General features: G+C 33.8%; 1 protein-coding gene across 1 annotated transcript; it reads right to left on the reverse strand.

The window, feature by feature from the left end:
* Window positions 1-41098: 41098 nt before the first annotated feature.
* LOC147073204 (uncharacterized) lies at window positions 41099-150575 on the reverse strand. The gene is made up of 4 exons (XM_085945533.1): window positions 150012-150575; window positions 72853-73029; window positions 55657-55767; window positions 41099-42643 (listed from the first exon to the last, which is right to left on the reverse strand). The coding sequence occupies exons 1-4, from the start codon at window positions 150085-150087 to the stop codon at window positions 42411-42413; spliced, it is 597 nt and encodes a 198-aa protein (XP_085801659.1). The 5' UTR covers window positions 150088-150575; the 3' UTR covers window positions 41099-42410.
* Window positions 150576-264412: the final 113837 nt, after the last annotated feature.

The following is a 264412-nucleotide window of genomic DNA, read 5'->3' on the forward strand; positions in this document are numbered from 1 at the left end:
CATCGATTTTAGGCCTCCAATATATTTTTTATTCGCAAACAAAGCACCCTGTTCTGAAGAAATCAAATAGAGATAAAACTTACTTACTAATTACTTTACCCTGTCACGCCCCAGCATTTGAGACATAGGAAAAGCACAAGTTCGAGCTGCTTCCCTCGGTCCATTGCCAACTCTCACGCTTCCCGCCACGCAAAACCTTCTGCGCGTAGATCGCTTTTCTCGACGACGGAACCCTTGAAATTCTACCACAAGCCACAAGGATACGGGCATGGCCCCCGGGAGGGGGGAGGGGCTGACAGGGCTCTAGCCTGGGGTCCCGGCGTGACGGGTCGACCATATAAGTGAGATAAACACATATCACAAATTTGCGCTAATAGTAAAAAAAATATATTTTACTTCAAGGGTACGCAACACCATAATTCAAGTAGATTTATTCATAAGTATAAAAAATCGCAAAAATACCCTTAATTTTACCTTGAACACCATTTGGAAAATGCTACGAGGGTGGGTCAATAATTCCTTAGAAAAAAGCATTAAAACAGGTTTTATTTTTGTATTTTTTTTTTATTTCTCAACATAATTTCCTTGGAGCTCAATACACTTGGTTAGACGTTTCTCAATTTTTTTTAAACCGTCAGAAAAATAAGTTTTCGGAAGGTCCTCAAAATAAGCATTTGTCCGATCGATGACTTCTTCATTTGAAAAAAAACGTTGTCCACTTAGCCATTTTTTTAAGTTTGGGAAAAGGAAAAAGTCACTTGGGGGCTAAATCTGGCGAATACGGTGGGTGGTCGACCAATTCGAACTTCAATTCTTCAATTTTAGCCATTGATCGTAAACATGTGTGAACACGGGCATTGTCCTGATGAAAGAGGATTTTTTTCCTGTTTAAATGAGGCCGTTTTTCTTCAATTTTGTTTTTTAGCTGGTCCAATAAAGATGCAAAATAATCCCCTGTTATTGTTTTTCCTTTTTCCAAATAGTCAACGAAAATAATTTCACGTGCATCCCAAAATACAGTAGCCATAACCTTACCAGCTGATTTTACGGTTTTCGCCTTCTTTGGACATGGTTTGCCTTCGCAATCCACTGCTTTGACTGTTCTTTCGTCTCGGGAGTATAGTGGTGTATGCATGTTTCATCTACAGTCACAAAGCGACGAAAAAATTCATCCGGATTGCGTTGCATGAGCGACAACAGGGCTTTAGAGGCCACCACCCTACTGCGTTTATTGTCGACTGTGAGCAAACGCGGCACCCATCTTGCAGAAATATTTTTCATGCCCAATTTGTCATGTAAAATAGAAATGACGCTACCTTTTGAGATCCCTGTAACCTCAATTATCTCACTCAACTTTAATCTTCGGTCACTTAACACCATATCGTGGATTTTATTGATCATTTCTGGTGTAGTCACCTCTACAGGACGTCCTGAGCGTGGTTCATCCTTTGTTGATGTACGACCACGTTTAAATTCATTTAACCAGTTATAAATAGTTGCAAGTGAAGGAGCAGATATGCCGTGAACTAAATCCAACTCATTTTTTATTTCCTTTGCTGTTAACCCTTTTATATTAAAATGTTTAATAACAACTCTAAACTCAATTTTCTCCATTTTCCATTTTTCCATTTTCCACAAGCAAATTTTTTTTAAATGTACGAGAAACACACAACAACCCGACCAATCTGATTGAAACTTCGCAGCATACTGAATCGGTAGTGCCGCTGCATGAAAACAAACCGCTTGCAGTACTAGTCGCGCCACCTGTCGGCTTTTCTAAGGACTTATTGACCCACCCTCGTACCATAGAGCGTTACATTGCCTTTAACCTTAGTAATAGGTAGGGGACCAGCCAACGATCCTAGTCTCGGGGCCATGGGTGCGGGGTAATTGTATTCTCTGGCGGCATCCGGAAGACATGTCCCAGTCACGTAAAGCGTCTCTTCGTGATAATATCAATCAACAAGGGCTGCCATGTAGATACATAGTTTCTATAGTATGTATTTAGTAAATATTATATTATGATTTAAAATTTGTAATTTTGAGATATGTGTTGTGAGGTTTTTCGTCTGGCTAATTCGTGATAGAATTTGATGGTTAGTTTCACACAATTTTATTTTGCAGTTTCTATTTTGGTTTATAGATAAATTTAGAGGACATAAATCACCTAAATAGGTTTACTTAACCAAATACCACCGATAGCCGTGTTTAAATATTACTATTTATCAAAAAAAAAACTGTGAAAAAATATTAATAATTTAGCAAGAAGTTCTGATGTAAGAAGCTACCATATTATTTTGTTGCGAGATATTGATTATTTTTGTTTGGTACAAATTAACAATTTAATAAAATATATTTATAAAGTAGGTAAATTAACTATCTCAGGCGCGCGCACACAAGGTGGAGGGCGAGGGGCAGTTTCGGGTTTGGACCGCCCTCCCAGAAACGGAAAAAATACAAATTATTGAGTAAAATCGCATAGGTATTCGTTGTTTTCCTTCTTTCCCAGGATCTCATCACTGAGGTTCATGACCTGGGTGATTTGAGTGTCAAGCAGTCTTCTCAACAGGTTGGCTCCACTCCTCTAAGTGTCTATGGTACCTACGCAGTCTGTGGCCACTTAAAGAACCGTGGCACTCAAGAATTAGTAGAATTATCTGGGGTATTTAATGTTTGCTTTAATATTTCCATGCGGCGTATCTAAAAGATTAGACATCGTGGACGACACAAACGGACACTGAAAATTAAAAAAAATATAACTGTTAAACCACGCGCAATTGATAATTAATGGCGAATGCAACAGCTCGCTATAACCCGTAGGTGAACACCCTTAATAATTATACCTGTAAAATGTTTATTGCTAGACTAAAATTGCGGAGTGTCTGAGTATGGAGAAGGTATCTGGAAAAGTTCGGTAATCCGCGGGCGAGGTAAATGTTGAAGTTAGTGACACCTGCTAGACGTTGTTAACTCCGCTCCCTTAAAAATCAATAAAAATACTATGGAAATTGTTTCAAAATGGACCGCCCAAACATTTTTTCTGTATGTGCGCCTCATCTATGACAGTGTTTATTGAGATTAGCATACCTATTTTGGATCACCATTTAAAATGATTTTGAATGACATTATAATATTGTATGTATTTTGTCACAGAATCTCATGACATTAAAATAGTGTTATTTTGGTATTGGAAACTGCCTAGGAAAAGTCTCTTGCTGGCATTTATTATTAAGTGTTATAGATTAACCCCACATAAGGTTAAATACGACCTATTAATAAATTATTGTCAACTAAACCTGTCGTACGCTTTGTCAATAATGACAAAATAAATTATAAAGACACACTTTTTTTTATTAATTTCAGAGATGTATTGGTGTTCAAATGTACAAATCATTGTGGGTAATATTTTTTTTTAAGGCGAGTATTTAAAAAAACATCATTATTACTACATAATAAGTTGGTATTTATATTAACAGTTTTGTTAGGTGTGTTCGCAGTTTTATTAGAAAATATCGACATCTTACTTCAAGCATAAAAAATCATAATAAGAGTCTCTCCAAACCTGTTAGTGCCAAAGACCTCCACTCACCTAATACCACCAACATGGCCCCCACAACCTGAACCGGGCACCCACATCAGGATTTTTGGTAGGCCCCTCTACCTATCACTAAGATTAAATGTAGTATGACGCTCTACAGTAACTTTATCCAAATGGTATTCGAGGTAAAATTAATAGTATTATTTATTATAAGTATTTTTTAATACATCCACTTGATATATTGAATTTTGAGTATCGGCACACATCAAAAATTGCACCGCATAACTACATGTTTTAAAAGCATAAGCAACGTTAACATTTAAAGTAAATTAGGGCCCCAAGCGATTTTTTTACTACTAGGGTCAATTTGTTATGTGTGTGGTTATCTGGTTGACCCACTACGCCGGGCTCCTACTGAGCCCGGGTACCCAGGTTAGAGCTCTGTCACCCCCCTTGTGGGGGCCATGACTAAATATAGTAGAAATGCTGTAATTCGCAGTATGTTTATGCTGGGTACGTCAGTTTGAAGATGTTTGTATATTTATCTGTTTAAGATAAATGATAAATTATGTAAGTAGGTAGATATCAAACGAAATAGCAGACAATAATATGTAACTTAAAATGAAAGCGGATAATTATCCATATTGAAAGTAATTTTAACGAATTGCTACGTGTAATACGGGTTGCCGTTTGACTGACCGAAAACTAGCGAACTCAGCCGAACTTAAAAAACGCCATGTTTATGTTGTCTAGTTATAACAGTGAATTAAACAAAGAGACAACAATGTTTTCAGAAAACCACATTATAATAATGTATTGCTGACTTTTATTTGGAATTTAAGAGCATACTTCAGTGAAACGACAATTCGGTGTCGCTGGAAATCGGAGAGCAAAAGTCGAGCTGTGAACAGGTCAATTTGTTTTGTGATGTGATGGCGACGGGAGAATTAATTCTTAAATCGTGTAAAGATGACTAAACAACGTTACCCATTTACTTGAAAAAGAAAACATGTCAATGAATATATTATTATTATTACTACTAATAGAACAATAAACATAACATTAAATGGACGCATGTTGAATTTTTATGACAAATTATGTTTTGTTCTGCACGCGTTGTTTGTACAATCTTCGAGTCGCGTAGTAACGATCGTTTTAGACCGTGCCCCAGCTGAAGTATAGCCTTAAGAACTTAGAAAACTCCAGAAGCCAGTGCCTTGCTCATCGGTTTAAGAGGAACGTCATTTGCCATATAATAACATTATTCTATAATCTTTGATTATCTTCCGATCCAACACTGACAAAATAATTAATGGAAGTCATATTTAATATGAAAAAGTAAATGCATTTTATTTATAGTTTTGATTTAAATTTATTATTCTTTCACCAAAAGTTAATATTAATATACGAGGTCAGCTGTTTTGTAATATGCTGTTATCGAGTATTTTCGCATCATTAATAATAATTATATTGAAATGTTTATCCTTTTCAAGAGATTCTGGACTTCATGATAATTTTATATATGAAAGAAAACAGTTTGTATGTTTTACTTATTCACTGATAATATTGTATATATATATTGCTTGTTACCAAGGACATGGCGGGTTTGGGAACGTGAAGGCGCGAAATACTGACTAATTTTGAGCCCCCCCTGATTAAAAATTAAATTAAAGTCAAACTACTAACATATTTAATAAAAATGTCAATGAATCTTTCTCCTAGAATTACATATTGTAACTAACAATAAGTATATTGTTGAAGATGACAGTGATAGCACGTTATGATGTTTATAGGCTTATTTATTGTCTATAAGTACGTCATGGACCCACAAGGGGGGGGGGGGGGGCTGACAGGGCTCTCGTCTGGGGGGACAAGCTTAGGAGGGTCCCGGCGTGGCGGGTCGACCAGTAAAGTGAGATAAACACACACCAAAATTTTTCTCTAATAGTAAAATAAATATTACGCTATTTCACGACTCGATTTGTGTCGCTAGATTTCAAAATCAGCCAAGTCCATAATAGATGAATATGAGAAAAACATTGCTGTTTTTATTTAATAAAACGTGATTTTTTTATAGTACTTATTCCACTTTTAATCAATAGATTAGGACCGGTTTCGTCCGCCTCAGAGAGACATTTTCAACCCTCTGAGGCGGACCGGTCTTAATCTATTGATTAAAAGTGGAATAAGTACTACAAAAAAATTTCGTTTTATTAAATAAAAACAACAATACAATGAGAAAAACAGCTTTATATTTTCTCAAATACACAGTTACAAGGGTGAAAGCTTATATTATTTCGAGTAAAGAATATTTAAAATTAATAAATTCCACATTTTGATAATGCAGAAATGTTAAACAGCAGTAGTTCTTCAGCAATTCACAAAAAAGTCAAAAATACCTAAAGGTGGACTTGGCTGATTTTGAAATGTAGCGACACATTTTGATTTTATGATTATTTTTAATGTGTTTCTTGACATAAAAATGACTATTTATCCAATATGGCGAAGGGTTGCATGTTACTTGGCTGTCACAAAATGGGGTCGCCATCAGTGCTTTATAATAATATGATACTGAGTGGCGATAATTCAAGTGAATATATTTAAAAACACCAAAAATCACTAAAAAAACACGGAATATCCTTTATTTTAAATGGAAACCTGGAGTTCCACGGAATACCATTTGAGGAACACTACTTTACTGTAGAACAATACACTGCCCTGAACCTTAGCAAGGGACCCACCAAACATCGTCGCCTGGGGACCCACTTCAGGATGTGGGGCCATGATGTACGTATCTCTTTGAGTGGTTTTGTTATACGTCCCCTTTATGTTAGTTGCAGGAAATTTTCTATGCTTTATATTAAAATATTGCACACTCAATTTATGAGAAATATGCGAATCTGAAAATCAAAGTTTTGTTCTAATTTAATAACGAGTTTGAACTGTATCGAGGCCCATTTAAAATCTTATGACGAATCGTTACCAGCACTAACGACAAAAAAAATGCCGCTGACCAGAGACCTGAGGTATACAAAGCTATAGACTTACTCAAAGTTTTTATATCTAGGTACATCAAATTTAGAATTTTATAATATATTGAATTATCATCATCATCAGCCGGGGTCAATCCACTGTTGGATGAAGGCCTCCCCAAGCTTTTTCCAACTCTCTCGGTCCTGTGTCGTTCGCTGCCTCGTATTTACGCCGAATTTTACCAGTTCGTCAATCCAGCGGCTTTTAGGGTGACCCTGTGGCCGTTTCGTGCCCCTTGGGTACCACTGGATGACGGCATTTGTCCAGCAGCCGCCCTTTCGGCGAGCAATGTGCCCCGCCCATCTCCATTTCAGCTGTTTGGCAACGTCTCTTACATCGCGTACTCCTGTCTGCTTCCTAACCCATTCGTTTCTCTTACGGTCCTTTCGCGTGATGCCCAACATACACCTCTCCATGCCTCGCTGTGCGACTCTTGGCCTTTGGAAATCTCTCGTGTTGAGGGTCCACGTCTCGCAGCCATACGTGATTACGGGTAGCACACATTGGTCGAACACCCTACGCTTAAGACACAATGGTAGGTCACTCTTGAAGATACTATTCAGACGTCCGAAAGCATTCCATCCCAGCTTTGTTCATCGAGCAATTTCATCGTGCATGCTTCCGTCTATGGACATATTGAATTATATATGCATGAAATTTTCGGAGTTTGGACTAAGTCAATGATAACAAATAAAAATAGTATATTTTTCTATTACATAAAAATGCATACAACTTAAAATTACATAAAATATAATTACATATTAATCCTTATACATATTATATCTAAGTACAGTAAAGAAATTGAGATCACATATAATATTAATTAACACAGAAAAAACCTGTTAATTGCGTCATACCTTTTACTGATTATGTTGTATCTTCATATGGCAATAATCGATTTACTGAACATCATATTTATACCCACGCAGCTAATTACTTTTCTAGAATAATAGCATTTCAGATTGAGTTTGCATTCCATATATTTTTAAAATTGTTTTCTTATGGAGATGAGCTAAATTAGGGTAATAAATTATTTTCGAAATATTTTTAATTAGTATTGAATAAACATAAATTTTCTTAAATACGGTTTGTGTCAGATATTTGGATATAACAAAATTAATCATTTTTTTTTTGAACATGTATAAAATCAGATGTTCCAATATCAAAAATAATAATGCTGTACCCGAGAACCAAACTATCGTCCAAAAAGAAAACTTTCGTTAAAACGCAATTTAAGATGTTACCTATGGGCTTTCGGCTTAATGGTTTTGGGGATTTTAGCATTTTTTCCGAATACCTATATTCCATTGGTGAATTTACCTTGAAAGATAATATTATTTATGATTAGGTACAAAATCTGTATTTATTAAGCAGCGCTTGCACATACGAAAGCAAATGTATAAAATAATACACAGTAAATAACAGAACACAGTAAATACAATAAAATAAATAGGTATGGTGACGCTTTTTATGTGGACTGTATTTGGGGTTGGATTATGGATGCTGGGGGCGTGCGGTTTACATGGGTCAGTCCAGGCACTAACGTAAATGTTGATCGACTTTATTGGTGGAGCAGGGGCCTTATGTTAGAACTTGCGAGTTGTAGTCGCCCGGTCGACATGACGGCATATGATATCATTGTGACGTACTACCGGAGTGATAATAGCATTCGAGAAAATAACGCTACTAAAATAGTGGCGTTATCCATTGTCCCCATACACAAATAGGTGTTTCAGCATAATAATATCTATGGTGAGCAGTGTGTGTTGGGCGGCTTGCCTCTAGCGTGTATTGGCTTACGTCACAATTACGTCATGTCGTCGGGTGACTTTATATCACCAGTTATAACATAGGCCTGCAGGTGCCTGGTTCACGGGTCACGGACTCACACACTAGTGTGCTGACTGTTCGATTATCACTCTCATGGTTACATTTTGGTCTTGAGATGAAGATGTATTGATTATGATAAACTAGACGTGACGTTTCCTCAAATCATTTCAGATTTAACGCAACGAAGGTTTAATGATAACTTCTGGATGAGTCACCCTGTGTCACGGCAATCGACGTTCAAAACGAATGCCGTTATTGATATCTCGACACATTAAAAAAAATCATTTACAGTATTGATTTAGTGCCTGAATGGAGGTATTGAACATGCCAATAGAAGAACTACTAGAAGGACATTGTATATTTTGGATTATGATTAGGGAAGTTGGCTTTAAAAATCTCAACGTGGAAAGGATCACAAGATTACAAAAAGGATTGATTCTTTTATTATTACAAAATGGCTTTACCCAAGGCCGTCTACAATCGAATACACGAAATAAAATAGGTATGTACTAAGTACCAAAAAGCTGAATCTGAGATATATGGAGTTTAATGAATAATTCATTTATTTTTGATTACAGCACTGTTTTGTTAGCTTCTCAATAGTTTTAACAAACAATCTTAATGTCCCTAGAAGAAAAAAAATCTGTTCATAATTAAACATTTAGAGTATATTTTAGAAAAGCACTAATTTCTTTAAAAAAAAAAAGGACTAAGTGCAACGCTTTATATTGAAAACGAAGAAACAAGTTCCATGACACATATTAACCAAATGGCACTTAGTGCCTTTTTAAAAAATAATCACGCTGCCTCTTACATCCAAAGCCATCTTTGAATATCCATATAAGCTCTAATATATTCTTTTGGCACTTGTATGTGGGATGTTGGCGATGACACAGAGAAAATTTCTGCATTCTTCTTCTTTTTCGATTTTCGGGCACTTTATTTCGTGTAGGTATTCATTATCAGGCCGTGGTATTAAATGGCGAGTTCCAAAGATATGGTATTGCCCAACAACAAGAAAACAGGTAGTCGCTGTAGTGGCATGTAGAAGAGTGTCACTCTCAATGACGTAGCTGTCATGGCGGCAAAGCGTGCTAGAGGCGTGAATGTATCGGCTCTCTTTTTATATGCGACTACTTTTCTACTTCGCAATAAATCAAAAGTTCTCTAATAATAATAATTCTAACATTACTTCTGATCGTTTTAGACATATTTTTTGTATAAAAAGCTTCAAATTACGTAAATTGACAGATCTTTCCACCACGGGTAAATTGAAATGATAAATTTGGGGGCGTTCCTCATTTGAAAACGGAAGTGTGATTAGCTACATCGGAGGGGATATTATTACTTCACATTTTTAACACGTGAACAAGAAGTTCTTGTTCGACAGTAATGATAGTTATTACATAACTTCGAATGCGATGTCTGTTCGTAGTAAAAAAAGATTTTCGATTGAACGTTTCATTTAGATTATTATTAATTAACGTGTTGCCATTTTTTCATTATGAAACAAAGGTAATTTTCTACAATATTAAAAGATTACCATAATATTACATAAGAAATAACTACTACTATGATTGATCTTGGGCACTATATGGCCTACAAACAGTGGGTCTTCGATTTTACCATGGTTTTACACATCCTTTTTTCAATGACTGCATATTGGAGATTGTAGTAGGTTGACGCTGCAACTATTAATCTATTTACGCAACTTGGTCATAAATTTAATCAGAAGGCAGCTAACCAATAATAATGTGTAACTCAAGTATCGAAAGAGAAGGGAAAGATTTACCAACACGGCGCAGAGAATCCTGTTAGTGGCGAGTAGGTATTATTGTAACTTCATCGCCATTATTTATCTTTTGTACGTGAGAAACTCGCAATATGTAAATAGGTTTGATGAAACACAAACGGAATTTATTGAAACGCAGTTGGTAACACTGAGGAGTTTGTTAAAATTAATATTAAATATTTTATACTTAACTCAGTTGAGGCATGGTCTAAAAAGATCGTGGCTAGGCGATGCGCGGATTGCGGGTCGCGGGTGCAAATGACGCATGCCAAACGAAATATAATTTGTCATAAAAGTTCAACATGCGTCCTTTTTATGTTATGTTTATTATTATATTCGTAAGAATAATAGTATATTCATTGACATGTTTTCTTTTTTAAGTACATACGTAAAGTTTTTTAGTCAACTTTACACGATTTAAAAATATTTTCATCCGACACCATGACAAAACGAATCGACGTGCAGACACCTCGCTATCGCTCTCCGAATGGCAACGCAGCCGTAATTTCGTTTCACATAAAGTTGAAAATTATTTGCCGTTTCACTTATATACGTTCTTAAGCCAAAGTGAACATAGTATAAAAATAATATTCATCATCATCCGGGATCAATCCACTGCTGGATGAAGGCCTCCCCTAGCTCTCTTCACTTTATGAGTTCATCTATCTAGCGGGTTGTGGACATTTAGTGCCCCTTGGGTACCGCAGTATGACGACATTATCCAGCGGTTGTCCACTCACCAAGCGACATGTCCGGCCCATTGCGATTTCATCTGCATAGCATTCCATCACATGAATGAATATGTATTTGTTGAATCTCTTTGTCGGTCGACATGATCCTTCCATTTCACCGTGGGAAGATATCGAGAGATCGTAGATCTTGATCGAATTTGATGACTTCCGTATTACATGAGTCTCTCTAAATGATCGTAATCTCTTCTGGCTTTGTGAAGAAAGACCTACACTACAGAACTCTTCTAATTCACAATATTCTGAAGTGTTGGTCCTTCACATTTTCCGGAATTTTCGCCTTTAAAAATGTATTATAGTTATTTGTTTACGATTTGAATAAGTTGAATAATTTGATTTGCATATTTTGCAATTTTATCTTGTATTACAATAATTTATTGTAATACAAGATAAAATTGCAAAATTTAAATGTAATCGGTCCCTTATTTTGACATGCTAATAACTAATAATTTTAAGACATAAAATTAAAATCTATGACTGAAAATCATTACTTTTGTAGCTGCAGAACAATAGCGAATCAAATATCTATTATTTAAGATATCAAATTGCTCTGCAGTAAAATATTCCCAGCGAACCAATTCCCAGCAAACAAAATCTTAGCTAAATCAGCAAGTTTATTGGCAACATTAAATACGGATATTATTACATATCACAGTACATTATACCATTACGGTGGATTAGCTGAATAAACACTTTTCATGTATTATATTTTCGTACAACTCTAATAACAAATAATATTTCATTTCGCTACTCAATTTAAAACGCTGACTCTATATTTAGTTCAATATGATTATGTAACATAATTTTAATGTTAATGTGTTACTTTTATTGTATAAATAACGAAGAACAATTTATCTCAATGTCACTCGAATCAGAGTACTTAGCTAGTAACTATCATGTATAATATAGTATTGTACCGATACGCTGCTAATAAATCTCACCCTGCTACATCATAGACTTCGTCATTATCATCATCCTCAACCTACACATCGAACACCACACCGAGTGACCCCAACACTTTCAAATCAATCTTCTTATGTATTTAAACATAATATTATGAAAGTGAAGTAAAAAATTTCTTCTGGGTTTACTGATTAGATTCGCTATACGAAATAAGAATATGTGATGCATCAAGTTTGTTAATTTGTAAGGTACACTCAGTGGAGGCCCATATAATCTAATTGAGATCCGGACATGGTCAAAAAAATAAGAATAATCAATCACGATGAGCAGCATATCAAACAACACTTCGGAATTATTATTCAATTGAAAAATTCCGTTAATCATTTTTTTTAAAATAACGATTCCCTTGCTTTGTACAAGGTGGGGTAAAAGCGTTTATAACTAGCACTTTATCAGGAACGAGCCAAGGGTGACTGCCACCCGGATGCCAGCCCCAATTTCCGCCCCCCCAAATAAAGCCAAATAAAGGTTGTTATATTTTATTATTAAATAATATAAAACTAAGAACTATATTTTTAAATAATATCATTAAAATTGTTTTTCAAACTTGTGTCACACACTGAATCCTGTCACCCGGGTGTTTCACACACACACCACTTCACGTTAGTAATACACCGTTTACACGTGCATGGATTTACTGCTGACAGTACGTGCTATCGCGGCCATAACAAGAAAATGTACGTCTAAACATGTATTATCCTGTAGTTGCAAGATTGCATGTATGAATCAAAAAAGTTCGGAAGCTTCTGAATTTTCACGCAACAGTTGGTTTGTTCGATATCTGCGCCTGCGCAGTGGAACAATAGTGGCGAACCTGCCGGCAAAAAAAGCGAACTACGAACGAATTTTGAGGTTAACCGATTTTCACTACCTGTCAAATAGTACCATAAAATGATAATATCGCGTCTCGCTCACTCTTGAATAATGAGATTGGAGAGACAGTCAGAACTTTTACGTGTAAACAATTGTTGTTAATAGTTTAAAATACACACTATTGCTGCCAGTAAATCTATGCACGTGTACAGATAAACACTGTAAACACGATGAACATCTAAATGTAACTACTTTTATTTGAGTCATCAAATCGAAAATGTCAACTTGGCAATATTAAAATCTATCCAACTTAATCATACTTCAAATTACCAACTTAATCATACTTCATTCGTTCGATAAACGCGTTCAAATATCATAAAAGAAACTGTGTATATGAGACTCCTTCGTTTTAACATTTTAACAAGGTAGTTATTACGTAAAGGGTTCTAATACTACTGATAGCGAGTAATTTTTTTTAAAGCTTTTATGCTTCACTTTAGTTATGATACAAATTATATAACACTTAACATATCTACATACAAAACAAATAACACCTTTCTCTAACAAAGTTGATCTTCCACATTATAAGCACGTTATTGTGAAAGTAGATCAATCTCGAATGGTCATTTAATTTAAATATTAATCGCAATGAAACGAAAACGAAATCATTATCACATCCTTCCGCCATATGCGATAAGTCAATAAAGACGCTACAGTCGTAAAATATTCCATTAAATATACATAAACGTTTTACTGTCAGCAGAAGATATCGATCTTTGTTACCTGTTAATATTAAATTTACTGATTTGCGCTTCCTTATCGTTAATATTTTATACTTTTTATTTAGTTTATATTGTAAAGAAAGTAATGTTTTATCTGTGTCCATTACGATGTTTCGATAATAAGTAATAACAATATTATAATAGGAAGATGTATTATTAATTATTCTGGCGACTTTCAAGTGTCGTGAAATTTACTTCCGTTTAGTTTAAGAGCAGCGGTTCCCAAAGTTGACTGGGCTCCGACCCATCTAACAAAAATTTCCAATCTTGGGACCCACTTCTTAGCTGTCATACATATTGGCAATGCTCAGATTCCCTAGTGGTGAGTCGTGGAACTATTGAATGCTGTCTTATTTGTTCTAATTGAAATAAAAAAAATATTTTTTATATGTGTTACCAATATGAATGAAAAACTGTTGAAATAAGAAACACAGCTTAAATAAAAAAAAATATTACTTAAATACCTACACCTGCAAGGTTTTTTTACAAAGTTATTTCAATGGGAAAGAATGTATTTGTTTCTTATTTTTCTTCATTACAGTTTTAGCATCAACTTCAACTTTAGTTACTTTTAATCGCAGTGAGTTTGATATATCCAATTTATTTCGGTATTTAGTTTTAATGTTAACCATAGCCGAAAATCCGACCTCACATAGATATGAGGTAGTAAAGAGGAGGAGGACTTTCATAGCTTCATCGAACAGGCAAGGATAATTATCAGCAACTGAGAGCCAGAATTTCGTTAACTTTACGATTGAAACTATTTTTCAGTGACGTATCTTCTGATAAATCAATGAGTTCTTCACTTGATTTTGTTGACATACTAGTTGGCAAGTCGTCTTGAAATGGGTTACAAATCCAACGTAACGAATCAAACTTTTTCATCTCTTCCCCAAAATAGTCGTCAAAGTTATTTATTAACAGTGATAAATGACTGGAAATTTCAGACAGTACGTTCATCTTAGGTTGCACTTGGTTTTCAATAATAAAAGTATTATTTTATTATTATTTTTTTTTATAATTCATGTATACAGTGGCGAGGCCCCACTCAATATTTGCTCGCGACCCACTGATGGGTCGCGACCCATAGCTTGGGGAACCGTTTAGAGTATACGAGTAGATTGAGATGTTGAGCCAAAAAGGGCATCAGGTATATTTTTGAAAAAATCATTTACTCACGGAAGTTATTATAAAATTTTATAATTCTGTGATTCGAGGTTTGCTGCATGCATAAAAGATAAAAAAAATATCTTTTTATGCATATAATTTCCAACTTCAAAGAAAATCAAAATGGAATTAGTTGTAATAATTTTAATGTTGTCAACGATATATTTTTTTCCTATATTGAAAATCAAAATTTAAACAATAAAATTTACATAATAATAGAACACACAAATAATTAGAATGGGCTAGTTTATGTATGTGATTGTAAGAAGCTATACTTCTCGAGTATCTATAAAGAAAATAAATATCTTCTTCGGCCATATCCGCCCCTTAGCTGGAGCATTATGGACACCACGCGGCGCCTCCTAGAATCCCTGTCGCTAGCCAGTCTTCTTGCATCGTTCCACTCTATAGATAGGTAGTATTTAGCGGCCGGAATCGGGTTGTCTTGAAAAACAGGAAAGCCAAGTTGAGCTTATCTTCTGGCATCCGCAGCACGTGGCCAAGCCAGGTCCAACAACGCCTTTTCACCCTCGCCATGCTGAGTGGCTGCTTAGTTAGTTCTAATATCTCCTCTTTACTCCTAAAGTCATACCACAAACCTAGTATTCGTCGCTAAACGTTATCGAAGTTCAGTATACAGTTACTCTGAGTCTTTATGAGTGCCGTGATTCCCTACCATAAAGCGGCACTGTCAGAATCCAAATGTCGAATATACTACATTTGGTTTTTCTCGAGTTCAGTCGTGAGTCCCATACAATCCGCGTTGAGTTGAATGTTACTCTAGCCATTCGCTTTCAGATAGCGAGCTCACTTTAAAAAATACAATATCCCGTGACATGATGTTTTGTCCGTCACTAATCAGAGGGAAATCTGGACCAAGGTAGGTGTTATTGCACAACACGTTGGTTTTTTTCGCGTTGATTTTCATACTAACGCGAGACAAGTTATGAAGTCTGTCAATTATCTTTTGAATACATTCGATTAAGTTGTCGAACAGGGCAGCGTCATCAGGGTAGAAATATGGGGTAAACTTAATATAATTACGTGTATTTTTAATATATCTGTATCATAATATGCATTACAGTTTGTCACGTAAACAAAACGCACATCCTTGTACTTTAGGTTAGGTAATAAAACAATAAAAACAGCCTGGCTTCAAAAGTTTGGTCGAGTTTCACATAACTTATATCTTATTAATCTGTTCTGTAGTTACGCCTATTTGTCTAACACATACTATCTGTGTATCTATCTATTGTATAATACAGGTAAAATTATTACCTATTTCATATACGATATTTCGTCGTTAATGGATACCTTGAAATCTACGCAGAACAGCTGTAAATCAACGAAAATATCACGTGAATTGTATTAAATTTCAGATCTAGTTAGATAAATTGTAGACCTTGTTTTATAATAATATGCAACAATTGGATTAAGTTCAATTAATTGCATCAGAATTTATGATTTTAGAACAATCATTCCTCGTTAATTGATCGCAAACAGTAAGGCAGTTTGTTATTCTTGACAAACAAAACTTTAACAAGTAATTTGCATCCATCTTGTTAGGAATTAAAGTCATAGATATTTGTAGTTTATTTCAATTCTATTGTCTATACCGTTTAGCATAAATTAGTAAAGGCGTTATCTAAAAGTAAGTGTTGTTTATGTGTCTAAAATTTTGATTATGTAGTATTTTGTACAGCTGTCTTATTGGTAGATAAATTATTGTTGTAGTCACAAGGTCAGAAAATTTAATTAAAAAAAACCACAATGATCTACATTTTACCAGGATATTTGTAATTTCCAAAGATTTAAGCAATACTGTGGTAGAGGGAGTGATATGAATTTGTATTCCAATACTTGATTCGTCAATTAATAATTGACGGGTGGTATGTATGAAGAGCAGTGGCGAAGACTCCATACTAGGCGATTATTTAAAGCCTACCTTCTTAAGAAAAATATTTTCTAATTGCATATTGACATATTTATATACTTAATCACTTCATTATTTTATGTTATATATAAATAATTTATTTTGCCAACGAGAGATGTCGTATGTGTAGGAATGTATTAAATACAGTATTACACAGTTTACTAAACAACTGCAAAGGTATTAAAAAATATATAATAAATATAAATAAATAATAATCGCCGCGACGTCTCGACGTAAATAAATCTCCGATTATGTGTGAAATAATTCTGAATTTTTTTCGTATGGACTTTACGTCTCGTAACCGCAGCAAGTCTGCTGATTTGTACGAAATAAGGTAAGCTCCTATCGCAGAGCCTAAAACATTCGCGCATAATAATGTTGTCACGACTGCGCACTTTGTCCAGAATCAATAATAATTAGATAATTAAAAAAATTATTTCAACGGCGTTTAATCGAATATTAATAAATAAGTAAGTATAGATTGTTTTTATAAATAAAAATAAATTTTATCTAATGATTTTTGATGGGTATACATGTTTTGAAAAATACGTAATTTAAACACATCGCTCATTTTTATGTCGTCAATGAGTTTTTGAAGTTTCATTGAATTAGTGTGTCGTTGTCATTTACTAGTATGTACCTATTCAGTAGTAGTAAATATCGTACTATTCTCGTAAGTATACCTGACAAGTGTGCTCTTTTTATCAGATCTCCACAGCCTACCTCTTTCCAAAAGTCACCCTTCGCCACTGATGAAGTGATTGCGTGCAGAATCAAACTGGCATGAACTGCATTTGGGCGCCTGAATAGTATCTTTAAAAGTGACCTCCCATTGTATCTTAAGCGTAAAGTGTTTAACCATTGTGTGTTACCAACGCTCACGTATGCATGTAAAACATGGCCTCTTAATGTGACAAAAATCCAAAAATTACGAGTAGCATATCGTGGCATGGAAAGATACGTGTTGGGATAACGCGTAAAGATTGCAAAATAAACTAATGGATAATTAAGCAGACAAGGGTATGCGATGTGATAGATCGTATACCCTTGTCCGATACCGATAAGCGGGTGAAATGGAAATATGCTGAACATGTCACTCGGCGAGTGAACAATCCTTGGACCAATGCAGTTATATAGTGGTACCCAAGGTTTAGTTTCTCTCTGTAGCAGAAGGTTTTACTCATATATTCAAAGAGTAAGAGCGTAATATGGAGTTGTCGACGGTAAGCATAATGTTAAGAAACACGTCACATGTTCTTGCTTTCTTCCACTTAAGGCATTAAGTGAGAAAAACATGATGTAAAAATAATATATATTTTTCTCACTGAGCTAAGGTCGCCGAAATTGGCATTTTAAAGTTAAGTGCGTACCTTAGGCACTTACGCGCCTAAGTAGTGGTTCTGCATCACGTTCGAAGAGTGTCTTAATTCAGGTTAATTTTAACAGTTTGTATGAACATCAGTACAGTACTCCCAGAGCTTATTTTTACATAATTTTTATTATATTTTTGGCTCTCTTTATAGTAGAAGGTTTTACTCATATCGTCACCTCAATATTAACATAAATCTAGGCTATAATTATTATTTAAAATAAAAATGGAAAATTTTGCTTGTCTAATTCGGAAAAATTAAATAATGATCAATTTCATGAAAAAATATTGTAGATATATTATTTTATTTATTTAACGCATGCATGATTTTTAAGTTATCTAATATTTTCAAACACAGAATTAATACAGTTTTCATTAGTTTTTTACTTAGGTACTTAGTTTTATCATTTTGTAGATAAGGAAATGTAGAATCATATTCAATATCTAACTCAAAAACAGTGAAAATCAAGTCATCTAGTTGTAGTATTGAGGTGACGATAGGTATATTCAAAGAGTAGGATTGTCTTAAACTTGGTAGGTACTTATAACCAGCTTCCATTTGCCTAACCTCAGTTAGAAAGATTTCCTTTCAGTCAGCTATATACACATACATTGATTGACATATTAAGTGTCTAATTATGTACCAACTTGAGCTTTTGACTTAGCATTTTCTCCACTTAAGTAAAATCACCTATCATGATCTATCCAACATACTTTATACGTATATTATGAGAAAGAGTCCAGTTGAGGATTTCTTAGGAGAAAATACCGCACTACGTTTCAAATAAAGATTTCAGTGACAGTTACGTTTATTCTTATTTTTAGCCTATAAAAATTAATAATAAATAATAATATTACTATTACTTTTTTCTTACAATAATTTTGTTATTTCTACATTCAAAATATAATAATACAATTTGAATAATACCTAATTTAAGTAGAGTTGTTTTGTTACCGTGAGAATTAGTATGTGAATCACAGATATACAGGTACACTACTTGAGCTGATGTTCAGGTGTCTCTTGAATTAAGAAGAGTTAGCGGCTTTTGCGGACCGGTCCGGATACTTTCGTTTAAGAAATCGTCACGATGAGAAAACCCAGTGGCGTCTAATACTAAGAAAAATATTGATTTATAAATAAATTCGTAGAATAAAAGTAGGTATATGATGGAAAAATAGTTTTTATGCATTTGAATAAAATTTTGTGTAATGTTAACCTTGTTAAAATTTCTAAGTGATCCACTATTAATAATACATTTTTACGGATTACCTACTCATTTTTTAATAGCTCAAATTTAATGTAATGTACATACGTTTGTAGGAGTCATGGTGTTGTGGATGAAGAGGTCGTCAGAAGGAGAGATAAGAAGTCGAAATTTTGGTGATTGCTCCGATGGATGGAGGAGCGAATTTTATTTGCAGCGTAAACAGTCGGTACAAAAGTATGTTACAGTAGTTATGTTACAATACTTATGATACGGTTCCGAGGTACGAATCTCGGTAGGATGAGATGCTGTGCGGAGCGATATAGAGACTGAGATTCTAACAGACCGGGAACTTATATTCGAGTGACATGTCCAATGAATTATGATCCGCTATTTATTGACGTACGCACAATCAAAATAATATCTTGAAAAGAATATTTAGGAAATAATTATTGTAATAATGTCAGCTACTATATGGAGTTTGCGTCATCGGATATAGCTGACTATGTGGAAAAATCGATATCGCGGAAACAATCTGCAGTAAGCTATTTACTGAGTTTACAATAATTAGACACTCCGAGAAATGGATATTATAAGAGAATTTGTAATTTAGGTAATATATTTAATATCGCCGATCAATGTGCTAACACGGATTGAGTTGTTTATCATCATACGTTCAATACATGTGTAGTGATTATTATGAAACTGTGAGATAACACATCAGGAACATACTTGAAAAAAAAATGGTGCACCAGGCGGGACTCGAACCCGCATCCATCGGATCCCAAACAGTTTGCTTTACGAATGTAGGTATAGTCTAGTACTTGTATTAGTACTAGTATAGATCTACCAGTATTGCGAGGTATCAAGTATCTGGCACGAGCTCCTTGTAGGTACTTCACAAAATCTTCTCCAGCAATCTACCTCTTTTGGACTTTGCCTATAGGTTATTTGCAGTGGGATACCAACCCAATTTTGGTGCCCTATCTTATATCACCTGGCAATATTTCAGCAACATTACCTACCGTTCATTATGATATTCTTATCAAACATACTTATTCAATAATCTCTAAAGGCAAACATCTGGTAAGTATTATATTATTCATAAATATCTAAAGTATACTTGTGCAGTATAAAAATTGTATACGCCACTGGTGAACAATTTGCTTCGGGTGACATTGAAAGTGGAGTTGTTTATCAAGAGACGCGTTTAAAATCGAGATTTCATTGATTTTATTTATGACATTTTCTCGAGTTGCAATTTTTCGGTTAGAGCATGATATAGGTACTATACATATTACTCATGTCTTGGATTTTATATTAAACCACTACATACAAGTAGTTATGTTAATATTAATACTATCGACCGAAGGTACTTGATGGAATTCAAATTTAAGTTCTGATGCATTTAAGTTTTATACTATTCCAATTGAGTCGTTTTTTGTGACACGGATTTTTCCTTTCGGCATCTTCAGGCACTATACGTACTCACCAATGGTATATATATATTAAGATTTTGACTAAATGTACCTTCATTATTGTGAATCAGTGACTTAGGATTCGTATTTTAATATAAATTCATGAAAATTTGCTTGTACACTGCTGTATGTCTTGTAATTTTTAAAAATGCGTTTATTGACACGAATAAATTTAATTAAATAACATTAAACCATATATGTATTGAAAATTAAAATAATACATCATTCGAATTTATGGATTTAATTGGAGAATTATTAATTTGTTTTTTATTGTAGTTAAATTAGTCAGCGCGTCACTCTCGTCTGACACACGTACCGACAACACCTCTCTGCAACCGCTCCGATCTCAGCCTTCACTACTGAATTAATTCTGCAAAGATTATTCTGTACTGTTATCGCACCGGAATCCAGATACCATCGACTCGCCGCTATCATCGCCAGCCTGAGGATTTCTAGCAGCCATCTACCTGCCGCTGAACAGTCTTTTTAAAGATAATCGCCGACAGCCGACCAACCTAGAATCTTCGCCCGGGCCTTCATAGTGGAGAATCGACCCGTCATACGTGTCCAGACCTGAATTGCGCCTCTCTCGCCTACCCGCTCACCCAATCACATACCTACCTACTATCCACCGCCCAGTGAAGTGCTTAGCCGCGGGCCACCGCTTTCGTGTTCTCCAAAGTGTTGTGTTTCGTGTGTACCCGTGGAGTGCAACGCTGTCAGTTCCGTGCAGTTCAGTGTTTTTGTCGTGTGCGATCCGAGTATACCTTCATCTCACCAGAGCTGTCGCTATCCCGGATCGCATAAATCGACGGCGGCCCCGTTCAGCTCGGTCCAGCCAGCGCAAGTGCCCCAGGGAGACCACCGGATCACCGCGCCTCAGGAGACGAGGCTGCAGCTAAGCAATCTTTCTCCCTGTCTATTCTATTTAATTAAATTTCACTCTCGCCCATACCAATTTTACTATAAATTCATCAGCTCACATAGAATAAATTAAATACCTACTAACGTTAAAATTTTTTCAAAACCGCAAAAAGCACAGAGGCTTCACCTACCTGCTCGTATAACAATAGACTCGCTCGGTCCGTCTGACCCTTTTACGCCGCGTACCTTTTTACCTCAGCTCGCCGACGAGACCCTTTCTCAGCCCCTTTTTTCAGCCCCTAAACTAGTACCTAAAAAACTTCCACCATACCTACCAACCACCCATCCAACCCTCCCCCCCCTACCTACCCCGACCCCCCTACCCACCGTGCAACAACGTTGCGCAATATTTCAAATTAATTTTCGCGCCCTTAATAATACTTGTTTTCTACTTATTGCACAGACTTGGATTGCGCAATAATAATAATAACTCTCCCCCCCTACCTACCACGCATTAACATTGCGCAATATTTTTATTTTAATAATTTTTTTAAACTTTTAAATTAAATTAATTTTCGCGCCCCTTAATAATCTCAAATTGCACAATTTGAATTGCGCAATATTAATATTATTATCAACCCTCCCCCCTACCTACCCCGACCCCCCTACCTACCGCGCCTTCACATTGCGCAATAATTTTAAACTCATCTTAGCGCCATTTATTAGCAAGCTTAATTTCCACAACATTGCACAAAATTGGATTGCGCAATTTTCTCAATTCTCAATTTTATTTAATTTTTCTTTTTCTTTTCTTTCTTTTCCTTATCTTCTTTACTTCTTATTCTTGTTTCATTCTGGTTTACTGACTTGTCACCACTCAAAATCTGCACAACTTAATTGCGCAATATTTAATTTAATTTTTATGTTTCTTCACTTTTTTCTTACTACAAACATTGCACAAATTTGGATTGCGCAATTTTTAATTCTAAACTTTTAATTAATTCTAAACTTTTAATTAATTCAAAATTTTTAATTTTTTAATTCTTTTAATTTTTTTCTTTAATTTTTACTAATTTTTAAGTTTTACTTTTTTCTTTCATATTTCTCTCTTTGCATTTACTTAAAATGGCTCCCGCCAAAAAGAATAACCAAAATTCAAAAACCCAACCCTCGTTGATCACTCAATTACTGGCCTTCCTTATGAATGTTCAAGTTTCACCGGCCGAAGCAGAGACCATGGACAAACTACAAACTTTTATCAAACAATGCGCACCCGCTGACATCTCCACTTCTCCCCCAGGTACATCTCCAACATCAAGACGACAGACGAGAAGCACCTCACGAACCAGCCAACCCGCACCCCCAGAAGTCCCCGACTCCCAAAAAACCATTATCCCCAACAGCATCTTCAGCTCAGACTCTGAGGACGAAGAGGACGGCCGCTCTTATACCTCCGCCTCCTCATCCTCCTCCCTCCAGGAAACGGTCCTCCCGGATAAGACCCGCCAGACTCCTAATAAATTGGAGACAATTTTAGAGGAAGAGTCACTCCTCCCGGCCAACCACTCCACTCCAAACAAACAGGACTCCTTCACACCGGTAACCACCAAAAAGGATCGAAAAAAAAAGGCACGCTCTCTCAGCAAGAGCCTCTCCTCGAACTCCTCGAAAAGCTCGCCTTTGGCTCCCACGAGCCCTACGCTCGCTCCTCCTCAACATCCTCATCCTCAACTACAAACCCCCATTACGGCATCTCCGGCCAGATTCTCGAGTGCAAACTCCAGCGCCAGTTCCAGCGCCAGCTCGCCTCCACCCATCCCCCCCCGGCAACCGCCAAGAAGACGCTAAAAGTCATCCCCATAATAATCCATGATAAGACCGCATATAGAACATTCCAAACGGATGCCTTCCGTGCAGGAAAGCCGATACTTGAAGCAGTCGACACCATCAAGGGCATGAAAGTAACATTCCCGACAATGGAGGAGTACAGATACGCCCAAAATCACCTCCAATCCAATAAAACCTCATACAACACCTACGAGCTCCAGTCCGACAAAACGTACAAAATCGTAATCAGAGGTCTAAGCACAAACTTTTCGGAAGCAGAAATCCTAGAGGAACTCCAAATCCTCGACTACCCGGTCATCAACGTCCAAAGGATGAAAAAGGGCCAATCCAGAACCCCCATGCCCCTTGTGCTCCTGAATGTGGAGAAAACGGACAGAGGGAAGGAGGTTTACAACCTCACCTCACTCTTCCAGGTCCGCATCCAAACAGAGCCCCTCAAAAGAAAAACCTCCGCCGGGCAGTGCCACCGATGCCAGGGTTTCAACCACTCGGCCATGCACTGCCACGCACCTCCCAAGTGCGTAAAATGCGGAGGAGACCACCTCTCCTCTTCATGCGCGCACACAAGAGAAATGGGCCCAGCGACCTGTGCTAACTGCCAGGGCCCTCACCCCGCCAACTACAAGTTCTGCCAAAGCCGTCCCGGCAACCAGAACTTCCCCAGACGCCAACCGCCTCAACCTCTAATGAGCCGGCCGGTACAGCGTCCAAATGCCTGGACCGCGAGAGCGGCTTCCCAGGCATCCGGCGCCACCCATCCCCAAACTCAAACTCATCCCGCTGCCACAAAGGCCCCCGTGGCAAAGTCCTCAACTTCCACGCCCAACTTCATCACCCTCCCTCAGGACCATCCGCAGGTACAGCACTTATTGATGCTGTCCCAGAGGATGCAGGCCCTGACTGAGGATGTCCATTCCTCTCTACAGCTAATCTGCCCAACCCTCTATGGTCGGTAAAATAAAACCAACATCACTTCAGACCGCGATCTGGAATACTCGAGGTTCACTCCTCCAAGACAAACACGAAGTCCGACACTTCCTGCGTGAGCACGACATTGACATACTGCTCGTCAATGAAACATGGCTCAAACCCTCGCACCGTATTAATATACCGAACTACACTATCCATAGAACCGACAGACTCACTAAAGGTGGCGGAACAGCCATCATCGTAAAATCACATATCGAGCACTGTTCAACACACTCTCAGCCAACCGCGCGCGTCACACGTCCGGCTATAGAATCCACCTCGATATTAGTAACCACTAAGAATTACGGCTTAGTTAAATTCATAGCTATCTACTGTCCTCCGAAACAGAAACCCACCAGGTCAGATTTTGATAACTTATTGGACACCAACAATATTCCCACAGTCATAGCCGGAGACTTCAACGCCAAGCATTCCGCTTGGAACAACCGTAGGTCAAACGCACGTGGAGTATTACTATACGATTTCATTCAATCTAGCCAATCAGTGATAGTCGCACCTCTGTCGCCCACCAACTTTCCAACCAGAGGCATGCCTAGTATTCTCGACTTTGCCATCATCCGTAATACCAACTACATCCCCATCATTCGTACGGTAGATGAACTCAACTCCGATCATAAACCGGTCTTAATGTACCTCGGGGATGCATTAGACCCATTAACTTCGACACCAGACTCCCAAAGATATAAAGTATCCTGGGAAGACTTTGCCATTCACCTGGAGGAACACCACACGATTCCATTAGATCTCTCTTCAACACCTAAAATAGACTCCGCAATAGAGGAACTGACAGCCTCTATAAACGAGGCGATCAAGTCCGCTTCAACTTTGATCAGTCAGACTGATACCCACAGAATGGATATGCCTAAATCCACCAGACTTAAAATCACGGCGAGAAACCGCGCCAGGAAAATCTCCCAAATCTTGGGGGACCAGCCCTCTTTCCTCAAGTTTAAAAAACTAAGGAAAGAGGTTCGCAAACTAAACGCCACACACGCTAGTGAGACCTGGAACTCCAAACTCACAGAGCTACTTAAGGGCAGTGACCCCTTCTGGAAACTCTCTAAAGCCTTGAGGATAAAGAAATGTCCTATCACTCCCCTGAAAGCCCATAATAAAATGGTCTACACGACTGGAGAAAAACTCGAGGTATTTGCGGACAGCCTCCAAAATCAATTTAGACCCAACGAAATAGACACATCTAAAAGGTCCACCAGACGACACCTAAAATCAATTGAAGACAGAGCCAGCGCAATCATACATGATATAATAGATCCTCCACCACCTCCGATCACTCCAACCTCCACTCAGGAAGTTGAATATTTAATCTCACGACTTAAAAATCGTTCAGCGCCAGGCAATGACGGAGTGAGCAACCTCTCCCTCAAGAATTTACCAGAGAAAGGCGTTCTTGCCTTAACAGGAATCTTCAATGCCTGTCTAGAGCTGCAATACTTTCCAGATGCCTGGAAACTTGCTGACATCATCCTCTTGCCAAAACCGGGCAAGGATCACACTCTCCCCGAAAGTCACCGGCCAATCAGCCTCCTCCCTACGATGAGCAAACTCTTAGAAAGACTCATAAACGCCAGACTTCAAATCATTATCCATGAGAAGAAACTCATACCAGACGTTCAGCACGGGTTCAGAGCCGGTCACGCCACGAACCATCAACTGCTGCGCGTAACAGAATACATAACAGACGGTTTCAATCACCATAAATCTACAGTTGGCTTGTTCTTAGATATTGCTAAGGCCTTCGATAAAGTTTGGATCGAAGGCCTCATAGTTAAACTCTCAGAGGCCGAAATCGAGCAGCCAATTATTCAAATCCTGCACTCGTTCATCACCGACAGACACTTCGCAGTCAAACTGTTCGGAGAAAGATCCTCAATCAGACCCGCAAGCGCCGGAGTCCCACAAGGCTCCATTCTCGCTCCGTCTCTGTATAACCTCTACACAAGAGACATTCCGATCCCATCAGACACCCCTCTAGCTTCATGCATAATAGCGCAATATGCAGACGATACAGCGATCCTCTCCCGATCGCTGACTCAAGAAAGAGCTACAGAACTAGTCCAAAGGTCGGCCGACCAGGTTTCCGCCTGGTGCGACAAATGGCGCATAAAGATAAACGCAGATAAGAGTCACGCCATTTGCTTCAGGCGCTTCTTTAGGAAGAAACCACCTCCTAAACGTAAGCGCAAATTTCCACACCTGGTAATGCACAAAACTAAAATCCCTTGGACCAATACGGTCAAATATCTTGGTCTAACGCTAGACACAGCACTCAACTTTTCAAAACACATTAGCGATAAAAGACGCCAAGCCGACACAGTTTTAGCTAAGCTCAAACCCATGATAGGACATAGGAGCAAACTTGCCTATCGCAGCAAGTTGCTATTATACACAGCTATCATTCGCCCCATTATGACCTACGCGTGCCCCGTCTGGGCATTCGCCGGCCTAAAATTCATCAACAGACTACAAATCGTACAGAACAAAACTCTCAGAGCAATCACCAATGCTCCCTGGTTCGTCAGGAACTCCACACTCCACAGCGATCTTAACTTGGAAACCCTCCAAACCCACATCCTCAAGCTCACGAAGCAATTCTACAGCTCCATCAACAACCATCCCAACACGACAATTAAAGACTTACTACATTACGACATACACGCTCACTATCAATTTGACCGACCAAGAAGGGTACTCCTACTAATACCCCCCTCCCCTAAATAAATAAACATCCTTTTCTTCCTATATTCTTCTCTCTCTTGTATACTCTTTTCTTCTTGTACTTTTCTATGATTACAGATCCTTTGCCACTCAACCAAGACCGATCAACACCCAGGATGCCCGGAGACCCAAGAGGGCACTTCTACTAACTCCCCCCTCCCCTAATAAAATATCCTTTTTCCTCATATACTTCTCTCTTTGCTTATTCTTTACTGCTTGTACTTCTCCATATGATTACAGATCCCATGCCACTCAACCTAGACCGACCACCACCCAAGATGTCCGGATGACCCAGGAGGGTACTTCTAATAAATCCCCCCTCCCCTAAATAAAGATCCTTTTCCTACACCTTTTTTCTCCCATATACTCTTTTTCTTGTATTTTATGTCTCCCACAGATTAAAACCACAGCGGAGGGGTTTTTGGCCGGTTGTGGGCTTGCTCACCTCCGGAGTTTTTCCCCCCTCTGCGGCTCAAATTTTGATGAGCAAACGGGCTAGACCCGAAGTAACACACGATAAAGATGCGATTATGAATGCCAGTCTTATTTGGCCTTCTCTCAGTCTTCGTGGGAGCACCGGCCGGTGCGGAAGAAGATGACCCCGGCTCTGGATTCGGACTAGACGAACGCCAGACCCCACTGGCTGAACGCTGGACTCTGCAAAGCCGGACAGAAGCGAGACGTGGGGTGGGGAGATGTTGGGGGCCTGAGACGGCGGCGGTCGTTGTTGTTGTTTGTTCAGAAGAAACACTTTTTAAATATACTTACTAGAGATTCCTTCACCCAGATCCCAAACCTGGTCTCGGTCGGTCGCGAAACCACTGAAACCAGGTCCTCTCACTCCAATCATGCTTCACTCCAGATAGATACTACATATAAAGGGGATAGACGCTAAAAACCGTCTAGGTGGCCCAAATGTATAAGCATATATCCTAAGTAAGTAAGTAGTCACAGATTTTACTGACGTACCTACCGAATGTTGAAGAAAGCCTTCTTCCATATGACATGTGTACTCCATTAACATTCGAAATCGTTATTAATAATTTAGTTTATTAATAATAAGTTAGTAGTAGTAAATTCTCCGCCGTATATATGGACCGATCGGGGACGGCACCAATTGGAGGAGAAGATATAATGCTGAGCTCTACGGGGCTGTACGAAGATTGCAGCGCAGTTCAATCAATTACGATTGGGAGACTGCAATGGCTAGGTCATGTGCACCGTATGAATGACAATGAACCGGCAAAGAGAGTGATGTCCAGCAATCCAATAGGGCGTAGAAGAAGAGGCAGGCCAAAGATTCGCTGGTTGGATGGAGCTGCCAGTGACTGCCGTATTCTGGGGGTACCGAATTGGAAAGCGGCCACACTGGATAGGGACAGGTGGAGGGAGCTGTTGGAGGAGGCCAGGACCCACACCGGGTTGTCGCGCCCTTGATGATGATGATGATTAATAATTTAGTGACGCAGGTGTGACGATCTTAGTTGTACATATTCAGTTTCTAAATCACCGCACCTCAAGTTATAATAATGAATGTTCATTGTTTCACTATATCTATTAAATACGGCTGCCGAGCTCGCTGTTATAATGCGTTACTTTTGATAGACTCGGGATAGATCTTTTATTTATATTGGTATGGGTAAAAGATTTGATATCCCCATGAGAAGAAGCGATTCGCAGCTCTGCGATGAATATGATGTTTTGGAGAACATTGTACATATAGCAGTACAGTACCTTAAATATGAACGACACAGAGTACAGCTGTGAATTGCGGATATCTTTGAGAATGTCGACGAATTGAAAGGTGCCCTGGCGGTGGGTAAGACGGAAGTACTTGGGCAAAATTGTAAAGTTCTTTAACAGAATTGGAGTGAGGACCTGATTGGCGATCCTCCTCTAGATGAGAAGAGGCGATATGACAGCTAGTCGCAGTCAGAGCCTTAAACTAACTATCTAACTTTCTAACCTTAACTATCTTTCTAACCTTAACTTCTAATCTTAACTATCTAACATTTGACATGGTAACTAACTATCTAACTTTCTTCAGGGCATGCTCGCCTCATTCTCTTGAAGCTCGTAGGTCACTTCTGCTTTTACGGCATTTTTTTCTGCTCTCAAGTGGTATAGTTTGCAATCCCGATATTTGGGAAAATTTCAATTTTTATGCACCCGTCAATTATTACATGCGTGTAAGCTGTTTCCTCATGTCAGGCTCGCCAGGCACCCATAGCGAGGGCTGTGCGGCTGGTCAATGCACTCCCTAGAGATGTAGACATTTTTAGCGATACATTATGTATTTTCTTTTTAAAAATATATATTTTATTGTTTAATTTCTTTTATTTTGTTGTTTTGTTGCTTTTTTATTTCATTTCTTCTCTATAAAATTAGTTTTTGCTTTGTGTTTTTTCTCGAACGAAAATAACCGATATACTGGATTATTTGTTAGGTTAGATTAGGTTAGGTTAGGTTTTTGCATTCTTGAATTAATATTGAAATTGAAATAAAATTGGGGACCAGCATGAATCTGATAATTGTTTTGTATAATCTTACTACCTATACTTTTTATTGAGAGGAGTCTGTGATCTAAAGTGCCTCTGTAAACCATAGTTGATACTGTATAATTAAGTAATTGTTTTATTTAATGAATCTTGATATCAATAATTAACTTTCAAACTGATACCAACTGTTATTTTATATTAAGAGCATACTTCAGTGAAACGGCAAATAATTTTCAACTATAGGTGCGACGAAATTTCAGACTGGCTGCCAATCGGAGAGCGATAGTCGATCTGTGAACACGTCAATTTGTTTTGTGATGGTGTCGGGGGAATTAATTCTTCAATCGTGTAAAGATGACTAATCGTTTGATCATTGAAAATATATTATTTAATTTGTATTGTTGCTTTTTTATTTCATTTCTTTTCTATAAAATTAGTTTTTGCTTTGTGTTTTTTCTCCATCTTGTTTTTCTCTAGTTGATTTACTTGTACTTTTTATTCTAAATGTCATATTGTGAACTTTTTGAATTAATAATTTGTCATGTGCTCAATGTGTATTTTTTATTAAATAAATAATACCTAAATAAAATCATAAAAAAGTGTTATGTTGGAATGGAGCTGCAAGAAAATATTGTTTGTCGAGCGGTATAACTTCGTTGTCAGGTCATTATAAAATACACAGGAAGAATAAATTAAAACATATGAGTAAACGAAATAATAAAACGTAAGCTATATGAAAATAATGATTTGTCGTGTTGAAAATAGCGTGCGAAATTTTCCAAAAATAAATTAATTCGTATAATTGAATGCAAATTAAATTTTAGATTTTTTGTTCGGACTATGGGAAGCTTTTCTTTGCACGTATATTGTTTACTTTGCATTGAATTTGCTTATGGAATTATTCCATGTTGACGGTGACCAAGTGTTTCGATTAAGGCTATACTTCAGCTGGGGCACGGTCTAAAACGATCGTGACGACGCGACGCGAAGATTGTGCAAACGACGCATGCAGAACAAAACATAATTTGTCATAAAAATTCAACATGCGTCCATTTAATGTTATGTGTATTGTTATATTAGTAATAATATTGTATTCATTGACATGTTTTCTTTTTCAAGTAAATGGGTAACTTTTTTTAGTCATCTTTACACGATTTAAGAATTAATTCCCCGACGCCATCACAAAACAAATTGACGTGTTCACAGCTCGACTATCGCTCTCCGATTGGCAGCAAGTCCGAAATTTCGTCGCACCTATTGTTGAAAATTATTTTCCGTTTCACTGAAGTATGCTCTTAATATAAAATGACAGTTGGTATCAGTTTAAAAGTTAATTATTGATATCAAGATTCATTAAATAAAACAATTACTTAATTATACAGTATCAACTATGGTCTACACTCTACAGAGGCACTTTAGATTACAGATTCCTCTCAATAAAAACTATATGTAGTGTGACACCCCCGTATGGTCCCCATTTGGGGATGTCTTTGTGTATCTGGAGAAGCCCGAATCGGTATTAAATCCAACAAATAGTAACGGCTGATTGCGAAAATAGTTAAATAATGTTAAATATCTGCCGGCAACATTGTCTGAATAGCGTTAAAAAAAAATACGAATGGCAACGCCGCATTTTGTACGGCTCTCAAGTGACTGTTGGTTTTAGCGGGAGAAGCGTTTTTGACAGCAACACAGTAAGCAGTGTTAACCTCGCTATCCGTCAAAATTAAATCGAAACGAATTTGTATAAAAATGTTACCATTTAGAATATATTAACTTAAATATACCTTGCCGTTTCCAAAACAATTCCGGTGTGTTATTGTTCACCTCCACATCCCGAATCCAGACGAAAACCAGACAACAAAATAAAAGTGACCGTTTGTTTTTCACTTACCAAAATGGAGGGAAATGATAGTAGTAAGATTATACAAAACAATTATTAGGTTCATGCTGGTCTCCAATTTTATTAGATTCAATTTGAATATCAATTTAATTTTCACAGCTGATTTTGGCAAAGAATTCAAGAATGAAAACCTAACCTAAACCAATCTAACTTAACAAATAATCCATTATATAGGCTATTTTATAAATTTGTTTACTGCTGGCTTCCTGTAAAGACGTGTAAACCGACAAGAACCGTGTTTTATTTAGACATGAATTTTATGTCACAATACGATACGACCCAAAATGGTTGAACGGTCTTTAATACACGGCCATATATTTCCGATACAACATTTCACGGCGAAGTGTGATACGGCGAACTCCATACGTACAAGTTTCTGGATATCCTAGCCTGGGGCCTGGCGTGACGGGTGATTCAGATATATATATATATATATATATATATATTGTGCAAAAGTACTTGTCCTTATTCAGATACTTCCCTAATGTGTCGACTACTTAAAACATATAGGGCTGTTTGAGTGATCTAAAATTTCTGAAGAAGCGAGTGCCACTTATGCTTTAAGGAAATCGCCACCGGTTTGCACACCAGGAATTCATACATTTATAATAAATAATTTGGTAGGTAATTAATAAATTATTTTTTAAAACATGGTTACCACATTTTCGGTGCGCAAAAAAAAAACAGAAAGCGATACGTACAAAGATATTGCGAATATTTTTTTTAGCAACCTCGGTGAACAATGCGGAATGTTGGATGCCTGTCAAGTAAGGAACAATTATGAGAACGACAATATGCATCATATTCGTTTTACAATGAGACTGACCTGTCAAAGTTTCGCTTGACTATCAAAAATACACTTGACTGTCAAAACCAAATGCCGCCTATTCGGCATTCTGACGGTGCTGCTTTACGGTAGCGAATCATGGCACCTTACGAAGGCTCAGAGCAACCGTATACTGAGCTTCGAAAACAGATGTTTGCGATGAATACGCACAAGTGCTGCGGATGCCAGATGAGAACTTCAACCTGGCTTGCCTGTTCTTCAAGCCAGCCGGATCCCGGTCCTGGAAGGCAGCTAAATACAATCTACAGAGTGTATACGGCGGAGCTACATGATGCTGGTTTGACCTGGAACGAAGCAAGAAGACTAGCTAGCGACAGGGATTCTTGGAGGCGCCGCGTGGTGTCCATATGCTCCAGTTAAGGGGCGGATATGGCAAAAGAAGAAGATCAAAAATACAGAAAGCTCATTTGATATGCCATGATGTCGTATTCTTTTTTTTTATACCATTAAAAATGGAGCTTTTTTCTATTTTCAAAGCATGATCCTGGACATACCTTAAGCGTTGTGGATAATCTATTTATATAATTTTGAAGCCTTATTATCCGTTATATTTATTTTAAACATTTGATGACTGCATAAAGTATTTTTATTACATAAAATCGTATTCTTTTAAACCTCTCGCTCTAATGTTTTAGAATATAGTCATATTTCAGTACATAAATGTGCAGTGATGTTAAGATTTTTTACATTTATTAATTTTTAAACACATTTATAAAACCATCAGTATAATTTATATCGACATTATTATAGTGAAATATTTACGATAAAAAATTATATTGATAATCTCTGTGATCCCAAATTTGACAAGAATTAGGCATTTTATTATTCAAAAAATGGGCAAGATTAACACATTTGAAGATAATTCTAAAGATACTTATTATAAGCTATGTCTTTGACCATTCAAGTGTGATAAACATCCTACGAATAATGATTGCTTTATAATAATTATTGACCTAAGAATAAGGTAGTGTTTTTTTTAAAATACGCCATTTTTTTTGGCATTCCTCAGTGGTTAAGTTACAACATACGGCCGTAGCCATAAATTGACAAACTATAATTGAAGTAGGGAGTAAAATGATGTTAACGCGCGTGTTTGAACATGTACCTAACCGAAAACTTTTTTTTTAAAACGGTACATGTTCATGGCAACACCATGCAATTAAGTGGTTATGTGGTTGAATTGGTAACAATAGATATAGGGAATACAAAAAAGAGGGAGTGGGTCTCCTTCTGTGAATATAGAATAAATGTAAACGTGTCTAAAAGAATATGTTATTTTTTTATATTTATGTCTGCAGTTATCATAATATACATTAAAGTTTGTTACGTAAACAAAACACCCATCCAATATTAGTCATCATTGATCACATTGAGCAGGCTTTGTATTTCTTGCATTTTATAACCTGACTACCATTAAGTCATACACCAAGTTTTGGTCTATGACGACTAGCTTTCGTATTTCAATTTTATTAATATTATGTTATATGGTTACGCCTTTGTAGATCAAACGACATTTTCGAAAAACACGATAAGTTATTAGCTTTAAAGTTATGCCCTTTTTAAATATGTATCTAGTCGGCAGAATCGTGTCTTGTTCACAATAAAGATTTATTATTTTGGCTGTCGAATTATTTTATCTGATCCTGTCTAAGAAGCGGTGAGTACGACTATGAATCACGAGTTTGGCAATAATAAGGCAGGAAGAGTCCGTAACTGGTGAAGGAGTGTTTAGTTCTACTGACATTGGGATAACAAATACTCAACGAGAATCTCATCAACTACAACAATACATTCTTTCAGTCATGCTCGCTTTTCACTCTCGACTCTTGTATGTCACTTCTATTCTTGAGACATTTTAGCCTGCTACCATGAGGAATAGTTTCCAATCCTGACGTCCTAAAGAATTTGAACCTATATGCACCTGTCAATTACCTACGTGGTCATAGCAATAACCTATTCTGTGTCAGAACTGTTTCACCATTAGAGAGGCCTCCAAGACTAGTCTATGCGCTCCCTAAAAATATTTATACATTTTCAGTAATATCCTATGTATTTTGTTTTTGAAATTTGTTGAAAGTTATTGCATAACATTTTTAGGTTTTTTTGCTTCTATCTTATGAGGGCAATATTTACTATATTATATTAGACAAAGGTGTGTATTTTTATTTAACTTGTTTCATTAGAACCAGCTATTTTTCAATACTTATTTTATATCTCATGCTGTGAACGTTCTGAATTCTAATTTATTATGTGTTTTATTTTTTAAATAAAGAAAATTCCAGGGCAAAACGCAATACATAATAATATTATTATGTACTTACACAATTTTCAGATCTCTCGGGCTCATTTTTATTATCAAAATAGTTATTTCGAATTTTCACCGCTAGAGCCCTGCATCATCTGAAAATTTTGTACAATAACTGCCAGTAGTGACATCTATGAAAAACCGTTTAAAATTATTGTAACGGTAAATATAAAATTCTCTAATAAGAAAAATGGTTTCTTTGTCAAAATCAAGATGTCCGTATCAATTTACAATATTCGATATTATAGTATTTAGTACAATATACTACATACGTTATTTTAATTTTAATAATATGCTTACATACACTATCATCATTAAGTCATACTAAAAAAACCTTCAAAACCCTTGGCGCCTTTCAGTAACCATCTCCATCCCAGGTGCATTCCAATTATATTTCAGAACTTCTTATACGTCCATGTAGCACAGACGAGCCATACTTACATATATTATTATTATCGGCCGTTCAGATCATCATTTACCTTCAAGGGATGCGCATATAACCTGTATTGTTTTTTTTTTGTATATTGTAGTATTTATTCATTCATACACTATCGGTAGGCATTACAACTCAATGTGAGAGAAGGCAGTCTCCTGGAAATTTCTCCACTCCCCCTTTGTATAATTATAAGTATGTAATATTCATTACCAACCTATGGGATGCTGTATTTCTTTTTATATAGTACAATTACCGCATCCTGCAACTCAGTTTTATTTATATTTTATTGACTTGGACCCTCTTGGGTGGTATATTATTAAAAGCTTTAAATTAATTCTATGGTGGAAAGCAACACAATATTATTATTTATGTTTTTCGCTTTGACCGTGTCCGATCCTACTAGAATCATATGGGCCTCCACAGAGTGGAGGTTTGTATTAACAGACTTTTGTTTTTACGAGAAATGAATGTTAGCCACATGCTCAACCTATTAGATCCATACTCTGATTCTAAACACAAATTGAAAAACAATATATGTATTTTTCAGACCCTGGATTCGAACCTGGGACCTACTATATTCTAAGCCGAAGCGTAAGCCGCTTGGCCCATCGTGTATTATTTATGTAGCAACCATTTTTTCTTTATTCATTTAAGATTTTTTTAAAATTACCTTTATAGTTTGAAATCCTAAAGATGCGCACTAATAATTTAGATATACATATATGACAAGAGTAGAACCGCCACGCCCTTGTGTGAAATAAATAAGAGGAACCCGGGCGGCTAAACCAAGGAGCGGTCAAAGGCTCAATATTTTATGTTAATTTCTTATCTATCTCCAAGCAGTGGACGTCCCTAGGCAAAGTGCTGTCTTTATGCAGACTAATTATAATGCCATCCGCTTTCATTTTTAGTTTCAAATGGTATGCAAATTTGTTGGGTACCTACCAACCCATTTTATTAATTATCATATAGGTATTAAAAATTAGAGCATTTCCACGAAACATAGTCTCAAACATCTGTGTTTTGGAACGTGGAGGCACTGACTGGCTTGGATGTCCACTCGTGTTTTTTTTACCGTGCATTAAACCACCATTAGGTATTAAAAAACAAAATGGGAATAATAGGGTAGGTTACCGGGATTTTTAATGCGTCCATTAATTTTTAATCTAAGAGCATCGTCTGCTTCATGGACAACCGCCACTGCTCTCTTTGTAATATTCGTGTTCGTTCCTTCATTTGCTGCCCTTTAAAAGTGCCGCCCCTAAGCAACGCTTTACCTATCCGGCCTCGGTTTTACCTCCGAAGAATGATCAAAAGTCAGATAAGACGAAGAAAAGTTTCCTCCAGGTGGATGGACCAGATCAAGAATAGGTACTACGTGTTTTCAATTGACATGTCTTTGCGTAGAGGTTGTGATGGAGACATCTCGTCTCGAGAAATATTCAAAAAAGCCACTGTCGAATCTTCCAGAATTCTCAGGTTCTCGAGATCGGTATTAAAAAACATAACTGAATAGAATTTATTAAAAAAATTGATATCTCGTTAAAAAAAGAATCGAGAGACAGAATATCTGTCTGTTTTTATTTTTTTTATTTTTTTGGTAGGAAGAGCTTAAAATAGTCTCGATTTTCAATCTGAGCAAATAAAAAAAATCAGCACATATAATTAGTAATTATTTCATAATCTTTCGGAATGCTTCATTTTTCTTGGACAGTGCACAGGACGATCCAGTCAATCATCCAGATACTTCAGATAAAGGAACGGCTCACGACCATATGTCTGAGACGTATTCTACAGTTTTTTGGACATATTGTATGGCACGGACCTAATAACCTGGAGATACTGGTAGTTTTGAGTAGCTTCCAGGGAAGGGAAAGGCAGCTGGAGAGCATCGACGCACTGGAGCGACCAAGTGGTGCTTACTGGGGGCAGACTTGAGAGAAGTAGAGGACCGAAAGGGATGGAAAATCTTAATGGCTCAAAAGATAACTGAATTTCAAAATAATCGTGACCCTCAGACATGAGGGAAAAACCATAAAAAGAATTACGTATATTGATTGAAAAAAAAACATATTAATATTATTTCTACTTGAGTGCATAATGTTAATCAATTATTACGATATAGACAATGGTGTATTCTCACCTGTGACACCAATGTGACTTGAAATAAAAAAATCAATCATTATATTATTCGCTAAAATTCTTTATTCAATTCAATTGTAAAAATACACAATACTGGATTCTTAAAACATGTAAAAATAAAAGTACACAAGTGTTCATGTTTTTTTTTATAGTACCTATAGTTGTCACAACCAATAATAATGTTGTATTAAAAAAATAGTACAATTAATTTAAACATTACTAATACAAGCTAATATAAACATATGTTTACGTTTAATGATAAGAATAAATATTTTTTATTGTAATGTTCAATATAAATGGCATTCATTTCACTAGAATGTAGACATTTTTTTATTCATTTATTTACAATTTATAGTAAGTATGCTCATCTTCTTTCATCAATTTAAAGTTAACACCGTTGATACCCAGCGCTCGAAATGGAAAACTGTACGAACCGGAACGCTCGATAAGTTTCCGAAAATATTAACTAACATTTTCATCTAATTGTATGTCGACTGTAGAAATGTAAAATAATGTAATCTACACAAATCAAAATTTATAGGAGGCACAAAAACGTTGTTATGGTTTTCGGTCAAAGTTCAATTACAAAATAGATATAAGTAACCGTAAAATGCATGATAATAAATAATTTGGTTTTTATATTACTAATTTGATATTAATTATTGAGAATTATTAAATAAAAACCAACAAAAATTACGGTTAAGTAGTTTCTCCAACTTCACTTTCACTTTTTTTTATTAAATAGCCAGCTAAATTTACATGATAAATCGGCATTTGCAGTTTACATCCTTTGGAAACAACGTGTATTTATACCCTATCCATGGACTAAGCCAAACCGAATCGTTTATTACCCTCCAAACTTACGCTATTTCCGTTTACAACCATTTACTAACTAGTCGAGTGTTCATAGAAGTGCTTGCGAAACTGTATACATACGTCGCTTCGTGTTTCGTTATGCTTCACTCAAATCATAGTGTTCGGGTATGCTCGCATATTTGGATCAAGTATTCATTCTACCAAAATCAGAAGAATATCTTTCTCTATGGTCACTTTTTAACAAGTTTGATGTCTATGGACGCTTAAACGTCAAACAAAAACGACACAGGACGTAATTTTTGCATTTTGCCGCGAGATACCTCCAGTAGTAATTAATACAATGCCAATATTGAAAATGAAAGATGTTAAAATCGCTACGTCATTTACATACTCATTATTTCTTATATTTTTCGATTAATACTACATTACGGCCGGATAATCCGAATGCCGAATAAACATTTTTGGATAAATATAATCATTACAATATAAACAAATGAAAGTAAATGGTTATCGTGATAGTATACCTACCTACACTATAATTATTATGCATAAATCGATTCCAGCATAATCATGTGAATTGAGTTGTTAAAAATATTATATTATATTTAATTGATTTTCATGAATCTGCATCTGATGTGTATTTACTAACGAGACTCTTAAATTCGAAAGCGTCACCGCTTTTACGAAATTTGCGGCATTGTAAATTAGCTTCATTTACGAAAGCAAAGTTTAGTACCTATAAACAAAGCATTCATGATTGAATAAAATGAAGCACCAATTATAGGATCAATTGTAAAATAGATAATACCATTAGACAATAATCAAAATAATTCACTGAATCATAATGAAATACGGAAGAAAAGAATTACCTAGGTATGACAATTATCAACAAACGCGGGCTGTCAGTTGCAATCTGTCAAAAATCGACTCTGCCGAATTTAGCAATCGGTTCGCTAAACTTATGGTAGAGGGGCATTAGGTGTTCGGGTTCGGCGAGATGCTTATGTACAAAATTTCCATGAACGGAATTATACGTTTTGCACGCCATCTGGCGTAAAATCGCATTCGAAAATATTGGATGAAAGGCCCCTTAGTCATGTACAACGTTATTATCTAATAAAACCCATTTTGAAAAAAAAATGGGTTATATCTTCCTTTCTACAGTCATCGTATATTTTATTAAATAAGTATGTTTGATTTAGTGTTATATTGCGGAGCTAGCCCAGACGGTTGAATTATTTTTTCCATGAGTGGGTGCGATAATATTATGAACAGAAACTGCGCTCCGGTACGCTTCGATCCATTTCGAACCCTGTCGGTACCTATACATCTAGAGTGTTGTGTAATAGTTACTAGTGACATTATAGTAACGGAATTATGAGACAGAATTAAATACAAAATACTGAAGACTAACATTTGATATAAGGAAATCAATCAAATAATAAAGATTATGAAGTCCAAATAAAAATACAGTTAATTATTATTTTACCCCTTTAATTAGTCGGTTTATTAAAATAATCCTATCGTTTTTAGACATGCAAGTACGGAAAAGGCATTATTTTAAATTAAATGTTTCGTATTTCCGTCTCAAGTGCAAATATTATAATATTAGTGGCAAAGAGTGGAGGTAGGCTGTTAAGATCCGACATAAATAGTGCATACTAAACTTTGTCAGTCTTACTTATTTGTTTTCATTGGACTAATTATACAAATTGCAGAAATTCAACTAAACACTGCCTAAACTAAACCATCGGTGTTAGGCTGTGGAGAGTCGAAAAAAATAATACACACTTTGTCAGTCATACTTAATTGTTTTAATTGAATTAAGAGTAGGTACAAATTGCAGATAGTGTCTGTTAGTTTTTTTTTAATTCATGTTAACCCTGCCTAATCCAAGCCATAATAGATAAAACATATTCTTCAATCTATAAACTATCTAAAGTTATGTACGATTTAAAGAAAAAAATTCAGACAGTTTATAGATAGACGAATATTTTTTTTTTACTGTTATCTATTATGGTCTGGTTTACACGAGATTTAATTGAATTTTAAAAACTAACCAACACTATCTGCAATTTGTAGTCTTAGTTCAATAAAAACAAATACGCATGACATAAAGCTATGTCGCATCTTAGCAGCCTACCTCCACCCTTCGCTACAGTAATATATTCTGGGGCGTTCCAAATTATGTATGTTATCAATATATTATTAATATCCATTGTTGGATTTTACCAACATTGCAACTTACCCCAGTTTCACTGAAAGAAAATGTTGGATTAAGTATCGTCACTGTTCTGGCAGAAGACACTAATTCGAAAAAATTACATATTGAGTTAGTTATACCAAAATGTTCCCTATTTTAAACTTTACTATCTGGAAACCTTCTAAACACATAAACAGTCTTTATTTTAAAGTCATCCTTTTTACGATTACTTAATAAACTCACATGATAGACCATTTCAAACATTTTAACAACTTCAAAGTCAAATTACTCAAAACTAGTAATCTCCAGTTAGTGTGTTCTGCCAGAACAGAGACGGTATATAATGAAAAAAAAACAGGTGGAAAATAAAACAATATACTTAACTGATTTTAAAACTGATACACCTGTTTTTTTTTAATAATTCACACTCGAATTATGATGCAGGTAATGAAGGTATTCCAATAATTATTATCTAAAATAAGATTATAAACTAATGAACGCAGTATACGGTTGTATCTAAATGATAATTTAAATGGATTTACGTTATAATTGATTTGTTTTTCACACCCCACAATACATTATATTTGAAAGCCAGATTTAGTTTTTTAAGAAAGAATAGTAACTTAGATCCCTTTTTTAAGTGACTTTAAATTAAAAATCACTATAATCTCCATACATAATAAGAAGCTCATATTACTTTGCTCACAAATATATAATTATTAGCAAAATGTGCATATAATATTTTTGGGTGCTTGTAAGTATTATAATAATATTTATCAAAAACAAAAGTTTCATATGAGTAACTATTACATGGTGTTTCCTTTCAGCAACAAACTGTATTATTCTTGATGTATTTTTGGTGAATGAAATTTTAATTTAAAATTTGCAGTTAACTGTGGTTGAAAAGAATATACTGACAAAATAGTTATAGTTTTTATTCACAGGATTCACTGTTTTTTTTTTGCACATTCTTATTACACATTCAGTGTGATCGATTGTATATAAGTAATATCTTTTTAAATTAAAGGGTTGCCATCATGCATTTAAGGGTTAAGTAAGAAAATGTATAGATCGATCATTTTTGACTTATTTAATATGTTGATAGGCACTAATCAACTAAATACTACATACTAACCAAACACTATTCGCTGTAAATAGATACCTACTATGTTATTGAGTTCTCAATCTGAGAGTATAAAGCTCAAATTACACAATCTGACTCTAACGCCGATCGTCTGCCCCCGATCTCGAAATGTTATTTTGGATCGTTTGCTAGAGTTGTGGCCAAAATGGAATACTCAGTCGACGATCGGTAACATTTGGGTCAGCGAATGTTGATGTATTCAGTAATCGTCGGCCCAACTATCACTGGTTGATTGTCTCGTGCTTGAAAATGGGAATTATTATATTTTAGCCACGACTCCAGGAAAAGTTAAAAAGGACAATTCACGAGCATGTACGATCTGGGCAGACGATCAGTTTGAGAGTTCGTCAGTGTGATTTGAACTTCAGTCTCGGCAATATCTGTTTTTATCTTATATCTGAAGGCTGTTATGCGTCAACTACATTGAGCTACTTTACGAGCTGTTTGTTGGCGAATTTAAAAGTGGGCGATTCAGCTACTGCGATTGTGATGATGACACACAAAACTTTCCATTCGCTGAGAAGCCAACAAGCTAACGACTATTTTGACAGAACGTAGTTTAATTTTTACCGGGAGGTCACTACTACGCTCTATTGCGCAGACGCAGTAGGCCCCACACGCTGGCGTGTAGCGTGTAAAGTTGGCTGGTATTCAACTTTTCTTGGTAGATTGTTTACAATCTGCTTGTTAGCTTGTTCGATGATGACACTGGGCGACTTTACAGACAGATTGTAAATTCGCCAACAAGCAGCTCGTAAAGTAGCTCAATATCATTGACGCATAAGACTGCTAAAGCGTCACGATCCTCAGACTCACTCAGAGATGACTAAAAATAAGACTTGTAATTCTAGAAACAGTGAGCAGATGAATGGCAGACGAGGCAAGTACGAGAATGACAAGATGTGAGTAATTTGTAAGGTGGGTCTTCACATGATAATAATGATGATGTACATAATGTTAATATTGTTTTACTAAATGAATAGGTAGGTAGACACATAAAACTAATCACAATCTATCGTTATTCTTCTATTTCTTTGCGAAAATATCTTCAATGAGGTCTTTGGTGATGAGACGATGTGGCCTGGCCGGATCCAGGGCTGGTCTCCTGTAGAGCCGATCGTTGAGTGCGTATAGCCTCTCGGAGAGATCGCATCTCACGTTGAACCACCAGTCGCAGACGAAGACGGCCTGCGAGAATTGGGTGCCGTTCGGGCACAGGAAGGTTGCCTGTCTGCCGTCTATGTCGCAGTAGTGCCAACCTGTAAATATGAAAACGTGAAGTAAATAATTATTGTGTTAAAACAATTAAAGATATCTAGGTGGTGGATATAAGCGACCAATGTGAAGCTTTTTGTTTTTCTGTCTATTCTCAGACACTAGGAAACTACTATTATAGTATTAGTGCTAACCATTCCTAGTAAATCGCATATTCGAAACAAAATGCTTATTTAAAATTGGAATTTACTATAATATCAGAGCTCGAATTGGAAAAGTTTACGAACCGGAGCGCTCGACAAATTTTCTGAAGATATTTTACATAGTCATCAAATCGTATGTGTATTTTATGAAAATAAGTGTGTCAGATTTTCTATTCTATGGCCTATCTAGCTCAGCCGGTCAACATATTTTTTCCACGAGACGGAGCGATAATTTTACAACTTTCACGAGCCGGAACGGCGCTCCGGTGCGTTCCGTTCCATTTCGAGCCCTGTATAATAACAATTGTCTGTGTTGCCATCTATTAATCCAGACACCTAATATTTTTTTAAAAAATCGTTAATTTATTGGATCGCTTCTACAATAGAGATAGTTTTATATTACAATGTTTTTATTAGGTCGTATTCTTATTTGTCCGGTACAAATCTTGCAATCGATTTTTAACTAACTTCCCGACTAGCTAGACATTTGAAACTTTTAGAATATATCAGAACACGACGCCAATGCATCGTTTTAATACTTTTAGCCATTTATAAGTACAATTAAATTCATTTTCAGTTAATTCTGTTTTGTATGAAAAGTTATTTCGGAAGAAATCCGTAATCCAATTCACTATTATTGGTTGCTAGGGTCCTAACAACTAAATTAATAATGTATACATGTGTTACTATGGAAATCAATAAGAGTGTCAAAATGACATTTCAGTATTATTTCTATCAAATACATTTTTTTTGATCGTTTAAGCTAGTCAAGTCAAGTTTATATGATTTAACAGAAAATTTAAAAACTTTGTATACAAAAAGTTCTTTTTATCTTGTAATTATTTTATTTGTAGGTACATGACAAATTTATGATAATTTAATTTCAAGGTCAACAATAAAATATTGATGCAATATAATGTACACACTATGTTGCTATGTTAAAAGCAAAAGGGTTAGTATCCACGACCTACACATTGGGAGACTATATGGATAAAATAATCACACAGTTTTGTGGGGTTTTTAAATACCTACCTATATGATACATTTTAGTATATTATATTATGTATATTGTATTCATCCATTGTTTAAATTAAAAATAACAACTTTATTTCATTCATTTTGAACACTTACTTGTATTAAAAATGTAATGTTACCCTTTTGCTTTTAGCTTACTCAATTGATGGTATAATAAGTCAGAATAATTTTTGTGAAATATTATTTGAAGGAAAATAATATAATAATATGATAATAATTATCGTCCATAATCGGCAGCGTGCGCGCCTGCTAATCGTAAGTTTTAATTTGTTTGCCGAGTAAGAAGTGACGGTATTCATCACAGATCAGCGAAATTCACTCTCCACCCTCCCGGAAATTTACTTGTAGGTACATCTAAACCAGGGATAGTTAACCTGGTCCCTACCGCCCACTAGTGAGCGTTCCAGCTTTCATGGTGGGCGGTAGGGGTTTAAAAAATAATATCTTGTGGAATCAGGCTATAGTGCTGTCAATCATATTATGACCAAAGAAAGAAACCGCCTGAATATTTCCGAAAGAGGAGACCTTCGTTTGTTCCTCATAAAAATTGAGCCAGATATCCAGTATTTAGTTTCGCAGCATCAGCCTCAGGGATCTCATTAATAATTTAATTAATTAAATGTAATTTCACCAGACTTCATTCTTCTATGTATGCAAAGTATAAATAAAAAGATGGATTTAACTACAGTAAGTTGTTTTATAAAAAAATATTCCGCCAAACAAATAAAGTATTTGGTAAGTAATAATTATTCTATGCTTTAACTTGCTGTAACTCATTTTGTAAAGTAAAGTTATTTCTCTACTTTATAAATCACCATTACTGTGGAACCGGTGGGCGGTTAGAAAACTTTACTACTAACAGAGATACAAAAGTGGGCGGTAGGTATGAAAAGGTTGACTACCCCTGATCTAAACAGTCTAAACCTTCTACTGTGTAGATTCAAATTTTCTAATAAGAATGAATAAGAGAAAGGGTTCAATATAACTCATAAAGCTTTAAAACTAATTATCTATGTTTCTCAAAGACATTTTATAGACAGTTATTCAATAACATACAGTAAAGCCAATTCAAAAATAATGTAAACATTAAGAACTGAGGGATTTGATTTAAATTAATGTTCGACTTTAAATTAATATATTAAATATGATATGTAATAAGTAATAACCCCTTTTTAGGTATACTGTTATTCGTGATCCTAGCTTCACAATATGATGAATGCAACTTGAGGATTAATATAATTAATATAGATATCGTATATAACTAAATTATCAGTGTTGAAGACAAATTGCTTCGATTAATAATGCCCGAAGATTGCCGAAGGGCGAAATCAGGGTCTTAAATAATGATTTATTTATTGAGGCCATCGAGGGTATTATTTACGAATACGGTTACCTCCAATGACGTTAAAGAAATCATTCGTTTATCGCGACGGTGCCTAAATATGTAAAAGAAGTTGATATGTATGTATAGATAATGATTTAATTAGCTACAAATTGATTAGCAAACATCTGAGGCAGTGACGTCCCTAGACAAAATGCCGCCACTAGGCAGCTCCAAAATGCCGCTCTATTTTTTATCATCCTTTCATAACTACAATATCAAAGAAATGTATTGTATGGATACATTAGGTACATACTTACAAAATAATACACCACTAAAACATACAAAATTAAATTTATAAATATTTTCCCCCCAAAATTGGGATTTTTTTGACATTGGTAATACAGTGACTTCTTACACATTGCGAACTCGACAAAAAAATATAGTCCTGTTAAACCTTTTATGTTAATTAATACATTTTGTTTCCAACCAGTGAGCTGATTTTTTAATGGAAAGATATTTTCGTTATTATTAAGTTTAGGTAGCTGTTTCTATATACCAAATGATTCTCCTCGATGTGCCGCCCTTCGAGTAACTGCCGCCCCCAAGCGACGCTCAATCTGCATACCCCCACGGGACGTCACTGATCTGAGGAGATATTCTACATTCACAGATGTTGCTACCATTTATTTATAGTTACAGACGTGACCACCAGGTGACATCATCAAAATAATAGATATATATTTAATTTGGAACATCTCAGAATTATAATTATATACTTATTAGAAAAATATTTTTGAAAAAAAATTGGAATACAGTGCGGTAATATAGCATACCGAGTATATAGAAAGTATTAAACGACATTATAATTAATTTGTGACAGATTGAAGGAAAAAAATAATGAAGTAGGTATATGGTGTCGGTTAGGAATCTAAAAATCGAAGTGAAATGTTGAAAATCAACAAAGTGGCGTTTAGATAAGATATTAAGGTGATATCCGAGAGATTTAGAGGAATTACAATAGGAACAGACTACTGCAACCTACTGTAACATAAGACAACATAATAAAAAAAATAGAAAGATTATGGATGAGGAAGAAACATCAGCTATGCGTCGCCGCTTGACAAATAAACGAGTGATGGCTTACTTGGAAAAGTCAGGAGATTCTACAAAAACTCTGTCAGGCTAATACATAAGCCCACAGAGAAATAATTGAGAATTTAAACACTAGAATAAAGACAATAAGATATAAAATACCTACACGCTAACGTATGACAGAGGAGGGACAGGGAAAAGACGTATGAGAATGTTGACAGGTGATACTACCATCTGCGCATCTATTCTATACGAAAGACGGCTATTGAGGGTGAGGCGGTTAATTGTTACAATACATTAATCGTATGAACTGACAAAAAGTGCTATCTTTTAACAGCAGCGAGATTGACAGCTTAGACGGCTAACTTATTGTTAAAATTATACTATCTCAATACATAAATATGATAAACTACCCTCGATAGCCGCCGATAACGGTGTAGAATAGATGCGAATAGATTATATATTATTATAATCGCCTATTTTGCAGTGCTCGCTTTTGTTCAAGTACCAATAAATGTCTACGAGTAGGTACCTAATACATAATTTCTCGTAAACACTTTCACTTGCAATACCTTCTTCTTCTCGAATGTTTAGACCTTTATTCACTTACAACTTACTGACGACCAGTTTTGCCTTCCGGTCCCCTTTCCAAAATGTCAGGTTGTACAAACCGTTGCAAATATTGTCCGCATAACAAAATGTAATGTTTCGTGTAATATGTCTAACAGTTGAGTGCCCATTCGTATATTTTTAATAAGTGCCTTACAAGACAAGTTAATTGAATACAATGTACAAATTAAATTGGACGAGTCGATTCGATTTATCGTTTAGAAAAAGTCTATTTGAGTTGCCTAGAGCAATGATATTAAAAACCAACAGAGCACTGTTTTTTGTAAATAGAGGAAAGGAGTGAGTTGATTTACATTATTGTTTTAAAATATATATACCTAATACTCATAAGCCTGCAGCCACACAACACACTATGAGAACTAGAGCTCCCTGATTGTTTCTAAAGGCCTTGGTGACAGATCTCACATTATTCATTGAAAAATGTGAGTTATAACACCACCAGTTAACTTTAAAGTGAATTTTGATACCCAACTTTTTTTCTTTATTTAGATTAATGCTTTGAGAATGACTAAATGATAAAATTGCAAAATGTGAGTTATGACTCTAGGGGACACATTTCTACTGTTTATTTACTATAATTTGTCCCATTTATTAGATAATATCGCCACAAAGACCCGATAAAACGAAACATACAATATTGTAACCATACCGAAAGTGGATTTCATATAAATAATAAGAATTTAAAATAAATATAAATAGCATTTAAACTACGAATTAGTCAAAAATCGTTTCAATAATTATAGATATATAGAGTAAACTTAATAAACTATTTGTTAATACTAAAAATTACGTTACGTTACGTTAATTAAGAATGTTAAAGTCAAAGGGGCTTAACCCACATAAATAAAATTATACAGGAAGCACAACAAACGTTTTTGTTATTATTTTCGATCAAAGTCAGAATATAAAAAATATAGGTACTTACATAATTTATTTTCCTAATGATATTAATAATTAATAAGGTTATTAAAGAAAACATAATAAAAATGATGATTAGGTCTTTTTTCCCCACTTCACTTTCTTCGTCATCAAAAATTATAATCTAAAATTTGAATCCTGGGTCTGGAAAATACACATACCTATTGTTTTTCAATTTGTGCTTGGAGTCAACGTCTGGACCTATTAGGTTGTGCAAGTAGATGACATTTATTTCTCGTAAAAATAAACATATTGTGTCATTACAGATCTTAACTATGTAGAGGCCCATAATAATATGATCTTATTAGGATCGGATAATATGGTCAAAAGAAAATAAAAATAAATTAGAAAAACAATTCGGCATTTTCAGCTTACATCCTTTCGATACAATAATATGTATTTAGTCGTGTACAATATTATTATCTATTAAAAACTTATTTTGAAATAACTGAGGATTAAATCCTGTTGATATTTTAAAGTTGATATGTAATAATAAGATCCTTTAATACTTTGGATGCTGAAAACGCACCTGGCGCGTAATGACCAGGAGGTCGATCGATGTAATTAACGTGCATTTTAAAGGTGGTAATTAAAAAATCATAATCTAATTCACATTTTAAAATGTTTTTTAAAATCAGGTTTATCTTTGACTTTAAATAAAACATATTTTTCTTTTAATGTTTTAAGATATGTATTTATTAGTTAAAACACTTTCTAATGTTTATTAATAAAACATGTCTCAAAGTGCCTCCGTTGGGCGGAGTATTCACTTAATAATAATATATATTCATAGGTTTTAGAGCAAGGTCATTATTTTTTCGTGAGAAATGATGTTCTACATAATTTCATGTTTACAACATCTTTAAAAGATCATTAGATATGAATTTATTTCAAATAAATCTTTTTTATAAAGATTACATAGTCCAGTTGATCTCTGTATATTTTAGAAACGATTAATATTAATTATAGGCGTCCAAGTGTCAATGATTCTGAGGCCAACAGATATTATTGATTTTCTAAAATCTTCCAGTGGCACGCTAATTATTTCTCATCAGGGTCAGAAAACTCAGGCGGAGCTCGACATGATTGCCGAGCGGCGTATAAAAACTGCAATTTATTCACATGAAATCCAAGAGTCATCAATAATATAATAATAATATAAAATAGTTGTAACTTATAGTTACTTACGACATAATGTACAGTGGCGTACTGTTGTCTAAACTATTTTATTTATGCATTCTTTACTGTTTTGAAATAGTGTTTTCATTAGTTCGTCAATGTTCTGGCGACACTAATTCGAAGAAATGACATATTGAGTTAGTTAGTACCAAAATGTTCCTTATTTCAAACTTTACCGTCAGGAAACCTTCTTAATAAATAAATAGTCTTTATTTTAAAGTCATCCTTTTTACGATTACTTAATAAACTCACATGATAGACCATTTCAAACATTTTAACAATTTCAAAGTCAAATTACTCAAAACTAGTATTCTCCAGTTAGTGTGTTCTGCCAGAACAAAGACGAGTTAGTTAATGCTTTTTTTTAATATTCATGTAAGCACGTATCACTTATGAGTTTTAAGCACACATGAAATTATTAAATAAACTATTTTTTGTTTAATGGTCAAAAGATTTATAGCATTCATTATTGAAAATTATTGACACGTTCTCGAAATAAATGGTTTAAAGTGATTTTTATCTACCGAGTGAGTATATTATGTTCCAACTTCGGCGCCTAAGAGTGATTTATCTTAGATTATTGTAATATTAAAAGAAAAAATTGTAATTTTTTCCCCCAACCATGCCCGATCCTAATAAGATCATATGGGCCTCCACAGAGTGGGGTTTGTATTAGCAGATTTTTTGTTTTTATGAGAAATGGATGTCAGCCGTTTGGTCAACCTATTAGGACCATACTCTGACTCATACACAAATTGAAAAACAATATGTTTACTTGCCAGACCCAGAATTCGACCCTGGGATCTACGACGCTATAGGCCGACGCTTAAGCCGTGCGGCCATTGTGGGTGTAAATTACGGTAAATTAAGATCATAAATTACCCTATTCATAAACATTTACATCGGTTTTTGTAAATTTGATCCTATCCTAAATAGATAAATGATTTTAAATATTTCAATAAAGGTTCATATTATTTTAAATCTACGTTAATGTTTTTAAATCATTGTTGTCCTATTCTGCTAACGTCTTGACAAGTGTTCACTTAAATATTGCGAACACAGAACAGATTAATAAAATAGAAATGCGAAAGCATGTCACCGCATTATAATATATACCACAACCTTGGCAGCAGTTTTTGTTTATGACTTAATATAGATAAGCCGACAAATCCAAACAATACAGAGCCATTTAAATGTATTCAACTATTAATACTATCGAATGCGCGTTGCGTTTATGTGACAGAAATGTAATGCATATTATAAAATACAGGCGTAAATATTCAAAATAACATATTCTTGTGAAATTTTTATGCTAAGAAAATGTATGTTATAAACAATCTTATTTTCTTCGTCAGCGTTTCTCACATAACCGATACTGCTGACGGCCTGTGAAACACGTATATTCAAATAATTAAATAATATTTTCGTGATAGATTCCTATGTCACAGATTTTGCTGACAATGCTCGGTTCTCCCAGGACTCGTTGATATGTGTATAAGTTTATCCCATTTTCCCACACTTGAGAATTGTACCTAATTACCCATTATTTTTGTTTTTACTAATTATCACATACATAATATGCTACGAGTATTGTATTTAATTTTGATTTTTCTAATGCGACGACGTCACAATTGAAATTTTTTGTCAAGTTAATGTTGAGATACCTACCCGTAAAATATTTATGGTTACAATTAAAAAACTTGACGCACGGTACTGACTTTATTAAAACATCGATCGCGTCCTTGGATTATAACGAGTGTTTTTAAATAAATTTAAAAGAATATCTCATAATTTAAAATCGTTAAAAGATCGATATATTATAGTTAAGTTTTTTTTTAAATTCACATGCTGACGTTATAGTTAACTACTACGCTTCGAAACCTGGCGACCTTTTTAAAATTTAAATTAATCAACATAAAAATTTCGATGCATCTGATTTTGGACAAATCCAGTTTTTTTTAAAGAGCGTTTAATTTATATGCAGGTAGCATCTTTTTGAGTGAATCAATTGCCCACTTTGTATGCTCTAATAGTATTGGGTAATTAAACGAATGATTTATTAGGAAAAAAACTGTTAAAAGACTTTTCTACGATAATAAGAACTATCATCGTGTGGTATCATATAATAATATTATAAACTTGTATGATATCAAATTAATATTATGCTTATTTGGTTTTAATTTATTTTCGAGGTTTTACCCAACTTTAAAACTAACACGTTATTGTCTATACTGAAGTTTAGAGCATAGACAGTGGCGAGTCGGAAATGACAGTTGTCTAGAGACTTTCAATTTATGTAGAGGTTACAAGGGCGCTTAGTTCTTTTCTAAAGTATCAAGTAAAAAGAGTCAAGTTAAACCTTTACACATAGTTCAATAATTATATCTCCATGCTATCTGCCGTGTAATAAATAGCCACTTATGTATTTGTACCATATAAACGATACAAATACCAACTCGTGTTTGCCTTCAACACTGCCTATATATCACATGTCACATACAAAAGCACCCGTCTGAATATAAAATAATAAGGGGGTAGTTGACTAAATAGATAACAACTACACCTCTTATATACGAGGGTGGGTCAATAAGTCCTTAGAAAAGCCGACAGGTGGCGCGACTAGTACTGTAAGCGGTTTGTTTTCATGCAGCGGCACTACCGATTCAGTATGCTGCGAAGTTTCAATCAGATTGGTCGGGTTGTTGTGTGTTTCTCGTACATTTAAAAAAAAAAATTTGCTTGTGGAAAATGGAAAAATGGAAAATGGAGAAAATTGAGTTTAGAGCTGTTATTAAACATTTTAATATAAAAGGGTTAACAGCAAAGGAAATAAAAAATGAGTTGGATTTAGTTCACGGCATATCTGCTCCTTCACTTGCAACTATTTATAACTGGTTAAATGAATTTAAACGTGGTCGTACATCAACAAAGGATGAACCATGCTCAGGACGTCCTGTAGAGGTGACTACACCAGAAATGATCAATAAAATCCACGATATGGTGTTAAGTGACCGAAGATTAAAGTTGAGTGAGATAATTGAGGTTACAGGGATCTCAAAAGGTAGCGTCATTTCTATTTTACATGACAAATTGGGCATGAAAAATATTTCTGCAAGATGGGTGCCGCGTTTGCTCACAGTCGACAATAAACGCAATAGGGTGGTGGCCTCTAAAGCCCTGTTGTCGCTCATGCAACGCAATCCGGATGAATTTTTTCGTCGCTTTGTGACTGTAGATGAAACATAGATACACCACTATACTCCCGAGACGAAAGAACAGTCAAAGCAGTGGATTGCAAAGGCAAACCATGTCCAAAGAAGGCGAAAACCGTAAAATCAGCTGGTAAGGTTATGGCTACTGTATTTTGGGATGCACGTGAAATTATTTTCGTTGACTATTTGGAAAAAGGAAAAACAATAACAGGGGATTATTATGCATCTTTACTGGACCAGCTAAAAAACAAAATTGAAGAAAAACGGCCTCATTTAAACAGGAAAAAAATCCTCTTTCATCAGGACAATGCCCGTGTTCACACATGTTTACGATCAATGGCTAAAATTGAAGAATTGAAGTTCGAATTGGTCGACCACCCACCGTATTCGCCAGATTTAGCCCCCAGTGACTTTTTCCTTTTCCCAAACTTAAAAAAATGGCTAAGTGGACAACGTTTTTTTTCAAATGAAGAAGTCATCGATCGGACAAATGCTTATTTTGAGGACCTTCCGAAAACTTATTTTTCTGACGGTTTAAAAAAAATTGAGAAACGTCTAACCAAGTGTATTGAGCTCCAAGGAGATTATGTTGAGAAATAAAAAAAAAATACAAAAATAAAAACTGTTTTAATGCTTTTTTCTAAGGAATTATTGACCCACCCTCGTATTATCAGCTCTACAATATATGAAGTAGTAAATATAAAAATAAGATAAACATAATGATACTCGGGAGAGGGATGATCGAACTGTTTGAATAATAATATTATGTACTACAGTTACATCCTTAGGTCAAGTTCCGCCATATCGCCCACTTTTATTTTTAGCTTAAGATTATCTGAAAATTTGTTAGGTATTTACTTAGGTACTTACATATTTTATTATTTATTTTCGGCTGGCTATCTTAAAACGACAAATACGTACATATACTAAACATATTTAAATTGATCTACTGAAATCTAGGAAAATTACAAATTACAAATTCAAGACGTTCACAACATGACATAAAAAAACAAAGAAATAGAAGCAATATTAGTATAAGAGTAAATACAACAATTATGAAGTACCTGCGCCAAGTAGGATAAGTAGAACCTATTTTAAGAGTTTATAAAACAACGTCCACCTAAACTCATCTTACGTATGTGGAATATATCAATATCCGTAGCGATTTTGTTGAACAGAGTTATTGCCAACCCAATTGGAATGACCAATGGTAGGATAGTTATGCACCTTGGGATAATTAATAAAAAGCTGATGATTTCTAATATTGGTTATCAGGGACACACGAATCAATACTTTCAATAATGACAGAGAACTGTGATACAGCGAACTGCATATTATTTAAAATTTAAAATTTATTCAAATTTATTTGTTTATTTAACATATAATGATCAATTTACGTGTAACCATATACTTATATGTATTATATTATTATGTTCCTACATTAACATTTCTAAAACATAAAATGGCGTTTATATAGGTTTTTGATTATAAATGAATGACTCAAGTTAAAAATGTAAAAGCTAACTTTAGTTAGATTTTCAAAATGTCATTTTAGAAATCAGTTTAATGGTGTAATAACCAGGATATTGTTTTAAGTGCGATTGTGAAAGTGTTTGAAGTGATTTTAACAAAACTAATGGTTGTTTTTAGTAAGTATATACCTACATAATCGAGATAAAAATGAAATAGATATTACGTTACATTATAATATACCAACATTATTATATTGCCTAGAGACAAAAGAAGAGTACCCAGTAAAAAGTCACTATGATTTACGTGCTTGGAATTTTATTGTAGATATATCTTTGGCTGCTGTGTTATTGATAGGGTCATACAAGATCGTTTTTTTTTTTTTTTTAAATAATTATTAATTAATTTTAATTATAAATATTTCGGGACATCTTAGAAATTTGAACTCGATCCAAGCAGCCTAAAGAAAGGAGGTTGTAAAAATGTGCGCCTACCAGATGTAGCGACACATCAAGAAAGTCACTAAATCAACAATAACGGAAGTAACAACGTCACCCCACCAACTCAGAATCGCCCTAGCTGGAAAGAGATTGTCGGTAAATCCTGTAATTTCAGCGATCACTATCCTCAGTAATGAGCCAAAGAATATAAACAGAGAAAACGTGCGATTATCTTTTTTATTTCTTCAATATTTCGACGCAAATTTTTCATAATAATATTGTTTGACATGACTTTTAAATGACTTTAAGTTTAAGCATTAAACATATCAATTATTACGTCTTAATCTTGAGATGTTTATAGCTCAGTCAAATATCAAAGCGTTTTTGTGTATCCAAATGTTTCTGAGAGAATCTAACTTTCAAGTACGTATAAATAATGACAATACCACATGGTTGAAGATAATAATTATAACAATAATATTATCATTATTCTCCTCATATATCTCCTTATTATCGATGATAATATGTATTGTTTTTTAAAATATATTATCTTTAATCTTGTATAAATAGAATGTGATAATAGTGTATAAATATACATACAGCTAAGTAAACCTCAGCTGAGCCTTCGTAGCTATATACAAAATAATTACAAGATAAAAAGATCTTTTTATATACGTTTTTAAATTTTCTGTTGAATCATATACAGTTGACAATTATATGTATTAATAATTTAGGACAAATAAGGCAATTGTCAACAAATCATTTTTTTGCTATTTTCCAACAAACAAACAAATATAGAATACTAAAATGTCATTTTGATTTCTATAGTAACGCACGTATATATTAACAATTTAGTTGATAGAACCACCCGCTTAGCAACCAATAATTATAGTGGATTGGATTACGGATTTCTTCCGAAATAACTTTTCATACTAAACAGAATTAACTGAAAATGAATTCAATTCTACTTAAAGATGGCTAAAAGTATCAAAAGAATGCATTGGCATCGTGTTCTGATATATTCTAAAAGTTTAAAATGTCTAGCTAGTCAAGAAGTTAGTTAAAAAATGATTGCAAGATTTTTACTTGATAAACAACCACCGGACAAACAAGAATACGAGCTAAGAAAAACGTGGTAATAAAATAGACGTACGAAATTTAAAAAAAAAATATCAAAGAAATTATTTATAAAAATTGCAAGGGTTATTATTGAGGCTTGATTTTTATTTAGTCGTATGGACACCATAGGTTTTTCTGGTTTGATGTTTGATATACTTAGTTGAATGTGTTGATTCAATAATACTAGCATTCTAATATTTTACTACAAGCCACAAATGTCTTTTAAGAATGCTGACCATGTTCTTCAAAGTCAATAGAATGAGTTTCATCAGATATATTTTACCCATTCCTGAATAACGCAATTCGTATAAAGTAAACACAAACTTGTCTGCACTCAATTTTACGAAGCTGTAAATCTTTCTTAATTCTCCGTCAGTGCCAACCCTGCCTGACACGCCTTAAGGCTTGAGCGTTCGCAGCGGAGAAGTGATCTACCTTGACATCTCGTCTCCATATCGGCGAAGAAGCCAGGGTAGGGCTGCTCGTCGCAGTAGAAGTTCGTGTACGGGACTGCTGCCAGTACAGGGTAATCAGTCCCCGGCCGTCCTGAAATTAGAAATAAACGTATTTAACAATATATATTTTTTTTTCGACCATGTCCGATCCAGATAGGATCATATGGGCCTCCACAGAGTGGAGGTTTGTATTGACAGATTTTGTTTTTTACGAGAAATGGATGTCAGCCACTTGCTCAACCTATTAGGTCCATACCACACACACAAATTGAAAAACAATACGTGTACTTGCCAGACCCAGGATTCGAACCTGGGACCCACGGCTTTATAGTCCAACGCTTATGCCGCGCGGCCACCGTGGGCGTGACACAATATATAAAACACTGATAACTCTACGATCAGAACAGAAAATACATAAGTATAATAACGAATAAATGTGTAATTCCTAAAACAGTTTATACGACTTTGATATTTTTATCTATACATTATCAGTTTGTCAGTAAAACGGGGGTGTCTCTACATTTGGCGCCTTATGCGTACTTTGCCTAGGTCAGGGGTTCACAAACTATTTTGTCAAAGGGACAATTTTGAAATTAAAAATATTTGGTGGGCATCCCTCATTTGTAAATATTTTCTGTATTTAAAAAACATAAGGCAAAAAAATAAATCTCATTGTGTAAAATTATATTTTTAACTAAACCTACACTATTATTACATACTCTTATTAATATACAAAAAAATAGTATTTAAATTTTTTTAATTTGATTTATGCACAATTGTTTGTTTGAAACTAAATCCTGAAATCTAGGCTCAAATTTTGTGATAAATTTTGAATTTTAATTTATTAACGCTCATTGTAGAAAACCTTCGAAATAAAGAAGCCATTTGATGAGCATGTTTAACTATATTTGAATATAGGTACCTCAAGTGAAAGTCCTTGGTAGAATTCAATTAAATTCGTATCACGATAAAATGCTTTTGCTTCCACGTTCTGTTGCAAATCTATTAATTATTCAAACTGAATATTTACGGGAACATTCTTGCCAGAGGATATTTAATTTGAAATGTAATTTTTAATATTCGCTATGAAGAATAAAAAAATAATACAAATTTAACATAAATCTCGCGGGATACATCAAAAAGTCACGCGGGACACACTCTATGAACGCCTGGTCTAGGTATATTATAATATCACTACCACTTTGATTGTAAATAACATTCTGAGATTTTTATGGTAATATAATAAATTATTATACACACAACGGCGTACTATTTCTGACCTTAATTTTATCTTCAAATTAATCATTCAGATTCCCCACAATTACCGTCTAACATTAAATTTAATGTAACCAGAATAAATATTCGTCCTCACTCCTATACATTCATACATATAAAACCAATCTAGGTTACAATTTTGTCCAGTGGCTCGACTCTGCAGAACCTTGAATCTTCACAGCGATGGAGTGGATACCCTTTGTTCTCTTGCCTCTTTCAAATTAAGTGTCTCCAAAATCCACGACTAATAGCATCTGGACGACTGCTTTTTTATTGTATTTTTCCTTTTTTTATAATGCCTAGCTTTTCTAGATATATACATTCTCATGTTTTTGGTCATGAATGTGTTTTTCTTTCTTTTTTTAACCATTTTCAATAATTTTCCAATTATATTCAATACGGCTGTTGGTACCTAATATTTGATCTAATTTAATTTGATTTAATATGCATTTTGTGTCCGCCTGTTATTGGTACCATCACATATTATTTTATTCTATATTATAATTTTACCTATTCTCTGTGATTGAACCTGTTGGCTGACCTAAATAAAATTTAAAAAAAATATATAGTAAGTAATTGTACAGTACATTTAAATATAATTATACTATAATAGCTAAAAACTGTGGACGAACAAACGCCATAATAGTCTTTAAACATCTAATATGCATGCTTCCTGAAGATTTGGGCAGGGAATGTATCTCAGCGACGTAGGCAAAAAAACATTTTTTTTATGAAATATACTGGTAAACGTTGAATTATTATTATTCCATACTTTATCTACCGTAATAAACAGTGCATGGTTTGTCAACACTCATAAGATGCCACTGCTATATACTTGTACTTATAAACAAATTAATATTTGCGATTAATTTTATTTTATTTGTTAAATTAGTAATATACGCATATGACATATCCAAATATTGGGGGTTGCGTACATAGCCCGCCTCGCCGGTATATCCTTTCTCATTATAATGCACCTGAACGGCGAAAATTGAGATGATTAGACTGCGCCACGGGAGATTTAAAAATTCTCGTTCAAGGAAACTGGATAATGTCGGCGCTGGATCGTCCAGATAGGAGGAAGTTTTTGAATGAGGCCAAGACCCGCCAAGGGTTGTAGTGCCATAATTAATGATAATGATGATATCCATATGTATTGAAAATGTCGGAAAACAAAACCCGGAATACTAAGCCCAAATCTTATGAAATGTCACAAAAATTATTTGGTCTTATTAACCAAATTGCTAAGTTTTTTTGTAACGAAACGACACAAATCATTGTTTGTAGAAATATAAGTGTACGACATAACAAGTTTCATTTTAAAGCTTAGGAAAAACTATGTACCTAAAGTAAATTACTATACGAAGGGTACCTACACGGCAAAAACAGGCTGATCGCATTTTTTCATTAAGCAGATTTAAATGCTAATCTGTTCACTACCAAAATCGATTTCATTGGTTAATAAAAGAAGAGAGAAGAAAGTGTAGTCAAGCTTGTGTATACAACTGCACAAAAACGTAGGATATGTTTTTATTACTTTCTTTCACTTTTATTATATTTAAAAAATAAATGAGAAATCAATATATAAATTCTTTTACTTGCATTAACCCATTTTCCAACCAATAACGATTTCAGTCAACTTTTTGTACTCATAACTAATTATCATTTTGTCGATGAGTCTGTTTTTTTCCGTGTACCCTCCAATTACATAATAATTATTACAAAGTTTTTAATAGGCCGTATTCTTATTTGTCCGGTACAAATCTTGCAATCGATTTTCGGTGTCGGTCTAGCTAGACATTTGAAACTTTTAGAATATATCAGAAAATGATGCCAATGCATTTTTTTAATACTGTTAGCCATCTTTAAGTAGAATTAAATTCATTTTCAGTTAATTCTGTTTTGTATGAAAAGTTATTTCGAAAGAAAGAAAAGAAATCCGTAATCCAATCCACTATTAATTATTAGTTGCTAGGAAATTATTAATATATACGTGCGTTACTATGGAAATCAATATGAGTGTCAAAATGACATTTCAGTATTATTTATATCAAATATATTTTTTTTGATCGTTTTAAGCTAGTCAAGTCAAGTATATATGATTCAAAAGAAAATTTAAAAACGTTGTATATAAAAAGTTCTTTTTATCTTGTAATTTTTATAATAATTCCCAAACCGGAATGCCATTTAAATTTTTTCCAGGAAAACTGAGCTCCGGTGCGTCTCAGCCATTTCGAGCACTAATTCGTTTAGTATAACCATTTTTGTTACCGACGTTCTGGCGCCATGTATGTATCGAATAAAATTATTTGCCGGAAGTTTTCATAAACACGGCTTACATAAACCAGCACTTTACAAGAGGTCATGGAAATAATAATGAACCCATATCCGCTTTTATCAAAAAATTCACACAAGAAACGAATTGAAATATCAAAATTATTAATAGATAGATTTATTTAAATACCGCCAAAAATAAATAAACTTGTATAAAACTTCTAAATAGATCAATAAAAAACACATTTTTTCTAGGTTAATTATATTTCAGTGTTTATAATGAATGAATTGAGTCATTTAGTGAATTATGCCTGTTCAATAATGATCCATATATCACTTTTTAAAACCAGTAAATAATAATTCGAAATATTTCTGAACGTTTACGTTGACAGCTATTGCTAAATAGATACCTACTTAATAAATATACTTAATACATAATATGCAATAAAAACGTCTAGTTTTTTTGCTTATTAAAACTGTGGGAATATATATATCATATTGAATGGTAAATTGGCACAAACGTGCAAACAAGTTAAACATATAATGTGCAGCTGGTATAATGAGTTTTTTTGTGTACCAAGATTTTGTAGCCTGTTCGTTCAAAAATACACGTATTTTATAGCCACACACAATCGTTATTCATACATAAATAATTGTGAATTAAATATTTTTTCAATCAGAAACATTTTGTTTATTTCATTGCAGAGTTTAAATTTACGTAACCATTAACAGCCTCAAAAACTATTATGAAAAATCCTAGAAAATATCAATCTAATAAACCATTTTTTTTTAAATCAACGAATAGGTACACACATTTAAATAATTACTAGATAAAAAGAACTTTTTATATAAAACGTTTTTAAATTTTCTGTTGAATCATATAAACTTGACTTGACTAGCTTAAACGATCAAAAAAAATGTACTTGGATAGAAATACTGTATAATGAAATGACACTTCATATTAATTTCCATAGTAACGCACATATATATTATTTATTATTTATATAATAATTTAGTTGCTAGGACCCCCTAGTAACCAATAATGGTATCGAAATAACTTTTCGTACAAAACAGAATTTACTGAAAATGAATTCAATTCTACTTAAAGATGGCTAAAAGTATTTAAAAAAATGCATCGGCATCGTGTTCTGATATATTCTAAAAGTTTCAAATGTCCAGCTAGTCGGGAAGTTACTTAAAAATCGATTGCAAGATTTGTACCGGACAAATAAGAATACGGCCTAAGAAAAATGTTGTAAAATACATAATATCAATTTATCGAATCTGAAATCTACGAATTCACAAGCGACAGACACGTCACCCCGCTCAGTCATCGGGGTCGTATACTTTTATGAATCAGATATATTAGCGTTTAAACGTTTGAATAAGATATTCCATTAAATCACAAAATTGCTCAATACCACGTGTGGAGTTTAAATCGATTAGAAGATTTATTAATAATAAACTGATTAAAATCAAATAATGGCCTAGCACTCATTTTTTTATCTGATGATAACTTCTTCAATTTTTAATAATATAAGCAAACTGAATCTCTGACACATGGAGGTCATCCGAATATAATTATTATTGCAGATTTTTTTCGCGTTATACAGATAGATTAATAAAGCACTTTTTATCAAATGAATAATTCTTAAGAATCGAAAATGTAACATTCTTTATTGAACTGAACTATTTTTTTGTTATGTTAACAAAGAATGCTACATTCTCAAAAAATATTCGTTGAACAAAAAATAGGAAAAATTGGAGAGATTACTGACCCCATAGATAGAGTATTATGAAACAATTTAACCTTGAAATTGCGCAGATTGCGATTTCTTCCACTGCGTACGAATTACATAGGGTTATTTTAATTATTGTTTCCAACTGCTCTTACATGAAGCATATTGCATCGTTTTCTATCACGTCGCTCTAACTATGTCATATTTTCTGTAAAAACTATCGAACTTCACACGTATGTGGTATGTTTATAATAACTACAAAAACCAGTCGGTAATAATAGCATTATTTTAAAGCGCCTAAATTAGTGTATATATTTTTTTTATTTCGTCGTAATTAGGTAGGACGCAGATGGCTAAATTGGTAAAGTACATTGACCGTAATCAAATGGATGCAGGTTCATATCCCACTTGGCGTCAGAATATGTATGTTTCCAAAGTTTATCTGTATATACGAGTACCATTGATATACTACTGGATGAATCATATGCTTCTTAAAATGACGCCCGATTTTCAGCGACTCGGCCAGTGTTAAAACTTACTGTTGTAATATCAGCGGACTTAACTCGATATAAGCTCAGTTAATATTTGTCTCGAAAACGACCTGGCAATAATTATGAGTAAGCCCAATCTAGCTTGCATCTTACTCTAACTAATAGTCAGCGCATGACGACTTGCTCTGTCCGCTCAGACATGAATTTTTGGTAGTTTGCAAGCTTTGGGTTGCAGATACCCTTAGGGTCACTATTCCAAGAACGCAAATTTAGTTTTACAGCCAGGGCAATACGGGTGAAATTCGGGAATCCATGTATAACGGTTATAATATAACTACAAGGAAATATTATAAGACGATATTCATAATAAATTTTGTGGTACATTTTTAAAATGACACTTGTATGGGAACTCCTCATCTAGTAGTATATCAATGGTACTAATATGTACCTATGATTTCGCGATTGACGAGTGATAAAGTTAGTGCCCGCGTGTGAAGTCGCGAGTTTCGGGCTCAAATCCCCAGTCTGACAAATTCACGTCACAATGTTTTTCAATAATTGAATGCTTGGATCCATACCATTTTCAAAATACTTTGTATAATATTTATATCTACTTGGTAAAAATTACAAATTATAAAGCCAAGACGTTCACCAAATAACATGGAGAGAAAAAATGTTACAGTGAAAAATCTTGCCCAGACAGTCTTGAAGTATAAATTTGCAAGGTCCTTGAATATATAACATATATTTCTTCTTGCTTAACTTGAACATAAATCTATTCACGATTTAAATAAAGTAATCTTTTACATGATTGCACTTTTTGGTTCTATGCCTACATTCGTTCGATTGAAGTATATTTACGCCCACATCAGTGATTATTAACATTTTACCGTTTTTACATGACTGTCAAACAAACAATATTAAATAATTACAAGATAAAAAGAACTTTTTATATACAACGTTTTTAAATTGTTGAATCATATAAACTAGACAATTCTATGTATTAATAATTAAGGACAAATAAGGCAATTGTCAACAAATCATTTTTTTGCTATTTTGCAACAATCAAATATAGAATACTGAAATGTCATTTTGATTTCCATAGTAACGCACGTATACATTAATAATTTAGTTGCTAGGACCACCCTCTTAGCAACCAATAATAGTGGATTGGATTACGGATTTTTTCCGAAATAACTTTTCATACAAAACAGAATTAACTGCAAATGAATTCAATTCTACTTAAAGATGGCTAAAAGAATGCATTGGCATCGTGTTCTGATATATTCTAAAAGTTTCAAATGTCTAGCTAGTCGGGAAGTTAGTTAAAAATCGATTGCAAATAAATAATTTAAAAAATGGAAGGGGATGATATAAAATATTTTAATTATTTTAAACAAAAATATAGGTGTGATTTTAAAGTTTAATAATATGATTTAATGAGAGATTCGAGTTAGGGCACTAAATCTGAACTAATAATAAGATTTCAGAGCGTACTTCAGTGAAACGGCAAATAATTTTCAACAGTAGGTGCGACGAAATTTCTCACTAGTTGCCTGGATTCGCTAATCGGAGACTGATAGTCGAAGTGTGCGCACGTCGTTTTGTTTTGTCATGGCGTCGGATGAAAATATTCTTAAATCGTGTAAAGATGACTAAAAAACTTTACGTATGTACTTAAAAAAAGGAACATGTCAATAAATATACTATTATTATTAGTAAAATAAGAATAAACATAACATTAAATGGACGCATGTTGGATTTTTATGACAAATTATATTTCGTTCTGCACGCGTCATTTGCACAACCCGCGCATCGCCTAGCCACGATCTTTTTAGACCATGCCTCAACTGAAGTATAGCCTTAAGTGTCTGTATGTTGTTTCGAAATACTTCCCCTATGATCTTGTCTATTCACATGATACCAAAATATAAATAATATGTTTTTTTGTCTGTCTATTTTTTTGTTATAACTCAAAAAATACTACACCAATATTAATGAAATTTGAAAAACTTATAGAATATAGTATTGGTACAAATTTAATATAGTTTCATCTCGATATCTTAAAAGGTTGCGTAGTTATAAGATAAAACTTATATCATAATTATATAACGCTCTTGTAACATTTTATCACGAGTGGGTAAAGTGATCAGATATTAGTGGTAGAGTAATGAGTAATGTTAAATTTACTGTAAGGAAATCTAATCTAAAAATAAATCTAATTAGTGCACTTCTAAATAATTCATTGTTAAACAAGTTGATAAGTCTCGAAATCATGTTATAAAGTAATTACAATTTTAAGTTTGACATGCCCTCTAAAACCAGGCATAATGCTGATATCTTTGTGCTTTATATTGTGTATGTTCTATATATCGGATGACCTTGATATTTTTCTAGCATACATATTTATATAATATAAACAAATACTCCGTTGTTAGCTCAAAATATCTAAATTATCGACTAACCAACTTTTGGCAGGAACGCATGATATATAACAGTGTTTCCCAAAGAGTGGTACGCGTACCCCCTGGGGTACGGGAAGAATTTGGTGGGGGTACGCGCTGTACCGGCCTTGGCTGCGCCTAGTGTAACAAACATTAATACGACATCAATACAACGTCCATGCTAGAAGGTTTATCGCGTGCGGAAGAAGAGCAATTATTGTTGGAATTAGCTTCAGACGGATTCTTGAAAGATAAATATAAGGAGCGTACTTTAATATCATTCTGGTTGCAAATGCAACATGTGTATTCAGTTTTAACAGAGAAAGTCCTGAAATACATCTTGCGTCTTCCAACTTCATATCTATGTGAAGTTGCTTTTTCAGCATTTGTAGACATTAAGTCATAAAAATAGAAAAAGCTTTTGGATGTGGAACCGCATCTCAGATTAAAATTAACAACCAGGGAACCAAATTATGATGATCTGTCAACAATTTCATCCTTCTCATTGATTATTATGAATATTATTTTTCGTTTATTATTTTGTTTATGTACTAAAAAATGAAAAAATAAATATTTTGATTGTTATTAAAGTATATTCATTTTTTGACATTTTTTGACGGGTGGGGGGGGGGGGGATACTCAGTGTTACGAAAATGTTAGAGGGGTATACAAATGTCAAAAGTTTGGGAATCGGGATGGGAGATTCATTCAAGTTCAATCTGACCGAACACTTAAGAGTAAAAATCAGTTAGAACACTTTATAAGTAATTCATACATTTGGTGAGTTCCCGATAAAAGAGGACGTTATGGTTCGATTGAAATGAAATGCAATATGTTATATAAATGTATATTTCATTGTTTAAAAATAATAACTATAATAATAATTATAACATCGGTTTTTAGAAATGTATGAATATTTTAATGAATAATACATTATTATAATTACAGTGACCTCTAGTTGAGATGCCTCGATGGTTATTTTAATTGGAACTAGATTCCATTATAATTTTACGAATATGCTTCGTAATTCGGGTATTAGATGTCTCTACGAGATCACAACTTTTGATGTGATCCCCCTTAAGCTGCTAAAACTTATTTTAGTTTTGCATTGCCAAAAAGTAAAGTTACTTTCGATGTCAAAGTATATTTCAACTTGCATGGATAGTTTTATTATTACCGGCATTATAATATTAAATATTAAAAGTGCATTTTCATTGATAAATAAGCAGCTTGTATTCCCAGCTGGTGTTTGAACCGGTGACCTTACTCTCGCTGCGCTACTTACGGTGTGCAATGTCTAACAATGTTATTGTAATAGGAAAGTACAGTGCACATTCATTTCATGATATAAACATAAACTCACATTTTTTGTCATATGTAAATCTTGACAATATAATATAAATATTATTTTTACAATAAGTAGTCGTGAAATTCATCAGTCCAATGGTTACATAAAAAAGGTTGTTTTAAATAAATTTTTACTATATTATAATATAATATTATTGGTTGGACCAATTATGGTGGCCCGCATTCGTTTTTTCCTACCTAGCAAAAATCTCAGATATTGTCGCAAGACCAGGCGACTAGCAGTCATGGGTCATGAGTCGACCATGATTAAGTTACATTCAGTTACTGCAAGACAGCGGACGCGCCTAAGGTTGTTAAAGCTAAGCCATCGTTAACTGATTAATTCGATTATACAGACTCTATCGCACCGTGATCTGATACGATACGGCCGAAGCTGCGTTAACAACAGAGTGACTCATCCAAAACGCATATGTTCGACCTTCGTTGCGCTAAATTTGATACGGTTTGAGCGAACGTCGCGTCTATCATGCATCCTAAGCTATTTCATCATTATTTATCCCAAAACACAAGTGAAACCGTGAAAGTGACATTCCGAACCGTCCGTTTACCAGTGCGTGAGTACGTGAACACCAAACCAGCTCCAGCGCGCGCCAAGCCTCTCAACATAAAAGGTCCGTGTCAGGCATCCTGTTTAAGCCCCCCTAGATCCGTAATCCACAAGTATCTTCAAAATTACACTTCAAAAAACTCAGCTAAGTACTATTACACCATATTATAGTAATCCGTCAAATCCCTATTTCCAAAAATCCTTCTTACCTTCACGACCATACAACTATAACATTGACAAGTGACACAGAACCAATTCAGTGTAGTTTTAAAACTAGTGATTTAAAAGCAGACGACGAGTATTGGTGTCTTAAAAGGCGTAAAAAGGACAGGTAGTATGTACTGTCTTACACGCCGACAAGAACTAGTAAAATATAATGAGATTCTCATCGTCCATAGACAATACCATGGTAATAGTACCCACAGCCTAGTTAGTCACTTGGTGAACACTAATATCATTGTCGCTTTCCAACCATTTCCGTTTGGCCGAGATCGTTACTCAATATGTCCTAGAATTTTACAAACTACCTATCAGACTTTTGTATGAGACAGCTCGGAACGACACATAGCCTTTTGATTTGATATTTCTGGCATCCCTGTAACCTCTCGTGCACAAACTGATAATAATTATCAATTCTCACATTAAAAATATTACGGTTTTCCATAACTGCATTAAGGACCTACCTACTGCCTACTAAAAATGTTGCAATATCCGGGGTCTAAGGTCAACTCTCATGTCGGTAAAATACACTGACTCTAGTATTAAAAATCATTTTGCAATGGAGACCAAAAAAAAAACAATACCCAAGTATTATACATATTTTTTGCATATTATTGAAGAAATGATAGACATTTTTAACATAATAATATGTAATTAGTCAATACAAAACTGCTTCCAGGTATAACTAATAATCCAGTGGAATTCAAACTGCGGGCCGTGAAAAAAATGAAAAAGTCTTCGGGTTTTTTGACGGTTAATAGATGGAAAAAATTCTCTCGAAAACAATGGGAACTGGAATATCTAATGGGAAGGAGAAACAGGCAGCCGATCGAATACGGGATAAAATTAAACGCGTGTCAACTATAATACGCCATACGTCGACTACTGATACCTGCTCTCGGTTTATGCACTGACGCTCATTTAATATTGGTGTATTGAAGGTTGCAACACACTATTGCACGTCTATAATGCGTGGTTCATTTTTTTAGGACACTTATATATTCGAAACCGTGAATCAAAACGTAGTGTATTGGAATATAGCTTATCGGATTTATATTTATTAATCTGTTCAGTGATTCTCTCCATCTCTCAAAAATACCCACGTACCTTGGTTTTGGATTGAAATAAGATTTTTGGTAAAATGGTAAAAATGCTAAATAATGTCCTCAATAATTCTAAGTGGAATTTTCATTTAGGGAGGTAATACCTAGGGATCGCAATACCTGTATTTCAAAACCGGTATTCCAGTATTCATCAATACCGAAATACCGGTTTTAAAAATCCAAAATATCGTAATTTTCGGTATTAAGAAAGCACACTTGTTTACGTTTTTGAAAATGAATTATAAGTTATGTGCTGCTAAAATGCAAATATATTGAGACCAACATAGGTGAAAAAATAGTAAAACAAATTTCATCACATATATTTTATAAAAGTACTTGTCGCGATGAATTATCATTGCGTGTTCAATTATTCTATAATTATTGATGACTGTACAAGCGTTGAATTTAAGAAGCTTTTCCTGCAGCCGGACTTATTTGCACTTGATGAACTTTTGAGGTATTTAGTTAAAATTACCAATATATACAAATTATTTGTAAAAATCACTAGTTCTACAATTATGATCAATACATATTTTTAAATGTCAACATATTAAATGCAACATAAAAATAATATGTTTAAAAGATTTTAATAGCTATATTTATTGATAAGCACTTACTTCAGTTTTGTTTAATGTTTAAGAAATACAGGTATTAATACCAGTATTCCATAAGAAATACCGAAAAACCGGTATTGACATTTTCATTCGGTATTGCAATCCCTAGTAATACCCGATAACACTGAGATTAATTTTTTTCGGCGGAAAAGGCTTCAAGAAAAAATTGGTTGCTGTGAATTTTTTTTACCCATTAAGAGGCGCTGTAAAAGTAATAAAGTTTGAAAAGTACTGTTAATAGCTGTACATGTTTTTATTTATTTTTTAATTACTACCGTATTTAGAAATGGAATTTGGCATTTAAGTAATATTGGTGATTATGCGCCCACCATGGTTGCCAGCGGCAACGTGTCCACTTATGAAGTCGTGAGTCGCGGGTTCGGAGTACGCTTCTGGCTTATTCACAATATGTTGTTTTTTAATGTGTGTTTGAATCCACTGCATGGATCTAATAAAACAACCGAAATGTCGAAAACAGTGATGGAAAATACACTTATACTAAAATATAAGGATTTAAAAAAAATACTATTTTATAATTATATTCTTAAAATTATAGGCGTACAAAATCTGATTACCACATTTGCGTCTCTCTATAACGCCCCTAGGCAGAGTGCTGCCCGTAGGCAAACTTAGAATGTCATCCCCTTTCATTTTCATTTTCAAATTGTGTACAATATGACCTATTTTATTAGTAATGATTATAGGTAATGAGGATTATAGCATTTCCACAAAACATATTCTTAAACAGATAGGATTGGAGGCCCCCTCGTGATTATTTTCCCTACAAAATAAACCGCCATTGGTTATTGCAATACAACATTGGAATAATAATATGATATTTTACCAGGATTTTTAATGCTTCCATTATTTTTCAACCAACGAATCGACTGCATATTCTGCGTGATAGAAAACTGCCATTGCTTTCAAAAGTTATGATATTCGTGTTCGTTCCTTCATTTGACACCCTTTAAAATGTGACGCCCCTAAGCAACATATGACCTGCGGGCGTTACTGTCATACATATACTGTACTGTAACTGTAATGGTAATAAAACGACACTACACCGAACATTTATAAGTTATATTGCAGAAATAATAGTGTTTTTTTTGTTCATTAAAAAACTATTATGCAACTAGCCAATAAGCCACCACAGAGGTCGAACGCCCACGTTTTTATTCGGTATGCAAACAAGTCTATTGGCGTTTGTACTGCTTTGACATGAGAGGAAAACAATTCCGTTTTTTTCTGCAAATCATCTCATGTCGTTAAAAACAAATACCTGCGACATTATCTCATTATGACCTAACCGTCAAGTAGTGGGTGGATTATATTATTTTTGGGACCAATTATTTATAAAATTCTAACAATATGTTAATTGAATAATCCTATCAGTGTAGCTCCGGCAGATATTGTCATCCCGGTTATAACGTCTAGTATAGGATGGTTATATTTATTTATAACATATTATAACACTTTGGACCCTGCGATTATCTGTATTAATGGCACCCAACTCGTGCAAGTCACCAGTTACGTCTATATCGGACAGCAGGTGTCCATAGACGGAAGCATGCACGATGAAATTGCTCGAAGAACAAAGCTGGGATGGAGTGCTTTCGGACGTCTGAATAGTATCTTCAAGAGTGACCTACCATTGTGTCTTAAGCGTAGGGTGTTCGACCAATGTGTGCTACCCGTGCTCACGTATGGCTGCGAGACGTGGACCCTCAACACGAGAGATGTCCAAAGGCTAAGAGTCGCACAGCGAGGCATGGAGAGGTGTATGTTGGGCATCACGCGAAAGGACCGTTAGAGAAACGAATGGGTTAGGAAGCAGACAGGAGTACGCGATGTAATAGACGTTGCCAAACAGCTAAAATGGAGATGGGCGGGGCACATTGCTCGCCGAAAGGACGGCCGCTGGACAAATGCCGTCATCCAGTGGTACCCAAGGGGCACGAAACGGCCACAGGGTCGCCCTAAAAGCCGCTGGATTGACGAACTGGCGGAAATACGTGGCAGCGAACGACACAGGACCGAGAGAATTGGAAGAAGCTTGGGGAGACCTTCATCCAGCAGTGGATTGACCCCGGCTGATGATGATGATAACACTTTGAGCCCACGTTGGTCGCCAGTTATAGTATTTATAAAATAGAAACACTTCCGGTTTCGTATTTATTCAGAGTTCACAGAGATGTAAGCAATAATAACAGAGAACACTCCAAACAGTACAAGAAAATAGATTAACAAGATAAGATGACTCGCTCGACAAAATAACCAGATGAACATGCCAAAAATGACTAGTTCAGTTCAGGTAGGTATCACATTTGACAACTAGATATCACACTTATCACTAGAAACGAATCTCGATAGTGTAAGGTGCTTACTCTCAAAATAGAGGACCTGTATGATCAAAAGGGTCAGAGCTAATCAGACTAAACTGACTGGCTGTAAGAGTGTGAGAGATATCAATTACGGAGTCAAGATATAGTTAAATCCTAATCCGCCTACATAGTGCATGCGGCGTCCAGTCAATGGGCACCGCCATCTATGTGTCTCTTTTCGAAGTTACGCCGCTAAACATAGAGTTAAATCCTAATCTGTCTACATGCGCTTGCGGTATCCAGTCAATAGACCGCGCTATCTGTGGGTCTCTTTTAGAAGGCATGCCGCTATACTAGGTAGTTAAAAATTCTTTAAATGGGAGACTTTGTATGAATGCATAGTGGTAGTGCCTAGTGACAGCGTACAAAGTGTACAATAAACAACACTCATGCATTTTTATGCTAGGGCGGTAGTAAGCTGTGAAGATACGACATAAATATTGCACACTAAACTTTGTCAGTCATACTAATTATTCTCATTGAAATTAGAATATAAATTACAGATGGTATTGGTTTGTCTTTTTTTTAAATCAATTAAACCCTTGCCTAAACCAAACCATAATAGTAGAGGAGGTTGTGGAAATCCATCAAAAATAATGCGCATTTTGTCAGACATAGGTACTAATTTGTTTTCATTGAACACATAATACAAATCGCAAATGGTTTTAACCAAACCATAACAGATAAAAAATATCCTTATTTCTATGAAATATCTAAAATTATGTATTATGTAATGGTGATTTAAATTTTCTATAGATAGATAGAAGAACATTTTTTCAATCTAATATATTATATTATGGTTTGCTTTAGGAAGGATTTCTTTGAATTTAAAAAACTAAATAATACAATCTACAATTTGTATTATTAGTTCAATGAAAACAAATAAACATGACTAACAAAGTTTAATGTGCATTATTCATACAGCCTACCTCCACCATTCACCACTACTTTGATATGGCTGCCATCTTGGAAAATGGTGGACGATTTTTTAAAATTTAACTATCTCTAATTAACAGCTAAAAATATCAACAATAAAAAAACATATATTTCCAATAAAATTAAAATAGATTTTACAAGATGCTTCCTGGATACAGAACAATTTTAGACTCAAACGGAGGCAACTTACTGGTTAACAAATAATATTGATAAACACTGATTTATATCACAAAACACAATACTGATTTCATTTTTATCAGTGGTATGATTTTGAATTATTCTCAATGGAATTTCTGCGTGGTTATCTATTTTTCTTTAGAGAGTTAAGTGTTAATAGTTAAAAGACATTAACAATTACGAAATTTATTTTATCTTTTCACGAACCCAATTTATTAATGGCGCAAAATTCTCAATAAAAACACTATCTTCACTAATAGCCAATCAACCAGAACAAAAACAAAAAGTTGATTTTTAGGCAGACACCGATATGTTTATTTCGTTTATTTGTTATATTACTTTATCGTTAATTGAATTTCGCCACCACTCTTTCTATAAGTACCTATTGGTCGATTTTAATTACCTCATAATAATATATTTGTCTTAATTTATTTGTAACGCATGAAAGAAAACGTATTATGTAAATGTGTAGGAGAGAGCGACACAGGCATATAAGACTAATTATTATTAAATGGGGGTGTGAAAATGTGAAAGCAAAGATTGAAGTAAATTCAAATTTAAAAAAATTGAAAAGTACACTGACATGAAAATAAAGTTTGTTTTAATCGGGCATTGAAAAATAACAATTCATAGAATACTCTCATAATAGTTTGACAGATTTTTATAGTGCAGTACTAGCATATCGAATATAATATAGAGAATATTAAACGATAATACAATAATTAATTCGTGACAGATTGACGGAAAGGTATAAAGAAGTATGAATGATATCGGATAAGACACACTATTTTTAAAATGTCAATTTGTTTGTTGAAAATGTGTTTCCAAAACTCACGATGGTTTGTAGAGCTTACGAAAAACGTATACATATTGATCATGCATAATTTTGAAAACACTATATAACCAATAGAAAAAAATACGACACCCAGTAAGAATTCTGAGAGTTCTGAGATTTCTGAGACATCTGAGATTCTGAGACTTCAGACAGTATTGTAAGAGCCATTACCTAAAATTTGTCGCAATTAAATAGGATGCCTATAGCATTGTAGTCGATGTATGTGGGCGCGAATCCCGTGAGATGCAGGGTCGATTCCTGCTGGGTGTCGTATTTTTTTTCTTCAAAATAGTGTTAAGTTTTTCTCGGAAGTGTTTTCATAATTATGTATGTTCAATAAAAAGAATGTTAAATCTTGTGAATTATTCGTAGAATAAAAAAATAGCATTCATCATATTGTGTGAAATTACATAATTTTGAGAAATAAAAGACCATATTATTTAGAATCATAGAAAATATTATGTATGGCCGAGTGTGATTCAAACTCATATTTTTCACTGTTTGATGAGTGTCTTTATCCTTTAGTATGCTACTAATCCATCTACAACGCATGCGAATTAATCCCAACAACTACGTTATCTTGGGTGCTTCACATTCCGCAAATGAAAATGCCACTATCTTTATAATCATCATATTACTAACAGATGGCATCAGGTGATGACCAAATTTATTATGTAATTCAACTAAGAATCTAACATTCTTAAATCTTCTGTACCTACTTATATTCATTATCTAATAAAAACGTTATTTATTATAGTGTACTGATTAATTACCAGGAATTGATTTTCCGAGTTCAAGATACTCCTGCACCGATGGACTGAGAAATCCTGGTGGAGGAAGGTCCGGTAGTTCTGGGCCTCCTCTTTCTTCCACGAGGTCTTGTGATGGCTCTATTGGTAGAGCTGCGGACGCCCTAGCTCTTTTGTATGTAGCCCCTTCTTCTGCGCACTCTGAAAATAATAAATATATTATTGGGACAACAATAAATGTTACACGTACAAATACATTAATTTTGCAATATACAAATTGATTATGGAAATACATACAGCTGCTGTTTCGTAATTACAACGAGGGTAGCCGTTTATATTTCGGGAACAACAAACAAAAACGATTTTTTTATCAATGAAAACAGTTTTAATGTTTTTCAAAATATTCTCCACAATAATTTATACACTTTTCCATGCGTTTACATCTATGGTTTGAACCAATCTGAAAAACATTTTTGCCACTTTGCAGAAGGTAACTCCAAATTATGGACCACGCAATTTATCTTCGACTACCGGGAATACAAAGAAATCATTTGGTGCCAAATCGGGGCTGTACGGCGGATGACCCATCAATTTGATGTTTTGAGTGCTCAAATAGGCGCTTGTTTGAGTCGATGTGTGAGAGCACGCATTGTCTAGATGAAGGATGATTTGACGACGACGGTTGCTTTTCCTTATTTCAGCAAAAACTTGTGGCAAACGAATGGTTGTATACCATTCAGAAAGCATAGTTGCGACATGGCCCGTTTTTTCGAAAAAACAGGCGACCATTTGCTTTGAAGTGCTTCGAGCGCGAGCAACTTTTGTTGGTTTAAGCTCATTTTGGAAGACCCATACGGTCGACTGCTGTTTACATTCGGTTTCATACGTATAGATCCAAGATTCGTCACCTATAACAATCTTATAAACGTTTTTTGAAGCACCTCGATCGTATTTTTCGAGCATTTCCGTGCACCAATCGTCACGCGACTTTTTTGTGCGATTGTCAAATTATGCGGGATCCAACGCGAACATAGCGTCTTCACTTCTCAATGTCCATACAATATCGTATACACGCTGTTGCTACTAATACACAGGGATGCTTCAATCTCACGGTATGTCACATGACGATCTTGCATTAACAGTTCACGCACAACATCGATGTTTTCTGGAGAAACAACCGATTTTGGACGACCTTCACGTGGCTCGTCTAGTTCGCTAAACCAGCGATATACCGTAGTTTTGGATGGTGCTTCATCGTCATATAAAGCACTAAGTTCAGCGATGCACTGTTCCTGCGATAATCGACGTCAAATATTGTGGAAAATAATCGCACGAAAATTTTCACGAGTTAATTCCATTGTTTGGCTGAGATAAATTTTTCAAATGAATTTAAAAAAAAAAACAAAAAGCGTCCGTTTGTTAAAACGTTCTTAGTACTTTTGCCGTTAAAAATGTCAAAATTCAAAATACAGAAGTCAAATTGCACCTAGCAATAGCAGTGTTGCCAATTCCCTAAATATAAACGGCTACCTATGTATTATAGTATTATCAAAATATAATAATTTAATCAGTTCCGTCACCCGGATATTCCAATTTCAAAATACATTATTCCAATACTTACTACTATATTATATATTTTTTTACAAAACAAACGAACGTTGCATCTAATGTCATCGCATACTATTTACGTCTGACAGACTATTTTAAACAGATACAAAAGCGATATTTCTAAAACTTGTTTTCTGTCGTATTATGATGAATATTAATAACTCTGCTTTTTTCATTCAGCTTCTGTTCCAAAATGCGTACATACATTCGATTTAGACAAAAGACGACTTTCCTTTTACATATCATACCTGTATAGAGCATTTTTTCAACAAAAAAATAGAGAACCTCACCTATCTCCTATATATTATTATTATCCTAAGAGATTTTGGAAAATACGTCAAATTTTTTATTTAAATACCATTTTGTTGATTATTAAAGGAATTCACTTCAATTTTTGGAGTCCCGAATCTACTTCAATTTGAATCGGGCACAATCTGATAAAACTCGACACAATCACAGATAATATCGTTTTTAAATCGCGTTTTATATCCGTCACCATACATTTTCGCATCTTGCCTTTCGTCTACCGCAAATCGATTATAATGTCGCTTAATTCTTTCTATATAATCAATATTGCAAAATATCTAAATTAATATTCCATAAAACTATTCAAATCTGTAAGCGGCACATTGGCGTACGAACAAGAAATAAATACATATTTCCTCACTAATTACTACGAAAATATAATCTAAAACCATGCCACTGCTATTTATCTGTCAAACTGAAATAATAGATGATTGATTTTCAATTGTTTTCTTTTGTGATATAAACAAGTTCATATTATGACGTATCAGAATTCAAATTTAGAATTTGCAGAAATAGTCGAAAAATTTGACATTTCTATTAGCATATTAAATAATCAATTTCAATCAAGACATTTTTATTGTAAGATGAGTTTTCTATTAATTAATAATCATAGAGAATTTTTTTGATTATATGGTATGATGATATGCAATTATTCCATAGATAACGTAATTGTATTCCAAATTTGTTTTTTTTTTAAATACTTCTTTGTGGCTGTTCGTGCGCTCTTTTTAATTGAATAATTACGTAGGCTACTAATTTCTATAGATTATAATATAGTAATATTAAGTTGCCATTGCAAACAATGAAAGAAATTAATACGAATTGTTATAGTTAACAAAATTTGTGATATTGTATAATATCTACCTATTTTTATCATCCTTAGCATCATCAATCTGGACCTATCCATGGCTGGATGAAGGCCTCCTCAGCCTTATTCTACTCCTTACTTACACATGAATTATTATATTTATCAAAATCAGTAATATTATACTATCTACCTATCTATATTATTATAATGCCATTATTATCTCGAGCCTCAATAAATCCACTGCTGAATACTGGCTTCTCTACGTTGATTGTATTCTTGACAGTCTTGAATTTCATCATCATCATCAATCCACTGCTGGATGAAAGGTTCCGCAACGTGATTCTACTACTATCGGTTTAACGAATTTGTGATATTATACCTATTTCTATCATCCTTATCATCATCGACCTGAACCAATCCACTGCTGGATAAAGGCCTTCCATAGCCTGATTATACTCCTTTCTGTCATATGAAATGCTGTATGTATCAAAATCGGGGATATTATAAATATCTACATATTCATATCGCCATCATCATCATCAACCACGATCAATCCACTGCTGTATGAAGGGTTCCGCAACCTGATTCTACTACTATAGGTTTAACGAATTTGTGATATTATATCTATTTCTATCATCCTTATCATCATTGACCTAAACCAATCCACTGCTGGATAAATGCCTCCCTAGCCTGATTCTACTCCTTTATGTCATATGAATTGCTGTATTTATCAAAATCGGTGATATTATATTATATCTATTTATATTGCCATTATCGTCATGAGCCTGAATCAATCCACTGGTGGATAAAGGCCTCTCTAAGTTGTTTGTATTTCTGTCGGTCATATGAATTTATATATTTATCAAAATTGCTGATATTATATTTACCCATTCATAATATCGTCATTATCATCATCAACCAAGATCAACCCACTGCTGGATGAAGGTTATCCCAACCTAATTCTACTCTTCTTAGTCATATAAACTGCCATATTTTTTTATATTTGTGATTTTATATACCTACCCATTTATATCGTCATTATCGTCATCAACCTGTATCAATCCACTGCTGGATGAAGGCCACTTTAAGCTGATTCCACGTTTTTAGGTGTTATAAATTCCTATTCTTATCAGAATTGGTCTATTCCTCTCAGATATAATATGTATTGCTTTATTATTTATCAACATTTGTCTCGATATGAATGTCCCGCACCGGGAAACTATATTGGTTAAGGTTAATTTTGAATTCAAAATTAGATTTTTTAAATATTATTCTATGGCTGCAAGCATTTATTTTTTATAGACAATGAAACAAAACAATGTGCTGCTAACCTTTTTTTATTATGCAAATGGGTCCCGAAAGAGATTAATATTTGGATATATTGGATCGTTTTTTATGATAATCACATAATATTGCTGTATATTCGAATGAATGAGATGTATAATTATTTATCATATTTAAATGCACATACCTACACATATATTGTATTAAAATTAAAATATCGTTGGTAGCAATCGGCGATTGCCAGCTGTTCTGCTAGGCCTAGCAGCCTGAAGTGGTGTCAGATGATATTGTGAAGGCCAGACTCTAGAATAGACTACGAGATATGACTCCAAATTTGTATTGGCAGTGACGACATGCAAATCGTAAAACTGACAAATCAGCGAAATGTCAAACTGTCTGACGTGAATGAAAATCCATCCCGAAGGGAAAACTATGGCGCCATATATACATACTTTAAAATTATATTAAAATCCAACACCATGTCATCATGACGAAAAGCTGTCTGCAATACCTAGCGAGACAGACTGGCGAGAGCCAGCTGGCTCAGCTAGTTATAGTATAACTCTCCTACATGGATTCACGTCTAAATTCGGCATTTGTTAACTGAAAGTAACAGTAAGATAAAATGAAAAAAGATAATAATCGATTGCTAAAAACTATACCTACATAATGAATTACTGAGATTTAAAAGAAAAAATGCCACATTTATTAAAATTGTTATGTTATTTTAAAGCATTAGTGGGATAACTGAGAAAACCCATTGTTAATCAGTTGACAGTGTATATTTGCCATTAGTGAGTATGCATAGTGCATTTAGATACTGAAAGAAGAAACCCGGGTTGCAAAAAAATACTCAAATGAAAAATTATAAAACTCAAGATAATTAGAATTTAAATTCAAATCCCATCAAGTAAGTACCCTCGGTCGACAGTATTAATTTTCTTAATATACTATAAAATTAAATAATATAAGTACATATAATATATTAACCAATAAAATAATAATTATAAAACTAACCTAACCTAGCTAGGTTTCACTAAGTATGTAAAATACATCTTTCAGTCTCCTGGAAACCTCAAGAATACCTAAAACAGTAACTGCATTATCTCTTTGGATTCCTATATTTAATCGCTGTCATTTTATCAGTCAAGCAACGACCGATCTAAGTCACCGACTTCAAAGCAGACAGTCCCATGGTCCAAATATCTCGAAACCCAGGGGACAGACAATAAAATTAGGTGACAAGACAGCCGTATTTTTGGCATATATTATTTGATGGTATTTTGACTATCACCATAGTATTATTATAATCTCCTTCTATTCTTGCCGTTTTATTTATATTTAAAGGTTTTACTAATAATTATTTACTTTTGATTTTTTTCAATCGGCTTTAGAATTCAATATGGATCTTAGCCAAATCCTAATAAAAAACAATTGTTAATCATTTGTTTAACTTATTAGATCCATGTACACATTAAACAAAACAACTTTTATGAATTTGATAGACACGGGTTTAAATTCCGTGATTTACGATTTCAGAAGCAAACATTCTGCCGTGTTTCAATCGTGGGTGCATTTATAATGATTATTAATACTAATATACTAAAGTATTTTATGTCGATTCTGCAGATTTGTATTTTGTGTGTCATTCAGAATCAAAAGGTAATGTTTGCAATAGGTTACAACTTTGCAGAGTTTCTATTTTAATGTCAACATCGTTTTATTTATATTTTCTGATTGATAGAGTATTGTCATATTCTGGGTGAAGGTTTGTGGATGTCGACAGAAATAGGTAGTACTTATTGTGTTAACAATAATTAATTATAATCTGAAATATTAGACCGAATACATACTACATAGTAATTATAAGGGTCATGGCGTTAAATGTTTTAAAATTAATATTAGGTACTAAAGCTATCTAGGGATGCGTTAATCGGTGGAGTTACCCAAGCACCCGGGCTGCAGAATTCAAGGGGTGGTAAAAGATTTCGACTGCTTAATCTACAAATCACCCAACTGCACTTTTCACAAAAATCAGATTTTGATAATTTCAAACTCATAAACTTATAAATAAATGCGTTATCGTTATTCATATGAAACACCATACTGCAGGTGCCAAATTTCCAATATCGTAAATTGAACAACTCCGCTCTTTATATAAATCTTCTTTATATATAAAAAGGAAGCTAAAAATAGTGTGTTAATTTCATAGTGCAGCTTATTTGTAAAAAAAATCTAAAAAATGTATTTTTGGAATAATTGTTAAATTCCGCTGGATAGTTAAATTATTACGTTTTTTCTTCTTGCTGAACAACTTACCCAAATGGAGTTAGCCGGTTTTGTAATGCCTTTATTAAAAATGATATATAAACATAAACCAAAAAGTAAGTGAGTGGGGGTGTAAATAAATAAATAAATAAAAAAATATTATTCTGAGGCCGCATAATTCATCCCATTCTCTCTGACTTACAACCTTTTCTTGGAAACTTTACATGCGTTTCTGAACGAATAGTAGTTATTCGACAAATCCTCTCTTATAGGCTGATTTTGAAGCCGCCTGGGATAATAAGTTCATTAGTAATATAATTTTTATTTTCCTAATAAATGCATAACTTTAACAATTTTTTGACGAATCGTTTGCATCTTTTGCGCCAATTAAAATCGCCGCTGTATGCTATATGATACTGTATGAAAAACCGGTAATGACCTCAGAGTAATGATATATAGAGAGAGCATGTTGTTCGGCAAAATGAAGCCGTGTGTCTTGCATATAAATAACGCACAGTAGAACCTCGATTTTAATATTATCAACTTTATACGTGAAATTTATATGAAACGTTATACCATCGTGTTACTTCTCAATACGGCTACCAAATTTAAACAAAACATATTTAACAATAATTATGTTCTACTAAAATAACTAAAAATAATTACTTTACATTTAACACAAAAACAATAAATTTCAGCAACACGTGCTCGCAGTTCTTAAATAAATGTAATGAGTCAAATCCATATTTACCGGCGATGTTTCCAAAAAATATTTAATTCAGCCGTAGAAATTCTACCTTACTCTAACGCATAGTGCGGAGATATAAGAGTGCCGAATTCTTACTTAGTCGCACTTATGGTTCGTTTTTGTTCAGGCCTTGGAGAAGACCCTTAATAAGCAGGATACATGACTGGGGAATAAGAAGAAGACGCAGGCCAGTGAACTCTAAAACATATAAATTACAATGGAAACATTATCTATGAATAAATCTGATCGTGCCAACAATGTTTTATCTTATTCATAGAATGTTGCATAATTTTATTGAAATTCGCAAGGCCGTTTTTTTATAATGGTTCCCCTTAATGCGGCATAGCATTATTTTTAATATAATTAACCGTTAACCTCAAGCTCAGTCGCAAATGTCACGATTTCGTTATTAATAATTACTACAGCGATGTCCCTCGATTAACAACCGGTTCGTGCGAAATAGTTGTTCAAAAATATTAAACCTTTTGCGATCCAATTGTTGGTATCGGTACAGTACAAAATAGTAATTATTGCTGAGAGCAATACTACCATAGAGAGTGGGTATTGTTTGGCTGTATGAAACCGTTTCCTTTGCATACGACGCACAGTGAAACCTCAATAATAATTGTATTATTGTTAACTCACTTATGAAACGTTATAATTGTATCATCTTGCTTCTCAGTATGGTTACCACATTTAAATACAACACTGTTAACTCGATTTGATATAAATAAAAAGGATTTCAAATTATACACATTTTTTTTTTTATAAAAATCGATGTTTTTAAAATAAATATAAAAAATATTAAAACGGTGAATTAGTCAAAAATCTAAACGGTCAAAAATTAAAAAAAATTAATAATAAATACAACCATAATATATAATGTAATAATAAGATATGACCCTGCAACGAATTCACATTTTTTTACAATATTAATTGTAAGTTTATCTTTGAATTAAAAAAAATCTTTTTAATGTTTTCAGATACCTACATCTTTATTAATTAATACAGGTAAAATTGTAATTTATCAACAAAAAAAATCTCAAATTGCAAGCTTCGTATTTTTCCGCTAGGTTCTCTGCTGGCATGCCTCTCCCCCTTAAGCATAAAGAAAAGGTCAGCTATTTGTCACATTGATTCTAACGTGTGTAGATTAGTTATTTCTAACAACGTCTTGCTTTGGTTATTTAATTAAAAAATATCATTTGACATTTCATGCGATTGTTCACCCAAATTGTATGATGATAGCTATATTTCTCATCTAATAGATTTATAAGCAAGTAATACATTTTTTAAGACAGTACCTTCCATTCATTTTTCGTTTTGTGTCTCATATACTTTTATTTGTACATTTGTTTATTGGTATGTTTATCTTTTTCGCTCCTGGAGAGAACAGGGCATCTTTGTGTACGTAATATCAATAGACTACTATATTATTTACTTAATTAAATTAAGAGCCGGTTGTTAGCATTTTTTTAATTTATCCATCACTATTTGCCAGTCGTTTAAACTTCAACAATTGTAGAAATGCATTCGTTCGTTAGCTAATAACTAATAACCTAGTTAGGCAAATATAATACAATATATTTTAATTAACACAGCCATTGTTGTTTTAATCCATTTGAAATAATACAAAGATCACTAACTAAATTTAAATAGCATAACATTAAATTTGATTGATGCGAAGTGCATTTTAATGAATGTAGCGTAAAAAATTGAATAACAGAATGTTGCAATACATAATAATAATACAATTTTTTACCGTATTGGACAACAAGAAAAAAATTGTACTAGACAAACAAGAATACGAGCTAATAAAAACGTGGTAAAATAGGATAGCTTTCCAAGATTTGTAACTAAGATGTCGACACTTTAATTTAACAGCCACTGCTCTCAAAAGTTGTAATAACCGTATTCGTTCCTTCATATGGGTAACCGGACAAAACAGATCATGACAAAACAGAACAGCCAGGGGAAAGATGAAACATAAATTTTTGTGGAATCTATTTAGGTTAGGTTAGGTTAGGTCATTATTTCGTTGTAAATAGTCACCCAATCATTTTGAACATATTATATTGATTGAGATGAGATATCCTAAGTTTGCCGGCAACACCGAGTTAAGTCCCGCTTATTTGAGGCTTTCTAGCGATTAGGAATGCAGAAATTAGGTATATAATTTGATTTATTATGGCGTATTGAAAATCTGTCCTATTAAAAATCTATCAACATAATAGAGATAGGACAATTTCAATATTAAATTTCTATTTTTCCTGAAAGGTTATAGTTTTATTTATCGTTGTTCTGTTTTGTCATGGTCTGTTTTGTCCTGTTCTGTTTTGTCATGTTCTGTTTTGTCACTGTTCGGTTTTGTTATGGAACCGTCCAATACAAATCTTGTCAACTAACTTCCCGACTAGCTAGACATTAGAAACTTTTAGAATTTATCATAACACGATGACAATGCATTCTTTTAACACTTTTAGCCATCTTTAAGCAGAATTGAGTTAATATTCAGTTAATTCTGTTTAGTATGAAAAGTTATTTCGGAAAAAAATCTTATATTGTTGGTTGCTAAGGGGGTCCTAACAACTAAATTATTAATATATACGTGCGTTACTATGGAAATCAATATGGAACGTCAAAATGACATTTCATGAAGTATTCTATATTTATTCAGTATTTCTATCAAGTACAAAAAAGTATTTATTAATACATAGAATTGTCAAGTTTATATGATTCAACAGAAAATTTAAAAACATGGTATATAAAAAGTTATTTTTAGCTTGTAATTATTTGTATTGTACTTAGTACTCAATTGCAGTTTATCGGACAGGTAAAATTTTCACAAGGGACCTGCAAACCTGTCAGCGCCGCAGACTTATATGTACCTAAAACATCGCTGTTTCGTGCAAGTGCTCTAATCCTCAGTAGATGATGATGCGTATCCCAATATGTATTAACGTTTTAAGTAAATAATAATTTTCATGCAATTCAAGACTACAAATTAAAGTTGGCGGTATTATTAATCTGTAAAGGGGTGGCACTTTGTCTAGGGTTGTCACTGTTTAATGTTTAAAACGATTCTTCAAAAAACAGTGGGATCAAAGAAGATTATACGTAAAACTACGAAGGATTTTGATAATAGTACACCATAATAACAAAACGACCTAGTTCAGTTCCATAGATTAAAATATAAAGCAAATAAAGGGAACTCATGCATTGGGACAATGGATAATACGCTGATTTCTCGCCTCGTGCATCCTGTTACAATGTACTAACTATTTTATTCAGGCTATACTTCAGTTGAGGCATGGTCTAAAAAGATCGTGGGTAGGCGATGCGCAAATTGTGCAAATGACGCGTGCCGAACGAAATATAATTTGCTATAAAAATCCAACATGCGTCCATTTCATGTTATGTTTATTGTTATATTACTAATAATAATAGTATATTCATTGACATGTTTTCTTTTTTAAGTACATACGTAAAGTTTTTTAGTCATCTTTACACGATTTAAGAATATTTTCATCCGACGCCATGACAAAACAAATCGACGTGCGCACACTTCTACTGTCAATCTCCGATTGGCGAGTCCAAGCGACTAGTGAGAAATTTCGTCGCATCTACTGTTGAAAATTATTTGCCGTTTCACTGAAGTACGCTCTTAAGAAATGAATACGCCCAGTTCATGATATCAACCAACCACTTCTTCACTTACAGATCGAATCGGTCACGCGACAAATTTTATATAATTCAAAGGAAATAATATATATTACTACAATAGAGATTCATTCAGTGCTGTTGATAATGGATGGATGTAGGTACACGACAGTGAAGAACTAATTAAATGATAATAATTCGTGTTTGTCTTACGAAAATGAGCCACACATTATAGACGTGCAATAAGTGTACGTTGCAACCTTCAAATAATCCAATATTGAATGAGAATCAGTGAATAAACCGAGAGCAGTTGTCAGAACGAAGAACAAGCGTATTATTGACATGACGAGTTTTAGTTTATCACATACTCTTCCACACTCGAGATCGGTTGCTTGTTACTCCATACCCGTTAGGTATTTCAGTTTCCAATATTTCTGAGTTCCCTGGCTAAACCATATGATATTACAGAGAGTTGAGGCTTTCGAGATGTGGCTAAGTAGACGCATCCTTAAAATGTATTGGACTAACCGGGTTACAAAATAATGTTGATGTTCTCAAACGAATAGGAAAGTCCAGATAAGTTCTGCATAGTACCAAACCAGAACATTATAGTATCTCGCATACGTCATCATAAAAGACAGCAGTCCTCAACTTGATAGACAAAGACAGATCAACAGAAATGTAGCAGATGATGACGCCGAACTGCGTGACTTGACCGAGTGTTCATCGTCGGGTCTAGGACGACTCGGCGCCGGGCCAACTGGGCGCTACGCGATCGAATGAAATTCAAAAATAAACATACGTTCGTGAATTATAAGTACTTTTAAAATATATATTTAACATGTATATATTATTTAATACTTGGTGAGAATTTAAATATGCACACGTAAATAATGATTTAATTTTGCATAATTATGTTTGTTCCAACGAGAAGAGAGGTATTTTATTTTTATATAAAGCGTCAGGCAGAATAATTCTCAATCTGCAATAAAAACATTATTTTAAGAGCAAAATTAATTAAAACTACTACTTAAGTAGTAGATAGAAACTTATTAAACTTCCTCGTCTACTTTATGTATCAAATCGTAACGGACGTATATTTATTTCATTCGACAGTGCGGTGCCCATTTGTCCTGGCGTCCAGTTGTCCCAGTGCCCATATGATAGATCAAAGATGGTTGTCACGATAAAAAGAACATGGTAAAAATTGCTATCGGAATGTGTAGGTAATAATTACAGAATATTTTGAATAAAGATTAAGATTTACTATGAAAAATACCTATATTAACCATTAACTTACGATTGGCAACAACTACCATGGATAAATTCAATAATCAATAATTTACAAAAAAGCTATATCACATTACAGACAGAGCAATTAATATGAGTAAATTTTAACGCGATCAAGGTTAAAAACATTAACAAGCCAGCCTTTAAGATGTCGCAATGACAATGGGCGGGTCACACGTCTTCAAGAAGAAGAGATACGCAATTTATTAAAAGACATTCTTTTGTGACCTTGTTGTATTGTAGGATCACTGGTTCATAACATATTATTGATCATCGAAGCCTTCTTTAAGAGTACGTGACATAAATTTTATATCAAGGGGAGTGTTATATGACTTATATGTATTAAGCATATTATATTATTATTATTTTTTTCAAAGCCAAGTTATAAAAATTGTGTTTGAGACTTTCACGGTGGTTTGTTATCGTACTAGACAGGGAGCTCAGAAATAATGGGAACTGAAATACCGAACGGGCAAGGAGAAGCAGGCAACCGATCTCGAGTAAGGAAGAAACCGGGATAAACATAAACACGTGTCAACAATACGGCATACGTCGAATACTCACAACTGGTCTCGGTTTATGCATTGATGCTCATTTAATATCGGTATATTACACACAATATTGCACGTGCATAATGCGTGTTTCATTTTCGTAGAATTATATTTAATAGTCTGTTCTGTGGTACTAGATTTTTACCCTCGTGTTCTTCTTTCTTCTTTCTTTGACGTTTCGGGCTCGTTGCAGAGACTATTGTCAAGATAATTTATTGTGTAAGGTGTATGAATGCGAATGCCGATCTAAGTGTGTCATAAAGGGATCTGTTTAGCTGTGAGTAAACGTTGATCAGAGTAAAAAAGGTGATAATGTACTGTTTTAGTTGTGACGACCGGAGATCAGATCGGATATTAGATTTTGCTGAAAGTGTCAGAAGCCATGACGTTTTTAAATGTTGCCCATCGTCAATTTTAATATTGTCAGGGTTCCTATGAATTTCGATAGTCTCCATTGCTAAGCGTGAATTCTAAGTGAAAATCAAATAAATTTAAATATTGAAAATGTCCGAACAAAATCTCCGGTTTCAAATTACACGCATTCCCAGCAACTTGAATTAGTAATTAATTAAAGTTAGTAATATTAAGTAAGTATGTAATTCATATAGGGGTAAAATCAGTGAGTGAATAAAGTACAAAGCGCCTTTATCCCTTGGTTCCTCCAGCACACACAAGGAGTTGATAGCGCCTACTTTGTGAAACCATAATATAAAACTTCTACTTTAATCTCTGGAAATAGCCTATTGATCGTATCTAATCATCTTTAGACGTATTCAATAAAAGATAAGAATAACATAATATATTATTAACAATATCGAAAGGTATTGTGATCTTCTGATAGATAATTTCAAGGTAAAGTTATAATGGTACTGCTTATATTTTATTTCGTCATAAATACTGCAACCCACTGTAGATCTTAGCAACCTCTACTAAACGTATATAATATGTATTCCCTTCTGCCAGCCACAAGCTCTCTCAGCTATCTAACATAGCTTCAAGGATGCTGTACATATTATTATCTAAAACTGAGACATCAATTTTCAAAAACGGATGAGTGCACTCCAATCAATATTATTGTGATAAACGGTGTTTCAACCGTAAATAGTTAGTTTCAACGATAGTTTTTGTTACATTTTTAAATTAAACAATTAAAATTCATAATTCAATGATTTTAAAAAACAGGGGGGACATGCTCGTCGTAGGTCAAAATTGAGTTTTTATTGTATTTTCAAACCATGATCCTGGACACTCCTTAAACGTTGTAGATAATCTATTTATATAATTTTGAAGCCTTATTATCCTTTATATATATTTAAAACATTTGATGACTGCATAAAGTATTTTTGTTACAGAAAATAGTATTCTTTTAAACCTCTCGCTCTAATGTTTTAGAATATAGTCATATTTAGGTACATGAATGTGCAGTGGTGTTGAGATTTTTTACATTTATTAATTTTTAATCGCATTTATAAAACCATTAGTATAATTTATAACGAGATAATTTTAGTAAAATATTTACGATAAAAAAATATATTGATAATCTCTGTGATCCCAAATTTGACAAGAATTAGGCATTTTATTATTCAAAAAATCGGCAAGATTAACATATTTGAAGATGATTCTAAAGATACTTATTATAAGCTATGTCTTTGACCATTCAAGTGTGATAAACATCTTATGAATAATAATTGCTTTATAATAATTATTGACCCAAGAATAAGGTACACTGACTTAAAATAAAAAATATTTTTCTTTTTAATGTTTTCAGTTTATTCATTAATATAGTTGAAATTGTAAATTATCAAAAAAATGTCTCAAATTGCAAGCTTCGTATTTTTCCGGTAGGTGCCTCTTTAAAAAAGGCTCAGTGAAGACTTTGACTTTAAATGTAAAAAATCTTAACACCACTGCACATTCATGTACCTAAATATGACTATATTCTAAAACATTAGAGCGAGAGGTTTAAAAGAATACTATTTTATGTAACAAAAATACTTTATGCAGTCATCAAATGTTTGAAATATATATAAAGGATAATAAGGCTTCAAAATTATATAAATAGATTATCTACAACGTTTAAGGAGTGTCCAGGATCATGGTTTGAAAATACAATAAAAACTCAATTTTGACCTACGACGAGCATGTCCCCCCTGTTTTTTAAAATCATTGAATTATGAATTTTTATTCGTGTGTTTTTGGTAGGTTTTAGTAGTTAGATAGTGGATAGTGTATGTAGGTACTATCATTAAATGAAAACAACCAATCAGGGTTTTGCCGACAATACAATTTTATTTTATTTTTTAGTGTTGGAGCGCTAAATATTTTTTCAAAAATATTTACATAAGTAGGTACTCATCTAGTTTTATAAAAATAAGTGTGTTCGATTTTTTGTTATACTTATGTCCTATTTAGCTCTGATTTTTTTTTAGGCTTTAGGTAAAATTATTTTTTCCACGAGACGAAGTGACAATTTTGGGGATTTTATGAACCGAAACGGCGCTCCGGTCATTTTGAGCTGTTTGGTAACACGCTTCTTCCTTCCACGATGAGACTGAATTTATTTTTCAAAACAATCAGAGAAATTTCTTATCGCCGTACAAGAGAATATTCTGAGGTAAACTGTTTATAACGATATTTGTTCTATGTTTCAATGCGTATTATGGAAAAATTAGCATATAAAAATTGCCAACCATCTTGACAAGGAGGTACTACCACTTCATCTTTTTTCATTCTCTTTAGGAGTGCATATAGATGGGAGATATGAGTTCGTATCTTTTGTTACATTTTCACCATACTATGTGAATAAGCTTAAATAATCTCATTTTTCCGTATCTAGACATTCTCAGAGTACCATGTAATTTATAGCCACGGAAACATATAAATTTGTCTACAAATCCATATTCGAAGAGCTTTCCAGCAAAGCTCCCATGACGAGCCAAGAATTATGCTGAACTCAAGACGGTAATTTTAGCTCCATAGTCATCTACTGTGCCAGATTTTATCACTGCATCCACCACCAGTAGATGGATAACGCGCTTTCTCAAGCAAAGCTTTCACCATCAAGAAGGCGGCTTTAAGTTAAAGTCATCGACGTCCACTTCCTGATATCTGGGGAGTATCGTGGATGCGAAGTGTATCCGTCTGTGTAGATGAAATGACAGGATTCCTGTCAAGTTAAGGAGCGCCTTCGTTGAATTCCACAGAACAGTGATTGCGTATGTATATTTAATATAAATAATGATACGAAATAACTCAGTAAATGCCTAAATCCCCCATCAGTGATCCTCTAATCAACAGAATTAGGAAAAAACATTACATTAACTCGTATAGGTGTAACTTTTTAATGAGATGATCGAGGAGTGCTAAACCAAGATGCACAACAAACAGAAGAATTCCACGAATCATGGCATAGTGAAGAAGTACTGTTAAATGACTCTGCTTGGCTGAAAGGATAGAAGGTAATACCTCTATAGTCTATGGGGTAGGTATTCGGGAAGTAGCTCTTGAAATCACCTAACCTAATTCAACCCTTTTTTTCGCGCCAAAGTACACATTGTTTTAATAATAACATCTAATCCAAACGTTTTGTTACTTCAATCAATATCTATGTCATATAATCTCTTGTGAAAAGTAAAATAAACTTAATAGTTAATTTGCCCCAATTTGTGGTTTTAATCAAGGTGAAAACAAACCCTTCCGTATCAATAACTATTGTCACCAACAAAGTGGCGTAGGCGAGAAGCGATTCCAAAATACAGCGCCACATAGCGTCACTACTAGGGAATCCAATCCCGAGCCAAAATTCTGATCCCGGGATTTTGGGATTACAATTTGACAATCCCGGGACTGGTCCCGGGATTGGCATTTTTTCCATTGTTAATATGAAAATTTTATATTTACAAATAACATTGATAAAATCGGTCAAAAATAAATCTAGTATAATTTATACTATTTAAGACATTTATTGTTAATATGTTATACGTTCAATCTTGGAAATACATAAGTTTAATGGAGTAAATAATATTGTAATATAAATAATAATGTGAATTTAATATGAGATTGCTGTTTCTGATAGTAAAGACTTGGGTGAAAGAAGAATGAATGAGTTAGCGAGATTTGAAATAGTAAAGCAACTCATGGTGTACTTATGGCCTTTCCGCTTCATAAATCTAATTAGTCAGCCAAATATTAAACTGCTGTAAAACGTATAAGATCATGGTGGAATTACTTTGTTGATAATGCTAAGCATTGTTTTTTTCCAATCTTTCTCATTTTTATTAATTTGAGTGAAAAAATAAAATGAATCGGCAACTTACACATGAGTATAAATCAAACTTCATTCAAACTTAATTTATTTCTAATGTAGTTATTTGTTATTAAAAGTTTTTTTTTCTGTTATATTTTCGTTTTTATTTCATTTTCCATAAAAGTTCCTGAAATTTTCGGGATTATATTTATCAATCCCGGGATTTATAGGTATCGAAAATAGCTCTGGATCCCGGGATTGGAATCCCTAGTCACTACTGAGTATGTAGGTATGCGCAAAGTCAAAGTGTAGTGTTGTGCTGAAACAAATAATATAATACAGTGTAATGAACCAAATGACGTTTAAAGCATAATTTTAATTACATACATACAGATAGACAATATAATAAAATGACTAATCATTATTTTTTAAATAATAATAATGAACGGTTCAAACGAACGAACGCATGCCAAATCAAATTTAATTAATCAAACAAATCAGTTGATTGAACAGTTAAATAAGTTAAAGAATCAGTGTTGTTCAAGACATTATGATTCACTGTCTGAACTTAACTCTTGACTCTTTTTATAGTAAAGTAAGTATGTATGTTACTCTTATTTTATTACATTATAATTGTCCATATTACACCGCACGACTCGATTCTAGAGATGATAAAATTTTAAGAAAACGTCTTAAATAGGGTTACCAAATTAAAATAATATACAATGCTTATAGGTATTTAAATAAGTTATCGAATTAAATAAAGAGATATAGCTAAATGTACGGCGGCAGTGCACGAATCGCGGCTGCATTATATCTATGACGGGTGGAGATGGGATAACTTAGCATTACCAATTTTATTATATTATTTCTGCAATTTTAAACAAACAAATGCACCATTTTTTTAAAAATTGACATACACACTATCTAGTTACTGATAACTAGATCATTTCTACAAAACATACTCTTAAACAGTGGTAGATAATATTTTGAAAATAGTCCTGAGTGCTAACCATTACAGCATGGTACCGATAATAAAGGACCCAACCTGCAAACCATAGATAATAGACAATATTCTTATAAAAATACATAGTGCCAACTGCCAACAAACAATAAACACGTCAGCCAAAAATGTGTGAGCATGTAAAAAATGATAAAAAAAAACGTTTATTGAGTCATTTGGGTGTCGATATAGCACGTTATGCGTGAGGTGACCTCACTGTCATTTTAGTGATTTCGGCAGATTCGACAATTTTCGTTGAAAGGTTCAAAATGTGCTACGAGATGGGATCTGATAACATTTTAAATTCAAAGAAAAATAACATTATATACTGACTTCTTTCTCGTAGCGGCAGCTTACTGTGACAGTACATAACGTGATCATAATGTATTAGTATGCTATATAATATAATATATAGCATATTATGCTAGTTCTGTTAATTTCACTTACAATTTATTGATAGATTGACTGAAAAAATAATGAGATCGTTTCATGTAATATTATATTTAACTACAGTATGTATATTATTAATAGGAATATGATACGAATTTTTTGAAATTAAATGTTATAATACTTTGTATGCAGTGTTTTAGCACATTGCAAATATGGAACTCGCGTACGGTCATTAAAAATTTTGTTCGTTGAAGTCTTAGACAAAAGAAAATGGATCAAGGTTGCTGTGATGTCGTGACTTGAGTCATTTTTACCAATTCAACTGAGATGTCTATCAATGCAACAAAAATATTAAATAAACTTACTATCTGAGATAAAAAGGTGTTATACATTGTCCATTACATTGATTCAAGTCTGGGCAGCTTGAAAAGGTGCAGAAACGTTTGCGATAACCAACCAGTAGGCAAGGGTGGATGCAGGCTGTTAAGATCAAACATAAATAGTAACCTTTGTTAGTAATTCGAAATTAAATTGTTTTTATTGAACTAAGATTACAATTTACAGATGATGTTCGTTAGTTTTTAAAAATCAATTAAATCCTGCCTAAACATAATAATTTTGGTAAATTATGGGCGATAAGAAACAATTGTGCACACTTTTTCATTCATACTAATTTGTTTTTGTTTGATTAATAATACATATAACACATATTGCTGGTTATTTTTTTTTTATCCGTTAAGTCCTGCCTAACCAAACTATATAATAAAAGATAAAATATATTATTCTATCTATAAAATCCAAATGATGTAAGATGTATGATGGCGTGTATTTTCACTATTATTTATTATGGCTTGGTTTTCGCAGGATATTGAATTTAAAAAACTAGCCAACACCATCGGTAAATGGTAGTCGTAATTCAATGAAAACAAATACGTGTAACTGACAAAGCTTAGTGTGCACTATTTATTTTCTTTTTTTTTTTGTTAACTGTCAATTCATGGTGGATCTGCATTGTATTGCTGTTTAATTTAATATATAATAATTGTTGAAATTACTTGTTGAAAATTTAATATATAATAGTAGTTGAAAATGTCCCTCTGAGGCGGACGAAACCGGTCCTAATTTATTGATTAAAAGTAAAATAAGTACTACAAAAAAAATGCGTTTTATTATCTAAATTAAACAACAATGTACTATTTATGGCTGATCTTAACAGCATACCTTCACCCTTCGTCACTGTAACCAATTAACCTTTCTTTCATACTAGTTAAGATTTGTCGTAAATAAGTATGGTACGTACCTTTGGCATAGTGGTCTATGTGCGTTCGATTCGTAATTCTTACTTTTTTCAAAAAGATTTTTTCCATTGGTTATATAATATATTTTCTCAGAAGTGTTTTCAAAAATTACGTATGTTCATACTTACAATGTTACATTCTTAAATCTTGTGAATTATTCTTTGAATATAAAAAGTAATTGATTCAAGAAAACTGATCATTGTAAATAATTGTATTTTACACTTTGAGTGTTACAGTTCGACCATTAATTTGGTTCGTTTATTATTTATTCAAACACTACCGTAAATATGAGCGTAACGTTTATTGTCTCAACCGACACGATATCGTGATGCTTGGTTACTGTATGTATAATAAATAATGTTACATTTTGTTACTTCCTTCGATTTTTTCGCCTCGGGCATCGAGTTGTAACAAAATTTAGTATTCTACTTTCGGAGAAAGGGCTGCACGCTGATTTCTACAAATAAATAACACATTAAAGTCAATGCCAACATTGTTAAAAAGAACAACACTATTAGGATTATATTAATTAGGTTTTTTTGATTTATTGTTATGGCGGCATTTAGCGTCGAAAAAACACAATCGTAAAAAAACTCTATGACATAAAACTGGTGATTGGTCAAAATAGCCCGAAACAAAATATATCCAAAAGACGATATACACAAAAGAAAAAGTCTCAATAAAACAGCAAATAATAACCAATTGTGTACTATTTAGGAATAAAGGTAGGTACCTACTAAGATTTAAAAAAGTTAAAACGTAATAATTTAAATTAATTATATAGATACATATATAATAATATATTTAATTTATTTCGTCAATGTGTAAGAAATTTTGAATGGAAAATTGCATAAGCGTGATGATACTGAAACTCGATTCGATATAAATAAAAAGGATTTCATGTTATACCTACAGATTTTTATTTTCTAGAAACATTGTTGATTTTTCTAATACACGTTCTCAAGTTGTGTTCCGAAGACACTCTGGGAAAGCAATCCATGTCTTTAGTCTATTTGTATGAGTACTAAGGCTAAGGTATTAATCTGGATGATGTTCTCTCAACTCGCTTACTATGAAAAGAGTCTACTGACTGCGAGACTTTAAAAGTAAACTACGCATCAGTTTAAAGCATGGGGATTCACATAATATTCTCTTTCTCTCACTCCTCGGCAGGCCGTAAGTGACGCAATACGAAATAAGTAATGCGACGAGGTTATGCGCATCGTGGTTAATTACAACGTTTTTATTAGGTCGTATTCTTATTTGTCCGGTGGTTGTTTATCCAGTACAAATCTTGCAATCGATTTTTAACTAACTTCCTGACTAGCTAGACATTTGAAACTTTAAGAATATATCAGAACACGATGCCAATGCATATTTTTAATACTTTTAGCCATCTTTAAGTAGAATTGAATTCATTTTAAGTTAATTCTGTTTTGTATGAAAAGTTATTTCTGAAGAAATCCGTAATCCAATCCACTATTATTGGTTGCTAGAGGTCTGGGGTCCTAGCAACTAAATTATTAATATATACTTGCGTTACTATGGAAATAAAAATGACATTTCAGTATTATTTCTATCAAGTACAAATTTTTTTGATCGTTTAAGCTAGCAAGTCAAGTTTTATGTTTCAACAGAAAATTTAAAAACGTTGTATATAATAAGTTCTTTTTATCTTGTACTTAATTATTTTTAAATGATTTCCACGTAAGCTGGCTAAGGAAATAAAATAGGAATGGTTAATTCTCTCTCTTCAAAATTGCAATGAAATCATATGTTATTACAATTGAATGAATGTCCACGCTTTCACGTGAAATTCATTCCGCAATTGACGCGATGGATATGTTTACTATAAGAGAACAGTATTTTATAAATTTAATTGCAAGATCTTATTTTTGTTAACGTAGATACATATTATTTTCTTTTTTTGAAAACTTTGTAAACGAAGCAAAAAGGCAGATATTTGCCAAAGTCACATTTTGAAATAATGAGACATTCACGTTTTTTTCAATTTTTCCTAAGATTTTTTTCAGTAATGTGTATGAATCTTTTGAATTATGGTATAAGCAAAAATCAGTATATTTTCAATCGATGCTGTGTATTTGCTTATGAATCTCTTTAAAAATGAAAAAAAAAATGAAAAACAATAAAAGTTGATTTTTATACTGCTTTTGACTTTATATCAATTATTGTTTCAGAGTTTCACACAGAGCATTATCCATACACTAAATTACCCAATTTGTGATTTTGTCGAAAAGCTGCCTTTTTTCTTATGGGTACAAAGTAAGCTATACTATCTTTCTTTTCTTCTTCTTTGCCCATATCCGCCCCTTAACTGGAGCATATGGACACCACGCGGCGCCTCCAAGAATCCCTGTCGCTCGCCAGTCTTCTTGCTTCGTTCCAGGTCAAACCAGCATCCCGTAGCTCCGCCGTATACACTCTGTAGATTGTATTTAGCGGCCTTCCAGGACGCCGGAATCCGGTCGGCTTGAAGAACAGGCAAGCCAGGTTGAAGTTCTCTTCTGGCATCCGCAGCACGTGGCCGAGCCAGGTCCAACGTCGCCTCTTCACTTTCAGCGTGATGAGAGGCTGCTTGGTACGTTCTCTTATCTCCTCGTTGCTCCTAAAGTCATACCACCGCACACCCAGTATTCGTCGCAAACATCTGTTTTCGAAGCTCAGTATACGGTTGCTCTGAGCCTTCGTAAGGTGCCATGATTCGCTACCGTAAAGCAGCACCGTCAGAATGCAAGCGTCGAATAGGCGGCATTTGGTTTTGACCGAGTACAATCGTGAGTCCCAGACATTTCGCATCGAGTTGAATGTTGCTCCAGCCATTCCCATTCGGATAGCGAGCTCTTTCTGCAAAATGCCATCTCCCGTGATGTGTACCCCCAGGTACTTGAAGCTGTCGACGCTCTCGATGCTCTGTCCATCGCTAATCAGAGGGAAATCTGGATCAGGACAGGTGCTATTGCACAAGACGTTGGTTTTCTTCGCGTTGATTTTCAAACCAACGCGAGAGGAGTTGTTATGCAACCTGTCGATTGTCTCTTGAATGCCCTCGATTGAGTTGTCGAATAGGACAGCATCATCGGCGTATTCCAGGTCGCATAGCTTCACCGTGGGGGTAACAGGTATGCCTCGGTCGGGTGGTATTGACTTCCGTAGTATGAAGTCAAAGAGAATGATAAAGAGAAACGGTGCAAGGACACAACCCTGTCTGACTCCAGTCGTGACCCCGAACCATTCCGTGACAGTGTCTCCAATTCTGACACAGCATTCGCTATTCTCGTGCAGGCTTTTGATTATGGCAATGATCTTGGGAGGGATCCCGTATGCTCCCAGTATCATCCAGAGGGAGGGGCGGTGCGGACTGTCGAAAGCCTTCTCATAATCCACAAAACAGCAGGCCATCGGACTGTTCAACTCATGGCTCTGCTGGAGAAGACATCGAAGGTTGTGGATTTGGTCTGCACACACTCGACCAGGTAGAAACCCGGCTTGGTTTTTCCTGAGGACGTGCATTATTGGGTCCCTTATTCTCATCAAAATGATGTTTGCCAAAATCTTTCCCGGAACACTGAGTAGCGTAATGCCTCGGTAATTGTCGCAGCTTAGAGGGTCACCTTTTTTAAGAAGTGTGATGATTTCACCGTTCACCCAGTCCCTTGGGCAGCGCTGTTCTTCCCACACCTTTGTCATCAGATGAAACATAGGGTGCAGGATTGCGCTCAAGCTGTACTTGAGGAATTCATGATGAATCCCGTCTCCCCCCGGTGCCTTTCCGTTCTTGAGCCTTTTCACAGCCGATTTTATCTCGGTGTGCGTGGGCGGGCAATCGGAAATGTCGGTCGCTCGGGGAATGTCCAAAAGTAAAGCTTCCGCAGATATGTCAAAGGGATCCAAGGGGGGTGGGCGGTTCAGCACTCCGCAGAAATGATTCTTCCAAATCTTCTTGACGCATTCTGCGTCAGACTCTATTGCTCCACTGGGACCACGAATGGCTCCGGGAGTCGGTGGTCGCCTGCCGCAGACTTCACGGGTGATTCGGAAGAGTTTCCTGGTGTCATTTCTGCTTGCTGCCTCCTCTGCCGCTTCAATTTGCCGGTTCATAAAATTGCGCTTGTCCAACCGCACGGATCGTTTGACTACCCTGTCTTGGGTCTGGTAGTCAGTCCGGCGGTCCTCGGTTCGGTCGGGGTCTCTCTCCTCGTCTCTCAGGGCTTTCAGCCTGGCTCGTTCACCAATTTCAACCCACGTTTCGTCAGACATCCACTTTGGCTGCTCACTCCTTCTGGTACCAAGGACGGTACGAGCCGACGACACAATCGCACTCTTTATGAGGCTCCAGTCCGCCTCAATGAGGTCGGATTCAGATTTGTGCCGCTCGTAGATACGATCTACACTATCTCGTACAGCAGTTTCGAAGTCGGTCCGAATTCTTCGGCGTCGGAGCTTCTCAACGTCAATTCGTTCGCACTTTGGAGGCCTCGCCTGGCGACTGAGTTTTACTCGGATGTTTCCAATAAGTAACTCATGATCGCTATGGATATCGGCGCCTCTGTAAGTACGCACGTCGAGAAGTTCCTTTCGGTGCTTCAAGCTGTATAAGAAGTGGTCAATCTGCGTCCTCGTGCGTCCATCAGGAGACGTCCACGTATATTTGTGAATGTCTTTGTGGGGAAAAACAGTGCCTCCGATTGCAAGCTCGTTCAGAGTGGCGAATTCTACGAGCCGCTCACCATTATCGTTGGGGTCACCGAGGCCGTGTCGTCCCATCACCGTGGGGCCAAGCACCGGGTCTGCTCCTACTCTCGCATTATAATCCCCCATTACAATCACGCGGTCTCTTCGGGGGATGGCGGAGACTGCCGCGTGGAGAGAATCGTAAAAAGCATCCTTTGTCTGCGCGTCGGCATCCTCAGTGGGGGCGTAGCACTGAAAGACGGTCAAGGAGCTACCAGGCGTCTTGAAGGAGGCAATTTAATATTTAACAAGAATGAGTTTTTGGTGATAGGGTAACAACCCTTAATGATTATTTATTACACCACGTTGGCTACATCAATATGTTACTACATTATTTAAGCAAAAAATTGACTCAATGTTCGATATAACTACAGAATATACAATTTTATAAAAATATAAATTTTAACAAATCTGACTGATGTAATATCAATAAAATACTGAAATTCTACATCTTTGTTCAAATGACGTCTTTAATTATAATTCCGTACACCTTTCACTTTACCATAAGCCGGTGATTCATATCTCATGATCTGAAGACAGATAAATATTGCTCTGTTGAAAAAGTATAATTTCTAAAAATCTATCAACATATCTATCTAATACATCTTATAACTTTTTTTCTGTTTATTTATGCATAAATAGATGTTAAGATTAATACAACATCTTAATTATATTGGGTGTGTGTAGACCTTAGGTGAAAGTATTTTGATGGACTCGGGTTTCTTTTAATTAGGAAGACAGTACAGGATTAGGATCTTCAAACCACTGTGACCATTGCAATACTTGGACGATTCGGCATCACCAACTAGATGCTGTATTTTTTTGTAAAATCAACAAATTCGCAATCGTAATAACTAATATAATGTCAGTTGATGTCAGGAATACAGAATTAATGGAAACTGAAATATCTTACGGGTGTGGAGTAACAGGCAACCGATCTCGAATGTGGAAGAATGTAGGATAAACTTAAACTTGTGTCAATAATGCGTCATTCTAAGCTTATTCTTCGTTCTGGCAACTGCTCTCGGTTTATGCACTGACGTTCATTCGATATTGGTGTATTTGAAGGTTTCAAAACACACTATTTCACGTCTATAGTATGTTTCATTTTTATATACACACACACATTCAGAATCCTGCTTAGTGTATGCGCTGCCCAGTTGCCCAGCTGCCCACTGCCCAGCGTATTGTGAGTATAGCCTATTTGAATTATATTTATTAATCTGTTCTGTGGTTCATGTCCTTTACTGATGCATTGTTGTCTTGATCACAATACGTATTAAGAAATGAAAAGATATAGTTCGTGCAGTTTTTAATATTTTCTATTTTCATATATTATGTGCTAGACTTTACCAGTGAAAGAAAAGAAAAAGCTTGACGCTTTTGGGAAGTCGTGCAGGCGACAACTGCTGAGGGTGTCTGAAATGGAACACAGAATCAATTATTCCTCAAAACTGCACGATGACAAATCTTTGGATGCACTGCTCGCCGTGAATCAGAAAGCCTCAAAAGGTTTACCTTGTCATGTGTCTGGTGAAGGAGGTAGAAAATCAACAGCGCATGAGGATAATAGTGAGCAAGAGAAGAGATATTTTCTGAGGTACAAAGTAATATATTGAATTTTTTTATTCATTTATTAAATCATCATCATCAGGCGGGGTCGATCCATTGTATGATAAAGGCCTCACCTAACTACCTCCACTCTTCACAGTTTGTAGTTCTTCGCTGCGCCCCTATGGACATTTAGTGCCCCTTTTATACTATTATATGATGGCATTTGTCCAGTGGTTGTCCACTCGCTGAGCTATATGTCCAGACCTGTTGCGTAGCGACCTCTATCACTTCGCGTACACTTGTCTGCTTCCTTATCGATGACACTACTTGTAATTTTTTGATTTATCTTACATTAAGAGTCCATGTTTCACATGCATACGTGAACTTTGGTAGCACACATTTCTTGAACACTCTACGCTTACAACACAATGGGAGGTCACTTTTGAAGATACTATTTAGGTAACTGAATGCACTCCATGCCAGTTTGGTTCTGCGAGCAATCTCGATATAAATAACACCGTCAATTATTATTGACAATTACCATTTTATTAAATAGGTACCACTCCATAACCATTGTAGTAATCATGGACGCCACTGCGATATTTTGTAATTACATTTTCTAGCAAGTTGATAGTTCGCTCCGCTGGTCAATATTGGATTTTTTAAACCAAAACGTACTGAACCGATTATGATGGTAACCCAGAAAATTGTGTAATCCCAGTTTTATCTAACTATTTTTTTGTGCAAAAAAGTAATATTGCGTTATTAGTTGTTATTATTTTAATAGAGAACGCAAGTATTATGTTATGATCATTCAGAAAAGTAGGTTACTCCAAATATTTCCACCGTAATACAAATATTGCTCTGAAAATTATTATTTTTTCATTATTACTGTAATAAAAAAACAGTTTTATAAACAAAAACTATATACAAAAAGAGATATGGAAATGAATACAAATGGTATATTATTGGCATGTTCTTAGCAGTGGCGAGGGGTGGAGGTAGGCTCACAAGATTTGACATAAATAGTGCAAACTAAGCTTTGTCAGTCATACTTATTTGTTGTCATTAAACTAATAATACAAATTGCAGATAGATGGTGCCGGTTAATTTTCAAAATTAAATTAAACCCTGCCTAAACCAAACCATAATAGTTTAGGTATGCTATGTTGCAAAACCCTCCGAAGGAAGATTAGAGAAGACCTTCGTAAATTCAATGTAAACCTCATACAAGCAATTGTGAAAGCAGGCAGAAGTCTAAACAAAAACAAGCAATGCTTGTCGATAGGAAAACGTCAAATCACAGCACTAAAAGCAAAAGATGGTTCTATCGTCAGAAATTGGGAACACTTGTTAAGCCGAGTTGAAGAGTTCTACAGCGATCTCTACAGTGATGACACTGACAATACGACTATAGACTTAGATCTTCAGAGAAATGGAAATTCGGAAGACCATACTCCCGAAATTACATCCTGGGAAGTAACCCATGCTTTAAATTACATGAAAAGTGGGAAAGCCCCCGGGGAAGACGGTTTAACGATAGATATCCTCAAAAAAGCAGGAAAGGATGCAAATGAAGTACTTGCACAATTGTTCACAGCCTGCATATGCAAAGAGGATGTCCCAGAGGTATGGAAAAATGCCAGCATTGTCATTCTTCACAAAAAAGGTAACAGAAAAGACCTAGCAAATTATCGTCCAATAAGTCTACTCCCTATTCTCTACAAGACGTTCACAAAAATTCTCTCAAACCGTCTGCAAAATGTACTAGACGAGAACCAACCGAGAGAACAAGCCGGATTTAGAGGAGGATACAGCACTATGGACCATATCCAAGTCGTCAGAGAAATCATAGAGCGCTACCAGGAATACAAACTGCCACTATGCATGGGTTTTATAGACTATGAGAAGGCGTTTGATTCGATAAAGAAATGTTCAATACTCGACGCACTCAGAAAACAAGGAATCCCTGGACGCTATATAAATATTTTCAATAATATATACAGTAGCGCAACAGCATCTGTAAATCTCCATAAACCATCGCGCAGATTTCCTATCAGCAAAGGAGTCCGACAAGGTGATACAATCTCACCTAAACTATTTACAGCTACCCTTGAAGACTTATTCAGGCAACTTGACTGGAATGACAAAGGGATCCCCATAAATGGAGAATACCTGAGTCATCTGCGCTTTGCCGATGACATAGTAATTTTCTCGCAAGACTCAGAAGACCTCCAAAGCAGAATGCAGGAACTCGCTGAAGTAAGCAACAAAGTAGGTTTGAAAATAAATGTAACAAAGACGAAAGTCATGTTCAACTGCTTTGCAGGCCAAAAAGAGATCCTCATCAATGGCACTCAGCTCGAACAGGTGAAAAGCTACATCTATCTGGGACAACAAGTATCTATAGATGGATGTATATTTGATGAAATTGTTCGCAGAGTAAAGCTAGGCTGGAGTGCTTTTGGCCGCCTGAATAATGTCTTCAAAAGTGACCTTCCACTGTGCCTAAAGCGCAAAGTGTTCAACCAGTGTGTGCTTCCCGTGATGACATATGCGTGTGAAACATGGGCCCTAAGTAAAAGAGAGATCCAGAAACTTAGAGTAGCACAACGTGGTATGGAGAGGTGCATGCTGGGCATAACGCGAAAGGACAAAAAGAGGAATGAGTGGATAAGGAAGCAGACAAGGGTTTGCGATGTAATAAAGTTTATTAAAAGCCTTAAATGGAGATGGGCTGGACACATAGCTCGAAGAAGAGACAATCGTTGGACAAATCTAGTCATCCAGTGGTATCCAAGAAGTACAAAACGTCCACAAGGTAGACCTAGAGGCCGCTGGATCGATGAAATGATAAAGTTCTGCGGAAGTACGTGGCAACGCAATGCACAGGACCGAGAGAAGTGGAAGCAACTTGAAGAGGCCTTCATCCAGCAGTGGATAGATTCAGGCTGATGATGATGATGATGTATATCCGACAAAATAGTGCACACATTTTCAGTCACAATGATTTGTTTTCGTTGGATTAAGAATACATATTACAGATGGTATTGGTAAGTTTTTTAAAATTCATTAAGCCATGCCTATACCAAATTATAATCGATAAAAAATATTCTTCTATCTATAAAATATCTAAAATTATGCCATAAAACCATGTATTATTTTAGATATTTTATAGAACGAATATTTTTGTCTATTATCTACAATACGATAAAATATATGGCCGTATACTAAAGACCGTCTAATCTCTTTGGATCGTATAGTACTGACATAAAAATTCATGTCTAAATAAAATACGGCTCTTGTCGGTTTACACTTTACAGGAAGCCAGCAGCAAATTTTGAAAAAAGCCGATATACTTACTGGATTATTTCTTGAATTCATGAATTTTGTTAAAATCATCTATGAAAATTGAGTTAAAAGTTCTTATTGAATCTAATAAAATTGGAGACGATATAGTATGCTGTCATCTCTTTCCGATAAGAAACCTCACGGCGAACTGTGCCACGGTGAAATGTTTTACGTACAACTTTTATACGTTACAACATGTAACCGTATAAAACGAGTACATATCTACCTAATAAAATGAAGACGCCTTCAAGTTTGCAATATGACTCAGCAAAATTTCTAAATTCTAGCAATTTACATTATTGTGTCGGACAACTAGATCAGGTCGGAAAGCTCGATGGGCCAATAACCAACTTGAGCAACTCTTCTCTTTCCCTACAAACCTCACGATATTCCTAAATGACAGTGGCGAAGGCTCCATAGCACTATAGTAGTAGTACCATAGTACATACTAAGAAAAATAGATCTTCAAGCAAATAATTTAAATTAAAAAAAATAAATACACTGAAAAATCCAAGATAATTGATAGTCATCTATCGTCAAAATTCAGAAATACATAGCTTTATTTTATAAATTAGTAAGGTTTATAACCATAACTACTGCCGCATGGAATCAACTATGTTATGAAATATTCGATGGGAATTTAAGATGTGGCTTGTATGCGTTTTTAGTCACGTGACGCCACTGGCGCCAGTCTCTGTCTAGCTTTTTATTCCGAAATCATAGGCTGTTTAGTTAGCGCTTACATCCGCACATTTGTTCAAAATAATTAATAAGAAGATAATTTAAAAAATAATTTCTATGGAATTTAATCACATATAAATTAATATTGATTGTTGTTAAAAATATAAAATAATTTATCTCGCGATTTTTATTTATCAGTTATTTATACCTAAGTCTGTCTTTTAAATATAATATAAAGGTTTTAAAATGTCTAGTTTTACGGGTTAAATTATACATTGTTATGGAACATATTATACCTACACAACAACGGATATTTTCAAAGATGATAGATAATATATTTTGAGCGTATGTTACGTTTATATGTATATATATAATTCAATTTAATTGCTTATTTATAAACTAATTATATCAAACTAATTGAGATTTTGAAATTTCATCGATTTAGTGTACCTATTCATCAATAGTAATATAGGGTTATTTTCTTATTTCCCGTAAATATATCTGACAAGCTTGGTTACTCCACAGCCTACCTCTTTCCATAAGTCACCCTTCGCCACTGCTAAATGATATTATTTTTTAATATTCGATACACAAGTCTTTTGCTAAAAATATATATTTTAATAAATATATAATTTTACTCTTTCATGAGAAGTAGGAAACGTGGGCCGGCCTTCAGTAGATCGAGCATGGCTAATGACTATAATATCTTATACCAATAACAATAGACAAAATATAACAATAGCTTTTACACGGCTGTATATTCTGAAAAGAAGTAATAATAAATTATATAATTGAACAATCATTTGGGTAGTCAAAAATGATTGTCTATTCTTTTTAAGCCTAATAATTGTATGCGCATCGTGGGTGTGCGTGAAATGTAGCCAAACTTATATTCATTTCTTTAATTTTATTTATCTTCTCGATTAAGTAGTGTTAAAATGATTAATGATACACACTGTTCTTTTAAAAACGTATAGGTATTTATTACTATATGCAAACTAGCATTAACCCACGCGCTGTTGTAGTGTCATAACTTGGAATTAGTGTATGAGAAGAAATAGCTATTTGTTGACACGAGGAGACTAGGGATTGCAATATTGATTGAAAATACCAATACTGATATATCCTATATGTACCGGTATTAATACCAGTATTCGTGAAATAGAAGAAAAAAATAGTAGTATCTACGAGTGGCGAAGGGTGGAGACAGCGCAATCTTTAGATTAATAAAGCCTGAGCATATCTTTTTGCACAAGCAACGAGTGATCCACTGTTCAGCTGTCAAAATCAGATCCCAGATTTCTTGATACATTAATTCGCCCTTTCTCGTTTCAAATTGAATTATAAAAAAATTCTCAAATCAAATATATTAACTATCAGTGTTATGTATAAATAACATACGTTCCTGTTATTCATCAGCTGTCAAAGCAGACTAGTCCTTCACGCAAAAACCGATGGTAATATTATGAAGTACCAAAAAATATGTAGCATTGATCTATGCATTACATTTGTAGAAGGTGTGTTAATGCTAATGTATTATTTATCATGTAACTCATCTATCCAAATCAAACCATTCCCTGTGTGAACACGACAGACGCGTCAGTATAAGCACGCTATAGAACAATGACAAGGTCATCCATAGACAACAACGGGAGGGGCGGAAAAAGTAGGACCAGTCGTTGTGAATGTATCGGCTTTCTACTTGAGTCGGCAATGGTGGAGGCAATTAAACTCTGTGATATGTATTCTTAAACCAACGAAAACAAACCCTTTGCTACCGGTATCTACTAATAAATTTAATAAGGATATAAAAATCTCTTTAATATATTAATGTTATAGCAAACATATTTAAATAGCAGTGGCTAAGGGTGGAAGTAGGTTGTTGATCCGACATAAATAGTGCACATTAAACTTTGTCAGTCACACGTATTTGTTACTACGTTTTTCTTAGCTCGTATTCTTGTTTGTCCGGTGGTTGTTTATCAAGTACAAATCTTGCAATCGACTTTAACTAACTTCCCGACTAGCTAGACGTTTGAAACTTTTATAATATATCAGAACATGATACCAATGCATTCTTTTAATACTTTTAGCCATCTTTAAGTAGAATTGAATTCATTTTCAGTTAATTCTGTTTTGTATAAACAGTTATTTTGGAAAAAATCCGTATTCCAATCCACTATTATTGGTTGCTAAGCAACTAAATTATTAATATATACGTGTGTTACTATGGAAATCAATATGACATATCATCACTGTTCTGGCAGAAGACACTAATTCGAAAAAATTACATATTGAGTTAGTTATACCAAAATGTTTCTTTTTTCAAACTTTACCGTCTGGAAACCTTCTTAATAAATAAACAGTCTTTATTTTAAAGTAATCTTTTTTATGATTACTTAATAAACTCGCATGATAGACCATTTCAAACATTTTAACAACTTCAAAGTCAAATTACTCAAAACTAGCATTCTCCAGTTGGTGTGTTCTGCCAGAACAGAGACGATATATTATCAGAATGAAATTTCAGTAGTATTTCTATCAAGCACAAATTTTTTTGATCGTTTAAGCTAGTCAGGTCAAGTTTATATGATTCAATAGAAAATTTAAAAACGTTTACTTATAATATAAAAAGTTATTTTTATCTTGTAATTTTTTATTATTATAATACATAATATATTCTAATTCAACAGGTCACGGGAAAAAGGAGCAGTTTCCTTTTAATTCAAAAACAGTGTTTTATATATTTATTATAGGTACCTACCTATACATTCAAAATTTTACAATACTGTGTATAGAATACATACATAAGAAATAAATCAGACGTTTTTGTTTCCAGAGCTTTCAAATGGATCGTATAAACGAAAACACCACTGCGATCACTGGACATGATCGTCGCATGGGATAAAAGCCATAATACTATGTGGTCACCACTTTTATAGTTCAGTCTCCACTAGGGATTGCAATACCGGTATTCCAGTATTCGATATCGAAATACCGGTTTTAAAAATCAGATAATACCGATATATTCGGTATTAAAAGTGGAAAGAAAATGTATTAATTAACATGAAAGGTTTAGGTTAGGACTGTATTTTTTTGTCGGGTTACGTCGTTAGTTTGTATAATCACAGCCCTAGTGGAGAATATTTCTCTGAAATAACTTTTCATACAAAACAGAATTAACTGAAAATTAATTCAATTCTACTTAAAGATGGCTAAAAGTATTAAAAAAATGCATTGGCACCGTGTTTTGATATATTCTAAAAGTTTCAAATGTCTAGCTAGTCGGAAAGTTAGCTAAAAATCGATTGCAAGATTTATACCGGATAAACAACCACCGGACAAATAAGAATACGACCTAATAAAAACGTTGTAATTAATTATTGTTATAAATAAATTAAATCAAAACGATTCGATGAGCAGTTGCATTACAATGCATGTAAATTCGGAGTTGAATGCGATCATCGGATTGCAATATTTCAGCCAAAATTCATTGTATTATACTTACACAATATGGAGAATCGAGTGATATGATCGCATGCACAAATAAAATTACTGTCATTTTGATAACATTCATTGAATTTTAATATTCGCATGAAAAAATGAAATTGAAATTTCTTGTGATCATCGCAATGACATTATTAATGTACAACGCACTAAATACAGTAGCTATCAAGTAAATTCGCGCATAGGTAGACGTCACGCAATTTCCATTATGCGATATCACGCATCGGGAATTTATAGCAATATGACCTTTATTTTAATGGCGTTAGAACAGTGTTTCTAGTGTCAATGTTCATTTGAGCGAACCCGTTCGAATTGAACCATTCGGCAGACCCGACAAAAAGCATCGGTAATTTATAGCAATATCACCTTTATTGTAATGGCGTTAGAACAGATTATGCCATTCGGCAGACCCGACAAAAAAGTGAGTGTCATTTTTTCCCCAGATGCTTCGTCCATATTAATGTGATTAGACCATCGTAAGTAAAATCACTGTTATTTAAATGTACGCATTCAATTAGGTGCGATAATCGCATAGCTAAAATCGCTTTATAATTTCTTAAAATATTTTATTTCTATCAATTTATTTCTAGTGAATTTTAGAAATTATTATAATATTTAGAACTGCCTTAGTGCAATAATATTACTTGGCTTCGTTTAAAAATCAGTGGTCTATGAAGATATGACCTTAAAGTTTAATATATTATATTTGAATAATATTAATCTTGTCATCTCGTTAAAAGCCAAACATCATTAGCATGAATAGAAAATGGTCCATGGCGAAAATGACCTTCTTTTATAAAATCAAAACAATTGATTTGTCTAAGGTTGTATTATATTATACAATACGGAAGAAAATTTCTATACTGGACGGAATGGAATCAAAATGTCTCACAGTTACTAGTGGCACAATGTGTAATAAAAATGCATTGAAAATATATATTTATTTTGGATAACTGCTTAAAAATTGACGAGTAGCAATCACCATTCATTGTAAATTAATGAATAGTAAGTAAAAGTAGTAAATGGCAAATTACCATTAGGCTTCGAAACAGAGGTTACACTACTTACTGGGTTACATTATTATTAACAGATTTTGTAGTCAATGATATATTACCAAAACTTAACTCAAAGTAACTAAACTCATCGCATTTAAAACAAAGAATAAACTTCTTTTAATATGAAGAGTTATAAAGCTCAAGCAAAAAACTGAAGCATTTCAAAATATTTCATGATATTACGATATGAAGTATCATTGACGCATTGTTATGATGGTAACACTACATACTAAGGCCTTGTCCAGATGACACGATTTGACTCGCGCGTGAAAACTAGCGCGCGGTCGAGGTACAGGTGACCTCATTGAGGTGTCCACATACACTCGTGGCGTATCGCGGTGAGACACGCGCCATCTGGACAAGCTCTAAACCTTTATAAACGGTTACTGTAACCGAGTTAAGGACTTCATTTAAATAATAATATTAACTTTAAAATTCTCCACATATAAACAATATTGAACCGAGTGAGATTTGAACACGCGTATTTTGCTTGCCGTGCGCGTACTCTAACTACTAAACTACCGACCCAATTATAAATCTTGAAGATACTTCCTTATAACTACGCTAACGTTGTCTTCGAATCTCACTGGGTCAAAGGTTTCTTAAAAGATATTTACTGCCCAGATTTCGAAAGCATATATTGTGATGTGGCGGGTTTGAGGTCCGAGGCCCTGATTTTGAGGCCCCCACGATAAACAAAAACTATAGATTCCAAGTATCAATACAGCTAATAAAAATATCATTGTAAACGTACAGTGTGACTAAAAATAATTATTAATAAAATATTAGTGGTTTATTGTTTTTGTATAGATGTTTCTGTTTGCGATTGGTTATGTTATTGGCCTCTTTGAAATTTCCCGTGTCGTATTTTTGTTCAAAACACATTTTTTCTTGCATAGCACATGGGTACGAATCCCAGGGGCGCGGGTTCGAATCCCGCTGGGCGTCTTATTAAAAAAAAAGATGTTTTGTGAGGTGTTTTCAAATTATGTTTGTTCAATAAAAGAATGTTTATTTCATTCTTAAATATTGCGAATTATTGAATAAAAAAAATAGTTCATTGGATGTAGTTTGAAAATAATGACTAGTTTTAACTGTTTTGAGGCCCCTTTTTAAATTTGCTGACGACTCGGTTGCGTCAGCTGCGTTAAATAAAATCGCCGCTGATCGTTTAAGTGCAAACAAAACTCATTGTGACATTAAGAGATTTGCCATTTAAACCAGCGGTTTCCAACCTGGGAGGCGCGCCTCCCAGGGGAGGCGCCAAAATTTTTGAATAAATTATTTTTTATACTATAATATCTACAAATAAATAAAAGTTCAACAGTGCAAATTCAGTGCATGAATGTTTATTTTAATACATAATACATATATTTAAATCCTATTAAAAAAATATTTGGAGCGGAGAAATTTAAAAATGGCGCTTTTGCAAACGCTCTGTTTCGGTAATGCACAAAACGACCGCTGGTTGCATGAAAACAATAACCTCAAATTTAAATGTCACTCGTAGCTAAAGTGTCAACTAAAGCGTGTAGGCAGGGTGTGATATTTTTTTTTTAAATTGTTTTTGACGTGATTTCTTTAATATAATATAACAATAATACATGTCTCCACTTTTAAATGATTTCTACGCCAGATATATTGAAGCAAACAAAAATCTATTTCCTGAGTTCTTGGTTAGGTTGCTAATGCATTTTTCATATAATTTTATTAATAGTAAAAAAAGTCGCCTGCGGCGCTGCTTTGTTTCAGGGCTATTAAATATTTGTAATATATGGGTGAAAGATCCTGGCCTGTGGGCCCTATTCACTATGTGGAGCTCATGATAGAATCCATTAATTTTTGTCAATGAACGATGATGAATTTGGTTGACTTCTTTTAAAATTGATTGTGGTAATAAACAAGCTCATTCGTCGCATGAAAAAAAAATTAATTAAAAAATGAATTTGATATAAGTAAGTAGTAAAAACTTGTGTGTTAAAAAAGTGTCTGTATTAAAATTGAAATAAAGGGGGGGAGGCGCCAAGATTAGATTTTTTTTAAAGGGAGGCGTAGTAACATAAAGGTTGGAGACCACTGATTTAAACCGAAGAAAAATCATACCTTAAAAACATTAAAACTCGTAAAGACTGCTTTGAGTTAAAAAAAAAAAAAACAACGTTTGTTGGAGAATGTATTTTTAGAAATGAGTAAAATATAATATTGTGGTCTCAGTGCTGAAAAATATGAAGAATTTTAATTCATTTATGAGTGACGTTTGAGCAATAGAAAACAAATTTCACAAAAAAGAAAATTCCTAAAAAAAATTGACAGTAATAGAAAACTCAAGTTCATTGCCGTTTTATTATGTGCAAAAAATCACAACACATTTTTATGATATTTAGGTACAACAGTTTTTTTTTGTACAAAACCAACACATTAAATGATTGTATTCCAAATTCCTTTGTCGGCTTACCGCAAAGTGTTTAATGCGATAAATTGTTTCACCTGTATATTATTGTTTTTGTAATATTATAAATCTATTTATTTGATTGTGGCATTCTTTTCATAATTTTCATGGTAGAATGACCATGCAATGCTTCATACTTTCTTGATCAAATAGTTAAAGCTCGATTTGAATTTTTTTTTTATTATTAGAAGTTGATTGTAGTTACAGCAAAAAACCATTAACTACGATAATTTATTTAAAACGTGTTATCAATCTTGTCGTTCGAGAAATAATAATTTTATTGTTGTTGAAACAGACGATTTATTAGTGTTTCCTTTGTATGTTAGACCAGATGGCAACAATTATTTATGGTAAATCAAATTTTATACAGTTGAATTAAATAAATTACTCGACAAACTATTGTATTTCAGAGTGGGCACAGTCAAGAAAATTCATTTTAAGTTTTAAAGGCTAACTACATTGAGTAGGTTTTGCGCAGCGATAATAATATGTCGCCAGCTCTTTTTACTCACTTCGGGGTTATTTGAATTGATCCCCAGTATGCGTATAATAACGTGTAGATACAGTGATGTCCCTAGACAAAATACCGCCCTTAGGCATCGCCAAAATACCACTCCATTTTTTTATATAGTATTTTTTTATCGTCCTTTCATGACTCCAATATCTAAGAAATGTGTTGTATGGATACATTACTAACAAAATATACACCACTGAAACATACAAAATTAAATTTAGATATACAAAGCGAATAAATGTAATATAGATAATTAAGCTAGACACCCAAAACACACAGAGTCTGAGGTTCTATTCGGTTGATATTTCTGGCACAATTAGTTTGTACCATTTAGCAATACACAGAGTTATTATTTTGATACCATTTTTACTACGCTATACAACACGTAAACATTGTAAACAAAATAATTTAAGCTATTTCTATATAAGTATTCCAAATGATTCTCCTCGATTTGCCGCCCTTCGAGTAACTGCCGCCCCCAAGCGATGCTCAATCTGACGGGACGATTGATTCGAATTCTCTCGGTCCTGTGCGTTGCGTTGCCGCGTACTTCCGCAGAACTTAACCATTTCATCGATATAGAAGCCTCTAGGTCTACCTTACGTATCCCTTATACAGTAAAGTTGTAGTATTTACAATTCCTTGTCGTATCCGGATATTTGTACGTAAATAGTTCACCACAGGACACTTATTCGTGCGCCGCAGTACGTGAAACACGAGTTCGTGTAACATTTAATCGAATGACGAGTTCTTCGTTGAGCATTTCACCGTGGAGTATATTTGTACGTATGCTACAACATGTGGAGATGTCTTTACTAGGTTAGGTTAGGGTAATCTAATTGGAACAGTACTATTTGCAAACTATCGCCGCATTTTGTAAGATACGTACAAATGTATTCAACGGTGAAATGTTGAACGAAGAACTCGTCAATTGATAAAATGTTATACGAACTCATGTTTCACGTACTGCGGCGCACGAACAAGTGTCCCACGATGAACTGCATACGTACAACTAACATGTAACCATTCCTTGTATAGCATGAATATGGTGATAAGTCTAAAAACATAAATTCTATTTAACCATAAGTTATTAGTAAGGTCTGTAGTAAATCAGGAAAATTGACGTTTTTATAAAAGACTAAGTACTAAATTTTAAAAATATCTAAAAACATATTATTATAATCTAATTAACCACAGAAAGCCAAACGTACAAATAGGTGCCATAATAATTGATGTTTTTAGATTTATGAACATATGCACGCCATGCACGGAATTATTCGTTACAAATAGGGACCGTGTCGGCTCTCGAAATGGAATATTTTACGAACCGGAGCGCTCGATAATTTTCAGAAAATACGTTTTTCTAATTTTTTGTATATTTATTTTATAAAAATAAATAGGTTCGGTTTTTGTTAAATAATAACATATCTTTTATTTTGTTAACTGTCAATTCATGGTGTAACTGCATTGTATTGTTGTTTTATTAAATTAAGCAACAATAACATATCTAACTCAGACGATCAACTTAATTTTTCCGAACCGAACCGAAACTGCACTCCAAGTTCTGGTCCATTTAGAGGCCTGAACCGTGTACCGAATGGCTGGCAGTGGCTGTTGTAGGACATATTGAATTAACTTTAACAAAATAAATAGTTCTATAATTTAAAATATATACGTTTATCTTAAATCTGACAATAAGTCTATTAATTTGTTTTATTAATCAGATAGCAATGACTCATTTTAGGTACCTATGTACGTGTTTAAAAAGTTATTGCTCCCAGTCGCAAAAAGAATTGCTAAAAAAACATTGTTATATAGATCAAATGATAATAAAATAAAATAACATACTACAGTGGGTATATGTGTAATTAATGATAAGTATCTCTAGTATTGCTATTTTCATATAATATATGTATAATAATAATAAAATATATTTGAATACATTTTTATTACATACAATAGCTGACGCGTACTTACAATAAATTAAATTTGCTTTATAAGCGGTACGTGAATAATTTTAATAGCAATAAAATATAATTTATTAAAAATGTTTGATTTTTTTCTGTTTAATTAGAAATTTGTTATTTTATCACTTGAAATTGTTCAGTAATTTTACTTATACATATAATTGGACATACGAGTTGATTAATTAAAATACTTTAAAATAATATAATTTGTAGTTAAACTGTATTCAATGCGAATAGATTACAAATAGGTATATTACACAATAATTATTATAAGATAAAAAGAACTTTTTATATACAACGTTTTTAAATTTTCTGTTGAATCATATAAACTTGACTTGACTAGCTTAAACGATCAAAAAAATTTGTAGTTGATAGAAATAATACTGAAATGTCATTTTGACATTTCATATTGATTACCATAGTAACGCAAGTATATATTAATAATTTAGTTGCTAGGACCCCAGACCCCTAGTAACCAATAATAGTGTTTTACTTTTTACGGATTTCTTCCAAAATAACTTTTTATACAAAACAGAACTAGCTGAAAATGAATTCAATTCTACTTAAAGATGGCTGCAAGTATTAAAAGAATGCATTGTCATCGTGTTCTGATATATTCTAAAAGTTTCAAATGTCTAGCTAGTCGGTAAGTTAGTTAAAAATCGATTGCAAGATTTGTACTGGATAAACAACCACCGGACAAATAAGAATACGACCTAATAAAAACGTTGTAATATTATATACTCTAAAAATTCATAACGCGGTAGTATAGCAGTTTTAGTTTACATCTATTTTAAAAATTAAATATGTTTTTAGCCTGCATGCAGACTTGAATCGCGGACCTAAAGATTACCAGTCGCGTAGCTATACTACCAATATTCCTTCTAGCAATATAAACACTGTTTTAACAAATAAACAAAACCGTATTGTACTCAAGACATTTTCATGGAAACTACATATTTTTCTATTAAACTCAAAACTGCCATCTGCAGCTTTTCTCTGAATGGTGACGATGAAATATATTAAAATAATACATGACGCGGTACTGGTTGATTCGTCTTCATACTATTTCAATGTACCTATCCTATGTCTTTTAAAATACTCACATCAGTCTAATCAGGAGCTTGTGATTAAGATTTCTCGTCTCGAGAACTCTCGTGAAATAATGAAGTTGTTTCTTGTGATTTCTTGAGAAAGCATCACTGAAAATCTTCAGAAATTTTCATCGGGAATATATTTAAATGTTTGAGATTCAGAAGCAGCGTTGGCATCATAGCGGTTTTTTAGCAAAATTTTTAGAATAAAAGATAAAAAATAACAAAACAGGAAACCTAAATTCACAAAAATTCTTCAAAAAATTATTTTTCGAGTTTTGTTTGAGATCTTAATGAACGTCTTTAATAGTCAAGAATCAAATACTCTTGATTCAAGAATTCTCGAATCTCGAATAATAATAATTGCCCTGTGTTGCCTATTTGAATCTAATAAAATTGTTTAATTCTCTCATTATTGTTATTATTTTCAAGCAATTATTATTAATATTCATCATCATCAGGGGCGCGACAACGCAGTATGGGTCCTGGCCTCCTCCAACAGAACCCTCCACCTGTCCCTATCCAGTGTGGCCGCTTTCCAATTCAGTACCCCCAGAATACGGCAGTCACTGGCAGATCCATCCAACCAGTGAATCTTTGGCCTGCCTCTTCTTCTACGCCCTATTGGATTGCTGGACATCACTCTCTTTGCCGGTTCATTATCATTCATACGGTGCACATGACCTGGCCATCGCATCTCCCAATCTTAATTGATTGAGCTGCGCTGCAATCTTCGTACAGCCCGTAGAGCTCAGCATTATATCTTATCCTTCAATTGTTGCCGTCCCTGATCGGTCCATATACTTCGGAGAATTTTGTTCGGAGAATGTTCAGGGCTCGTTCATTTCGTAGAGTTAATGTCCAGGTTTCCGATGCGTAGGTGAGCACTGGTTTTACAAGACGTGTCTTGTAAAGACTGCTTTTAGGTCGGCGAGATAGTATGCGGTACGTAAAATGTTTTAACAGGCAACAAAGTAGCATTTATTCGCAGACATGATTCTCTTGTTGATTTCATCTGTAATATCATTATGTCGAGTTACAAGAGATCCAAGGTATATGAAACTGTCGACCGTATCAAACTTGTATGCACCAATATCTAACTTTGGTGCGCCTTCTCGTGGTGTGACATAGACTGGCATGTATTTAGTTTTTGCCTCGTTCATTTGTATTATTAATATTATATCGGTATATTAAATATTTACAATAAACGAAAATTCCTTGAATATATTATCTTATCACTATGGGCAAGTTTTTCCGATGTAATATATTTTCAAATACGACATTAACGTCATGTTTTTTTATTCAAAACTAATCTAAAGTGTTAACTTGTTATCCGACCTATAAAACTGCGTACCTATGAGAATTCTGATATATTCATGCGGAAACGTTGAGACACAACTAACACGTACCCTGAAATTACGAAACATTTGTATTAAAAGCCTACGGGCATTTTTATTATATCATATAAAACACTCTATCAAATTGAACGCGCAGTTATCGGTAACCAAAGAAGTATATTTACACATTTTGTCACCTGGTGTCATTTGAGTTGTTCAAATGCAAAGCATACAAAAAATTCAATCAATTAAAAAAACAAATAATAACATTTACTAAAAAACAATTTTCTTAATGTTTGAGGCTTTCACGGTTGTTTTTTAACGTAGTAGATTTTTGGGTTTCCACCGTGTTTTATGATGAAAATGTAGTGTAGGTATGTGAATGTAAACGTTGATCTAAGAATTTCAAAAGGAATCCGATTAGCTAAGAGCAAACGTTGCTCAGAGTAATCTGTCAATCGTTACGACCAGGCATACCGGCTCGATTATTGGATTTTGCTGATAGTTGCCGGAAGCCATAACGTTTTTAACCGTAATCCATCATCCCTATTAATATTTTCAGGGTTTCTATGGATTTCATAAAACATATTATCATCTCTTGATAATGGCCTCTGCAACGTGCCCAAAACGTCGAGTAAAGAAGGAAGAAAGACACACGGTGGAAACCCAAAAATCTACTACGATAAACAATTTACACTTGTCTTGTTCAACCTGTAGGAAATGCCCACTATAATAAGACCGCGCATGAAACTGTGAATTTCGATTGTAGTGTTAGTTATTATTTATATTTCGAATGCGATGTGGTAAATTGTAAAAAAATATGAATGTTTCATATTAAAAAAAAATGCTAATAGTTTAGGGTTTTAGATGAACTTAAAACAGACCCACTATTTCATGAAAAAATCATCTTCAACGATGAAGTTTATTTTTGATTAAATGGCTTTGTAAATAAGTACAAATGTCACATTTGAAGTAATGAAAACCCAAGTGCTATTATTGGTGTAAACGAAAATGACAATTCAGTTCCTGTCAATGGAGAACACTACAGAAACATGATTATTGATTTTGTCTATAATAAATTACATGATTTTGATTTGGACGATATGTGGTTCTAACAAGATGTCGCAACATGCCATACAGCTTGTGACATAATCAACTTATTAAGAGTTAAATAAAAAATCTATATCTCTAATTTGATAACACTTTATATCTAAAAACTGACATAACAAATACGGTTACATGTAAATTGTACGTAAAACATTTCACCGTGCCACAGTTCGCCATGAGCTTTCTATCGGAAAGATAAATGACCCTATACTATACGGTCTCCAATTTAATTAGATTCAATATAAACATTAATTCAATTTTCATAACTGATTTTGTCAAAATAAATTCAAGAATGAAAACCTAACCTAACAAATAATCCAGTATATCGGCTATTTTCAAAATTTGTTTGCTGCTGGATTTCTGTAAAGTGTAAACCGACAAGAACAATACTATACGATCCAAAGTGGTTGGACGGTCTTTAAGGTGATTCATCAGTGAAACGGCAAATAATTTTCAACCATAGGCGCGACGAAATTTTGCACTCGCTCCCATTCGGAGAGAGAATGTAGAGCTGGAAACACGTCATTTTGCTTCGTGATGGCGACGGCCGTAATAATTCTTAAATCGTGTAAAGATGACTTAAAACGTTACCCATTTACTTTAAAAAGAAAACATGTCAATGAATATATTATTATTGTTACTGATAAAACAATAAACAGAACATTAAATGGACACATGTTGGATTTATAAAACAAATTATATTTGGTTTAACATGCCCCATTTGCACCCGCGATCCGCAATCCGCGCATCGCCTAGCGACGATCTTTTTAGACCGTGTCTCAACTAAGGTATGGCTTTAATATACGGCCATGTCATTTTTCAGATACAACATTTCACGGTAAAGTGTGATACTGCGAACTGCATACGTACATGGTTCCTAGGGTGTAGAATACTAGGGTGTTAGAGTTATTCCAAACAAAATACTAGTTTCGTGATGAGTTCGTAATGTGACTTTGTTTTTAAACCTCTCATTTTGGTCGCAATAAAACATGCAATCAATTCTGTTTAATAACATTATGTCATCATTTTAAACGTTCAATATTGAGTTTTGAGGTCGTTATAGTGTTATGACGCGACCAATGCGGTTTCAATGAATTATTTCAGACGATCAATTCAGTCATATACGTTACTAACGTAGATGCAGATGGAATATAGATTAGTTTTGTTAGTTTATTGATTTTTTTGCCACTATATTTGAATAATGGTTTGATGTCATCATCCATTATAATAGTTTTCAATGGATCATTCCAACAAAATTATTTACAACTTATATATAAATTTAAATATTTTTATATTGAAAAGGATTGATCGAAAATTAATGGTGAACGTTATTTCTTAATGTGGAATATTATAGTGCTGATGACAGCTGTAAAGAATCTTATACATACAATAAAACCAATGCCTCGACCATTAGATATAGTATATTCATAGGCCCGTATCAGACGGGACACCGGTGTCGCGCTCGATATAATATAGGAGGCCTTTGTATTCGAATAAAGTGGCCTTTGTATTGTTTGTATGAACGCCCAGAGCTAATGAGTCAACGCATAATTTCGCGTTATAAATTAGAACATACAACTGGCTGCGGTAATAAAAACAAGTGTATAGGCGGCTTGAGAATGTAACGGCCGACGGAAAAGTGTACCGGACACGCGTTGACTCATTAGCTCTGGGGCATTCATAAACATAATACAAAGGCCTCCTTATTATATATGAGCGCGACATCGGTGTCCCGTCTGAAATGGGCCTTAGATCGAGAATTTATATACAGAAATTAAAGCTAATACGAGAGTCATAATTGCTGAGAACTTGACACGTCACACTACTATGCCATCAATGCGATTGGCATACTAAAACATGCCTAATTTTCAATCGATCTAGCTTCATGCATGGCTTCGACAATACACGAACAGTGCCAGCTCAAATTTCACTGGCAGAATTCGCAAATCCAATTAGATACCTAATTGGGTGGTTCACAATAATTATGGACAAAGTCCATAAAAATGGATCCTGAGATATTTGGACCTAAAGTTAAACTACTTTTGTAAAATTCAGGAATGTTTTCACTGTATATACTTACCAATATTTTGATAGTACATGGATCAATTTAAATAAATAGTCGAAACATAAAGTATATTCAGGCTTTATTAATATTATCAAATACCTTTTTATACTGCTGGAGGAACTGTCAAAATGGACATGATTCACATTTTATTTGATGTCTCATCAATACTAGTATATTGTCATTTATGCGGAAAAATGAAGAGCTACGATTGTGATATTAACACACAATTATAGAAATCTGTTTTCATTGAAACAAAAAATTCGAATTTCATGAAAATTGGATTTGATCCATAATTTATTATTGTGAGCCACCCAATTATAACAAATGAATTAACATGCATTAGCAGTGATGTCCCTAAACAAAATGCCGCCCCTAGGCACTGCCAAAATACAGTACTTTTTATGACCCTTTCATGACTCAAATATCTAAGAAATATGTTGTATAGGTACAAGATATAGGTATGCCACTAAATCTAATTTAGATGTCACCTGTGCTTCAATAGACAATAATGCGAGTCTACGGTTTCAGATAGGTACATTTAAAAATACACCTGACAACTTCCAAAACTCGTAAGTGACTGGAAAACATATTTGTATACATTTTAAATTAGGTAAGTATGCACGTGTCATTGCTGTTCACCAAGAACGTGACGACCAAGGACAACGGAAGTAAACTAGACATCGCGAACCCAACAAAAAAATTAAGTTCTGTTAAAACTTTTATAGTAAGTACCTAATTAATATATTTTGTTTATTGTACCAACCAGTGATCCGAATTTTTTAATGGAAAGATATTTTTGTTATTACTAAGTTTAGGTAGTTTTCTATGTATACCTAATGATTCTCCTCGATTTGCCGCCCTTTGGGTAACTGCCGCCTCCAAGCGACGCTCAATCTGCCTACCCCCACGGGACGTCACTGTGCATGTTAGAGAATATTGATGTACTTAAGTGAATTTATTTAATTGTCTTCTTGATAATTCATGGACCATAATGGAATTTTATTTTTTTCCACATGACGGAGGGCTAGTCTCGTAGATTTCACAAACTAGAGTTGGGCTCCGGTCCACTTCGGTCCATTTCGAGCCGTGATCACAATACATTAATAGATGTAGTAAATGACGAAACATAATTGTAATGTTTTTACTCCAAAATTAAAGGAAATGCACTGGAAATATAATTGATGGATTACGGTGATTAATAATCCTCTTCACTTCCGATATCAGAAGCCGTTTATCAAAGATATAGTAGATAATAATTAATAACTGAAAATAATTACAATATATTTTTTGATTAATGTCTTAATTAAAAAAAAATGATGATTGAAATTTAAATGTGTTAATAATTCATAGTTCAATGCCATGTAAATGCGGAAAAAAATTATAAATCTGTAATAAGAATGCTCTATACTTATGGTACGATAATATGAGTTACGCCGATATTTTCACATGGAATTTAATTATTTATATTTTTGTACAATAAAGCTGTTGTGTATTGATTTCAATAAGATAATTAGACTATTGTTGGCAAAACATGATTTAACATTATTTTATATATTTGATGTTAATTTACTTATGGTTTTATTCTAATGGATTTATTTTGGTACTATTCCATTTGAGTAATAAGAATTTAAATTCAAATTCCGTCAAGTACTCTCGGTTGATAGTATTAATATTATGGTTTTTAGAATACCGGGGTTATGTAATGTCTCTAAAACTTGAACTGTAAAGGCAAGAAAAGACAGACTTTTTGACTTTTGGGGCTGGGGTGTATGCTGAAAGTCTTGTGGATGGCAGAGCGTAAAAACAACTCCACAATAATCTAGCTCTAGATTCATGACAGACTCTTCTAGAAACTAGATGACAAATAACACTTGATATTTGGTCAGGTCGAAGATAGGAGAGGCGGAAAAAGAACTCTCTTCAGATGAACGGACCAAATCAAGAATGCCACGGTTACCCACTAACATAATCCCTGAGTGCCGTTGAATGCCAAGAGCGATGGAGTCAAGACGTAAAGAAGTTAGTCAGATAGCCAAATCATATAGGTATGTCAAGATCCTCAGTTGTGAGGTTCCAACGAAGAAAAGATTTATGAATAGATTCAAAATGTATATTGGTCTTGAAAGATACGACAATTATTTAGAAATAAAATCTGGACATCATAATTAAAAAAAAAAAACATTTTTCACAAAATCGCACCGGTTCTGGGCAAAAATCAGAAAGACTACAAAATGAAACAATGGATAAGAATGTAGACACGAGGATGAGATGAAATTGAAGTGCTGCCCTAAAACTTACTGGATCGATGAATTCAGTGGCGCACCCAGGATTTAATATTGGGGGGGGGGCAAGGAGGAGAATGTAAATTAGTCCCATAGACTCTTTTTCTTCTTCACAGCTTAATTTCTCGTTTATCGGACTTTTGTCTATTGTACTTGGTGTACCTATACCATGGTCCCCACATCCTGATACGGGCCCTCAGGCTAGGATATTTGGCGGCCCCCCTACCTACCGCTAAGATTAAATGCAGTGTGAAACACTACATTAACGTTTTTCAAATTGTATTTTAGTTCAAATTAAGGGTACTTATACAGTGAATTATTGGCGATTTTTAATACATCTACTTTAATAATGGAGCTGTCGAGTATCGACACATAATCAAAAAATATATTGCACAATTATATAAGTAATTGAAAATGTTCATGGCCAGGCGACTTTTTTTACTATTAAAGCTAATTTATGATGTGTGTTTATCTCACTTATCTGGTCAACCCGACACGCCGGGCCCCCCACAGCTCGGGCCCCCAGGCTAGAGCCCTGTCAGCCCTCTCCAGCCATGACCTACACCACTCCGGAATTCGGGGTAAAAGAAAAAGGGTGCTGGAGAATTATTACAAATCATTTTTTTGCCGTGTTTTTATTTGTCTAATCTATTGGCTTTCAATTTTAATGTTTCTGGGGGGGTCTAAGGCCCCTTGCCTCCCCTCCCCTGGGTGCGCCACTGGATGAATTCATCAAGTTTAAGGTATGTCTCAGCGAATAACCGAAACCGAAACGAGTGGAAGGAGCCAAGTGAGGTATTCATATAGCAGTGGATTGAGCCTAGCTGATAATGAAAAGTAATAATCGTTATATTACTGTCTGAAATCGTGAAATCTTTTCTACAACATATTAAAGTACTGTAAAGCATATTAGGTATCTTACCATTTTGACCTGGGCGACATTAAGTGAAGAAACATAGAAAAGGTTAATCTGTTTAGCTCACCACGTTAAAAAAATGGTTTAGAATCCATGTCGTAAGTTTTTTTTAGCACACACTACGAGTCACGCATGCCCGGTGTAAATAATTTCATACTAATTTTGGTAAATAAATACAAAAAAAAAATAGCAAAAAGAAAATTATTAAGTAAAATCACTGGATTACTTATTTGATCATTTTACGAGGAATGGTTGTTAGCACGAGTACAGTTCACTGTGTGTACTCCAAAGTTGCGATGAATTAATTGAATACAAAAACGTGTTTCACATAATATCACATTCACACTTCACATTTTAACAAGAGATGTTATCTATTTTGTTTATAGCATTTTTTCAACTTCTTATCTCAGATCTATCTATCGATGTAGCAATAATTATAAAATTTGTGAAATTGGGTCTGATATATTTTTCATAAGAGCAAACTATTCCTTAGATAATTAATTGTTTATCAGACCTTGCAAAATTTCACAAATTATTTCTGCTAATTTATAATGCAATTATTGCAGAAATGATTATTTCTTATATAGTTCTAGCGAATTTAATTAAGAATACTTTCAGTATAATATTGAATTTTGCACAGATCTTTTTCGATGATATCAAAAGCACTTTTTGCAATAATGCATTAGTACCTATGATAAAAAAAAAATACTTCTTTATTGCAAATACATACCTGTTATAGTATTTGATAAAACTTTATACTTAATCTATTATAATGTTAAAAGATTTTTTTAAGATTGTACGAATTTAACGTGTAAGGATCACTTTTTGATTATTTTATTATTTTACTTCAATCTATGCACAATCTATGCCACTAGTGGCACGCGAGACGATTTTGCGTGGCACGCCAATGTTTTATTTTGAAGAGAAAATAAATGATCTATTAAAAAAAATACAAAAGAGTTTTACAAATAAATATAAAAATAATGACGACATAGCCATGCGTATTTTCTTCGGTATTTAATATTATTTTTATGAATAATATTTAATTAACCTATCGAAAACCTATCGATGCGCAAACGGAAACAACGAAATGCGTAAATGACAGATCGCATTGTATAAAAAATATCATGCAAATACTACAAATTTCAAGAATAAGCATAACGTTTGGCAAATGAAGCGCCTAGTTTCAAAAGTCCCTAAAACAATTTTTGAAATTTTTTGAGTTAGATATGTTGTTAGATGGATATTTTTATGACCTATAAGATGGCTTAAGATTGAATTTATAAAAACGCTAAAATTCGTCAATACGTATGATCAAAAATTAGGGACAATTTTAAAACTCGCTAAAATGGTTGGATGTGCTTTTCAAATACTGCTAAAATGGAAAGCCAAAATACTCTTTAGAATGTAATGAATTAAAAAAAAAATACATAAAGTTCACAGATTTAATAGATATGATTTTTTCTCATTTTTATCAAAACTACCTAAAATCGTTTTTCTCGTTTATCTCAGAACTACCTAAAATCGATTTAGGGGCTTTTGAAACTAGGCGCTTCAAATTCTCTTCAAGAATAAGCATTACGTTTTTATAGGTCGGTCCTTAGGCTTTATGCGTCACATATAATATTATCGCATTGAACACATCAGGCGGCGGGAGAAGCCGTCTCGTGATCCTCTGATTTTGATCGATTTACAATGCTTGAGACCATTGAAATTTATCAGACAATTGAAAATGAAAATATTCAATCAACAAACCTGATGAAATTTATCGACAGTCGTTCAAATACAAACAACTGATTGCTATTTTGCCTCAAATATTATCGCTAAAATGGAAGAAGAAGAAGAAGCGTGGTTAAAATGGTTCCACGATTTCTTTGAACATGGAAAAAAATATTCAAAGAATAAAAGATAATAAAAGGCTAGAAACGCGGTGAAAGATAGAATCTCAAGAACTTAATTGTAATTTTCCAACTTTCGTAACAGGATTCTTAAAAATATTTTTTTTCATTTTTTCCTATGAAAAACTGCCCGGCACGTCAGACAGTCGAAAAATAATATTTGGGAAATTTTGGCACGCGTACGTAAAAAGGTTCGCCATCCCTGCTCTAGGGTTACGATACGATGGTCGATGTAATATACTTTAAAATAATCAAGTGCACACAAAGATATCACGTTTTAAAAACTGGCTTTTTAAATGCAACGTGATAAATTTCCACGATATTTTACGCGTATACTACAATTGAAATATACCTACATAAACTATTTCTTTTCTTAAACAAAGAATTCACAAGATTTTAGAATGTAAAATTCTTTATATTGAACATACATAATTTGAAAACACATCAGCGCATCTATTCTATACACAATGCTGCTATCGACGGCTATCGGCGGCTATCTAGGGTAGTTTATCATATCGTCACTGTACCTACAGGCCAATTGGCGTAACCCTCAAATATTAAATTGTTCAGGAAGTGAAAAAAACTGTGGGCATTGGATTTACTTATTATTTCATATACTATTTATTTATTATTTTATATAGGTACCTAAGTACTTATGTTATTTTATTACAAATTGGTATATATATAATAGAAGATATATATAATAAACCACCGTCGATAGCCGCCGACATCCCTGTGTGTAGAATAGATGCACTGATGTATACCTAATGTGACCAGAAGTCCCGTTTTCAGGCGGCGTGTCCTGGTGTCCCCGAACACAGCTTCGGGATGCCAAAATGTCCCGTTTTCGAAAAGAAAGAAACTAGTGATCAAGATACGGAAATATTTGATGAGTATTCACTTTTTTCTAATTACATTACACCGCAAAAAGTGTCCGAATGGAACACTGGGAATGTTTCAACTGGTAGTCGTTGGGTGGAGTTCAAACACTTTCGCGCCAATAATTTGGATCACAAAAATTTTCGTAGAATTATTGAATATATTTTATGTCTACCCGGCACTAATGTACCAGTAAAAAGGGTCTTCTCTCTTATGAATAAGTTATAAACGAGTGAAACAGTTGAAAGTAGATGTCCTTAAAGCAATGTTAATTATCTTCTTCGACCATGTCCGATCCAAATAGGATCATATGGACCTCCGCAGAGTGGTGGTTTGTATTAACAGATTTTATTTTTACGAGAAATGGATACGACATGAAATAACATTACTATCTTATCAATTGTATTGTATGAAAGTGTGAGGTGCCTAATATGGATAACTACCTACCTTTTTTAGGTGTCCCGGTTTGGGGGAAAAAATAAATGCTCACGCTATGTATACCTACCTACTGGAAAAAAATTTGAAAAACACACGAATTATGTCCGTTATTGTTTGTCAGTAATCGCCAAACAGTGCAAGAATGAGTTTGTCGAAAATATCTATAATAAAATAAAGATATATTATCTGGCCGTTCAATGAAAAAAAAAACGTTAAAAACAGCAACAAATATGAATGACAAAAATCAAATAATTAATACCGGATATAAACCATTCATAATTTTTATTTCTAAACTCAATTTTGTGTTTTTTTATTCATTCATTTGTGTTTCTACTATATTTTTTCCCAGTTTGGAAAGAATAATAATTATGGTATAGGTAAATCATTCTACAGTGGCACCATGGGTACGGAAAAAGCGACTTGCAGTTGTAGTGGTATTGTTGTTTGTTAGCATTGAATCTGGGATTGCGGCAGACAATTCCATTACACACGCGAAACGCCTATGGTGCCACTGTAGAATGATTTACCTATAAAACCCTAGGAATCCTCTATCTGAAACGGGTTACAATATGGTGAAAGAAAATATCTGATATTTAATCTTCCGATGTCATACTAATATATTAAATCAGAAGACGTGCATTCATTATTTTTTACGTCACTCATGTAAATAATTTAGCAATGTCAATTAAGCCTTTTAAAATGTGTGTAACATCCTAGTGGACTTTAATTTTCTCAATAAATTGTGTGTGTAAATGGCAGCCCTAATGATATATATAATTTAAAGTAATAAAACTAGTTAATGGCGTCTTTAATAAGACTGTCACATTGATCTGAATGCCGAAGGCAATCTTGGGAGACAGAATGTCTGATATAATCAAGCGGGCTTCACAATCGAAAGGCTTCTTTGGAAAGACCACTTTAATACAGTGTTGCCAACTGCCTGTCATTCACAAATATATTTCAGATAGGATTATAAAATACGTATACCTACTAGATAGCGAAAAAAATAAATTACTTATCACAAAATATGAAAAAATCTAGAAACTAGCATTCTAAAATAATAAGTCGTAGTTACGAGTATCAACAGTGTATTTTTACGAGAGTAGAGATCGAATGGGATTTATTATTTTACTATTACTAATGGTTTTGTCATAAAATTAGGAGTTCTCCTGACATCAGTTAGTAGGTAATGAAGGTAATTTAGTACTTTGATTTAAAATACAAAAGCCGATAGACATATGTAAGTTACATAATGTAACACAATTTAGAAAGCTCAGAGAGTATTGTAAAAACACTAGTTAAATTTGTCGAAATTGGATATGACACGTATTGTGGTCAGTGCACATGGGCGCGAATCTTTAGGGCGCAGGTTTCAATTCGGCTGGCAATCTTAGATTATTATACCCACTAGAAAAAATATTTGAAAAAAACTACGACGCCGAGTGGGACTAGAACCCACATCTTTTGGCAAACGTGTTTTACCAATCAAACCACCTGTGTTTTACCTTATTACGACGAAATAATTTTCTAATATTTATACATCTGTTAAATATATTATAAATGTTTATGTTCAATAAAGAATGTAGAATTCTCAAATATATATACTTAATCGTAGAATAAAATAAATATGTACATAAATCATATATAACTAAATCATTTAAATATTATACACCTGCTGATACATAATTTCATTGTTATAATATTATAATAATATCGTCGGTATGTCGATTTTCAAGTAAATGTGATTAAATCGACTTTGTTTAGGAAAAAGGGCGTAACCCTCGATTTTTCGAAAAGTGCTTTTATTAGATATTAACAATGTATACAATTAAATACACGTTCTGCAAAAAGGAAGTAAGCCACAAAGGTCGATTTATTGTCTAAATTCAGGTTTTAATTGAGCTTTAATTAAGTTTTAATTTAAGGAAAAAAGCATTTACCCTTAATTTTAATGATTTTAATTATTAGTAGATCGAAAAGATATTACACCAAATCATCAATCATCATGCACCCAATGTCTGTGCCTATTTTTTTATTATTAATATTGAACCAAAATCATTCAAAAAACGTTTTTTGTCTCGTCTGTTAAATTTGATCTGTGTGGGTTACGCCCTTTTTCCTAAACACGGTCGAAATATTCTAGCGATACTTTTCGGATTTTTGCTGTGACGAAAAAAGATATATTTAACGCCATACGCCAGATGCATTTTTTAAGGTGGATAAAAAGAATATTAGATCTGGCAAGAAAAATGCTATGTTGGCAACGCTGAATTCAGATACTCGTATTGCCTGGCTATAAAATATGCATGTAATAACAATTCAGATGAAATCGATGGTTATCTAACGGCATTGCTATTCTAAGAATTTAGATATAATTTCTATGAATGGACTAACATAACACTGAAGAATGGATTTATTAGGTTGGCATTTAATTGGTACTTATACCTTTATTCCGCCGACCGAGAGTAGGAAGGTACAAAATGTTTGATTTAATATTTTAGATTCATTTGTGTAACAATATGGTTGCTCATTTTTATCCATAATATTATATAAGATGATTTTTTTTGTAAAATAGTGATAAATACTGTATTGCAGTGGCGAAGGGTGGAGGTAGGCTATTAACATCTGATATAAATAGTGCACACTAAACTTTGTCGCTTGTACGTATCATACCTTTATTCCGCCGATCGAGAATGGGAAGGTAAATAATTTAGGAGAAAAGACATAAGAATCTAGGATTATTGTCGATATTAATTTATAAATGTTTGGTTTAACATTTTAGATTCATTTGTGTAACATGATTTTTTTTTGTAAAATAGTGATAAATACTGAATTGCAGTGGCGAAGGGTGGAGGTAGGCTGTTAACATCTGATATAAATAGTGCATACAACACTTTGTCGGTTGTACGTATTTATTTTCATTGAACTAAAACTACAATTTGTAGATAGAGTAGGTTAGTTTTTAAAAATCAATTAAACCCTACCTATACCCAACCATACTGGTTTGAATATACTATGAGTGATCCGGGACAGTATTCTAAGTCTGTTTAAGGGTGGCACTTTGCCTAGGTACGTAACTGCCTCTATCACAATGTATCTACATCAGGGTTTGCGAACCTTTTTACGTACGCGTGCCAAAATTTCCCAAATATTATTTTTTTGATTGTCTGATGTGCCGAGCAGTTTTTCACGGAGAAAAATAAAGTTTTTAATTCTATTAAAAAATGATGATATTGAAGATATCACTCACAGGACATAGCATACATGTAGTTTTATTATTTCTTTTAATTACGCTATACATTTCGGTCCACCATTTATTAAACTGTTTGCCAGAATTACTACTACAAGCTCCACCAAGTTTTTGTTCCTTATTTGGTACAGCTATTTTTGTGAGTTGGTGGAGTGTTGGTGGAAATGAAATTATTTGTTACTGTATTACTTAGTTTAGTTCTTTACACACAAATTAACATGAGAATTACTTAGGTCAGATGAGGCATTCTCTCGTTAGCGTGGTCTCAAGCATTGTAAATCGATCAAAATCAGAGGTTCCCGGCGCGGCTTCTACTGCCGCCTAATGAAGTTAGTGCGATAATATTATATGTGACGCATAATGCCTAAGGACCGACCTATGCAATTTATTATGTTTACATTTATCGTAATGCTTATTCTTGAAGAGTATTTGCCTCATTTTTTTATACAATGCGATCTGTAATTTATTATTTTACAACGTTTTTCTTAGCTGGTATTCTTATTTGTCCGGTACAAATCTTGCAATCGATTTTTAACTAATTTTCAGACTAGCTAGACATTTGAAACTTTTAGAATATATCAAAACACGATGCCAATGCATTTTTTTTAAATACTTTTAGCCGTCTTTAAGTAGAATTGATTTAATTTTCAGTTAATTCTGTTTTGTATGAAAAGTTATTTCGGAAGAAATCCGTAAAAAGTAAAACTATTATTAGTTGCTAAGTGGGTCCTAGCAACTAAATTATTATCATTAATATATACGTGCGTTACTATGGAAATCAATATTTAGTATTAATTCTATCAAGTACAATTTTTTTTGATCGTTTAAGCTAGTCAATTTAAGTTTATATAATTCAACAGAAAATTTTAAAACGTTGTATATAAAAAGTTCTTTTTATCCTGTAAATATATATATATATGTATCTATATATTTTTTCTCTTCAAACGCATGCCATGCAAAATCATCTCACGTACCATAGGTTCGCAAACACTGATCTACATGAATAAATTTATTGAACTCAATCGAAATCTCCGCATTACTCAACAGTCTTTATACTCACAGTTACTACATAATGCAGGAATGCTAAAATAAGCACTGCGTCTCTAAATAACTAGATTGCTATGATAAGAATGATTAGATCATTCACTCTCTCTCATTTAAAACTAATAATAATCGCTATCATTATTTAAATCTTTCCAATATACCCACTTAATTTCATGCATTTCTAACTAAACAATGCAACGGAACTCTTTATTACAAAAAGTGTAACCTAATAATGATTCGCTGTGCACGCGAGCGGTTTTTAATTGACAAAAACTTGTGTGGGTTTCATACAGGTCATATAAGTAATCATGGATCGCGTTGAGCAGAAAGGTAGTATCCCACAATGTATATTGTAATAAGTTAAGTAGATAGATGTCTATACAAAATACAGAAACATTGAAAGTTTTATTTTTCAAATATCGTGGTTATCTTTAAAAAACATCGCATGTTTTTTTTAAGCAATTTTTATTTAATAGCGTGCGGTATTAGGTATGATCTTCAAAAGCGTATACTTTTTGCTACTTACATATTTAATTTGATGACAATAAAATAATTGTTTTAACCTTTCTTCAATTTTCGTCATATTGTCACTAAAATAGTATTTTTATTGATGGGGGGTGGCCGACTATTTTTTGGGCGTGCAACCGAGCGGTAGCAACCCTTGGCGCATCTCTGGGTCACAATATATTTATGTGATTCTCTCAAAAGCTGGGTATTTGTGATTATTGCTCTTCTATTATTAGATATACGATTGTTTCACTACACTACTGTCAATGGGACTCATGGCTTGTTGCAGAGTTAATAACAATATTATAAATATATGTGTCGCTAGATTTCAAAATCAGCCAAGTCCATATTAGATGAATAAGAGAAAAACAGCTTTTTGTTTTCTCAAATACACAGTTACAAGGGTGAAAGTTTATATTATTTCGAGTACAGAATATTTAAAATTAATAAATTCTACACTTTGATAATGTAGAAGTGGTAGAAAACAGTAGTTCTTCAGTAATTCACAAAAAAGTCAAAAATACCTAAAGGTGGACTTGGCTGATTTTGAAATATCGATACATAATATATGTCTGTGTATGCTGCTGCAGGCGAATGTTGAATCAATTTTCATTTCAATGCACATAATCTGCAAGTAATACTAAACCCATTGTGTATATTATTATTTCATAAAGTCGACTGAACATATAAGATTTTTTCGAGATTTCCATTACCATGCGTGTCTCTCTGTCTAAGTGCCTAGATAGAGAGAATGTGCCGTACTAGCAGTCAGTCGCATCATTTATATCATGATCTTCAGTCATGAAATCTCACGAATAACACAATAATCTTACTTTTCATCATCATCAGCCGGGGTCAATCCACTGCTGGATGAAGGCCTCCCCAAGCTTCATCCAACTCTCTCGGTCCTGTGTCGTTCGCTGCCACGTATTTCCACCGATTTTTACCAGTTCGTCAATCCAGCGGCTTTTAGGGTGACACTGTGGCTGTTTCGTGCCCCTTGGGTACCACTGGACCATCTTACTTATAATAGAATATATTTAATATTAAAAATAAAAATATTCCCCGACAAAATTTACTGCAACTTTATCGAGTCATATTGAAATAACTTGCTTTTGTGGGATAGCGCCTTTCTTTCTGCTGAACGTTATCAAATTGAATAATAGCTTTTCTTCTATAGCATGCGATATTATGTTGTCACAAAAAAAAAACATTATTATTTCAAATCAATGCACGTGGTGTTTGACTAATAATTATTTCGTTACGTTATGTAAGCGATATTCAGTAATAACTATTATTGGTTTTAAATTAACGTTTAGGCTAGGTACTCGATCACTACGTATTTAAGGCTATACCTCAGTTGAGGCACGGTCTAAAAAGATCGTGGCTAGGCGATGCGCGGATCACGGGTCGCGGGTGCAAATGACGCATGACGAACGAAATATAATTTGCCATATAAACCCAACATGCGCCCATTTAATGTTGTGTTTATTGTTATATTAGTAACAATAATAATATATTCATTGACATGTTTTCTTTTTCAAGTAAATAAGTAACTTTTTAGTCATCTTTACACGATTTAAGAATTAATTACCCCTGTCGCCATCACGACACAAATTGACGTGTTCCCAGCTCAACGTTCACTCTCCGAATGCCAGCGAGTCCAAAATTTCGTCGCGCCCATAGTTGAAAATCATTTGCCGTTTCACTGATGTATCGTCTTAATCAGTAAATTGAAAATGTATTCCAGACGTTACCAAAGTAGGATTATAGAGCCAAAATTCAACATATCCGTAAGTATATTACCAGTAGTTAATTCTTCGATTAATTTATAATATGTATTATAATACATAAATTATTCGTTTGTTCATGGTACACCGAATGTGTGAAGTTGCGTATTACATGAAATCGGCAAAATTTTGCCTAATTCATGAAAAATGCAAGCCCGTTGTCTTATTCATGAATTAGGCAAATTATCTGCCGAGTGCGTGAATTCGGCAGGGTATGGAATTCTTAAATTGTCAACATGACATTAGAAAAAGTAAATTTAATATGGATGGTTTTATTACTTATAATTGGACATAATATACTATTATTATACTTCGGTTAGGTTAGGTTTTGTAATTCTGAATTCAACTGAATGTCCATTAAATTTTGAGGTTAGCTAACAACTACTGTCAACAAACTATCAAATCATACTATCACAAACAAACAATCGACCATTGCCTGATACCCAAGCACGAATCAAATCGCGAAAATACCTTTTAATAAAATTCTTCCGTTATGATTATTATAGTTTTATTGTAGTTATTGATTGGTATATTTTTATATAATCAATGTGATTTGACACATTTGGTTTAGTTGCAAAAAACACCATCCGAGCGCCACTGTCTAATTTGCCCAATGCATGAACTAGGCAGAAAAAATACTGCCGAATTCACGCACACGGTAGATATTTTGCCTAATTCATGAATAATTTTGCCTATTTCATTTTTCATGAAATGGGCAAAATTTTGTCGATTTCATGTAATACGCAATTTCACACATTTGGCGTAACATAATATCGTCTCTGTTCTGGCAGAACACACTAACTGGAAAATACTAGTTTTGAGTAATTTGACTTTGAAGTTGTCAAAATAATTGAAATGGTCTATCATGTGAGTTTATTAAGTAATCGTAAAAAGGATCACTTTAAAATAAATACTGTTTATTTATTAAGAAGGTTTCCAGACGGTAAAGTTTGAAATAAGGAACATTTTTGTATAACTAACTCAATATGTCATTTTTTCGAATTAGTGTCTTCTGCCAGAACAGTGACGATATTATATATCAAAAGCTATTATTTCTTACTTTTATGCGGGTATATTATTACATTGTATGGTTTTAGGATCCCCGGACATAACTCTTCGTATAAGAAAAAATTGAGCCGCTAGTTACATTTTAGGTAAGTATACAAAGTCAGTGACGTCCCTATGTAAAGTTCCGTGCTTAGGGAGACTCAGAATGCCGTCCCCTTTCATTTTTAGTTTCAAATTGTATGCAAAATTGTTGGGTTACTTACCTATTTTACCATCTTATACTTAACATTCTATTAAAGCTACTCGACAGCCAAATCATCCGAGGCACGATCTTCACTAATAAGGTCTTGACAAAGAAGAAGTTATTTTCCATTAATATAAATAATATTAATAAAGATAATAATAACAGGTAATAAAACAGGTGGGTGCCGTTCAACTGAATACCCGAGACAGCAGAAAATAAGCATAGCAATCCAAAAAGGTAATGCATACGTTGTTTTAAGTACTCTTGACGTATCCAGGGTACTGGAGGAGATATTTTATATACTTGGGGAAATCTAGGATATCAATAGTTTTATAAATCGAGGCTTAAGAAACGTTAAAAATTATATTGATAGTATCAGAATCTATCGACGAAAGCTGAAGATTCTTAAAAACATATTTACCTCCTTAAAACGTTTGAAACGATATCTCGTATCTACTATAAAACTAATGATGACTCGTAAATGCATCATTTTATATGTCACTAGCCACCTGTCAGATGCATGTAATTGTAAGTAATCCTTATACTACATACCTAGTACATTCACTATAGAAAACCTTAGTCACAAACAAGGTGTCGTTTCTTAACCCTCAAAATATTAGTTTTTTGGTTTATATATTATTATGTGTACGTATATCGTTTAATTTTACACCCTTTCACATTAATTTTGTTTTTTTTTTTCATGTAAAATATCTGTCTGTTTGCAATGAAATAATATAATTAATATAAAGCAATATTATGAAAAATAAAACATATATTTATTTTATTAATTCCTGGGGGGGGGGCGGATCCGAGAATACCATCCCACACCCCCTTGTGTGCGCGTCTATTGAAACTGTAAGAAACCATATGTGGTAATATTAAAAAAAAAAAAAAAAAAAACATCGCGTGCTTTTGCAGATTTTATAACCAGCGTAAGGCTTAAAAATGAAATAAATTAATATTAATGTTATTTGTCTGTATGTATATTTTTACATTAATAAATTAAAACGCAATTTCGTAACCCTGTGCACTATTGTTGTTTAAGTATTATCATTGTTTGTCTAATATAATACTTTGGGTGTGGACCCGAAAACAATTTTACCAATGCTAGAATACGAGGCGTTTCTATTGTTGGCATGTGATAAGATTTTTTGTGGAATCAGATCCGTAAAGTTTAAAGTGAATGCTCCAACTACCAGAAGGCATCTAGGGGAAAAATTCCAATCTTGCAATTTGAGACATTTCTTTGATAATTTACATTTACAAGTGTTTTAATTAATAACTATGTACCTATCTAAAATCATTAAAAGAAAATTATTTTTTATTTAAAAACAAAAATTAACTTACAATTATTAAGAAGAAATGAAAATATAATATGTAATAAAGGTCTAAAATTATATTTACTCGAACAGTTGGAAATTAATCGCGAATTATCCAAAAGTAATCACATAATTAATGAAAATTTGGTAATGCATTCGTCGCCACTATTAAATATAATTTAAACACACGATTAAGACAATTATACTAATAAGATTTTAATTGATTAATAATGTCAATAAATAACCAAAGTACTCAAACACTGTAATTTTGATAAATTTTGTAAATTTTGATATCCACTTTAAAAAAAAAACCCCCCACTTAGGGTTTTCAAAGTATTAATAATATTACAATTAATAATAAGTGTACAAATTCATAATATTGCTGGAACGAATAAGAAAATGTATTCTGTCTCTATCTATACACGTATAGTATTTAAGCAAAGGCAAACGGCCTATCTTAATAGTCTTGATAATGTTGTTAACATTAAATAACAACCGAAATAGCTATCGACAAACCTTTTAAAAACCTGTAGAATTTAATATTAATTATATTTTCATTTCTTGTAAAATGGAATTCTACAAAGTAAATGCTAACTCAATTAATACAATTATTAAGTATAAAAAACGTTATAAAATGTGAATTCGTTAAAAGACATATAATATTATTATTTTATAGGCATTTATATTAATCAAAATGTAGTTTAAAGTACTCTTTAATGTTGTATTGTAAGATTTTTGACTAATTCATAGTGTTAATACTTATTAGATGTGCAAACAGCGATTTTTATAAAAATATTAAAATGTGTATAACATGAAATTCTTTCTATTTATATCTGAAGTATATATCAATACCCCAGTTCTATAGGGAAACAACTCAAAATTTGAAGGTTTTGAGTCAATAATGCCATTCAAGGAAGACAGATGTTTTCTTTATAATTCAGCAAAAAATAAGTCAAAAATTCTTCAATGAGTCGTAAAATCAAATAACCCTTTCTGGGTTTAATCCTTAATTCAATTTTATACAAAAATGTCCGGGTTGATTCTTTGTTAAACTGTTAAATTTAATTGGGAATTTCTAATACATTTCCATCAAAAATCTAGGCTTTAAAATTGAAATGAAAATTTGTGCAGAAATTTTAAACGCCAGTATTTTAGAACAAGGTTTTTTGAATTGTGTATCTGTGTTATTGATATATACAGGTTTTTATTTAAAAATGACGATTGTAGCGTAGTTGGTACCTAATGGGTATATTAATTATTATGAATGTACATAAATGCAGACATTACGAGAATAAGAATATTATTAGCTACAAATTTTCTCATAAAATTAATTCAAAAAAAAACTTTGCGTGTATGACTCTGTATTTACCTATTATCGGTAAGTCACACCTTATGCCTGAGGCCTGCCCTACATTTATTGCGAGAGAAATAATGAGCCACCTTCACACTTAAAATATATACTATTATTTTATTCTAGTATTGTGTCATATAAGGAGTTCACTTATTAGAGTATTGTTACGTTAGTATATCTATATTCTTTGATAATTTTTGTTTTAAGCACATGTACGAGTAATACGATGTGGAAAAAGTAAATGTTTGCCATCGATTCCAGTAAGTATTGACTAAGCGTCTCACGTTTAGTGGGACTAGAAAGAAGACAAAGGGCGGAAGACCTCGGCTTCAGTGGCTTGATGGGGTATAATTAAAGAAGAATGAATGTTATCGCACAACAACATGAAAAGGCGCGTTTTTTCGAGCATACGCATAACGTCGGTCTTTCACAAATTTTGTCGCTGTTTCTACGCAATCACTCCATGGAGAAATCCACATAATATCACCTCTGGCGGACGTGGCGGTCTTAAATTTTTGATCGTGTTTTCGACACATTTTTTTTTTAAATTACTGCAGTACGAAAATTTGGGGGAGGAGAAGGTGAATTTTCGGAATTTTATCGCTGTTTACCAAGATCATTCCACGGAGAAATCAAAATACCCCTTCCGGTGAGGGCGGCAGTTTTAAATTTGCGTTTGTGTTTTCGACAATTGTTTCCAAAACTACTGCAGTCAAAAAAAGAAGGGAGGGGAGGGTTATTAAAATAATATGTAGAGATAAACGATAGGGTGAAGAGGCGCATTTGCTTGACTTTTGTCACTCTTTCCACGCGATCACTCCATGGAGAAATTCATCTTTCCTTTCTAGTGGACGTGGCGGCTTTAAATGTTTACGACACATTTTTTTTTAATTACTACAGTACGAAAATTGAAAGTAAAGGATAGTGTTCTGAGATATATGTGTACATAATATAAAACCTATACCACAATAATTATGCCATGCTCCAATACTACCGGGACACGCGAACTGAAACTTTTGGTCATAGGGAAAGCTAGAAAGAAAGGAATTCAAGAATATCTGTTTCACTGAATAACTGGTTGTGTCAAGTGATTCAGGTATTATATTTAGTTAATAAACTTAGTTTATAAATAATTACAAGATAAAAAGAACTTTTTATATACAACGTTTTTAAATTTTGTTGAACCATATTAAATTGACTTGACTAGCTTAAACGATCAAAAAAATTTGTACTTGACATGTCATATTGCTTTCCATAGTAACGCACATATATATTAATAATTTAGTTGCTAGGACCCCGGACCCCCAAGCAACCAATAATGGTGTCGAAATAACTTTTCATACAAAATAGAATTAACTGAAAATGAATTCAATTCTACTTAAAGGTGGCTGAACGTATTAAAAAACTGCATTGGCATCGTGTTCTGATATATTCTAAAAGTTTCAAATGTCTAGCTAGTCGGTAAGTTAGTTAAAAATCGATTGCAAGATTTGTACCGGACAAAGAACCACCGGACAAATAAGAATAGGAGCTAAGAAAAACCTTGTAATATGTATTATTTAGTAAAAACTTGATTTTAACTATAAATAAAACCGTAATTTTCTATAGTACAAATTTCTCGAAAAAACTATTTTTCCGAAATACCTGTTTTAATTTTTAGCATATTTTGTATGTATGCACTATAATCCGCCGCTTTCACTAATTGGATACTTGTCTGGTTTTTGAGGTGGCAGATTACTGAGAGAGTACTGTATATCTTACACGTATTGTCCATTACAGAATATGACCCCATTTTTTTGATTTTGAGTGATTCACACTTTGATAGCATTACCTACTCCAGTGATTCCCAACCGGAGTTTCTCAGAACACTGGGCTCTACGATATATGCCAGGGGCTCCGTAAGAATCCGTAAAATCTTGTGTTGGTTGTTGGTGAAAGAAAAATTGCGTACGGCGCTATGTATTTGGAATTATTTTACATATGTGGCATTTTGACAGAAATTTGTATTTTTTTCTTCTGGACTAGTAAGGTAGGGGTTACGCCATACAAAAGTAGTTTCAAATCACTGACTTACTCAATTTTTGTGCATAATCTTAGTAGAAGTCACTCATAGAAGTAAATATTGTGGAACGAGGTCTACAACTTCATGACTCTCTTTATAGTTTACAACAATATAACACGCAAAAAAACATTATCGTATTCATGCGTGAAGGCCTTAAATGACATATAATTATCATTGGGTAGAGGTTTACACATTTAATTAATTAATAAAGTTGTGTTTAAAAATAATCAGATTGACTTCCAGACCGTTGAGTTAATAACCATACATGATAGTTTGTGTCCATGATCTGTCAGCTTGACAGTGATACTAACACTGCCATTGACAAAAATATGTCAGATAGATAAAAAGATAAATTAATTGGCATAAAAACCGTTAAATTTTCTTATAGTTAAAAAAAATACCGTTTGGATATTGTTTTGCGAGTATATTATAAACCAATTCCAATCCCGAGATCCCGAGCTATTTTCGATACCTATGAATCCCGGGCTTGATAAACATAATCCCGAAGCTATCGGGATTGATTTTTTTATATTTTTTTTATGGAAAATAAAATAAAAACGAAAATAATATAACAGAAAAAATACTTTTAATAACAAATAACTACATAAACTGAGTTTTAATGAAGTTTGGTGTATACCAATAAGTAAGTAAGTTGTCGATTCATTTTATTTTTTCACATAAATTAGTAAAAAAGAGAAAGATTGGAAAAAAAACCATGCTTAGCACTATTAATAGAGTAATTATTCCACCATGATCTCATACGTTTTACGGCAGTTTCATATTTGGCTGACTAATTAGATTTATGAAGCGGAAAGGCTATAAGTACACCATGATATACTTTACTATTTTAAATCTCGCTAACCGATTCATTAAGTCTTTGCTATCAGAAACAGCAATCTCATATTAAATTCACATTATTATTTATATTACAATATTATTTACTCCATTAAACTTATATATTTCCAAGATTGAACGTATACATTATTAACAATAAATGTCTTAAATAGTATAAATTATATTAGATTTATTTTTGACCGATTTGATCAGTTTTATTTGTAAATATAAAATTTTTATATTAACAATGGAAAAAATGTCAATCCCGGGATTGTCAAATTGTTATCCCGAAATCCCGGGATCAGAATTTTGGCTCGGGATTGGATTCCCTAGTCATCACATATCCTATTTTACATTTCGTCACCTCAATACTACAACTAGATAACTTGATTTTCACTGTTTTTGAGATAGCTATTGAATGTGATTCTACAATAAACTGCCTTCTCTACAAAACTAGGTACGTCAGAAGTTAATGGAACTGTATTAATGTTGTGTTTGAAAATATAAGATAACTTTAAAACCATAAATGCATTAAATAAAAAAAACAATATAATATATACAATATTTTTTCAAACAATTGAACAATATTTAATTATTTAATTGTCCCCAATCAGACAAGCACAATTTTCTATTTTTATTTAAAATAATAATTTTAGCCTAGATTTATATTAATCAAGAAAAGTTTCAATTTCATTTGACCAACAATGACCAATTCAGAGTTATCTAGTTTTAGTATTGAGGTGACGATTTAATTTATCGCTAAAATATTGTAAGGTACAAGAGGTCAGCATTTTGATTTTCAAGGAAATTGCTGTAATTTTCTAGCTTTATAACGAGAAATTTTTAACTACGCCATACGTCAGATACGTATTTTACAAGCTGGTTGTCAAATCAAAAATGTTAGATCTAGTAAGAAAACTTAGTATCTGTATCTACTTGCCATACGATGCCTAGTATGTTCGAAAGAACTATAAGACATTTCGCTCATGAAGAAACTAAAATCCGACGAACTATTTGCTGATGGAACTCACACACTAGTCAATGATTGACGCAATGCATTTTACCACGTTTTTCTTAGCTCATATTCTTGTTTGTCCGGAGGTTGTTTATACAGTACAAATCTTGCAATCGATCTTTAACTAACTTCCCGACTAGCTAGACATTTGAAACTTTTAGAATATATCAGAACACGATGCCAATGGATTCTTTTAATACTTTTAGCCATCTTTAAGTAGAATTGAATTCATTTTCAGTTAATTCTGTTTTGTTAAGTTATTTCGGAAGAAATCCGTAAAAAGTAAAATATTATTATTGTTGCTTAAGGAGTGATCATAGCAACTAAATTATTAATATATACGTGCGTTGCCATGGAAATCAAAATGACATTTCAGTATTCTATATTTGTTTGTTTGTTGCAAAATAGAAAAAAAATGATTTGTTGACAATTGCCATATTTGTCCTAAATTATTAATACATATAATTGTCAAGTTTATAATAATATGATAGTTTTAGATTTAGACCATGCCTCAGCTGAAGTATAGCCTTAATATAGGTTTTTGTAATGATTGACGTAAATCGTGAATCTATCAATTTGCAAATTTGTAATGCGCTAAATTCACTAAGTATGCTTATAAGAATGAATAATGAGAGATAGTATAAAATATAATTCATAGGCGTAGAGTAATTTTGAAATTCCACTACAACTATTTTTATAATTTATTATATTAATTTGTAAAAGGTACTCTAATGAGTGCTCATTACTAACCATAAAAAACATAAAAAAACAAGAACAAGTGAAAGATATTACGATATATAATTACTTGATGAAAACTCACGTACATTAGAATCAGATGTAACAAGTAATTACTTATACAATTTCGTAATATTAATAATAATCATGAATAATTCAATTTCCAAAAATAATGTTAGTAGCTCACTGAAATTTACTATTACGATTTAATGAGATGGAAATATAATGTTGTTTATTCACATAATTTGTTAAATTATCTTCCTATATTAAAACCAAGTTATTCAATAAATTAATATTGTGAAGATATTTTGCATAATTACGTTAGTCGTTATGTACATATTAGAAATAACAGAATATTTCACTTCCTGCAGTGATGATTTTCTTTGATGAAAAGTAGGTAAACATTCTCGTGCTTTGTGATTGAAACCCAATTTCGCAGGCTGACCGGTTCAACTGAAGATCGAATCGTATGTTTTAACTTCAGTGACCATTGCATCTCTGCACACTTTCGAGTGTATGTGACGTAATGTCATAGTATTATAATGATGCACATAATAACAAAAACCGATAAGTCACACGTATGGTAAAAATCTAATAAAAATACGTAAATATTTTATGTGAAATTTCACACAATATGTAATGATCTACGACTTCTAAAAGGTGGCGAAATCATACAAAAAAGATGTTTAAAAACTGAATGATTTACAAAAACTGATTATTTGATAGGTGTCATATTTTTAGGTTTTACAAATTTATTGGTAAAATAATAACAATATAAAAAGAACTTTTTATAATTATACTTACCACATTTTAAAATTTTCTGTTGAATCATATAAACTTGACAATTCTATGTATTAATAATTTAGGACAAATAAGGAAATTGTCAACATTTTTTTTTCTATTTTGCAACAAACAAACAAATTAATATAGAATACTGAAATGTCATTTTGATTTCCATAGTAACGCACGTATATATTAATAATTTAGTTGCAAGGACCACCCCCTTAGCAACCAATAATAGTGGATTGGATTACGGATTTCTTCCGAAATAACTTTTCATACAAAACAGAATAAACTGAAAATGAATTCAATTCTACTTAAAGATGGCTAAAAGTATCAAAAGAATGCATTGGCATCGTGTTCTGGTATATTCTAAAAGTTTCAAATGTCCAGCTAGTCGGGAAGTTAGTTAAAAATCGATTGCAAGATTTGTACTGGATAAACAACCACCGGACAAACGAGAATACGAGCTAAGAAAAACGTGGTAAAATGAAAGGGGACAGCATTCTGCATAAGGGCTGTACTTTGTTTAGGGACGTCACTGGGGTGCTCACCTGAGTTTTTGGAACCTGTCGCAATCGGAAGAGGTTATCGGATACGCGTGCTCTCGTGTCCATTTGTGTCGTCCTCACTGTCTTATATTTTAGAGATACCACGTCCAAATATTAAAAAAATATTTGATGATTGCACCAATTAATGAGTATCTCGGGTCTTCCACTGACGATAGTTTTGCGACCCGTAGAATACCGACAGGTGTGGGGAAATCGTTTAAAAAAGCTGGTCTATAGCCAAATAATCCGAGCACAGAACAAATAATAAATATAATTCCGATAGGTTATATACCAATACAGTAAATTTTGACGCAGGGTTTTGAATGTGTGAGTCTCCTACGAAAATGAACCACGCATTATAGACGTACAATAGTGTGTGTTGTACACCAATTTTAAATGAGCGCCAATGCATAAGCCGAGAGCAGTTGTCAGTATTCGACGTATGACGTATTCTTGACACGTGTTTAAATTTATCCCGTATTCTTCCTTATTCGAGATCGGTTGCCTGCTTCTCCTTACCCGTTAGGTATTTCAGGTCCCATTATTTCTGATTTCCCTGCATCCGGGTCACGATCCTAAATAGAAAAAATAGTAAATATTCTCTTCACTTAAGGGGGGGAGCTTGCTCAGCGTAGGTCAAAATGGAGCTTTTGTTCTATTTTCAAAGCATGATCCTGGACATTCCTTAAACGTTGTAGATAATCTATTTATATAATTTTGAAGCTTTATTATCCTTCATATTTATTTTAAACATTTGATGACTGCATAAAATATTTTTAAAACATAAAATAGTATTCTTTTAAACCTCTCGCTCTAATGTTTTAGAATATAGTCATATTTCAGTACATAAATCTGCAGTGGTGTTAATATTTTTTACATTTATTAATTTTTAAACGTATTCGTATTTTTTTCGATCCTTGGGGTGGGGTCCGGACCCGAAAACATCTCTCTTGCGTGCGTACCTATAAGCAAGACGATATCCTCTCACTTTTTCATTTTTGCTCGGTGATTATTTATAATTTTATTCTTTGATGCAGATTTGTTAACATATCTCAAAATTCTCAAGCGGATATACCGAGAAAAAAATCTTTTACAAAAACTGTAACCTGTTTTCTTGTTAATAGTTCTAATATAATTCAATTATAACTATGTCTATACTTAAGTTATTGCCAATTAATCAGTAGAGCTCATTCAAATCCTTAAAAAACACTCCATCTTGTTTTTTTTACGCCCAATTAGACTTCATTATAACAAATAAACTAAAAATGAAATAGAGAAAGACGGAACTAAGCAGCCTTACCTATGACTCCGGCTAGACTATAATATACTTTATACAAGGACAACGGTCAGAAGCAAGAATAGTAATAATTATACTTTAAACCGTGAGAATCTTAAAAACTCAATGCATAAAGTCCACTTTACTTTTTTTTGTTATGTGTGGCTTGTTACTTTTTACTTATTAGTTACTATCTATTTAGACATAGCAAAATTTTAATATATATTTGAAACGAATGAATACATGCCTATCTTGTTAATTATTCATAAATATATCACGGATATCCAACCTAATCTTTTTTTTATTAATCCTACAGAGACTATCATTTATTAGACAAAGTTTTTTTTATGTGTTATTGATTTTTTTTGCATTCTCTTCCGTTTATTTTTCAAGGAAGTAAATTAGGTAAGTATTTATTTTTAAGACAATGCAATGTATGTACGTACTAATTCGATTTACTTCATGAGGTTTATAATTTGATTGAGTACTTATTTTTAGTTGAAATTGCGTTCACTTCGTGATAAAGTTTATGTTTTTGATTTATAGATTTTTTATGTAATTATACTTAATTTGGTAAAAAAAATAAAAAAAATATGACTCATTTATTATTATTGCATTTCTGTGGATTTCTATTAACTTTTAGTTTACGATCCTAAAACCATGGCCCCCACATCCTGAAGCGGGTCCCAGGCTAGGATGTTTGGTGGCCCCCCTACCTATCGCTAAGGGTAAAGGCATTGTGATGCGCTGCAGTAGAGTTTTCCATTAATGGTGTACGCGGTAAAATTAAGGTATATTTTTACCAATGTTTAATAATTTTTAATATGCACTTACATCCATTTGAATTATGGAGTTGTTGAGTATCGGCACACAGTTAAAAATTGAATCGTACAACCAAAAAAAAAAATTAATATCATTGAAGTAAAATAGCGTTAAAATATTTATAATATAAATAAATAATATTTTTTTTACTGTTAGAGCAAATTTGTGATCTGTGTTTATCTCACTTATCTGGTCGACTCGCCACGCCGGGCCCTTCCTGAGCCCGGCCCCCCAGGCTAGAGCCCTGTCAGTCCCCCCCTTGTGGGGGCCATGCCTAAAACAATCCATCGATTCCGGTGATTTCACCATTGGTTGCCGTACGAGATTTACAATATTACAGTCTCAAGTAGGTAAATAAGAGGAAATGCTTATTTTGGAAATTTTATTTATTTATTTAAAAAAATACATATTGAACACAATATAACAAATTATCAATTCAAAAACAAAGCAAAAAAAATATTTTATAGAAAAGAAATAAAATAAAAAAAACAACAATATTAATTAAAAAAAAATACAAATTAAACAGTTAAATAGAATTTTAAAAACAAAATATATAATGCATCGGTAAAAATGTCTACATCTCTAGGGAGTTCATTGACCAGCCGCACAGCCATCGCTATTGGTGCCTGATGAGCCTGACATGAGGAAACAGTTTTCAACCAAAATATGTCATGACTGCGACCACGCATGTGATTGCGGGTGCATAAAAATTCAAATTTTCCAGAATATCAGAATTGGAAACTTGGTATACCACGTGAGAGCGGGGAAAATGCTTTAAGAGCAGAAGTGACATACGAGCGTCAAGAAAATGAAAGCTGAGCATGCCTTGAAGAAAATTAGTCGGAAAATACTCGTTTGAGAAACTGTCAAAAGGAAAATAATTATATAAGTACATTAAAATAAAGATTTCAAAGAAATTCTTCTGAACACGCTCTAAAACAAGCTTATAAAACCTCATAAGTACTCATGGACCCATACCCAAGAACAGTCCGTACTAATGAAATGAATGAGTTTACGTAAAATATTTGGATTCTTGAATGGTTTTGCCTATCTCATGACGAATCCTAGAAATTTTCTTACTTACTATACAGAAAATGGCAGCTATTTCTATATTCTAATAATAATAATCCCTAACTAATCTTAAATGCAACATCTCCAGGTTTTGCGATAAACATTACTCTACGCTTTAAATAAGAATAATATTATCTTTTTTAAACAATATCCAAATTTTGCTGATATTTCCTTATTTGTATTAATAATATTTCAAATATTTAAATTGAAAGATTTAACAAATAAATATTGCCATTGTCAAAAAGATTTAAACGATTTAATTAACTAGATATACTGCAATAGATATAGTTTTAATGTGTATTAATGTGATTCCATTTGAAATGGGCAATAAAAAACTTTGTGCATTGTATTAAATGATTCTCTTTGCTAAATATTTATTATTATCTAAAAAAACAATTTAATTATATCAATATTTATGTTTACTTAATCAAAGCTATTAAAACGAGTAAATACAAAGTTATTAAGTTTTTAATGGTTATTTAAAATAGTATTTACATGAAATTTCGATAACCTATTGATTTTGAAACATACCTACTTAGCGGGGCATTTGGTCAAAGTAATAAAGCATTTAAAATTTCTAAATATTTTCAACCAACGTCGTTAAATATTATTTTAATTAAAAAAAAACAAAAACCCGATACCTATAAGTATACTAATTTATTAATTATATTTGAAATTGCGAAATTATATTTATAAAGCTCTGGCAAAATTTGTTTTGTCAATCATTTGCAATCAAATATTATAATATAATGCACTAGTATAAATTAAGTCCCATGCAGATGAAATACGTGGTATTAAAAATACATCAATCGACTAGATAGTGCGAGGATGGTAAATTGTGCGAAAACACTATTATTAGTCCATTCAATGAATATATTGTAGAGTGCACGGAATTTGTCACAATTTTTGACTTCAGGACTTTGTTAGGAGTATTTAGTAGGTAAACATACTAAAAATCCGCCCCTGGGATGTGAGCTAAAGGCGGGAGGGGAATCGAAAGGTCCCATTTTTTTGTTTTTTTGGTCATATCTCGGAAACGGTGCATGTAGAAAAAATCAAATAAAAATGAAAGATAATTGAATTTTATATAAAATTGTTTCTATACATATTTGTCGAATTCCCAACGGTTTCCGGAATTATTGAAAATCGATCATTTTCAACGATAATTGGCAGCCAATTTGCCCATTTGCTCGTCAAAGAAGGCCTCGAAACAGTTCAGTGACGTCCCGTGGGGGTAGGCAGATAGAGCGTCGCTTGGGGGCGGCAGTCACTCGAAGGGCGGCAAATCGAGAAGAATCATTAGGTATATAAAGAAATCTGTACCTAAACTTAGTAATCACGAAAATATCTCTCCATTAAAAAAATCAGCTCACTGGTTGGAAACAAAATGTACCTATTAATTAACATAGAATGTTTAACTGGATTGTCTTGTTTTTGTCGGGTTTGCGATGTCTAGTTTATTTCCGTTGTCCTTGGACGTCACATCCTTGACGTGCAGATTTGATAATTATATATGAATTATAGGTAGGTACATAGTTAGCTAATTTATCAAAATATTATTGCCAGTCACTCGCGAGTTTTGAAAGTTGTCAGGTGTATATTTAAATGTATTTGAATACCGTGGACCCGCAATATTGTTTATTGAAGTAGAGATGGTATATATATCATGAAAAGATGATAAAAAACTGTATAAAAAATGGGATGGCATTTTGGCGCTGCCTAGGGACGGCATTTTATCTAGGGACGTCACTGAAACAGTTAGTCATACAATTATTATTAAAACATACCAAAATCTTAAAACGACGTGTATTTCTCACAAATTAACTATAAAAATAATATCCTAAGTATAACATAAAATGACCTTTGATATAACCACTCAAAAAAATACGTACCTACTTCTATAATGTACTAAAACCATTACTAGTATTATTATTATGTGTCATCACTGAAATATTATAATTCGTAAACCTAGTAAAGAGTTGATATACATATTGATTTTTACAACGTTTTTCTTAGCTCGTATTCTTATTTGTCCGGTAGTTCTTTGTCCGGTACAAAACTTGCAATCGATTTTTAACTAACTTCCCGACTAGCTAGACATTTGAAACTTTTAGAATATATCAGAACACGAAACCAATGCATTTTTAATACGTTTAGCCATCTTTAAGTAGAATTGAATTCATTTTCAGTTAATTCTGTTTTGTATGAAAAGTTATTTCGACACCATTATTGGTTGCTAGGGGTCTGGGGTCCTAACAACTAAATTGTTAATATATACGTGCGTTATATGGAAATCAATATGACATGTCAAAATGACATTTCAGTATTATTTCTATCAAGTACAATTTTTTTTTGATCGTTTAAGCTAGTCAAGTCAAGCTTATATGATTCAACGGAAATTTTAAAAACGTTGTATATAAAAAGTTCTTTTTATCTTGTAATTATTTTACTAGGTACCTTGGAATTTGTAGTTTTGATTTTATTTTTTTCATCTTGGGGTGCCTGAAGATCAGTCAATGTCAGGCCTTTAACTCCCTTAACCCACCTCGAAAGTGGAAGAAAATCCCTCGTGTATACTGTTCCAAGCCAAAAGGGCGTTAGTAGTTAATCACTACTAGTCATGAGAGCGAAAAGAGTGAAAAATTTTCATGTTAATGAGAACTACTTCGTTTCTTTACAATTTCTTTCTTAGTACCTACTGGAGTTTTTTTCTTTCATGTATGGTAGAATAATATTGTTTTGGAGTATGTACCAGGTACCTAGTGTTAATTTATTTATTTATTTGCAATTGTAATTTTTAAATCACTTAATTCCTTTCGGCTGTCTAATGCCGGCGCTCCATTGGCACGCAAGTCAGACGATTTACAGCCTTCGCGTGGAGCACCCCAGGTCTGCGGACTTTATAATCCGCAGACCAGGCTCGTTGGATTTCAAACATGTTTGATATTTTACCTCCGAGTTGCCAGACTTCGTCCGTCGATTGCAATGCAAATTCGATTTGACATTAATTCGCAATCATTCGGACCGCAAAAAAATCTGTAATTGTTTTAAACATTTTCATTGATTTATTTGTTAATTTACACATTATAAAATGAGAGATTTACCAATTATTTTTTTATTTGTATTTATGAAATTCATAAAAGAAAACGTAAATCTTGTGTTGTTTTCACTGCTATATTATTTTATACAAGTCTACATATAAATAACACAAAATTAGAGGGTTATCAGAAGACATTACGATAATCGCAATTTTTTACTTTTGACAGCTCGACTTTTTTATTCGTTCATTGATCAGTAGCAGGGCATAGACAAATCGGACGATTTATTGTCCTCGGACTTTTGGCTCGCCAATGGAGCGCTGGCATAAGAAAAAAAAATATTTATGTTTTTGTTTGTATTTATTTCTGTTATGTTTTATTTGTTTATTATAATCATTTTCACGTTGGAAAATCGTAACTCTGTTTGCAATCATCTATGAAGCGCCCTTTTGACACTAGTCGGCAGATATATTTTTTGTTAATCTTACCTCATAATTTTTAACTCAAAATTACCGACATGTTACTTACGCCTTTTTGGCTTGGAGCAGTCGATATACTTAATAAAAATATATCTAAAGACAATAATATGTTTTCGATAACTATAATGAGGCGAATATATTATTAAGATCCAGTCGGGGCATGAACCCGTGACCTTCCGCACGCTGTACCTATTCGTAGTGGGCAACACACCCAGTTATGGCGGCCAACGACTGACTTAACCCGGCAAACTAACAGAGGTATTTTAAATATGGCAACAACAATAATATTATGTCCTATACGTAACGTAGGTAGATAATTATAACCTTCAATTAATTGGATGTGTCAATACATACCTACAAATTTAATAAATTATGAATCTATTTCTAAATTCATTTAATAAACGGAATTTTTTATTCAATGAATAAGACACATGATTTGTGAATGGAACATTCTATTTTTAAAATTTTATTTTATTGTTTAATTTGTAATTTTTTTTGAATTATTGTTGTTTTTTTATTTTATTTTTTTTGTATCAAACTATTTTTTGCTTTGTTTTTTTTCTCTACTTCGTTTTTTCTCTAACTGATAACTTGTACTTTTTATTCTAAATGTCTTATTGTGAATGTCTGGATTAATAGTTTGTTATCTACTTAACGTGTATTTTTTAAATAAATATAATATATTGAACAAACATAATTTGAAAACATCTCATTCATTGAAACCTTAATTTCATATATACTAAAACCGATAACAAATAAACATTTCATGCAACGCCTAGGTACTGGCCTAACTCGTAGTAATTAAGTAGGATGCGCAAAAACACACTGGCGCGAATCCAGCGGATACAGGTTCAAGTGCCGTCGGGTGTTGTATTTTTTTCCACAAAAAGATTTATTCTTGTGTGTTTATGCATGAGATGTTTTCAAATTATAAATATGACTGCAGGTTTGTCCAAAATACCTCATTGATAATTAGATAATTAAAAAAAATAATGTATATGGCAATTGATCACAAATAAGTAGTACTACAGTACATAAATATAATATATATATATTTAAAAAAAAATAATGTTAATAATGAAAATACGTAATTTAATCACTAGTTTTATGTCGTCAGTGAGCTAATTTCATCGAATTCGTGTGTCGTTGTCATTAGTACATACATATGTACATACATTCATTAATAGTAGGTAATAACCTGACAACTGTGCTCTTTTTCTCAAATCTCTACAGCCTACCTTTTCCCAAAAAGTCACCCTCACCACTGGTATCAGTATCATATGGTCAAAAGCCGTTTAGTGAAAGTAGTTTTCATTTCCCAATGAATATGATAAAATATTCATCAGAATCACCACCGCCTCGCGCTACAAAGAATTTTCCAGGGATTTTGCAAGACGGTTTTTTATAGGCCCTGGTCGAATAATTGAAATCATCAATAACCGATGCGGCTAGCCGTATAGTTTTCAATATGGCACATTTTTCCTTTGAATTAACATCGAGTGAGTGACGTCCCCAGCCAAAGTGACGCCCTTAAACTGACTTTTTCCATGCCCCCATTCGTTTTGTCTTACAAATTTTCTGCAAATTGGTAATGCACCTACTAATCTATTTTATTATTTTTTTCGGCTAGGTATCGTAAACAGAAAACTCTTTAAATTGATATACACACCATATACTAATAATTAAAGCCATTACACTAAACCTATTCTAAAACAGTATTAGTTTTAAGTACATGGAGGTCTGTGGTACTGACAGGTGTGGAGGCACCCCTGTGAAAATCTTTCAAACAACCATTAATTACAGTATGTATTACAATAGGAATTGTTATTTACAATAGGTGGGCACAACACTAGTTATACTGTCAGGATTTTTATGCTTCGATTACCGATGGCCAAGCGGTTACCGCATCAGCTTATAAAGTCGTGGGTCCTGGGTTCTAATCTCAGGTTTTACAAGTTCACATGTTGTTTTTCAATTTTGTTTGGACCAAAGCATGGACTTAATAGTTTGAGCAAGTGGCTAACATTAATTATTTCTCGTAATCTGTGAATACAACCCTCCACTCTGTGAATGCCCATATGATCTTCTTAAGATCGGACACGGTTTAAAATAAATAAAACTAAGAAGTCAATTCTTTCTAATGACTAAAACCGCTACTGCTCTCAAAAGTTATAATATTTGCATTCGTTCCTTCGTTGCCCTTTATGATGTTCCACCCCTATGCAACGCATGACCTGCATACCCCCAACAGACGTCACTGAATTGAGGGATAATTTGATACCACCATCTGGAAAACTCGAACAATTAAACGAGTGTCGTCTTGGCGCCGATAAAGATTAATAAAAATCGTGAAGAAATATATATTATTACGTTATGGATGTGTAGGAATAAGTATACGTTGGTGAATAGATTTTTTTAATTAATCACATTCTTGATGAAGCGGTCATTTGTACATATAGCTTAAAAATATGCCTTAAAATACTATACTGGATAGAGTAGGTAAACTTAAGTGATAATCATTTTAACATAACCTAACCTAACGCCTGCCTCCACGAGACTTCACCGCATCAAGTAAAGTAATTTGCGTGTCAAAGTATCGATCAAAGAAACCTTTAAAAACACCTTGATAGTAATCGCGTAGTATCCATAAAAAAACTAGGAAAATAAATAAAGTACAGGTAAAAAAATCAACACAACTTACCAGATACAAGAAGCCAACAGCCTATGATCAACACCATGGATATCCAATTCACATAGTTATAGTTATAGAACTCCATCTTCGTTTTTTTCTTATAATAAAAATCAACCACAGATAATATTTTATTGATTAAAATAATTTACACAATATACAGTCACTTGTTTTCTATCACTTCTACGATAAAATTAATAATATTACTTGCTCTGTACAACTATCAAATTTTAATTCGTAAAATGTATACAGTAGATTTTTATAAACAACGTAATTAATTGGTTTATTATGTTATTTTGATTATAATATATTGTCAATATAGACAGAAATAAATGTTGCTTTTTATTATTGTTTACGTAATTCTAATAATATTTTATTTTTGATGTATTTTCATAACTAGGCAATGAATACTATTTCCACATCCATTTTGTATTCAAAACATCTCACAAAAGATTCGAAAGAACGTGTGTTTACACCGGTGTCTGGTAAACAATGTTCCGGTTGGGTAACGAGCGATTGGTTCGAGTGTTATGCGATGTAATACGGTACTGCCGGTCCAGACGATGGCTGAGGACTGATTTTGAAATCGAAACTGATTGTCAAAGAAACCGACAGTGCTGGCTGGTTTCACTGATGCCAGAGGCGAGCCTCCGTCTCCTTCCACCTTCTATAACCTCGGCAGCTCCAAGCTGACAAGATGTAATATTGTAAATAAATTTCCAATCTTAGTGCGAAATGATATTACTTGATCAGTGCTTCTTTTACAAACTAACTAGACTTTCATAAGACATTCAACCGAGCATTTAAACGTACATAAGGCTGTACATTTATAAATTATAAATTTTCTGTACTTTATACACTGTTATTACATTTATACAATTGTAAGGATCATAAAAAAAAAAACTCGGCGCTTTGCGCCTCGCAGGGGTCTCCGCCCTCCTGAGCCCCTCATGGTTACTTAAACTCTGACGGCTAAAATTATTGAACATGGAACATGCTTTGCCTACTGATTCTATGAATGCTGGTTGTCCAAATTCAAAAGAAAATTTATTTGTCAAAGTAAAAGCCAAAGGATTCAAACAATTTTACTTTTCTGAAAATCATGTAATTTCAATAATAAAACTAAAGAAGTAATAATAGCAGACGAACAATACGTCGCACAGAATGTAGGCTACTGAACGCAAAATGAAAATAATCGGCGCGCGTAAATAATCGGGGCGGGCTGCGCGTCTATAGTTCTTCTTTCGACCATATATAGTAGACTATAGTTATTCTACGTATATTTTTCGTAACGCTTTTGCGTCGGAGATCATGACTAAAACATGTTCCATGTTAAAATACATATTATTCACAATGTCTAGGTAGGTACATAACTACAAATAATATACATGTTAGCTTCAACCATAATATGGTATTATAAATTATACTTTGGAAACATTTGGATACATATACACGCATTGATGTTTGGCTGAGCTATGAACATCTCAAGATTAATTATTGGTAATTGATATTTTTTTCTTCTTAATGTTTCAAGAAGCATTTGTCTTTATGGTTGACAAACAGCGTGATTTATAATATCTTCATTGTCGCTTCCGTGTTGACATTTTGGATCATTTATTATACTAAAGCGAGCTAGAGTTGCTGTAAGATTAAAGTGAACAGTTCTGCAGCGATTAATTATTGTTACAACTGTTTTAGATGTATCAACGGGTCTATTCTATACAAAAGGCTGCTCTCGTCCGCTAAAACCGCTAACTAGGGTATGTTTGTATCAAATTATTAACACGTATTGTAACAATTACAATTAGCTGGTATAAATTGTTGCAATAAATGCTATATTTTAACGGCATGCCCCCTGCCTGTGCTAAAATTTAGAGCATGAGCGATAGAGAGAGAGCGAGAGAGAGACAGTTTCGACTGATTAACTGATCACGATACAATTATAATTATAATATTTCAATATAAAATGTATGTAATAAATACTAACACATTATCACGTTAGCACGTTAGCAGTCGATAGTCGCCTTTTGTACAGAATAGACCCGCAAGTATTTTATTGGCGGTTTTATAACTCTAATATGATTGAAAATACTTTATTCCTTTTATCTTACATTATTAAGATTGACTAAAAAGTTTGTTGTAACAAAACAACACAAAATCTTATTATTGTTTGTAGAAATAGGATTGCTAATAATGTCTACTGCAGTTGAAGGGTGGATTATAAGACGAACATAATAATATGGCAGAACTGAACAATTTTACAGGAGGAGCAAAAATACGTAATAGAATCTCATCCTTGTGAATTATGATTTTTTTTTTTGATGTGATACTATACAATATGTGCTTATTTTTCAATGAGAAATAATAATCATTAGAACTTTTGAAGTGTCAGAAAAATATGTAATAGATAGATGTCATTTGTCATAATTAATATATGTATTTGTAGAAACTTTTTTGTGAAATGATTTTTTTTTTGCTGGAATCAAAGAAACTTTAACACATTTTAACTCATGTTATCATGTGCTGTTTTTGGAAGAACGGTAAATGAGAGCATATAGACGTTTAAAACAAAATGACATAAATCCACCTTTCAGTTTTGTCGACCGGTGCTGATAGGGTCAAACAAGCAAATGAATATTTCACTCGTTTCGTAAAATATTTTTTTAAATATTTGCCATGTATAACTCGGCACACATGCGACGTTAGCTTATTTAACACGTATAGAAAATGATAGTAATTTATGATCAAACATGAATGCAAAATGTGATGAAAAATAATAATTGTGACATAATATCCATCATTATTTGTTTTTTATTTGTGTCTAACACGTTGTACTAGTGTTACGTTTAATAAAGTGCAGCAAATAAATGATTTTAACCAGGGAAAGCAACATTAATGGAAATTGACTTAAAGGAAGCAGGGTTGTCATTATTATTTTAGGCCGTAAAACCAAGAGACACAAAGCGACCCGACTGTAAAAAAATTAAGGTATCTATAATCAAACAACCACAATTTTACAGGAGACAGGAAAAACACTTATAAAAATATATAACAAGAATTTCAGTGATGTTTAAAAAAATATTTTTAATTATTAACATTAATTGCCTTAAAAATCATAAGTAGGTACGAGGGTGGGTCAATAAGTCCTTAGAAAAGCCGACAGGTGGCGCGACTAGTACTGTAAGCGGTTTGTTTTCATGCAGCGGCACTACCGATTCAGTATGCTGCGAAGTTTCAATCAGATTGGTCGGGTTGTTGTGTGTTTCTCGTACATTTAAAAAAAAAATTGCTTGTGGAAAATGGAAAAATGGAAAATGGAGAAAATTGAGTTTAGAGCTGTTATTAAACATTTTAATATAAAAGGGTTAACAGCAAAGGAAATAAAAAATGAGTTGGATTTAGTTCACGGCATATCTGCTCCTTCACTTGCAACTATTTATAACTGGTTAAATGAATTTAAACGTGGTCGTACATCAACAAAGGATGAACCACGCTCAGGACGTCCTGTAGAGGTGACTGCCGCGTTTGCTCACAGTCGACAATAAACGCAATAGGGTGGTGGCCTCTAAAGCCCTGTTGTCGCTCATGCAACGCAATCCGGATGAATTTTTTCGTCGCTTTGTGACTGTAGATGAAACATGGATACACCACTATACTCCCGAGACGAAAGAACAGTCAAAGCAGTGGATTGCGAAGACAAACCATGTCCAAAGAAGGCGAAAACCGTAAAATCAGCTGGTAAGGTTATGGCTACTGTATTTTGGGATGCACGTGAAATTATTTTCGTTGACTATTTGGAAAAAGGAAAAACAATAACAGGGGATTATTATGCATCTAAAAAACGAAATTGAAGAAAAACGGCCTCATTTAAACAGGAAAAAAATCCTCTTTCATCAGGACAATGCCCGTGTTCACACATGTTTACGATCAATGGCTAAAATTGAAGAATTGAAGTTCGAATTGGTCGACCACCCACCGTATTCGCCAGATTTAGCCCCCAGTGACTTTTTCCTTTTCCCAAACTTAAAAAAATGGCTAAGTGGACAACGTTTTTTTTCAAATGAAGAAGTCATCGATCGGACAAATGCTTATTTTGAGGACCTTCCGAAAACTTATTTTTCTGACGGTTTAAAAAAAATTGAGAAACGTCTAACCAAGTGTATTGAGCTCCAAGGAGATTATGTTGAGAAATAAAAAAAAAATACAAAAATAAAAACTGTTTTAATGCTTTTTTCTAAGGAATTATTGACCCACCCTCGTACTATAAATCACTGAAATAATTCTTGTTGTTTATTTGGTTTTCCTTTCTCCTGTAAAATTTATTTTTTGCATATAGACCCCTTTTCGAGGGACATCTTCAAATATTGAATGCGCGTTATGTTAACGTTACATACTTTTAATAAACGATTTCTTTTATTCAAATAAATAGTTGACAAGATTTTAAGAATGTAACATTCCATATATTGAACATACATAACTTAAAACACCTCAGATATATTTATACCCACCAAAAAAAAACTATATTTGATAAGCATTTCATGTAGGTATGACCTACTAGTTTAAATTGTCGTCATTAGATAGGAGGCTCGTAGCATAATTGGGTAATGCACGGATTGGCGGGGGTCAAATATAGTTTTTTTTCTGGTGGGTATAATATATCTGAGGTGTTTTCAAGTTATGTATATTACAAACTTTAATGCATATTATGAAACTGACGTACCTAACTATTAAAAATAATATACCTATTATTTAGCACGTGTTTAAGTTTATCCCATATTTTCCACACTCGAGATCTATAGCATGTTATACCACACCCAGTAGATTAAACTAGTTCCCATTCATTTTGTGTTCCCTGATTAATGATCAACAGAGTGAGGTACTGCAAATCGTCATTGAGCTCGGCTGTCCAAATTTAAACCATAGCAAGTGACATTTTGAAAAACATTTTAAATTGCTTAATTTTTTAGATATTCATCATTCAAAAACCTACCAACTACACAGTTTCCATTTCATACATTGATGTATTATACAGTATCTGACAATAACAATTATTTTGAAACCAAGTAGGGTAACAACGGTTGCGTGGTTTTAATTTTAGATTTTGATATTATTTTATATTAGATAATGGTATTCTTTTTGAATTATGGTCACACTGTGATTTGAATTGGACATTTGTTTCATTCAATATCTACATAATAAACATAAATTGATAAATACAAGTACATTGTTCTCATAATTGCAATAAATAATGCAGTAATTTAATGATCCAAAAGTTTATTTTTATTGGTATTGTGTTAATTTATTGTCTTACTATATTAGGTATATAAATAATTATTTTAAGGTGGCATATTATTTCTTATGTTTTTTTTTTATTTCTCTACGGTAATTACGCAGTTCTTTTGAAATTTCTTCTTGAAATAAGTAATATTACTAATGACACCTACTAAATTACAAGGTTTCGAATCAAATTTGTGTAGGTACATACTCGGTTTTCAATTTGGTAATTCAATAATTCTTGTATATTGGATAGCATATTGATAATTATTAGTAAAGGCCATAAAACAATGCAAATGTTGAGGAAACTATTTTTTTTGATACTTATATCGATAGGAAATTGAAAATTATATATTATAATATATCGCTGCTGCTAAAAGTTGGTAAGTCTCGCAATCATATTATTGAGTAGGTATAATTTGAAAGTTTGACATAAATCCTCTAAAATCAGGCGTAATGCTAATTTATTTGTGCTTAAGCCGGGTCTCACATCTAAACTCGCCTCGTCTGCCGCACAGCCATAATTCAAACCTTCTAGGAACGTCGCTCTGATGTTGCATATGAAGACCGCGCACATAAGCACTTAGCAACAGTCGCGTGTAACCGAGAGCCGGTATAGGAATGACCAATTCGTAGGTGTGCGTATGCGTTCTGGCAACTTCAAGTCGCAGCCCGAGACGCATACGATTTGTTGCTAGCAGCACTAGATTTTTTTTCAAACTAAAAAGTCGCATTCCACCAATGTGCGGAGCTCTATTTGGCAACGTGTGTTTTGTGAATAACGATGACGTCACATCAACGTATTCGACACGTTGCAGATGAGACGAGTTTTGATGTGCGACCCGGCTTATGTGCATGTTCTTTATATCGGATGATCTTGAATTTTTTTTCTAGCATACATATTAAATTTATAATATATAGACACATACTCCGTAAGTTTTTAACTCTAAATACCTAAATTATTGACTTACCGACTTTTGGCAGTAACCCGAGGTATATTTATTATAATATTTCATGATAATTATAGAAATATGATTCATTAAATTTAATTTTAATCGGTTTTTGAGTTTCCTTGATGAAGTCATTTACCGGGTTTTGAATTTGGAAGCTTTTGTTGCCATGTAATCATTTTGCTCCCATAATGTGAATCATTATAATTATCTTGTATAGAAGTTAACATAGTAAGTAGATTAGATTAGGTAAGTCTCAATGCAGTGACATCCGGGTTCATACATGGGCACCATGATGTAATTATCAATAATTAAAATGTGCTATGGCGCTCCGTAATAAATTGTATTAAAATAGTTTTATTAAGTCATTTTGTACCACATTAGTGAAACTATTTTTTTTTAATTAAGGCAGTGCTAGCGCGAAACGCTGAAATCAACAATCGTCTGTCACATGTAAATTGTACGAATTATAATTCACCGTGAGCTGTTATACCGGAAAGAATAGGGCATAATATATATCTTAATTATTTCAAAAAGGTGTTATAGCGGGTTTTGAAATTTAGCGATACATATAGCATTGAGATTTATTTTAAATACGAGTTTTTCGTGAAGCATTTGCTGACAGTAATTTTCCAATTATATTAGATTCAATAAGAACATTACTTTGATACTTGATAAGTACTACTTTATACCTACGAGCACCTACTTGCTTACCTACTTTTGAATTATTTAGAATTTAATATAAATATTTACGATATGATTGTATTTCCAATTTACTCACCTACCCATTTTCTTTTGTCTTTCTCTTGTATTGTGGTTTTTATTACATATTATTTAATTGTTTTATTTAGACATGAATTTGATCTCAATACTATATGGCCATCGGATACAGCGTCTCACGGGTGAACTGTTATACGGCCAATTGCATACGTACAATTTTCCGGACACGGCAAAAGTTACATTGTGATGAGGTAATTTTTACGTACCTAAACTAAATGTGTTATAATCCTGCAAGGCTATTCTAAATAGTTAACACGTTTCCATTATTTGTATTGCTCTAAAATAACAAGGGTTCAATGGAATTTCATAAACAAGTTGGCATGTAAATAACACACACATTAATTACACTAATTGTCAGGTGCATCGTATATAAATGAGCCAACTTCCAAGCTCGTTTATCCCTATACTTATTATTATTGGCACCACATCCCAGTATGAATCTTGGACAGGTCCAAAATCATTCCCCATCGTCGTCTCTCATTTGAATTGGATCGCCAGATAGATACGCCGTGAGTGAATTCCTTTTCACCGGAGGCGTCATCTCCCAGAGCGCCTCCGTCCCTCTGGTTTTGTAAACGTTAGACGGTCCTCAGATCTAAGCTCGCCTCGTCTGCCGCTCAGCCATAAATCAAACCTTCTAGGAACATCGCTGCGGTGTTGAATATGAAGACCGCGTACATCTACCTAGCGACAGTCGCGCGTAGCTTCTCGAAAGGTATATATTATATTCGAATACGGTGACCAGCGAGCCGGTATATGAATGATCAATTCGTAGGTGCGTGTATGCGTTCTGGTGACTTCGAATCGCAGGCCGAAACGCGTGCGATTTGTTGATAGCAGCACTAGATTTTTTTTTCAAACTAAAATGTCGCATTCGACCAATCTGCGGAGCTCAATTTGGCAACATGTGTTTTGTGAGTAACTATGACGTCAGATTGATGTATTAGACACGTTGCAGACGAGACGAGTTTTAATGTGCAATCCGGCTTAAGCATTTCGACGACTATGTAATCATCCATTCTTTCTACGTGTCCCACCCAGTGCTCGAAAAGAACAAGAACACGCCGAAGCACAGCTTCGCTTCGTAAAATCCTTGACACTACCGCTCCGCCTCGTGGAAAATTTATAAATGGCGGTCAGGTTCAGAAATTTATTTTTTCATCAATGTGTTATGTGAAAAAAAATCATGTGTCGTATTTCAAGGAAGCCCCCTTTACGCGCAATTCTATATTCGTCGGTCCCTATTAAAAAAGTCGGATCTGAAATTTTGTCATTTTCGGATTATTACATAAAAGTTGTTTAAACACTTTAAACATTTATACCACAATCACAGTTTTTTTTGTTTGTTTGAAAAATTTCGAGATACTCAAGTTAAAAATGACGGATCTACCGAGAGTGTCCGAACAACAATGTCGGTTCTTACCAACCGACATTGTTGGCTGGTCGTGGGTGAGCAAGAAGCGTTGAATCTGACAGTTGCTGCTATGTTCACCGGACAGACGGATGTTTTTATAAACGTTTAGAAAAGTTTCTATAACCCGTATTTTTATTCATTATGGCAAGCAATAGGTCACAAAGGATATTTGATGAAACATCTTTGATTGCGCGTACTGAAAAATAGCATTTTGAAGATCCGACTTTTTTAATAGGGACCGACGATATTATGTAGCGAAATTTTAAAATACCGTTCCATTTCGTTTATATGTGTAAATATGATAATTATAAGGTGGCCCTAGAACCGCCATAAATAAGTGATACGAAATACGCCCGATGCTCGAGGCACATTTTATATTATTATAAGAATTGTTTATCAAAACCTTGAAATATCCGTAAGCGTTGGTCGTGACTCGAGCCCACGTTTCTCACAAAAGTAATCATTTTATAGGGTTCAAATATATAATGAAGTCTATTTGCCATAAAAAATAAATAATGTAATAAAACATGCTAACTAAAACTAACTCGATTCTTTGTTTTCGCTCTGGTCGAATAAACTATAGTCGTACATATATTTTTTTGTATCTTATTTTTGATAATAGCATGTTTTTTATAACTGGGTAATGAATCTTTTCAAAACATATAAAATTAATTCAACAGACATCAAGTTATTATTTATTACAGTCAGTGTGTAAAAAACATTATATTATATTTTTACAGCCATAAAAAGTCTATAAAACAATGATATTTTTTCTAATATTAAGTATATTATCATTTTATATTCACCACATATGAAATTATTTTAATAATTGTAGGTTTATAGCTGAAAAAATAATACTTACACTTCATTACCAAGAAATAAATCAGAATCTAATCAGGCATTACCTAATAATAAATAACATTTAAAATATTATTTGCCTCCCACTGTTTTTGTAACATAGTCGAATCTCAAGATAGGGGAGAGGAATGGAAGCCATCGACTATTTGTGTTTATATTATATTAGTCTGAATGTTAGACACATTTGTATTAAGTTTATAGGTAATCCATAGCACAGAATAGATGAATAAAGAAAATTCAGATTGGCTATAACCCAAACAGGGTTTTGTATGTGTGAGTGTCCTACGAAAATGATTAAACACACATTATATACGTGCAATAGTGTATGTTGCAACATTCAAATACACCAATATCGAATGAGCGTCAGTGCATAAACCGAGAGCATTTAGCAGAACGAAGGACAAGCTTAGAATGCCGTATTCTTGACACGTATCTAAGATTAGCCCATATTCTTCCACACTCAAAATCGGTTACCTGTTACTCCATACCCGTAAGGTATTTTAGTTCCCATTAATTCTGTGTTACCTGGGTAATAGTATAATAGCATTGTCTAATAGGATCTCCTTAATAGACTCATCGACGTCTCTAGGTTAGGTTACTAATTGTAAATTATGCGTATTACATTTGGCCGTTAGCTGTCTTACCAGAAGCAGAAAGAGATGACCGTATAGCATTGAGATCAACAATTACACGCTGCTCGTGTTCGAGCAATGTTTGCGCTTTTAATATTGGTAATATTTTAGAATATTTCGTAAGCTTTGCTTTGCATTCCTTGAATTTTGTGTCTTAACCGTTATTGAGTCATAAAATAAATCTCGTATAGTTCACCGTGAGCTATCTTACCGGAAAGAAATTATCGTATAGCATTAAGATCAAACATTACGCACTGATTATGTTCGACCAATATTCGAGCTTTCAATATATTTGGTCATATTTTAGAATATTTCGTCGGCTTTGCATTCCTTGAAGGTTGTGGCTTGACGGTCAATAATAATCAATAATCATAAAGAAAATCTCGCTTCAAATTGTTGGTATATGGCGACTAGTTTCACATTTTTCTATTTCTTAATCTATTCTGTCAAAATAAAACCCATCATTTCAAATAAAAAGCACCCACCACCTTCCCAGTCTATCGGAAAGAAGCCTCCTGGATAGTTGGATGTAATTTAAACATGTTTTTCTTAGTTATTAAACGTTTAGATATATTTAACATGCATAATTAATGAAGATATGTCAAAAATAGTGTTGAATACTTAATTTTAGGTCGTCCGTGAAATTCGTGAAACGACATTCCACAGAACTGTAAAAAATGCGGAAGTGACACTGAAAAATACATCTTTTAAAGCATCAAATTTGATTAATTATTATTGCATAAATAACTAAATTCACATGTCTACTATACCATGTATTCATTATCAATCATAATGTTAAACGAGAACTTTTTTCATAATCTTTATATATAAATTGAAAACGCTAAAAAATCAGAGTAGGTCCTGGCTGGTTCCATGAATAAACAGACCATGAAGAAACAGAACGGTGACAAAACAGAACTACGACATTTCAAAAAAATATAACATTTAATATTGAAATTGTCGTATCTCTATATTATGTTGCATGTATTTTTAATAACACAGGTTTTGATACGCCGTAAAAAATAAAATTATATAATTTTTACATTCCGCTGGACGGCAATTGAACGGAACTCAACTCAGTGTTGCCGGCAAGCTAGGTATAATATCTCGTATTAATCAATCTAATAATAATATATTCAAAATTCTTGGGTCCAACAAAATAATGAGTTTAATAATTCTGTGGAGATAAAAAATAGAAAGATCACCTCACTTTCCATTTAGATTTAGAACATGGAATCATTTTAGTGCAATCTATAAATTTCATTTATATGATTGAATGTCATACTTAGATATTATTTTTTAAATTATTAATTATTTTGTACAAAGTTACAGTCACAGACAATAATATTATAAGTACGCAAATATTTTAGGCTTACACATCAGAGTCTATTGTTTTGCAAACATTGCGATAGACGTCCTAAGGTCACGTTACATAAAGTCTATACAAATATACCCTCTGCATTCCCGGCAAATAATCCGATAAACACGTTAAAGGCAGGTGGTGCACTGTGATGATACTGTAATCTATATTTATTTATAATACATAATATACAACAGATGTCGTTGGCAAATTAAATTTTTTTTATAAAATATAAGTGATTATTTATATACATATTTTTTCTTAAGAAGGTGGCTTTAAATAATCGCCTAGTATAGAGTGTTCGCCACTGGTGCCAACATCCAAAATTATTTGGTAAACAGTAATTTCATTAAAGGCAATAAAATTAGCAAAATAATATGCATAATAGCGCTTGTACACATGCATGGAATTACTGTCGGCAATTGTGCTTATTTTAAACTGTCATGACAATAACAGTTTACACGTAAAAGTGCTGACTGTCTCTCCAATCTCATTCTTCAAGAATAAGCGAGACGCGAGGTTGTCATTTTATACTACTATCTGACAGGTCGTATTGAAAATCGTAGCTAAAAATGAATAGTTCGTTTTTTTACCGGCAGGTTCGCCAATATCGTTCTACTGCGCAGGCGCAGATCTTACTTGCGAGGAAAAAATCATCACAATTAATTTGGAAGCTGCTTTCAAACTTGTTTGATTTATGCACGTAATCTTGCCAACTGCAGGATAATACATGTTTCCCCATACATTTTCTTTCTGTGCACAGTAAATCTATGCACGACGTGTAAACGGGGTATTAGTATAATATTAAACGCACCATATTAAATTCTGAAGCATTTTACAGTAGTATATTTTTTAAATTGTATTTCTAGATAAAACGAATATCAGGAACAAAGTAAAGTTGCATTCATAACATGATTATTTATTTTATAATCAGTTTTCTTAATCCATATTGATTAATTTTACTTTCATATCGAATACAGGTAAGACGTAACGAGATCACTTACATTTTCTCTACATACCTACCTCAAACTTTTTTTTAAAAACCGTAGCGTGATATAGGAAAATATTACGTGTGAGGTATATGAAAATCTAATTAGCATTATAAAATAATATTACATAGGCTCTCGTGAGTTCACTTGGCGGCCGTAATCAATATTGCGACTATACCGAAGCTGGATTCGATATAAATAAAAAAAGATTTGAAGGGTACTGTTCGGTTATACGGAATACAGCGGCAAACACATTTTGAAAATACCCGATATATTGGATTATTTGTTAGTTTAGGTTAGGTTTGGTTAGATTAACCTAACAAATAACGGTGGTCGCGCGGCTTGAGCGTTGGACTATCACGCCGTGGGTCTCAGGTTCGAATCCTGGGTCTGGCAAGTACACATATTGTTTTTCAATTTGTGTGTGAGTCAGGGTATGGACCCTATAGGTTGAGCAAGTGGTTGACATCCATTTCTCGTAAAAAACAAAATCTGTTAATACAAACCTCTACTCTGTGGAGGCTCATATTATCCTATTAGGATCGGACATGGTCGAAAAAAAAAATTAATAATCCAGTATATCGGGTATTTTCAAAATGTGTTTGCCGCTGTATTCCGTATAACCGTACTGTACAAAATTCACGTTTTAATTTAAATAAATATTATATTATATAATATTTTTAAATAAAAAATACATTTTTTTAATGTTTTAGGATATACCTAAGTGGAGTGTAGTTAACAGATTCTGTAAAGTGTAAGCTGTAAGCCTAACCTAACCTCACCTATAACGTCATGGGTCCCAGGTTCGAATCCTGGGTCTGGCAAGTAGACATATTGTTTTTCAATTTGTGTATGAGTCAGAGTATGGACCGAATAGCTTGAGCATCAATTTCTCGTAAAAACAAAACCTGTTAATACAAAACCTCCACTCTGTGGAGGCCCATATGATCTCATTAAGATCGGACATGGTCACATGATCACAAAATAATAAATAATAAATAGGAGCATCCCCAAAAATAGATGGTAAAATAGGTATGATGTAATCGTATTAGATACTTTTACTTACTTTACCCTGTCACGCCCCAATATTGGGGCATAGGGAAAGTACAAGGTCACGCTATTTCCCTCGATCAATCGCTAAATCTCTCGCCAGGGGAAGGAGGGCTGGCCACGGTGACGGAGCCCTTGAGTGTCGATCTCTCCGGCGACATCCGGTACATGTCCCAGCCACGTGAAGCGTCTTTTCGTGATTAGTTCAATTATGACTGCCGTGTCCGCCTTTGATCTCTGGTGTTTGTAACGAGGTCGTGCTAATGTACCCCTAAGATTCGGCGGAGACACTTATAAATTGCATTGTTAACAGATCTATATTATTAAAATCATGTAAATATTTTTTTTAAATAGGTACCTACCAGTTTGTAATACGACACAATCAAAAGTATCACTCCAAGCAAAGGTCACCGCACGCCAATATTCTATACATAATATTATCGTTTCTGTTTTGTAAAAAGGGCGAATTAACCATTTTGGCGAAATCGAGATTTTAATGAAAATACAATATGTACCCTACTAGCTTTATTATGTAAAAACGGAGAATTTGTATCTCCACAGGAAAGCACTTAAAATGATAATCGAAAGGGCGAATATCCATTTAGTATTACAAATAAAAAGCGAATGTGACATATTAGGCCTTTTAAAATATTATATAATAATGCCTATTATAATGACAGTATTCTGTCTAAGCTTTATTATAAACTTGTTAGATATTTATAATCCTCCACAGGTAGTTAACAAAAAAATGTCAAAAGTTAAAAATCCTCCTGCAAAATAGCATTTTGGTTAATTCGCCCTTTTTACAAAACACCGACGATTGTACATGCATACTCCAATTTCTTCTCTCAGATTGCAAGGTTTCGATTTTTCCGCTAGGTGCCTCAAAATATTTCATGTAAATATATTTTTTAAATTACATTATTTTGAATGGAGTGCTCACTGCCATCTACCGTTGAACGTTTATACTATTTTATGAGGCGTCATAAAACACGCTATAAAAGATAATAGTATTGAACAAATACGTCATAATAAATAATATTTACCTGAAATCCCTGGTAGGTATCTGAATGCAGCACCATCTTACAAAACTAAGTATTTTAAAGTGGAGTTTGATTCTACGATGGCCATCTATCAACACAATACAAGAGATATTAAAAAAACGCATATAAAAATAGTTTAAAACACGGTGATAAAACGTCCATTGAACGCAATATTCATCTTGTTATGATTATTTTTATAATTGAATTGTATAGTTATATATTTTAACACTTAATTGTGATTATACGTAACGTATTTAGATTAAATATGTACAATAGTAGAAAATGTGATGTACGATTTGGCAAAGATTATTAATGTCATACAATCCCATTACAATCCTACTGTTCTTTTGTTTTCATTTGCAATATAATATGTATTTGAATTTAGAATATCTCTAACTATCTTCTCTACTAGTACTAGTACTTAGCATGCTTTGGAGATTATAAATTTACATTTCGACGTCATCTACCATTATGCATCCGCTTTTTAATTTATTATACTGATGTATTTAAGCGCGCACACAAGGGGGGTCGGGTCCGGACCCCTCCTAGGAATGAAAGAATACATAAGTATTATTTAGGTGAATAGAATATCACTTCGTCTTTGCCAGGACCCCCTAATTGAAAATCGTGACCCTCAGGATTTATCAACGGAACTCATGAATTCGTGCATCCATCTGAGGCATTCAATGTTTGCTTTAATATTCTGACGTAACGTGTCTAAAAGACAAGACAGAGCAGACAACACAAACGGACACTAACCATCCGAATAATTATGACCGGTAAGCCACGCGTATTGGATAATCACTCGCAGTTAGAGAATCCAATCCCGGGATTTGGGATTGATTTTTTTATCTATCACAAGCAATTAGTATGTGTACAAAATTATGTTAGTGGAATGTATGTACCTGCACTAGGGAATCCAATCCCGAGCCAAAATTCTGATCCCGGGATTTCGGGATTACAATTTGACAATCCCGGGATCCCGGGACTGGTCCCGGGATTGGCATTTTTTTTCCATTTTTATTATAAAAAAATTATATTTACACATAACATTGATAAAATCGGTCAAAAATAAATCTAGTATAATTAATAATATTTAAGACATTTATTGTTAATATTGTATATCTACGTTCAATCTTGGAAATACTAAAAGTTTAATGGAGTAAATAATATTAAATATAGGTACTCGTATATATACATATAAATAATAATGTGAATTTAATACGAGATTGCTGTTTGTGATAGTAAAGACTTAACGAATGGATTAGCGAGATTTAAAATAGTAAAGCAAATAATCATGGCATACCTACTTATGGCCTTTCCGCTTCATAAATCTAATTAGTCAGCCAAATATGAAATTGCCGTAAAACGTATGAGATCATGGTGGAATTACTTTGTTAAAAGTGCGAAGCATTGTTTTTTCCAATCTTTCTCATTTTTAATAATTCATGTGAAAAAATAAAATGAATCGGCAACATACACATGGGTATAAGTCAAACTTCATTCAAACTGAGTTTATTTCTGATGTAGTTATTTTTTATTAAAAGTATTTTTTCTGTTATATTTTCGCTTAAATTTTATGTTCCATAAAAATTGATAAAAATCAATCCCGAAATCCCGGGATTATGTTTATCAATCCCGGGATTCATAGGTATCGAAAATAGCTCGGGATCCCGGGATTGGAATCCCTAACCTGCACATGTCACAGGGGGAATCGCCGGATGCTCACGGATAATAAATAACCATTCTTTTGTTGTCATACGCAATCGTAAGAACATCAGAAAAATATTAATTCGTTCATTTAATATCCAGTTAGACGCCACTGACGTTCTGGCACGCGAACGGCGTCTAATCGCCAGTGCCACGAAGGTGCAGGCAGGCACTTGTTTCTACGCCGAATTTTATGAATGTTTTCTTTCCCTAAATAAACAAGATTAAACGCACACAATATTCACATTAAATGTCTTAAATAGTATAAATTATACTAGACCATTGCCGACTCAAGTAGAAAGCCGATACATTCACAACGACTGGTCCTACTTTTTCCGCCACTCCCATTATTGTCTAAGGATGACCTGTCCATTGCCTGTTATTTTTCTATAAAGTGCTCATACTGACGCGTCTGTCGTGTTCACACAGGGAATGATTTGAATAGATAAGTTAGATGATAAATAATACACTAACATTAACACACCTTCTACAAATGTAATGCATCTATAGATCAATGCTACATATTTTTTTTGGAAATCTATATTACCACCGGTTTTTGTATGAAGGACTAGTCTGACTTTGACAGCTGATGAATAACAGGAATGTATATTATTAATAATTTATTAATATATTTGATTTCAGAATTTTTTATAATACAATTTGAAAGGAGAAAGGGCGAATCAATATGTCAAGCAATCTGGGATCTGATTTTGACAGCTGAACAGCGGACCACTGGTTGCTTGTGCGAAAAGATATGCTCAGGCTTTATTAATCTAAAGATGGCGCTGACTAGACATATTTGACCGATTTTATCAATGCTATTTGTATAAATAAAAAAATAATATCAACTATCCCGAATCCCGAAAACGCCGATCTCGAAATCCCGGGATCAAAATTTTGGCTTGGGATTGGATTCCCTACTCGCAGTGTCATAGCTGCAGGACAATTCCCGTTATCTTAAAAGTCATAAATTAATTATTCTGTTTTTTTTAATGGACCACCCCCCTCTTACACCATTTTTCTGTGAGCGCCCCTTGTCATGCTAGACAATGAATTACAATAATTAAATTAGTGGAGATACAGTTATAATACATTTTAATATACCTAAGCATAACATTGAAAATGAGTTTCAGGTAATCTAATTAATTAAGTGGCGAGCGGGGGGGGGGGGTAAAAATCGATCGCTTTATTAGTTAATGTCATTCAATTGAAACTTGTTAGGTAGGTACATCTTCTTTCAGATTAATATCACTATAAGTATTATTATTTAAAAATATCGAGAAGTATCAATAAACATAGTGATAAGGTCATGCATTATTGAATAACGATGTATTCAAGGGTGTGCTTTCTAAATTAAAGCTCCACAGTTAATTGATCAAAAATCTTCGTAAAAAATAATGATAAAGTAATATAGTATGTAAAAGGTACATTTTATTTTGTTTTATTGGTAATAAAGTACCAATACACGCAAAGACTTTCCTGGTGTATATTATTATCATGAAAAAAAAGTTTAAGTCGAGTTCAGCGCTCGAAATAGAAAAGTTTATGATTTCATCGCATTCTATAATTTTCCTAAAATATTAAAATTTGCGAGTTTTTTTTATTATACATTGCCTACATACCTACCTTAGATGAAAAAATGCAATAACATTCATTAGATATCTGATACACACTATTCCTAAAGATTTCGCTGGCAATGTTTTTCAGCGCCACTGACAAAAAACGATTTTTTACCAAAGATGCTGTGTATAGTATTACTTTTCCTTTATCTGCCGCAAAATATATATATATTATGGTTTGTCTGCCCCGCGGGACGTCACTAGTTTATACTTATAAATAATATTTTGTTTACGATCGTTTAATTAGTTCAATTACTAATATCATACAATATCCACAGACATTGAAAATGGAAAGCGAATCCTGGAACACTAAACCCGAATTCTATGGAATGGTACACAATTTTCCTTAAACAAAATTTATGTTATATTAAGATCGTCAAAAACTTTCTAACAAAACAACATAAAATCTTATTATTGTTTGTAGAAATAGGTGTGTACGACATGTTTATTATTAAACTTTAATAAAATTGTAAATAAATGTAATGATTTTCATAATAATTCCCGAACCGGAGCGGTAGTCTCGAGAATTTCATGAACCAGAGCTGTGCTCCGGTTCGTTCCAGTCCATTTCGAGCGCTGAACGAGTTTTAATAAATTCATAACTGAATAATATACGACATTTCATATTATCACCTAAGTGATCTTTCGTCAGGGTGTGTCGCCATTTATTATCCAAGATATACGTAGTTATTCACGCTAGGGATTCCAATCCCGGGATCCCGAGCTATTTTCGATACCTATGAATCCCGGGATTGATAAACATAATCCCGGGATTGTTTTTTTTTATCAATTTTTATGGAAAATAAAATAAAAGCGAAAATAAAACAGAAAAACACTTTTAATAAAAAATAACTACATTAGAAATAAACTGAGTTTGAATGAAGTTTGATTTATACCCATGTGTAGGTTGCCGATTCATTTTATTTTTTCACATGAATTATTAAAAATGAGAAAGATTGGAAAAAAACAATGCACTTTTAACAAAGTAATTCTACCATGATATCATACGTTTTACGGCAGTTTCATATTTGGCTGACTAATTAGATTTATGATGCGGAAAGGCCATAAGTACGCCATGATTATTTGCTTACTATTGTAAATCTCGCTAATCCATTCACTGTGTCTTTACTATCAGAAACAGCAATCTCATATTAAATTCACATTATTATTTATATTACAATATTATTTACTCCAATAAACTTGTGTATTTCCAAGATTGAACGTATACAATATTAACAATAAATGTCTTAAATAGTATAAATTATACAAGATTTATCTTTGACCGATTTTATCAATGTTATTTGTAAATATAAAAATTTTATATTAACAATGGAAAAAAAATGCCAATCCCGGGACCAGTCCCGGGATCCCGGGATTGTCAAATTGTAATCCCGAAAATATATTTTCAAGAAATATTTATAAAATGAGTTAGTTATCTGTTATTTAACATAAATATTGTTTTGTGACACGTATTTCGCTCATATCATAAGCGTTTTCAATTAATTATGAGTAGTTACAGAAATTTACGTTTGTGTTAATTTTTTTGACCTTTGCCGTATTCCACTGCTTATTCTGCAAACCAGCTAACTGCACTTTTGACCAAAAATGAGATTTTGATGGAATTTTGTTATAAAGCATGTTTTCTATGCTCAAACAAAATTTCAAACTCCTGAACTCATAAAATAAATGCGTTATCATTCTTCAAACAAAACAGCCAACTGCAGGTGCCAAATTTCCAATATCGTAAATGGAACAACTCCGTTCTTTAAATAAGTTGTCTAAAAGGGAATCTAAAATAGTGTATTAATTCATAGTGATAAACGTATTCTATAAATTATTAAACTTTATATTATAATTACATATTAAAAATGCATTTATTTATTTTCCCATCCCTATTATTTTATTGATCGAATTATCTTTTTTTCCGTATCGTCACATTTGACATTAGTTCCCATAATCGCAGTTACATAAGTTTTGTTTGAGACAATAATATGAAAGCGATTTACAAAATGGAGATAGTTTTAAAAAACGAACGATTTTCTACTATTATGAGAAAAATTGAACCAGTCCCTATACTTTCTAGAATACTTGGACTGAAAATAAACAAAAACATCAATAAATCAACAAGTTTTAAATTTAATTTAGCTAAAATTTACATGTCCTTAATTTGTGTCACGTGTTATTTTATATATATGTTATTTGCCGTTGCCCACCGTGCCCATTATATAGTCGACGGGCCAATATTATCTATAACATCTCTCATTTTATATATAACCCAAACGTTTGGAACTATTTATATTTGGTTGACGAATATACGAATAATAAACATAGAAGAAAAATCATTAGAAATTTTGAACGAATCGAAAGTAATTCTGTGTGTAGTGAATTTTTTTCTAAAAATAAACTAAACATTTTTTTTCATACATTTGTAGTGTCCATATATTCTGTATTGATACGAGTATTATTGGTTGTATTAGAGAGACAAAATTATATTGCTATTTCGTATTGGTTGTTCTTACTACTGAGGTGTATTTACTTTGTTGTTGTTCAATTTGTGAACACGATCAATATAACATCGTTTTATATAAACAGTATTAATAAAAAATTATGTATGATTTTTCGAAAAATTGATATAAACTGTATTCCAGAAAATCCTGTACTTTTCTTGTACAGATATAAAATATTGGGATTTGATACATCTGTTTTGGAATGCGTAGAAGGTATCGATACTACCTCGGATGAAATAGACAAAATTATCAATGACTACAACAGATTGGCAGAAAATGTTGATATTTCATATAAAGTATACAGCGTTGTGGTACGTTAAGTTTTTAATATTTAAATATTAACTAATGTAATTAATAATTAATACATTGCATGAAAAATATTCGGTACAAGTCGGTTATGTCGAATACAGCGGCAAACACATTTTGAAAATAACCGATATACTGGATTATTTGTTAGGTTAACCTAACCAAACCTAACCTAACCTAACATAACCTAAACTAACCCAAACTAACAAATAATCCAGTATATAGGGTATTTTCAAAATGTGTTTGCCGCTGTATTCCACATAACCGACTAGAACCAAATATTCATATATATTTCCTGATTTTAGCTTTGTGCATCTCTGCTAACTATACTACTTAATTATATAATAAGTTTAACAAAAATTATAAAGAACTATACAGATAATAAATTGGTGAGTTTATTTAATTATTTGTTTTCATTTTTATCTATTAATTGTTTTACAAACATGCATGCGTAACTGTGAATTATTAAACCATTTACATGTAAATTGTACGTAAAACATTTCACCGTGGCACAGTTCGCCGTGAGCTTCCTTATCGGAAAGAGATGACCGTATACTATACGGTCTTCAATTTTATTAGATTCAATATGAACATTAATTCAATTTTCATAGCTGATTTTGGCAAAATTCATAAATTCAAGAATGAAAACCTAACCCAACCTAACGAATAATCCAGTATATCGGCTTTTTTCAAAATTTGTTTGCTGCTGTTTTATGTTAGTATAGATCGCGCAACCAGAGTTGGTGCGACACAGATACGAAAGGTTGTGTGTATTGGTGAATTTCTGAAGAATGTAGTATTCTTTTACAGGCTGTTCCTCTTTTGAATGCGTCTGTGTGAGTATTCGGCCGCCTCAACTCTGGTTGCGCGATCTCTACTATACGACCCAAAAAGATTGGACAGTCTTTAATATACGGCCATATATTTCCGATACAACATTTCACGGTGAAGTGTGATACGGCGAACTATATATTCACATTTTATAAGATTTTTTTTACATTGTAAGTTTATCTTTGACTTAAAATATATTTGTTTTCTTTTTAATGTTTTCAGATAAGTACATATTTATTAATTAATACAGTTTGTAAATTATCAAAAAAATGTCTCAAATTGCAAGCTTCGTATTTTTCCGCTAGGTGCCTCTGATAGGTCTCTACCTCTGTATCGCCTTAAATGTAATGTCTGTAATAGGTACTAATAACAAATGACATGATTATTTGATTTCAGACCGTAATAGAACCAGTTGTAAACTTATGTTGGATAATGATCGACATAATGTGCATAATAGCACCCGCAAGTTCCTGTGAAATAATGGAATTTGAAGTTAAAACCATGAAATCAATTATTTTTAAATTACTGATATATCCTAGCATAGGTAAATAATAATAAGGATGGAAAACATATTAATTTTTTTATCAGTTTCACCAAAAATATGATAGTGACACTGTGGCTAGAGTTGGGTTTCGGAAATTTCCCGACGGGAATTCTCGAGAAATTTTCGAGATTTTCATTCCCGAATCTCGAGAATTGAAATTTTTAACATTTCGGGAAATCCCGGATCTCGAGAATCTTTCCTCGGGATTCGGGATTTCTTTATTATCAAATATTGATTATAAATTGAATATAAATTGAAAAAAATGATTATCTTTATGAAAAAAATGGACAGAAAATACAAAACGTTCAAAGACCGGGGCATTTAACACAATTAAGCTAACGTCGACTCAAAATGAGTGCAACTTTTGCAACATAAGGAAATTTTGTGTCTCAAAAACGTACGCTATTGTCAGATGCAGCGATTGACAGTCTGTGTTTTTTGAAATTCTATTTTAATAAGTAATTTTTTTGTTAAAGCAATTATTTTTGTTTCCCTTCTTCTATTTTGTTTGTCTTCTTACATAAAAAAAATCATATTTTTTGGAATTTGTCTGTTTTTACACTGATTTTAGGATTTTTACCGTTTTTTTTTAATTTCCCGATATCTCGAGAATTCTCGAGAAATATTTTCTGGAAATCCCGAATCTCGAGAATTCAAAATTTTATCATTTCGGGAAATCCCGAATCTCGAGATTGAGATTTTCTCGGGAAATACCCAACTCTAACTGCGGCGCTCTAGTAGCCACAGATTGTTAGAAAGAAAAATCTTAATTTCTTCATTTAATGCATTTACGAACAGGCACAATGATAGATACCAATGTGGCAATGATCTTTAGATTGGTCGCATATTGAATATCGTCTCGACTTGGTGGAATATTGCAACTCTCTTGAGAGCGCACAAGTGAGGTCATGAGAATGAATGTAAAAGCAGCTACTGGACATGCGCCGACGTCATATTTTACTTGTATACGTGCCCCATTTCGAATGAAATTTGTTTCACACGATAAGCAGAAACTTCCCAAGATAGGGCCATGCTTGGGCCATGTCATCCCCCTCCCTTCCTCCTGTGGAGGCCATGGGCTTATTATCTGTGCTTATTCTAGCTGCTAGCACAAAGCCCCACTGTATGAGACATCATCATGTAAATAATGTAGAATTAAAAAATAACTTTTCATTAAACTTTTTTCTATTTGCCTAAATATGAAAAAATATTTTATACATTAACTTTACTCATACAGCGCTGACGACACGGCTGCCGCGTCGGCATTAGATGGCCATTAGATATAATTAGCATGTTATTTAAATGTGGTAATTAAATTTTAATTAACTGGTCCGCAGTCACCCCGTGAAATACTTTGAGAACGACATCGTTGAATAGCGATTAAATAGCATATAAAAATAATCAATGTAGCTGAATCTAAGCCTTATTAAATTTTTAGTAAAATTAATTTCTAATGTGTTTTCAGAATCAAAGCATAAAGAAGTTCTGCAAAGTTTTTTGAGGCTCGTTTCAAGGCGACCTCTTCAAGTGAAAGCTGCAAACGTTATAAGAGTAAATAATTCCCTAGTTTATTCATTTACTGGGGCAGTCATGTCGTTTAGTATAATAATGCTTCAACTGACATTAAAATAAATCATTTATGTTTTCCTTAAAACATCTTTCATTTCCCTATATATCTAGCTACGCCACTGTGAAAAGGTAGTTTTCATTTATTTTAACATGTGACATGTGTGTTCTAAGAGTTCACTAAAATATACCTCTAAACAAGTACGTCAACGTAATATGGATCGGTTGGGTGTAATCGGCGCTCGAAATGGATCGGAACGCACCGGAGCACGCTGCGGTTCGTAAAATGATCGATGCCACTGTTCTGTGTCGTGGTAAAATGGCGTTCCGGTTCAGGAATTGTCATGAAAATCCTAAAAATTAAATGAAAACAATGATATTTGTACAAATGATAATATTTTTTTTTGTTATTTTATTACAAATTCGGCCTTCAGCAAATAGACTGACTTTATCATTTTTTATTAGGTGTTCACCATAAAAACAAAGTAATGTTCTATCAATGCATGCCAACCAAAATGTTATTTACCCTGGTAATAATTCTAAAAAGCGTACGCTAACATTAGTAGAAAAATACTTAACTAATGACATACTTTCTGATTCGGGTGATCCTTGTACAAACAGAGGCATCTAGCGGAAAAATATGAAGCTTGCAATTTGAGACATTTTTTGATAATTTACAATTTCAACTGTATTAATTAATAAATATGTACCTACCTGACAACTTTAAAAAGATTTTTTTGAAGTCGATGTAAGTACATATAAATAAAAAGATTTCAAGTTTTATATTTTTATAAAAATCGATGTTTTTTAAAATAAATATAAAAAATATTAAAACGATGAGCTAGTAAAAAATTATTCAACGTTTTTCTTAGCTCGTATTCTTATTTGTCCGGTAGAAATCTTGCAATCGATTTGTAACTAACTTCCCGACTAGCTAGACATTTAAAACTTTCAGAATATATCAGAACACGATGCCAATGCATTTTTTAAATACTTTTAGCCATCTTTAAGTAGAATTGAGTTCATTTTCAGTTAATTCTGTTTTGTATGAAAAGTTATTTCGACACCATTATTAGCTCTGGGGTCCTAGCAACTAAATTATTAATATATACGTGCGTTACTATGGAAAGCAATATGACATGTCAAAATGATATTTCAGTATTATTTCTATCGAGTACAATTTTTTTCGATCGTTTAAGCTAGTCAAGTCAAGTTTATATGATTCAAATTTAAAAACGTTGTAGGTATATAAAAAGTTCTTTTTATCTTGTAATTATTCAATTAATCTTACAAGCTGATCAACGTTGAAACGTGGTTCTCAAACGTATCCGGAAATTTGTACGTATGTAGTACGCCGTATCACACTTCACCGTGAAATGTTGTATCGGAAATATGTCGGAAGTCACAGTTCTTGTCGGTTTACAGGAAACCAGCGGCAATTTTTTTTTGTAAATTGCCGATATACTGGATTATTTGTTAGGTTAGGGCAGGTTAACTTTGGTTAGGTTAGGTAAGGTTAGATTAGGTTATGTTAGGTTAGGTTTTCATCAGGGCTCGAAATGGAACGGAACGCACCGGAGCGCCGTTCCGGCTCGTGAAATTTGTAAAATTATCGCTCCGTCTCGTGGAAAAAATATGTTGACCGTCTGAGCTAGATAGGCCATAGAATAGAAAATCTGACACACTTATTTTTATAAAATACACATACGATTTGATGACTATGTAAATATCTTCAGAAAATTTGTCGAGCGCTCCGGTTCGTAAAATTTTCCATTTCGAGCGCTGGTTTTCATTCTTGAATTCATGAATTTATGATTTTTGCCAAAATTGGCTATGAAAATTGAATTAATTTTCATATTGAATCTAATAAAATTGGAGACCGTGTAGTATACAGTCTTCTCTTTTCGATAAGAAAGCTCACGGCGAACTATGCTACGGTGAAATGTAATGCGTACAATCTACATGTAACCGTTCTCACAAACTGTTAAATCTCAAACATCGCCACACGAGAACACGGTTAAAGTCAAGGTAAGGCCATTTCATAATGTTTTGACAACAACTGTCACATTGTGTTTTCTTTCGATAGCTGTCAACAAAATTACAGAATTACCCAATGTAAACAAAGAAAAGCGAACGTGTTATTGATTTATATATTATAGGCATATGATAAATTAGATTATGTTTTGGTTTCAGTACACAATTGCTCGGCAAGGACATAGTACCTATCAATTTACTCTATCTGTCTTGTAATAAAACAGAAAATGATAAATTTAAAAACAGATTCGATAAAAAATTCACCGTATTTGAAAAAAATTCAACCCATACCTATCGTCTATGCTGTATTAGGTCTAAAAATAATAGATAACAATGAAACGTCATATTTTTCTGCCTACTATTTTCAAAAAGCACACTTAATTATATTAATTTTATTAACAATCCACCACGTAATTTTAGTAATTTATAACTTCCGCGAATTTGGAATTCTTGATTTAAAATTAACCTTAGCAGTTACTTATATTTTACCACTCATAATTAAACATGTTAATGTACTTACTGTTTTTATATTGTGTAAACTTTTAAATAACAAAATCGTTATAGACTATATAAAAAATCTGCATAAATTAGATATAGCTTTAGTTTCGAAAAACACGTTTCTTATTGGTAATAAAATTAACGTAATTTTTCATATATGTTTTATATGTGTTTACAGTTATGTCACTGTAAGAACACTTATTTTACGCACAGAATATTTAATAATCATTTTTAAATTGATATTATGGATGATTCTGTATTGTCCAATTTTTGAATTTGTAAATGCTGTCAATATTGCAGCGTCCCATATGAATATTCTTAACAAAAATATGATTATATATTTCCGTATAGACGATTCTGAATTAATTTTCAAAAATCCAATATTCGAATTCATGAAATATACAATTTTGCAATTCAATACTTCAGTTGATGTAATGTTACAAAGTTTTGATGATACGCAAGATAAAGTGTTACAAAAATCTGAAGACAGGCAAGATGGCGTATTAAAAAAAGCTGAAAATGACCAAGACGCAATGTTGCACAATTTGATGGACGTATATTATCACATCGCAGAAAGCTCGAGAAGTATCATGATAATTTATAAGACATAATACATAAGACATAATAAATTAAAGAGTTTAGTCTTAGGCGCGGGGCATATACAATCGGGCGCGCGGGGTGCTCGCGCATTTTTGCAATTTGGGCGGTGAATCACCAGGAATATAATAGGGCGTACACAGCGTATGGCGTAAAACCCACTTAACGCAGCAAGTGTGGCTCTCGCGCAAAATTTCACAAGTGGCGCGTAAATCAACGAAAATACAACGTAATCAAATACGCCAGCGCCCACTGGATTTGACGACGCATTATGCGCGCCCGCCCCATGAGTCATCGTTTTTTGGCTTCTCGGCGATACGAATGAACGAAAATACAATGCAGTCCATTCATTGAAAAAGGGCGAGAAAAATCACGCTCTGGAAGCGTCGTCGATCGACGGGCGAGAAGCCATTATTTAATAACAGATAACTCATTGTTTAATTTTATTGCGTGTCCGATTTTAATTACAAGCCCCGAGAAATTTAATAATATTTTTATTGCTTTGTTATGACTGTTATGAGGACGCTGATATTAATAATTATTTTGTGCTGCTTGAGCCCCTTATTACATAGGTGAAGGGTAATGCGCGGGTGAGAGGGGGCCTACTCAGTAGTGAGCGCGTCGAGCGCTTTTTTGGTGGGCTTTATGCCTATGACGAACATAACGCCTCGCGCGCCTTATATTTCAACGCACACAGAGTTGAGCGCGGCGTCCTTTGACGTCATAGCATGACAATAAAACAAAAATACTATATATTCAAATACGTCAGGGCCCATTGGATGTGACCAGCGAAAGGGGCGCGACGGTCGCTAATTTACTCGGTGGCGGGAGCGTCGTCGTACAGGCGCGCGCTTATTACGCATATTATAATTTATTCTACACCGTGCGCTTAAATCGCTCATTGCAAATAATAACTTACTACGCTAGCACAATGACATTATTGTGAAAACGAATTTAGAGCCGACAAATAAATCAATAAATTCAATAGCTTTGCAAAGAAACACGAGGCGAAATGTGATCGGCGCCGCTTTTTGCATAGGTGAGAGGTAATGCGTGGCAAGAAGCGTGTGATTATGGTTATGTATTTACGCTTCTCATGCCGACTGCACCCCGCTCGCCCCGATCCGACGCTTTTGGTGGGTTTTATGCCTTACAACTACTAGTTAAAATTGTTGTAATTAAGTAGGATGCCCGTAGCTTAATTGGAAAAGCACACTGGCGCGAATCCAGTGGATATAGGTTCAAGTTCCGTCGGTGTCGTATTTTTTCTACAAAAAGATTATTTTTAGTGTGTATATTAACCGTTGGACTATCACGCCGTGGGTCCCAGGTTCGAATCCTGGGTCTGGCAAGTACACATATTGTTTTTCAATTTGTGTGTGAGTCAGGGTATGGACCTAATAGGTTGAGCAAGTGGCTGACATCCATTTCTCGTAAAATCAAAAATCTGTTAATACAAACCTCTACTCTGTGGAGGCCCATATGATCCTATTAGGATCAGACATGGTCGGAAATAAATATTATGTATGAGATGTTTTCAAATTATGTACATATGTTCAATATATAATATACTTATTCGTTGAATAAAAGAAATAGTTTATTATATTATGTTATTTTTAAAGGTGTATTTGGATCATATTAGACCTTATTGGTTGAAAAAATGACAAACATCCATTTTTCGTATAAACATAAATCTGTTATTACAACTTCCGCTGTGTGGAGGCTCCGGACATGGACAAAAAAAATATGCCAATATCGCCACATTTTTGGTGTAACGTTGTATGACTTGTATGTTATTTACATAATCATCGTCATAGATGAGGACGCTTGTTGATAAAATAATTTCAGGTCTGCTTTTCCTGGTTGAACATTTTTCTTAACTACATCACTGGCGTCGCAGAACTTATTCAAGAATTGTCGGACAACACATTTACGGTAAATAAAATTGTTGTTATTTTTTTTTTTTAATTAAGCCTTTTAATAAAATATTTTATTCTCGCACAGCATTCATATCAATATATTGTATAGTACTAGAGTATGGCTACATAATATTATAATACTCTCTATCTACAGGGGTAGTCAACTTGTCTGTTATCGCGATAGACTTTTTACATACGAAATTAGTCGTGATCGACCTACCTATCAAGCTCGCAAAAATTAGCATACACAATGTTAATAAAAAGCAGTGGCGAAGACTCCATACTAGGCGATTATTTAAAGCCTACCTTCTTAAGAAAAATAATTTTTATTTTCATATTGACGTATTTATATAATCACAAATAATAATATATTCAATATGCCCAAATACATCTATCGTATAATTGTCATAATTTTACGATCTTTTCCCATATTTCAATAAGCACCATCTATGGCATCTCTCGAAAGTTTAAAAAATAAAACACACCGCGTTTCGCTTCACATATTGTTTAGGATTATTTTGACGTGAATCGTCTGGTTTTTCAATATGAAGTTTTTTTTCTCATACTTTCAAAATGTCTGGCGTCCCGCATACAAATCTACACATTGTTTCGTTAGCGCTTACATCGCTAGAGCACATTTATTCAAAATAATTAATAAGAATATAAATTAAAAAATAATTTATATGGGATTCAATCACATAAATATAATATTAATTGTGGTTAAAAATATAAAATAATTTATCTCATGATTTTTATTTATCTAAGTTCACTCATCAGACAATTTATATATCTGATATTGTACCTACCTAGCTAAGTCTGTGTTTTAAATATATAAGTATTTTAAAATGTCTAGTTTTCCGGGTTAAATTATAAATTGTTATGGAACATAATATATACACAACAACGGATATTTTCAAAGATGATAGGTAATATATTTTGAACGTATGTTACGTTTATAAATGTTTAGGAAAATACATAAGTAATTCAAACCAATTGCTTATTTTTATAAACAAATTATAACAAACCAATTAAGCTTTCGAAATTTTATCGATTTGGCGTACCTATTCATCAGTAGTAATATTGGGTTATCTTCTTATTTCCCGTAAATATATCTGACAAGCATTGTTACTCCCACAGCCTACCTCTTTCAAAAAGTCACCCTTCGCCTCTGATAAAAAGGATAACTAATAAGTAAAATATTATCAATATGTATGAGTGGAGTTTACTAAACTAAACAAAAGAAAAATAAATTGTACACACATGTTATAAAAACAAAAACATACATACATTTGTAGTACTTATGTAGATTTATATTATGTAAAAATAGATGACTAAAAGGTTAATAATTAGAAATGTGTCTTCATATCTTCAACCTATGGCCCCCACAGGCGGGGGGAGGGGGGGGGCTGACTGGGGTTTAGCTATTAGGCCGGGCTTAGGGGGGGGGGTAATTGTAAATGTAATGAATAAACGACAATACAATGAAAACTAAAATGAACATCAAAGTTGTATAATAATTTTCGAATTACATTATTTATTATAGGGTGTGCATATTTCGTTTTTGCGTACATTATGGATATTTTTGGATGTTGCAAGCCTAATAATTCCATCAGTATCCTGTGAACCATTGAAATATGAAGAAAAAATAATTAAAACGATTATAACTAAATTATTACTGAGGACAGATGCTGGTAAGTGACCGGAATTAATTTTATTATAATGTATTCACGGTCTAAAATAAGGCGACTTTTGTTTCTAGATGCCTTTATGGATACCTTGTATTTACTATCGGTTCCATGACAAAACAGAACATGGTAAAACAGAACATGACAAAACAGAACATGACAAAACAGAAAATGACAAAACAGAACAACGATAAATATAACTATGACCTTTCAGGAAAACTATAAATTTAATATTGAAATTATTCTATCTCTATTATGTTGATAGATTTTTAATAGCACAGGTTTTCAATACGCCATAATAAATCAAATTACATACCTAATTTCTGCATTCCTAATCACTAGAAAGCCTCAAATAAACCGGACTTTGCCGGCAAGCTTAGGATATCTCATCTTAATCAATATACTATGTTCACAATGATTAGGTGACTAGGTACAATGAAATAATGACCTAACCTAACCTAACCTAAATACTGTCACTGTTCTATTTTGTCACTGTTCTATTTTTTCATGTTCTGTTTTGTCATGTTCTGTTTTATCATGTTCTGTTTTGTCATGGAACCGTAGAGTAATACCTTGGTGCTGGTGCTGGTGCTGGCTGAGAAAAATGGATTATTGAAAACAATTCGTCTACCGCATCGGTATATAAATAAATATAAATATAGTATAGCATAAATTCGGCCAGGGTCTATTGAACCACCTTGTAAAAACCCTGGAAAATTATTTATATCACAAGGTGATGGTGATTCTGATGAATATTTCATCGTATTCTTTAGAATGAAACTGAGAACTACGATTTATAGTCGCGTTTTTTCGTTAATAATAAAATGTCGCATAAGACTAGTGTGCGGTTGTCTTTACAACGAATGTGCAAATTTATGAACTGTGTCACAGAGAGTAAACATTTAATGCAACGATTACATGCGACAAAAATGAAAATTTTCGTTTTGCTTCCAATTCCCGTACACTTAGCTGATAAGTACCTACCAGTCATAATATTATCTTGAAGTATTTTAAGGGCCCGGTTGTTGTGTGAAGGTCGAAAATTAGGCATTCAGGGTTATCTTTGCGAGTTAATCCTGAATAATCTGTAGATTTTGTAGGAAAAATGTATATGTCGTTATGAGACCTTGTATTCTCTCATATTCGAATATAATATTTAATGAACACAAAATGTAATAATACGATAAAAGAGTTATTACCTATTACCTATTAATTCAGACAATTCTCATTTAATCCCTGACAGTTGGAACAGAGTTAAAAAATCATTACTGCATAAAGTCTGATCCAATCATTTTCTTCTTTTTCAAAAACCTGAGTTCTATATAATTTTCATCATTAAAAAATGCTCAGCGTAGGTCAAAATGGAGCTTTTATAGTATTTTCAAAAAATCGGTTAGGTGCATGTTCAAACATGTGGGCCTTTAATACTAACACATTAATACTTTCACAAAAAATCGGTGTTTTAGTTATTTACGTCTACAATAATAGTTTCCTCGATTTAAGTATATTTTTAAAATGACACTCGTTCGATGCCCGGAATGACAAAATCTGCAGCGTGCGTGCTTCGTAATCGAAATGTCTGCAGATCAATCTCACCAGTTGTCATTGATTTTCATTTATTCGTCTAGTAAATGAAGGCTTTTTGTCACAGATCAGCGGGATTTAGTCTTCCGGCAATTTTAATGTACCGACGTAAAAAAAGGTTCACTTCAACAAACCCAACTGGGCAACTGCATGACGAAATTCTAATGTTTTTTTTTTATCTCTTTCAGATACTGAAGTTAAAGACAAGTTGCATGTATTTTTGAACCTCGTCAATCGACAACCTCTAGAAATAAATATCTGTAATATTTTTGCATTAGACTTTAGTTTCATTTATTCATTTGCAAGTACAGCATTGACTTTTACAATCACTCTGATTCAATTATAACAAAAACGTCGTAATCACACGAATAAATGTTTATAATTATGTATACCCACTTTTAGAATAAATTTAACAAATACATAAGCATTATAACTAATAATTATAGCGAATAAAAAATCTTAATAATAATTCATTCAAATCTTTAATCTTAGGAAAACGACTGCTTAATCTACAAACCAGCTAACTTCGTTTGGGCAAATTGTTCAGGAAGAAGAATAAACATAATAATTTAACTATCGAGCGGAATTTAATAAAAATACAATCGGATTTGTTTTTACAAATAAGCTGCACTATGAATCAATACACTATTTTAGCATTCCTTTTATGTAAAGAAAATTTATATAAAGAAGTTTTTCTATTAACGATATTGAAAATTTGGCACATGCAGCTGGGTGTTTTGTGAGAGGAACGATAACGCATATATTTATAGATTTAAGAGTTTGGAATTTTGTGTGGTATAGAAAACATGCTTTATAAGAAAATGCTATCAAAATCTAATTTTTTGTCAAAGTTGGCTGGTTTGAAAACTAAGCAGTCGTAATGCGGTTAACTTTAAACGATGAATTTTGCAGTAGTTTTAAATGATATTTTTATCTTTCAGCGCTTGCATATTATTATATTGTGTATATTACTAATTGCATTTATAAAATAAGTAGAACTAGTTTATTCGAAAAATACGTGAAATAAATTTCTCTTTCAAGTGCGGTTGATATTTTAGTGCACTCCCAATCCTAAGAATGATAGAAACCACTGGCCGGCATTGACTAAAAAGAATTGTAATGCCAATATTTAAACTTTTTTGACATTTTAATGCCTGTTATATGGGTAATTATTGTTTGTTTTACTTTATTTTACAACCATTCTAAATAATTAGTAATTGAATTTAAAAATTATATTGCATCTAAACAATCTTTTTTCAAGCATACATATTTATACTCTAAATACTTACCATACTACGACTTATTAACTTTTGGCAGCGACCCCACTATATATAAATCTTAATACGATTTCATGGAGATAATAAGTAACTTTTAACAATGTTTTCTGGTTTGTTTAATTGTGTTATTTGGTCCCACATAACTTTTAGTTCTGAGGTTCTTAGTAGGGATTCCAATCCCGGGATCCCGGGGTTCCGAGCTATTTTCAATACCTATGAATTCCGGGATTGGTAAACATAATCCCGAAACTTTCGGGATTGATTTTTTTATCAATTTTTATGGAAAATAAAATACAATCGAGAATATAAAAGAAAAATACTTTTAATAACATATAACTACATTAGAAATAAAGTTTGATTTATTACCCATGTGTTGCCAATTCATTTTATTTTTCCACATAAATTAATAAAAATGCGAAAGATTGAAAAAACAATGTTTCGCACTTTTAACGAATTGATTCCACCGTGATCTCATAAGTTTTACGACAGTTTCATATTTTGCTGACTAATTAGATTTATGAAGCGGAAAGATCATCATGATTTACTTATCTTAAATCTCCCTAACCCATTAATTACGTCTTTACTATCAGAAATAGCAATCTCATATAATATTGATTCTACGAAATTTTATAATTGAAAATAGAATATATTATAGAATATTAATGAGAATATATACGATGCAGGTAACATCCGTAAAATGAATTTGAGAAATAGAATAAATAAATCAAGAAATATTTAGTTAGACGTTTCACCCATTAACACATAAACTGTCTTCTTTTTATAGAAAGTTAACCATTGCGCATAACTAAAAAATGCTATTCTGGAGACCCGCTGGTCACAGGGGGAATCGCCGGACAATAAATAACGATTTTGTGTTTTAAAAGTTGTTTTAATGACTTAAACCTTTAATTTATTATATTGTATTTAATGTCAACACATTAGGTTAATTTTTTATTTTAATTGAACTTGTATTTGTTATCTTTTCATAAAAAAATAAAACTGTTTACTTTCACATTATTATTTATATTACAATACTAGCTGACCCGGCAAACTTCGTACCGCCTCAGAATCAACAATCTTGTGTTAACTTATTAGCTGAATTTAAATACTCAAAATGAATTAAGTTCAATAAATGTGCAAAAATCAAATCAAAATGAAATAGATTACATAGTTTTGGTTGGTTCAGATTTCGAAGCATGATAACTACCAAGTCAATCTTCAGTTGTAAATTGTGCAGTGGCAAGCCAGGCAGATCCAATAAGTTTAAAAATTCAGTTGGATAGTTGGTTGCTTCGTCTTCGTTTATTACACAGTCGATAGATTTGAAGGAATGCATTGGACCAACGATTTGATTTTGAATTGTGAAGTCGGCCCACGTGCTAACCTAACCTAACCTAATTTTTTTTTATTTTTTTAACGGTACATGTTCAAACACGCGCGTCAATATCATTTTACTCCCTACTTCAATTATAGTTTGTCAATTTATGGCTACGGCCGTATGTTTTAGCTTAACCACTGGGGAATGACAAAAGAAATGGCGTATTTCAAAAAAACACTACCTTATTCTTAGGTCAATAATTATTATAAAGCAATTATTATTCATAAGATGTTTATCACACTTAAATGTTCAAAGACATAGCTTATAATAAGTATCTTTAGAATCATCTTAAAATGTGTTAATCTTGCCGATTTTTTGAATAATAAAATGCCTAATTCTTGTCAAATTTGGGATCATAGAGATTATCAATATAATTTTATATCGTGAATATTTTACAAAAATTATCTCCTAATAAATTATACTAATGGTTTTATAAATGCGTTTAAAAATTAATAAATGTAAAAAATCTTAACACCACTGCACAGTTATGTACCGAAATATGACTATATTCTAAAACATTAGAGCGAGAGGTTTAAAAGAATACTATTTTATGTAACAAAAATACTTTATGCATTCATCAAATGTTTAAAATAACCATAAAAGATAATAAGGCTTCAAAATTATATAAATAGATTATCTACAACGTTTAAGGAGTGTCCAGGATCATGGTTTGAAAATACAATAAAACCTCAATTTTGACCTTCGACGAGCATGTCCCCCCTTAAGTGATCCACATCTTTGTTCTTTGCCGCAAAAATTGCTCGTTCACTCAACCAATTGTGATTTTTGTGGTTAGCAATGACGTTTGGGAACACTTTGTTGATGAGGTCGTCCTTCGCTGAGACGAAATTTCAAAAATTCAGCGGAAACGCAATCAATCCGTTCGATTCGTCGACAGGAACCTGGCAGTTACCGATAGTCAGCAATTGCTTAGAGAAATCTTCGGCAGATGGATCGTTTAGCAATGCAACTCGCATGTTCGTCGTCAGCTGAAGTTTCTTCACATAGCGCCACAGAGTCTATGATTTGAGGCAAACGTTCATTTCATCGGCAGCGGTCGATCTTGGAATGACTGGTAGTGTTTGGCGGAAATTGCCAGATAGTAGAATCATTGCGCCACCAAAACATCTTGAGTAATTGCGCAGATCTTTCATAGTTCGATTGAGTGCTGCCAATGCGCATTTGTGCGCCATTGTGCATTCTTCCCAGGTGATGATTTTACTTGCTACCAAAACTTTGGCTATTGCTAAGTGTTTCGCAATACTGCTTGTCGGTGTTTCAGTCGTTTGAAGGTTTAATGGCAATTTCAACGCTGAATGAGCCGTTCGGCATCCTTCTAACAACGTGTCCGCTATCCCAAAAGAAGCAACTGCTACAGAAATTTCGGATCTCGCACGAACAGTGGCCAAAATCAATTACATGAGAAATGTCTTCCCAGTTCCACCAGGCGCATCGAGGAAAAATAAACCACCATTTCCATCATCAATTGCGTATCGTACACTTCCTTCTATTGGGGGGTCAACATTGGTATATTCGATCGAACCGATAGGTTCAATGCATCTCAATCATATTCACGTTCACGTTCCAATTCTGGATTAAAAGCGTCATTCATTCCACGATGTGGCGTTGGCATTCCTAACTTGACTAACAAACTGCCGCACATGAGATAACATATGTCTTCGATCAAAAGCAAAGCCTGGTTATGCATCTCCTCATTCACTTCGAGATCGGGATTCTCTAACTGACACGAATTCGATGTAAAATGTCTTCTGACATGTCATCCTTGTACTTGTTCCACAGTTCAGGCGGATTTGATGGGAAGCATGTCGAGATAATGATAGCAAATAATGTGCGTATCTGACTTGGAGCTGCAGAAACAATTGCTCAAGCGATTTTCATGTCCCAATGAATATCGTTTTCAAGCAAATTGAGCTGTTGACATGCAGCACAAAATGTTGGACACACTACACCATTGACAGTTTGGAGTGATTCAAATTATGTCGGCCCACGAACATTTACCATCAACAGCAGCAAGTAGAAGCATTCGTCATTCTTCGGATGAACTGTGTAAATGCGACAAAGAGCATCATTAGAATGCACATCCGGATGATCAGGAACCGCATCGCCTTGCTTCCGACGCTGAAATTTCTTCGATGAAGCGTTCAAAGTGTAATAACGTGGCATCTCAGAGTAGATCAACGTTCGTGCAAACGGATCGCTTTGACAAATTGAAAATAAACTGGTCAATGTTGTCGCTGGAGGTGTTACAGCACGTTAAGCAAAATTTGATACATTAAAATAAACTCCTTGACCATTCTTCAGATGCACCGCCAAATGTACAGCAGTGGGATGACGTTCATGAATGGGGAATGAGAAAATACGCCAAATTGCTTCATTGCAGCTCACATAATATATTGACAAACTTGATAGTGCGTGATTTCATCGTTGGTATTGGGAGTTTTAACGCCAAAAACCACAATATCGCTGCCTTTGGTGAAATATTTGCAGATGTATTTGATGTACTTTACTGAATTGCAATAATCATGTATCAGAGATGGCGGTGTATACGGATTTTTTGTGATTTTCTTACTTTTCCTATGCGCGAGGAAACTTTTCAAGGCCGAGACGAACAAAAAAATTCACCGAAATCAGTCAATCAGTTCTATATCATCAATAGACATCATAAAAAATCCGTTCCCTACGAAATGCATAAGAAAATGAATGTTCTTCATAATTTCCTTTTCCGTGAATTTTTCCGATGTTTTAATAGTTATTCTGCTATTCAAGGCGGAGACAAATCCAACAAATTAGAGATCATAAAAATCGGTCCAGCCGTTTTTGAGTTATAAAATAAATGGTGTAATTAACCCGACTTTGTTTTATATAGATAGATAGATTAGATCTTCTGGCTCGCGGCATTGTAAATAACACTGGAAAATTTCACAAATTTGATAATCTCATAAAGTGAACATTTTAGAAGGCAACTTATCATTTGAAAATCACGATCAAAATCGCTATTTGTCTACAACAAAGTCTTTCGGTATTATCTGAGGCTGAACTGAATCATAGACTAATACAGTGTTGCCAAGTCAAAATTTGAAATTTCAGTAGAATGTGTAAAAAAAATTCAGTAGATTCGACAAAATATCAATAGATTTCTGTTTTAGGAAAATTTTTTTGCCGCGGGCCGCAGGTTCCCAATTTTTCAGTAGATTCAGTATATTGCCAAAAATATCAAAAAATATCAGTAGATCTACTGAAATTTCAGTAGACATGGCAACACTGGACTAATATACTAACTGAATCAACTGTCAAAAATGTCATGTTCATACTTTCTTTTGTTTGTTTGTTTCTTGTTTATTGTTTCTGTCATGTATTAGAGATGGCGTTGTATACGGATTTCAATTTTTTGTGATTTTCTTTTATTTTCGAATGCGCGTTCATTGTTCAAAATGTCAAAATGTCAAAATGTCAAAATGTATGAGAAAGTAATTTTCTTCATAATTTTTTTTCCCGTGAATTTTTCCGATGTTTAATAGTTATTCTGCTATTCGGGGCTGAGACAAATCCAACAATGCAAAGATCGTAAAAATCGGTCCAGCCGTTCTTGAGTTATAAATGGTGTAACTAACCCGTGTTTTATATTTATAGATTATTCCATTAAACTTATGTATTTCCAAGATTGAACGTACACAATATTAACAATAAATGTCTTAAATAGTAAAAATAATACTAGATTAATTTTTGGCCGATTTTATCAACGTTATTTGTATATATAAACATTTTATATTAACTATTGAAAAAAATGCCAATCCTGGGACCAGTCCCGTGATCCTGGGATCGTGAAATTGTGTCGGGATTGGATTCCCTAGTTCTCAGTTATAAATAAATATTTATTTAATTCTTAGAAAAGATATAAATAAGTTAAAATGATTAGTTGCTTAAACGTATTTGATTCCATGTTTCATGATATCATCACTAGATGTTGCTAGTAATACGATACTGCTTTGATAAGTCATAAGAAAAACACATCAATATCAAAATGTATAATTATATTTCTTGTGGTTGCAAAGTTGACAACTGATCTAAAATTAATGCGTACGATAATATTGATCCTATGAAAGAAAAAACAAAATTGTAATTTATTGTAAACATTCTACATGCGATCACTTCAAGTGGACGTTGATCTAGAAGCTTCAAGAATTTTTGTAGATCCTTCCTGTAATTCTCTTCTGCAAAAAACAATTTATAAAACATTTTAAAACAGGTTTTATATTTATTTACTCAAAACGCCATGACAGTTAACGTCAACATGACATTATTATATTATACATAAATGTAAACCAACAAATCCATCATTGATAAAATAAAATAATAGGTATGTAGTAATCAGTAGGTGACATAATAAAACATAACTATGGAGCGATAATGATCGTCAGCATTTCCTCAATCATAACCAGATCAGTAGGGTCTATTTTGATTTGTAATATATATACTGCATTTGTATAAATTGGAAGGACAATGCATGAATCCTCCAATGTAAACCAACAAAGCCATCATTGGTAAAATAAAATAATAGACAGGTATGCAGTAATCATACCACTTACCTCTTAGCATTAAATGAGTGACACCCTTTAATGTGTAGGTATGTTTTGTTGTCAAAACAAAACAATAGAGCGATAATGATTATCAGCATTTCCTCAATCATAACCAGATCAGTAGGGTCTAGTTTGATTTGTTAATTGCGACTAATCTCTTGTAATATAATATGTACTGCATTTGTATAAATTGGAAGGATAATGCATGAATCCTCACTCAACTAATCGAATCCGTCACTCGACGCACTACTATCGTCATGAATCCATCGCTCGACGTAGTAAACCATCATTTCACTCCAATCAAATCTCTCAGTTAATTAATATAATCAATCTCTTGATCACATCGATCACACCAGTACAGCGATTAGGTATAATCTCACGCTGTCATCTTTATTTAAGTATTCTTGTACCGACCAATAAACTCTCTCCTCACAACAACCAAGCAACAACGACCTTCTATCTCCTCCACATCATCCACTGCCAAAGTTATGCTATACACAAGGTGCATTATTATAAGAAACGCAATGCTATAAGATTAAGACATTGTACATTAGCATAGTCATAATTAAATCAAAACAGGTCACAATATTGGAACTTTCTTCCGTGCACATAGGCGAGGCCATGTCGGGCAGTGGCAGGGCTAGCCAAAATAAATGACGAAGTGCGACATTTTGGGCAGTGGCGGCCGGTGGTTTCCAAAATTGCTTTCATTGGGGGTGCACTAAAAATTTTCTTACCTTATTTAAAAAGAATATCAATTCAGCGTTGTTTCTGTTTAGCGACCACCTCAATCACTTCTCATTAAAGTCTGTAACTGTTTGTAAAAGTTTTTTCTCAATGTCTAACACAGGTAGACACTTAATTCTGTCCTGAGTCATGGTAAGTATTTCTTAAAGACGATTTAATTCTTTTATTGGTTGAAAAACACCTTTCACTTTCCACAGATGTCATCGGACCATCTATTTTTATTCTGACTCTTTCTTTAAAGGAATTCTTATTATTTTTGATAAAGTCTACGTTTACCGACATCATTTAAAAATAATACAATTCACTGATTAAACTATAATTATATGTATTATTATGAATCTTTTATTCAAAATTTATACTTTTAAAACACAAACACTTCACAGATTAAACAATAAGTATATGTATTATTATGAATCTTTCATTCAAAATTTATTTTTATGAACAAAATTATCGAAATAACGTGACAAAATACCTAAAAAAGCCGACTATAGATCGCAACGACAGAAACCATACTGAATTGTATTGTAAGTAAATAATATTTGAAGAAAATATTTAAAAAAAAAAAAAAAAAATTATAACTATCGATTGTTTTGAATAGGTAGGTACTTACGTATTTTTCGACTCTCGACAAGACGTCAGTCCCTTCGTCTACAAAAAGCAATAAAACTCCGTGCCAGTCGAGCATTGTTAAAAATATGACATCATGTTATAATAATTCATTCACTTGGTAAAAGAACATCGTAACTAAGATATTCATTTTTGATAAATTATATTCAAATATTTGCAAATATAGAACGATTTAAGGATCGTATCCTTAAATTGTGTTGATAATCAATGTGTAAGAAAAGCTGCCGCTGATTTTGGGTTTATACCTAAGCCGGGTCTCGAGTGACATTTATTTCATGCGATACCACTGTTTTTTTGTCGCATTCCAGCAGTGTACGGAGGTCCCTTTGGTTACATGTGTTTTGTGAATATGTACCAACAAAATCACATCGACATATTCGATGTCTTGTATTGAAGTTAATGGCCCACCAGACCATACCCGGTCTTAATCAAGCGTCATGAGACCCTACATTTGATGTGAAGCATCATTTTTTTTTATAACGAATGTCTCAGGAACAGTTATCCAAGACTGAGGTCACCATGCACCCAAATGTGTTTTGACTGAATTTACATGACTTTAAGTGAAGAGTACCGATGAGAGAGAAGAGCAGGTAGTGGAAAAATTAAGAATGATTTTAGTAAGTAACAAAAGCTAACAAAAAACTGCCGAACAATCTAGGTGAAGAGAGCTTCACGTTTGCAATGTGACTCCGTAATTAGCAAAGCACACGTTGCCAAATGCAGCTCCGCTGGTTGGTCGAATGCGACTTTTAAGTTTGATAAAAACACCTAGTGCTGCTATCAACAATTCGCATGCGTCTCGGGCTGTGAGTTGAAGACTCAAGAAAGCATACGCACACCTACGAATTGGTCATTCTTATACCGGCTCGCCGGTCACCGTATTAAAATATACCTAAGTATATTATATCACTCGGCAGTGTTGACATATTTCAAATAATTCCAGTGTTGGAAAGTGTTAAAACATACTATTTTCATTGTATTTTAGGACGAAAATTTAATAATAAAAAACATCCGGAGCAGTGAAGCTTTCGGTGCTCCGGCTCCGGCTCCGCTCCTACTCCGGATAAAATCCCATCGCTTCAGTGCTCCGTGCTCTGCTCCAACGCTCTGCTAATAAACATAACTGAAGAATAACATCCACTGAATCGTATGTAGGGCTCGAAATGAACCGGAGCGCCGTTCCAGTTCGTGTAATATCTCGTCGAAAAAATAATTTGACCGTCTGTGCTTGATAGGCCATATAACAAAAAAATCGGACACTTATTTTTATAAAGTACACGTAAATTTGAATGTAACTACGAGTATGTAAATATCTTCAGAAAAATTTCAAGCGCCGCGGTTCGTAAACTTTTCCATTTCGAGCGCTGGTCGTATTACTGATATACACTTTCCACTGAACAATGTGAAGGATCAGGCCCCGTTGGTAAGGATTTCTGTTGCCGAAAACATAACACCGCAACTAAATTATAAGGAAACTGCAGAGGCATATGTGGTAAAATAAGGGTTTTTTCAACATATTTTATTATTTACCTATTTCAGTAGTTATCAATATTTTAGATAGAATTGCCCGTGTTATTCTCTCTTCGTTCCGCAGCACCTCACAGATGAAGGTTGGCCCAAGCACGGTATATGAGTAAAACAGCAACCACCCAACTAAGTGTACAATATTTCCGATGGAAGCCTAAAAATAAAAATAATATTATTACATAGGTAATTCACAAGATTTAAGATTGTAAAATTATTTATTTTACATACCATGTCTGATCCTAATAAGATCATATTATGGGCCTACACTGATTGGAGGTTAGCCGCTTAGTCAACCTATTAGGTCCATACTCTGACCCAAACACAAAATAAAAAAAACCATATGAATATTTGCCAGACCCAGGATTTGAACCTGGATGCCACGACAATATAGGCGGACGCATTAACCACTCGGTCATCGTGGTGTTATTGAACATACAAAATTTACTTTTAATTAATTAATTTTAATTTATAACTACTATATATAATTATTATAAAAATATAGGTATAAAACTCAAAATTAATATAATTATATTCCTTCCTTTATGTTTTTTTTCCACGAGACGGAGGTTTAGAAGAATTCATGAACCCTGCTCCGGTCCATTTCGAGCGCTGTTTTTCTATGTGAGTATTATACATGTTTATATTATAGAAACTCGGTAAGGAAGGAGATCTAATCAGATGCATTTTATTCACTTAGGTAGTGTAATAATTATGTCATATATAAATATAATGAATATAGTATACTAACAAAAAAATGTTTTGCAACAGGCTCCATCAACATGATAATACTGGTGATGATATATAGTAGAGACGTTAAGGGAGATAGTACCAACTGAAATATGAATAATTGCAAAGTTTACATATTATATAGGTAATAATAATACATAATGTTGACTACTTGATATAATTAGAATAAATAATTACAAAATAAAAAGAACTTTTTATATACAACGTTTTTAAATTCTGTTGAACCATATAAACTCGACTTGACTAGCTTAAACGATCAAAAAAAATTGTACTTGACATGTCATATTGATTTACATAGTAACGCACGTATATATTAATAATTTACCCTTAACAATCAATAATGGTGTCGAAATAACTTTTCATACAAAACAGAATTAACTGAAAATAAATTCAATTCTACGTCTTAAAGATGGCTAAAAGTATTTAAAAAATGCATTGGCATCGTGTTCTGATATATTCTAAAAGTTTCAAATGTCTAGCTAGTCGGGAAGTTAGTTAAGAATCGATTGCAAAATTTGTACTGGACAAAGAACCACCTGACAAATAATAAGAATACGAGCTAAGAAAAACGTTGTAAAATCATGTTGATTGTGTTGCAGTGTGAATTGTTGGCTGCTTATCCGCTCGTTTCTGACATAATATGGCAGAACCCGTATACTGTTTAGGGTTGCTACAAGTTACTTCGTATTGGAGGTATATTGTAAGAGAACTTTAGGTACACCTTTTACTATGACATTTATTTGCCAATTTGCTAGACGTATGAAAAGATAATAATACTATTAGATATTATCGGTACAGTTCAGTTATGAGGAATACAGCGGAAAACACATTTTGAAAATACCCGATATACTGGATCATTTGTTAGTTTGGGTTAGTTTAGGTTAAGTTAGGTTGGGTTAGGTTAGGTTAGGTTAGATTTGGTTAGGTTAACCTAACAAATAATCCAGTATATCGGCTATTTTCAAAATGTGTTTGCCGCTGTATTCCTCATAACCGAACTGTACCGTATTATCTTTTCAATATTTTCAATACTTTTCAATATAATCAGTTAATGTGGGTTTAATGATTTATTTCCTTCCAAACTCAATAAATTACCCAGTGCAATCTTACTATCATATTAATAAGAAGTGAATTTTTTTTGTTAATTATTTAATAATAATTGGGCTTCTAAGTGAATTACTGAGAATAGAATTGTTATAAATTAAAAACCTAATTTCGCCGGATTGGTTTTCTCAAAAAATGACAACACAACAAACTTCTACACGCGACTAAAGTGACTTTCTATTGTCGCCGAGATCTTGTTGTGGACAGTAGTTTAATAATTTATTCATATTGAAAGTAACTTTGACGATTTTCTACGTGTAATACAGGCTATTTCCTTCTTAGACACTCGTCTCGTGTACTGGCTGAAAACAGCCGAACACAACCGAACATTAAAAGATTCACTTTTATGTTGTTGGATTATTTATAGCGATCGTTATAATTATGACCGTTAACCCACGCGCATACCACTTATGGATGCGACAGTTCGCAATAGCTCGTAGGAATTCGCCGATAGCGGCCGATAGCAGTCTCGTGTATAGAATAGATACGCTGGGGAATCTAATGTTTGGTATAATATTCCAATGCGCATGTGTAAAAGACAATACATTGCGGACGACACAAACGGTCTCTAACGATCGTAATAATAATTATAACCGTTAATCCACGCGCATTTGAATACCACTTGTGGATGCGACAGTTCACAATAGGTTAGGAGAAGAGACTGAACTGTCGAGCCGTGCGGACGTGTTTTTGCATCGCTATTATTCGCTTTCGTTATCTTCAATTTTGACCCTGCTATTCACAAGTTTTTGATCCCGTTTCTTCACTAATACCCTTCGCCTGCCCTTGGAATACGATTTGTGAAACTTTTGTGTGTTTCCCCCTTGGACTTTCCCGGGAATTGTGACTTTTAATTCGTTTAAAATAGTTACGTAATTATTGTAACAATAATATTTATTGTGCGATAAATTGTGTTTGAGTGAGTAACGTGTGACGAGTGTTACCTAGCGCCATGGTCAACCACAAAGGGGACCCCATGTAAGTGGAAGGAATGTCCACTAGGAAGCGGAAGTCGGACGTGGCTGAGGGTATTGGTGACCCCAAGCAGGCCCCCAAGGAGGCCCCCTAGGTCAAGGATAAAAGGCCTGATAAAGAAAAAGAGAAAGACAAGCAGAGCGCTTCCACTTCAAAGGGCAAGGGCTGGTTCAGCCTCAGCATCTTGCGAGGAGATCAGTCCCGTGGCTTTAAGTATTCTCTCTGAGTCTCAGGAGAGTGCGTCCAGGGCGACGATTGCCATCAAGAGGGCGCTTGCCACCCTCGAGAAGGACAGTTGTATTGCCAGAGCAATCGTGAAAGTAGTAACCGCGGAGCTTGACATGGCAATCACTGAAACGTGGGCCATGGCGATAGAGCTGGAGGCGCACAAGGCAATTGTGAAGGATCGTGCCTCCTTAACGAGAGCCATCATCCAGGCTCCTTCTAATGCTCCTCCCAGGGCTCTTTTGAGTGACGTAACCCGTAGAGAGGTTCAACCAACTAGAGCCTCCGAATGGCCACCAGTTCCTCCGAAAACTGTCGCCAGGCCGGGGGTGATGTTTTATCCGACTAAGTAGAGTCAAGAATCGACTGCCACAAAGGAAGCGGTCATGAAAACTATAGTGCCTGAAACTTTGAGAGTGCAAATCACCGGGGTTCGCAAGATCCGGGGAAGCGGGATCATCGTGCATCCCAAAAGTGACGACGAGGCTAAGCGGCTCATGGCTGCCCCTGGGCTGACTGAGGTCGGCTTAAAGGCCCAAGTCGCGGGGAGAAAGCTTCCCCGCGTCATAATTTTTAATGTACCCATTGAGACGACAGAAGAGCAGCTCAAGGAGGCAATCATAAACAATACCCAGGAGGCGTCTGGCCTTGCATCTGAGGGTTACGCTGGAACCAAACTGAGCCACAAGGCGGGACTGAAGACCGAACGTTGTCATATGATAATGTCGATCCCGGGAAAGGCTCGAGAGGCGCTGCTTAATGGTGGCAGACTTTTCATGGGGTGGAATTCGTTGTCAAGTGTGCAAAGTGCCACTTATATGGACACATGGCGAAGGGTTGCAACGCTAAGGTTACAACGTGCGGCCACTGCACTAGAGAAGAGCATGACAGAGCAGACTGCCCCACCGCTGACGAACCGGGCAAGTGCCCTGCGTGCACGCGCTACAAGAAGCCGAACGGCCACTTGGCCACCGATCCCAACTGTCCCGCGCGCCTACACGCTATTGAGGAGGAAAGAAGCCGTACTGATTACTGTCCGCGATGATCTCCTTCGCTCAGATCAACGTAGGCAGAGGTCGAGCCACATCTGCCGAGCTGCTTCAGGTTGCTCGGGATCAAAATACGGACATAATTATGATACAAGAGCCATACGCCTTTGGTCCCAATCGGGGCCTAAGCGGTGGCCGTATCATACAAGCTACCCCGATATCTCTAGCTTGCATGTTTGTAATTGACTACGCACTGACAATGTTGCATCTCTCGCATCTATCCAATGAGCTCTTCGCGGTGGCGGAGATTGCTAATGACAGGGGGCTCTCCATTGTAGTTATATCTGCGTATTTTCAGTACAGTTCTTCTACCCTGTATTGCACAAAACAGCTGGAGAAAATCTTATATCTTGCAGAGGCAAGCAGATAATTGTTGGGGCGGACGTTAACGTCCAGTCCTTGCTCTGGGCGCCCTCTGGGCCCAGACGTAATAAAGACAGTCTTGAGCCACTCGAGGAGCTCTTGGCCGCCTTTGATTTGATGGTGCTAAATGACCCTGACGGGCCGGCCACTTTCTCCACCAGAAATGGTGAGTCACATATTGATGTCACTCTGACATCCAGTGGCATTGCCAGACGCGCCGTGGACTGGCAGGTCCACACGGACGCGGTGGCTAGCGATCACCGTCTGATCACATTTTTGTTCAGAGTTGCGGGAAATGCGGCCCCATTCAGCCAAACCGAGAGCGTACTGCTTCCCAGGCGCTTTCGGACGAGCGGTGTTAATTGGGATGCTTTTGACGTCCAAATTGGTGGACTGGCCTCTGCCATGTCGGCTGACGATCTCCACCAAAGAGCCAATGACTTGACTGCGTTCATTACTCAAACTGCTGAGTCCACGCTGGGTAGAACCTCTTTGAGGCCACCCAACTTTGCGCCATGGTGGATACCAAAATTGACGTCTTTGAGAAGGACCATGAGACTTGCCCAAAGAAAATTGCAAAGAGCTAGAAGATCTCAGAACGACTTACCCAGAAATGATGAACCTACGGAGATTGCTTATAAATCCGCAAGGGCAAAATTCAAAAAAGGGTTAAATAAAGCCAAGAAAAAGCACTGGCGGGATTTTGTCTCTGAAATGGGGGGCTATAATCCGTGGGGACCGCCTTTCCGCGTGATAAAGCTGGGCTCAACGCCTGCTAAAGTCATGGTGGCTATGTGACGCCCCGATGGCACCTTTGCGATGGACAGCGCAGAGTCTGCATCCATACTGCTGGAAGCTCTAATTCCACAAGACATACCTACGGCACATGAGGATGACAGAACCAGTCAACTAAGACTATCTGCAACCTTGCCATTGGAGACTCACCATTCTCCAGACCTTACCCAGTCGGAAGTGGGATTAATTTTTGATGGCCTCAGGGCGGGCAAAGCCCCCGGACCTGATGGGATCAGCAATGTGATTACCAGAAGGGCGTGGCTTCGAGCGCCTCATGAGGTAGTCGGGCTGTATGCTGACTGCATGAGCAGAGGCATCTTCCCGGACTGTTGGGAGAAGGGTCTCCTTGGGATGATACCTAAGATGAGCACACGACCACCGCATGACCCAAAAGCGTACCGTCCAATCACTCTTCTGCCAGTGCTGGGTAAGATATTGGAGCGGTTAATCAGAGAAGGCTGGAGAACCACCTTGAGAGAATCTACCCTATCTCGGATAGGCAATTTGGCTTCAGACCCGGCAACTCTACTGAGGACGCCATCAGATTTGCACAGAAATTTGTTGTCATTGTGGCAGGCTTCTTTTTGGACATAGCCGGTGCCTTCGACACCGCATGGTGGCCATTAATTCTGTCTAAGCTTCGGCTCCGACAGATCCCGGCGGACCTCTTTGCCTTAGATTAATTTTAATAAAAGGGAAGTTATTTATGACTCTAGCACTGAATCGATTTACAGGGAAACCACCATGGGGTGTCCCCAGGGTTCCGTGCTTGGCCCCTTGCTATGAAATAAACTTTTTGACGATGTTTTGACGTTACCTCTGCCACCGGGCTGCGCGCTCGTCGCGTACGCTGACGACCTTCTATTACTAGTTGGCTCGTCGAGCCATCCAACACTAGAGCGCGTAGCTAAGGACGCATTATCGAGAATCCTAAACTGGGGTAAGCTTAATAAGCTTGCATTTGCACCTGGCAAAACGGAAGCTATCCTCCTCAAGGGCAGCTCAAGGATAAACATATATAGATAGATAGATAAGCGATCACCCGCAGTGCGTTTTGGCGACTCTGCTATAAGGTTTTCTCGAGAGATGACCTACTTGGGGGTCGTTCTGGACGAGAAACAGACCTTTTTGAAGCATGCTAAAGTAATTGTGGCTAAGGCCAACTCAGCCTATCAGAAGGTTGCTCGCCTGGCGGGCAACAATTGGAGCCTAAAGCCTCGGGCCCTGAGAATCGCCTACGAGGCTATATTCATGGGCATCGCTGGCAAGGCCTCCAGTGTGTGGCACACCAAAGCCTCGCTGACAATTATGAAGAGGGCTCTGCTTAGCGGACAGAGGGCTGCTCTGATTGACCTTACTAAGGCCTATAGGACCACATTTTCGGATGCCCTGGCGGCCCTTTCGGGGGTCTTTCCCCTCGACTTGCACGTTCAAATTAGAGGATCGATCACTCTCCTTATGAGGAGGTTCAATATAACTCTCGCCGGTGTCCCTCTGACACCGCCATCGAGAGTGGAGGGCGTGAGCTACAGAAAGATTGTATCTGAGCTGGTCTACAAGACCGCATATGCGGCATGGCAGGCGAGATGGGTGGCCTCCCCTAAGGGCCACCAGACTTTTCTATACTTTCCAGATGTCTCGGTGAGACACATGACGAGGAGACTGGTGCCGACCCACTGGACTAGTCAATTCATGACTGGCCATGGAAACTTTGCGGCCAAACTGCAGGGGTTTGGTTTGGCAAGACATGGGTCGGGGTGCTCATGTGGACACAACCAGCAGGACGCAGAGCACGTCCTGTGGGATTGTCCACTTATGGGCCCCAAACGAGCGGAGTTGTTTGCCCGGGTCCGACTACATTCGGGCCCAATAGGACACGCGGACATGGTGGCAACCGAGGCCAATTTTGCGGCCTTTACTAAATTCGCCAGAGCGTACGGGGGGCGGGACACTCTCGACTCCCCTTGCGACTCTTCAAATTAAAGTCACTCTGATAGTTGCCATATAAATTAACATCATGCATTCGCACTTTGGTGCAAGGTTGCATCACCAGTCCCGTGCGGCTCTGCTCGGGACAAAATGAGGGCTTAAATCTTTGATCTGGCACACGTAAGGGTTATGTTAGCCGGCCGCGTATGACGTGGCTGCATATACATAACGGGAGCGGATGTGGGAGTTTTACACACCATGTAGTTCACTATAGGTTGTGAGTATTGCTTATAACTGTAGACCAGTTGTTTATCGCTAGACTCAAATTGCGGAGTGTTTGGGTATTGGAATATATCTGGAAAAGTTCGATATTCCGGTAGTGCGTTAGTAAATATAAGCAGTAGGGAGAGTAGGACTTATTATGTGTGTGCGTCTGAGTATCATAATATGTCTAGACTCAATCTATGTAGAATGGTGTTTTTTTTCACCGTCTTTGGAACGACCACTAATTTTAATTTACGACAATGAACTCGATTTCTAGAAGTAATTTCAAACAATTTATGTAACTGTATGCCAGTTGCTTATCGCTAGACTCAAAGTGCGGAGTGTTTGAGTATGGGGAATAAGCAGTAGTCAGAGTAAATCAGTAGCACCTGCTAGATTTTTTTAACGCCGCCCCTTCTTGCCACCCTAACCAATAAAAACTATTATGGATATATTTTCAAAGTGGACCCCCCCAAACCATTTTTATGTGTGCGCGTCTGAGTATCATAAATTAAGGGTATTTTATTCAACATATTTGGTACAACCACTAATGTTAATTTACGGCACTGAACTCGATATATACGAGTATAATGTATCAACATAATTTAACCCTTAAAAATTAATACCCACCACTAAATTGTACATTGTATTAATAATACTGATGTTCGCAGAGAGCTTTTCAAAAGCTTGTAGAGTGTTTCTCACATTCTGTTGTTTGTCATACAATCCATTTTCCTGTTTATCTTTTTTCAAGTTAAGTTTAATTATCTTATACTTCACCAAATGATATATCGGATCATTGTCAACAATGCAATTTTCTTTCAAATCGAACACTTGGTATAGATTGTTGTTTATGATATTTAGATAAGAGATTATTATATTTATCAATGTGCAAAATTGCAAAACACAACACTGTACAGTAAACACCCCGAAATATAGCCAAAACATTTGTAGGTGTAACCCGTAAGTTAGTATATATTTTAGAATCGAAAAAATATATAAAGCCTGCGTTATCACGTGAATCGACATTATAAACCTGTTATTTTCAAAGAAAATATTCGTTTCGTTTAGAATGTTTTGTATTATTTCAAAGTTTTTTAAAATTTTAGTTTTTATTTTCGAATAAAAAAACTCGTTTAGTATCCAAAAATGAACAGTTATAATTAATATACAATAATATATAAGAATATAAGAGATACAAAGGACACGCCCGTATTGTCCTGAGAAGGCATAATACATATACATTGAAACATTACTTATATATATAAAAGCTATGACACTAAGTAGTACAGCGTAAGCTTTCGATAAAGAAGGATTTATTTTGAGTGAAGTTAAGCTTTCATTTATTCCAGAATACCAACTTACACTCGATAATACATATATAAACTTAATTGGTTCGATTTTTTTAAGTATCGTATTGCCGTATTTTAAATAAGATAGGTCATGAAGCCTAGAAGAACCGTTGAATAAATAAGCTCTAGTCATGGTATTTTGTTTGGTAAGTGTTTTAAAGAACTGTTCATATATTTCGATTCACGGTAATTTTTATAATTCCTTGATACCAATATACTATTAAATTCTTAATGGCACTTTTTTGGTTCTATTAATATGACAATTAACTCAGTCACTTAATGATGCCACCAGGGTCATACTTAGGATATATATTTTTAAATTATAAAGATCGCTATATTCCACAATATTGTGACGAGACCGCTCACAGATCCGAAATGGCATGGAATGCAATTGGGCGCCTGAAAGCATCATCAAAAGTGTTTAACCAAAGTGTGCTACCAACGCTCACGTATGCACGGGAAACAATGCAATGATGCAAACTCAGACAAGAGTACGCGATGTGATAAGCAGATGGCGTCATACAGTGGTACCCAAGGTGCACTAAAATCCCACAGGGACGGCCTACAACCCGCTGGATAGACGAGCTCATAAAGTTCGGTGGATATACGTGGAAGCAAAGAACTGGGGACCGAGAAGAGTGCAGTGAACTTAGGAGAGGCCTTTAACTATCAGTGAATCGACCTCGGTTGATGATGATGATGATATTAGAAAAAATATTTTTAAAACAAACATAATTATTAGCAAGTCCAAAAACTTACGTTAATACTAAATTTTGAAGAGATCCTGACGCCATAATATATTAATACAATTAACTTATTGTTGTACCTTGTTAATCGTTTTTCACTGTCGCGATGTAGGTGGCACAAGATGAAAGTCACATACTACCGTATCCTTGCCTTGATGCTTAAAAAGAATCACCGAGGAAGCGGATAATACGTCAAATGACTCTGTATGCGGCGTCGAAGACTTGGTAGTGAAAATGGGATGCCTCCACAAAGGGCAGGCACACATTTTCTTCTTTCAAAATATTAAATGGAGATAGGAGATAACCGGTTTGATTATTGACCGCTACACCAGTCAATTTTTGACGCTGGATTCACTTGTCCATTTGGCGGAGAACTACAAAATGCAAACCATGTCCGGGAATGTCCGAGAATGTGCTTCGATAGAGAAGAGATGCTCAGTTCGGTCTAACTACTTTTGGTCCCATCGGGCCAGCCATCCGATCAGCAGCCCTATGTTGTAACTTGTGACAAGTCACCCGACGACATGCCGTAGTTGTGACGTATACTCAATACACGCATCGAGGCGAGCCACCCAATGCACACGGCTCACTATAGATATTATTATGCTGAAACATCTATTTGTGTATGGGGAAAATCATATGAATAACGCCAGTATTAGAGTAGCGTTAATTTCTCGAAGACTATTGACTCACTCCTGTAGTACGTCACAATGATTTCATATGACGTCATGTCGCCGGGTGACTTCAACTCACAAGTTACAACATAAGGCCCCAGGGCCCCGATTTCCTAACTATCGACTCGTGTGGCACCAGACGACATAACGTAATTGTGACGTCAGCCAATCCACGCTCGAGGCATGCCGCCCGCGCGCAGTGCTCACCGTTGATAATTATTACGATGAAACACCTATATGTTTATGATGACAATGAATAGCGCCGCTGTCTGAGTAGCGTGATTTTCTCGAGTGCTATTATCACTACGTTAGTACGTCACAATGATGTCATATGACGTCATGTCGACCGGGAAGCTTGCACTCGCAAGTTCTAAGATAGGGCCCATGGTCGCCACATAAAACAAACGCTGCGTCTTATTATTGCTGGCTGACGTGAAAATATATCTTATAAATATAACGTATTTTCGTCTATCTGTATTGTCTTGGTCTTATTTTTGTACTATGTATTTATTAAATAGAATCATTTAATTTCGTTAGTTCACTGTGTTCTTCTCACCCATGCGCATAGAGATATGAGAAAGTCTCTGTAAACTTAGTCAACATACACTTGAATGTGTGGAGACCTCAGCCTTGGGTATCTGTTTCTGAGACAGCCCCAAGTGTAAAAAAACTGCTGATGCTACTCATCAAACATATGGCCTCGTGATACGCTCGATTAAGACCGATTGTGGTGCGGAGTGGGTTGGTTTGGAGTGTCTATGTTTATTTTGTACACCGAGATATGTGACCATTTTAGATACTTTTCAGGAGTCTTTCAAGATATTTGTATAGGTTACGTTATTCATAAATTATCTACTATAAATACTAATATCGCTGCATGCTTTTCTCTTTCTCTTTTCTCTATTCTATCTCTATTCTCTCTATTTTCTGCAATGAGAAAAATTGTATTATAATATTGTTATATTTACTTAGTAATTAGTGAGGAGATATGCATTTTTTGTATTTTTAGAACTCACGTGTACACCAATGTGCCGGTTTCAGATTTAAGTTTTGTAGAATAATAATAATTGTAATGTACTTATGATGTTTCGAGTATATTGAAAAACGTATTAAACCCCCTCATATTCCATCGCAGAATATAAAAATATTTTTGGTTTAAGCAAATATCATCGAGAAAAAAACACTAAGTGAACATAGTGTATCATTCCGCACATAGGTGGCCATTATATGTAATTGGCATGTTATTTAAATGTGATACATAATTAAATATTAATTAAACGGTCCGCAGCGAATCGGTTTTAAGCCAAGATATTTAAGATTGTCGTTCAGAATTAGCATGAAAAAAAACACCATCTCAAGTTACGTGGTACTTTTTTTTATGAAAAAAAAATACGTGGAAAAACACACCAATAGTATAGGTATAGATATATATATATATATACCCTATAAAAATATAAACGGGAAAAAATCACACCAAATCATCACAACATAACGTGGAAAAACACATTTAGAGTGTTATTTCCTAAATTAATGGCATGCGAAAGTTGATTTTCTGCTTAAATGATTCGCTATTTAAAGATATAAATTATAATTAAAATAATATTTGTATACAATAAACGGCTTTTGCTACACATTTTTTTGAATGGTTTGTTTGCTCTCCTGAAAAGTTGATAATTTAGAGTTAGTGTGTTATTCCATAAGGTAGTCGACATTACAATTATTAATTTGTGACACATACATAAGTATGATAGCTGACAGAGAGTATGATTTTGAACATTATAATAATATATCTCTGAATATGTCAATTTCTTTATAATTGTACCCGATTCAAATTTATTGTAAAGATTGTTAAAATATTAAAAATCAACAAAATGGCATTTAAATTAATAAGAAATTAGTGTATCATCCAAGAGATTTTAGCGTAATCATCGTATAGATCCAATTCATTGATTTAACAGGCAAATTCGCTTTTGAAATGTTCGAATCAAATCAAATACCTCTTCACTATTCATACTATACTGATACATTCTGATATCTAGTGACGAATTTTGGTCTCATATTCCTAGATATTATTCTACCACTCCTAGATTTTTATGTTTATAGATTTCTACGTCTAAATACAACACTGGAAATAGTCCCATATTTAAAAAAAAATTAAACTAAGCATTTGTTTTATATTCTGATTAACCATTTCAATAATTAAAATATACACATTAATAGGATTGTTCATAAACTAACCCATCCATTATACTCTTTATTATATTAAAAACTGATATTTATCTATTATCATAATTATCATAATTTTTCCAGTAGTCGCTTAGTAATAGCAATAATTTCGATTTTGTTATCTCGGAGACTTACTTTTTTAATAAATGGAGTTTTTTCAAAGGTGACCTATTACAAATCGACTGTTTAGGAAAAAAGGGCGTAACCCTCGATTTTTCGAATTGTATTTTTATTAGATATTAACAATGTATACAACAAAAATACACGTTCTGTAAAAAGGAAGAAAGCCGCAAATGCTGAATTATTATCTAAATTCAGGTTTTAATTGAGCTTTAATTAAGTTTTAATTTAAGTAAAAAAGCATTTACCCTTAATTTTAATGATTTTTTTGTAATAATTTCTTTAATTACTTATTATTAAATCAAAAAGATATTACACCAAATCATCAATCATCTTGCACCCAATGTCTGTGCCTATTTTTTATATTGAACAAAAATCATTCAAAAACGTTTTTTGCCTCTCCTATAAAATTTGTTCTGTGAGGGTTACGCCCTTTTTCCTACTGTCGAAATGATTTATGAAACGCAGAGTATTGATTGGAATGCTTTATATAGTACCGATAATATTATATTTCTATGTAAATATTTAGTGTATTTTTTAAGTCTTTTCCCATTAAGAAGTCTTTGGGTACTTCGCGCAGCTACCCTAAATGGTTCACTCATAGCATTATTAAATCCATTGACTTAAAAGCCATCTATCATAAACGATGGAAGCGCTCGAATTGCCCGAATTATTATGGTGCTTTCTCCGATCTGCGCATAAGAGTTCATCACGCCATTGACGCTGCTCACAAAGCGTAGGTACATTGAGAAAATTCTCAGACCCGAAAACTTTTGGGACGTATGTTAGGGGCTTACGTAACTCTTCTGCACTGCTATCGTCCATGTCTTTTAGTGTATTGAATGGCAATAAATACATCACTGACGGTTTTGCTGAATATTTTCAGTCAATTTATTCCACGGTTCCACCAAAACTTCAACCTCAACCTGAATACTTTTCGTCTTCTTGGCCTATACTAAATATTGGTCTTCTGGATGAGTCAGATATGAAATTTGCTTTCTCTAGAGTCTAGACTATATCCGAAATCCTCAATCGGTCCAGATGGCATTCCTCCGTGGCTATTGAAAGGATGCAAAAAACTTTTAAGCGATCCTTTGTTGTATCTTTCCCTGATTGTTGGAGCTTAATTCGTATAAGACCGGTGCATAAAATTGCTTTGTCTCTGAAATAACTAACTTTCGCTTAGTGGCTGTTCTATCTGCACGGTAAAACTATTTGAGTCCATTTTACATATATATGAACATGTCACTAATGACACTTTACTTAAGGAATACTTTGTGAATGTCCAATCCTATCCAAATAATGATGGAAACCACTGGCCGCCACTGACTAAAGGGAATGTAATGACAATATTTAAACTTGTTTGACATTTTGATGGTAATCTGTTATATTATGAAAAATTCTTGTTTATTTTACTTAATTTTATAACCATTCTAACTAATTGGTAATCGAATTTAAAAGTAACATTGCATCTAAAAATATAATAATAATTATTATATTATGTACAATAAAGGTTACTGCCAAAAGTTGGTAACTCTCGAAATCATGCAATTGCAAAGGAATGCATGCAAAGGATTAATTGCAATTTCGAAGTTTGATATGCTCTCTAAAATCAGGCATAATGTTAATTTATTTGTGCATTATGTGCATGTTCTATATGTATTATATGGGTTGATGGTTTTATAAATGCGTTTAAAAATTAATAATAGTAAAAAATCTTAACACCACTGCACATTTATGTACTGAAATATGACTATATTCTAAAACATTAGAGCGAGAGGTTTAACATAATACTACTTTACGTAATAAAAATACTTTACGCAGTCATCAAATGTTTAAAATAAATATAAAGGATAATAAGGCTTCAAGATTATATAAATAGATTATCTACAACGTTTAAGGTATGTCCAGGATCATGCTTTGAAAATAGAAAAAAAGCTCCATTTTGACCCACGCTGAGCACGTCCGCCCTTAAGGCTATACCTCAGTTGAGGCACGGTCTAAAAATAACGTGGCTAGGCGATGCGCGGATTGCGAGTCGCGGGTGCAAATGACGCATGCCAAACGAAATATAATTTGTCATATAAATCCAACATGCGTCCATTTAATGTTCTGTTTATTGTTCTATTAGTAACAATAATAATATATTCATTGACATGTTTTCTAACTGGGTAACGTTTTTAGTCATCTTTACACGATTTAAGATTAATGCCCCCGTCGCCATCACGAAATAAATTGACGTGTTCTCAACTCGAAGTTCTCTCTCCAAATGCCAGCATTGCCAGCGAGTCCAAAATTTCGTCGCGCCTATAGTTGAAAATTATTTGCTGTTTCACTGATGTATCGTCTTAATACGATTCCATATAAATAATAAGTAAACTTTTAGCATGTTTTCTGGTTTGTCAATATTGTGTTCTTGGGCTCACATAACTTCATAAGTGACATAAGTTATCTGTTACAAATAAATATGTTGTCATAGTGAAAAGAGTTGCAATAGGAATAAAAAAAGATATCTAATATATATAGACTGAAAAGGGGTGATACGATAAAGTATAGAGCAAGGATTAATAAAATGACTCTTAATATCAAGGCGTGCGATCGCGCTGTCACGTGGATACAGTAATGCCTACCGTACTATAATTATAGTACAATACTATCATTTTAATGCTGCGAAAAATGTAAAATATTATAATTTTACGCCAAATATACCAAAATACTATAATTTTAAAGGATTCAAGACGACAAATGTTCCTGTAGTATATATTTTTTAGTAGTACTATAATTTTTACGCTTTTGTACTATAATCAGCATAGAAAAAGATGGCGACACTGCGTGGATAATATGACTATCAGTGAAACTTGAATCTAAAGAATATAATATAAAAAATGGATAACTAAGTATAATAATAATACGAAAGATGTGGAATTTAAGAATATTGTATTGATGATATGGGCGCCAAGTATTTTCTAAATAGGTACATGATGAAATGCTATAATTTTAAAGAAAACACTATTAGAGTTGACTATAATTCGCACCCTCGCAACTAAACCGCCACAAGTCCAAATTTACGTGTTTTGAGTTAATTACTACGTTTCATTGTCTATCGTTCATAGTATATGTACCGAAAATTTAATATCTCTAAGTCATCAAATTCAAGTCAAAACATCATTAAATATCTAAACATATTTCAAAAACACAGTACAAAAATGCGAAAGGTAAAATCTTCAAAGCTGATTTTCTCTGTTTGACGTTTTTTGGATTGTGGCAGTTTAGTTGCGATGGTGCGAATTATTTATTACCAGCTAAAAACACAAATAAATTTAAATAAAATAAAACAAAATGTAGAGATATGGAATTTATAGATAATGGAGACTGGTGTACAAGTGGGTACTCATCTGTTCGAAGATAATCACTGATTTTATAATATGTTATAAAAGGTTTAATAATTGAACACTGAATTTAAGGTTGGCCACCGGCCGACGGCGACCGTCAATGTGAACTAAGGCGATCCGTCCATGTGTGCTGCCAATGTGAAGATTTAAAGAGTCCAGGAATATGGAGTCGTTGCAAAGGTGTGAAAGAGAAAATCAATATTGCGTCCCTTTATACCTCATCCCAATACCTATTTTGGTTAAGGTATACTTTGCAACGTGACAATGAATTCAATTTTCAGAAAAGAAATAAATTACTTAAAATGATTAGTTGATTAAATATGTATTTGATTGCATGTTTCATGATATTGTCACTAGATGTTGCTAGTAACACGATACTGCTTTGATAAGTCAAAATAAAAACACATCAATATCAAAATGTATAATTATATTTCTTGTGGTTACAAAGTTGACAACTGATTTAAAATTATTGCGTACGATAATATTGATCCTATGAACGAAAAAACAAAATTGTAATTTACTGTAAACATTCTACAAGCGATCACTTCCAGTGGACGTTGATCTAGAAGATTCAAGAATTTTTGTAGATCCTTCCGGTAATTCTCTTCTGCAAAAAAATAATAACACATTAAATTCACAATGACAATTTACAAAACATTTTAAAACAGGTTTTGTATTTGTTTACTTAATAAGCCATAACAGTTAACGTCAACATGACATTATTGAAGTTATACTTCTTTTGGCGCGTTTGGGAAAACAGATCAGAGTGTATTTTTAGCGTGTGACGAAGTTGCGCGTGCCGATGCAACACAATTTATTATTATGATTATATTCATTTCGGTCTCAAGGGTACATGCGCATGCGCATAGTGTCATTTAGAGCACGTGTTGTAAACATAACCAATATTGTGTCATAATAAATATATATGTTTATAAACAAATTTCTGGAGACTAACATTCTACACTGTTAATTTATATTCATAAAATTTATTTATATTGGAGTGTATATTTATTTTTCATTGTAAAGATTGTGTATCAAGATTTGAGGCTATATTTATGTAAGTATTATTTATTATGTAGGTATCAATAAATAAATAAATTTTGTGATGTGTTGTGATTGTGTTGGTAGGTATAAATTCAAAAAATATATTAAAATTTGATTTTTTATAAATTCATCATGGGCACTTCTGAATCGATTATAACCGCTGTATGGCAAAGATGAGTTTTTGTCCAATACAATAATTAAATTACAATTATCATCTGCTATATGAGACACAGATGAATCGCGTACGTTTTCATCAACCTAATCCACTGTAATATTATTAGACTCGGGTAACGGCTTATTTTGTTTTGTTACGCCAAAGAAGTATAACTTCTAACGCTCATACGATTTTTTTTATTTATAAAAGAAATGTAATAAATAATACGTTTTAACTCTCTCCTGAACATTTACATAAAACAGAACTAAATTACAAGGAAACTACAGAGGCATATGTGGCAAAATAATGGTTTTTTCAACATAATTCATTATTTACCTATTTTCGTAGTTATCAGTATTTTAGAGATAATTGTTCGTGTTATTCTCTCTTCGTTCCGCAGCACCTCACAGATGAAGGTTGGCCCAAATACGTTGTATGAGAAATGCATGTACCACCCAACGAGATGTACAATATTTCCAACGGAAGTCTAAAAATAAAAATAATATTTAGATTTATAATCATTATGGCCAATATTTCATTTATTTATTATAGATATATCATCATAAATCGTCCGGTGCTCGAATTTAGAGATAAGCTCATCACAGTATAAAAATTATTGAATGCTATGTCTAATATCAACATCTGGCGACCTCACTCAGCGGACAACTTATACTGGTAGATCTATACAACAATAGTGTAGCATGAATATTTCATATTATGGAGTGAGATCGTTAAATTTAATAAACTATTTTTGTTATTCAACAAAAAATTACAAGATTTAAGAATGTAACATTATTTATTTTACATACCATGTCCGATCTTAATAAGATCATAATATAGGCCTACACTGATTGTCGGTTAGCCGCTTAGTCAACCTACCAGGTCCATACTCTGACCCAAACAGAAATTAAAAAACCAATATGTGTATTTGGCAGAACCTGGAAGCCACAACATTATAGGGCGAGGGAATGGGACGACTGGCCTCCGGACAATTGGACGCCGCACTGTCGTAGACACGTGTAGACGAGGTATTTTAATCAGTTTCTATCTACTACTTAGTAGTTTCAATTCATTTTACTCTTAACATAATGTATTCTTTATCGCGGATTGAGAATTACCATGCCTAAGGCTTTATATAAAATAAAAAAATCTTTTTTCGTTGGAACTTAAACATATGCAAGATTAAATCATTGTTTACGTCTGCATATTTACATTCTTACTAACTATTAAATCATAATATAATCATTGAAGTATAAATAATAATATTGGATATTTTTTTTAAAGTACCTATAAGTACCTAACGTCTATTTTTTTTCGAATTCCGTGGCGTCCAGTTGTCCAGTGCCAAATCGTCCTAGACCCATATGGCGACGCATAAACCGCTCGGCCATCGTGGGTGATTGAACATACACATTTTGAAAATTCTTCATAAAAAAATATATAACCACTAAAAAAAATCTTTAAAAAAGAAAACACGACACCCAGTTGGATTCTAGTCCGCCCCCCTGGGATTCACGCCAATGTGACTTATCCACTAAGCTATGTGTGTCCCATCTAATTGAGACAAATTTAACTACCTAGTGTTTTACATAATTCTCACAGAAGCGCTGGGTTTCGTATTTTTTTCAATTTTTTTTCTAGTGGTTACATATTCTGAAGTGTTTTTGAATTATTTATGTTCAATAAAATCTTTTAAATTATGTGTTGAATAAAAAAATAGTATATAAAATTATTGGCAATTACATGAACGTTATAACAAAAATTTGGAGAAATCCTGACACCGTTAGTACTTTGATTTAAAAATGCAAAAGCCGACTCCCAAACAATAACGAAACTTTGAAAGCGCTTTAGTGAGAATATTGTAAAAACGACTAGTTAACTTTGTCGCAAATAGATTGGACACATACAGCTTTGAGCAGTGATCGCCAAACGGTCGCTTGCGAGCTACCGGTAGCTCGCGGTGGCATTTTCGGTAGCTCACGTAGGATATTTTATCATATTACAAAGTTACCTCTCAAATTTTATTATTGGCCTTCGAAATGAAATATTTCTCGGTTTCAATGAAATGCTTAACAAGTTGCCATTGTAATATGAATTTCTTGGCATAACGATGTGTGCGTACATACGAAGTAAAATATAGAAGCAGTCAGCGATGTATTACGATGGGAGCTGTGGAGGAAAAATTGTGGACGAAAGTAAATGCCATTCTTTTCACTAATTATTACAACGTTTTTCTTAGCTCGTATTCTTATTTGTCCGGTACAAATCTTGCAATCGATTTTTAACTAACTTCCCGACTAGCTAGACATTTGAAACTTTTAGAAAATACCAGAACACGATGCGAATGCATTTTTAATACTTTTAGCCATCTTTAAGTAGAATTGAATTCATTTTTAGTTAATTCTGTTTTGTATGAAAAGTTATTGGTAGTACAAGTTATAGCTAGGGATCTGGGGTCCTAGCAACTAAATTATTAATATATACGTGCGTTACTATGGAAATCAATATGAATGTCAAAATTACATTTCAGTATTATTTCTATCAAATACAATTTTTTTTGATCGTTTAAGCTAGTCAAGTCAAGTTGATATGATTCAACAGAAAATTTAAAAACGTTGTATATAAAAAGTTCTTTTTATCTTGTAATTATTTCTACTTTACTCACACTTATTTCAAGATATATTTTCTTTATAAATAAATAATTAAAGTACGCATTTTATGTTTTATTGGAAATCCGACGTCCTAATTTATTTTAAGTAATAGGTATAATAATATTATGTATGGTAGGTACGATAAAGAACGATGATAAAAAAATATAAAGAAGGAATATGTATTAGTAGCTCACCAGACAATTTCAATTTCTGAAAGTAGCTCACATCCTTATTGAGTTTGGAGACCACTGGCTTAGAGGTTAGGGCACATGTGCGCGTATCTCAAGGGGCCCAAAGTCGAATCCCGCTGGATCATCTTTTTCAAAAAGATTTTTTCTTGCGGTTATATATTTTTAATTATTATATTATATGTACAAACTTGGTAAGGCAGGAGATCTAATCAGATGCATTTGGATCGCTTAGTTAGCGTAATAATTATAGTATATATTATAATATATGTAAGTAAATATAATAAATAGAGTATACTAACAAAAGAATCTTCTACAGTAGGCACCATCAACATGATAATACTGGTGATGAAATATAGTAGAGCCGTTAAGGGAGATAGTACCAACTGAAAAAATTGCAAAGTTCACAATATATTATATAATATAATAGGTAAATATTTTGACTACCTACTTAATACAATTAGAAAAAAAATCATGGTGATTGTATAGTAGTGTGAACTGTTGGGTGCTTATCCGGTCGTTTCTGATATATTATCTTTTCATACGCCCAGCAAATTGGCAAATAAATGTCAAAGTAGAAGTTTAGTGTTAGCTGGCTCTCACACCAAACCTTGTCTCGTGTGCCGAACAAACCTTTTCGAAGACCTTACCTTACCGAAGCCGAAAGCCGGCTCTCACATCAGAATTCGCCTCATGTGACGATGACGATAACGATGTGACGTCATCGTTATTGTCAAAACACATGTTGTTAAATGGAGCTCTGCAGATTGGTCGAATGCGACTGAATAACAAATTTGAACAAATGCGACAGGTCTACTATTTCAACATATTTGTTACAACCACTAGTATTAATTTACGACACTGAACTCGATTTCTAGAAGTAATTTCAAACAATTTAACCCTTAAAAAATTAATACCCACCACTAAATTGTACATTGTATTAATAATACTGATGTTCGCAGAGAGCTTTTCAAACGCTTGTAGAGTATTTCTAACTTTCTGTTGTTTATCATACAATCCATTTTCTTGTTTATCTTTTTTCAAGTTAAGTTTAATTATCTTATACTTCACCAAATGATATATCGGATCATTGTCAACAATGCAATTTTCTTTCAAATCAAACTCTTGGTATAGATTGTTGTTAATGATATTTAGATAAGAGATTATTATATTTATTAATGTGCAAAATTGCAAAACACAACACTGTACAGTAAATATCCCGAAATATATCCAAAATAATTGTAGTTGTACCCCGTAAGTAAGTACGTATTTTAGAATAGAAAAAATATATAAAGCCTGCGTTATCACGTGAATCGACATTAAAAACCTGTTATTTTCAAAAAAAATATTCGTTTCGTTTAGATTGTTTTGAATTATTTCAAAATTTTTTAAAATTTGTGTTTTTATTTTCGAATAAAAAAACGCGTTTATTATCCAATAATGAACAGTATTAATCAATAAACAACAATATACAAGAGTGTTAGAAATGCAAAGAACACTCCCGTATTTCCCTAAGTTGGCATAATATACACCTATTAAAAGATTACTTGTAAATATAAAAGCTAGGACACTGAGTAATACAGCGTAAGCTTTCGATAAAGAAGGATTTATTTTAAGTGAAGTTAAGTTTTCATTTATACCAGAATACCAACTTATACTCGATAATACATAAATAAATTTAATTGGTTCAATTTTTTTAAGTATCGTATGACCGTGTTTTAAGTAATGTAGTTCATATAGTCTAGAAGAACCGTCGAAGAAATAAGCTCTCGTCATGTTATTTTATTTGGTAAATGTTTTAAAGAACTATTCATATATTTCGATTAACGGTCATTTTTATAATACCTCGATACCTGATTAGTGATTAAATTATGTAATGACTCAAAACTTTCCATAACAATATAATGTTGTAAATATTAATTAGTTTTCTATTAATTTTGCTTGAGTGTTTTTGTAGGGTGGGGTGTATTACGTAAAAGTTTAATTTCTGCTGTTACACAAAAATATCCCTGAGTTTTTACACTAATTAATTTATTATTGTAACAAAATGTTATTTGTGAAGTGACACATTCAATTACGTAATGACTCAAAATTTTCCATGACACTATAATATATTGGAAATATTTAGTTTGCTATTGATTTCTCTTGAATGTTTTTGTAGGGGTGTATTACGTATTTACCTACTTAAGAAAAGGTTTCACTGTTACGGAAAAATTTTCAGACAATTTTTTACCTACGAAGCTTCTAATTTACAAAACAAAATGTGTATTTTTTGAAGTTATACTTTAGGCGCGTATGGAAAATCAGATCAGAGTGTATTTTTGGCGTGTGACATGCAACGCATAATTTATTTTTTGCCTAGGAAACGAATTTATTATTGTCGGCCATTTGTAACTCATTACGTAAACAAACTATTAAACGTCATAGTGGCAGTTGTTACTTTAAAAATAAAAACAACGAGAAATAATTATATAATTTATTAATATAAGTTTAAGTGTATAGAAATAAACCAACGGCGTTCCTTTAAGCGTTCCTTTTTCTTGAGTGTGTAATTTACCAAGATAATTAGGAGCTAGTCGAAGAATCAAGGTTATCACCAGTTTTGTTTTTGTTTTGCTACGCCAAAGAAGTATAACTTCTAACGCGCGTACATAAGTACACACACCGTTTTTTTTATTTAATAATTAAAAAACAAAACACTGTGTAGGTACATAACAATTCCGGACGTTCACAACATGAGATTTAAATTAAGAAAGGTCTGGTTCTAATCAAACTAGTTAAATAAAAATACATAACAACTACTACAACTATTAAAAATTGTATATGTCCCTGGGAAGCGAATTGATTAATCTCGCACCCTTCGCTAATGGTGCCTTTTAAGTCTGACAAGAGGAAACAGTTCTGATCCAGGAGAGATCATTGCTGCAATCACTCTCTATGATATCTCCGTAATGACAATAAATTGTCTTTTGTTTAATTCATCGAAACCGTAAGACGTTACGAATTATGTATCATTGTTAAGAATATCAATCGGTGTGATTTCGACATTTACAATGTACCTACTGAATATTATATTATTGATCAACCTGAATTTAGCCCCACCCTATCTAGCTGTGTTACTACACACATATAAACCCTTGTACATGAATTAAGCGTCACTAATATTACTCACTATTTCATATTTTATAATATTGTAAATGAGTCTAATATCATTCAACTTGTTTTTAACTCAGCTATATATACTCTCCGAGTTGTTTCACTGAGGATCGAACTCTCCTGAGTTCTTTCTCATTTATTTACACAATATTACTGTACTTTGAGACCATGACTAATAAACATCACTGAAGAATAACATCCACTGAGTCATATTCAGGGCTCGAAATGGACCGGAGCGTACCGGAGCGCCGTTCCAGTTCTTGAAATATCTCGAACTCCCCGAGTTCTTTCCCTTTTATTTACACCATGTAACTGTATTTTGAGACCATGACGAATAAATTTCAATAAAGATTAACATCCATCGAATCTTATTCCTGACCTTTCCACTGGACCACGAGAAGGATCGAGGCCCGTTGATAAGGATATCAGTTGCCGAGAATAACACAATAATAAAGCTCGATTTGATTGATATAAATAAAAAAAATCGTTTAATATTTTTTTATAAAAAATCGATGTTTTTAAAATAAATATAAAAAAACAATAAAATTATGAACTGGTAAAAAACCTTTACAATACATAAGAGAAAACTTAAATAAACTAAATTTTAATATTAAACATGACGATAACATAGTAATATGTAATAATAAAATGGGATCCTTTAACAAATTCACATCAAGTATAATTATATATTTTTTATCTTTGATGTTAAAGAAAAAATATTTTTCTTTTTAATGTTTTCATATATTATGTATGTAAATTAAAATTTATTATTATAAATATTTCTAAAATTAAATCCTTAGAATAAAACCAATTCAAACACTTTACAGTTTCAGTCACTTCAAATATCAATAAATTGGCTGAAATCGCAAGATTTTTATTTTTTCACTTGGTTCCTCTTAGGCATAAAGCCCACCAAAAAAGCGCTCGACGCGCTCACTACTGAGTAGGCCCCCTCCCACCCGCGCATTTCCCTTCACCTATGTAATAAGGGGCTCAAGCAGCACAAAATAATTATTATTATCAGCGTCTCTCATAACAGTCATAACAAAGCAATAAAAATATTATTAAATTTCTCGGGGCTTGTAATTAAAATCGGACACGCAATAAAATTAAACAATGAGTTCTCTGTTATTAAATAATGGCTTCTCGCCCGTCGATCGACGACGCTTCCAGAGCGTGATTTTGCTCGCCGCGTTCAATGAATGGACTGCATTGTATTTTCGTTCATTCGTATCGCCGAGAAGCCAAAAAACGATGACTCATGGGGCGGGCGCGCATAATGCGTCGTCAAATCCAGTGGGCGCTGGCGTATTTGATTACGTTGTATTTTCATTGATTTACGCGCCACTTGTGAAATTTTGCGCGAGAGCCACACTTGCTGCGTTAAGTGGGTTTTACGCCTTATACCTAGCTTGTAGTCAACGCTTTCACCTTATGAATAGGTACGCCAAACCTGTCTTCGTCCAGCTGGATAGATCGGACTAATCAAGATGATAATGTTAATGACACATTGCTTTTTGTGTGATACCTTGTCGCTTCACATCTTATAAATTAACATTTAATGACATAATCCGTTGTTAAGTTTAAATACTTAAATTATCGACTTACCAACTTTTGGCAGCAACCCCTCTATATATAAATCTTAATACGATTTCATAGAAATAATTAGTAAACGTTTAACAATGTTTTCTGGTTTGTCTAAATTGTGTTCTTTGGGCTCACATAACATTTAATTTTGAAGTTCTCAGTTACAAATAAATATGTATTTTTAATTTTTAGAAAAGATATAAATTAGTTAAAATGATTAGTTGATTAAATATATTTGATTGCATGTTTCATGATATTATCGTCGTTATATAACACGATACTGCTTTGATAAGTCATAAAAAAATCACATCAATATCAAAATGTATAATTATATTTTTATTTTGGTTTCAAAGTTGACAACTGATTTAAAATTATCGTGTACGATAATATTGATCCTATGAACGAAAAAACAAAATTGTAATTTACTGTAAACATTCTACAAGCGATCACTTCCAATGGACGTTGCTTTAGAAGATTCAAGAATTTTTGTAGATCCTTCCTGTAATTCTCTTCTGTAAAAAAATAATATCACATTAAATTCAAATGACAATTTATAAAACATTTTAAAACAGGTTTTGTATTTGTTTACTCAAAACGCCATGACAGTTAACGTCAACATGACATTATTATATTATACATAAATGAAAACCAACAAAGCCATCATTGATAAAATAAAATTAAAGGTATGTAGTAATCATACCACTTAGCATTAAATAAGTGACACACTTTAACGTGTATGTTTTGTTGTTAAAACAAAACAATAGAGTGATAATGATAGTCAGCATTTCCTCAATCATAACCAGATCAGTAGGGTCTATTTTGATTTGTTAATTGCGTCTAATCTCTTGTAATATATGTACTGCATTTCTATAAATTGGAAGGACAATGAATGAATCCTCACTCAACTAATCAGGTCCGTCACTCGACGCACTACTATCGTCATGAAGCCATCACTCGACGAAGTAAACCATCATCCCACTCGAATCAATTCCCTCAGTTCATTAATATAATCAATCTCTTGATCACATCGATTTCACCAGTACATCAGTATCCGCGATTATAATCTCACGCTGTCATCTTTATTAAAGTATTATTGTATTCTGACTAGGGATTGCAATACCGAATGAAAATGTCAATACCGGTTTTTCGGTATTTCTTATTGAATACCGGTATTTCTTAAACATTAAAAAACAGATATAGGTGCTTATCAATAAACATATTATTTTATAGCAAAAACCTATATACCTACCTAAATTTATTATGTTGATATTTAAAAATATAAATTGATCATAATTGTAGAACTAGTGATTTTTTATAAATAATTTGAAATATTGATAATTTTAACTAAAGCCTTCAAAAGTTCACAAGTGCAAATAAGTCCGGCTACAGGAAAAGCTTCTTAAATTCAATGCTTGTACAGCCATCAATAATTATAGAAAAATTGAACATTTTTGTCACGGATGTTTTCTATTTCGGAATAATACTATGATAATTCATCGCGACAATTACTTATATAAATATAATTGATGAAATTTCTTTTATTATTTTTTGACCTCTGTTGGATTCACTCAATATATTTGCATTTTAGCAGCACATAACTTATAATTCATTTTCAAAAACGTAAACGAGAGTGCTTTCTTAATACCGAAAATTCCGGTATTTTGGATTTTTAAAACCGGTATTTCGGTATTGATAAATACTGGAATACCGGTTTTGAAATACCGGTATTGCAATCCCTAATTTTGACGTATTGATGGCCGCGCGGCTTAAGCATTGGTCTATTGCGTCGTGGGTCCCAGGTTTGAATCCTGGGTCTGGAAAGTACACATATCGTTTTTCAATTTGTGTATGAGTCAGAGTATGGACCTAATAGGTTGAGCAAGTGGCTGACATCCATTTCTCGTAAAAACAAAATCTGTTAATACAAACCTCCACTTTGTGGAGGCCTATATGATCCTATTAAGATCGGACATGGTCGAAAGAAGTATTCTTGTATCGATCAATAAACTCTCTCCTCACAACAATCAAGCAACAACGACCTTCTATCTCCTCCACATCATCCACTTCTAAATGAAGATATACTTGGTATACACAAGGTGCATTATTATAAGAAACGCAATCCTATAAGAATAAGACATTGTGAATTGGCATTGTCATCAGTCATCACTAAAAACAGGTCACAATATTCCAACTTTCTTACGAATACATAGGCGAGGCTATGTCAGGGTCAAGCAATGAATGACGAAGTGCGACATTTTGTGATTATACCTCCGCCGGGTGGTGTCAATATAAACAAAAAGGATTTCAAGTTAAACGCATTTTTTTATTTTTATAAAAATTGACTTTTTGTAAAATAAATATAAAAATATTAAAACTATGAATTACTTAGTCAAAGATTTTCTCATTACAACATAGAAAACTTAAACTTAATTTTCATAATAAATATGACTAAAATAATATGTAGGTAAAATAATAAGATGGGATTTTTTAACCAATTCACATTTTATAATATTTTTTTATGTTTATCTTTGACTTGAAATAAAAAATAGTTTACTTTTAATGTTTTCAGATACATATGTATTAATTAATACAGTTTAAATTGTAAATTATCAAAAAAAAATCTCAACTTGCAAGCTTCGTATTTTTCCGCTAGCTGCTTCTGGTAAGTAGAAAACTACTCTCGATGTTGTTTCACTTCGGATCGAACTCTTCCGAGTTCTTTCCCTTTTATTTACATCATGTAACTGTATTTTGAGACGATGACGAATAATCATCACTGAAGAATAACATCCACTGGGTATTATTACTAATATACACCTTCCACTGGACCACATGAAGGATCGGGGCCCGTTGGGAAGGATTTCCGTTGCCGAAAACAAAACACAACAACTAAATGATAAGGAAACTGGAGAAGCATAAATGTGGCAAAGATGGATTTCTTCAACATATTTTATTATTAATTACCTATTTCCGTAGTTATCAGTATTTTAGAGAGAATTGTTCGTGTTATTCTCTCCTCGTTCCGCAGCACCTCACACATGAAGGTTGGCCCAAACACGTTATATGAGTAATGTAGTAACCACCCACCGAGATGTACAATATTTACGATGGAAGTCTAAAAATCAAAATAATATTATATAGGTTGATAATAATTATAGGCCAATATTTCATTTATTTTATTACAACAATAATGTACCATACATATTTCATAGTATGTAGTGACCAACGTTCCCTCTAATTATTCTATTGTGTGTGCAGATCATCAACGCATCTGAGCAGTGGCGTAACTAGGGTTGGTGTCACCTGGTGCGGTAAATTTACACCCCCATCCCCAAACACACAAATACAATTTTTCATTAAAACTAATATTTTTAAGGTATTTATTAACTTCAGTGATTTTATATAAAAATATCACTAACAACGATATTTGAAGTAAATAAGTTTTGTATTATAAATATTTTAAGTAAAAGGAAGCAGATGTAATTTTGAAAGCGTTTTAGTGAGAATTATAAAAACACTAGTAAACTTTGACGCAAATGGATTGGACACATACAGCTTAGTGATTAGAGCACATGTGCGCGTACCCCATCTTTTTCAAAAATATTTTTTCTAGTGGTTATATATTTTCGCCGAAGGTCTAAATTGAAATAGTTTAAAAATACAAATTCAAAACACCACAAACTCTCATTATTATTTAAATATAGCTATAAACCTCAGTAAAGTTTCTTATGAATGTTTAAGAAAAAAATATGTAAAATTAATTAATATAATAATTATGTTAATTAATTAATATTTCATGAACTCTACTCCGGTCCATTTCGAGAGCTGTTTTTCTATGTGAGTATACATGTTTATATACAAACTGGAAAGGCAAGAGATCTAACCAGATGCATTTTAATCGTTTGGGTAGTGTAATAATTATAGCATATAAATAATATATGTATATAGGTACATATAATTAATATAGTATACTAACAGAAAAATCTTCTTCAGTAGGCACCATCAACATGGTAACAGTGGTGACGAAAGTCAGTAGGACAGATAAGGGAGATAGTACCAACTGAAATATTAATAATTGCAAAGTTTACATATAAAAAATACATTAAGATAATATATTACATATAAGACACATTTTTTGTCTAATATAAATAGAAAAAGAATCATGTTGATTGTATAGAATGTTTCCACGCTGAGCGTTGATGCGTCGAATACATGCGACATGCAAAGTGTGAATTGTTGGCTGCTTATCCGTTCTTCTCTGACAGATTATCTTTTCATACGCCCAGCAAATTCACAAATAAATGTCATATGTAGTAGAAGTATGAATCTCTCTTACAATAAACCTCCAAAACGTAGTCACTTGTTGTAGCTATATTAATCAGTAGACTACGGGGTCTTTTTTGCTTTACTATTATCAGGCGCGCACATAAGGGGGAAAGGGGGATTTCGGGTGCAGATCCTCCCTTCATGAAACGGAAAAAATACATTTACGGGTAGGTCCAACTTTTATCGGCATTCTACGACACGCAAAACTTGTGGCCACTGGAGGACCAGATAAATTCGTACAATTATCTGCGCATCTATTATATACACAAGACTGCTATCGGTCGCTATCGGTGGCTATACAGGGTAGTATTCGATATTTTTGTATTGAGGTATTATAATTGTTACAATAATTTAGCCGTCTAAACAGGAAAAACTGTCTATCTCTCCAGGAGAGGTGCTGTTAAAACCTAGAACTTATTGTAACAATTACAACTAGCTTATTGTAAACAATCTAATACCTCATAATAAAGATAAAGTATAAAATCAGTAAATATAAGCAGGGAGAGTAGGACTTATTATGTGTGCGCGTCTGAGTATCATAATATGTTTAGACTCAATCTATGTAGAAGAGTGTTTTTTTTTCACCGTCTTTGGAACGACCACTAATTTTAATTTACGACACTGAACTCGATTTCTAACAGTAATTTCAAACAATTTAACCCTTCTAAAATTAATACCCACCACTAAATTGTACATAGTATTAATAATACTGATGTTCGCAGAGAGCTTTTCAAAAGCTTGTAGAGTGTTTCTCACATTCTGTTGTTTGTCATACAATCCATTTTCCTTTTTATCTTTTTTCAAGTTAAGTTTAATTATCTTATACTTCACCAAATGATATATCGGATCATTGTCAACAATGCAATTTTCTTTCAAATCAAACACTTGGTATAGATTGTTGTTTATGATATTTAGATACGAGATTATTATATTTATTAATGTGCAAAATTGCAAAACACATATATCACAACACTGTACAGTAAAAATCCCGAAATATATCCAAAATAATTCCTGCCGAATCCCGTAATTTATGCCTTGTACGAATTTTAGAAACGCGAAAATAAAAAATGTCTGCGTTATCACGTGAAACGATACTAATATTCTGCTATTTTCAAAGAAAATATTCGTTTCGTTTAGAATGTTTTGAATTATTTCAAAGTTTTTTAGGATTTTTGTTTTTAATTTAGAATAAAAAAACGCGTTTAGTATCCAATAATGAACTGTATTAATTAATAAACAACAATATACAAGAGTGTATGCGACGCAGAGAACACCCCCGTACTTTCCTAAGTAGTTATAATACATACTTATTAAAACATTACTTGTAAATATAAAAGCTAGGACACTAAGTAATACAGCGTAAGCTTTCGATAAATGATTTATTTTAAGTGAAGTTAAGTTTTCATTTATACTAGAATACCAACTTATACCTGATAATACATGTATAAATTTAATTGGTTCAATTTTTTTAAGAATCATATGGCCGTGTTTTAAATTTAGGTCATGAAGTCTAGAAAAACTATTCAAGAAATGAGCTCTCGTCATGGTATTTTGTTTGGTAAGTGTTTTAAAGAACTATTCATATATTTCGATTAACGGTCATTTTTATATTACCTTGAAACCAATATGCTATTAAATTCTTAATGGCACTTTTCTGGTTCTATTAATATGAAAATTAATTCAGTCAGTTATTGATGCCATCAGGAATATTTTTAAATTACAAAAATCATTATATTGCACAATATTGTGACGAGATCGCTCGCAGAACCAAACTGGCATTAAGTGCATTTGGGCGCCTGAATAGTATCTTCAAAAGTGACCTCCGATTGTGTCTTAAACATAAAGTGTTCGACAAATGTGTGACACCAACGCTCGCGTATGCATGTAAAATATGGACTCTTAACTCTAAATTGGATGGGTCTATGTTTATTTTGTACGCCGAGATATGTGACCTTAGAATCCCAAACTCTCGATATCTGAGTACACTGAGTACGGGAATGGGAATGGGGAAGTAGTTTATCAATCAAACTACTGAAACATTTATACTTAGCAGATAACTAACTTAATATTTTGTTTGTAATTTCATACTATCTTAACATACGCATTTATGCATAATAATATACATGTTTAAGCTTTATTGTAATATGAAGTCGATAAAACGCTGAAATATAATGTAATTTTCATTCTAACATCTAACATTATTTTTAATATTTGTTGTAAATATAAATAAGTACCCATGTATAGACAATAAATTAATTGATTATGCACATCTTTAAGTTTTAACGAGGGAAGAATTATTTTCTTTTAATAAACATCATAAGGCATAATAATTATTCTCAATCAATATTAAAAATGTGTCAAGCGCGAAATGTATAAGGTACGACTACTGAGAAGATAGAAGCATATTAAACTGACTTGCTTATTTACTCCAACAAATCGTAACGTACGTCTATTCCTTTGCGCATTTAATTCAACTGTGCGGCGTCCAATCCTCCCGGAGGCCAATTGGGTCGGCGTCGAATTGGGTCGGCGTCCAATTGGGCCGGCGTTCGATTGTACCGGCGGCCAATTACCGGAGGCCAATCGGCGAAGGCCAGTTCGCGGTGCCAAATCGTCCTAGACCCCTGAGTACCCCTCGTCACAAAAAATGCATAATTATACTTCAATAACAATCAAAACATATTTATTTTTTCCTTTTTTTAGTAGGTATCTACATACTTATAATAATAATAATAAACGAAAAATAAAATTGATTCATAATAAAACATAAATAAAGTAAATAAAGGTTGTATTATAAATAACATTCGTTATAATCAATGAGATGGATGAAATTTTTTATGTTGAGCAGATCATCATAATTTGGTTCCCTTGTTTTTAATTTTAATCTGAGATGCGGTTCCAGATTTAAAAGCCCATTCCTTTTTTTTGACTTAATGTCTAGAAAATGCTGTGCTTGTGGGGGTCATGATGCTGATGCATTATGATATTTTCCATTAGACACTGTATGCTACCACTCCTAGATTTTTTAGTTATTCCTACGTCATAATACAGCACTGGAACTAATCACATATTAAAAAAAATAAACAACCCGTTAGTTTTCCATTTTGATAAACCATTTCAATAATGAAAATAATAGGACACATTAAAAATACCATTCATAAACTACCCTATACCTTATACTCGTATATTATAAACCGGTATAATACATAATACATAATATCAATAACCTATATTCTAATAAGTGCTATTTTTAACCATTACCCTAAATATAACATATTTTTGATAATTATTGAGCATCTATTGTATGCGTCCCACGCACTATGGACTATTAAATTTTATCAGTGGTGTAGAAATGAACATAGCCCGGTCGCACATTAAAAATCGTATTGACTGCAACACGTCGAATTTGTCGATGTGATTTTGTCTATACTTCCGCAAAGAACGTCGGTGACACATTTTTGCTTAAAAAAATCTGCCGATCGCATATCGTTGGTACGGAGTATTCTTGAGTATGGGTCCATTATCTGAAGTCCTTATATGAGAGTTCTGTTCTGTTCGTACTGTTCTGTTTTGTCATGATACTTAATAAGTATTTTAAATATTAATTAGTTTGCTATTAATTTTGCTTGAGTGTTTTTGTAGGGGTGTATTACGTAAAAGTTAAAGTTGTGCTGGGACGTAAAAATATCCCTGAGTTTTTATACTTATTTACGTACGAAACGTCTAACCTAATGTATAGAACAAAATATATATTTGTTTATTTGTTAATTTAAAAAAAAAACAAAACGTTGTGTAGACACATAACAATTCGAAATTCAGGACGTCCATAGCATGAGATTTAAATTGAAAAAGATCTGGTTCTTAATAAATAAATAAAAATACATACAACTATTAAAAAATGTAGGAGCGCATTGATTAAGCTCGTACCCCTCGCTAATGGAGCCTTTTAAGCCCGACAAGAAGAAATAGTTCTGATCAATCAATCAATCAATCACATAGGTAATAATTGACGGACGCATACGACGGAAAACTTAATAGACTAAATTTGAATATTAAACACGACGATAAAATAATATGCAATAATAAAATGTAAATAATTACAAGATAAAAAGAACTTTTTATATACTTACCACATTTTTAAATTTTCTGTTGAATCATATAAACTTGACAATGCTATGTATTAATAATTTAGGACAAATAAGGCAAATCATTTTTTTGCTACGAGTATTTTGCAACAAACAAACAAATAATATAGAATACTGAAATGTAATTTTGATTTCCATAGTAACGCATATATATGTTAATAATTTAGTTGCTAGGACCACCCCCTTAGCAACCAATAATAGTGGATTGGATTACGGATTTCTTCCGAAATAACTTTTCATACAAAACAGAATTAACTGAAAATGAATTCAATTCTACTTAAAGATGGCTAATAGTATTAAAAGAATGCATTGGCATCGTGTTCTGATATATTTTAAAAGTTTCAAATGTCTAGCTAGTTGGGAAGTTGGTTAAAAATCGATCGCAAGATTTGTACTGGATAAACAACCACCGGACAAACAAGAATACGAGCTAAGAAAAACGTGATAAAACACCTATACCTAATATATTTTTTAATTGTAAGCTTGTTTTTGATTTTAAAGAAAATATTTTTTTACTAATGTTTTTGGTTCGTGGCTTCTTGGCTACGTGTTAAAACTGTGAACAAACAAGCTCCTCCCATTTTAACCGCACCAGCGACTTCCGGTTTTTTGAATAGATCTTCTTGTCGGACAGTACGTATGTATTAATTAAAACACTTTAAAATGTCAATCACTTTAAATTATCAATACATTGTCTCAAATTGCAAGATTTGTATTTTTACGCTTGGTTCCTTTTGTACTCTACGCACTCATGTTATATGGATAGATACGCCGAATCTCTCTTCATTCAGCGGTGGGTAGATCCAGGCTGATCAAAATGATGATGTTAATGACACATTGTGTAGGAATACTGGATAATTTGTGTTTTCTTGTGTGAAAAACGTACATGTCATTATGATACCTTGTCTTATCACATCTTATAAATAAACATTTAATGGCCACATAAAATATATTATTAATATCATAAAAAAGTATTGTTGTAAACGTCGTCATATAAAAAATCAGAATAAAATTATATCAGGTAGAGTGGTGTCAGATTCATCTGGTAGTGCTGGCGAGTGATTTAGGTGTTGGTATTGTTACTTTCAAAATAAATAATACCAACACTGTTTCAAAGTGATTTTGTCGTAACCGCAGTGCCAGAAGAATCTGTCCTTTTTCTAATATTACGTCCATGGTTATAGCACTTTTTCAACATACTATGTTGTCAACAAACGCTTAAAAAATTAAAATTTTCACGTGGGTTCACAGTCAAGTATATTCGGTAAATTATTCAATGGACTTTAAAAGCAGAAAACGCTGGGCTGCAAATAAACCAGTCAAAAACTAAGTATATGGTCAACACACGCGATCAGGTACCGCTGCAGAATATAGACATAGGACAGCATGCATATGAAGGGGTGGACAAGTTCACGTATCTCGGATCCAGCCTAAATACCCCAAATAAGACATCAGAGGAGATAAAAATCCGCCTTATCTCCGAGAATAAATGCTGGCATGCCTGCAAGCGACTGGTGGGGTCGAAAATTATAGGCCGAAGAAGTAAACTTCTAATTTATAAAACAATTATAAGGCCAGTGGTCACTTATGGCTGTGAGACTTGGTGCTTAACTCAAAACGTGGAAAACAAATTAGCTGTCTTCGAGCGCAAAATACTCCGCAAAATCTTTGGACTCACGTTGGAAAATGGGAACTACAGAATAAAAATGAACCACGAGTTGGAAGAGCTGATTGAACAGCAAACAATCATAAGATACTGTAAGTCCCAAAGACTACGATGGGCGGGACATGTGGAGAGCGTGCCTGAAGTTAGAGCGCCAAGGATCATGACGAAGTGGCTACCCCAACGGAAGAGACCCAGAGGCCGTCCAAGAAGGAGATGGGCTGACGCCGTAGAAGTGGACTGGCTTCATATAGGAAGACCCGGTAACTGGAGAAGTGTGGCAAGAGACCGGAGTGAGTGGAGAGCGGTTGTGGAGGAGGCCAAATCTCACCCCGGGATGTAGCGCCATGGAAGAAGAAGATTCAATAGAGTTTGTAACTGACTTGTAATTTTGAGAAACTGCAACATTTTGCGTTCCGTATTTTCCCTTTCCTTGTTTTAATATAATATTTATAATATATATTATTATATATGACAGTTTTGTATATTTCCGTTTTTTATACAAAGTCTACAGATTATCTAGGCTAACCTATGCCAAATTCTTCATTTTCGACGTTCACATATCACTTATATTATATGATGTGTATAGATGGCATATTTTTGTTTTGTGCAACCCTGTTTCATTAAACACAGGAAGTTAAAGAGTGTTATGATAGTAAGTAGGTGATGTATACATTTTCCAATAATTCAATATATTCAAGGCCGGCAAAGTACCCACATGTTCTTTAAATACTTCCGTTGAAAATAGTAAATATGGAAATAAATTCAATCAAAAGTTCTCTTTATTTGAAAAAAATACAACCTATTCCAATCGCATACTCTATTCTTGGACTCAGCTTTCTTCATGCAAATGAAAAATCTTTTTATAATCGGACACAAAAAGTGTATTTGATTCTCCTTGCTGTTGGCGTGGTACTACACACATCTGTTATCATGTTTAAAATGCACGTCATGAATACATACAAATTCGGACCGATATTTAACACCGCCTACACTTTACTGGTGATAACTAAAGTATTTAATATTCTATATATCTGGATAGTAAATAGATTTTTAAACAGGAAAAAAGTGATTAAAGTTATTAATATTCTCCATAAAATAAATAAAACTTTATGTACGAAAAACTCATTTCTGTCAAGTAATAAAATAAATATTGCATTTCATATTTTATTTACAAGTTTTTATATTTTTTGTACTCTAAAAAATATATTGCAAACATGCAATTTTATCATGTGTGCTTTTAAATTTATAATGTGGTTGGTTATATATTGTTCGATTTTGGAACTTGTGAATGCAATTAATATTATGGCATCACTTATGAATATACTCAATAAAAAAATCAGCCGTATTTTTGACATACGCGATACAGAATTGATACCGGAGAATCCACTATTTAAATTTATAAAGTATGTAATAATGGGTCACAATACATCAGTGAACGCACTGTTACAAGATGTTGAAAAGAGCCAAGAAGATTGTCTGCAAATATTGATGGATATTTACATTAATGTATCTAAAATTACGACTACTATATCTAAAATGAACAGTGCATTGGTAATTAGTAAATTTTTTACATATTTTAGTATTAGTTTTAATTGAATGGTAAACAAAGAACCAATTCACAAAAATCTACTTCTGACATAAATGCCTTTAAGTTGGTAACTAATGTGGCATTCATTAAGAGCATACTTCAGTGAAACGGCAAATAATTTTCAACTATAGGTGCGACGAAATTTCGGACTAGCTGCCAATCGGAGAGCGATAGTCGAGCTGTGAACACGTCAATTTGTTTTGTGATGGCGTCGGGGGAATTAATTCCTAAATCGTGTAAAGATGACTAAAAAACGTTACGCATTTACTTGAAAAAGAAAACATGTCAATGAATATTATTATTTTTAATACTAATAGAACAATAAACATAACATTAAATGGACGCATGTTGAATTTTTATGACAAATTATGTTTTGTTCTGCACGCGTCGTTTGCGCAATCTTCGCGTCGCGTAGTCACGATCGTTTTAGACCGTGCCCCAGCTGAAGTATTACTTTAACAAATATTTTGGCAGCTCAAAAATATTTCAAGTAATTATTTATTTATATTGACTACTTAACTTTTGCTTTATCTGAGGAATCTAATGCATTAAAAAAAATGATTGGTTCTTTGTTGCAAAATTGAAACAGTAGATGGCAGTAAAGCGGGAACTACATTGAGGTGCATGTCGCGGACTATCAGGTGAACTCACGCCGATAAAAATGTCTATGGTCTCGTCATTTTGCAGAATATTTTGAACGTGCACCATCTCGTAAATTCACTGAATATTGACACCGATATAGAGTGCCTACTATAATGTATTAGTAATTTGAATTATTATTAATTATTCATGCCAATTTCAATTAATTTTAACATTTTCTACGTGTGCGTACGTTAGAATACATGCGGCATGACATTCATAGATAATAGAACATAACCTGCAGACCATAGATAATAGACAACATTCTCATAGAAAATACATAGTGCCAACTGCTAAAAACAAAAAAGAACGTCAGTTTGACAGTTTGACAGTTTGACGTGCATTGATATACTAGATGAGGAGTTCCCATACAAGTGTCATTTTAAAAATGTACCACAAAAGAAGATTTTACGAATATCGTCTTATAATATCTCCTTGTAGGTATAATGCGTTAAGACCGTTATCATGGATTTCCGAATTTCACCCGTATTATCCTGGCTGTAAAACTAAATTTGCGTTCTTGGAATAGTGACCCTAAGGGTTCTGCAACCCAAAGCTTGCAAGCTACCAAAAATTCATGTCTGAGCGGACAGAGCAAGTCGTCATGCGCTGACTATTAGTTAGAGTAAGATGCAAGCTAGATCGGGCTTACTCATAATTATTGCCAGGTCGTTTTCGAGACAAATATTAAGTGAGCTTATATCGAGTTAAGTCCGCTGATATTAAAACAGTAAGTTTTAACACTGGCCGAGTCGCTGAAAATCGGATGTCATTTTAAGAAGAATATGATTCATCCAATAGTATATCATAGGATTTCATTGACTTATGCTTAGATTTCGTATATGTTTTAGTCTAGTCTAAATGCTTTCGCCTAAAATAAATGATATTCGATTTTTCATTTCCAGCTTTGCTCTTCGCGGCTGGGTATCTTCCTCAGTTACATTATTCGTCTTACAGAAATAGTCAAATATTTTTACGGCAACGCAAAGAATGTAAGTCCACAGTCGTCAATGCTCGAATTGGAAAATTTTACGGACCAGAGCGCTCAATAATTTGCCGAAAAAAATTAACATAATTATTTACATATTATATAAGTATATATTATAAAAACAAGAGTGTTAGATTTTTTGTTAAGTTGCTTATCTTGCTCAGATGGTCAAATTAATTTTTCCAAGAGACGAAGCGATAATTTTGGGGATTTCATGAACCGGAGAACGGCGCTCTGGTGCGCTCCGCTCCATTTCGAGCCCTGACATTCATTATCTATCGATAAATCAACAACTAAAAAATAAACAGACATATTCCAGATCAAGTAGGCTTGAATACAACATCATATTTATCACTTTTGTAATTTTTGATATGCTAAGTACACACGCACGCTCGATGTTTTCGGTCAATCGAACATGTTGACTTGGAAGCCGTGCTTATTATATACTGTTGTATTTTATTTTAATTGAAATAATCGACAGTTAAAACCATTAAAGTGATTTTTGTTTTTTTGCAAATAATTATGAAATTTTAATAACATGTTTTCCAATTATATCTACATATTTTAGGTACCTATTATTCATTTTTAGTACTTAAAAATCCTAAGTCTATTAATAACAAATGGACATAGATTATTATTATCACGAAAAAGGAATTTCAACATAAAAAATAAACGATTCTCTAAAAGCCAACAATTTAATGACAAGAATGAAACGGTTTTACATTTTTCAATTTTTTTAAAATTTCAGGTGATAATTTTGTAGTTGAGATTCTTAAAACTGCTTGTAAATGTTCATCGGTAATGTTTGATCGTAAAGAATTTTTATTGGTATTCATAATTGAAAATGTTTGTTCACATAATAATAATAATATTATGTAGGTTGATCCAAAAATAACTAACATTTTTCGAGCAGAATTAGAATAGAACAGATGTGTGTTCGAATTTGTCCGGATTAAGAGTGTTGTTAAATTGCAGATTTCTTCTCGACAGTGCAGTAATGGATATTCAAATTTAATTTTTAAAAAGGCGTTAAAATGTAAAAATAAGTAAACGGTTAAAGCTCGCGGGCCCCACAGAAATACTTGGCGGGCCGTAGTTTACCCAGGGTCTAGGTAGGACCTATGTACTAATACCTAACGAGGATTATGAAACGTGTGTGAATTCTTCCGTTTCGGTCCTGGTATTCTGGAAGTGTGGAGGAGACATTGCATTTCAGGGGTTTGTGTTACACTTTATAGGTTGGCAAAAGTATAAAATTGACAACACCGATTTTTATTTTGATAGCCCCGCGCAGAGCTGGGTTTATTTACTGTTATAAAAACCATGGTCCCCAAATCGTGAAACGGGCCCCCAGGCTAGGATCATTGGAGGGCCCCCCTACCTATCGCTAAGGATAAAAGCAATGTGACGCTCTACAGTAGCGTTTTCCAAATGGTGTAGGTACGCGGAAAAAATAATGTGTATATTATTTAGTGTTTTATTGTATAAGTATTTTAATATATCATTTGAATTATGGAGGTGTCGACTATTGATACACAATTAAAAGTTTATTAAATACTTAATAATATTATTGAAGGAAAATAGCGCCTTTTTTAATGTTAAATCAAATTTTTTATGTGTGTTTATCTCACTTAACTGGTCGACTCGCCTCGCCGGGGCCCCTCCTGAGCCCGGACCCCCAGGCTAGAGCCCTTTCAGTCCCCCCCTTGTGGGGGCCATGATACAAACATTGTCGTTATGGGTATACTATAAAGATTAGGTTATTAAACCTAGGGGTGTGCGATTATTATTACATTATTATTAAACTATCACAGTCCCTAAAATAAGACATGTCTATGGTATGTATTTCAAATCAATGATTGTTGGTACTCAGAATATAGTTTCCATATTATCAAGTAGGTACATATACCATAAATAAAAATTTAGTTGGTTTACCTCTAAGATAATTCGATAATTGTTATTGTACTTAATATGAATCATAAATTGTTTTCCTGCAGCCTATCGACACATTTCATAATGTGGGTTGGATAATCCTGGACTCGATAAGCCTCATTTTGCCTTCACATTCGTTCGAGCTTCTTAAATACGAAGAAAAAATAACAAAAACGATTATCACGAAGTTAATACTGAACCATAACCTTGGTAAGTCATACAATTTTAATAAAACATAATATTTATGTCGCTAGATTTCAAAATCAGCCAAGTCCATAATAGATGAATAGGAGAAAAACAGCTTTTTGTTTTTTCAAATACATAGTCACAAGGGTGAAAGTTTATATTATTTCGAGTGTAGAATATTTAAAATCAATAAAATTTACATTTTGATAATTCAGAAATGTTAGAAAACAGTAGTTCTTCAGCAATTCACAAAAAAGTCAAAAATACCAAAAGGTGGACTTGGCTGATTTTGAAATGTAGTGACACATTTGTCCGGTACTGATATGGGAAAAATTGTGGTGTGTAGGACCTGTTATTTGGCAGTGGAACTAAATTTAGTGTACAGGATATTTTCAATTTTGAATTTTTAGGATATTATTATGAATAAAATACAAGATAAAAAGAACTTTTTTTTTCTGTTGAATCATAGGTATAAACTTGACAATTCTATGTATTAATAATTTAGGACAAATAAGGCAATTGTCAACAAATCATTTTTTTGCTATTTTGCAACAACAAACAAACAAATAATATAGAATACTGAAATGTCATTTTGATTTCCATAGTAACGCATGTGTATATTAATAATTTAGTTGCTAGGACCACCCCCTTAGCAACCAATAATAGTGAATTGGATTACGGATTTCTTCCGAAATAAATTTTCATACAAAACAGAATTAACTGAAAATGAATTCAATTCTACTTAAAGATGGCTAAAAGTATTAAAATAATGCATTGGCATCGTGTTCTGATATATCCTAAAAGTTTCAAATGTGTAGCTAGTCGGAAAGTTAGTTAAAAATCGATTGCAAGATTTGTACTGGATAAGCAACCAACGGACAAATAAGAATACGAGCTAAGAAAAACGTGGTAAAATATTATTATAATATCACTATTAAAAACTAATGTGTGAATAAAATATACCTTACTCACTCCACGCCAGTGAATGCTATATTTATTTGGATTTTTTAAATTTAGAATATTTGGCATGACAAAATGTTACTATAAGTAATGTGTGTGGGAGCAATGGATGGTGGATGATGAAGTCGAGATTTGGTGGTTGCTCCGATGGACGGAGGAGCGAGTTTTATTTGCAGCGTAAACACTCGGTACAAGAGTATGTTACAGTAGTCATGTTACAATACTAATGATACTGTTCCGAGGTCCAAATCTCGGTAGAATGAGATGATGTGCGGAGCGATACAGAGACTGAGATACTAACAGACAAAGAACTTATATTCGAGTGACATGTCCAATGAATTATGATCCGCTATTTATTGAGGTAGGTACTCATAATCAAAATAATATCTTGAAAAGAATATTTAGGAAATAATTATTATAATTGAGTCAGCTACTATATGGAGTTTGCGTCATGGATATCGCGGAAATAATAATTGCAGTAAGCTATTTACTGAGTTTGACATTATTGAATACTACGGGAGATAGATGTTAAAGAATTTGAAATTGCGGTAACGTATTTAATATCGCCGATCAATATGCTGCCACGGATTGAGTATTTTATCCCCATAAGATGCTATATTATATTTCCAAAATACCCCTTATGATTTTACTATATATATGCCGCGCTAAGTTTTAAATATATTCTATTATGTAATCCAGGGTTGGCGAACCTTTTTACGCACGCGTGCCAAAATTTCCCAAATAATATTTTTCGACTGTCAGACGTGCCAAGCAGTTTTTCATGGCGAAAAAAATAGTTTTTAAGAATTCTATTTAAAGTGTTTAAAAATTACAATTGAGTTCTTGGTATTCTATCTTTCATCGTATTTCTAGCTGAATCCATATCTTTGATTCTTTGAATATTTTTGCCTTGTTTTCAAGTTTCTCAAAGAGATCGTGGAAGCATTTAAACCACTCATCTTTCATATTATATTCTTCATCTCTAAACGGTTTTAACATTTTTAGAGATTATGTTTGAGGGAAAATAACAAGCAGTTATATTTGAATGGCTGCCGATAATTAATTTATGTAAGTAATGATTATTCTTGAAAAGGATTTGTTTGCTAGATATTTTTTTTACAATGCGATTTGTCGTATATGTATGAATTTTGTCGTTTCCGTCTGCGCATCGATTGGTAAACATAATATAAAAAACCGAAGAAAATACGCATGGCTATGTCGTCACTATTTTTTTTTTTAATATTATATTATTTGTGAAAAATCTTTACATAAAAAAACACTTTTTAAATATACTTATATAAAATAGTAATTCTTTTCTCTTCAAAATGAAACATTCGCGTGCCATGCAAAATCATTTCGCGTGCCATAGGTTCGCCATCCCTAATGTAATCTTACTCACTATCAGGATCACATATCAAAAGTGTTTTTTTTGAAAGTTTGTAAAATTTCATGTGGGTTTTTTGGCTCTCAAGGTATTTTTTTGTCAATTTTTTTTTTCGAATTGTTTCTGTACAAAACCATAAAGAGCTCATTTTTACGAGTATTTTACGGTGTTCGGTTTTCGGTTCAGCTCCGAGTGATTCATTTTAAAATGTTCTTACTTGTATTAAAAATATATTTTCTACCATGATTTAGAACATTTTATGGTACTTGTACCATAAAATGTTCTAAATCATGGTAGAAGGGAGGCCCGGCACCACGCTCCGAAACCAATGGTTATGCAACCATAGATTAAATTATTCTTATTGTGCCATCCCCTAGCGGAGGTCGGCCACCATCAAAGCAATCTTATCTTTGTCGTCTGCTAGTTTCCTGGTTTTGATACTACGTAGAACTTCTCGGTCCTTCCCCATTCGATTGAGAACTTCAACATTTGTCACCCGGTCAGTCCAAGCAATTTCAAGCTCCAAGTCTCCGTGACATCTCTTGGTTTAGCGTCCATACTTCCATATCATAGAAAAGAATTGATACTAGTAATAGTTTTGTTTTCTTGAGGTTTATTTTAAACCATAAGAATTACTGACCTCATTAACCGTTTCTACCAGTTGATGTAAACTCTTTAAACTATCAGCAATCAGCACAGTATCATCGGCATATCGTATATTGTTAATATGTTTCCTAATAACCAAAATACCCACCGATTCACCTTGTAAGGCTTCCTTGAAAATAGCTTCTGAGTACACGTTAAATAGCAGAGGTGACAATATACAGCCCTGTCTTACACCGCGACGAATTTTTACCTCTCCACTGATTTCGTTTTCGATCTTAATATTTGCTGTTTGATTCCAATATAAGTTAGCTATCAGTTGAATGTCTCTTGCATTGATGCCTTTCTCCTGTAAGAGTTCGAGAAGTTTAGGATGCCTAACAGTATCGAATCCTTTCTCATAATCGATGAAACACATTATTATAAACATCAACATTAACATCTAGGCATCTTTCCACTAGAACATTCAAGCTAAAAAGTGCTTCGCGAGTGCTCAAACCACCTCTGAAGCCAAATTGTTTGTCATCCATGTCTTCTTCGCATTTTCGAAAAATCCTATTATGGGTGATTTTTAATAAAACTTTCAGCATGTGGCTTATCAAACTTATCGTTCTAAACTCGCTGCACTCATTTGCATTCGCCTTTTTTGGTAGATAGATTAAATAACCATACATAATTATTAACCATAAATGATTACGTATTATAAATAATTGTAAGAATTATGTCGAGATGCGTCACGACAACTGAACGACGACTGAAGTGGGGAGTGGGATCATATAAACGCGCATGTTTGAACATGTACTGAACTGAAAAAACTGATAATTTTTTATTTCGATTCGGTTCTGGTTTTCATTACAACAAAAATAACGGTTTTTTCCAGTTTCCGGTTCAGTTCCGGTTCGAAGCCCTGGTAATAACTACTAGTTAATTTTGTCCTAATTAGATAGGATGCCTGTGACTAAATTAGTAAAGCACATTGGCGCGAATTCAATGGATACGGGTTTATATCCCATCGGGTATCTTTATAATATCTTAATAATAACTGAGATGTTTTTTAATTATTTATGTTCAATATAACTTGACACTTAACCTGCAAATATTAAAATAATTTTATATTTATATTACCTATGCTTATTCTTCTTCCACGGCGCTACATCCCGGGGTGGGATTTTGCCTCCTCCACAACCGCTCTACACTCACTCCGGTCTCTCGCCACACTTCTCCAGTTACCGGGTTTTCCTATATGAAGCCAGTCCACTCCTACGGCGTCAGCCCATCTCCTTCTTGGTCGGCCTCTGGGTCTCTTCCGTTGGGGTAGCCATTTCGTCATGATCTTTGGCGCTCTAACTTCAGGCATTCCTCCACATGTCCCGCCCATCGTAGTCTTTGGGACTTACAGTATCTTATGATTGTTTGTTGTTCAATCAGCTCTTCCAACTCGTGGTTCATTTTTATTCTATAGTTCCCATTTTCCAATAGTACCTATGGAGTTTAGGAAATATTTCTGTCATTTTGTTGGGGAAATTGGGTGGGTGGCTCGTGGCTCGAAATCATGACGAGTTTTCTGTCGTTCACCTGTAAAGTACATGACTGACTGTATTTTTTGTCTTATGATTTTTATATGTGTATTTATGTTTTTCAGATTCAAATAAGAAGAAACAGCTTCAGTATTTTTACAAGCTCGTCTGTCGTCAACCGCTCGAAATAAAAGTGTGCAATGTTTTTCCACTTGATTACACATTTATATATTCATTTGCTGGAGCTACACTTGCATTTACGGTCATTTTGATAGAATTAACTCAAAAATATAACACCTACTAGGCATAACTTTCTTCTTCTTTCGACCATGTCCGATCCTAATAGGGTTGCATTAATAGATTTTGTTTTTACGAAAAATGGATATCAGCCACTTGCTCAACCTATTAGGTCCATACTCTGACTCATACACAAATTGAAAAACAGTATGTGTACTTGCCAGACCCAGAATTCGAGCCTGGGACCCACGACTCTATAATTCGACGCTAAAACCATATATATTTTAACCAGTGGTGAAAAATGGGCTGTGGTGATTGGATGTAAATAGTAGTAGTACCTAACACACTAAACTTTTCCAGGCATACTTAATTGTTTTCATTGAACAAGAGTACAAATTGCAAATGGTGTTGGTTCGTTTTTAAAATTAAATTGAACCCTGCGTGAACCAAGCCATAATAGATAATTGATTAATTTAATAAAACGCAAAATTTTTAGTAATTATTCCACTTTTATTATTTAATAAATCTGGACCGGTTTCATCCGCCTCAGAGGGACATTTTCAACTGAATAATAAGAATTTATAAAACAGGTATTTACCAAAACAAATTCAAAAAGGCGACACAAATAATCTACCAGACATAGCATTGTCTATCCAATAGTACCTACTTACTATGTAAGTAACAACTAAATTAAAATTAGGAGATCGGATATTAATATTTCATACTAGGTACATCATTAAGGACAACTACATACAATATTCTAAAATTATCAACATAAAAACACAAAACAAAAAATAAAGCAATAAGCACTTACAATAACATTTCAATATATTATAACACAAATAATTATGATTAATCAATATTAATGTAATAACATATTGATTGAATTTTATTAATAATTCATTTATAAAATTTGCAAGTGCATGTTCAATTAAATTAAAATACAGATGCATACAGATTGTTGACATAGTCGAGGGGTTGCAAATAGGGATTGCAATACCGGTTTTAAAAATCCAAAATACCGGAATTTTCGGTATTAAGAAAGCACACTCGTTTACGTGTTTGAAAATGAATTATAAGTTATGTGCTGCTAAAATGCAAATATATTGAGTAAATCCAACAGATGTGAAAAAATAATAAAACAAATTTCATAAAATTTTATATATTTATGTAAGTAATTGTCGCGATGAATTATCATAATATTATTTTGAAATATAAAACATCCGTGACAAAAATGTTCAATTATTCTATAATTATTGATGACTGTACAAACGTTGAATTTAAGAAGCTTTTCCTGCAGCCGGACTAGCGATTCCAATCCCGGGATCCCGAACTATTTTCGATACATATGAATCCAGGGATTGGTAAACATAATCCCGAAACTTTCGGGATTGATTTTTTTATCAATTTTTAAGGAAAATAAAACAAAAACAAAAATAATAATAATAAAAAATACTTTTTATAACATATAACTGCATTAGAAATTAGGAGTAAAAACATTTTCGTGACAAAGCCATCAAAACAAGCGGATCGGGGCGCTCGTGGCCAAAGTGCGTTAAGCGACGTATTCCTCCATAAATCACACACCGCGTCCCGCGCAACACCTCTTCACCTATAGTATTTTTTACTGGCATAGGCGCAAAGGGGCGAAGAAGCGATATTGTTATTCTTATTATAATTGTTGTCCTTTGTCGACTATTATTCACTCGCTCGCAATTCATAATGAAATAATACAATATTTTATTATCTATCATTCTATCGGAATTATGTCTTTGGCGGCACATACTTACATACTCACATAATAATTATTTTAATATTATTAATAATTTGCAAAGACTTTGAAAATATTATAAGCGCTCACTTGTTGACGACGCTCGTAAAAAGCACAACATCCGGGTAGTTAATGCATTTGTCATTCACTCACTCATTACTCATTAATAAAAACGTTTTTTAATATCTTCTTTTAAAATAATAACAATAACAATTGAAGTTTGAAAATATGCCTGGGTACCTACCAAAATTAGATACAGATGAAATTACAAAACACTTGATGCTTTGGTATTACTTCGGGCATATTCAGAATAATGTGTTAATGACTTAAATCTTTTTTTTTTATATTGTGTTTATTGTCAACACAACAGGTTATTTTTTTATTTTAATTAAACTTGTATTTGTATTGGTTATCTTTTCATAAATAGATAAAACTGTTTTACTTTCACATTATTATTAAATTTATATTACAATATGATGTATTTACTCCATTAAACCCATGTATTTCCAAGATTGAACGTACACAATATTAACATAAATGTCTTAAATAGTATAAATTATTATTATCAACGTTATTTGTATGAGTATATAAAAATTAAATATTAATTATTGGGAAAAATGTCAATCCCGGGACCAGTCCCGGGATCCCAGGATCGTCAAATTGTAATCCCGAAATCCCGGGATCAAGATTTTGGCTCGGGATTGGATTCCCTAAGCCGGATGAAATATATTTATATAAGTAATTGTCGCGATGAATTATCATAATATTAATTCGAAATAGAAAACATCCGTGACAAAAATGTTCAATTTGTCTATAATTATTGATGGCTGTACAAGCGTTGAATTTTAGAAGCTTTTCCTGCAGCCGGACTTATTTGCACTTGATGAGATTTTGAGGGCTTTAGTTAAAATTATCAATATATTCAAATTATTTGTAAAAAAAATCACTAGTTCTACAATTATGATCAATATATATTTTTAAATGTCAATAAATGTAGGTATGTAGGTTTTTGCTATAAAATAATATTTTAAAAAGATTTTAATAGCTATATTTATTGATAAGCACCTACTTCTGTTTTTTTTAATGTTAAAGAAATACCGGTATTCAATAAGAAATACCGAAAAACCGGTATTGACATTTTCATTTGTATTGCAATCCCTAGTTGCAAACTACCCCAAATAATAATAACATTTCGACCAAAAATTGAAATATGTAATGTACTCAATCGATTCGATATCTTTCATAACATGACATTGAAAATATTTACGTGGTTTTTAATCTTTTTCGAGTGTTTTTTGTAAGGGTGTGCTAAATATAATTGTAATTAACTATTTTTGTTTATTCAACGAATACATCATAAAATTTAAGAATGTAACATTCGAATTATTGAACATACATAATAAAAAAAATAGTTAATTAAACATTATTAGCAAGTTCAAGTAAGGAGTGTTCCGTGACGTTGGTAAGTAATTATAAGTAATAGGTATGTACCTACTTTAATTTAAAATACAAAAGCCGATCGCCAATAGTAGCTCAATTTTGAAAGCGCTTCAGTGAATTTTAAAAGCCATCAGATAAAATTTGTCGCAATTAAGTATGACTCCTATAGCATAGTGCTCTATGTCTGTGGGCGCGATACCCGAGAGATGCAGGTTCGATTCCTGCGGGTTCTTACTTTTTTTAAAAGATTTTTTCTATTGGTTATAATATATGTGTCGCTAGATTTCAAAATCAGCCAAGTCCATAATAGATGAATAGGAGAAAAACAGCATTTTGTTTTCTCAAATACACAGTCACAAGGGTGAAAGTTTATATTATTTCCAATATAGAGTATTTAAAATTATTAAATTCCACGTTTCAATAATGCAGAAATGTGAGAAAGCTGTAGTTCTTCAGCAATTCACAAAAAAGTCAAAAATACCTAAAGGTGGACTTGACTGATTTTGAAATCTAGCGAAACATATTTTCTCAGAAGAAGTGTTTTGGAAATTATGTATGTTCAATAATTTTAAGTACTATTACCATCATAAAAATCCCTTGGTAAGGCTTTTAAACCGGTTGCATTGTTATGATCGGGATATATTGGTCAAAATGCTCGAGTTTCATTATATTGATTTAATTAGTCACAATACCGAAGATCGATTCGATATAACCAACAAAGATGTTAATACGTTATACATTCTATGAAACAGACCATACGTTACATCAGCGATTTCCAAATTGGGAGGCGCGAAAAGTTTAACAGAATTAATGCAGTCACAGATTTGCAGTTTGCAAATAATGCGTAGTTTATAAAACGGCCGCTAGTTATAAACTACATAAAAACAGTCGTATACTATTGTGAAGCACGCTGGTTATCTCGTGAAAATATGAAATCATCAGGCCAATTTGTTTAGGAACGATAATTTTGTTGTTAAACTTGTCTATTTGGTTGAAATAAATCAATTCAAGGACCACTAAAACATTCACTGATTGTTTACAAAGACAAAGTGAAGGCATTCACAAAAAATTGGAGCTTTGGAAACCAAAATTACAAAAAAAAAAAGTTCGCCATGTTTCCACTTTTAAATTATTTCTGCGCCAGATATAGTGAAGCAAACAAAAGTCTATTTACTGAGTTCTTGGTTAGTTTGCTAATGCACTTTTCACATTATTTTATTAATAGTAAAAAAAAGTCTCCTGCGGCGCTGCTTTGTTTCAGGACTATTAAATATTTAAAATATTATGTGGTTGTGCGTTGCAATTTGATGTGACATTTATATGATGATTGATATATTTAAATGATAACTCACGTGTATAATTTAGGAAACACTACATTAGAGCACCACACTGCCATTAACCTCAGCTATACGTAGGTGGGCCCACCAAAGATCCAGGCCTGGGAGCCCGCTTCAGGATGTGGAATCCATTTGTCAATAAACGATGATGAATTTGGATTGACTACTATTGAAATTGATTGTGCTAATAAACAAGTACATTCATCGCATTAAAAACAAATCAATTTAAAAATGAATATAATATATAAGTATGTAGTAAAACTTTGTTTATTTTTATATATTTTTTTCATTATTGTATTAGTACATTGCTGACTTTAAAAATGTGTCTGTATTATTTAATGAAATAAAGGGGGGGAGGCGCCAAGATTATTTTTTTAAAAAGGAGGCGTAGTAACATAAAGTTTGGAAACCACTGCGTTACATACTTTGATAGTTGGTGTTGTTTTCTCTTTTTGATTATGTTCATATTGGCTTGATTTGTAATGAAATTGTTTCTTTAATGGACACCGTTATAATATACCGTATTGTAGAACGTACATCAGTATTCTTCTTCTTCACTAAATGGGCATATTAGACCATATGTTAAACCCCAGAATAAACCAAGAGTTGACATAATAATTAGACATGATGTTCCCAATAAACAAAGTGTGACTCACATCAGCCAAATTTTTGCACACATTTTGAAAAAACGTGTACTAAATTTTTTTATTACCATCTCTGATTCTAATAGAATCATATGGACCTCCACCAGTGGCAAAGGGTGCAGGTAGGCTGTTAAGATTCAACATAAATGGTGCATATTAACGCGCCCTATCGGCGCCAATTTGGCGCCGGTGTTACAGGATGCAGGACATGATGAAAATCAAAAAAAAAAATCATATTTGGATTTTTAATAAAATTTTTAATAAATACAATATTTAAAAGATTTATTTGAATTGAATGAATAATACATGAGTTATATCAATTTTAGTGTGCCTTTTTAAGTGATCCTGAAAAATTAATTCTGTCTGGAATGGGTTAAACTTTGTCAGTCAAATCTATTTGTTTTCAATGAGTTATTACTACAACGTATATATTGTGTTTGTTAGTTTTTAAAATTCAATTAAACCCTGTCGAATCCAAGCCATAGTAGATATTAGTCAAAAAATATTCGTTTATCTTAATATCTAAAATTATACCATTAAACCATACATGATTTTAGATATTTTATAGATAGAAGAATATTTTTTATCAACTATAGTTTGGTTTAGGCAGGGTTTAATGAATTTCAAAAAACTAACAAACACCATCTGTAAAATGTATTCCTAATTCAACGAAAACAAATAAGAATGACTGATAAAGTTTAGTGTGCACTATTTATGTCGGATCTTAACAGTTTACCTCCAACCTTCGCCACTGGCCTCCACAGAGTGGATGTTTTTAATTTTACGAGAAATGAATTTTAGCCATGTGCACAACTTATCAGGTTCATACTCCAAACACAAATTGTTAAACAATATGTGTATTTGCCAGACCCTTCGAATCTGGGACCCACGACATTATAAACCGACACATAAGTCGCTTGACCGTCGTGGGTTTTTATTTAGATGTATAATTATTGTCCAGCAGAAAAACCAATAAATTGTGGAGTCTGACATAAAAGCTTGAATTTTGGCATGATGATAAAATACTGAGTAGGAAGCTTTAATATGTAAATATTGAAGCTTCCGTACTTCCGAGTAGGAAGCTTCAATATTTACTCATGAGCCTATTAAATTTTCAATAATTATTATTACCGATCGATTTGATTAGTTTTTAGTTTGGACGTGTAATTTATAATGCTGAATACTAATTTAAAGTTAAGTTTTAAATTCTGCAAGTAGAAGCCTATAAAATACGAAGATGGTGGGAAAAAATATTTTTTTATAATAACAATCAAGAGCATTCATTTCTTACTTCAGTTTTTATTAATCAACCAATTATTGTTTCAATTTTAGGATGTGAACAAAATGTAGGCTCTAACATTTTTTTAATAAAATAGTACCTATAATATAATTAAATGTTATCATGCATTATTATTATACATGGGTTTGAAAATAATATAAACATGTGAGTACAATGGACAGCGAATAAGCATAGAAACCCAAAGAGATAATGCAATCGATGTTTTAAGTACTCTTGCGCATCTATTCTATACACAAGACTGCTTTCGGCCGCTACGGCAGTTATCTAGGGTAGGTTTGTATCGAAGTATTAATACATTGTAACAATAATTACAATAAGTTAGCCGTCTAAACAGTCAAAACAGTCTATTTGCTCTAAAATTTGCCACAACCAAAAGAGGTGCTGTTAAAACATAGCACTTATTGTAACAATTACAACTAACTTATTGTAATTGTTACAATATGTGCTAATACTTCGATACAAACCTACTCTAGATAGCTGCCGTAGCATCCGAAAGCAGTCTTCTGTATAGAATATTATAATATGCGTTGAGGTATTCATGGGACTTGAGAAGTTATTTTATATACTTAGGGAAACCTAGGATATCAATAGTTTGTTGGTTTATATTATAATATAATATGTGTACTTTCTACTTCTATGATTGATTTTTAAACACCTTCTCACTTTTACTCTTTTATTATACTCAATGTATTATTAGATTATGTAACGGTTTGTTTGCAATGAAACATTATAATTATTAATAAAAATTCTACTTACAATATAATATTTTTTTTGTACAGCCCTATTTAAATAAACAACCAAAGATAATAGAAATAGGTAAGTGTCACGATTGGTCAGGTATTGAGTTCATTTATTCACTATACCTATTCATTATTGTCAAAGCTCGCAAAGTACCTATATACACTACGTTTTAATATACTAACTAATTTTAAAATTCCATTTTCGAAATGGTAAATATGCGAACAAATCCAATGAAAGGCTCACCTTATTTGAAAAAAATACAACCTATTCCGGTCGCGTACGCTATTTTGGGACTCAGGATACTTGATCCAAATGAGAAATTATTTATCTTTCGACACTATGCACAAAAAGTGTATTTGATTATTCTTACATTCACAACACTGATTTATACAATCGTCATCATGTACAAAATGCACGTGTTAAACGTTTACAAATTCGGGACAATATTTAACCTGACGTACACATTATTATTGATAACTAAACTGTTTAATATTCTATCAGTGTGGATAATGAATAGATTTTTAAACGATAGCATATTTATTAAATGTATTAATAATATGCATAAAATAGATAAATCTTTGTGTACGAAAAACGCGTTTCTTTCAAGCAACAAAATAAACGTTACATTCCACATTTTCTTTATAAGTTTCTACGCTGTTTGTACTATAAGAAAATTGTTGGTGTTTGATTTTTTCTTGAGCGGTTTCAAATTTATTTTGTGGTTAGTAATATACTCACCGATTTTCGAGTTTGTGAATGCTGTAAATATCACAGCATCCCTTGTGAATATACTTAACAAAAAAATCGCTTGTTTATTCCGTATACACAATATGGATCTGATTCCGGAGAATCCATTATTTAAATTTATTAAATTTAGAATATTAGGACACAATCTGTCAGTTGATACACTGTTGCAAGATGTGGAGAAGAATGAAAATGATTTTCTGCAAATATTAATGAATACTTACACAAATATTTCTAAAGTTACGTCCACTATATCTACAATGAACAATGCAGTGGTAAGTAAGATGTGGTAAATGTGCCGCAGAGGTGGACATGAGATTTTACAACTTTCTTTTTAGACCAAACCTAACCTAACCTAACCTACCCCAACCTAACCTAATCTAACCTACCCCAACCTAATATTACCTCATATAATCTTAGTTTGTGATAATGGTGTATAAAAATGTAAGAAAATTTCAAGTTTTCAATTAACGATTATTATATCGAAAAGCCGATGCGCCGACAGAAAAAGGTATTTATTATAATTACCCACATGGAATAAACTGTTTTCGTAAAAAAAAATTACAAAAGCTCGTGTCCACCTCTGCGGCACAATTATCTAAGATGTTTCTGTTTTTTAATATTTACTAGTTGTTGTAATAATTATTATTATGAACAAAAAAATTATGAACCAGAGCGCTCGATAAGTTTCCATAAATATCTAACTGTATGAATGTTTTATAAAAATATGTGTATTTCATTTTGTTTTATATGGCCAAGCTAGCTCAGACGGTCAAATTATTTTTTCCTCGAGACGGAGCTATAATCTAGGTGATTTAATGAACCGGAACTGCGCTCTAGTCCATTTCGAGCCCTGGCTGTAGTGAAGATGTAGTGTATTGCTCTAATACAAACACTGTGAACGTATTCGTTTCAATGTAAGAATTTCCTAATTTTCCACCCTTCGCAATATGTTTTTAAATAAAAAAAAGTAATATTATGGTTGGGAATCCCAATTGTAGACTGTAAATGGACCTCATTGCACGATATGGTTAATTCAATGAATAAATTAACAAACCAGCAACTGTCCTACTGTACTAGTAAACATATGACTGCGAACAACTATTTTCGTCAATGGATGATTCAAATCAAAACTAAAACATCGCTTTCAAAATGGTTTCACTGAGTCATGCGTAATTTCATTCAGACACGGGTAGGGGAACTTTTTTGGACATTAGATATTCAAAAAATGTTTAAGTAAATATTTAAATAAATGATACATATTTACCACCATGGAGTTTAAACCTAAATAAAAAGAAGTCTTAAAAATAAATGAAAATTTCGGTTTGAGAACTTCGGTTTGGGTTCTCAAGATTCATAATTAAGGGTGCTGGTTTGTAAATAGATGAGAGATTCTCATAGGGGTTATGTAAATAATTGTACGTATTACATTTCTCCATTTCACACTTCACCGTGAGCTTTCTTGCTATAACGATATGGCTGAAAAGCATTAAGATCAACAAAATAACACATTGTTCGTGGAGCATTACAGACAGTAATGTTCAAGTGTTAAATTCAATAATAACATTCATTTTACTTTAATTGGTATTAATTAATATCTGATAAAAATAAATATATTTATTCTATGATATAATTGTATTTTTAATTTACTTACTCACCTATTTTCCTTGTTTTCCGGTAATTTTTATTACGTATTGTTTAGTGTTTTATTTAGATAATAATTTTATAAGATCTCAGTACTATACAGTCAACTGTATATGTACAAATTTCCAGACACGTCTCAGAAGTCTAGTTTTCAGTTCCGCTACTGGTTCCATTTCCAGCTCTGGTTGTAATAAAAAAAAATAATCAATATGACTTTCTGTGATATACCTACTTAAACTCTTTTACTTACAATAATCGTCACGGTTTTCATTTATTTACAGCTTTGCTTTTCGAGGTTGGGTATTTTTCTCAGTTACATCATTGGTGTTGCTGAAGCGGCTACATACTTTTTCGAAGACACAGATAACGTAAGTCTACACCCATACATTTTTTTTTCAACGGCATCCTTTCAAGTAAAATACACCGCAAGTCACTCTGACAATTATTTATAAACGTAGATATACATCAATAAAAACTTTAATAAACGTAATGTGTAAACGATTTTCCTGCAGGATACAATTCAGAATATTTGTTGGATATTCCTGGATGTGACAAGCCTCATTGTGCCATCAGCTTCCGTCGAGCTTCTGAAATACGAAGAAAACATAACAAAAACCATCATCATGAAAGTATTACTAAATCCGTGTCTTGGTGAGTCATAATAATATCCCTGTTTACTCTACAATATAAAAAGAAAAGCTAAATTTTCCCATCACTGTGAATTTTCGCTTACTTTCAGTACCTATAGGTACTTTCCCAGAGACTTTAAATTCAGTGCACATGTGGTGATGCGGTAAAAATACATTGGGGAATGTGCTCTGGCACCACAAACGCAGCAGTATACACGAAAAATACATCTATACCAGTGTTTCCCAACCTTATTTCTGCCAAGCCCCACTTCAACGCTTCAAATATCTCCATGCCCCCTCAAAATGTTATAGTTAGAGTCTGTATATTATAAACTGGCGTTCACGTCACGTCGTTCGCGGACGGAGAGCATTGTGCGATCGCGTTCGACTGTTGCAAGTTTTCAATGGGAGGAAACGAGAGGGAATGCAGTGCTGAATGCTGAAGCGGGGGGAAACCGCACGCAGCTTATAGAATATAGACTCTACCTACCTAACTAACTCTGGAAAAAATAATTGCTTCAAATAAAAAAATGTGCATAGGCAATACTATTTTACCACGTTTTTATTAGCTCGTATTCATGGTTGTCCGGTACAGATTTTTTCTTGTGTGTCCAGTATAAATTTTTTCTTGTTTGTCCAAGATTTGTATTGGACGATTGAAATTTTTTAACTAACTTCCCGACTAACTAGACATTTGAAAATTTTAGAATATATATATATACGACGACAATGCATTCTTTTAATACTTTTGGTCATCTTTAAGCAGAATTGAATTCATTTTCAGTTAATTCTGTTTTGTATGGAAAGTTATTATTGTTGGTTGCTAAGGGGCTCCTAGCAACTAAATTATTAATATATACGTGCGTTACTATGGAATTCAATATGAAATGTCAAAATGACATTTCAGTATTCTCTATTTATTCAGTATTTCTATCAAGTACAATAAAAAGTTTTAATTAATACATAGAATTGTCAAGTTTATATGTATTAACAGAAAATTTAAAAACGTGGTATATAAAAAGTTCTTTTTATCTTGTAATTATTTAATTTAACTTTCGTAAATAAATATGTATATGCTTCGTCGTCAAATGATTTTCAAGATGACTTTTTTTCCCCCCAAAACACTGTTCTATACGTACAGGGTTTCCAAGTCGTGGTACGAATTTCACAGCCTAGTCATTAATTATTGTTACATGTTTTACAAGATATTTTCAGTTGAAAGTTTACCATTTAACACGTCAGTGGATTGTTTCTTTAACGCATAAATCACAATACAACCACACTAAGAAAATGACAAATATTCGATGGTCGTAATGCAAGCAGTAATGTCAGAAATCGATAGAACTCATTACCCAACTAAAGGCTATGTTCGCAAATTGATTTAAAAAAAATTGAGATTGGTAGTGTTTTGGTTCGCCTAACATCATTCTGTAGACTTCGACTTCTATATCGAGGTGTTCACGTCACTGCGGCTGTTTTTGAAACTAAATCTATCACAATACCGCCAGTATATAAAACGAGCGTGACGTAATAAGACAGCCATCATGAAGTTCGAACCCACGGAAACAACCTAGACCAAACTTTCGCAAGAACTGGACATCCTCTCACGGATTAAGACGCTCACATTGGGTGACTGCCTTAACCTCCATACCTTACTGCTGACTGCCTTTATGGTGTGCCCGATTGGGCAAACAATCCATACCGCGCAACCGGAACACACGTGCGAAAAGGAAAGCCAAAGACCATCATCAAACGAAGCCCGGAAAAAATCCCAAAGATGACAATGGTGCCGACAGCAACCGACAAAGCGACAAGAAACACAACATATACTTGGACTAATCAGAACCTGAAATCCACCCACCGACCACCAACTAACACGACGCCCGTCAAGGAAGCAGACCCTCCCTCATCCACATGGAATGACAACAATCACCTGAACATCGTTATAAGGGGCTTTTCGATGGGCGTCCACACTGAAGACATCACTAACAACCTATTACGCAAAGACTTCACGTCATCACTGGATGACCCGGGGCAGGAGTCAGCATCCGATGCCTCTTGTCCTGCTCAAACTCCTGGACAACGACAGAGGGAAGCAAATATTCAACCTGCGTCAAGCACTCTACCACAAGATACAGATCGAGCTACCGAAACGAAACATTAGGAGAGGTCATCAATACACTAGATATTCCACCCGCCAAGATCAAGTCGAGGAGCTCACCAACTACAACAGACCACGACACCAGCACCTCCAACCAACAAACAGTCGGACGCAACTAAGACCGGAACTACAGGTAGATAACGAAACACAAACAGACGAACTACCTCCTGAGATCCCCACGCACCGCATAAACAACACAACACAAGACGATGAGAAAACACAGGACGATGAATATAGCACCACCGACGCCGCAGTCACACCCACACCGACCGGACCACAAACTACAACCACTACACCGATCAAACCACCCAAAGCCAACGCCACCGACGCCGCAGTCACACCCACACCGACCAGACCACCAACTACAACCACTACACCGATCAGACCACACAAAGCTAATGAGTTCTTGGAAGATGATGTCGACATCCCGACAACTGAAATAGCAGAGACCCCGGAAATAGAGACAACGGAAGTTGAAAACAGCCTCGAGCGACAGCTCCGAGAATTTATCCAAGACATGACGGAAGACAAAGACAAATACTCCGAAGAAGTCCTGAGGCAACAAATATTAAATATTAAATTCACGAGGACTGTACTGGATACCGACGAAATCCGAGCAACGCAACTCCTTGATGACTTCCAGGAAATAGTGACTAAACGCCTACTCGAATTCGACACCCCGATAGAACCGGACCTTGAAGACCCGTCAAAACCAGACCCAGATGAAGAATCACCAAAACAGAAGAGGAGGAAGCCAAACAGAACGTCGCTATAGGATTTGTTTCCCGAATATCCATTTTTGTCGAAATCGACATTTTAATGCAGTTCAATTTCTTTTATCGAACTCTACCGAAATCATTTATAAAAAAAATATTTTTTTATCTAGGAACAGAGATATTTTTTTGAAAAACCCGAATACGCCATGTTAAGTTACAATTACTCCGTGTTGTTCTCCCGAATGTCCAACTATTCGTACCTGAATATCCAAGTTAATTTCGGTCGAAATAAATCTCTGGCTGAGTTTTTATTTCCCGAATATGACTTTTAGCCAATCAAACCGCGCTGACGCCGTGCATCTCGCTCCAACATTCACGCTGTCTAGCTCTAAAACAATCACGCCCACTTTCATATTTTTCGGCCGTCTGGAATCCTCTTTCAAATTTCGTCTTATTGATATTGTTTTTAAAGTTACTATTGTTTTAATAGTGAATTCATCTAATTTGAAGAGATCGTTTATAGCTGATACATCACCAGTTTGCCCTGAACTTATAGTAAAGTTATGGAAGTGAGTATTTTAACCTAAATAACTGCATTTTGTTTTGATAAATGACACAAAATCCCAACGGTTATATGAATTCTACAGTATGACCCGGCAACTACTATGACGTAAAAAATAATTATTATTTCAAATTTTATTATTAATCAAACATTGTTTGTCTTTATTTTACTTTTAATCTAGGTATTTCTATGAAAATAAAGGCGATGCTATGATTTATTTTTGAATGCGCTGATAGTTAATTTAATTTAATATGTATGTTAGTAACTATTTATTTGGTGAATATTATATACTTAGGATATTGGTACCTACCTAATATTAGCAGCCAATGGTAATTAATTTATAGATGCTATTATTTTGTGTTGTCATTCCAATAGTAAATATATAATATTTATTTGGTGGTTTGTAATAAGTTTAATTGTTAATTATAGAAATATATAGGTATAATAATATACAGATATATATACAAGTATACAAGTATATACACAAGGGTGGGCAAAGGCTGACTATGGCCTCAATGATGTATACCGATGCCAATAGGTATACCTCTAAAAAATGTTGAGACGCCACTGTCCAAGAAAGTCAGCAAATCCTATCTCTAGCCTCCGCGTGGCGTCCCCCGGGCAATGCAGATAATGTGCTGTATAACGCAACATAATATCTGTAGCTAATAGAGAAGGGTGCAAGGCAAAACTCTGGCGCCTTAAAACGAGAGACCTTTGGCTACGGGAAGGATCACCCAGACAGAAAAACCACACACCAACCCGTCTGGACAGCGTGGTGTGTTATGTCCAAAACCTTCATATGAAAACAAAAACTTCTAGAACCCGGCCCTCATTCTCCGGAGGCCAACCTGATACTGATCACGGCAGCGATCAGCGAAGGAAGGCAGAGGGTGCTAAAAATCCCCGGAGACCCGGAAAAGGCTGCCAACAGATGACCATTGCTACATATAACGCAAGAACATTGTCCAGCGATGCCAAACTTGTAGAGTTTCAAGAAGAGCTCCGGAATATCCACTGGGATGTTGTCGGACTCAGCGAAGTAAGGCGTAAAGGTGAGAGTATTATTACTTTACAAAGCGGACATGTGCTGTACTCCAAAGGAACCGATGAAGGACGCACGAGCGGTGTTGGATTTGTTGTCAACAAAGCCTGGAGGGACCGCATAGTCGAGTTCAACTGCATTTCTGACAGGGTCGCAAGCGTGATACTTAAAATCAATGCTAGGTACCGCATTCAGATTTTGCAAGTATATGCTCCGACACAGAGCTATCCTGATGAAAAAGTGGAAGAGTTTTACGAGGAAATAACATCCTTGAAAAATAAAAGTAAATGCCACTTCAACATCATAATGGGAGATTTCAATGCACGTATTGGATCATACCAAAGAGATGACGTAGCGGTCGGACATTTCGGACATGGCTCAAGGGATGGTAGAGGGGACATGCTTGTGGAGTTTGCTGAAACCAACAATCTTCACATCATGAATTCCTTTTTTCAACATAAACCTACACGTAAATGGACGTGGAGAAGCCCGACAGGAAGGACCAGCGAAATCGATTACATCCTCACTGACAGAAAATATACATTTTTAAACTGTAAGGTGATCAATCAGTTTAACACCGGCAGTGATCACCGGATGGTGAGATGTAAGATAAGATTGAACGTCAAATCAGAAAGATCCAAACTGCAGAAGAAGTCAAATGCTCGCGTATACCTGCAGAACAATACTGAATTCCAAAATGAACTCAAAAATGCACTATCGGCTTTCTTAGATGAGAACGAAACCGTTTCCCTATCCAACGCGGAGGATATAACGAATATTATTCTACAATGTGCAGAAAAAACAGGCGTAAAAAGCTCAGAAGTTACACCTTCCACCAAGCTTTCGAAGGCAACATTGAATCTTATGGAGCAGAGAAGGAAAACCAAGAGCGATAGACAGGCGCAAAACGATATGGAGTTTTCATCACTTTGCAAAACCCTCCGAAGGAAGATTAGAGAAGACCTTCGTAAATTCAATGTAAACCTCATACAAGCAATTGTGAAAGCAGGCAGAAGTTTAAACAAAAACAAGCAATGCTTGTCGATAGGAAAACGTCAAATCACAGCACTAAAAGCAAAAGATGGTTCTATCGTCAGAAATTGGGAACACTTGTTAAGCCGAGTTGAAGAGTTCTACAGCGATCTCTACAGTGATGACACTGACAATACGACTATAGACTTAGATCTTCAGAGAAATGGAAATTCGGAAGACCATACTCCCGAAATTACATCCTGGGAAGTAACCCATGCTTTAAATTACATGAAAAGTGGGAAAGCCCCCGGGGAAGACGGTTTAACGATAGATATCCTCAAAAAAGCAGGAAAGGATGCAAATGAAGTACTTGCACAATTGTTCACAGCCTGCATATGCAAAGAGGATGTCCCAGAGGTATGGAAAAATGCCAGCATTGTCATTCTTCACAAAAAAGGTGACAGAGAAGACCTAGCAAATTATCGTCCAATAAGTCTACTCCCTATTCTCTACAAGACGTTCACAAAAATTCTCTCAAACCGTCTGCAAAATGTACTAGACGAGAACCAACCGAGAGAACAAGCCGGATTTAGAGGAGGATACAGCACTATGGACCATATCCAAGTCGTCAGAGAAATCATAGAGCGGTACCAGGAATACAAACTGCCACTATGCATGGGTTTTATAGACTATGAGAAGGCGTTTGATTCGATAAAGAAATGTTCAATACTCGACGCACTCAGAAAACAAGGAATCCCTGGACGCTATATAAATATTTTCAATAATATATACAGTAGCGCAACAGCATCTGTAAATCTCCATAAACCATCGCGCAGATTTCCTATCAGCAAAGGAGTCCGACAAGGTGATACAATCTCACCTAAACTATTTACAGCTACCCTTGAAGACTTATTCAGGCAACTTGACTGGAATGACAAAGGGATCCCCATAAATGGAGAATACCTGAGTCATCTGCGCTTTGCCGATGACATAGTAATTTTCTCGCAAGACTCAGAAGACCTCCAAAGCAGAATGCAGGAACTCGCTGAAGTAAGCAACAAAGTAGGTTTGAAAATAAATGTAACAAAGACGAAAGTCATGTTCAACTGCTTTGCAGGCCAAAAAGAGATCCTCATCAATGGCACTCAGCTCGAACAGGTGAAAAGCTACATCTATCTGGGACAACAAGTATCTATAGATGGATGTATATTTGATGAAATTGTTCGCAGAGTAAAGCTAGGCTGGAGTGCTTTTGGCCGCCTGAATAATGTCTTCAAAAGTGACCTTCCACTGTGCCTAAAGCGCAAAGTGTTCAACCAGTGTGTGCTTCCCGTGATGACATATGCGTGTGAAACATGGACCCTAAGTAAAAGAGAGATCCAGAAACTTAGAGTAGCACAACGTGGTATGGAGAGGTGCATGCTGGGCATAACGCGAAAGGACAAAAAGAGGAATGAGTGGATAAGGAAGCAGACAAGGGTTTGCGATGTAATAGAGTTTATTAAAAGCCTTAAATGGAGATGGGCTGGACACATAGCTCGAAGAAGAGACAATCGTTGGACAAATCTAGTCATCCAGTGGTATCCAAGAAGTACAAAACGTCCACAAGGTAGACCTAGAGGCCGCTGGATCGATGAAATGATAAAGTTCTGCGGAAGTACGTGGCAACGCAATGCACAGGACCGAGAGAAGTGGAAGCAACTTGAAGAGGCCTTCATCCAGCAGTGGATAGATTCAGGCTGATGATGATGATGATGATATATACATAGTTTTTTTTTTTTTTTTTGAAAAAGTATTAATATAAAATTGTTAGCAAGTACGAGTAAGTACCATCATAAAATATTGGAGAAATCCGTGACGTCGGTTAGTAATTGAAGTAGTAGATACCTACTTTTATTTAATAAACAAAAACCGATCGCCAATAGTCGCTTGATTTTGAAGAATACTGATGAGCAGGTATTAACAGGCCAATAGTTAAAGTTTGTCGTCATAAGTGTGTCACCTCGTAGCATAGTGGATAATTCGTGGACTTGGTCGTAAACCCAGGAGATGCAGGGACGATTCCTGCCGGGTGTCTTACTTTTTTCAAAAAGATTTTTTCTATTGGTTTTAATATATTTTCTCAGAAGTGGTTTTCAAAATTATGTATGTTCAATAATTAGAATGGTACATTCTTAAATCTTGTGAATTATTCGTTGAATAAAAAAAAAAGATTATTAAAAACTATTTTATTACTTATTACGAAAAAAACCGAAAAAAGCGAATGCCGCATGTTATTATTACCTACGAACTTGGGTTATTACGATCATTAGGTATTTAAATAGTAAAAGTAATCATTACCAATTATCGTGTAAATAAATATAACATTTGAGGTGCGTACTTTTTAACCACTCAGTAATCCTTGGGCCGTGCAGCAATACGCTACGGTCTTAAGTCCCGAACGTCCATGTTTTATCCCGAATATCCATTATTCTGAGAGACCGCTAAAAATTTCCCGAATATCCACAACGAGTACTTGTAAATAAAACGCATTTTCTGTGCATTTACTGATTTATACCAGTATATTATTCTTGGAATCTATTCTTAGATAATGTTGCAATCATACAGTGTAGAAAAAATGATTGATACATCTACTGATATTTCAAAATACGACAATGAAATTTGTTTTTCGTCTCCTGAAAAATTGACATTTGGTCTATTCGGGAAACAAATCCTATAGCGACGAGAAGATAAACACCTAACTACGGAGGAAGACATGGATACATCGCGAAGCAAATACGGATGCGGAGGAAGAGTGAAGAATGCGCCAAGATTAATTATTGAAAATTGAAAACAACACCTTGAACTTGAAGGCAGCAGCCTCTCCCGGTCCTCCTCAAGAACCGGGAAAATCAAATCTCCACGTAGAAGCCAAGAAACCTTTACAACAGATGTTGACATAGAGATGAAGGGGATCAGCGCGGAAATGCAGGAAGCCCCATTCTTATAAGGATTACCCAAAGTCAAGTCAAGTCAAAGCTGTCATCACATACATCGCCACGGCGTAGATGTCAATACTATATTATAGAAGCCGAACAGTATCTTCCCTTTCCTCTCCAACGCAGTATACAATTGTTCTTTTCAACTCATTCAATATTTTTTTATCATGTATTGATTCGTCTCTGTTTTACAAAATACATATTCACAATATTATTATCTAATAAATATTTTCTATTCGTGTTTCAGATTCAAAGCTCAAGAAAAAGCTTCGACAATTTTACAAGCTTATCCGTCGCCAACCACTTGAAATAAAAGTATGCAATATTTTCCCACTGGATTTTACATTTATATATTCATTTGCTAGCGCTGCAATTACATTTACGGTCATTATGATACAATTAACACATAAATAAAATTTACATAGATAACTATTTAACAGATATTTTAATCATTATCCTTCTTATTGCATTTATTACAGTGCTTGAATTGGACCGGAGCGCACCGGAGCTCAAACCTGGTTCGTGAAATTCTCGATATTACCGCTACGTTCAGTGTTGTGTAAAAATAAAACAAGCGCTCCGCTTTATTAATATAAAGAATGAACATACGTAATTAAATTATAAAAGCATAATTTCAGATCCTACTAGATAAATGAGTTGTAGCAGTTGAGAACATAATTATTCATATTATCAACATAATAATGAAAAATATTTTGGTTTTATAATTATCTAAATATATTTTTATTTAGATAGTATTTTGAGGGCTGAAACAAATCAATTTGTAAGCGTATACGTAGGCAGATAAGAAGATATGAGTTGCATACGAGTCACAACTCACATATTCCAAAAATCGAGTTTTGAGATAATCGCAAAAAACCACCAAAGCACTTTTTTTTTAAATGGAAGAAAAGTATTATACTCCCTTGAATATTAATGAGTGAGCGAGTCGATTTAAATTATATTTAATAATATATAATACTCCCAAGGTTGCAGACACACAGTACACTACGATAAATAGATCTCCCTGATTGGTTAGAAAGGCCTTGATGACAAAACTCACATTATTCATTGAAAATGTGAGTTATGACACCAACAGTCAAATTTGTCAACGATGTTCACATGGTAGTGACTTTTGATAGCCAACTATTTTGCTTTATATAGACTAATGCCTTTAGAATCACCTGCACTGCGATTTCCTAACTATCGACTCGTGTGGCACCAGACGACATGGCGTAATTGTAACGTCAGCCAATACACGCTCGAGGCATGCCGCCCGCGCACAGTGCCCACCGTAGATATTATTACGATGAAACACCTATATGTGTATGGTGACAATGAATAGCGCCGCTGTCTGAGTATCGTTATTTTCTCGAGTGCTATTATCACTCCGGTAGTACGTCACAATGATGGCATATGACGTCATGTCGACCGGGAAGCTTGCACTCGCAAGTTCTAACATAGGGCCGTTGGTATAATATTTATCTAAAAAATGACAAAATTGCATACCTAATATGAGTTATGACTTTAGGCGACTCATATACATGATGTGAGAGAGGTCGCCAAGCTGATAAAATTGCAAGAGGCGATAACCACTGGACCCAAGGCCTGAACAAAAACGATGCATGAGTGCGAGTGAGAAAGTATTCGGCACCCTTACAATCTCTGCGACACGCGCTAGAGTAAGATAAAAGGTCTACATATCTGTGAGCTAGTTTCCAAAAGTATCGGCATCAAATCGGGGCGAAACGCTTCACATAGCGTCGATAACTTGCGAGCTCGAGTTGCTAAAATTGATATTTTTTGTGTTAAACATAAAGTCAATGGTAAATATTTTTAGTTAATTACGTAGAAAAGATGGTTCTGTGTTGTTGTCTTAAATGTGGTAGCCGTACTGATAAGCAAGAAGATGGTATTACATTTCATAGGTAAGTTGATACATGTTCGTGATAATGTATTTGTATTTTATTATATATTTTAATATCAGTGACCTAGTGTTTCTTTAAAATAACTTAAATTATGGATATCTTTACCTAATGGTTGCATTTTGACCGCTTAAAAATACTATATAACGTAAAAAAATAGAAAATTATATTTTAATTCTGAGCGTCTAGTGCGAGCACTTTGGGCGAGCACTAGCGAAATGGTCTATGGTCTCGAACATTAATTTGTAGACGAATGCGTTCGCTCGCCCACAAACCAAACGCAAGGCACGCGGCTTCATTTAGCAATGCAACGGATGGCGTCTAGATGTATCTATAGTCTAAGACTGGACCACTTTACTGATGTCATATTGATCCCCAAGAGTTACTAGAATAAACGACTGTATGATGGCCCTAAGCCCTGTTGAATTGACGAACTCACACTGTTCAGCGGAGGTAGGTATGTGGCACCCACGAATACAATTAGGGACTGATTAGATTGGAAGGAGCTAGGAGAGGCCTTCGCCTATCCGTGGATTGACTCCGTTGATGAAGATAATTGATTTATGGTAAGACATCGTACCATCAACGCGAAATATAGCCTGCATTCATTGGCATATTATATAGTGTGTGAAAATTAAAATGTCCAGAAAATTTTAGTCTGCCCTAAAGCATAGTCTGCTAGAATCATAATATATTTTTTTATTTTTTAGTAAGAAACAAATTAAAATAAAGATCTACGTAAATTTCAAATAATATAAAATAATTAGATGTTATGGGGATGTTTAAATATAATTAAGTTGTGATTATATTATGCTGCACGTCGCGTACTATCACGTGACGTCACAGTAAGCTGCCGCTATAAGAAAAGTGTGTAATGTCATTTTTCTTGGTGTTTAAAATGTTATCAGACAGATTCCGTAGCACATGTTGAACCTTTAAACTTTAAACGAACATTGTCAGTTAGCAAAATCTGCCGAAATCACCAGAACAACAATGAGGTCACCTCATGCTGTACCGCAAATGACTCAATGAATGTTTTTATCATTTTTTACATGCCTACACAATTTCGACTTATTATGTCAAAATCGCGTGTTTTTTGTTTTTAGCGGTTGGCACTATGTATTTTCTATAAGAATGTTGTCTATTATATATGGTCTGCAGGTTGGGTTCTGTTCGAAATATTATTGAATTTACGGAGACTCGTTACTAGGTTACTTCATCATTGAATTTACAGAGATCGTGTTCGTTCAAAATATTCTGCAAAATGACGAAACCATAGACTAAATTTGTCGCAGTGACAGTGTGACAGTACACGACATAGGTACATCTCAATATAATCACAAGTTTATTTTTATATATACGTATTGTTGTATGTACTTACTTAAATCTTAACTATACTTACCTACATTGAAATAAGGAGATTCTTACAGATTTTTATCATAATAATATATATATACATCACCTCCTCTAAAAAAGTAGGTATCCATTTTTCTATTATTTCAGCTTGCTTGCTTGGGGTGATGGCATAAAATTATGGGGCACCAGATACTCTTATCTATCCCCGTTATATCATGTAATTGTCTTTAGGAGTGCCTTTAGGGTTTTTTATTTTCCTCTTCTTTTGTTTAATGGGCCTCGGTGGCTTCGCAACCGACCCGAGGCCCATTTTATCATCTGGATGGGTGCATCTCTTGGCTAAAAAAAGCTTCGAACATTTTCATCCGTCCGTCGATTCCGATTGACTTCCGCTTCTGCGCAGTTGATGGCTTTCATTAGTGTTTCATGTAGAATGAGCGCTGGTTCCTCATTCTGCCGAGTTCTGCGAGAGAGTATTCCTCGTCATCTTCGTCACTTCCTGCGTTTTGCGATGATTTTGAAGCTCTTTTCTTCTTGGATTTTTTTGTTGATTGGTCTGGGTCCGGTGTGACTGAGTCTGTGTGATTGATTGGTGTCTCACTATATTGTATGGAATCGTGACGTATCCTGTAGATCAAGTATAATATGTCCAGCACGTCGATCGAGGGATGAATTATTTTAGTCGATCTTCACTATAAACCTAGGCATTAAATATATGGGAAAATAAACATAGGGGAAATGGAAACGCACATATATTCGGGAAAGCTCTAAAATAATAAGATTTTTTTGAGGTTATGAAGGGAAGCACTATTTGTATTTCCTTCATACGCACCACTCTCGGCCTGCCGAAGGAGTGAGAGAAAGGAAATATGTGAATCCCTACGATTTAAATCGGTTTCTGATAATTTAATTAACAATGACTTTCATGTTCAATTCAATTTTTTATTTATTTATTTAAAAAAAAAATTGATATAAAAGTAGTGAACATTACAAATTATTAAGACGTTCACAACGTGACATTTAGAAACAAATAAATATTATTAAAACAGTAGGTATTATATAAAAAAGAAATAGACAAGTATTACGTTATTAAACAGTAGAAAAGTGTAAATACAAAAAAATATTAATTAGATACAAGGAAGTACACCGAATGAGCTAAGCAGATCCTGTGAGAATTTATAAAACAACGTCCACCTATACTAATCCTCACGTAGGTGGAATATATCAACATCCGAAGCGATTTGGTTGAACAGAGTTATTGCCCTCCCAATTGGCATCACCATTGTCAGGTTAGTTCTGCTCCTTGGGAGAACAAACAACTGATGCTCCCGATTTCTAAGATAGTTATCAGGGACACACAAGTCAATACTATCAAGAATGGCATAGTTCTCATTTACACCACGTATAAGTCGAAAAAAATACGTGGCCAAATATTGATATCTTCTAGCATTTAAACTACGTATGTAAGCATACCTAAGAGAAAGCCAGTTGGATAAAGCCACGGATAGTATCCATATAACCTCAAATAAAGGAGTTTCAAAAATGTCTTTTGAACTCGCTCGACCATATAAGGTCATATTTCAACTGATGCGGGCCCCAAACAATCGACCCGCACTCAAGCCGGCTTCTAACTAAGGAATTATAAAAGATTTTTAATACAGTAACATATTGTTCATATTAGCAATCTATCTATTAGAATATAAGATTTTAAAAATACTATTTTGATTTGGCGTTAACGGAAATATTTATTCTATTTTTTCCGGTACGCAGGTGTAAGAAGGTTGATAATATAAATAAAAATAATTCGAATCAATTTTTCAATATTGTGGAAGGTGGTTTAAGTAGGTGAGTACCTAGCGATTCTTTTTTTAGAATTTACCTACGTTGTCTATTGATTATCTACCGAAAGAAATACATAATTTGTGGGGACTTTTAATGCATCCATTAACGATTAATTGTGTTATTATTATCAATGTGGTCGATCAACTACAAAAACAATAACGTTTCCTCGTTAGATAATATCTATGAAACCAGAGCTGTATTTCGAGAATAAAGTCGATTTTTTAAATGTACCTATGGACAAAATTTCGTTCGAATAGTTATTTTATATTTCAAATTTTAAAATACATACATATAATTCTATCATTATCTCTGGTATGTATGGAATTCGATTTTATAAATTTCATTACATAAAGCCGATTCGGATTACTAGAGTAATTTAGTCGAGTGGCGAGTAAATTAGTAACTAAACATATATGTACAGACAAATTTAGTCAAGTAATGTAGTAAAATCATTTAGTCGAGTTGATCCATTTTGTTCTAATTTTTCGGCCGAGAAGCACCCCCACTGTCACTAAATAATATCAAACAAGCCACGAGACAAGTATGAACACGTTATCTTTAGTCAACTTCATTAGTTGTCTTAGAACTTTTTCCTCCAATTCTGGTGATATAGCTATTACATGTGAAATTGTTACCTTATTTATTTTTGCTTTGTTACGTTGTGCTCTGTACATTTCATTCACTGATTCATGACACGTCATTCACTGATGTACTGTGTTCGGACACTTTTCAGTTACTAAATCATTTAGTGGTAACTAAATCATTCGCCTCTCGACTAATCTAAACCGGCCTGAAGTGATACTATTTTTTAAATCTTATTGGAGTACAATAACTGTATTCCTAGACTTCATTTGTGACCTGTGAGATAAAAAAAACCGAAGTAGCAATTAATTCATCCTTAGGCCAATATCAGTCAAGTTTTGTAAATTTAAAAAACTGCGCCATGCACGTTTTGTATAAGTATTATATACCTACTTACTGTTCCTAGATACTGGTCATATTTTTAAAAAGATAAATAAAACACAATGTATAAAGACATATTTTACAATTGAGCGTAGTTATACTTACGCAAAGCAGCCAGTCCACACAAACCTCAAACAGAGATAGAATCACTTTTATGTAAATTGTGTTTCTTTAAATCCACAAAGTCTCTGTATACTGTTTATACTTTTTGAATGATAGATATTATATATATATATGATTTTGTGTAACTTTCAAAGAGATGCAAGCATAAAATCTATAAAATTTTGGTGTTTTAGCGGGCCATGCTGTATTGTGCAAAACCGTTTTTTTTAGAATATTCATTCTAGAAAAATCTTTATTATTACATTTATGTTCATAAAAAAACCTTATATATATTATAAATTAATATTTAGCTTCCTAGCACTAATTTTTACATGAAAAATATATATATTATATTATATTGTATCGTGTCGTATCGTATTGTATCGTATCCTATCGTATCCTATCGTATCGTATTGTATATCGTAATCCTATATCGTATCCTATCCTATCCTATCCTATCCTATGGCAAATGGGCAAAATTTTGACTAATTCGTGTAATAGTGAAGGCCGTTATTCATGAATTAGGTAAATTATCTGCCCGAGTACGTGAATTCACCAGGGTATGGAATTCTTAAACTGTCAACATGACAGTTGAAAAAGTAAATTTAATACGGATGGTTTTATTAGTTATAATTTGACATAATATAATATTATTATTATTATTAGCCCTTTACTGCATAGTGTCGCAAATTTGCGACATTTCAAACTATTTCTATATAGCCAATGCCGTCTGTGTAAATTATCAAATAATATCCTTTTTCGATGCCTAGAAAACTGTTTTACCATAAACATCCTATTTTACCGATTTTGTTTGGACATTTCAAGAAATAAAGCATTTCTGCATTATAGTTTCTGCATTTCTGCTTTGACAGTTGACGAATTCGTATGTACGCGAAAATCCGCATTTGTAAATAAATAAAAAAAATATACAGAAGATTGAAATTGGTTAAATAAAAATATCTACACATCAAATAAGGTGTGTACATTAGTTTTTTATAATTGTTTTCATTTGGTTTTGTATTTTGTCATACTAAAATGTAAGATTTCCAAATGTCGTAAATCTGCGACACCACGCAGTAATATACAAAATTTAATGAAATTTTCGAAAAATAATTTTTTATTATTTTTCCTTCATTCACAAGGCATTTTGACACCAAGAAAAAATAAAATTTTTCAAAAAAAAAAATCATGCAGTAAAGGGTTAGGTTAGGTTAGGTTAGTTTTGTAATTATGAATTCAACTGAATGTCCAATTTGAGGTTAGATAACTAGACGTGTCAACAAACTATCACAAACATACAATCGACCATTGCACGATTGATACTCAAGCACGAATCAAATCAAAATCGAATAAAAAAAAGACAGATATTTTGTCTAATTCATGAATAAGGCAATGGGCTTGCATTTTTCATGATTTAGGCAAAATTTTGCTCGTTTCATGTAATAGTCAATTTCGCACACTCGGCGTAACATATATAATAAAATGAATAAAATATAGTGTAATTGAGAAAATAATGTTTATTACTTGAATGTAGAAAAATACACCTTACACAGTCAGGATTTTAATAATTAAGTACATAATAATATTATCATGTGGTTGCTTTATGCAGATCGAAAATGGCATTTTTTTAAACGCATATTTTATATGACATGTTTGTATGACAGCAGCTTGGTCGCTTTATGCAGATCAGAAATGGCATATTCTGCGTTTTGCAAAATCTTTAAAACGCATTTATAAGATATTTTTGTATGATAGCAGCTTGGCTGATTTGTGCAGAACGTAAAACAAACGTGTGAGATTATGGAAATAGCAATAACTAAAAATATTTTTTTTCAAAATTGCGGCCTGGCTGCTTTGTGTATAACTACGCTCGATTAGTGTATGACTACTATGCTTATAACATAATATTATGATACCTTCCAACCCAGGAGCACTATGAAAGACGACGTTAAAGGACGGAGTGGCAGTATCTCTTTTCCAAGACAGTCGGCAAACCTATTGGAGATACGAGTTATTACAAAGTGAAAATAACAGTAGGTATTTGACAGCTCCGTTTTAGTGTATTCACTCACTTAACGTAGATAATAAAATATTCACTAGATCCGAACCACTGAGATGATGCCCGAATGTCTGAAAATGAAAGTTACTCTCTTCTACACTAAACACAGAAAAGATTCAAACTTCTTAGAGAAGCAATGATGGAGCATTATGATGAATGGAAAAAGTAAGTCACTGATAATCGTACTTTTGTAAATAACACGTTATTATAGGTACATTGAAACATATTACAAAATTTCACTAATTAAACTATTTAAAACTATAATCGTACTTTGGTGGCACCCCAGTGTCTTAATTTGGTAATTATAATATATTATATAAATATCAATTTTGAAATCATATCTCTCTTTCTTGACTGAGGATCATGACCATTTTGTTTTTTTTTTAAGAATGACCACGGCTCTAAGCGATCCTTTACTTTTCCCAGGACAGGGTAAAGTATACCCTAGTAAAGCATTTCACTTGGTAACTATTCCTTGTCGTTGGTTTACCCAAAAACCTCTCAAAACTACCTAGTTTTCCAAATTCTGTAATCCACGGCGAGTCAGAAAGTTGTAAAATGAATCTTCGACTTATTGTTCAGTCGACAATCATTCCTTTATTTTGTGTCTATCTGTGACTTTTTTATGTGCTGCTTCCAAAGAATTTTAAGCATTTGGCACCAACACCA

This window comes from Rhyacophila brunnea, unplaced genomic scaffold (assembly GCF_057557595.1).
Source record: "Rhyacophila brunnea isolate RB1 unplaced genomic scaffold, BYU_Rbru_1.0 scaffold_18, whole genome shotgun sequence".
NCBI lineage: Eukaryota > Metazoa > Arthropoda > Insecta > Trichoptera > Rhyacophilidae > Rhyacophila > Rhyacophila brunnea.

Bases quoted from the DNA above. Each gene is read 5' to 3' on its own strand.
- LOC147073204 (XM_085945533.1), bottom strand. From the start codon at position 150,087: ATGGAGTTCTATAACTATAACTATGTGAATTGGATATCCATGGTGTTG. The intron at 73,030-150,011 runs GTAAGTTGTGTT...TATTATTTTCAG, and splicing joins CTGTTGGCTTCTTGTATCTG to AGTGCGCAGAAGAAGGGGCT. The intron at 42,644-55,656 runs GTAGATCACTTC...TCATATTTACAG, and splicing joins TATGGAGACGAGATGTCAAG to GTTGGCACTACTGCGACATA.